The 235,616-nt window shown below is 45.5% G+C and overlaps 9 protein-coding genes across 11 annotated transcripts; 3 read left to right on the top strand and 6 right to left on the bottom strand.

Annotated features, from left to right (window-relative positions):
• Window positions 1–23,053: 23,053 nt before the first annotated feature.
• Window positions 23,054–55,644, top strand: VWA1 (von Willebrand factor A domain containing 1). Its single transcript, XM_070956162.1, has 6 exons — window positions 23,054–23,414; window positions 41,859–42,422; window positions 49,465–49,743; window positions 51,070–51,342; window positions 51,906–52,175; window positions 53,273–55,644. Exons 1-6 carry the CDS (start codon window positions 23,342–23,344, stop codon window positions 53,314–53,316), a joined length of 1,503 nt encoding a protein of 500 aa, XP_070812263.1. The 5' UTR covers window positions 23,054–23,341; the 3' UTR covers window positions 53,317–55,644.
• Window positions 55,645–56,766: 1,122 nt separating this feature from the next.
• LOC139326038 (uncharacterized) lies at window positions 56,767–62,559 on the bottom strand. Its single transcript, XM_070956130.1, has 5 exons — window positions 62,420–62,559; window positions 60,758–60,897; window positions 59,019–59,814; window positions 57,746–57,919; window positions 56,767–57,521 (listed from the first exon to the last, which is right to left on the bottom strand). The coding sequence occupies exons 1-5, from the start codon at window positions 62,521–62,523 to the stop codon at window positions 57,353–57,355; spliced, it is 1,383 nt and encodes a 460-aa protein (XP_070812231.1). The 5' UTR covers window positions 62,524–62,559; the 3' UTR covers window positions 56,767–57,352.
• A 399-nt stretch (window positions 62,560–62,958) lies between these two features.
• Window positions 62,959–81,239, top strand: ATAD3A (ATPase family AAA domain containing 3A). Its single transcript, XM_070955944.1, has 16 exons — window positions 62,959–63,172; window positions 64,145–64,221; window positions 65,088–65,189; window positions 65,480–65,539; window positions 66,519–66,588; window positions 67,842–68,007; window positions 68,170–68,239; window positions 68,928–69,083; window positions 70,327–70,383; window positions 72,214–72,339; window positions 73,937–74,061; window positions 74,332–74,383; window positions 75,196–75,266; window positions 78,082–78,249; window positions 78,983–79,091; window positions 80,808–81,239. The coding sequence occupies exons 1-16, from the start codon at window positions 62,965–62,967 to the stop codon at window positions 80,973–80,975; spliced, it is 1,785 nt and encodes a 594-aa protein (XP_070812045.1). The 5' UTR covers window positions 62,959–62,964; the 3' UTR covers window positions 80,976–81,239.
• Window positions 81,240–89,819: 8,580 nt separating this feature from the next.
• On the bottom strand, window positions 89,820–100,462 carry TMEM240 (transmembrane protein 240). The gene is made up of 4 exons (XM_070956237.1): window positions 100,280–100,462; window positions 98,950–99,056; window positions 92,753–92,961; window positions 89,820–89,968 (listed from the first exon to the last, which is right to left on the bottom strand). Exons 1-4 carry the CDS (start codon window positions 100,460–100,462, stop codon window positions 89,820–89,822), a joined length of 648 nt encoding a protein of 215 aa, XP_070812338.1.
• Window positions 100,463–107,101: 6,639 nt separating this feature from the next.
• SSU72 (SSU72 homolog, RNA polymerase II CTD phosphatase) lies at window positions 107,102–144,962 on the bottom strand. Its single transcript, XM_070955950.1, has 5 exons — window positions 144,670–144,962; window positions 125,922–126,065; window positions 110,324–110,463; window positions 109,267–109,385; window positions 107,102–107,885 (listed from the first exon to the last, which is right to left on the bottom strand). The coding sequence occupies exons 1-5, from the start codon at window positions 144,747–144,749 to the stop codon at window positions 107,784–107,786; spliced, it is 585 nt and encodes a 194-aa protein (XP_070812051.1). The 5' UTR covers window positions 144,750–144,962; the 3' UTR covers window positions 107,102–107,783.
• Window positions 144,963–147,061: 2,099 nt separating this feature from the next.
• On the bottom strand, window positions 147,062–148,162 carry LOC139325985 (actin-related protein T2-like). Its single transcript, XM_070956058.1, has one exon. The coding sequence runs from the start codon at window positions 148,160–148,162 to the stop codon at window positions 147,062–147,064; it is 1,101 nt and encodes a 366-aa protein (XP_070812159.1).
• Window positions 148,163–157,634: 9,472 nt separating this feature from the next.
• On the bottom strand, window positions 157,635–158,297 carry FNDC10 (fibronectin type III domain containing 10). Its single transcript, XM_070956312.1, has one exon. The coding sequence runs from the start codon at window positions 158,295–158,297 to the stop codon at window positions 157,635–157,637; it is 663 nt and encodes a 220-aa protein (XP_070812413.1).
• A 4,809-nt stretch (window positions 158,298–163,106) lies between these two features.
• LOC139326046 (Golgi integral membrane protein 4-like) lies at window positions 163,107–192,191 on the bottom strand. Its single transcript, XM_070956142.1, has 14 exons — window positions 191,044–192,191; window positions 183,587–183,661; window positions 182,233–182,282; window positions 181,498–181,551; window positions 178,255–178,405; window positions 178,004–178,086; window positions 176,679–176,813; window positions 174,291–174,584; window positions 172,880–173,022; window positions 171,075–171,274; window positions 167,902–167,969; window positions 165,507–165,677; window positions 164,450–164,521; window positions 163,107–163,681 (listed from the first exon to the last, which is right to left on the bottom strand). Exons 1-14 carry the CDS (start codon window positions 191,228–191,230, stop codon window positions 163,580–163,582), a joined length of 1,785 nt encoding a protein of 594 aa, XP_070812243.1. The 5' UTR covers window positions 191,231–192,191; the 3' UTR covers window positions 163,107–163,579.
• Window positions 192,192–198,241: 6,050 nt separating this feature from the next.
• On the top strand, window positions 198,242–230,601 carry MIB2 (MIB E3 ubiquitin protein ligase 2). 3 transcript variants are annotated; one of them, XM_070955943.1, is made up of 21 exons: window positions 198,242–198,408; window positions 205,396–205,490; window positions 209,106–209,203; window positions 210,404–210,724; window positions 211,418–211,589; window positions 213,930–214,036; window positions 215,276–215,470; window positions 215,812–215,954; window positions 216,756–216,863; window positions 218,829–218,933; window positions 219,100–219,190; window positions 219,876–220,009; window positions 220,824–220,972; window positions 222,300–222,456; window positions 222,665–222,819; window positions 224,253–224,379; window positions 225,233–225,460; window positions 226,969–227,147; window positions 227,736–227,917; window positions 228,842–228,907; window positions 229,831–230,601. In XM_070955943.1, exons 4-21 carry the CDS (start codon window positions 210,478–210,480, stop codon window positions 230,070–230,072), a joined length of 2,787 nt encoding a protein of 928 aa, XP_070812044.1. In that variant the 5' UTR covers window positions 198,242–198,408; window positions 205,396–205,490; window positions 209,106–209,203; window positions 210,404–210,477; the 3' UTR covers window positions 230,073–230,601. The 3 variants fall into 3 exon arrangements, with proteins under 3 accessions (XP_070812044.1, XP_070812043.1, XP_070812042.1); XM_070955942.1 differs by having other exon boundaries at window positions 198,243–198,408; window positions 209,158–209,203; window positions 219,028–219,190; XM_070955941.1 differs by having other exon boundaries at window positions 198,243–198,408; window positions 219,028–219,190.
• Window positions 230,602–235,616: the final 5,015 nt, after the last annotated feature.

Genomic DNA, 235,616 nt, shown 5'->3' with positions numbered 1-235,616 from the left:
GTTTCTGTAATTGTCTTGTTTTTCCTGCCTCTATAATTATTACCATTGTCGTTCCGTTCCTGTATCTTTTCACGCTGGAGTATTCGATGGGCAGGAAAGTGGACGTTTTTTAAAGAAAGAGACACAGAAAACTGGCCCCTTAGCCTCAAGATGGCAAGCTCCAGGCATCTCCAAATCCTGGCTTGAGTTGGCTCCGAAGGGGAAGGGAATTCAAGAGCGTTAATTCTATCCAGTTGTCTTTTTCCACTTCCTGTAAGAGAGTTTCAGTGGTCAAATCCCACCACTGGGGATTCTTTCCCACAGAGGCAACTTACTGCTCCCAGTTTCCACGACAAATTGGATGGAAGCACAAATGTCTCTTTTGCATTTTCATCTCAGCCTGTTGTGGCCCGCCAGCGGAACTGGCAGCAGATTCAGACAGTGAGGAGGTTGGGGAGGAACATGGGCCAGTCCTGGAGTCTGGGGAAGGCTCTGATGAGGGCTCTGCGTCAGAGGCAGAGAGGGGGCCAGGGCCGTCTTGATAGTTATCAGCTGCCTTCGGAGTCAAATATCAGTGGGGCAGAAGAACAGCCGGAGCCTGTTCCCAATGTGTGCATGCGCAGTTGCCAGACGAAGGGAACAGCTAAAGAACAAGGGACAACTTAGGAGTAAGGCCCCAGGTCAGAGGTGGGTTTCAGCAGGTCCTGACCAGTTCTGGAGAACCGGTAGCAGAAATTTTGAGTAGTTCGGAGAACTGGTAGTAAAATTCTGACTGGCCCCGCTCCCATCTATTCTCTGCCTCCTGAGTCCCAGCTGATCCCCATTTCTGATGGGGATCAGCTGGGACTCAGCTGGGACTTCTTTCCTGATCAGGAAGGAAATTTTTCATTTTCATTTTCATTTTATTTAATTTGTATACCGCCCTACTCCCGAAGGACTCAGGGCGGTGAACAGGCACAGAATAAAACACGTAAAATACAAAAATTAAGAACAGAAGTAAAATCGAATTAAATCAATTTAGCCCAAGACAAATTCAAAACCCCAGGTTAAGAACAAATTAAAATGTACATTAAAATTTACATTAAAAAAGAATGGGAAAGGTTAGGCCAGACCAGCCTGGTGAAATAAAAAGGTTTTAAGAGCATGGCGGAAAGGTGCGATTCCTGATCGGGAGGAAATGGGGATTTTGCAGTATCCTTCCCCTGCCACGCCCACCACGCCACACCCACAGAACTGATAGTAAAAAAATTTGAAACCCACCACTGCCCCAGGTGGACAGTGAATGGCCCCTTCCAGAGGGGATAAAAGAGGAGCGAAAGGGGAGTGGAGTTTGCAGGAGACAACGAGTTCATTCCTGCATTCTTGCCAAGTATTGCAGCATCTGAACGATATCGACCTGGCCACTCTCCAAGCCTGATCAAGGTCGGTAATTGTGAACTATCTTGAAAGACTGTGGGAGAGGAAAGACTTTTCTGGAGAGGAATTCGCTGTAAATTAAATAAAAAGGTTTATCGGGATGAGGACTCGGCTTCGTGCTGCTGGGGAAGCCGAGGTCAGAACACAGCCCAGCCTCAGTATCGGGACCTTTGGACTGTCCGAGAAACTGAACCACCCTTTCCGTTGCTCAAGCTTGCCTTTCCCAAGAGAGCTCCGAAGACTGACTTAGTGAAAAAAAATTGAATTTTCAGTTCTTGAAGAGAAGCATTTACCAGAAGAGTAAAAATGAAGAGCGACGTTGGTAAAAAGAGCAAAGTTAGCTTCTTCGTGCGTCGGGGGGAAAAAATCTTAAGCAAAATGGTTTGGGGCAGGAGTCAGCAACCCGCGTGGCTCTGGAGCCGCATGTGGCTCTTTCATCCCTCTGCTGCAGCTCCCTGTTGCTAGTCGGCTCCACAATTGATAGGGCTTTTGGTTAAGACAGGTAGAGGAAAAGGGACCCTATGCTAAGAGGAGACTCTATGGTGGGGGAACCGGACTTCTGGTCAGCTCCAGAATTGAATGGGGGACTTCCGGTTAGGACCTTTGTGGTTCTTTGAGTGTTTAAGGTTGCCGACCCCTGGTTTGAGAGAAAATCCAGCTCAGCTTGTCCTAATTTTAGCAGGAAACGTTGTTAGTGTGAAGAGTTAAATTTTAAAAAGAGACACCCCAGCCAGCCTGGCCCGATGGTAAAGGATCCCCAAGGCTGGAAACTGAGTAGTAGCAGCTAATCCAACCATGAGTCAGATTGATTAAAGAATACAAACTAAAGACTAAATTCCTAACCTCAGAATTCCAGTGAGCGACATTTCTTTTTCAAATGAGGGTTGTCTGTCTGGGTGATTCAAATACCCCCGATTTCTTTCTTGAGGTTGTTTTCGCTGAGTGGGTTTCTTTGTCAAAGCTGTTGTTGGCACCTGTGTTGTGACTGGCAAGAGGTCGCTTTGCATACTGAGGAAGTACCACCATACCTACTGCTAGGCCAGGAGGAAGGGAAGAGAAGGGAAAAGAAGAGAGAAGGGGAAGCAGGAGGAGGAGGATCAGTTAAAAACTATGACATTTCCCAATTTTTTTCTCTCTGTCTCTCCTTTCTTTCCTTCCTTCCTCTCGTTCCCATCTTTCTTTCTTTCTTTCTTTCTTTCTTTCTTTCTTTCTTTCTTTCTTTCTTTCTTTCTTTCTTTCTTTCTTTCTTTTTCTTTCCTCCCTCCCTCCCTTCCCTTCCCTTCCCTTCCCTCTATCATACTTCTTCCTCTTCCCTCTGTTTCAGTGGTGGAATTAATTTTTTTTTACTACCGGTTCTGTGGGTGTGGCTTGGTGGGCGTGGCATGGCGTGGCGGGCATGGCAGGGAAAGGATACTGCAAAATCTCCATTTCCATCCCACTCCAGAGGAAAGATACTGCAAAATCTCCATTCCTATCCTACTCCAGGGGAAGGATACCACAAAATCTTCATTCCCACCTCACTCCAGAGGAAGGATACTGCAAAATCTCCATTCCCACCCCACTCCAGAGGAAGGATACTGCAAAATCTCCATTCCAACCCACTCCTGGGGGAAGGATACTGCAAATCTCCATTCCCACCCCACTCCAGGGGAAGGATATTGCAAAATCTCCATTCCCACCCCACTCCAGGGGAAGGATATTGCAAAATCTCCATTCCCACTCCACTCCAGAGGAAGGATACTGCAAAATCTCCATTCCCATCCCACTCCAGAGGGAGGATACTGCAAAATCTCCATTCCCACCCCACCCTAGGGGAAGGATACTGCAAAATCTCCATCCCCTCCCCATTCTGGGACCAGCCAGTGGTGGTATTTGCTGGTTCTCCTAACTACTGAAAATTTCTGCTACTGGTTCTCCAGAACCTGTCAGGACCTGCTGGATTTCACTCCTGCTCTGTTTCCTTCCTTCCTTCCTTCCTTCCTTCCTTCCTTCCTTCCTTCCTTCCTTCCTTCCCTCCCTCCCTCCTTCCTTCCTTCCCTTTTCTCTATCATCCTTCTTCCTTCTTCCTCCTTCCTGTTTCTTTCCTTCTTTCTTTCCTTCTTTCCTTCCTTCCTTCCTTCCTTCCTTCCTTCCTTCCTTCCTTCCTTCCTTCCCCTTCCCTTCCCTTCCCTTCCCTTCCCTTCCCTTCCCCCAACAACAATCATAGAGCTTTGTCTTCCGTTTAGAAGATCTGCCCACCATTAAGTCTGTCTTAAACAAGGGAACTAGAAGGGAAACAGTTAGAACAAAGGGTCTTTCTTGCTTCTTTCGTAATTCTTCCACGACATCCTGAATTTGTCTCCCAGACCTCCCAATGGGCTTCCTGTTTGCTCCTTTAATAATCTGACAATCATTGCCAAAAAAACATTAAACAGTGAAATGGGACTGAAGGACTGTGACCTGCTGCACATTTCACTCAACAAAGAATGGAGGAGATTCCAGCTGCAGATGGCTTTTCTCCCCAGCATCTTGGGTAAATATTGAATCTGGCTCGGCTTTTAGAAAATGCAAAGAACACGAGGATGTTGAAAGGTGCAATTTTCTTGACTTAGCTAAATCGGCATTCGTTCTTTGATTTGTCTTCTTCCTATGAAGCCTCCCCTTCTGACCTTGGAAATCCACAGCCCTTATTTGTCCATGCAATGGAACCGGAGAGATTTGTAAAGAATGTGACACCCGAGCCATATTTGGTTCACGCACCCTAACTGGATGCATTTTGCTTCTCTCCCCTCAACTCTCTAGGTGCGATCATCACTCCAAGGAACTCCGGGCCCAGAAGCCGTAAATCAAATCGGTTTAAGTCAAAACTGGCAAACGTTCACATTTCTCCAGCTTCCCTTTTGATAGCTTTGTCTACTTTTTCCTCCTTCCCAAATGGAGCCTATGACAATTCGCCACGGCCAACTCACCATGGCCAACTCGCCATGGCCAACTCGCCACGGCCAACTCACCATGGCCAACTCACCATGGCCAACTCGCCACGGCCAACTCACCATGGCCAACTCACCATGGCCAACTCACCATGGCCAATTCACCATGGTCAACTTGCCACTGCCAACTGATCATGGCCAACTCGCCACGGCCAACTCATCAACTCATCACAGCCAACTCATCATGGCCAACTCACCATGGCCAACTCACCATGGCCAATTTACGGCCAACTCATCATGGCCAACTCACCACAGCCAAGTCATCATGGCCAACTCACCATGGCCAACCACCATGGCCAACTCATCATGGCCAACTCATCACGGCCAACTCATCACGGCCAACCCACCACGTCCAACTCGCCACAGCCAAGTCATCATGGCCAACTCACTGCAGGACAAAAGTTACACTAATATCAAAGAAATGGTGAGACAGAATCATTAAAGAAAGGATGCCAAAGGAGGGACAGAATGAAATGCGAATGACCAAAGTTAAGATATGTTTTTATCTATTTTAAATAATTCAACTGAATTGCTAAATTGTCCCACGGCAGGTTGGCTATGTTGAGTCGGCCATGACGAGTTGGCCGTCGCCACTTATCCCAATCCAGCCAAATGGGGGTTGCCACAGCCCCTTCCCCTTAAAGCAGAAGATCCCTTGGCGAAGGAAATCACCTTCAAAGAAGTCTTTGTTTAATGGCAGTGTTGAGGACGGAGGGGGGGAGCACACTGGAGCACACCCTAAGGAATAAACAATGCAGAAAACACTGGCTTGGCTGGGCCACAGTTTCCGGAATGCAGCATCGTTTATTGCCTGGAATCTGGGAAGGAGACCAAAAGCACGATGACTTACGCTGTCCCCAAATTCACCTTCTTCAGTCTTGGGTCTGCCTTTTGAGTCTATTTGCAAAAACCAGCTGGGTTGGATGTGCTCCCAACCTGCTTTTCTCCTTTTTCATCACTCTAGCAATCTGGCTTAAATGTAGTTTATATCCTGGCATTCCAGTTACCTGGAAGGAATCACCTGGCTAGCTGATCCCTCTGGACTTGAGTGCAGGAATCAGTTTTTGGGCCAGATAGCTTATCTGCTCTCTGCTTCAGCCTCTGCAATAAAGGTGAGCCCACCAACTCCTAAAGTGGACAGCAAATGAACAGCTCTTATCCCAAAAGGTGCTTTTTTTTTTTTTCCAAGAGGCAACTGGACTCCCTGGTTTTTCTTTGAAGACGTTTCGCTTCTCATCCAAGAAGCTGAAGGAGAAAAGAGCTGAAGAAGCTCCTTGGATAGAGAAGTGAAATGTCTTCAAAGAAGGACCAAGGGAGACACGATAGCAGTCTTCCAATATTTGAGGGGCTGCCACAGAAAGGAGGGGGGTCAAGCTATTTTCCAAAGAACTTATCTCTTATCTCTACCTATCTCTGCTCCCAGAGTCTGTCATGGTAAATGCCTAACGGTATTGCCACCCTGGGAACACAGCTCTGTAAGGGTTAACCAACCACATATCCCATCATTCCCATAGCCACTCCTTACCTCCTAGCCCCTCCTCCTGGGTATAATAGCCCACTCCATGAGGTGTTCTAGCAGTTCCAGATGTGTACCTGAAAGAGAAAGGTCCAAGGTCAGTGACCTCTAGCTACATAAGGCCTAGGATTTATCTAGGCATGCAATAAAGGAATTTAATTAAGAAAGAGAATTCGTCTTGCGAGTTATTGGGCTAGATCCATCACAAACAGAGTCTCCTTTAAAGTTCATACTGGTAGCAACAGCAACAAGAAGAAATGCATATCCAGAATCTGCAGAAAGGACAATGCTACTGATTTATTGGCAGGGAAAAGGCTCCGATTATTACAGTCCTTCCATTTAAGAGGGGAAAAAAAACCCCCTGAAGATAATAATGTTGTCCTTGACACAGCCCCAGGGAATTTTGGTATGAAAATAAAGAATTTAGGAGGGGGAGGCGGGTGGAAAAAGCCAGTTTTGAACTTCAGCACATGCAAAGCAGCAGACCCTGAAGGAAAGGATCTCTGCTTTGCATTTGATAGGAGAACTCGGAAAATACATAAGCGTCAATACGTTCATCCTTTGTTCTTAAAAAAGCCCAACTCTAACATAACACAGCCGCGCCTTTCTAGTTTTCTGAGCAACAATACAGAAGAAATTTGCATTGCATCCTCCGGGATGTTTTTTTTAAAAAAACTCATACCTCCTGGGCTCTCCTGGTGGTCCCTCATCCGCCTCTAAGCAAATCAGACCCTGCTGAGCTGATTCAAAATGGACCCCCGCCAGAGAAGTGCTTCTTCCTGCTGCCAGATTCCCACTTTTTCCCTCCCGACAGCATCTTTCAATTCTTGCTAGGTTTGAAGTTCCCCTTTTTCGTTCAAAATATCTTTATATTTTGAATGAAAAAGCCGAATTCATTTAATAATTTTAAACTATTTTAACTGAAGTTGTCTTGTGTTTTTAATAGGCTGTACACCGCCCTGGGTCCTTCGAGAGGAGGGCGGTATAGAAATAAAATTATTCTATTCTATTCTATTCTATTCTATTCTATTCTATTCTATTCTATTCTATTCTATTCTATTTCTCGTAAAAAAAAATTCCATGTTGACAACGTTCGGATGCATCCGTGCCTCCATCGTGGAAAGCCAGACTTGGTATTTTCATCTCATGTTTTGCTTTCATTTTGTGCCCATACTAACAGGAAAGCATTTCTAATACAATGTCTTTGAAAATATCCTATGTATTTTGTTTTCCCCATACCGTAAGACGGCCTGCTACCCCAGTTGCAAATCATGTCCCTCCAAAATCAATAATCGTCTATACCTCAAATTTATCCTTTCTTTCACCCATGTTAAGTATAGAGGCCTGGTATTATAGCTCCCAGTCTGGCAACCTAAACCCCCTCTTTGTTTTTAGAATCTTGTAACATTTTCATTCTTATTCTTGCTTTTTTCCCTTGCCAGATATATTTTAACATTATTTTATTTAGCTCCTCATTGCTTGCTCCTGGGGAGGAAAGCTATGGCAAATCTAGACAGCGTACTAAAAAGCAGAGACATCACCCTGCCAACAAAAGAGCGTATAGTCAAGGCGATGGTTTTCCCAGTTGCAACGTATGGCTGCGAAAGTTGGACCACAAGGAAGGCTGAGTGCCAAAGAATGGAGGCCTTTGAACTCTGGTGCTGGAGAAGACTCCTGCGAGTCCCTTGGACTGCAAAGCCATCCAACCGGTCAGTCTTAGAGGAGATCAACCCTGACTGCTCTTTAGAAGGCCAGATCCTGAAGAGGAAACTCAAATCCTTTGGCCACCTAATGAGAAGGAAGGACTCCCTGGAGAAGAGCCAAATGCTGGGAACGATGGAGGGCAAAAGAAGAAAGGGACGGCAGAGAAAGAGGTGGCTGGATGGAGTCAGTGTGAACTTAAATGGACTCCAGAGGATGGTAGAGGACAGGAAGGCCTGGAGGAATGTTGTCCATGGGGTCACGATGGGTCAGACACGACTTCACAACTAACAACAATTCTTCCTATCAGCGATAGTTGCAGAGATGCTCCTGACAGCATCTTTCAAGACCCGCCTTCCTTCTCCTCCTCTTCCACCGAAGCTTCCTTCCACGAACGAACATTCTTGGATACCCCCCCGTTTCTCAGCAGCAGATCCGGGCATGATGACTTAGCTGCCGTCTTTCGCTGGAGACCATCCCAGGGAATAAGTTATTTGGAGGCCGAGGTGGAGGAATTCCTCCGAAGGAATCCGTCCGGCTGCTTGCCCGTTTCACAATCTCCCTTTCCAAACCTACTGGAGGCTCTCCAGATTCCTACTTTATCCTGCTACTGAAGTGTGTATGCGTGTGTGTTTGGGGCGTGGAGTGGGGGGGGGGGAGAGAGAGAGAGAGAGAGAGAGAGAGAGAGAGAGAGAGAGAGAGAGAGAGAGAGAGGGGTCATGGCTAGCTTCCCAAAGTTTGGGTGCTACCGGAACTTCGTAGGTCCACCCGCACATGATGCGAGGTTTTAATGAAGCGACGGGCTTCTTTGACAGACGCCAAGCTAAGAAGATAAAGCAAAGGAGGATTTTAAGATATATTTTTTTAAAAAAACCAAAATGTTGCAAAGGGGCTGGTGGCGTTAGATTGCAGGTTTGAGGGCTGGTTTTTCTTTGCAAAACGCAAGGGGAAGGATAAGGTATGTGCTAGTCGTTCCTGACTCTAGGGGGCGGCGCTCATCTCCGTTTCAAAGCCAAAGAGCCAGCGCTGTCCGAAAACATCTCCGTGGTCATGTGGCCGGCATGACTCAACGCCAAAGGCGCACGGAACGCTGTTCCCTTCCCACCAGAGGTGGTCCCTATTCTTCTACTTGCATTTTTTTACGTGTTTTCAAACCGCTAAATTGGCAGAAGCTGGGACAAGTAACGGGAGCTCACCCCGTTACGCGGCGCTACGGATTCGAACCGCTGGACTGCCGACCTTTCGATCGACAAGCTCACCGTCTTAGCTACTGAGCCACCGTTTCCCGTTAAGGGGAAGGATAGAAGATTGCAAACCTATAAAAGTTAAATCCATGCTGGGGATGAGGGTTAAGGGGGTAAGTTTCTCCCCCGCCCCCAATGCCATCAGTCTGCTAAACCACTAATCCCCACAACTCTCTCTTATGCCCTGAGTCTGGGATGTCAAATCACCTAGCAGGGCTGTATGACTATTATCCTTCTCATCTTTCCTATTCCCTTGGCTTCTTATGACTATCACTTGGTTGTTTGTATCGTATCATTTATGTGGATTGCTTTTATTTAGTATCCTATGACTTACCACTGAGTGCTGTATCTTGCGATTTATGATGATGGTATGTTATAATTATGATCATGATTTATCACTTCTATGTACACTAAGTGCTTATGCACCTTGTATGTCCGATCACACTTGGCCAATAAAGAATTCTGTTCTTTTCTTTTCTTTTCTTTTCTTTTCTTTTCTTTTCTTTTCTTTTCTTTTCTATTCTATTCTATTCTATTCTATTCTATTCTATTCTATTCTATTCTATTCTATTCCATGTTTTCTATCCTATCCTATCCTATCCTATCCTATCCTATCCTATCCTATCCCATCCCATCCCATCCCATCCCATCCCATCCCATCCCATCCCATCCCATCCCATTCCATTCTATATTCCTATTCCCTAGGACTGATTTATATATAATAACAAAGTTGGAAGGGACCTTGGAGGTCTTCTAGTCCAACCCCCTGCTTAGGCAGGAAACCCTATACTTCAGACAAATGGTTATCCAACATCTTCTTAAAAACTACAAATGTTCGAGCATTTACAACTTCTGGAGGCAAGTTGTTCCACGGATTAATTGTTCTAACTGTCAGGAAATTTCTCCTTAGTTCTAGGTTGCTTCTCTCCTTGATTAGTTTCCACCCGTTGCTTCTTGTCCTGCCCTCAGGTGCTTTGGAGAATAGCTTGACTCCCTCTTCTTTGGGGCAGCCCCTGAGATATTGGAGCATTGCTATCCTGTCTCCCCTAGTCCCTCTTTTCATTAAACTAGACATACCTAGTTCCTGCAACCGTTCTTCTTATGTTTTAGCCTCCAGTCCCCTAATCACCTTGGTTGCTCTTCTCTGCACTCTTTCTAGTGTCTCCGCATCATTTTTACATCATGGCGACCAAAACTGATTGCAGTATTTCTCAGTAGACTTGCCTAGGATAAGGATCGGAGACATGAATTCTATTCTGATTTCTCGGGCCTCGCTTCTGAAGAACAACTCTAAATCAACTCCTTTTTAAAAACCACTAATGATAATAACTGCAATTCAGCTACCACCGTCCATTGATAGTGCTTGGAATAAACCACAAGAGCATCGAAGAATAAGATGGTGATTATATTACAATCCTCACAACTACAGTACTGGGATATTTCTGAATGGTCTATTAATTGCACATTTGAAACTGACTGCACCAGCACTGCAAATGTTTTTTTTTTTTTTCCAAAGTTTATAGAAGACTTTTTCTGTCCCATCGGATGATGTCGGGGATATCTCCTGGACTCCTTCAATACAAGCTTGAAGCGTCCCCAAAAATGATTCCCAACCTCTGGAAATCCCGGAAGGCAACAATGGTTTGGCTCATCAGAGAGACTTCGAGAAGACCATCCTCAATTATTTATCTTTCCCAGGGTGTGTGTGTGTCTCTGTTTCCCTTCAAGGCAAAGACTTGGGTGGGCTCTTATTGGCAGGGAACCAAATCCTGCATCCTTTGCTTATAAAAGGAGAGGGCAGAGCAAGAAAGAGCCTGGTTAGTGGAAGGATAGCGGAAGGACTTAACAACAGAATAGCAAAGTCGGAAGGGACCTTGGAGGTCTTCTGATCCAACTTCCCTACTCAAGCAGGAGACCCTATATACAGGAGTCAGCAACCTGTGGCTCTGGAGCCGCATGTGGCTCTTTCATCCCTCTGCTGCGGCTCCGTCGCTCAAAATATGAGTCACAACCGCCAATGTGCGACACCTGCCAGCACGTGATTTATTGAGCTTTTCGACTCCCGGTAGGCCAACCATGGATAAAGCCAAGAAAAGAAAAGTTTCAGAAGAAAACAGAACATTTAATTCAACTACATATGCTAGTTTTGTGGCCGCTCAGAAAATAGTCAGGCACGGGAAGGGTTTTGTGGCTCCCGGTGTTTTCTTTTCTGTGGGAAACTGGTCCAAATGGCTCTTTGAGTGTTTAAGGTTGCAGACCCCTGCTATATACCATTCCAGATTGTCCAATCTCTTCTTAAAAGTCTCCAATGATGGAGCACCCACAACTTCTGGAGGAAACTTGTTCCACTGATTAATTGTTCTAAGTGTCGGGAAATTTCTCCTTAGTTCCAGGTTGCTTCTCTCCTTGGTTACTTTCCACCCGTTGCTTCTTGTCCTGCCTTCTGAATAGAATAGAATTCTTTATTGGCCAAGCGTGATTGGAAACACAAGGAATTTGTCTTCGGTGCATAGGCTCTCAGTGAACATAAAAAGAAAAGAGACATTCGTCAAGAATCATAAGGTACAACACTTAATGATAAGTCATAGGTTACAAAGGGGCTTTGGAGAATAGGTTGACCCCTTCTTCCTTGTGGCAGCCCCTCAAATATTGGAGGACTGCTATCCTGTCACCCCTGGTCCTTGTTTTGACATGTTTCTCTCTGCACCAAATTCCTCTCCAAACAACACATCCATGCCCCCAATTGCTCTTAATAGCTTGGGGCCAATCTTGTCAACAATTCTACTCATGCTGGGAGCACCACGACGGGGGATGTTGTTAGACCTCAGGAGTCTGTAAAATATCACTGTCTGGTATCCTCCTCTTCCTTTGTCAACGTGACTGGGATGATTTTTGGATGATGCCCAGAAGTTAGATACTCTTTGAGCAGCAGCTTTGCTCCTTTCCTTTCAGATCCAAGCAGTGGGTTTAAGATCAACTCTTATAGAATAGAATAGAATAGAATAGAATAGAATAGAATAGAATAGAATAGAATAGAATAGAATAGAATAGAATAATGGAATGGAACGGAATGGAACAGAGAATGCAATAAGTGGAGTGGAGTGGAATGGAACAGAGAATGCAATAAGTAGAGTAGAGTAGAGTAGAGTAGAGTAGAGTAGAGTAGAATAGAATAGAATAGAATAGAATAGAATAGAATAGAATAGAATAGAATAGAACAGAACAGAACAGAACAGAATTCTTTATTGGCCAAGTGTGATTGGACACACAAGGAACTTGTCTTGGTGCATACACTCTCAGTGTACATAAAAAGACAAGATACATTCGTCAAGGATCATAACACTTAATGGTAGTCATAGGGAACAAATAAGCAATCGAATCATACTAGGAAACAATCGTAAGGAAACAAGCAACAAAGTCATGCAGTCATAAGTGGGAGGAAATGGGTGATAGGAACGATGAGATGATTAATAGTAACACAGACTTAGTGAATAGTTTGACAATGTTTGACAGCACATCCACTGGGTCCCATCAGAAGGGCCCCAGGTTTTTAAAATGGTGTCTGTCTGTAATTTTATTTTTTTTCTGGCGTGGCTCTGCTTCCTTCGCTTGTTTTTTTTCCCCCAGTTGTTATCAATCTGTTCCAGCAAGGCCCGAATTTTCCCTCCTTCTTTTTCAGATGGGTTTTCATCCAAGCGCGCGGCATTCCACGAGCCCACAGACCAAAAGACCTCTCCTGCTGTCTCCATATTGGAAGCTGATCTGCAAAAGCAGGATATGGACTGAGAGGGGTGGGGTGGGGTGGGGGGCAGAAGGCAAAAAAAAAACCCCAACAACAACCCATTGGCCAGTAAATGAACTCTGAAAAGAATCTGGCAAAAATAGCACATCCCTTTCCTGTGCAGGCGGAGGTGGGGAGAGAAAAATGGGATACTGCAGACCAAAAAAAAAAAAAAAAAAAAGGATATCAGAGGAAAAACAGAAAGAGGCCACGCTGAGAATGATAGAAAGGAGGCAGCTAATAAAATACAGATTTTTCCTTTGTTGTTGTTGTTAGTCGGGAAGTCGTGTCCGACCCATCACGACCCCATGGACAATGTTCCTCCAAGTTTTCCTGTCCTCTACCATCCTCTGGAGTCCACTTAAACTCTCACCCATTGCTTCAGTGACTCCATCCAGCCACCTCGTTCTCTGCCGTCCCCTTCTTCTTCTTTTGCCCTCCATCGTTCCCAGCATTCGGCTCTTCTCCAGGGAGTCCTTCCTTCTCATTAGGTGGCCAAAGGATTTGAGTTTCATCTTCAGGATCTGGCCTTCTCAAGAGCAGTCAGGGTTGATCTGTTCTAGGACTGACCTTGGATGGCCTTGCAGTCCAAGGGATCTCGCAGGAGTCTTCTCCAGCACCAGAGTTCAAAGGCCTCCATTCTTTGGCACTCAGCCTTCCTTATGGTCCAACTTTCACAGCCATCCATTGCAACTGGGAAAACCATCGCCTTGACTATACGCTCTTTTGTTGGCAGGGTGATGTCTCTGCTTTTTAGTATGCTGTCTAGCTTTGCAATAGCTTTCCTCCCCAGGAGCAAGCGTCTTTTAATTCCTTGGCTGCAGTCCCCATCTGCGGTGATCTTGGAGCCCAGGAAAATAAACTCTGTCACAACCTCCATTTCTTCCCCATTTATTTCCCAGAGGGCCAGATGCCATGATCTCAGTTTTCTTAATGTTGAGTTTCAAGCCAACTTTTGCACTCTCCTTCTTCAGGAGATTTCTCCTTAGTTCTAAGTTGCTTCTCTCCTTGATTAGTTTCCACCCATTGCATCTTGTCCTGCCTTCTGGTGCTTTGGAGAATAGCTTGACTCCCTCTTCTTTGGGGCAGCCCCTGAGATATTGGAAGACTGCTGTCATGTCACCCCTGACTACCTGTCAAGTTTCATTCCACCTGTGATGACCTGCAGAAAAGAACACCCAGGTCTCTTTTAGGAAATCACGGATTCACCTGTCCATGTTCTTCTCTCCCCAAAAGACCATCTTATCCTGCACGTCGTGGAGCCAACCGAACACATCACTTTGAATTCTGCTATCAGCCATGAATGACTGGTGCAGCGCGACAGGCGGCCCAGCCTCAAACGACAGGGGCACTGATGCGGAGCGACATCGCCACGAACCCCTGACGGGTCAGGACCTCTGCGTCCTCTGCCAAAATCCCTCGCGGGGCATCCGCCCCTGCAAATCCTCCTTCCGAAATAATCTCCCTTCGTTTGCAGCCACGAGCCCCCGTCTTTGGATGGAGGAAGCGGCGTTCATGGATGTTCGGGAGAATGTGAGCGCCAGATTTTTATAACACACAAAGACACACACACAAACAAACATACATACACACAAGCATTTTGTTGCCCACTGGTTCCGCTGTGTCTAGGACACACTCAAGGGGTACCAGGCTAACGAAACGAGAAACCACATGCTGTGCTTTCTGGTTAGAGAGGAACAGAACCAGCCGCAAATTGAACAAAGCAGCACGTAATCCAGCCGGCTGTTTTAAGCAGTCATTATCATATATTAATATATATATGAAGTGTTTTTCTATCGAGGCACCTGGTCTAGCCCAACATGTGGGAGGGAGCATACTGCATCCCTTTCGCCTTTCAGCTACAATCCAGGAGCCCTCAAGCAGTCGCATTAAATGCCTTTATTTCTTCATCAACGAAATATATTTTTATATAGATCTATTTCTGGCTCGTTAGACTTCATCAGTAAGCCACACCCACATCTCATATATCCTCCCTGTAAAGGTACAGTATCTATTTTCTTACTTCTTCATTGGATTAGATCTATATAAGTCTCTCACCTGGCAGCAAGAACTTGCTGGCTGCCAGAAAGGAAAAAAGCCCAGAATCGAGTGGATGTGATTCTACTGAGCTGGGGCTGCAGAAAAACCTTGGTTATGTAGGAAAAACCTGGCTAGAGGAAAACACACACACACACACACACATTTGTTTATGTAAGTTAATATATATATATATATATATGTATGTATGTATGTATGTATGTATGTATGTATGTATATAATATATATATATATTAAAAGAAGCAGACATACTGCGAACTCCGGAACTTAAGATTTTAAAATTTTAAAAGAATTAAAATTTTATTTTACTAAGCTTTCGTCAGCCATCTGCTGGCATCGTGGGAGTCAAGCCTCCATCATCCAACATGACACAGCAAAAACGACACAGCTGATTGCAAGTGGCAGACGGCTGGAAGGGCATATGACACCCGCAAGGGCCAAATTGATTAATGGCATATAAAGGCAGGGATCTCTATAATGGTAGTTTAATACTTTGACGATGTCAGCAGATGGCTGACGAAAGCTTAGTAAAATAAAATTTTAATTCTTTTAAAATTTTAAAATCTCGATTCTGATTCTCGGGGTTATATAGGAGCTGGGACAGATGGTATGCTTGGCTGAAAAAAAAAGAAATCTTAAGAAGAATGAAAATATTAACCTTAATGTGAACGTGGGTAAATATTCATAGGAGCACTGCATGACAGTTGAGAATTTTTTTCTTCTGGATAAACTTTTCTTTCTTTTGATGAGTTGGCTTAACGGAGGTTTGTACTTTCTCTAGGTGAAAATTGGTACTTTAAAACTCTACATGTATTATATTACTCTCTGCAATTCTATCCATATTGTTATACTTTTTTTTTCTGCATTTTTTAAATAATTTTCAATTAAAAATTTAAATAAAATAAAATAAAATAAAATATTAAAATCTTAAGTTCCGGAGTTCGCAGTATGTCTGCTTCTTTTTTTACTAATATACCTGGAACTCGTATCTTTAGAATAGTTTGATATAGATAGATAGATAGATAGATAGATAGATAGATAGATAGATAGATATAGATATAGATATATAGATATATATATATCAGGATAACAGGATTGGAAGGGACATTAGAGGTCTTCTAGTCCAGCCTCCTGCTCAGTCAGGAGAGCCTAGAATCGTGATAACGTACCTATGGCATGGGTGCCAGAGGTGTCACACAGAGCTCTCTCTGTGGTCATGTGCGCCATCGCCAGATGCTCTTCTGGATTCTGGCCTGGCACACGCGAAGACCAGCTAGCAGAAGACCAAGTGGCTGGCACACGTATGCGCGCCGGCCAGCTGATCTTTGAATTTCCGGGACTTTATTATATTTATAAGCCGCCCACTCTACTACAAGAAATCCTAGCGGGGGCTGTTTTACATTCATCATGGATCGGGGTGAAATCTACTTACCTTCCCCACCGGTTTGGAAGTGCATTCACCGCGGACCCTCTGCGCATGCGTAAACCTTTCTGTGCATGCGCAGAGGGTAAAAAAATCCTGGTTAAAACCAGGAAGTAATGACGACCAGGTGGGTGGGCGGAGCTTCGTGCTGCCATTGCTATCGGTTCTCCAAACCACCCACCGCCATCGCTACCGGTTCGACCGAACCGGTCCAAACCGGTAGCATTTTACCCCTGTCCTAGATGCTCAACTGTTGATTTATACCCTGCCTAAAGAAACCTGTCTCATCTTCAAAGGAAGCTGCTTCCCTTGATCAAACCGTTGGTCCGACCCACTCAGTACTGCTGGTTCTGACTGGCAAGGTTGAACGAGGACGTGTTTTGGATCCAGAGTTCCTCCCCGTAGTATAAATAGTACTCACGTAGTATAAATAGCAGACCAATGAGTCACAGAAGATCAACAATGAATCAACCGAAGTGTTACCTTTCAACCCGGTGTCCCGATCGAAACAAAGGGCAGGGATCAAGTGGGGGGAGTCAGATTACAAGATCCATAGGAGGAACATGGGACTGTGACCACGGATAAACCATCTAGACCTCTCCATTGCACTAGAAGGGGTATTTGTTTTTTTCCAAGTTGTCTCCTATTTATTTCCACCTGTCATGTAAGGCCACACTTGGAGTCCTGCATTCAGTTTGGTCGCCACAATGTAAAAAAGATGTGGAGACTCTAGAAAGAGTGCAGAGAAGAGCAAGAAAGAGGATTAGGGGACTGGAGGCTAAAACATATGAAGAACGGTTGCAGGAACTGGGTATGTCTAGTTCAATGAAAAGAAGGACTAGGGGTGACATGATAGCAGTTTTCCAATATCTCAGGGGCTGCCCCAAAGAAGTTATTCTCCAAAGCACCCGAAGGCAGGACAAGAAGCAATGGGTGGAAATTAAGTAAGGAGAGAAGCAACCTAGAACTAAGGAGAAATTTCCTGACAGTGAAAACAATTAATCTGTGGAACAATTTGCCTCCAGAAGTTGTAAACACTGGAAGTTTTAAAGAAGAAATTGGACAACCATTTGTCTGAAGTGGTGCAGGGTTTCCTGCCTAAGCAGGGGGTTGGGCTAGAAGACCTCCAAAGTCCCTTCCAACTCTATTATTATATATAAATCAGTCCCAGGGAATACGAATGGAATAGGAATAGGACTATAGAGTAGAGTAGAGTAGAGTAGAGTAGAGTAGAGTAGAGTAGAGTAGAGTAAAGTAGAATAGAATAGAATAGAATAGAATAGAATAGAATAGAATAGAATAGGAATAGAAATAGGACTATAGAGTAGAGTAGAATAGAATAGAATAGAATAGAATAGAATAGAATAGAATAGAATAGAATAGAATAGAATAGAATAAAGATTAGGAATAGGAATAGGACTATAGAGTAGAGTAGGAATAGGATTAGGAATAGGAATAGGAATGCAATAGGAAGAGTAGAGTAGAGTAGAGTAGAGTAGAGTAGAGTAGAGTAGAATAGAATAGAATAGAATAGAATAGAATAGAATAGAATAGAATAGAATAGAATAGAATAGAATAAAGATTAGGAATAGGAATAGGACTATAGAGTAGAGTAGGAATAGGATTAGGAATAGGAATAGGAATGCAATAGGAAGAGTAGAGTAGAGTAGAGTAGAGTAGAGTAGAGTAGAGTAGAGTAGAATAGAATAGAATAGAATAGAATAGAATAGAATAGAATAGAATAGAATAGAATAGGCTGATTTAATCATGTTCTGTTAGGTATGCTCCTGTTGGCTGGGATCACAGAAGGCCCTCAGTTCCTGTGCCAGAGGGATGGATGCCAGCTGGGGGAATGCTGTGTGGGTATGGCTAAAGACAGAGGATGGGCTCTGAGAGCCAATGGGATGAAGTACTAAAGGTACAATTGAGGTAGAGGGCATGTCTAAAAATAAAACTGTCCTTCAAGTCCAGCTTGACTCCTCACTTTAAGGGCATATCACCTTGATAATTTGTGTGTGTGGTTTTTTTTTCCCCCTTCCCAAACTAGTCTACGGATGTCTTGGGGCTTCCATCGGAGAACAATATCCAAGCCTAACTCAATTTGACTTGCTGAGATCAATCAATCAACCTCAACTCAGGTTACCGCCTATCGCCAGTCAGAAACTGGAGTTTCAAACCTCATTTTCCCTCTCCCCCTCCCTTGGCATTTGATATCTACTCGCATCTGATCTACTTTTCGGGGGTTGTGGAGATGACGACGATGGCGGACCAGGCCTGGCCCTCGGCAGAAATGACTACGGGAAAAGCTTTTCTCGAAGCAAATCCCAGAACCCACATTCTCTCCTCCGCTTTCGTGCCCCACCAGTCACAACATGCCACAGCGCTGGGGTTTTTGGGACGTTTGCAAAATTATTTTGAGTAAGCAGGCAATGGGAAGCTGAATCACCCCAGATAGGGTTACTCAAAATTCATCACGCAGCAACCGCCAGATGTAACTCCTTCGATAAACATTACCTCTCTCGCAGCTCGATTGATACCATAATAACCACACCGAAGGAGGCCAAGGAGGAATTTGATCTGTTGTGTTACCCAGTGGAGTGATTTGATCTTCAAGCTATGCGTGCTCAAGAGAAGCTTGAAAGATTTTTTTAAGCCCTTGGACCAAGGGTGAAATCCAGCAGGTTCTGACAGGTTCTGGCGAACCGGTAGAGGAAATTTTGAGTACTTCGGAGAACCGGCAAATATCACCTCTGGCTGGCCCCAGAGCGGGGTGGGAATGGGGATTTTGCAGTATCCTTTCTCTGGAGTAGGGTGGGAATGGAGATTTTGCAGTATCCTTCCCGTGGAGTTGGGAGGGAATGGAGATTTTGCAGTATCCTTCCCCTGGAGTGGGGTGAGAATGGAGATTTTGCAATATCCTTCCCCCAGGAGTGGGGAGGGAATGGAGATTTTGCAATATCCTTCCCCTGGAGTGGGGTGGGAATGGAGATTTTGCCATATCCTTCCCCCAGCAATGTGGAGGGAATGGAGATTTTGCAATATTCTTCCCCCTGGAGTGGGGGTGGGAATGGAGATTTTGCAATATCCTTCCCCCTGGAATGGGGTGGAAATGGAGATTTTGCAATATTCTTCCCTCTGGAGTGGGGGTGGGAATCGAGATTTTGTAATATCCTTCCTGCAGGAGTGGGGAGGGAATGGGGATTTTGCAACATCCTTCCCCCAGGAGTGGGGAGGGAATGGGGATTTTGCAGTATCCTTTCCCTGTGACGCCCACCAAGCCATGCCATGCCACGCCCACCAAGCCACGCCCACAGAACCGGCAGTAAAAAAAAAATTGGATTTCACCACTGCCTTGGACGTCTGCACTGTAGTTGCCAGCTTTCCCCCCTCCCCCCCCGGGTCTCTGCAGCTGTGCTTCGCAACAGTACGCAACTTGGCAGAACGGGTCTGGTGTTGGCGATCCAACGAGACCGAGGCTACGGGCTGCGTTACAGATGGCATCCCCGGCGTGCCAGTTTATCCACGGGGCCCTTTGCCCCGTGTGCAAACCGAGCCCAGCTATTGTGCGAAAAGCAAACGGGTTTTGAGTTTACGCATGGCCCAAGTTCGCCACCGCAGCGGTCTGTAAAAAAAAAAAAGTATGTTTAAAAAAAAAAAAAGCCAACTCTCTCCCAGCCAGATGTGGTTTTCTCCACCTCTTGAAAGAGGGGAAAACAAGAGCTTTACTACATCCACTGCAAAAACGTAGCAGGAGAGAATAATGTTCGGATTGGGAGCAAACGTCTCCGTTCTGTTTTTTCCAATTTTCCGCGCTGGGAAATTTGTCACTAGGTATGACCAAAAGAGGTTGGAAATTTGGAAACCGACGGGTGCGTCTGTACAAACTCACCGTGACTCTATTTTTGTGCGTGTGTGTGTGTGAGGTGTAATTTCTTTGAATTGAGCTGATCTTTGGGGTTGATAAAAATAAAACTTTTAAAATTACATTCCCCAAAAAAAGCGGAAGCTTTTGGTAAAACTGTACTGTCTGGGCCCTTGTGCAAAAAAAAAAAAAAACACCCTGAAGATAAATTTTGAGGATGACATCTGCGCGTGGAAGAAATGATTCTTTCCTCCCACCCTTGGCTGGGATAGTCGTGCAAATAACAGTCGAGTGCAAAAAGCGTTGGTGCTTTTTAGAAAAGGAGCGGGTGTGAAGGGGGCCATCTTTTCAGACGGCTTGGAGGAACTACGCCTGGCCGCCAGTAAAATTGGTCTGCATTGGATTTTTCCGATGAACCCAGCCGTGTATCCGCTGCAAGAACACCACGCTGCAGAGACGGAAAAGGGCCTCACCTCGAAAATGAAAATATAGGCAGTCCTCAACTTACAACGGCTTGTTTAAGCGACCGTTCAAAAGCTACAACGGCACTGAAAAAAGTAGGATCATTTTTCGCGCAATCATTGCAGTATCCCTGCTTGGCAACAGACCAGTGGTGGGTTCCTCCCGGTTCGGTCCGGTTCGGCCGAGCCGGTAGCGGTGACGATATGACGTCACCGAACCGGTTCTCTCCCCCCGCCCTCCCACCCCCCCACGTTATTCTTACCTTTTATTTGGTCCCACCCCCAATCTATAGCTGCCTCCTGAGTCCCAGCTGATGACTAGAGGGAAAAAAACTGTTTAAACTCTTGCCGGGGGCTTCAAAGGGCCGTCCCACAGTTGATCAGTGTTAAAAGCAAACAAATGAGTCGGGTCGTAAGTGCGAGGACTGGTCGTAAGTGCGAGGACCTTCCAGAAATGACTCTGACCAGCTAGCCACGCCCACCCAGTCACATGACCTCCAAGCCACACCCACAAAATAAGCCACGCCCACAGAACCGGTAGTAAAAAAATTTAGAACCCAACCCTGCAACAGACTCATTTATGACGGCCGCAGTGTCCCTGGGGCGGGGGTGGGGGTGTCACGGAATCCCCCCCCTTTTGCGACCTTCTGACGAGCAAAGGGGAAGCCAGATTCACTTCACAACTGTGTGACTAACTTAATGACTGCGCTGACTGGCTTAACCACGAGAGAGCTAGAGAGGGTCTTAAAGCGAGGATGAGCTCACTTAACAATTGTTATCGAGGAGCAATGGATGTTTCGGGCTCAATTGTGGTCGTAAGTCGAGGACTCCCTTTACAGGAGAATTGGTGTGAGGGAAGAATGCACCCTGTTTCCCCCAAAATAAGACATCCCCTGATAGTAAGCCCAATCGGCAATAAGGCCAAGCGCTTATTTCAGGGTTCAAAAAAATATAAGACAGGGTCTTATTATCTTATTATCAGGGAAACACGGTATCTATTATAATCTATCTATCTATCTATCTATCTATCTATCTATCTATCTATCTATCTATCTATCATCTATCTACCTATCTATCCTGTTTCCTCCAAAATAAGACATCCCCTGATAATAAGCCCAATTGGGCTTTTGAGTGCATGGCAATAAGGCCAAGCATTTATTTCAGGGTTCAAAAAAATATAAGACAGGGTCTTATTATCGGGGAAACACGGTATCTATTATAATCTATCTATCTATCTATCTATCTATCTATCTATCTATCTATCTATCTATCTATCTACCTACCTACCTACCTACCTACCTACCTATCTATCCTGTTTCCTCCAAAATAAGACATTCCCTGATAATAAACCCAATCAGGCTTTTGAGTGCATGGCAATAAGGCCAAGCATTTATTTCAGGGTTCAAAAAAATATAAGACAGGGTCTTATTTTGGGGGAAACACGGTATCTATCATATCTATCATATCTATCTATCTTATCTACTGTCTCTCTATCTTCTATCTATCTATATCATTATCTATCTATATCATTATCTATCTATCTATCTATCTATCTATCTATCTATCTATCTATCTATCTACTCTGTTTCCCCCAAAGTAAGACATCCCTGATCAAAAGCCCAATCGGGCTTTTGATTGGGCTTAGGCCAAGCGCTTATTTCAGGGTTCAAAAAAATATACGACAGGGTCTTATTTTCGGGGAAACACGGGAATAAATACACAATCCTGGCTTTGACTGGATCGATAAATCTCTTATTATAAGTACTGATTCGCCCGGGTTTTTTTCCCCCTCGACAAACTCCTTTGCACCCGGTATTAGCTGCATCACGAGAAATTCATCACCTGACCCCTTTCCAGCCCAGGGTCTCCGGGCCAGGAAAAACTTTCGCTTGCTGAATACCAGTGGCTTGTTGAAGTTTCTAAAAAACCCAGGAGCTTTTCTTGAGGAGGAGGAGGGGGGAGTGGAAGGAGAAGTTGGCAACTTCTAAGCATTCAACTTCCAAGCGTTGATTGGAAGCTTTTTTTAAAAAAAGCCTCATTGGAATCAGAGGGAGTCACCTCCGAGAAGAAAAAATAAATACAGGTTGTGTGTGTGTGTGTGAGAGAGAGAGAGACACGTTTCAAGCAAAACGGATTTACTATGTGTTTAAAAAAAAATAAAATTCCAACAGAAAAACGGCACCGTCCCTGCATAATTTAACAGATCGTGCAATCTAAACAAAACTCCCTATTAAATCACTATATATATATATACATGTAATCAAAACTTTTGCAGTTGCCAATTTTCGATCCAGCAGGCAGATTTCCCCCCCCCCTCCACCTCTTCAGAGAAGGTCGCCCTCTTCTGCTCAATTCTGCCCACCAACTGACGTCCGAGCCAGCCAGCTGCCAACTTCTCCAGAGGACAGACAGGGAGGTAAGTTGGAAAAAAAAAGCTGGCAAACTCCCTTTCTACCGAATTCCGCCCTCCCCACGGAAAGCCATCGGAGGAGAGAGCGTGGCGGTGAAGGGGAGGGGAAAGGGCTGTGCGCTCCAGCCACTCCTGTCAAAAAGGATTCATGACTTGGAGGAAAGAGAGAGAGAGAGAGAAAGAGAGAGAGAGAGAGAGAAAGAAAGAGAGAGAGAGAGAGAGAGAGAGAGATTACAAAAAAAAAAGGAGAGGAGAGGAAAGGAAAGGGACAGAAAGTAACTTGCAGAGATTTCGCAACCCTTCAGGGAGGGGAGAAATATGTATATGTTTTGAAGCTGGGGAGGGTGTCTGTCCCAGTCAAGGCCAGGGTAGGATAAAAACACCGACTGGCTCTGGAGCTGCGAGACATCAGAATATGCCTGAGTCGGGACGCACGCTTGGCCTCCTCCTCACCAATGTCAAGGCGTTGGGTTTAAGGTAGCCGCTGCCCCATCCATCCGAAATCCGGAGAGGACTTTGCTATGAGTTCCCCGGTTGCCTGGCTTCTGATTCTCTGCCTGCTGGATGATGTCCTGGCCCAGAGTCCTCCAAGAGGTGAGCGGCTTCGAAGGGTTTTTGGATTTTTATTTATTTATTTTTGGAGATCCGGGGGTTTGAATCTGGATTTGAGATCTTCTTCCCAAGGAGGGTTCCCAAGCTTTGGTTCGGGGTTATGGAAAGAACGGGTCTCCCCGGAATTGCCGCAGGGAGGTTCTAGAGTAACCTTTCCCGGAGCCCAGCTGCCTGGGGATGATGGGAGGCTACAATCCTTGGGAAAATCCTGGGTTTTGGATTTTTGGATTTTGGAAATCAGAGTTTGAACTTGGATTTTGAATTTAGATTTTGTAAATTAGGGTTTGAGTTTTGAATGTAGATTTTGGAGATAGGAGTTTGAATTTTTGGATTTAGATTTTGGAGATCGGGGTTTGAATTTTTGGATTTTGAATTGAGATTTTGGAGATCAGAGTTTGAATTTGGATTTCGGATTTAGATTTCGGAGATCGGGGTTTGAATCTGGATCTGGGATCTTCCCAAGGAAGGTTTCCAAGCTTTGGTTCGGGGTTATGGAAAGAACGGCTCTCCCCGGAATTAACGCAGGGAGATTCTGGAGTAACCTTTCCCGAAGCTGCCTGGGGATGATGGGAGGCTACAATCCTTGGGAAGATCCTGGGTTTTGGATTTTTGGATTTAGATTTTGGAGATCGGGGTTTGAATTTTTGGATTTTGAATTTAGATTTTGGAGATTGGGGTTTGATTTTGGATTTTGGATTTAGATTTCGGAGATTGGGGTTTGAATCTGGATCTGGGATCTTCCCAAGGAGGGTTCCCAAGCTTTGGTTCGGGATTACGAAAGTACGCCTCTGCCCAGAATTATGTAGGCAGGTCACGGAGTAACCTTTCTCGAAATCCAGCTCCCTGGGAATGATGGGAGGCTACGATCCTGGGAAGATCCTGGGTTTTGAATTTGGATTTTGAAGAGGAGGTCTCGCGGATGCCAGAGCTGGCAGATCTGGGTGGATGTGAAGGCAACGGGATCTTGCTAGGTTGAGGGATACACCCTGAATGATGCTTCCTGGGTTTTAGGAAAGGAAGGTGGAGATTTTGCCCTGATTGAAAAATTGTTTTGCTGTTTCTTAGCTGCTTCGGGGGGGGGGGGGGAAACAAATGCAAATCTGGAGGTTTTTTAAAAAATCTTTGTAAGGAGCAGTTAAAGCCAGGCGAGGGTCTCTGCCCCGAAACTGAAGCCCTCGCCAAGCCCCAACAAATTGGATGGCTGGGAAGACGCTGTAGGGCTGCTCTTTATTCTATAGGTTTTATTTTGGATGGATTTTGTCTGAAGGTAGTTGGCGAGACGTCGAAGGAAGGAAGGCAGAATTTGGTCTGGAGAAGGCCGGCTTCAGTTTAGCTAGGAAAGCGGCTGCCTGGCTGTCTGGGGGAAACGATGGGAGGCTAACACAACCCAAGGCAGCTCAATGGCATCTGACAGGGGAAACTGAGGACCACGGAGACTGAATGATGTGGCCGCTTCGATGCAGACGTGGATCCATTCATCCATCTGTCCAACTTCGTCTGGGGCTGCGGTCGTTGACGGCGCTTGGAGATCTCGAGCGATGAGGGAAGCTTGCCGGAGTGACAGGAAATCCTATTTATTTGGAAGTGGCTGGGAAGAGCTTCTGTGCGCACAGCAGCTGCCCTGTCACCGAGCCACGTTAGGGGTAGGGTGAGACCGTGGCATCCCTTTAAGTCGGAGATTGTCTGCTCTGCCTGAAATCTCCGTCTGAGGTCTCTCGGCCTTCTTAATTCTGGTCGTTGAATTTAGAGCTTCGGGCAGGCAAGGCAGAGGCCGGGCTGGAAAAATGGACAATATTCTTTCTCGGTTCTCCAAATCAAGGTTGAATAGGTGGTCACTCTGAAGGTGATGTTTTCTGGAGAGTTCTCTGTCCCAAAGCCAAAAGGTGTGGTCCTGATGCAGCAGGGATCAACTTTGGCCAAATCTGCCTCTTAATCTATATGTCGGCGCTTAATTCCAATTTTCCAAATAACTTTAGTGCAAAATGAATCTTATTTTCTTTCTTTCTTTCTTTCTTTCTTTCTTTCTTTCTTTCTTTCTTTCTTTCCTTCCTTCCTTCCTTCCTTCCTTCCTTTCCTTCCTTCCTTCTTTTGCTCCTTCTTTCTTTCTTCTGTTCTTTCTTTCTTTCTTTCTTTCTTTCTTTCTTTCTTTCTTTCTTTCTTTCTTTCTTTCTTTCTTTCTTTCCTCTCTCCCTTTCCTTTCCTTTCCTTTCCTTTCCTTTCCTTTCCTTTCCTTTCCTTTCCTTTCGTGCAGAGGAGAGCAACCAGGATGATTAGGGGACTGGAGACTAAAACATATGAAGAACGGTTATAGGAACCAGACATGGCTAGTCTAGTGAAGAGAAGGACCAGGGGAGACATGATAGCAGTCTTCCAATATCTGAGGGGATGCCACAGAGAGGAAGGGGGTCAAGCTATTCTCAAAGGCACCCGAAGGCCAGACAAGGAATAATGGATGGAAACTGAACACAAGAGAGATTCAACCTGGAAATGAGGAGAAATTTTCTGACAGGGAGAACCATCAGCCCATGGAACAGAAGTTGCCTTCAGAAGTTGTGGGAGCTTCATCCCTGGAGACTTTCAAGAAGAGATTGGACTGCCATTGGTCAGAAATGGTGTAGGGTCTCCTGTTTGGGCGGGGGGTTGGACTAGATGACCTACAAAGTCCCTTCCAACTTTATTAAGCTATAACTTTTCTCTCCTCTCCTCTCCCTTCCCCTCCATCCTTGCTTCAGATGCTGTTCCTCCTACACTCATAGCCCACAGCAGAGTCAAAATGCATTTCTTACACCTCATTTCCCACTGGCTTCCCCAGTGTTGTCTGGGGAAGATGGGAGATGTTATGACAGCCAGGAACTAGGTCTCTTTGCAACAAGCTTCCGAGAGAAATTAGAAAAAGTTTCCAGGGAAGGTAAAGCACCATCCATTCTCCCTAGCCTTCATCCTTCTTTCAAGCACCTGCCCTTCCTCTCAGGCTTCGCAATCCAACAGCCATCTTCAGCTCTGTGCGAAGAGCTATCCCACGCTTGGTTGGCTGGTGAAGGGGGGAGGTCCAAGTATTCCTTTCGCTGTTTACCCAGACAGGGAGGGTCCTAAGCCAACAAGACAGGCGATCTTGACTGTAGCTGTGGGGAAGAACGTTGTGAGATAAAGGGCAATTTTGTGGTAGGTATGCCTGTCAGGAATGGGGTGGGTTTTCCTTCGCTGTACCAGCAAGAGAACCGACGGCATAAATTTTACAGTCTCAACCAACTGGGACATCTGGGCAAAGGGGGGAAAAAATGTCCCTGTTCCTTCTTCCAATTTCCTCTATATTACATTTTTCCTCGAGGATGGAAGGGGGAAAGGAAGAGAGAGAGAGGGAAATATATATGCAGAGGACCTCTGCCAGGTCTGTTCAGTAGATTGTGACAAGGATGCTTAAAATTAACCTGGTTTTATATATATATATATATATATATATATATATATATATATATATATATATATATATATATATATGCAGGAAAGCTGATTCCCAGTTTAAGCAACAAGGCAGTGTTGTTTTTTTAAATTACCTCCAGCTTTTTTCTGGGAGTAGCTCAGCCGCACCTTTTCCCAGGTATGCTTGATTGTGATTCAGCCTTCTTTCCGAAGGCATAGTCACCCTGGACATAACTGGACAATAACCGGGACAGGAATAAATCCTTGCTTGGTTTCATCAAGAGATTTTAACTTGGAAAAGCTCCAGAAATTATTTGTGTAAAATCGAAGGAAAAGATGGATATCCCTATAGGCTTAAGAGCTCAAAGACATGAGGCAAATGCAAAAGAGAGATGGGAATGGAAGATTTAAAAAAACGCAAAACACGGCTCCAAGTTCATAACCTTGGAACAGATTTCTGATATCATCTAGCACATATCCACGTGGAACTAACCAAGCCCACCTACCTTCAGAACGGCAGTCCTAGTTTTTAAAGCATTTTGTCCTGGATAAGATTGTCGACAACATGCTAAAGGTAAAAGGTAAAGGTTCCCCTCGCACATATGTGCTACTTGTTCCGGGCTCTAGGGGGCGGTGCTCATCCCCGTTTCAAAGCCAAAGAGCCAGCGCTGTCCGAAGACGTCTCTGTGGTCATGTGGCCGGCATGACTCAACGCCAAAGGCGCACGGAACGCTGTTCCCTTCCCACCAAAGGTGGTCCCTATTTTTTTTTTTTTTAATTTGATGTATATGCCGCCCTTCTCCGGAGACTCAGGGCGGCTTACAATGCGTTAAGCAATAGCCTTCATTCTTTTGTATATTTTATACAAAGTCAGCTTATTGCCCCCACAAACTGGGTCCTCATTTCACCTACCTTAGAAAGGATGGAAGGCTGAGTCAACCTTGAGCCTTGGAGAGATTCGAACCAGCAGAAATTGCAGGCAGCTGTGTTAATAACAGGGTGCACTAAACCACTGTACTATCAAGGCTCTTTTTTTTCTACTTGCATTTTTTTTACGTGCTTTCGAACTGCTAGGTTGGCAGAAGCCGGGCCAAGTCACGGGAGCTCGCCCCGTTACGCAGCCCCAGGGATTCGAACCGCTGAACTGCCGACCTTTCGATCGACAAGCTCAGCGTCTTAGCCACTGAGCCGCCGCATCTCTTACCACATGCTACGGATGACCAATTGCCATTGGTCCAATTGGTAACTTTCAACGTATCACAGAACCATCTAACAAGCTGCGACCGATTCGGATAGAAAGGCCGGCTAGTCCATACTTTGTAATTGCGTGTACAAGAAGGCGCTGTTTTGAGAACTGGGAGTCACTCTTCCTCCGAGATGCATGACGCCAATCCCAAATTTATTTTTGGTTCTTTTTTTTTTCCCGCCCCGCGGGGAATTGGCACTTTTGAGAAAACTGCAGTAAACTGATGTATAAATAAGTTGGGGGTTGGTTATTTTTTTTTTTTAAATCCCAGCAGGTTAGAGTGACATGGCATCCCAGTTTCTGGCACCGGGACAGGATTTCTCCTGCTGGGTCTCTAGCGCCCACACGCATTGCGTCACAACTGGCCACCCACTTGTAAGGCCTGATGGAAATGCAAAACGTTTTGCTGACATAGCAGGACTGTTCTGTTTTGCTGGGGGGGTGGGAACCATAGAGAACAGTTCCGAAAGGTCACATGGGGGGGGGAAGAGGAGGAAGTTGTGATGTTTTGCAACTAAAGTCACACCCACAGCAATCCAAAAGGGGAGCCACATCAACTCGAGGCCCCAAATTATCTCTCTGTTCCTCTCCTGAATGATGGACCCTATGTAAATAGAGATAGGCCTCGACTTACAACAGTTCATTTACGTAGTTCAAAGTTACAACGGCACTGGAAAAAAGTGACTTACGACCGTGTTTCACACTTAGGACCGTTGTAACAAGTTCCCCAGTCACGTGGGGATTAAAATTCACATCCTTGGCAACTGGTTACGTTTATGACGGTCGCAGTGTCCTGGGGTCACCCTTTTGCAACCTTCTCACAGGGAACATTGACGGGGAAAGCCGGATTCGCTTAATGTTGGATAACCCTTTGTCTGAAGTGGTGTAGGGTTTCCTGCTTAAGCAGGGGGCTGGACTAGAAGACCTCCAAGGTCCCTTCCAACTCTGTTATTCTATTCTATTCTATTCTATTCTATTCTATTCTATTCTATTCTATTCTATTCTATTCTATTCTATTCTATTCTACTCTACTCTATTCTATTCTACTCTACTCTATTCTACTCTCTGTTCTCTATTCTCTATTCTACTTCATTCTGTTCTATTCTGCTCTATTCTACTTCATTCTATTCTATTCTATTCTATTCTATTCTATTCTATTCTTTTCTATTCTATTCTACTCTACTCTTTCTCTGTTCTCTATTCTACTTCATTCTATTCTATTCTATTCTACTCTATTCTACTCTCTGTTCTCTATTCTACTTCACTCTGTTCTATTCTGCTCTATTCTACTTCATTCTATTCTATTCTATTCTATTCTATTCTATTCTATTCTATTCTATTCTACTCTACTCTATTCTACTCTATTCTACTCTCTGTTCTCTATTCTCTATTCTACTTCACTCTGTTCTATTCTGCTCTATTCTACTTCATTCTATTCTATTCTATTCTATTCTATTCTATTCTATTCTATTCTATTCTATTCTACTCTACTCTACTCTATTCTACTCTATTCTACTCTCTGTTCTCTATTCTCTATTCTACTTCACTCTGTTCTATTCTGCTCTATTCTACTTCATTCTATTCTATTCTATTCTTTTCTATTCTATTCTACTCTACTCTTTCTCTGTTCTCTATTCTACTTCATTCTATTCTATTCTATTCTACTCTATTCTACTCTCTGTTCTCTATTCTCTATTCTACTTCACTCTGTTCTATTCTGCTCTATTCTACTTCATTCTATTCTATTCTATTCTTTTCTATTCTATTCTACTCTATTCTGCTCTCTGTTCTCTATTCTACTTCATTCTATTCTATTCTATTCTATTCTATTCTATTCTACTCTGCTCTCTGTTCTCTATTCTACTTCATTCTATTCTATTCTATTCTATTCTATTCTATTCTACTCTACTCTACTCTACTCTACTCTACTCTACTCTACTCTACTCTACTCTACTCTCTATTCTATTCTATTCTATTCTATTCTATTCTATTCTATTCTAAACTTAACAAACTGCAGTGAGCTTACTTAACGACTGTGGCACGAAATAAAATGGAGCAAAACTCACTTAACAACCATCTCGCTTAGCAACAGAAATGTTGGGCTCCATTGTGGTCATAAGTCGAGGACTACCTGTATATCTGTTGGGGACCAAGGAGTCCAATGCATGCTATACAGGAAAGTGTAGTGGTTAGAACCTGGGTCAGGAGCCTTAGACAACTTTGGCTAGTCTACATTTCTCTGCCCACCTTCGTAGGGCAGAGGGGAAGCCGGGGATTCACTTAACAACCGTGTTAGCCACGGTGGCTAGAAACGTCATAAAATGGGGCAAAGCCCACTTAACAAATGTCTCGCTTAGCAACTCAATTGTGATCGTAAGTCGAGGATTACCTGTATTTCCAGCTAATCTCCTACCTTTCTCCATTTTGGGGGATTTGTTTAATCCGTCTTCGTCGCGCAGGATAAGGGTTCTGGGAATTAGCTAAAGCTAGCATCCCACGCAGCTCGAAGCTGTAACATAATCCAGAGCGATCCACATCTGGAAAAAAAAAATGGAAAGAAAGAAACAGGAGGATGAGGTTTCGGGAAAGCCAAACAGTGGGTTTACATTGTCCTCTGCACTCCAAAATCAAAAGCCAACTGGCTCAAGACACCCGTTTTTGGAAGGAAAACTCACTTTGCATCCTCTTTTAGGTTACCAGGAATGTGACAGTTTAATTGCCGGTCCTGCCATTGTATAACTCAAGAAAGGATGGAAAACCATCAACTCCAAAAGTTTTAACAAATCCGTTTTTCATTCCCACTTTTTCCCACAAACATCTCCAGATTTGGCTGATGTTTAAAGACTTCTGGACAGGCCTTTTCCAATTGGGTCAGGGAACTGGTCCAGGTAAGGATTCGAGTCCTTGCCTACGCAAGCCACATTTCCATTATCAATGCTCCTACTCTGAATGAAAGCCACAATTATTGTGGCCCACACACTCCCATCGTATCTCATCGATCCCAATGGGGGGTGAAACATCCCTCGTCTCCTGGACTCAATGTATAATTTCCCGAACAAAAGCTGCTTTTTCTTTTTCCGGGTTCCTTGATTCTGGTGATGCAGTGGACTAAACTACTGTTAAAGTAGTATTTAGCTGCCAGCTGCCTGCAATTACTGCGAGTTCAATTCTCACCAGACTCAAGGTTGACTCAGCCTTCCATCCTTCCGAGGTAGATAAAATGAGGACCCGGTTTGTGGGGGCAATAAGCTGACTTTGTATAAAATAGAACACCGCTTTGGGGGGGGGGGCAAAAGCCCTACTAAGCAGGTATATACAAAAGTATGAAGGCTATTGCTTAAAAGCATTGTAAGCCGCCCCGAGTCTCCGGAGAAGGGCGGCATATAAATCAAACTAATAAATAAATAAATAAATAATAAGCGAATGGGTTTGCAAATATCGTGGCTGGAGCAGCCCACCAAATGAGGTTACTAATTATACATAACAGAATAGGATGCAGACCCTGGGATCTTCAGCTACTAGTCCAGAAGACAAAGATAGTAGCAATAGACATCTCTAAGATGTCTATTGTCTCATCTTCTCCAGCTCTTCCCTCCAGGACAACCATTTGTCTGAAATGGCATAGGGTTTCCTGCCTAAGAAGCGACTTGAAGAACTCCAAGGTCCAAGGGAGGACTTCAAAAATTTTAGTAAGGGATTCTCTGCCTGGTTGCTGGGTGGGTGTGGCTATGGTGAGCGTGGCCTAGTCAGCATCCTGCACCACGGTGGGTGGGGGTGGGGGTTTTGTCCTCCCCGGGCTCCAGAGGTTTCCTCAAGTCTCCGGGAGGGAGAAAACAGCCTTCCCCCCACACACACCCCGGAGGCCCTCCGGATGCCAGAAATGACCTGTTTGCCAACTTCTGGTGGGACTGGAAGTTGGCAAATGGACCATTTTCGGCCTCCGGGGGGGGGGGGAAGGCCGTTTTCACCCTCCCCAGATTCCTAGAAAGGCTCTGGAGCCAGGTGAGAAAAACGGGCCTTGCCCACCACCCCATGAGGCCCTCTGGAGGCAGGAAACAGCCTGTTTCCCTACTTCTGGTGGGCCCAGAAAACCCGAAAATCAGCTGGCCGGCGTGCGCATATGCGCCGGAGCTGAGCTCACCTGCCCACTGATATGGCTACGCATGCCACCTGTGGCACGTGTGCCATAGGTTCGCCATCACGGGTATAGGGTCTCCTGCTTGAATAGGGATTTGGACTAGAAAAGCTCCAAGGTCCCTTCCAACTCTTTATTATTCTGTATTCTGTATTTATGACTTCTTAGCTAAAGTCCCCCCAAAGATAAAACTGCCTGTCCTTAATTTGGGCACTGGATTTTCTTGTGCAATTGAAACAGCCATTTGCACGGCACGAAAAAGAGGTCCACAAAACAATGAATTAGGATTAAAATGCCGTGTAAAAGGATCGTAGGTGCTTTCAGGTTCTCTTCATCTGGCAATGCAGGACAAAACAGAGAAGGGGAGGCAGGGAAGGAGGGAGGGAGGGAGGGAGGGAGGGAAGGAAGGAAGGAAGGAAGGAAGGAAGGAAGGAAGGAAGGGAAAGAAAGAAAAGGAAGGAAGGAAGGAAAGAAGGAAAGAAAGAAAGAAAGAAAAGAAAGAAGGGAAGGGAAGAAAAGAAAGAAGGAAAAAAGAATGAACAAAAGAAAGAAAAGGAAAAGAAAGAAAAGGAAGGAAGGAAAGAAAGAAGGAAAGAAAGAAAAGAAAGGAAGAAAGAAAAGAAAGAAGGAAAGAAAAGAAAGAAGGAAAGAAAGAAAGAAAGAAAAGGAAAAGAAAGAAAAGGAAGGAAAGAAAGGAAAGAAAGAAGGAAAGAAAGAAAGAAAAGGAAGGAAGGAAGGAAGGAAGGAAAGAATGAAGGAAAGAAAGAAAAGAAAGAAGGAAAGAAAGAAAGAAAAGGAAAAGAAAGAAAAGGAAGGAAGGAAAGAAAGAAGGAAAGAAAGAAAGAAAAGAAAGAAGGATAGAACAGAAAGAAGGAAAGAAAGAAAGACAGAAAAAAGAAAGAAAGAAAAGGAAAAGAAAGAAAAGGAAGGAAGGAAAGAAAGAAGGAAAGAAAGAAAGAAAAGAAGGAAAGAAAGAAAAGAAAGAAAGAACAAAAGAAAGAAAAGGAAAAGAAAGAAAAGAAAGAAAAGGAAAAGAAAGGAAGGAAGGAAAGAAAGAAAAGAAAGAAGGAAAGAAAGAACAAAAGAAAGAAAAGGAAGGAAGGAAAGAAAGAAAGGAAAGAAAGAAAGAAAAGAAAGAAGGGAAGAAAAGAAAGAACGAAAGGAAGAATGAAGGAAAGAAGGAAAGGAAGGAAGGAAGGACAGACAGACAGACAGACTGACTTTCCTGGAAATCGATAAATTGTCCTTAACCACGCCATGTAGCATCCTGTTTCAACAACAGGCAGTTGGAAGTCCCCAGGAAACACATAAACAGGATGCGAAGTTCTTCCAATTTGCCTTCCGTGCTATACTATTTAGTGGTAGAGTCCCTCTGGGCACGGAGGTTCCACATTTCTATCTGAACTTTCAATTAAGCCTCAGCTCTTCTGTTTTCGCCCAAAACCATGGGATCTGCCAGGGGAAGGGAAGGGGGGAAAGCCTGTGCTTCTCTTCCTTAACCGTGCCACCTTCTGATCAGCACGTAGAAGTGGCCAGAGGCAGGGCACATGTGAGTAGCAGCCCCTCCACGGGAACGACCGGATCCGGCCCTCGCCCGGGTGGCCCTTGGCTGGCTGAGGAATCGAGGCAGGCAGGCGTGATGAGAGAATTAGCTGGTCGGTTGCTTCGCTGGGGGGGGAAAGAAAAACAAAACCCAAATTGACTTTGCGGAAAAGGCAGACACGGAGAGAGACGAGGCCGTCGTCGAGACCACCCTCGCTTTGGAAGTAGTAAGGGCTGGGCTCAGCCCCTCCCGTCTTTCAGCAGAAAGGATTCCGGGGGGGGGGGATAAAAAAATGCCTCTGCCAAATAAATAAATAAATAAATAAAAATTGGAGAGCTATTCCTTATTAGGACCTTCACCGAGGAAGCTAAAGAAGTCCAGCAAACTGGCTCCTTTCTGAAGGAAAATAAAATAGGGGGAATCGGACCGAGGGAAGAATGGAAACCAATATTGAATGGACTTTAGGCCAGGGGTCTCCAACCTTGGCCACCTTAAGCCTGGCGGACTTCAACTCCCAGAATTCCTCTGGGAATCCCTCCCAGAATTCCTCTGGGAGGAATTCTGGGAGTTGAAGTCCGCCAGGCTTAAAGTGGCCAAGGTTGGAGACCCCTGCTTTAGAACTGAGCTCACTACGGAAACTCAAGTCAAAACACTGTTGATATTTTGAACGGATGCTGGGAAATCATTGACAGACGTAATAGAATAAGGTTCATTTTTGCATCCGCTTCAATGGCTCCCGTTCGTTGGTGGCATTTCTTCCTCCTTGTCATCCATGATTGAGCACACGGCCAGAAGGACGCTTAATTATTAAACAATATAGCGTTCAGTGCTTTCCTTTGATGCAACTTTCCGGAGAAGAAGTCACTTCTGTTTATTTCTGGCAAGCAAAACGTCTCCCAATCCTTGGTGTCAATTCCAGGGAAAATGCAGACCAGGGTTTTAGAATAGAACCGCAGAGTTGGAAGGGACTTTGGAGGTCTTCTAGTCCAACCCCCTGCTTAGGCAGGAAACCCTAAACCACTTCAGGCAAATGGTTATCCAACCTCTTCTTTAAAACTTCCAGTGTTGGAGCATTCACAACTTCTGGAGGCCAGTTGTTCCACGGGTTAATTGTTCTCACTGTCAGGAAATTTCTCCTAAGTTGCTTCTCTCCTTGATGAGTTCCCACCCGTTGCTTCTTGTCCTACCCTCAGGTGCTTTGGAGAATAGCTTGACTGCCTCTTCTTTGGGGCAGCCCCTGAGATATCGGAACGCTGCTGTCATGTCTCCCCTAGTCCTCCTTTTCATTAAAGTAGACATCCCCAGTTCCTGCAACCGTTCTTCATGTTTTAGCCTCCAGTCCCCTAATCATCTTGGTGGCTCTTCTCTGCACTCTTTCCACTCTGTACCTTTACTACCGGTTTGCAACGGGGCCGCATGCTTGTTTTCGCTCGTGCGTGCACAAAAGCGTCCTGATGACGTCGGGGTCGGTGGGTGGAGCCTCCCGCCGGTTTTACTACCGGTTCTATAGAATCAGGAGCAACCCACCACTGGTCAGGAGCCTTAGACAACTTTGGCTAGTCTCCATTTCTCTACCCACCTTCACAGGGGTGGTTGTTGCTTTGGAGTTACAACAGGGAGAGAGAGGGAGGATTATGCCTCTCTCCTTGAGTTGTTAGCAGGAAAAGCAGGAGCAGCAAACCTTTCCAAACAGCCCGCCTAGGGCCGTGATGGTGAACCTATGGCACAGGTGGCACACAGAGCCGTATCAGTGGGCACACGAGAGTTGTCCTAGCTCAACTCCGGTGTACATGTGCGCGCCAGCCAGCTGATTTTCGGCTCTTCCAGACCCACCAGAGCCTTTCTAGGAGCCTGGGGAAGGCGAAAACGGCCTTTCCTACACACACACACACACACACACCCCGAGGCCCTCCGGAGGCTGGAAACGGCCCATTTGCTGACTTCCTGTGGGTCTGGAAGTCCCGTTTTTTGCTCTCCCCAGGCTCCAGAGCCTTTCTAGGAGCCTGGGGAGGGTGAAAACGGTCTTCCCCACCCCCACCCCCTGAAGCCCTCTGGAGACCAGAAACGGCCTGTTTGCCGACTTCAGAATGTGTGTGTGGGGGGGGGGCATATTGAATTATGGGTGTGGGCACACGCATGTGTGACACCCCCCGCGACCCCCCCCGCTTTTGGCACGCGACGGCAAAAAGGTTAGCCATCACTGGCCTAGGGGTTAGATTTCCTTCCGTTCAAATAAAAATCCCAACGATGCGATGAAAAAAAAAAAAAAAAAAAAAAACAGCCATCGGGATGATTTCCACACACCCTTCCCTGCCACATTAAGAAATGTAATTCTGGGGCAACGAACGCAGCGGCTTTGAAGTTAACTGGGTGGGTGGGGAACACAGCAGTTTTATCGCCGGAAGACCAATGAGGTGCATCAGTCGAAGAGTAATCGAAGTAGCAGGCTGAGAAAGGATGGGTAATTCGGCAAAACGGAGGGATGGAAACGGAGCATCCCTTTTCTGTGTGTTTTTCACTTGTAAAAATGTTTCCGCGGTCACTCCCTGGTGGTGTCCTTTCTTTTTAAATTCTTCCTCCTTTTGGCAGTTGCAAAACAAGACTTAAGCTCCGGTCCCACTGAGGTTTAAAGGTTTTCTTTATGGCCAGCATTAAGCCCACCTTCTGTTGACACAGCACCAGTCCTCTCCTTCCCGTTGGTGCATTCTTTTGAGGGGGTTTGTTGTTTCATCCAAGTCTGTTGCTATGTAAGTATATCAAGAACAGCGATGCTGGCATCTCAACCTGGGTTCTTGTTTCTCGGGGGGGGGTGGGGGGGAAAATAGGGATGTTCTCTTTTTCCGCAAACAAGTCCATCTGTGAATTTCCAGGGGACGTCGCCCTCCTTTGAACTTGCGGCGAAAAAAAACGCAGAGGATGAAAGGTTCCTAAGACGCTGGGGAAACTGCTGAAGTCTAGGAAGCAATCCAGTCAGATCAGGGGTGAAATCCAGCAGGTTCGGACAGGTTCTGGAGAACCGGTAGTGGAAATTTTGAGCAGCTCAGAGAACCGGTAGTGGAAATTTTCAGCAGTTCGGAGAACTGGCAAATACCACCTCTGGCTGGCCCCCAAGTGGGGTGGGAATGGAGATTTTGCAGTATTCTTCCCCTGGCATGCCCACCAAGCCACGCCCGCCAAGCCACACCATGCCCACCAAGCCACGCCCACAGAACCAGTAGTAAAAAAAATTGGATTTCACCACTGAGTCAGATATGTATATATTGTGTATGTGTTTGTGTGTGTGTTGCTATTCAGCAGGTTCTGACAGGTTCTGGAGAACTGGTAGCGGAAATTTTCAGTAGTTCAGAGAGCCGGCAAATACCACCTCTGGCTGGCCCCCGAGTGGGGTGAGAATGGAGATTTTGCAGTATCCTTCCCCAGGAGTGGGGAGGGAACGGGGATTTTGCAGTATCCTTCCCCTGCCACACCTACCAAGCCACACCACAGGACCGGTAGTAAAGTTGAGTTGCCGGCCATATGCCGGCCATATTTGGACAGCGCTGGCTCTTCGACTTTGAAACAGAGATGAGTACCGCCCTCTAGAGTCGGGAATGACTAGCACATAACTGCGAGGGGAACCTTTACCTTACCTGCCTCTCATTCCGCAATGCCTCCACCATTTTGGTTGCACGTGACTGCCTCAGACTCATTTCCTACCATTAATAAAGGGGATGGGTGTTCGATTCAGCTGGGGCTGCAAGAGTGGGAAGGCCACGTGCTCCGTTTTCTCTCTTCCCCCCACCCCCACCTATTTACCTGCCTTGCACCCAATTCCAGAAGGGATCCAACAACCACATTCAGGCTGGCATTTCCTGACTGATGATGTTCTGAGCCCTACCCAGCACATTTCCTGCCTCTGGCGGTGTTGCGAAAACAGACCAGGGAAGTGCGTTGCCAAAGACTGAAGTTGGTCATTCCTGCACTTTTCCTTCATGGTGCAAAAAAAAAAAAAAAGAGAACAGATTTCAACCTGTCTGTTCCTTGCCATTGCTTTGCTCTGTCGTGGTCTTCTCTGACTCTGCTGCAAAGAGGGAGGAAGGTGGGGGGGAGGCTGACGTGTCTGGATTCCGCCTCCCATCAGCCCCGGCTAGGAGAGTTGTCGGGGATGATGAGCACTGCAGTCCAAAGTCATTTTGGAGGCTCCCTTGTGAGATGTTGCTTTCATACAACTGCAGGGCTTCTGTAGGAGACACAGATGTGAGCAGCCAATTGGTCCCAAATAAAGACAGAGGCGGAACATCCTTCTCTCGGTTTTGATCAGCAAATGGTACACTGATTTGAGTGTTCAACTAGAACTGAGAGGAGCTAGTCCTCAGGAAGTTAGGCTTGCTCCGATTCCCCCATCGCAAGTACATCAATTCTCTTTCCCCGTCTCCGCTCCCCTTGCCCATCAATCCCTTTCCGTGGTCCACGAAGGTGGCATCACAGCCAACACCCAGCAAGCCAAATTGCTGGTGACCTTCTACTGCTGCACCACAGAGAGTATTTTAACTTACTGCACCCGTGTACGGTTTGCCAATTGCAGAGTGGCAGATAGGACGGCGGTCCAGAGGGTCAACGTCGTTGCCCAGGGGATCATGGGTTGCCCTCTCCCCTCTTTGGGAGAGCTTGATAGCTCCCGCTGCCTTAAGAAAGTTCAAAACATTCCTAAAGATCCATCTCATCCCTTTTTTTGAACTATTACCATCTGGCAGACGGTACAGGACAATAAAGATAAGGACAAATAGACTGAAAAACAGCTTCTATCCCAGAGCAGTAACTATATTGAATTCTACTATATAGTGCAATATTAATGCAATATCAGGGGTTTTCAATTCAATTGTATATAGAATGTGAAGGAATGTGCGTTTTTGTTTTATTTTTATAGTTATAATGTGCACTGAAGATGGCATTTAATTTCATTGTGCGACAATAAACTAATTAAGCAAGCAAGTGGAAATGTGGGGGGGAGGGAATATATGGCTAATATTTCTTCTATTCAAGATCTGTCAACTTCGAGGGGGCCCATCAGAGAGAGATCTTCAACTGTTAAAATTGCAGGACTCCGGCTTTAGAAATTTCCCACAATGCTCTTAACATCCCAGCGTATTATGGGCCCCTGAAGATAACACTGGGTTTCAAAAAAAAAAAAAAAAAAAAGGCCCAAATGGCTCAGATCAGACAGTCCAAATTCAGAATTCATGCTCCTGGATCCAGTTCAGATGCTCAGACGATAGAATCTTTTTAGGGATCCTAACTCTCTAGAAGGAATCCGTTCAAGCTCTTTATACTGGTTCCTTCTGGAGGGAAAAATATACTTCCTTTGTGGGGCTGGCACGATGACTCGGTGGCAGAGGAGTGTAAATCCATGCATGAATGAGCTTTCAGACAAAATAAAGGGCACCGCCTCTCAATTTAACCAGCTTTTGGGGAATCCTGTCCAGCACCCTCTCATTTTTTCCAGTAGCGACGCAAATCTTTCCCTGTTGCTTGAAACCACCCTGGAACAAATGGCGTTTAATGCGGAACATGGAGAACGAAGTCTCTCCTGGGGGAGACGTAAGGCTTGCCCTCTTGAGATGGATGTGGCAGAGCCACCCTAATGCCTTACCAGAATGTCCAAGGATGTGCCATTAAGTGGGGAAAGGTGAATATACCCGTGTTTCCCCGAAAATAAGACCCTGTCTTGTATTTTTTTGAACCCTGAAATAAGCGTTTGGCCTTATTTTCGGGGAGGTATTATTATTATTATTATTATTATTATTATTATTATTATTATTATTATTATTATTATTATTATTGTTATTGTTATTGTTATTGTTATTGTTATTATTATTATTATTTAATTTTATTTATATTTTGGGATCGTGGAGGAAACCAGAGGAAATGGCGGGGACCGGCTGTGCATGTGTTTATTTTCAGGGAGGGCTTATTTTCAGGTGGGGGCTTATTTTAGGGCATGCGCTCAAAAGCCCAATTAGGCTTTTTATCAGGGGATGTCTTATTTTAGGGCAGGGGTCTGCAACCTTAAGCACTCAAAGAGCCATTTGGACCCGTTTCCCACAGAAAACACCGGGAGTCACAAAACCTGGGTGGGCGTGGCCAACTCGATGTCACTCACTTCCACCAGTCACATGACACACACACCCCAGCCACGCCTACCCAGCCAGTCATAAGGGCAGAGAACCAGTTGTTAAAAAACACCGGGAACCATAAAATCCTTTTGACAATCTCTCTCTCTCCTCCCTCCCTCTCTCTCCCCTCTCTCTGTATCTCTCTATGTCTCTCTCTCTCTCTCCCCCTTCTCTCTGTATCTCTCTCTCTCTCCCTCTCTCCCTCTCTCTCTTTATCTCTCTCTCAACCTCTCTTTATATATCTCTCTCCACCTCTCTCTGTCTCTCTCGCCCCTCTCTCCCTCTCTCTCTGCATCTCTCTGTCTCTGCCCTGGCCACTTCTCCATCCCCTGCCGTCACCCTTACCTTCTCAGGCCAGGCAAGGAGTGACTGGGAGGGGAGGGCGAGGGGTGGGCCCAGCCAGTGGTGGGAACACCTGACAGGGAGCCACAGCAGAGGGCCCAAAGAGCCGCATGTGGCTCCAGAGCCACAGGTTGCTGACCCGTTTTAGGGGAAACAGAGTAGCTGGCAAAACTTGGCACAGGCAGCACAGCTGAGAGAAGGAGGGTGTTTCCCCAAGCAGAGGAACATCTGATTTCCATCATGTGCTACTGGGAAGGTTTCCGTTCTGCTGCTGGTGGCAATTTGTAAACCCTGCATGGATCTGAAGCATCGGTGCCCCCCCCCATTCAGTCCAAACCAAGGAGGGGGGGGTACTCTGTTCTTCAAAACCCAAAGCTCAGGGAGCCCAGAGAGAAAAGAGAGCCAATTCTCAGCAGGCCAAACGGGAGATCCAGCGTCGCATCTGGGATGCGTTTGGCCCTTTTTTCGGCTGCCAGAGATCCGTGTCTGCATTTCCAGAAGCAAACCGATGAGTTGGCTTGTTTGTTTCAGTATCCGGAGTAGCTCCCAGAGTAGCTTGCGCCATAATCGGAACCAGAAGCCTCAGCCATTCGAGAGTTTAGAACCAAAAAAAAAAGACACGGCAGGGAAAGGAAAGGGGACCAAGGGGGATACAGAAAACAAGAGAAACACAGTAGGTGGATGGGAAGTCTCCATCCACCGTTTCGCTTCTCCTCCAAGAAGCTTCTTCAGCTCTCAGCTCGCAGCTGAAGAAGCTTCTTGGAGGAGAAGCGAAACGTCTTCAAAGAAAAAACAAAAAGGCCAGTTGCCTCTTGAAAAAGCACCTTTGGAATGACCATTGACCTGGATGACGGAGAATCTCCATAGACATCTCCAAAGAAACATCTCCGGTTGTAGGCTAGACTGGAAAGTTAAAACAAAACAAAACAAAAATGAAATAAAATCTCAGAGCGTGGCAAAAATAGCCACGAAGACACCAGGAAGAAAGCTCAGTTTATTGAGTGACCCTCACCCGGTGGTAAAATGTCCAGTTTTGGTTTATCTCAGTGGGGTTTACACTTTAGAAGTGAGTGATTTTAGGGTTCCACCTGATTTTGAATAGAATAGAATAGAATAGAATAGAATAGAATAGAATAGAATAGAATAGAATAGAATAGAATAGAATAGAATAGAATAGAATAGAATAGAATTTTTTATTGGCCAAGTGTGATTGGACACACAAGGAATTTGTCTTGGTGCATACGCTCTCGATATACATAAAAGATACATTCGTCAAGAATCATAAGGTACAACACTTAATGATAGTCATAGGGAAACAGTCAATATAAATCTTAAGGATACCAGCAACAAAGTTACAGTCATACAGTCATAAGTGGGAGGAGCTGGGTGATGAGAACGATGAGAAGATTAATAGTAATGCAGACTTAGTGAATAGTTTGACAGTGTTGAGGGAATTATTTGTTTAGCAGAGTGAGGGCATGAAAGCAGAGTGTACGTCTTGAACCTATTAAGGTCTCCTTCCTCCTGGAGGGAGGACAAGGTATCCTGATCACGTGACATTCCTGATTCTTTTCCACCTGTTTTCCAGATCTTCAACCTACCCTTCCTGATCTAGAGGGGGATCTCCTCTTTCTATTGGACAGCTCCGGCAGCGTCTCCTCCTACGAATTCTCCAGGATCAAGGAGTTCATTGCTGAATTGCTTCTCCCATTTACCTTCGGACCTCACGATGTCCAGACCGGCATTGTCCACATCAGTACCAAGCCCATCCTGGAGTTCCCCTTTGACCGGCATTTCTCCACCGGGGCCATCCAGCATGCCATCCGCAACATCCAGCAGGTGATGGGGGACACCAATACCGGCCAAACCATTTCCTTTGCCAAGGAGAAACTCTTCACGGCGGAAGCGGGGGCCCGTCCCAACGTCCCCAAAGTGCTGGTGTGGGTGACCGATGGCTTCTCCAAGGATGACGTCGCCCAGCCCATGCAGCTTCTGAAAGACATGGGGGTCACCGTCTTCATTGTCAGCACGGGGAGGGGCAACTACTTGGAGCTTTCGGCTGCTGCCAGCCAACCGCCAGAGAAGCATCTCCACTTTGTCGATGTGGATGACCTGAGCCTCATCACCAAGGAGCTGCAGGATTCCATCGCAGGTATTGGGGTGCAACAGCAATAGCCCTTAGACTTATATACCGCTTCACAGTGTTTTACCGCCTTCTCTAAGCGGTTTACAGAGTCAGCCCTATTGCCCCCAACAATCTGGGTCCTCGTTTTACCCACCTCGGAAAGGTGGAAGGCTGAGTCGATCTTGAGCTGTCGAGAATCGAACTGCTGGCAGCTGGCAGTCAGCAAAAGCAGCCCGCAGTAATGCATTCTCTCCTCCTGACCAAGGGAAGTTTAAACAGGAGTGCAGAATATTATCATTGGTTTCATCAGCCATCATTAAAACCGATGGCTTACAGAATACAGAATTGAAAGGGATCGGGGGGGAGGGGGGTCTTGTCCAGTGGACATACCATTCTGGACAAATGGCTGTCCAGTGATGGGGCACCCACAACTTCTGAAGACAAGCCCTTCCACTGGTTGACTCTTCTCACTGTCAGGAAATTCCTCCTTAGTTCTAAGTTGCTTCTCTCCTTGATTAGTTTCCACCCGTTGCTTCTTGTCCTGCCTTCAGGTGCTTTGGAGAATAGTTTGACTCCCTCTTCTTTGGGGCAGCCCCTGAGATATTGGAAGACTGCTATCATGTCTCCCCTGGTCCTTCTTTTCATCAAACTAGACTTTCAGTTGACTGTTCCACAGCCTCAAAAGCAAGGGTGAAATTCAGCAGGTTCTGACAGGTTCTGAAGAACCGGTAGCGGAAATTTTGAGTAGTTCAGAGAACCGGCAAATACCACTTCTGGCTGGCCCCAGAGTGGGGTGGGAATGCAGATTTTGCAGTATCCTTCCCCTGGAGTGGGGTGGAATTGGGGATTTTGCAGTATCCTTTCCCCAGGAGTGGGGTGGGAATGGAGATTTTGCAATATCCTTCCCCTGGAGTGGGATGGAATTGGGGATTTTGCAGTATCCTTTCCCCAGGAGTGGGGTGGGAATGGAGATTTTGCAATATCCTTCCCCCAGGAGTGGGGAGGGAATAGGGATTTTGCAATATCTTTCCCCTGGAGTGGGGTGGAAATGGGGATTTTGCAGTATCCTTCCCCTAAGAGTGGGGAGGGAATGGAGATTTTGCAATATCCTTCCCCTGCCACGCCCACCAAGCCACGCCCACAGAAGCGGTCGTAAAAAGATTTGAATTCCACCACTGCTCAAAAGCTTCTGTCCGCCTCGTGGCCAGCGCAAATCCCAATGTTGCTTTGGTCATTGACTCGTATTCGGTTTAGAGGCATGAACAAACAAACTCTTTCTCTACGTAGTTGATACAGCCATCTTAAAAACAAAAATAAAAAAAAAACGATAGTTCTCATCGCATCAGGGAACAGGCCCTCGGGGAGGTTCCTCCCGGATTCTCGGCAAACTTGGATCTGATGCAGCCGAGCACTCTTCTTCTCTGTCCCGAGGCTGTGGTGGTTTTCCCAACTCCAGCCAGTTCCCGTATGTACATTTTGAAGGACACAAAGCGAACGGAGACTGGAATCTGGGCTTGGGGGCTGGAAGACTTGGCAGCTCGGGAAGAGGCCCGAGAAATGGCACTGTAATACCCCATCATATGAGATCTTGTCAAAGGCGCCCTTTGTCGTAGCAACAGAAGGGCATTGTTTTTCAGACGGGCTTCAAGACTTTCTCTTGAATTCCTCACATCTGCCAATGGGAGTGCTGGCAGCCTTGGGAGGAACTGAAGAGAGACAACCGCCTGCCCATCCCCTCTGGAATGCAGCATCTCGTTGGGTAGGCTAATAACACTAAGGCTTAGGGACCATAAGGTTAGAAAATCGGATGGATGGATGGATGGATGGATGGATGGCAAGAGAGACAGAGGGAGAGAGAGAGACAGAGTAAGAGAGACAGAAAGAGAAACAGACAGATAGACAGACAGAGAGAGACAGAGACATATAGAGAGAGACAGAGAGAGACAGACAAATAGAGACACACAGAGAGACAGAGACACAGAGAGAGAGAGACAGAGAGAGAGACAGAGACAGAGAGACAGACAGAGAGCGAGAGACAGAAAGAGAAACAGAGAGAGAGACACACACACACACACAGAGAGACAGAGACACAGAGAGAGAGACAGAGACACAGAGAGACAGAGACACAGAGACAGAGAAAGAGACACAGAGAGACAGAGAGACAGAGAGAGAGACAGAGAGACAGAGACACACAGAGAGAGAGAGACACAGAGAGAGAGAGACACAGAGACAGAGAGACAGAGAGAGAGAGAGACAGAGACACAGAGACACAGAGAGACAGAGAGAGAGACAGAGAGAAACAGAGAGACAGAGAGAGAGACAGAGACACAGAGAGACAGAGAGAGAGACAGAGATACACACACACAGAGACAGAGACAGAGACAGAGAGACAGAGAGACAGAGAGAGACAGAGACAGAGAGAGAGACAGCCAGGGGAAAAGGGGAATGAATCAAAGGAGAAAGCTGGCCTGGTTTCCTACCACATCGTATTATATTCTCTCCTTTTTTTAAATCTAGTCCTCCCAGATCGAGAGACTGACTTAAGCATGGGTCCCTGCCAAAGAGGACCCCCTGAAAGTCCTCCAAAGCTGCGGACGGGGTCTCGAAAGCTCTCCAAGAGTTGGCATTGCCCCCACCTCCCTCTTTCTTTTTGTTCTCTTTTCTATGTCAGGGTGAGTCCCTTCATGCCTGGGTGATCTCACTCTTCTGGCCTGCAGTTGAACATGTTTGCAAACCATTCATTTTCCAGAATCAGCCTGACAATGAAAGCTTGCAAAGAGAGAGGCTGCCTTCCTAAGGGGTTTTTTTTTTTTGCGCGATTTTTTTTCTGCTCCACCTTCTTCAACCGTCGCTCCCTTTCTATTCTTTTTCTCCTCTCCTTAAAAAATAATTTGGCAAGGCTTCATCCAACGTCTTAAAACGATTCAGCTTTCCACTCTTGCAGTTTCTTCCGGCTTGACTTTTTTTTTTCTTTCTTTCTCTGTAATTCTGAGCTAGGGGACATGGTGGCTCAGTGGCTAAGACGCTGAGCTTGTCAACTGAAAGGTTGGCAGTTCAGCAGTTCGAATCCCGGGTGCCGCGGAACGGGGTGAGCTCCCGTGACTTGTCCCAGCTTCTGCCAACCTAGCAGTTCGAAAGCACGTAAAAAAAAAAAAATGCAAGTAGAAAAATAGGGACCACCTTTGGTGGGAAGGGAACAGCGTTCCGTGCGCCTTTGGCGTTGAGTCATGGCGGCCACATGACCACGGAGACGTCTTCGGACAGCGCTGGCTCTTCGGCTTTGAAACGGAGATGAGCACCGCCCCCTAGAGTCGGGAACGACTAGCACATATGTGCAAGGGGAACCTTTACCTTTAATTCTGGCCTAGTGAGATGACTTTTTTTAGAACTACATCTCTTCAGCGGCTTATTCCTCCATTCCTCTTTGAGCCACGTGCCGTTTGTCTCCAAACAGATGCTTTGCACATTTAGGCTAAAGTTTAATGGTTAATGATGTTGATATGTTTGGCACCTCCAAAACATTTCACAGATATATATCTTGCCATTCTTTCTCAAGAAAGAATTGAGAAAATGAGTCGATTTCTCCCCATTATTACAGGCTAAGAGAGTGAAGAATCATTAAGCTCTTCCAGATGTTGTTGAGTTCAGGAAGTCCTCAATTTACGACTGCAACGGAGCCCAGAATTTCCGCTGCTAAGCAAGACAGTTGTTAAGCGATTATTTCCCCTCCATTTTATGCTATGGTTGTTAGGTGAATCACTGGCAGTTGTTAAGTTAGGTACATGTCATTAAGTGAATCTGGCTTCCCCATTGATGTTGCTCATCAGAAGGTCGCAAAAGGGGATCATGTGACCCCCGGGGGACGCTGCGACCGTCATAAAGATGAACCAGTTGCCCAAGCGTCTGAATTTTGATCACGTGACCATAGGGAAAGCTGCAACGGTCGTAAGGGTGAAAAAACGGTCGCGAGTCACTTTTTCCCAGTGCTGTCGTAGCTTTGAGCGGTCACTAAAACGAACTGTTGTAAGCCGAGGACTGCCTGTCTTGCCTTTCGTAGCGTCCGTCTCCTACCCGACTTCATCCAGCACACCGAATTGGGCTATGCCGATTGTGCTGTGACCGACTGCAGTTTGTTTGAGAGGTGGGAGCAGAACGTGGTATTTTGAAACTTTATACGGTGTAGACCTGCAGAGCAATTCAGCAACCAGCCTTGAGTAAATGTTAAATCCATGCTGCTTCTTTGGGTGGGAAGCTTACAAATCCAGGGCCTGCGGGATGTGGTTAGAATATTCTGGACTAGGCAAAGGCCCACGAGGATGGGAAAACGCCCGCTTTTCATCCAAAACAAACGGGCAAGGTTATTCGAATTCATCATCAACCCCGAGGCTGTAATTTTTGCATTCAAGGCACGGAGAGGCCTCCCAGCTCACCAAACTGGCTTTGTTGTTTGGACTTCAGTGGCCGCGACGAAATTGGCACTAACTTGCCCGCGGTTAGCTGCCGAAGGTATCGGTGGGAACCAAAAGCAAACGGTTCATTGGCAAGAGGGAAAGTTTCCCCTTCCTTCTCCTTGTGGATGTAAAAACCATTAATTTTGTGGTGTTTCTGTTAAGCCAGAGAATCACTGCATAGCAATTCAGAAAAGCACATGTGATAGTAAACTGAGAATAAGCGCCTTCAAACGCCACAAGGTATTTTTGTCCTTCCTTTCTTTCCTTCCTTCCTTCCTTCCTTCCTTCCTCTTTCTTTCTCTCTTTCTTTCTTTCTTTCTTTCTTTTTCTTTCTTTCCTTCCTTCCTTTCTCCCTTCCTTCTTCTTCTTTCTTTCTTTCTTTCTTTCTTTCTTTCTTTTCTTTCTTCCTTCCTTCCTTCCTTCCTTCCTTTTTTCTTTCCTTCCTTCCTTCCTTCCTTTCTCCCTTCCTTTCTTTCCATGGATCTTTCTGAAAGTAGCTTGTTAAATAAAAACAATGCTTCTGTAGCAAACCCTCAAACGATGGGCTGCCTGCAAACCAAGTTTGAACAAGGCTAAGAGGTTAAACAAGGGACGCGGTGGCTCAGGGGCTAAGACGCTGAGCTTGTCGAACGAAAGGTCGGCAGTTCAGCGGTTCGAATCCCTAGTGCCGCGTAACGGGGTGAGCTCCCGTGACTTGTCCCAGCTTCTGCCAACCTAGCAGTTCGAAAGCACTTAAAAAATGACAGTAGAAAAAGAGGGACCACCTTTGGTGGGAAGGGAACAGCGTTCCGTGCGCCTTTGGTGTTGAGTCATGCCGGCCACACGGCCACGGAGACGTCTTCGGACAGCGCTGGCTCTTCGGCTTTGAAACGGAGATGAGCACCGCCCCCTAGAGTCTAGCACATATGTGCGAGGGGAACCTTTACCTTTACGAGGTTAAACAAGAAGGTTTAAGAATCTGGTGGTTATTTTTAAATCCTCGATTTATGGCTGGATTCTCTGTGCGGATACGGATTGCTCTCAGGGGCTTATAAGGAAGTCTAAAGCAAAGACCATGTAAAAATACAAACCAGAAATAGGACATGCCTTCACACATAAATCTAAATACGTAATACAGGACTTACACATTTAACAAGTATTTCCTTGGAGATCTAATTTGGGACTCAAGAGACATTTCAATCCAGTTGATGATGGTAAAACTCTAGCATTTTGTTTAATGTTTACATTTTTTGGGCTAAGAGGGAACTTTGGAAATCTTCCCATCCTTGCAGTCGCTGTCTTTGTTGCCATCTTCTGGCGAGATCAGAGATACACACGTGTTTTCTAAAAGCATCTTCCCATATTTCATATAATGCAAATTACACTACGTCCCATCCCCATTTGTTCCTTTTTCTCACAGCAAGTTCCCAAAGGGTGGAAACTGAAGTTAGCTCTGTTGGCTTGCACGCAAGGGACATAGTCTCTCTAAAAGTTATTGGTCCCTCAGACCTCAGAAGGACCAAACAAAAGGAAGCACCAGAAGATACCGAAGAGTGGAGGAATGGAATGGAATGGAATGGAATGGGATAGAATAGAATAGAATAGAATAGAATAGAATAGAATAGAATAGAATAGAATAGAATAGAATAATTGGAACTGGAAATGAGTAGAGTAGAGTAGAGTAGAGTAGAGTAGAGTAGAGTAGAGTAGAATAGAATAGAATAGAATAGAATAGAATAGAATAGAATAGAATAGAATAGAATAATTGGAACTGGAAATGAGTAGAGTAGAGTAGAGTAGAGTAGAGTAGAGTAGAGTAGAGTAGAGTAGAATAGAATAGAATAGAATAGAATAGAATAGAATAGAATAGAATAGAATAATTGGAACTGGAAATGAGTAGAGTAGAGTAGAGTAGAGTGGAATAGAATAGAATAGAATAGAATAGAATAGAATAGAATAGAATAGAATAGAATAGAATAGAATAGAATAGAATAGAATAGAATAGAATAGAATAACCGAGTTGGAAGGGACCTTGGAGGTCTTCTAGTCCAACCCCCTGCTTAGGCAGGAAACCCTACACCACTTCAGACAAATAGTTATCCAATATCTTCTTAAAAATTTCCAGTGTTGGAGCATTCACAACTTCTGAAGGCAAGTCGTTCCACTGATTAATTGTTCTGTCAGGAAATTTAATTAGATTTAAGTAGATCTAATTCGGTCTAGCGTAAGTACGAAAACCTGTTATATTCGATCTGGCATGAACATTATAAACTCTTAGATTTGGTCTTATCAAAAGCAGGATATCATTATGGGTTCACAGCTTCAATCATCTCTCAACTAAAGGGCCTGAGTTCATATAACTAAGCCCAGGATTTAAAAAAAAAAAATGTTAAAACTAAGTTTGGCAAATTGTAATAAGAAAATAACTGAGATTGCAACCATCTAAGCTAAGGGTCTCCAACCTTGGCAACTTTTAAGACCCAGTGGACTTCGACTCCCAGAATTTCCCATAATGGCTGGGGAATTCTGGGAGTTGAAGTCCGCGTGTCTTAAAGTTGCAAAGTATGGAGACCCTTAATCTAAGCTAATCACGCGGCAGGAACACAGGCAAAAATTGTCTTTCTTCCCTTCCCTTCCAGCCATCATCCAAGCCAAGCGTTTGAGAGCCACAGACGTCTCCGCAAGCAGCTTCCGTCTCACTTGGCCCCAGCTTCTGACGCGGGACACCGGCTACTACATTTTGGAGTATGCCCCGAGTGGCGAACCCTGGCGGAAAGTGTCCAAAAAACTCACTGGCGACCATACTAGCATTGTGGTGGCACAGCTAGCCTCGCAAACCACCTATGAGGTTGTCCTCATCCCAGAATCCAACGAGAAATTCATCCCGCCGCAAACCACCAGGGTCACCACTCTGGAAGGTAAGAGAAGGGAGGGGGGGGAAATTTCCCCGTCGAGGGATTAATTTTTAAGAACATACATCCGACTGGAATAACAGGCCCAGTCCCGCCTTGTCACTGTTAATTATGATAGCTCGTTACTGGTGGCGGTCGAGGCATTAATTTCTGGTTATTTTGGCTGGACGTGCCAAGACGTGGGCCTTTCCATAGGCCACAGCCTAATGTTCAAGTTTCCCAATTGTTAAGGTATCGAGATTTAAGAGCTGACCAACTATAAAGCTGATGTAAGCAATGTAAGGCTGATGCAATGAAGATGAATCGGCATTGGTATTGCCGGTTGTAGACTACGAACGGGTCCACAAGAGTTTTTACCACTTTAAGAGGCGTTTATAAAGGCAGCCAGGAGAGGGCGTATTCTCTCTCCTTGTGTCCGGTATTCATTGCCGAGTTCTCCGTGTAGAGTTAAGAAGAAGTTTGATTGCTTGTCAGGTATTTGCCAGCCACGTATATTTCTGTATATAAACCACTGTTAAGTATCTGTGTGGTGTGTTTTGCTCCTGGATTGTCTCCTTATAGTATGCAAACGCTCTGACAACAATGGAAATTTGGCCAAATGGAAACTTCTTATGGACTTTTGACTGGAAAAAAAGAACTTGTAGGTTCATGGGTCTGACAATTAGAATGGGTAGCTGATGGAAGAAGGAGATTCTGATGTAAACTCAAGAGTAAAATATAAATACAGGTAGTCCTCGACTTACGACAGTTCATTTAACGACCAAAGTAACAACGGCACTGAAAAAAGGCGACTTGTGACCATTTTTCACACTTACAACATCCTTATGGTCACACACGATCAAACTTCAGATGCTTGGCAGCTGATTCATATTTATGACGGTTGCAGGGTCCTGGGAGCCGGGGGGGTGTCACATGATCATCTTTTGCAACTTTCTGACAAGCAAAGTTGATTCACATAACAAGCGTGCTATTAACTTAACAACTGTGGTGATCCACTTAACAACGATGGCGTGAAAGGTCATAAAATGGGGGCAAAATTCACCTAACAACTCTCTCGCTTAGCAGAGAGAATATTTTGGGCTCAAACGTGGTCGTTAAGTGACATTTATAAGTGCTATCAAAAAGATCAGAAGGCACTTCTCTGTTGTCGTTTTTTCCTTCTTTAGCTTTTCAGTGTTATTTCGTCTACTGTTTCTTTTCTATCATTTGTACTGCTTTTCTCTCGTTAAAAAATGTCTTCGGTAAAAATTGTTGTCACAAAAATACCAACTTTTGCTGATCGCTTTGATCAGGTCCCCCTTTTTTATTTTGTTACATTGCTTCTCTCCGCAGATGTGGTCAGCCCAGCCCAGATTCTTATCTCGGAGTCCAAACCCCACAGTATCCGGGTCAGCTGGTCTCCCATCCTAGAAAGTGTGGCCGCCTATCAAGTCATGTACGGTTCCCTGAACGACAATTTAGTCCAGCTGCAAGAGGTGGACGGGAGGCTCAACACCACTGTCCTGGAAAACCTCCTGGCCAACACCAGCTACTTGGTGACGGTGTCCGCCATTTATAAGTCTGGCAAAGAGAAAGCCCTCTCGGCCAAAGCCTGCACACGGGAAGGTGAGCAGGAAAGAAGGAAGGTGAGAGGGAAGATGTGAGGGTGATTTAAGAGCTGAGCAACTGCTACGATGATGTAATGCTAGGAATGAGTCAGCAAGGTTTTGGGGCTCATATCACTTTAAGGGCCTGTAATAAGAAGAGGCCCTGTTGGGGGCGTATCTCTTTGCATGTGTGTGTGTTTCCATGCTGTAATTGCTGATAGTTTGAGATCTGACTAAAGTACATGTATGTATATATTCTTTGTAGATAAAACCACTACTTAAATACAAACCTCTGTTTACTGTATTTGCTCCTGGGTTGTCTCATATAGTCACACTGTGTGCATTCTGACAGAAGAACTGGGCACACTTAGGATCCTAAATGGCTGCACAATAAGGCTGCTGGATTGTCCTCCTTTGATTAGTATTACAACTGCCAACATCCCTCGCCTGACTTTCTCCTAGGTTGCCCACTTGGCTGATACCAACACCAATTGTGATTTTCTTTTCCTCGTTTCGCCCTGGAGAAAGCCCGCGCATCATCCTCATTTCTTTTTCTTTTCTTTTGTTTTCTCCAATGGACAGAGTACTCCAAAATAAAGCACCTCCATTTTGAAGATCTGAGCCCCAGCTCTGTAAAGGCCTCCTGGGATCCAGCAGAAGGAGACGTGTTGGGTTACCGTGTTCGCTGTCGGCGGCAAGCCGGCCCTTCGACCCTCCTCAGTGTCTCACCACAGATCCACAGCGTTCTGTTGTCAGATCTGACCCCCGGCAGCAATAACAAAGTGTGCGTGAAGCCTGTGTACAGAACCCATCCTGGGAGAGGACTGTGTCGAATGATCCATCAGCAGCCTGGTAAGAGGCGCAGGGACGGAAGTAATTTAGGTTCTGCTGCCTTGGTAACTCAATAGGTATCTCTAGGATTGAGGGAGGGTAGACAAAGTAGGCTGAAATGTGAGAAAGGAGGGGTCCTTGCTATTTTTTAAAAATGCACCGCTGTTTCTACATGGTTGCTGAGCCAATTTACATTCCCACTGAATGAAAATTTTTAAGAGATATTCTAACAGAAATATAGTGGAGAGGAAGAAAGGAAATGGTTTGGAGGTCAGGACAATATTTTCCCCTGGATCCAGGGGATGGGGCTGCTGGGGGTTCGCAGGGGTTCGGGGGAACCTCTAGATAAGATTCTGTGCAGTTCAGAGAACCCCCAAATCCCACTCCTGGCTGGCCCCACCCACCCTGCCCCTCCCAGGAGTTCCCATGCGGCCTGTTTTGGATGCAGGTAAGTGCAGGGTGCGCGCAGAGGCTCGGGGAGGGCAAAAAACGGGACTCCAGAGTCTGGGGAGGCCGTTTTCACCCTCCCGGAGGCTCGAAAAAAGCCTCTGGAGCCCAAGGGTGGTCAAAAACACCCCTCCCCACCACAGTGCAGGAGGCTGACTAGGCCACCCCCATCCAGCAACCGGGAAGAGAACCCTTTGCTTAAAATTTTTGAAGCCCACCACTGCCTGGATTCCTAGAATAAGTGCAAGGCGGCCTGAGAAATTTAGTTTTTTCCCCTAAGAAAATCAGGACTTCTGTTTCCAAAGGTCTCCAGTTGTGCCTGGCAGACAACCAAGAACTTCATTTCCAGTTATAAGCAGAAGGAAGGAACATGGCACAAGGTTTTTGTTTTTTTTTTAAAAATCCCAAATGGAGCCACACAATTTAGCATGCAGAAAATAAAGGAATTCAGATTCAGATGAGGAATTTGCAAGGAACGTGCTCCCCCTGGTGGCTGTCCCAGAAAAATGCCCTGTGAAATACGCTACCGTACTTCTTTTCACTTTATATAGCTACTTGGCAATTATTATATAACTTTTCTCCGGCTTCAGCCTGTTCTGCAAATAAGAGACTCGGAAGGCAACCTGATTCGTCCATCTGATGATGCTTTTTTTGGTTCTTTCCCTTTGCAGCTTCGGCCGCAGGTGGCTACTACAGGCACCGGCGGAGAGTGTGAGCGTTTGTGGGCGCAACTTTTGTGGGTCAGAAGACAAGGACAGCCTGGGACAATGGTATCAAGACACCAGGATGAAGGAGGTTGCAGTCCCAACCTTTTCAACTTCCGGCTACCCACCCTGTTCCCTTTTGCAACTTAACTTGCCTACAAATGCCCCCCACAATTTGGCTCGGTTACAGAAAACAGCTTCACGGGGATATTTGATGTTGTAAGGAGTCCTCGCTCACTGACTTTCCTTTCCTTTCCTTGGAATACCAGCGAAAGACACAAATCCCGCTTCTTTCGCGTTGTTATTTATTTGCGTTTTGTATGAAATTGGAGGGAGGAGAGAAAGCACACAAAACAAAAAATCACATGCAAGTGAGAAGTTCACCTTCTAATCCGCATTCTGAATTGTAAGAACGTCCTTCTGCTTCAAAAACTATTGCAGTTCGATTGGGGAGGGGAAGGAATTAGAAGCACAAGGCAGATCCCAAAATGATTCCTTTGTAATTGTTCAAGGTGGCAGTCCAAAAATCTTAGCTGTTGAACACTGCCGTCATCTGAAATTAACACACCTATAATAGAATTCCGAAGACTTCCTTGAGACTGAGGGAGAGCTGAGAGCAAAACCACTGGCCACTGATATTTCCTGTTTTATTTAGGTGCGTTTGCTCTGTCCTTGGAAGGAAATAAATTAAGAGTGTTAGGATGTAAAACTCTTCTCCAGGCTGTGTCACGTTAACCTTTGAGTTAGGTGGCCAGGATCCACATTCCAAGAAATAGGTGGATCAGAACAACGAGTTTGGCAATGGCAGGACGCAATATGTGACCGAATAAAATTGAGAGATACAGTTCTTGAACAAGTAAACTAGTAGGTCAGTGAACTTGCTTAATCCCAGTCTACTTTGGGCGGCATCAAAAATTACATGTTGGGGGAGAGAGGGGAATGCAACCATTTAGAGAAATAAAGTGGAGCACCCCTGCCATAGATACTAGGAGGCAGCAGAGACAATGACCTGGTAAACAGAGATAAAAGACAGATATCAAAGGATAGCTAAGATGCTCAGAATAACTTTGGGAACAAGTTAATATATATTGTGCAAACGCAGACAGGGGAGCATTACACGTGGCTGGATCCATCGGTGGCTGCCTGAAATTGAACTGTGGCCTAGGCAGAAGAAATAATTGTACTTTTCTGGAAATGTGAGAGAGGTGGCAGGGCCGCCTCAAACTGTGACCATCCAGCAAAAATCACGTGTTCGGTTCAGAAGACACAATCTGAAGCACTTTGCCACGCAAAGTGTCGGGCGCCGTGTCGGCCCTTTTGGGAAAAAGTAGTTTGCAAATTACCCTAATCTGACCCGTTTATACAGCACTGCCAGACAATTGGAGCTTAGGGCCTTTTGTTAAGACAGCGAACAAACTTGTTTGAAAAATACAGTATTATCGTGACCCATCCTAGGAGGTAGGCTCCAACAGATTTGCGGAGCACCCAGCTGGAGATGGCGGGCCTAAAATATACAGCCCAAAAATCTCTACCATAAATCACTGCATCTTAGACAACTAGCTCCTTGAGGTGAAATTCAGCTAGAATTCCGAAATGTTTGTTTTCCATGTGTGTTTGTTTAACCGTTTCATCGTGGGAGCCTCCATCTGCATGAGAATTGAATTAGCCCCACACAACAGTGACATTTCTCAGCCCAAACTACCTCGTTTTCCCGAAAATAAGACCTCCCCTGATAATAAGCCCAATCGGGCTTTTGAGTGCATGTGCTAAAATAAGCCCCCCCCCCAAAATAAGCCCTTCCTGAAAATATTTAAACGCAAAATGCAGCCGGTCCCGGCCATTTCCTCTGGTTAGGGTCAGGAAGACAAGAGCTGGAAATCAGGTAAGATGGCAAGAGGAACCCCGTCTTGCTCCACGCGCCCCAAAATAATAAGACCTCCCTGAAAATAAGGCCAGGCGCTTATTTCGGGGATTCAAAAAAATATAAGGCAGGATCTTATTTTCGGAGAAACATGGTAGTTAACAGAAAGGCAGGTGTGTGTGTGTGTGTTTGTTTGTTTGTTTTTTAAAAAAGAGACGATTGTAATAATGCAAGTAATGTTGTGGCTTGTGGCTCTTTTGTAATGAAACCCAAAAGCTTAAGATGGCTTCGTTCCCGTTTCAGAATGCGTAGGACGGTCGTAACTATCTTGCCAGTCGGAAACCACTTCATTTTCTCCATAATTCTTTCATGTACCGTTTTACTAATGCAGTAGCCATTGTCTCTCCTTGGCTTACTCCAGCAGCGACATTGTCATGTATCCTTTAAAATAAGGTGAATTAAACAAGAGAACAAATGAGGCAAGTAATTTGGAATATTTTTTTTCCCCTCTCTTTTGGATGCGGTCCCACCGAATGCAATGCCGTGGCATTCACGGTTCGTTTTCAAGGAATGAGAGTCGGGAACATTGTGATCTGTTGACACGAGATTTTTTTTGGAGAGCAGAAACTGGGGAAAGAAAGAGAGATTTAATTTCCTGCAGGGTACTTGAGGGCACTGAGATCCTGTGTCATGCCAGGAAAGATCAAGCCTACAGAAGTATGTAAACAGCCATGCAGTGGGGGTGGGGGAGGAGTTTAAAAAGGGAGGGAAGAGATTTGTTAATTGACTGGTCAACTCTGTATTTTGAATTAGCTTGCTAGAAAATTGTCACTGTAATGACATCTGTACAGCGAATGTAGAAGATCAGTTAGAAATCTCCAAGTTTGAAAAATAATAATGATAAAAAAGAAATACCATTCCACAGAGAGAGCTAGCAAATAAGAAAGCTTCTACAAACAAAACTGACTGGCGGAAAAAATATATCCATCCTTGGCCAGTATGGAAATTTCTTGTCAACCGGCAAATCGTTAAGTATGAAACAGGATAAAATACAAATGTTTCGGAACATATGTACTCAGGACTGTTATCCTATTAGGTTATATGGGATTACCCATAGATAATTAGATAAAAGATTCCATAATTGTGCAAAGACATTTGGGAAAGCTGGTTCAAATAGCTATTTCAAAGGAATCTTCTCTGTTAACGCACGCTGCCTTTGTTTTTTCACTCACAAATTCTGATCACAACTGATCAATGAGGATAATTCATCATAGAATAATTTGTGTTAGTAGAGGGATGGTTTTGATTTCCTGATTGGATTTATTCCACGTCAGATAGTTTCTGCAGTTAACTCACCAAGGACGATACCAAAACACTTGTGAGCCAGCCATACAAAGGAGCGCTTCAATAAAAGACACATATATATCAAGAACCCTTCTGGCATGTCAGTAACAGGTCAGATATCTTCTCTTTGCAAGTCTAAGAATCAAATGAACCTCAAAAAAAAAAAAATTAAAAACTACCACTACATTGAAATACAAAAGCCACCAAGTATAAAAGCATTTAATAAAAGATGGAAAACGTACAGTACATGCTCAGTTTTTTCTTCTAGTGTAATATTTATCTCTTTTTTTTTTTTTTGCTTGAGCCAAAGAAGATTTTCTTGGGCAGTAATCAAGTTTTTTTTAATTCCCAGTGCTCTCCTAATCAAAAAGTTAAAGCGAATGAGAGAAAATCCATAGTGAGTGTCCCTTGGCTGAACTAGTTTTGAGACTGCAGGCAATGACAATCAAATTGGGTCTCGAAAAAAGGCACACGTACACACATCAAATCTGCACACACCAAGCCAGAAAACAGCCCAAACTGCCTTTAACACAGAGATGTTTTGCGTAAATTCTCCCCAGTAAACCAGGATATCCAGTTACCTCTTTCTCTAGCAAGGAATCTTTGCTCATTTCATTTCATTTCACTAAAAGAGAACCTGTCCTGTGGCACTTCTCAAAGTTTAAATCAGCTCTGAGTGATTAAGAACAAGGCATAAAAATGACACTTGGAATCACACTGCCACCCCACCCCCCACCCCCCAAAAAACAAGCCATCATTCACTGGGAATAGAGGAAGGCCCTGCTCATCCTGACCTGCCTTTCTTTTATCTCCTCTGATGTCCAATGTCTCCTTCGGCTCTTTTACCAGTAGACCTTGAGGGAGGTGGGCTTCTGTTCCTGCTGGAACTCTTTCGATGCTCTTGATAGAGCCCCCCTATAATCGAAGACCGACTGTATCTCTGGGCTGCTTCTCAGAAGTTTGTTGTTCTTGTGGGCTTCGTAGTGGAATTGAGAGTCCCTCATTTCGTACCTTCAAAAAACCACAAGGAAAAAGCAGAAAAGAGCTTGATTCAAGCAAGGAGTCTTGTTGGCCCTCAGTTTATAAGCTAACATTGCCCACACAACCCCAGGATTAATATGTCCCAAACCTCATGGATCCAGCAAATCTCACCGGATTCCCACGTGGCCCTGCTGAATCTACTCTCAGGACCCAATCCAAAGAATCCACAGCTCCACAGGAGAGCCTATCCTCACCACTTGGGCCTGGGGCCACGGGTTCGTTCCAATTCCTGCTGCCTCTTTAATTCCAACAGCCAACCTTCCTCCACGCGCAGGCGCTCGAGTCGGAGACGAGCCAGCTCCTTCTGGTACGGAGACATTTCGATCAGGTCTCTCCCCATCGTGCTTTCAGAAAGCGTCTGCAGGAAGCTGAACCCCGAATTTTAAAAAAAGATGGTTAAATGTCTTGCAGTTTCTCCCGGTCAACTGGTCTCTGCGAAACACTGCTCTATGCATAACTTGACTTTGTTGCCTATGGGCTGCACAGGACTGCTGTACAAGAAACCACTGTTATTGTCAGTCAGGAAAATGATTTAGGAAAAGGTTTTCTGGACTAATTAAGTTATTTTGCTGTTTGACAAAAAGCTGGGGAAATTTCCTAGAACGAGTCATCCTAGGCTTTCTTGCTAAAAGAGTTTGGGAACTGAAGTGTCAACGTACTACTGTGCCCCCCTGTTATTATTTATTTAAAATGTATTAGCCGCCTAATTCCAGCGGACTCTGGATGGCGTACAAAGCTAAAAGAAAACACACAAACAGCGAGAAACATGAAATGAATGTTACAACAACCAGGCAGCTGACACTAAAACAGTAAAATATTGTAAACCGTCCAGTTACCTGGTGGTAAGATGGGAGGAAAATAAACAAACGAAGTCTAACAAAATCCACAGCAAAAAACAGGCCTTCTCCACCACCCCATCCCCCAAAGCCCTCCGGAGGCAGGAAACAGCCTGTTTCCCTACTTTTGAGCCCAGAAGGCCCAAAAATCAGCTGGCCAGTGCGTGCATGCGCACCAGAGCTGAGCTCACATGCTCACCAATATGGCTATGTGTGCCACCTGTGGCACGCGTGCCATAGGTTCGCCATCACAGAGCTAGCAAGAGCATGAATTAAGCCTATAATGTACGCCAAAAAAGCAACCAATGACAAGCCTTATGCGCACAGGAGGCACAGATTGACATAAAAACAACCAATGACAAGTCTTACGCCCGTGGGAGGCGTAGATTGACATTAAGCTGCTTCTGCATGCATAAGGGAAGCTTTAAATGGTTAATGGCAACAGCCTCAGAAACAAGAGTTCCTGTGATGTAGCAAAACTTTAAACAGCAGAGTTTGGATCCACCTGGTGGCCTGTAGATAGTAAGTATCTCACAATGGCCGAAGAGGGCATTTAATGGCCATGATTTGCTGTATTATGATAATAATTCTGATTTATGTTAAATCAGGAGGCCTAGAAGCCTCTTCCTACCGTTTGTTGATCTCCTCTGCGGTGGGCGAAGAGATATCAGAAGAAGCCAAACTGTAAGGGCTCCAAGACTCCCTCGGTGTCCTCTGTCCATCTGCCTTAGTGGAAGTCCAGGATTTCGATGCTAACGTTCCTGGCCTGAAGAACCTCAACCGCGATGGTCTGCTTGATATGCTTTTCTTTCTGACTCCTCTGGGCTTCCCCAGCTGAGGCGGAGGCTGGGCACAGGCATTAGCCTTAGCCGAGGTGGGTCTCCAGATAGGCCTCGGAGACTGAGACCGTGATTGGAACCAACGTGGACGTTTGGCATCCGGAGAGAAGGAGCAGGAGCGGGTAACCTCCGAGTGACTAAGCGAACGGCCTCTGCGGAATGTGAACGAGGATCTTTCTGGCAAGCAAGCTCGGACTGGAAACTTGGGGGGCAGCAAAGACTTGACGCCAATCACATGAGGGGCCCCGAGTTTCAACGGGACCGAAAGATCCCCCAAGGCGGGAGAGTTCCGACTCACAGCGCCAAAAAATCCTGACGTTTCGTTTGGTGGGGATGAATTTAGGGTTGGAATGGCCAAACCCATCAAATTCAAGTTATCGTCTAGTGATCTCGCAAGATGTTTTGCTTTCAGTAGCCATTCCGTCTCAGTGCGTGACCCTGATGGGTACCATTTGGAACTTAAGGGACTCGGTTCCAGAGCAGAACTGTAATCTTGATCTGGATGGACAGTTAGACCGGAGGCTAAGCTGTCCACCTGAACCTTTAGTTTTCGTAAGCTTTCTTCCAAGTCTTCAATGGTGGAGATCTCTGTCAAAGAGCGAGACGAGAGAAAAGGGGTGGGGGAAATCCATGCGGTTAGAAGACCCAAAACATGAACTGGCCCACAATGAGCATGACCAAATTTCAATCAAAATGACAACCAATTCTTTGCTATCTCACTTTTAAGAAATACACTGTTGGGGCTCGCCAGCGGCCAGCAGAGCTGATGACAGACTCAGACAGTGAGGAGGTTGGGGAGGAACATGGGCCAGTCCTGGAGTCTGGGGAGGGCTCTGATGAGGGCTCTGCAGTCGGAGGCAGAGAGGGGGCCAGGGCCGTCTTGACAGTTATCAGCTGCCTTCGGAGTCAGATATCAGTGGGGCAGAAGAACAGCTGGAGCCTGTTCCCAATGTGCGCATGCGCAGAGCTGCCAGGAGAACAGCTAAGAAACAAGGGATGACTCGGAAGTAAAGGCACAGGTGGACGGTCTTGCTGGTTTTGAAACACTCCCTGCAATTTGGCTCTCTGGACATAAATTGTTTCAACTCCTACCCTCAAAACGACGATATAGAGCACTGCACACCAAAACAACTAGACACAAGGACAGTTTTTTTCCCGAACGCCCTCACTCTGCTAAACAAATAATTCCCTCAACACTGTCAAACTATTCACTAAGTCTGCATTACTATTACTATTAGTCTTCTCATTGCTCCTATCACCCATCTCCTCCCACTGCATGACTGTATGACTGTAACTTTGTTGCTTCTATCCTTACGATTTATATTGATATTGTTTCCTAGTAGGATTCGATTGCTTATTTGTATCCTATGACTATCATTAAGTGTTGCCCCTTATGATTCTTGACGAATTCTATTCTATTCTTGGGGCTGAGAGACAGCAGGCCTCAAATTTCAAAGTTACTCTGCACGCTCCCTGGAACTACAAGGCTTCGAACCTGGGTCCCTTCCCCCCACCCCCCAGCACTCTTTACCATTTTCTTCCTCAAGCAGCAATGACTTTCTCTGCTGCTCATCCCAGTGAAGAGCAGGGCGTCTCCCTAAGTTTATAAAATCGATGTTGTGGGTTGTGTTGGGTTTTTGGCTGTTGCCAAGGAGCTCCTTTGAGGCCTCTCTAGAAAAAGAAAGAACAAAATGACATCACTTCAATGCCGGCTGTTAAAACTTAATCCAGTAACCACAACCGCCCCCATATATTTTTTATGAATTGTCCCATTCTGGTCTGGTTCCCCCCCCCCATTTCTTAGCTCACCCCAAAAGACATAGGTGGGGTTCTTTCTTTAAAAAAGAAAAAATGCTTGCAAGAAGCAAAGTAGGACCAGAATCTCCTTTTTTCTCTCTCTCTCTCTCACAAAGCTGAGAAAGATCCCGAGTGAAAAAAAATGATTCTCTATTAATGAGTTGGGCGGCCATATAAATGTGTTTAATAAATAAATAAAAGAAAACCTGAGGTGCCCAGTCCCTCTGTACAACAACTTTGTGAATGTCCCAAGTATTTATACTGAAGCGATTTAGAATTTCATAAATAAAACAAACACATTAAAATACACCCCTTCATTTATTTTTTAGCTGTTATAGAAGAAGAAATATAAAGGGGGGGAGAAGGAGGAAATGGTCTCCGGGGGTGGGGTGGGGGGGCTGCACTGTATTATTTGTAATTTTTTTTCCTTTTTATGTATTTAGATGTGTTTGTATATGTTCATATTGTTTGCATTACTTGTATTTAAAATAAATTAAATTTAAAAAAATACACCCCTTCCTTTCTCAGGCAGGAAGGCGGCCTAGGACTGCAACCTCCATCATCCCCAGCCAGCATGAGCACCGGGGTGGAGGAAATGGGGCTTTGGAATCCAACCTCTTTGTGTCTGTCAGGAACATATCTATCTATCTATCTATCTATCTATCTATCTATCTATCTATCTATCTATCTATCTCTATATAAAATAAAGAAGCAGACATTCTGCGAGCTCCGGAACTTAAAATTTTAAGTTCTGGAGCTCGCAGAATGTCTGCTTCTTTCTTTACTTCAAACTTGTATTTTTCGAATAGTTTGAGATATATGTATCTCATATATATATATATATATATATATACATACACACACACACACACATATATATCCCTGACAGTCCTATAGTATAGTATAGTATATAGTATATAATATATAAGGAGTATGTGTATGTATGTATGTATGTGTACATATATATATGCAAAAAATTAAAATCTCGGATGTTTTCCCGCGTCATTGTAAATAAGTTAGTTAAAATGTTTAAAATTCTGGTTATATAGATAATATTTGTATATGTATATATATATATACACATACATACTCTATATATGTATATACACACACACACACACACACACACACACACAGGGAAAAGACCCGAATACACCAAAACTTGTGTGTGTGTGTGTATATCTGTATATATCTGTATATATATATATATATATAAACACACACACACACACACATTCGTTCGCCCTCAGAACTTTCCACACCCGAGGGACTACAATTCCCATCTTCCCCAGCCACCAACTCCAACCCTCCCCCGCTCCCCTCCGCCCCCAAGTAGGGAAATCTTCTCAGAAACCTCCATTGGGTGGTCCTCTATTCCCTTCAAAAGCCCCGTTACCTGAGGGAGGCTCCGCGGCCTCGCACTCGCAAAGCCGCCTCCGCCGCCATCCGCGGCCTCCCTGAGGCATCGCCTTCATTTCCCTCCCCCCACACACACTCCATCAAGCCATCGCCTCAACAATTCCCGTTGCTACGGAGACGGGCCGCCTCCCGCCGGACGACCGAGACTCTACTAAGATTGGGCCTCTTCGCTTACCGTCCCTCCCTCGCCGTTTTCTTTTCTTCCCTTTTTTTTTTTTTTTTTGCGCCTCTTCACCCCATTGGCGCCTCTCTCTCTTTCGCGACGAACCTCCTTCAAAGCACGTGACTGAGGTGTGGGGGGGGGGAGCCGGGAGGGCGGGGAGAGGAAAAGGGAGGAGGTTCTTCCCTCGCTCCCAAGCTTTTGCGACTCTATGGCTCCCTGCTTCCGAGCTTTGCCCGCCAATGAGCAGCGTCGGAGAACGGAAGAGGCGGGGCGGCGCCTGCGCAGAGCCGGCGGCGCGGAGTCCACGTGTGTGTTGGAGAGGGGGGTATTCGCTGCTTGCCGGTTGGGGGGAGTGGATCATGTCTTGGCTCTTCGGGCTGAACCGCGGCGGCGGCGGCGGCGACGCGGGTCCTGGAGCCGGGCTACCCCCGCTGCCTCCTCCTCCTCCCGGCGGGGGATCGAAGGAAGGGACGGGCGAAGGGAGCCGCCCCAAGGACAAATGGAGCAACTTCGACCCCACCGGCCTGGAGCGCGCTGCCAAGGCCGCCCGAGAGCTCGACGCTTCCCGTGAGTCGGGTGGATCCCCTCTGGGTGGATCTCTTCCCTGGATCCCCTGCTTGGGGAGAGGGAGGGCTCACTGGGATCCCTTGCCACGATCAATAGGGATCCTTCTTTGGCCAGGCACTCCCTCCTGGATCTAGTCCCCGGGGATCTAGTGGATCTAGCAGAACGAGGGGAAAAAAGCTCAGTGGATCTTTCGTGGCTGGTTAAATGAATGAATGAATGGAGATCGCAGCTAGTCCTCGACTTACGACCACAACAGATTATTATTATTTTATTTATTATTATTTGTGATGAATATATATTTTGATGATGACTGTGATCATGATTTATCGCTTATAGCTTTTATGTACACTGAGAGCTTATGCACCGAAGACAAATTCCTTGTTTGTCCAATCACACTTGGCCAATAAGGAATTCTATTCTATTCTATCTCAATGCTGGATGAGAACCAAATCTTACAATTCACCACAATGCCGAATCTGCATGCAAACACTCCTTGTCTCAAACAGCATTTCTGCAGCCTTGCTTCCAGCCACCCAAGGCGGATTACCCTTTAGAGCCCCAGCGGCAATGCCCTTTGACCTTCTAGCTCCCGTGTGATTTTCTTCCGAAGCTTCTATTGTGTCTTTTGCTCCTGAAAGGACTGACCAACAAAAAGCATTTTTAACTCAATATATTTTTAGGAGCGGCCAAAATTTAAACCAGGAAAGAGCATCCTTTTGAGTTGGTTTTTGAAAACAATAGTTTTATTATTTCTCTTCCTTCTGGCAATGCACAAGCCAGAATCTCTGGTTCGGACAACATTTGTGTTATTTCCAGCAGGGCTTATCTCCATGTAGTTTAACCGTTGGGCAATCAAAATTGCAATGAATTATCATGGGCAAAATCACTGTTAGGTGGGCAGGATTTTTATTTATTTATTTATTTATTTTATTTTTTTGGAATGATGGAAAACAACTGATATTTTCTTTTCAGGACATGCCAAAGAGGCACTAGGCTTAGCTCAGCTACAGGAACAAACACTACAGCTGGAACAGCAGTCTAAATTAAAGGTGAGTAAAACACAGCAATTCAGGTTGTGCTGTTAATCAATAGATTCCCACACACACACAGACACCTCTTGCTTGATCATTCCTCATATTTGATGTTGAGGCTCTAGAAAGAGTGCAGAGAAGAGCAGCAATGATGATTAGGGGCCTGGAAGTTAAAACATATGAAGAACGATTGCAGGAATTGGGTATGTCTAGTTGAATGAAAAGAAGGACTGGGGTGACAGGATAGCAGTCTTCCAAATATTTGAGGGGCTGCCACAAAGAGGAAGGGGTCAACCTATTCTCCAAAGCACCTGAAGGCAGGACAAGAAGCAAAGGGTGGAAACTAATCAAGGAGAGAAGCAACTTAGAACTAAGGAGGAACTTCCTGACAGTTAGAACAATTAATCCGTGGAACAACTTGCCTCCAGAAGTTGTGAATGCTCCAGCACTGGAAGTTTTTAAGAAGAGATTGGATAACCGTTTGTCTGAAGTGGTGTAGGATTTCCTGCCTAAGCAGGCCCCTGAGATATTGGAGCACTGCTATCATGTCTCCCCTAGTCCTTCTTTTCATTAAACTAGACATACCCAGTTCCTGCAACCGTTCTTCATATGTTTTAGCCTCCCGTCCTCTAATCACCTTTGTGGTTCTTTTCTGCGCTCTTTCCAGAGTCTCAACATCTTTTTTACATCGTGGCAACCAAAACTGGATGCAGTGTTTTAAGTGTGTTCTTACCACACTTGGAATACTGCAGATTAGAGTGAGGTGTTTTTTGTTTTTTTTAAGGTGGGAAACTTAGCAGGATTTCTTGTATGAAAAGACTGGAGATGAGTGGGTCCCGTGGGTCGGTTCTATCATTCTTCCTATTTTTTCTCCTCCTCCTTAGGAATATGAAGCTGCCGTAGAACAATTGAAGAATGAACAGGTCCGGATACAAGCAGACGAGAGGAGGAAAACCCTTAATGAAGAGACAAGGCAACAACAAGCGGTAAAATGCTACCTTAACAACCGTGTTCCTAGTTTAACAACTGCACCGACTCGCTTAAGAAATGTAGCACAGAAAAATCGTAAAACGGGACAAAGCAATATAAATTTTGGGCTCGATTGTCGTGAGCTGAGGACTGCCTATATGAGGGAAATAGATTGTTTCAATATTAAATTCAGCTCGAGTGAAGTTACAGTCTTCTCTGTCCTAAGAGTTTTAACTCTCAAGACCCCTGTCCCTCTTTCCTTTTAAATAGCACTCAATTTCCCCTATGTCTGTTTTTTATCTTAAAGAGAGCCCAGTACCAGGACAAATTAGCTCGGCAACGTTACGAGGACCAGTTACGACAGCAGGTTGGTCCTATTTCTTTCTTAAATGTGGGGAGGGAAGGTTGGGATCAAAGAAGGGGAACCATCTACAGCCCGGTACATCCATGGAGTGGTTAAAAAATGATTTACTGTGCTTTTCGGAGTATAAGACACACTTTTTTCTCCCCGAAAAGGGTGGAAATGTTGGTGCATCTTATACACCAAATACAGCCATTTTTGGCCTCCCGAAACCCCGCCCCGCGCATCCCATTTTCACCCAAAAAAACCAGGCCGTTTTTCACAAAAACACGGGGTGCGCAGAGGGTTTGGGAGGCCTGCAGAGTGCTCCTGGGAGCTGGTAGAGAGCAAAAACGTGACGCGTGGTGTTGGGAGCAGTGGTGGGATTCAAAATTTTTTTACTACCGGTTCTGTGGGTTGGGCTTGGTGGGCGTGGCAGGGGAAGGTTACTCCAAAATCCCCATTTCCTCCCGATCAGCTGGGACTCAGGAGGCAGAGAATAGATGGTGGCGGGGCCAGTCAGAATTTTTACTACCGGTTCTCCGAACTACTCAAAATTTCCATTACTGGTTCTCCAGAACTGGTCAGAACCTGCTGAAACCCACTTCTGGTTGGGAGGCCAAAAACGGGACACACAGACAGTTTGGGAGGCCTGCAGAGTGCTCCTGGGGCCTGGGGAGGGCAAAAATATTTTTTTTTCTTGTTTACCTCTTCAAAATCTTGGTGTATCTTATAGTCTGAAAAATATGATAATAAATAGAAATGCTGCTCACACAGATCCTTCATCTGGGTTAGTTAAAAACCCTTTGTGAGCAAAGGGAGGTGATGGCCTGCGGTGTAAACAAAGTAGGGGGTGAGGGGGTAATATACCCAATATACCCTGAACATTAGAAAATACCTTGCTGGCTGCTGTTTTTAAGGGGAAGAGAAAATCAAGGGGCAAGTTCTTTTAAGCTCAGCAGCTTTCCCAGTTGTCGGCAGACTGAATTCTATTTTTCTCCCTCAGCAACTCCTTAACGAAGAGAATTTAAGGAAGCAAGAAGAATCGGTCCAGAAGCAGGAAGCCATGAGGAGAGGTAGGGGACGATGGCAAAGGGGAAGGTTTGGGAGCTTCGGGCCTACCAGATTTGGGGGCTTCGGGCCTTTAGAGTCGAGATGCAAAAGCTAAGGGGAAGGGAGACTGGAGAAAATATTAAAGAACAGGAAAGGTTAGAAGAAAATAACCAGGAAATTAGAATAGAAGAGGATAGAAAATAGAATAGAACAGAACAGGGGTGGCCAAATGTGGCCCTTTTACAACCTGTGGACTTCAACTCCCAGAATTCCTGAGACAGCTTGGCTGTCTCAGGAATTCTGGGAGTTGAAGTCCACAGGTTGTAAAAGGGCCACATTTGGCCACCTCTGCAATAGAATAGAATGAATTAGGAATAGAATAGAATAGAATATTGGAATGAATAGAATAGAATAGAATAGAATAGAATAGAATAGAATAGAATAGAATAGAATAGAATAGAATAGAATAGAATGAATTAGAAATAGAATAGAATAGAATAGAATAGAATAGAATAGAATAGAATAGAATAGAATAGAATAGAATAGAATAGAATAGAATAATAGAATAGAATAGAATATTGGAATGAATGGAACAGAACAGAATAGAATTCTTTATTGGCCAAGTATGACTGGACACACAAGGAATTTGTCTTAGGTGTATATGCTCTCATGGTCCATAAGGAGAATAAAATACATTCATCGAGAATAAAAAGATACAACACTTTTTTTTTTTGGAGTTTCAAGATAATCCTATTCCACTGCTGGAATGGCCTGGGAAGAGCCCAGACCTTCACCCAGTTGAAAATCTATGGATTTTCCGATTAAAGAAACTTGTTAGTCAGAAGTGATCCAGCAATTTTTTGTATATCTCGTCTTTTCTACGTGTTTCGCTTTTCTTCTTTATACTGTCACTGCTATTCTAATAACAAATCCTTCATAAAAGTTATGGCATTACATTCTTGATTAAATGATCTTTCCATCGATATATAATTTTATGGTACTACTCCAAAAAAAAAAAAACCAAAGTGGTGTTATTAGCTAAGTTTTAGAAAATACGCTTTTCCCAAAAGGTTTCCACAATTTTGGCCACTGCTGTACATCTACATAAGTGGATCTTTGGGAAAGAAGGTTGAACTACAACCCCCATCTTCTCCCAGGATCCCACAGTCCTTTGCCAAGTAGCTCTGTTGGTTGGTTGAGGTCTGAAGGCCGTTGCGACCCCCCCCCCCCATGACACTTTTCCCCCATCGATTCAAGCTCTCGGTTTCCTTTGTAGCGACGGTGGAGCGCGAGATGGAACTGCGACACAAGAACGAGATGCTGCGGATCGAGGCGGAAGCCCAGGCTCGCGCCAGGGCGGAGCGGGAAAACGCGGATCTCATCCGGGAACAAATTCGGCTCAAGGCTGCTGAGCACCGTCAGACTGTGTTGGATTCTCTCAAGTACGTTTGCTGAAAAGACTGGAAAAGGGCAGGCTGAGTTGGAGTAGGCAGCGTTGGCAAAATTAACAGCACTTAAGTTTAGCCAGATTTAAATAAAAATATCTTCCGCCTATATTATCTTGACATGCCACTTTTTAAAAGGTTTGCTCTTTTCCTCTTTAGGACAGCTGGGACACTTTTTGGAGAAGGTTTCCGTGCCTTTGTTACTGACTGGGATAAAGTAACAGCCACGGTAAGCCACATATCAAATTTAGAGACTTGATTTCTGAGACTTCTCAGGAAACAACAACTGAATGAGAAACTGCTGGTGACCTTCTACCGCTGCACCATAGAGAGTATTTTAACTTACTGCACTTGTGTATAGTTTGCCAATTGCACAATGGCAGATAGGACAGCACTCCAGAGGGTCAGTGTCATTGCCCAGAGGATCATGGGTTGCCTTTTCCCCTCCTTGGAAGAGCTTTATAGCTCCCGCTGCCTTAAGAAAGTTCAAAACCTCCTTAAAGATCCATCTCCTGGGCACCCCCCCTTTTTTTTTTTTTTTTGAACTATTACCATCTGGCAGACGGTGCAGGACAATAAAAACAAGGACAAATAGGCTGAAAAACAGCTTCTATCCCAGAGCACAAACTCCACATGTTGTACTCTGACAATCAAGGTTTGAATTTGAATTTGTGGTGGGTTCTGCTTACATGGAGGAGAATGCATTTCCTGGAGTTGCTCAGGGCCCAGAGAAATTGGCCCTGTATTCCAATCTGGGTGAAATGAAAGAAGTCTGAAGGAGGGGGAAAAAAAGGAATGCTTTGTTAAGAATCCCTCCCAATGTTTGTTCCTTTAAAAAAAAAAAAACCTCGAATTGTTAGAATTATGTGTGGTTGAAAAACAAGATCTGAAAGCATCGCTTTTCTGATTTGCGGCAGGTGGCGGGATTGACTCTGCTGGCCGTCGGCATCTACAGTGCCAAAAACGCCACCGCTGTGGCCGGGCGGTATATCGAAGCTCGTCTGGGCAAGCCCTCATTGGTGCGGGAAACCTCCCGTATCACCGTACTCGAAGCGCTCAAGCATCCCATCCAGGTAAGCTTTCCCGCCTTTGAGACAGGCCAAGTTAGGAAACATACCGCCTTCCAGAAATGCCACTTTTACTGGGTATGAGAATGGAATCTTAAAAGCCATTGTAATGGGTAGAAGGAATAACCTTAAAGAACAAATGGAAGGAGGAAGCTGCAATCAAGAGTGGTTGGATAAAAGAAACCGGAGTCCTGTCCAATACTGTAACCTGAGGAAACGTCTCGGAAAAGACCCTTTTCTAGTTCTCAGGAAAATGGAGCAGAGGAGCACATTCAGACTTGCAAAAGTTGGCTACTATAAACTTACCTGTATTTTTTGGCATATAAAACGTACTTTTTTCCCTCCTTAAAGAGGCTGAAAATTTGGGTGCGTCTTATACTCTGGATGTAACTCCGCCCACCGAAGGGCTTCCGCGCATCCTCTTCCTGGCTGCAGAGACTGCAACCGACAATGGCTTGTGTTTTTTGGGCTCCGCGCGTCGCGTTCTCAGCCTCCAAACGCTCCATTTGAGAGCCCTTCAAGGCTGCGGGGATCGCCAAAGCACATCGCCTCCCAAAAACACGACGCATCTGGAGGCTGAGAACGCGACGCGCGGTGCCCAAAATGTCTACCTGGAACAGCTGCTGCCTTCTCTTAACCGCTTCCGCGCTTCGCCTGCTTTAGTCACCGGAGCTCCCTCCGATGTGCTTTTGAAGCTGTTTTTTAGCCCCAACCTCAAAACCAGCAAGTGAATTAATGTGTTGAAGCTGACCAGGCTAAGGACTAGCCAGATAAATATCTGGCTAGTCCTGGCTAGGCAGATTTTTTTTTTCCCTATTTTTCTCCCCAAAAACTAAGGTGCGTCTTATATTCCAGTGCGTCTTATACTCCGAAAAATTCTCTCTAGCCCAGAGGTCGGCAACCTTAAACACTCAAAGAGCCACAAAAGTCCTAACCGGAAGCCTCCATTTAATTGGTCCTGAGTCCTTCGGGAGTAGGGCGGTATATAAATTTAATAAATAAATAAAATTCTGGAGCCGGCCAGAAGTCCGGTTCCCCCACCATAGAGTCTCTTTCCTAGCATGGCATCCTTTTTCCTCGACCTGCCCTAACCGAAAGCCCTATCAAATTGTGGAGCCGACCGGCAACAGGGAGCCACAGCAGCAGAGGGATGAAAGAGCCACATGCGGCTCCAGAGCCGCAGGTTGCTGACCCTTGCTCTAGCCACTCCTTACAGAGGATAACTTCTCTTGTCTCCTCGGCTTTCTAGGTTGGGAAGCGACTGGCGAGCAAGGCCCAAGACGCTCTTGAAGGAGTCGTTCTCAACGTGAGTGGTTAACGACATCAGAACGGAGCCGCCGGCATCGGGCACATTTTTTAATTGGCGGGAGATCAAAAATAACGGACCACGTGATCAAAACTCCATCCTTTTTATTTATTTGCTTGGGTCCCACCTTTATTGTTTGTTTGGTTTTTTTTGCAAATCACTCAAAGTGGTGAGCGTATCCCACACACCACCTTCCTCCTATTTTCCACGACAACCCTGTGAGGTGGGTTGGGCTGAGAGAGAGTGGCTGGCCCAAAGTCACCCAGAAGGCTTTCATGGTTAAGGCAGGACTTGAACTCACAGTCTCCTGCTTTCCAGCCTGGTGCCTGAACCACTAGACCAGTGTAATCAGTGACTGGCAGATATGTAAATAACAGCTGCTTTAATGAGTATTTTTTATTGGTGTGTGTGTGTGTGTGTGGAATTACTCTGTCGTGGCCATTTCATATAGCAGCAAAATAGAACGTCCTTATCCGAGGATGGTATATCACTGAAAATCAGTTTGGGGGGAGGGGGGTGGCTAAGCAGATAGTCCTCTTCTTACGACCACAATTGAGCCCAAAATTTCTGTTGCCATGCAAGACATTTGTTAAGTAATTTCCCCCCCCCCCCCATTTTACGGCCTAGCTTGCCACGATTGTTAAGTGAACCAGTGCAATTGATAAGAGCCTCGGTGGCGCAGTGGTTAGAGTGCAGTACTGCAGGCTACTTCGGCTGACTGCAATTTGGCAGTTCAAATCTCAGCAGGCTCAAGGTTGACTCAGCCTTCTGTCCTTCCAAGGTGGCCAGATTGTTGGAGGCAATAGGGCAGAGTCTGTAAACCGCTTAGATGAGAGAGCTGTAAAGCACCGTGAAGCAGTATATAACTCTTAAGTACTATTCCTTCCTCCCCAGTGGTTAGAATGCAGTATTGCAGGCTAACTCTGCCCACTGCCAGGAGTTCGATCCTGACCGACTGGCTCAAGGTTGACTCAGCCTTCCATCCTTCCGAGGTGGGTAAAATGAGGACCCAGATTGTTGGGGGCAAGAGGCTGACTCTGTAAACAGCTTAGAGCGGGCTGCAAAGCACTGTAAAGCGGTATATAAGTCTTAAATGCTAGTGTTAGTCATAGGGTTGTTAAGTGAATCTGACTTCCCCATTGGCTTTGCTTGCCGGAAGATCGCACAAGGGGATCACATGACACTGGGACACCGCCACCATCATATGAGTCAGCTGACAAGCACCTGAGTTTTGATCATGTGACCGTGGGGATACTACCAATGGTTGCAAATGTGAATAAGGGTCATTTGTTTCAGTGCCGCTGTAACTTCAAAACAATCACTAAACGAATGGTTGTAAATCGAAGACTAACTCTACTAATAGGGACGCAGTGGCTAAGAGGCTGAGCTTGTCGATTGAAAGGTTGGCAGTTCAGTGGTTCGAATCCCTAGTGCCGCATAACGGGATGAGCTCCCGTGACTTGTCCCAGCTTCTGCCAACCTAGCAGTTCGAAAGCACGTAAAAAAAAAATGCAAGTAGAAAAATAGGGACCGCCTTTGGTGGGAAGGGAACAGTGTTCCGTGCGCCTTTGGTGTCGAGTCATGGCGGCCACATGACCACGGAGACGTCTTCGGACAGCGCTGGCTCTTCGGCTTTGAAACGGAGACGAGCACCGCCCCCTAGAGTCGGGAACGATTAGCACATATGTGCAAAGGGAACCTTTACCTTTAACTGTACTAGAAAAGTTTTTCCTTGCCCGCATTCCAGGTGCAGGATCTGGAAATAAGAAGACTGATCTTTCCACCTGCCAAGCTTTAATGCTTTTTTGTGGGGTGTTGGGTCCTTTGCAGCCGACGCTGGAGGAGCGGGTGCGAGACATAGCCATCGCGACCCGGAACACAAGGAATAACAGAAGCCTCTATCGGAATATCCTCATGTATGGACCTCCAGGAACGGGAAAGACCCTTTTTGCCAAGGTAATGCCCTTGTTTTATCATTCTGTCAAACCCTAACCCTGAAAATCTTCTAGTCCAACTCCCTGCTTAAGCAGGAAACACTATACCATTTCAGACAAATCTTGTTCTCTTCCTTTTTTTCCCCCCCATACATCTGGGATCAATTTCTCATTTTCTAGTTTCTGAACTTTTTTTTAAAAAAAAGTTTTTTTATTTTTTGTTTTAATCAACGTAAGTGCTTAGTGAACATTGCACTGTCTGAGTCATTTTATTTATACAGTCCGATATTAGTAGCAATAATAATAATAATGTAACAGTGATACCTGTTGTCATCGGGGCACTTGGTACCATGTCCAAGACTTTTACAAAACACATCAAGAAATTGCAGTTTCCTGCAATCACACCAGCAGAACTGCAAAACACTGCGCTAATCGGAACATCGTACCTCTTAAGAAGGTACTTGGTTGATCCCTAGGACGCTGGCAGCAACCCATATCAACCATTAGCACCAGTCAGTGGTATTTGTGACGCATTTTTAAATGATCAGTTGACTGAGTTTCATGTTTAATGAATAAAAGTTTAATAATAATAATAATAATAATAATAATAATAATAATAATAATGCTACTTGGTTGATCCCTAGGACGCTGGCAGCAACCCATATCAACCATTAGCACCAGTCAGTGGTATTTGTGATGCATTTTTAAATGATCAGTTGACTGAGTTTCATGTTGAATGAATAAAAGTTTAATAATAATAATAATAATAATAATAATAATAATAATAATAATGCTACTTGGTTGATCCCTAGGACGCTGGCAGCAACCCATATCAACCCTTAGCACCAGTCAGTGGTATTTGTGATGCATTTTTAAATGATCAGTTGACTGAGTTTCATGTTAAATGAATAAAAGAGATGATAATAATAATAGTAATAATAATCGTGGTGTATTGTTTACTTAATATAATCATATTCTTTCTTTCTTTCTTTCTTTATTTATTTATTGAATTTGTATACCGCCCTTTTCCCAAAAGGGACTCAGGGCGGTGGACAGCCAAAATTAAAATACATACAATACAAAAGTTAAGATAGCTAAAATAAATTAAATCAATCGGCCTCCCAATTTAACATCCCAAGTCTATAAAATTTAAAAATTCCCATTAAAAAACCATTTAGGCTAGGCCGGCTTGCTGGAATAAATAAGTCTTCAGGGCCTTACAGAAAGTACCTAGTAATAATCTTTTTATCTTTTCATTTCTACTTCTGTTATCTAGCCACTGATCAAATATATCCCATGTTAAAAAATATTCTGTTTCTTCCTTGTGCTTTGTGTCCTTGTGTCAGTCCATCCATCTCTGCTCCGTCTAATATCTAGTTTCTGAACTTCTTTACACCAATTACAACTACAATTATAGTTTAACCCCTGTCGCAAAGTTACCTCACATTCTCGTTCTGTAATCTATCTACTGTAGTCCTAAAAACCATAAATCATTAAAGATTTTTTTTTTAACCCCAAAAAGTCCATCATGGGCTTTCGTACCAGATGTTCTGAACTTACCAATGACCTCCATTCACCCAGTCATCCTTTGTTTCTTAAACTCTCTTTTCTCTTTCTAGAAATTAGCCATGCATTCTGGCATGGATTACGCCATCATGACGGGTGGCGATGTCGCCCCTATGGGGCGCGAAGGCGTGACCGCCATGCACAAGGTCTTTGATTGGGCCAACACAAGTCGGAGAGGGTAAGTTATATTTTATATAATAAAATAAAAATGATTTTAAAAAAAGGACTCAGGGAGCGGGAAAAAAAGATCTGCTTTTAAAAAGAAAAGCATTTCGAAATCTGCCTATCAAACTTCTTTATAGCAATGTTTGCGGAGCCAGATTCATAGTGATTTCACCAGCCCTTCGCCAATCTCTTGTTGCTGGCCTAGGAAGCCTTCCAGCCAAAATCTTCAGCTCCTTGCTGCGGGTTCAGTTATTTTCAGCATATACCTATTTTTCCTTTCCAGCCTCTTGCTGTTTGTGGATGAAGCTGACGCGTTTCTGCGTAAAAGAGCGACGGTAAGCAGGACGTCTCTTTCTCTCATCTGCACGCTCGTTCCGGGTTACAACTGGGCCAGTCAAAAGCTTTCTCATTTTAATTTGATTAGTGAGCCTGATAGTTAATACCCGTGTTTTCATATATACATATACATACATGTGTGTGTGTGTGTGTGTGTCTTTTCCCCCCCCCCCCTTTTTCGTAGGCTTTTATGTGCATATTCTTTCTAGCCAGGTTTTACCTACGTAAACTAAGTTGTTCTACAGCCCTGGTTCTGTGAAATCTCATTCACAAGTTTCTGGGCCTTTTTTCTGCTGACAAACTGCAACTCTGTGTTGCTCTCTGGGAGACTCAGATAGCTATTTCTGCCTATTAAGGCGTCATCAGTGAGCCACACCCACTTCTCAGATATCCTCCCTGTAAAGGTACAGGGAATGAGATTTGTGAATGAGATTTCACAGAACCAGGGCTGTAGAATAACTTAGTTTACGTAGGTAAAACCTGGCTAGAAAGAATATATATATATATATATCTTTTTCACTATCAGAGGCCACGCCCACCCAGTTACATTACACCCACCACCACCAAGCCACGCCCACAAAACCGGTAGTAATACATTTTACATTTCACCCCTGCTAGGTAGCATCAGCAGGTTGTGTTTTTTTTTTTTTTTTTAAATCATCCGATATCCTCACTGACTTGAAAACTTTAAACAGCAAGAACAAGAAGGAGTGGAGAGAGATACATGTAGGAAAGAAGAGCAAGGATCGGATTTAATTCGGATTAATGGGTGTTCCTCCTCTTTGACCCCTGCGTTTGCTTATCCTGGCAGGAGAAAATCAGCGAGGACTTACGAGCGACACTGAATGCTTTCCTTCATAGGACGGGACAACACAGCAACAAGTAAGAGAGTTCCCAACACAATAAAGTAAACAACAGAGACTGCTTCTAAGCGGCTGTTTCTCCATCTTGACAGCTTGAAGATGTGTGGACTTCAACTCCCAGAATTCCCCTAGCCTTCTAGAACCGGGGTCTCCCACCTTAAGTCCTTCCTGGGGAATTCTGGGAGTTGAAGTCCGCCAGGCTTAAAGTTGCCAAGGTTGAAGTCCCCTGTTCTAGCTAGAAGATCAATTTATTGTACAACTAGAATTAAGTCTGGTTTGTTGGGTTGGTCTCTCTCCCTAGAGCAGGGGTCGGCAACCTTAAATACTCAAAGAGCCACAAAAGTCCTAACCGGAAGTCCCCATTCAATTATGGAGCCGACCGGAACTCCGGTTTTCCCACCATAGAGTCTCCTCCTAGCGCGGCATCCTTTTTCCTCTGCTGAACAGAAGTCCGGTTCCTCCACCATAGAGTCTCCTCCTAGCGCGGCATCCTTTTTCCTCTACCTGTCCTAACCGAAAGCCCTATCAATTGTGGAGCCGACCAGCAACAGGGAACCGCAGCAGAGGGATGAAAGAGCCACATGCGGCTCCAGAGCCACGCGGGTTACTGATTCCTGGTCTAGAGGATGGGGAGAATTGGAGATAACCCTGTCTCTGAACGGGAGCGAGATTTGCCTTAGGACCAGATTTAGACAACCCACCAATGTATCCCAGAATCCTAGAGGGGGAAGTGACCTTAAAAAGATCATCTTTTGTCCACTCACTGATTAGTGCAGAGGAACCCCTACAACTTCTGTAATGGCCTCCCTGCCTTTGCTCCTTTAGTACCAAATGCTTGCGGGATTTCAATCGGTCCCACTGGCTGGGAATCATGGAGCTTGGAACTCCAGCTCAGACGGACAGCTTCGGAGAAGATTTCAAGGAGAGCGGATCCTGCTTCCCACCTTGAGGCTCAAATTAGACTCTTGACTTACAGTTCTGCCTAAGGCAACAGCACTTAGACTTATATACCGCTTCACGGTGGTTAACAGCCCCTCTAAGCGCTTTACAGAGTCGGCATTTTGTCCACAACAATCTGGCTCCTCATTTTACCCACTTCGGAAGGATGGAAGGCTGAGTCAACCTTGAGCCTTTTGAGATTCGAACTGCCAAATTGCAGGCAGCAGAAGTAGCCTGCAGTACTGCACTCTAACCACTGCGCCACTGAGGCTCATGTATATCTAAACCAGGGGTCAGCAACCTGCAGCTCTGGAGCTGCATGTGGCTCTTTCACCTCTCTGCTGCGGCTCCCTGTCACTCAAAATATGCGTCACAACCGCCAATGTGCGACACCCGCCGGCACGCTATTTATTGAGCTTTTCAACCCCCGGTAGGCCAACCATGGATAAATCCCAAGAAAAGAAAAGTTTCAGAAGAAAACAGAACGTTTAATTCAACTACATGTGCTAGTTTTGTTGCCTGCCCAAGAAATAGTCAGGCACGGGAAGGGTTTTGTGGCTCCCGGTATTTTCTTTTCTGTGGGAAACGGGTCCAAATGGCTCTCTGAGTGTTTAAGGTTGCAGACCCCTGATCTAAACCCAGAGTTACGGAATAGTAAGATGGGCAGCATATCACTGTCATTAAATTAAAATATTTACTGAGCTGTTAAAATGGTCCAAAGTTTGCAACAGATCTTCTGCGTGACCTTTTAAAAAAAAGAAATATTTTAAAAAATATTACAGTTCTTTGAAACTCCAGCTTTGTCCCTGTCCACACATCATCATTTTTTATTATTATTATTATTATTATTATTATCATTAATCATACAACTCCTCTTAAGGGTTTGAATTTGCATTTATAACAAGCAGGATGTTTTTGGCACCCATCTTCCATCCAGGATGCCAGTTGCCAACCTCGGAGAATTCCTAAGAGGAAAACGACAACGTGAAAGAGAATCTTGTTTAGTATTTGGGGGGAAAAACCAAAACCACATATCCACAATGGGTTAAATTGTTCCCTTTAATTGTCTGGGAGAGACCAGCGGGAGCCATAAGTATTATCAGGAGAGGGGTGGGGATGTAAAAAAGGGCCCCTAGGAATTGAATGTAGAATTGCAATTATCCCAAAAAGTGCTGAATCCTCACAGATGGTACTTTGCTGCTACAGCAGCAATCTTCGCCGTCATCCGAAACTCGGTTTCGATTCATAATGCACCATTAAACCAAAAGCATCGTCGTCAGCAGCCTTTAAAAAAAAAAAAAAAAAACCGACAACAACAACCAAAAAGCACCATTGTCAAACAGAGCCTGGGGAAATGGAGAGACGAGAGAACTGCCATAAAATCGAAGGAGGGAATGTGCCCTCCGCTTCCTGCCATTAAGGGAGCGATGATGCCATCCTCCATTGCATCACAGGAGGTGACAGTACTGCTTTATGGTGAGATCACACTTGGAATACTGTGTCCAGTTTGGGTCCCCACAGAAAAGTTGGTGAGACTCTAGAACAGGGTCGGCAACCTTAAGCCTTAAAAGTGTTGGCTTTTTTGGCAGCTGCTGCACACGGCTATCTCATATTTAAATGGTTGTCCACTAGGACTCCCAAGATCCCTCTCGCATGTATATGTATACATCCGAATAAGACTGTGAATGTTTCTCTGTGTCATATATGTGTGGGTGTGTGGGTATATGCATAATGATTACCCTTTTGAGAGCTGAATGCAAGGAAATTTCAATTTAATGTGTACTGATTAGTGTACATTTAAGGTGACAAGAAAGCTTTTATCATATTCTGTTCTAGCCAGCTTAGGAATTGTGGGTATGCCCTTCTCCAATTCTCCGTCTTCTCCTTCCTTGCAGGTTCATGCTGGTCTTAGCGAGCAATCAGCCAGAACAATTTGATTGGGCCATCAACGACCGGATTGATGAGATGGTCCATTTTCAGCTGCCAGGTTTAGAAGAGCGGGAGAGATTGGTCCGAATGTATTTCGACAAGCACATCCTCCAGCCAGCCACCGAGGGCAAACAGTTAGTACAGATCTTGATATTCTTCCTCTGGTTATTACCGTGTTTCCCCGAAAATAAGACCCTGTCTTATAGTTTTTTTTGAACCCTGAAATAAGCGCTTGGCCTTATTGCCATGCGCTCAAAAGCCCGATTGGGCTTATTATCAGGGGAGGTCTTATTTTGGGGGAAACAGGATAGATAGATAGATCTATTCCCTGGCTGGGGAATAAAGAGGAGTGGTTGTAGTAGGAGACAACCGTTCGTATTTGTGGAAAGTTTGCTCCTTTGTGTGTTTCGTGCAACAAAGACTGCCTTGCCAGAACTGAGATTTGTCTAGTTCTCTGTTTGAACTGACTTAATTGGCAGCCTCCCTGCTGGGAGATCACAACTTTGCATTTATCATAACGAGCTGATAAGGACCATTGCTTCAGTTAACTCCTTGCAGGACTCTTGCTTGGACTTTTCTGTTGGTGAATGCAGTTCATTCCCAAGGTGTAAATAAAGAAGGGAGTTTTCTTGGCGGGGGAATCTGTTTCTTACTTCTGCGAAGGCCGGATCAGAACGACCCCAAATCAGGGCTCTTGAAAGAAAAACAGAAGAGGCCAGACGGTCTGCCTCCTCCTTCCCCATACGGCCAGCAGGCTCCGATCTCCCACTGAGTGGAAAATGAAAAATAAAACGAACGAGGGGGAGAGGGGAACAAATGTTTTCTTACTGTGGCTGATTCATCTCTTCTTCTTTTTTTGGCACCCAGGCGCTTAAAACTGGCCCAGTTTGATTATGGGAAGAAGTGCTCAGAAATTGCCACGCTGACGGAAGGCATGTCTGGACGGGAGATCTCGCAGCTTGCGGTGGCTTGGCAGGTAAGATCTCAAAAAGACCCTGTTGGGTTGAGCTGCCCCATCATCCTGAGCCTAGCGACGAGAGTTTTGTGGAATGGAAAGGAGCCACAAAATTCTTGCGGTCTTGCTAAAAACCAGCACGATGGTTCTTTTCATTGACAGGGGAGAAAATTTGCAGAGGGGTTGTTTACCTACCAGTCTCCAGAACCTTTATCATTCTGGCAGCTGGCTTCTACATCTGCACATCTCAAATCTTGTGCAGAATGCGCAGCAGGCAGCTGCCAAGGGGCTTGGCTTCTCATATTAGACAAGTGCCTTCCTCAGTCTATTGTGTGGTGGCCTGTCGGCCGCCAGCCCCTCCAGCAGCCGAATCAGAGGAGGAGGTGTGGGAGTCAGGGTCAGCATCAGGGCAACCCGCGAGCTCCGGGGGGGAAGAGGGAATGGAGCTGTCAGAGAGAGAGAGAGAGAGAGAGAGAGAGAGAGAGGCAGATTTTGGGCCGTCTGTCAGCCCTCAGATGGAGAGTCAACAGCCCCCAGGTCTGGAGGTGGCTGATGAGGAAGAGGAGGAACAGCTGGTTCCAGTGCCTGATGCGCAGAAGGCAGAGGAGAGGAGAGCAGTGGAAATCTATGGGCCGGTCCTCGGGACGGAAGAGCCACTGCTGCTAGAGAAGCCCCACATTAGCTCTGGGGATAAAAGGCAGGGGGTGGAGATGAATAGATGTGGCAGACAACTATTCATCTTCCAGACCGACAGACTTGTTAGCCTGCGAGATAAACCAAATATTGAGGGGGGGTTGGGGGGGAGCCCCGATTGGGCTATAGGCTTTCGGTTTATTTCTTTATAACCCCTTCCTTCCTCTGCTTACCCAAAGAAACGTTTGCAAGGGATATAGCAAAATGACTAGGGTTTCGTTGGAACTAGACTTGTTCGGTCTTAAAAAATTAACGCAAGTCAAAATCATCATGACGGGCTACAACTTAATAAAGGGAGACCTCAACTTATGACCACAGTCGAGGCCAAAATTTATGTTGCGAAGTGAGAAATTTGTTAAGCCGGGCTTTGCCCCATTTTAACAACTTTTTTTCCCGCCACATTTGTTATATGAATTGTTGCAATTAGTAACATAGTTGGTAAGTGAATCTGTGTTCCTCGTTGACTTTGCTTGTCGGAAGGTCGCAAAAAAGAGAATCACATGACCCCAGGACGCTGCAGCCATCTTAAATGTGAGTTAGTTGTCAAGCATCCGTGTCAGGATCATGATTTAAGAGCTGACCAGTTGCTACGATGATGTAATGCTGGGAATGAGTCAGCAAGTTTTTGGGCTGATATCACTTTAAGAGCCTATAATAAGAAGAGGCCCTGTTGGGGGCGTATCTCCTCTCTATGTATGTTTCTGTGCTGTAATTGCTGATTGCTGTTTGTTTGAGGTCTGACTAAAGTACGTGTATGTATATATTCTTTGTGGATAAAACCACAGTTTAAATACAAACCGCTGTTTACTGTATTTGCTCCTGGGTTGTCTCACATAGTCACACTGTGCGCACGCTGACAATCCCAATGTAAGTCACGTGACCATGGGGATGCTGCAACGGTCATAAGTGTGAAAAAATGGTCATGAGTCACTTTTTTCCAGCGCTGTTGTAATTTCATACGGTCGCTAAATGAACCAAGATACAAGTCAGAGACCCACTTTGTAACTTCGAACTAGGATTCACCATCTCTCTTTCCCTCCTCAGGCCGCAGCCTACGCCTCGGAGGATGGTGTCCTGACAGAAGCCATGATTGATAACCGAGTAGCCGACGCGGTTCAGCAGCACCAACAGAAGATGGAGTGGCTCAAAGCCGAAGGCATGGAGGCAGGCAAGAACCAGCCACTGCCACTTACGCTGGGGAAGACTGCATGAAGGGCCTCGGAAAAGGGGGCTGAGAGAGATCCCAGACCTTTGGGTGGGATTCAGAGATGAGGGGAAGGCCTAGTGCCATTGGAATCATGCGGAGGACAGAATCGAAAGTCCCGGGTCTTGAAGGAAGCCGGGGTGGGTGGGTCCTGAGTTCAGGAACCATTTCCTTGATTTTGTTTTTTTTTCCTGTGGACTCCTGGAATAATTATGGGCAAATGGGTCTGTATCACACAAAACAATATATTAAAAAGAGAATTCCTTTGCCAAAGGACAGCAGCCTTAACATTTTGCATCCTGGTTTCATTGGTTCGGAGCTGCCAGTTGGGTTCTGCCTTTGAGGAGACCAAAGGGGACAATTTCATTCAGTGGAGGTCCCTGCAGTGAAGGCCTACCCTTCTCTCTTGACATGGTGTGAAATCAGAATTAACCCTGGGCATATGTATATACATACATACATACAAAAAATTATAATCTCGGGTGTTTTCCCGCGTCGTTGTAAATGAGTTAGTTAAAATGTTTAAAATTCTGGTTAAAATCCTAGCTTAGATCTCAACTAACAATCAAGGGTGCTGTGATGCCTACCAGAATCCTTTCCCCTCTACAGCAGACAGATAATAATAGAGAACCTGAGAAAGTTGGGCCTGTAACACGAAGCCAAGCAGCTAGGAGGAGGAAGCAGGAAGAAAAACTGCTGTCCTCCAATCAGGACACAGAGTTACAGGCTAACCAGCATACGTCAGCAGCAGCAAACATAGACAAGCGACAGCTCCGACCTCGGAACACGCCCATAGCTTTTAAACTGAACAAGAGCCTGAAGATGACAGGGTTGTGAGCCTGTCGAAACGTTGCTAGAAAGAAAAAAACTTTTAAGGTACTGGTAGGATTTTAGCTAAGGTTTTAAAGGACCTCGCAGAGTGCTCTGTAAGGATTTTTAAAAGATTTTAAGCTAGGATTTTAACCAGAATTTTAAACATTTTAACTAACTTATTTACAATGACGCGGGAAAACACCCGAGATTTTAATTTTTTGCATATACACACCCGCGAAAACTTAAGACATACATACATACATACATACATACATACACACATACATACATACTACCATAAGATCTATGGCGAACCTATGGCACGCGTGCCACTCAGAGCCCTCTCTGTGGGCACGTGCGCCATTGCCAGCTGTTCTTCTGGTTTCCGGCGTGCACATGCACACCGGATAGCTGGTCTTCGCGGGTGGCGGAGCACTTGAAAACTGCCCAAAAACTACCTGGAAAACGGCCTGAAAACAGCCCGAAAATGGGCTGGAAAACGGCCAGAAAAAAAGGCATGCACACGCTGGCCAGGTAGTCTTTATGTTTCCGGTGCTCGTGGGCACGCACATACATGCACTTTCCCGTTTGGGCACTAGGTGCCGAAAAGGTTTGCCATCCCTGATCTAGGTGTTTTTTTTTTTTTAAAAAAAAGACAAGACGCAGCAATTAAAAAATTAAAAGCCAAATGACATAATGGGGAGGTAGCAATTGGTTAGCACTTTATCAAATTTGTTACCTGCTCATACCCAGTTAACGTTCTTTTAAGCTGCCCAGGAGTCACTCGCCAGTGATAATGGGTGGCATAATTAATTTCATAAATAAATGAAACTGTCAACTTGCAAAGCTTTCAAGTTGCCATGAGCAGGAGGGAGGGAGAATTAATTAGGGCATCTTTCGGAAACTTGACAGAAACATTTTGCCACCTGCCAGAGACCTCTAGGATAGGTTAGGTTGGAAGAGATGCCTTAAAATCAAAAGGTTTTTCCTTTCGCTGGGTATTCCGGGGTTTTCTTTCTAGGGGGGAAAAAACAAACAGGTTTAACGCAACCTATTTGGCTGTTAATTTTATCCTCAGAGAGAGAGAGGGAAAAAAAGAATCAGCTGTTAACAGATGGGAATTCCCTGACTTTGAAAATAAAAACATTATCTGCTCTATTTGGATCTATTTCCACTATTGCTTCATTAAGTATCTCTCCCCCCACCCCCCCAGCACTGGAGGAATGGGCTGAAATCGTTTCCCTGTGGGGCCGTGTGATACACACCGTTCTCCTCTTCCATCTTCCTCATTTTCTTGTGGGCCCAATCTGCGAGGGAGGAATAACTTGCTTGGTTCAGCAATCTGATCTCTTGCAATTCTCAAAACTAGGGCATCAGCTAGCAGCAGTCAACTTCCACTTTAGGAGAGGAGCTAGATAAAAAAAAATTTTTTTAAAAATCTCACCAAACGCTGCCGGAGACAATTTTGTTTCTAACCCACTTGGACAAAGAAGCACAAATCTGCTCGGAGGAGGCCACCAAATAAATTTATGAAAGGGAGGGTAAAAAAATAGCATCCTGATCTCTGTTGTGGGCCGCCGGCAGCCAGCAGAGTCGGACAGTGAGGAGGTTGGGGAAGAACATGGGCCAGTCCTTGGGGGCTGGGGAAAGCTCGGATGAAGGCCCTGCTTTGGAGGCAGAGAGGAAAGTAGACAGCAGCGGGGCAGAGGAACAGCTGGAGCCCGTTCTCAGTGTGCGCATGCGCAGAGCTGCCAGAAGACAAGAACAGCTAAGGAAGCAGGGTCGACTCAGGAGTAAAGCCACACCTTGGAGATAATTGGCCCCTCCCATAGGACATAAAAGAGGAGCCGAGCGGGTCGTGGGCTTTTGCAGGAAGCAATTAGTTCATTTGGTCGTTTCACTATTGGAAAGTTCTGTTCGTGAGTCTTGTCAAGTTTGGCCTTGTCCTGCGTTTGGAAATTGGTTCTCTGGCAGCGTTCCAAGTGAGATACAGTGGGTGTTGATAAGAGTTCCTCTGAAAGACTGCTGACAGTAATTCGCAGTCGTGTAAATAAAAGAGGTTTGACCGGAATTAAGACTTTTGCTTCATGCTTCCTAAGGAAGCTTAAGTCAGAACACCCTCCATGCTCATTCAAATGCCATTAATGCTGTCAATCAAGCGAACCCCAAGGAATTAAATGAACAGAGTTAAATTTTCTCCCCATTTCATTCATTGGAGCCATCCGGTCCTCCAGGAAAGAGAGTCGGGGATCTGGAGAGGCCGAAAAGGCCTCTCTGCTATAGAACTCGACGCCTTCACAGTGCCCAAGCACCTTTCCCAAACACCGATTGGCTGCAACGGGGCTTAAGTCACGCCTACCGCCGCCTGCCTGGCCAATGAGAAGCAATTAGTAACTTTTGCCAAGATGGCGCCAGAATAGTAGTTCTGGAAATGAATTTCCCTCAGCTTTGATCCTTATAGACTTTTTTTTAAAAAAATGAATTCCTGAGGTAAAAAAAAAGGCCAAAGCGGTCACAGTCGAGAGACCAAGGACCATAAATCCAAGAAAGCAAGGAAAAAAAAAAAAAGGTGAGGGATGTTGACTCCTGTTTCCACACCACAAGAGACACACAAAAATGTGAGTAACACAATAACGGCTTCACACACCCCAAACTTCTACAACGACAACAACGAGACAGGCCTCATTCCTGAACTTCCCCAGCTCAAAATCTCCACGGAGTAAGGAAGCAGCAGAAATGGAGTCTCCTGGGATTGGGCAGCCAATAAATGCAAATAAAATAAAATAATAACAATAATAGAGGTCAGCGATGGCTAACCTTCTTGCCGTTGTGTGCCAAAAGCAGAGGGAGTGTGTGGGGGGCACGCGCACGCGTGCCCAGAACCCATAATTCAATGTGCCCCGTGCACGCACGCATGACCCTCCCCCATCTTTTCAACCCACTTTTCTAATATATAACTTAAGGCAAACATACCCAATATTCTCATCTTCTATTTTTTCCACAGATGGGAAAAAGGCAGTGATGGGTTTCAATGTTTTTTTTTTTATTACCGGTTCTGTGGGCGTGGCTTGTTGGGCATGGCGTGGCTTGGTGGACGTGGCAGGGGAAGGATACTGCAAAATCTCCATTCCCACCCCACCCCAGGGGAAGGATACTGCAAAATCCCCATTCCCTCCCCACTCCAGGGGAAGGATACTGCAAAATCCCCATTCCCTCCCCACTCCAGGGGAAGGATACTGTAAAATCCCCATTCCCTTCCCACTCTAGGGGAAGGATACTGCAAAATCTCCATTCCCACCCCACTCCAGGGGAAGGATACTGCAAAATCCCCACTCCAGGGGAAGGTTACTGCAAAATCCCCATTTCCTCCCGATCAGCTGGGACTTGGGAGGCAGAGAATAGATGGGGGCGGGGCCATTCAGAATTTTTACTACCGGTTCTGTGGGTGTGGCTTGGTGGGCGTGGCAGGGGAAGGATACTGCAAAATCTCCATTCCCTCCCTACTCCAGGGGAAGGATACTGCAAAATCCCCATTCCCTCCCCACTCCAGGAGAAGGTTACTGCAAAATCCCCATTTCCTCCCGATCAGCTGGGACTCGGGAGGCAGAGAATAGATGGGGGAGGGGCCAGTCAGAATTTTTACTACCGGTTCTGTGGGTGTGGCTTGGTGGGCGTGGCAGGGGAAGGATACTGCAAAATCTCCATTCCCTCCCTACTCCAGGGGAAGGATACTGCAAAATCCCCATTCCCTCCCCACTCCAGGAGAAGGTTACTGCAAAATCCCCATTTCCTCCCGATCAGCTGGGACTCGGGAGGCAGAGAATAGATGGGGGAGGGGCCAGTCAGAATTTTTACTACCGCTTCTCCAAACTACTCACAATTTCCACTACCGCTTCACCAGAATTTGTCCGAACCTGCTGAAACCCACCTCTGCTGTGAGGTGGATTGGGCAGAGAGAGAGAGAGAGAGAAAGAGTGGCCCAAAGTCACCCAGTTGCTTTCATGCCTAAAGTGGGACTAGAACTCCCTGTCTCCTGGTATCTAGGCCAGCACCTTCACCAATACACCAAACTGGCTCTCATATTATTTATCAATATACTAATCATATGATTGCCATCATATACGCAAAGCGAATCGGTGGTAACACCGGTTAAAACCCACCACTGAGCTGAAAACCACCACTGTTGATCATTATCTGCTGACATGGCTGAAAGATCACAGAATGCTGGTTTCTTTTCCAGTCCTCTAATATTACAGGAGGCTTATTTCCATAAAATCTGTTGTTGCAAAGCTATCTCTTTCATTGATTCCTTAACTAGCAATCTAAACCTTAAACTGATTTAATTAGTGCTACAGCTTGTTATCTTGACTCCCAATTCAGATAGTATCTGTACCAAGTAGCATGGCAGATTAAAATAAAAGTGGGATATTGCCTCTTAAAGCTTCTCTTGGTTTGAAACATTCATTCCATCCAGCTTCCTAAAAACTGCTTCTACGCCAGCTGGTTACCTTAAGGGCTTTTCTTCCTTTTCTCCCTTCCCACCTCCTTTCCTTTTGTGACATGTCTTTTAGACTATAAAATTAAAAGCAGAGTGTCAGCCATTTTTGAAGGGCTTCTTAGAAAACGTTCTCTTTCTGCAGTTTGCCTAAATCAGATGGGATGGATGGAGAATTATTTTAAAAAAGCTAAGAACCAAGAATTTTCTTTTTAACATTTTCTGATACAGTATACAAGCGTTGTTGCCAATCTACCCTCCCACCTCACCCCAAAAGAATTTAATTATGGAGTAGGAAACCACCTGAACTTCATGGTTTAAATATCTCATGGAAAATATTTGAATGACAAAAGTAAACAAAGCACAATTGTGAAACATTCAAGCATTTCCGAAAATGTGTGTTTAAACATCCATCTCTCTCTCTCTCTCTCTCTCTCCCTCCTTCCCTCCCTCCCTCCCTCTCTCTCTCACACAGACACACACACACACACACACAGACAATTGGCAAATATTCGCAAATGAAACATAAGATTAGCGAGGTTACCAGTAAATTTCTCATCTTTCATTTTGGGTTCTGGGTGAAGTTGTTATTTTTTTTCCTTTTAATCACACGGACATTGCAATCAAAACAATAGAATAATCACAGACATTTTCAGTATTTTCCTACGGAGGGGGTCTATCCCAATTTTTTTTTTGTTTTTTAAATTCTCTGGGTAACAGTTAAAAACAAATTGGGAATGCTCTTTTTTTTTCAAACCCAAAATCTGCTAATGAAAAACAAAAAAAAAGTAATAAAAACTAATTTGACATGCACTAGAGTTGGTCAGTCACCTCTCTGTTCCAAGGAAAATGTGTCTAGATTTAGGCCACTGAGTTCAATGGGCTTTGACCACAAGCTGGGTTCATGCCAAGCCCTAAAGCCATGGTGAGTGGAATAAAGATTTATTGATTAAACCATCATTGGTTGGGTTCGTACCACATAGCAACCCAACCAACCAGAACCACAGGTTAACTCAACATGACTTAACAAGGCACGGCATCCATTTCTTTAGAAGAGATCTTGGAGATCATACAGTCAAAATGTTGGCAACCTGATGCCCTCTTTATCTTCTGCCCTGATGCCTAAACCATTAAGCATGTTATCTGGGGATTGAACCAAATCATGGAGGACTCCAGATTGTGTGTCTTCGAATTCCTCATATATATTGATCTCCAAGAACAATGCAGCAGAGAAGTCCTAAATTAAAACTTGCTTTCCCCTCAACTTATGATCTCCTGTCCACCACCCCCCACCCCCAGGCCTGCTTGCTAGAACAAACTCAGCTCGGTCTCCTTGAACCCCACCATGCTGGGCTCTCTTTCAGAACTGGTCCCCCCCCCGAATCCCCCCATTTAGCACGATGACATCATATCTGATACGACTACGTTTTAGCACAGGTTTCTGTACGCCCTAATTCATGCATGCAAACCCACTGTATTAGTAGTAGTAATAGGAAGAAGAGTTATAAAGCCACCTAACGTTGGATGTTCAGATGGGCAGGGTAGACTTGTAGACAAATGTTGGGCCACAATCTGGCTTTGTAAGTAGGAAATAAAAAGAAAGGTTTCTCCAGCATCAGCTTTAAAAAGTGGAGGGCAGGCTGCTTTTAAGAGCTGCAAAACAGACAGAGGTTTCAACAGGTATGGCAGGCATGATTTCTACTTGCCTTTTAGCTCTAAAGCCTGCTTTCCAGGTGGCCTCCTTTCCTAGGTGGAGGGACACCTTAACAGAAATCTGCCTCTTGAAAAGCCAGCGTGTTCTGCGACTCGATCGTAAGAAATGTGCATTTTTAACCATCGTTGCAATAATGATTTCAGCCAGTGGTGAGCAATTATGCACAGTGAGACGGGAGAGATTACTCATCTTGGGGATGACAGTGTGAAGACTGATCGTTCTGGATCGCGTTAAACTCTAGCTTGGCAAGGCCGTGGTTTATTGAATAAACCACAACTGAGGGTTGCATTTGTGCTGACTGGCATGGCCGACGAACCCCCCAGCAGCTCGACCTGCCCAACCTCCTAAGCCCTCCAAATGAATGAACCTCCTTCTGCTGGAGTGCGGCATGTGGGTCCACTTGATGGAACCCTGGAACTGGGTTGAACTATTCCCAGTTCAAATGCCCTTTTGGCTCTCGGTATCCCTGGCCCTCCCTCCCTGCGTAACTTCCTTCACTGAAGCCACTGCGCAGTTCAGTTTCTGAGGTAGATGGTCTTGTAAATGCAACAGGGTTGAGGCGCCAAGATGGCAATTGCCATTATTCAGGTGGTTCCGGGTGTAGGACAGACCAATTGAGAGATCTCTTCTGGGACATAACCTCCATCCTGGCTCATCACAGGCAATGCTTACCAAGGCTGATGGGATGTGGAACTTGAGGGCTATCTTGAAGATCTTACGATGCCCATTGCACAGAGGAACCTATGAACATGGCATGCAAGGAAGGGACCATAACTGGAAAGAAGTATGCTTGGCCTGCTAAAAACCAATTTGGCCTTCTCCAATTTCTTTAAAAAGAATGACCTCTCTACGACTGAAACACAGCACCAAATTAAACAGTCTCGTCTAACTAAGAGTCAGTTTCGGTCTTGCCAAGAGCCACCTGGATGAAACCTTCACAGGCAATAGACCAAAGGGAACCTTAAATACGCCTATTTTTACTAACATGACCTGCTCAAACCAAACTTCTCAAGGTAGACCTTTTGGGTTGGTGTTTCTTGGAAGACAGCTTGCTCCAGTTTACAGATGACTACCCGGTGATTGCGAATTTTGCATGTCAGAACAGAGCTACCTGTTTCTTCAGGCAGGTTTGGAGGAAAGATCTCCCTAGGTTATGATTCAGAAGGAAAGGAAAGCAGAAAGTGGAGGCTGGAGAAAACCAAGCTATTCTCAACAGAAGAGGGTCCTTAAAGGATTACGCATTGTACCTACCAGGTCACCTAAAATCCAGACCAAATCTAGATTAGGAATGAGATATCGGAGCACAACGAAGAACCTTCATGGGGAATCAAGTGGATGGAGGGGGTCAGATACAATTGGAAACAGAGATTCAGAAGTACTTGAAGGCTAAACAGGGCAACATCTGGCCAAATTCATCTACAAAGACCATGGACGACAACAAACAAAACTTCCAAATCAACAAAGAAAACCCAACGGGGAGGAAAAATAGACTGCCATTGCTATCATCACCAAAAGAAGCGAGGGCTGGAAAGTGTAATGCAAATTTTCTCGCGCGCTCTTTCTGTGCTGGGTTGTTTCATCTCCTTTCGTCATATGTACAGGTCCACCAGTCAAATGGTAACCACAGTGCAATGTCTCGTGAGCCTTGGATCCAGGACGGGGAGAGGAATTGTGCATTCTCTGGGCGCAGAGAATTCTGCAGACACACCGTTGGTGGAACTAAGGGGGAGTCTTTAAGTGGCGTCCACCGGGGAGTAAGCAGCTGGACATCTCCCCTTGGTAGACAGCAAAAGGCATGTTCAATAGAGCACTGATCAGTCCCAGGTTTCCTTAAAGGTGTCTTGGGCTGGGGTGCCCATTATGATACAATTTCTGTTTGATGTGCACCATGTTTCCTGCGGCTTCGTCATACTGGCTATGGTGGCGTTTCCGGAACTCCTTGAAGTTACAAAATTTGGGAAACCAAGACCATGAATTGTCTGGGAAAAGAGAGAAAGAGAGAGAGAGGGGAAAAAAATTGACTCAGTATGATAGAAACAGAGATTCCTCATTTAACCCAACCCCTTTGATGATTTGGGGCCATGGTTCTCTTTTGAGAAGCGTCTGGCCACTCCAAAGGATGTTGAAGAAGCCACGAAATATAAAAAGAGAACTTCCACATCGGGATTTTCGAATAGCCGGTGTCGCAAAGCATCCAAGTTCAGATTTTAGAAGAAATATCTATCATTAACAAAGAAACCATCATTTCCCCCCCCTCCTTTATGTATTTACCTAATCTCATTTTAAAATCTTCCTACAAAACCTTCCAACTGGTGAGATATCACCATGGAGAAGGTCCCAGCCAGGCTAAGTTAGTGGTAGACAGTCTTTTACAGTTAAGGTAAAGGTAAAGATTCCCCTCGCACATACGTGCTAGTTGTTGCCGACTCTAGGGGGCAGTGTTCATCTCCATTTCAAAGCCGAAGAGCCAGCGCTGTCTCCGTGGTCATGTGGCTGGCATGACTCAACGCCAAAGGTGCGCAGTTACCTTCCCACCAAAGATGGTCCCTATTTTTTCTACTTGCATTTTTTAAAATATGCTTTTGAACTGCTAGGTTGACAGAAGCTGGGACAAATCAAGGGAGTTCACCCCGTTACGCAGCGCTAGGGATTCGAACCGCTGAACTGCCAACCTTTCGATCGACAAGCTCAGTGTCTTACCCGCTGAGCCACTGCTCAGTGGCTAAATTACTGAACTAGTGTAGTTACTGAACTACAATTCCAGATATCTCTGGCTTGTACTATGAGAGGCCAGGGTTCCTTACTCCTAGGTTATAATACCCCATACTTTAAATCTAAAACTACAATACTAATAAAGGTAGTCCTCAACTTACGATTGCAATGGGGACCAGAATTTCCATTGCTAAGCAAAGCGCTTGATTAAGTAAGTCATGTCCAATTTTATGACTTTTTTTTTTTTTGCCATGGTTATTAAGCATACCACCGTGTTGTTCAGTGAATCGTGCAGTTGCTAAGTGAGTCTGGCTTGCCCCACTGCCTTGACTTTGTCAAAAGTCAGCTGGGAAGGTTGCAAATAGCGAAACCTCGCAAATCTGGTGCGCTTCAACCATTGTAAAATACCTGCCGGCACCGACATTTTGATCGGGTGGATTCTAAGGATGCTGCCAACGGTTGTAAATGTAAGGACCCCTTTCAGTGCTTTTTGTAACTTTGGTTGTTAAGTGAATCAAAGACTACCTACAATGCCTTTCTCTCTCGCTACAAGCAAAACATCTAGGCATTGACTATTATTCCCTCAATTGTTTCCTTCCATACAAAATGTTCCAGTTTAATAATGTGGGCACAATTAAACCTCCTACTTGTAAAGATTAACTGTACAGATCTGACAAAAGGCTTTGGTTACAGAAATCCCGGCGAGTTTTTCCTCTTTCAAACAAGGCACCAACAGATAAACAATGTTGGGGTTGTCTGCCTCAGTTCCCTGTTTGAATATCAGGGTAAGAAAAACTCTCCAAGTTATCAAAAAAAAATCGGGAAGTTCATTTAGCTGCTGGATGTGAAATTCCAGCCAGCCAACTGTTTAGCTGTTCTACTCCAGTTTTCCCAAAATAGGATTCTTCAAAAAAAAAAAAACAATAACTAGCCAATGCAGTTTGTACTCAAGATAGAATACACCAAATGTCAAGAAATTTAAAGGATCATTGGTTGGCTAAATTAATGTCCAATTTTAACAGGGTTTTCCTAAAACATAAATATTTTTCCAGGCAATCTTTTATTGGTTTGAATTTTAGTTTCTATTTGTATCAGTTATGCTGAAAAATGTTGCTTTTATTATACCCTGCTATTTTATCTTTATTAACCCAGCCAGACCTTTTAAAGAAAGAGGTGGCATGTACCTTCCCTAAATAAAATAAATCCGGCTCTTTTGCCTCCCACATTATGACCCATTTTTCTAAGAAACATATACAGCTGCCTTCTAAAAGAAGAAAGTATTTCTAGAGAAAAGAACCCAGTAAATTACATACATTAGAATAGAATAGAATAACAGAGTTGGAAGGGACTTTGGAGGTCTTCTAGTCCAACCCCCTGCTTAGACAGGAAACCTACACTTCAGACAAATGGTTATCCAACATCTTCTTAAAAATTTCCAGTGTTGGAGCATTCACAACTTCTGGAGGCAAGTTATTCCACGGATTAATTGTTCTAACTGTCAGGAAATTTCTCCTTAGTTCTAAATTGCTTCTCTCCTTGATGAGTTTCCACCCGTTGCTTCTTGTCCTGCCCTCAGGTGCTTTGGAGAATAGCTTGACTCCCTCTTCTTTGGGGCAGCCCCTGAGATATCGGAACATTGCTATCATGTCTCCCCTAGTCCTTCTTTTCATTAAACTAGACATACCCAGTTCCTGCAACCGTTCTTCATATGTTTTCGCCTCCAGTCCCATCTTTGTTGCTCTTCTCTGCACTATTTCTAGAGTCTCGACATCTTTTTTACATTGTGGTGACCAAATTAATTCTATTCATCTTGTAGAAGCAGATTGCATGGAAAAAAAATCCATTGTTTGGTCAGTCTAGAATTTATCATCAATATATTTTATTAGGTCCATAGGATTAAAAGCTCTCCTGGGAATTTTTTCCAAGTAGATTGAACTTCGGGGCCTGTGGTTGTTGACCTCAGGTTCAAACATTCTCCATGCTTGCAATTTCCCTTGCCAAAGCCAGCAATCATTTGAAAATCTTGGCACGTCGGCTTGATTTCCACTTACCATACCGTCGGCTCGTCCGCCATGCTCGTACGGCGTAATGGAGCAATCCATCCATCCACACAAGAAACCAGCTTATACAGAATCCCAACAAGAGTCCCAGCATCAGATCAATTTCTTGCTTGGTGACGTTGTCAGTCACAAAGTAGTTCTCGGAAGAATCAACCACCGACTGGTCTCCATCGTATGGGATGACATAATGAATGTGATGCCTAAGTGGTAGAGTTAAGAAGTGACAGATGGATATGAGGGAAGAAGAGAACATCATGGTTGTATGATCAAGAGAAATATTTGATTTGTCATCCCTGGCAAATTATCTTCCTGGATAACGGCTGTTATTCCTAGCTGAGCATTCCGCTAACTAAAAGCAATGTGACCACTTTTTACACTACCAAACCTTTGCAACATCCCCGTGGTCATGTGATCACGATTCAGACGCTTGGCAACTGGTTCCCGGGGTCACGTGATCCCCTTTTGCGACCTTCCGACAAGCAAAGTCAGTTTGGAAGCTGTTGTGGCCCATACGTGGCCTGTGCAGCTAGTAGCTGATTCAGACAGCGAGGAGGCTGGTGCAGGGCTGCGCCAGCAGCCTGTGCAGCTGGCCCTCGGACAGTGAGGAGGCTGGAGAAGATGTGGTGCCAGAGGTGGGGATTTAGTCAGGGCCTTCAGAACCTTCAGAAGCTCCCTTAAGTGAAGAGGATGAAGAGGAGGAGCCTCTTCTCGATGCACGGGCGCGCAGAACTGCCAAAAGGCAGGAGTGGCTCCTCAGGAGGAGGTCTCCTCGAGAGTAAGGCTTGGGGCTAATTGGCCACTCCCTTAGCCTATTTAAGGAGGAACGCCGACTGAAGCAATTTGCAGGGAACAACTTCGTTCACTCTCCTTCGCGTCCTGATCTTAGTTCTCTTTTATCAGCTTCCTGCAAATTGCTTCTGGGCTTTCTGCCAACCATAGTAAGATTACGTTTATTTATTCTTTGGATTCTTGGCGGCTGTTAATGCAGTTAATTAACAGCCGTTGTTGTAAAAGACTGATTTATTTAGTAAGCCAAGGTTTGAACGGACTTTGCGTGTGCTGCGTTCTTTGGGGTCCGTAGCTGGGGCAGAACAGTAGCCAGCTTCGCTTAGCAACCGTGTTTCTAACTCACCTGCAGTGTTTCACTTAACAGCCGTGGCAAGAAAGGTCATAAAATGGGGCAAAGCACACTTAACAACTGTCTCACTTAGCAATGGAAATGTTGGACTCAATTGCGGTCGTAAGTCAAGGACTACCTCTAACGTGTTTCAACCAAGATGGGTCAGATTTTTAGTAAAGGTTGCAGAAAGCATACGGATAGTTCTCGACTTCTGAACACAATTGGGGGCCTTGACTTTCCATTACTAAGCAAGGCATTATGGAACCGTCCCTGATTTTACGACTTTTTCTCCCACGGTTATTAAGCAAATCCTTGCAGCTGTTAAGTGAATCCTGCAGTCGTTAAGCAGTTTTTGATTTCTTTAGGATCCCAAATAGGAAAATGAGTTGTGCAGGTGGCCCTCCACTTAGAACAGTTCATTTAGTGACCATTCAAAGTTACAACTGCCCTGAAAAAAATGACATATGGCCATTTTTCACACTTACGACCGTTGTAGCATCTCCAGGGTCATGCGATCAAATTTCAGACACTTGGCAACTGACTTATATTTATGACGGTTGCAGTGTCCTGAGGTCACGAGATCCCCGTTCTGTGACCTTCTGACAAGCAAAGTCAAGGGGAGAAGCCAGATTCACTTAATAACCATTATTAACACTTATTGACCATTATTAACACTTATTAACCATTGTAGTGAGTCACTTGATTGTGTCAAGAAAGGTCGCAAAATGGGGCGAATCTTAACAACTGTCTCGCTTAGCAACAGAAACGTTGGGCTCAATTATGGTCCTAAGTCGAGGAGTACCTGTTCTTCCTTAACCAAGCGCAATGTCAGACAAGCCAGGCCTTTGAGACTACATAAAAACGTTCATTCTTTTAACATTTCTCCTGTTTCCATCCATCACAAATTTCAGAACTACAGTTCCGAACTACAGTTCCAAAATCCCCATCCGGCTTGTGACTTGGGAATGGAGGCAAGTTGAGCTTGTCAGGTTTTAGAAAATGCCATAGTTGCATTTTGTAAAAAAGAAGAAGAAGAAGAAGAAGAAGAAGAAAGAAGAAGAAGAAGAAGAAGAAGAAGAAGAAGAAGAAGAAGAAGAAGAAGAAGAAGAAGAAGAAGAAGAAGAAGAAGAAGAAGAAGAGCCTTGATAGTACAAGGGTTTAGTGCACCCTGTTATTAACACAGCTGCCTGCAATTTCTGCTGGTTCGAATCTCTCCAAGGCTCAAGGTTGACTCAGCCTTCCATCCTTTCTAAGGTAGGTGAAATGAGGACCCAGTTTGTGGGGGCAATAAGCTGACTTTGTATAAAATATACAAAAGAATGAAGGCTATTGCTTAAAGCATTGTAAGCCACCCTGAGTCTCCGGAGAAGGGCGGCATATAAATCAAATTAAAAAAAAAAAAAAGAAGAAGAAGAAGAAGAAGAAGAAGAAGAAGAAGAAGAAGAAGAAGAAGTAGTTTGCATTAATATTTCATTCTCTAAGTAAGCCTAGCCATGTCTTCTCGTTTCTGGCCCTCTTGAGTTTCAAACAGGACACGTAAGTAGGGTTGCCAGGTCTGCTTCCAAAAAATAGCAGACAAGCGGGGTGTGTGTGTGTGTGGGGGGGTTAAGTAGTAAAAATTTTTTAAAAAAAAATTACAATTAAATTATATATTTTCTTACAAACATTTTAACACGTATTAAAATAATCACTTCAAAACTTGACTTAAAATTCAAAACATCAAATATAATAATATGTAAAATATTAAATTACATTTTAATTTCATCATAAAGCTTTTGAATAAAAAAAATGTCCACTATTTTGTGAAAAAAAAAATAGTGAACATAATGTGAAAAAAGCGGACTGTCCGCTCAAATAGTGGACAACTGGCAACACTAAACTTAAGGCAAACGAAGACTATATCTCATACCCCGACTTTCAATTCCCTGTTTCCCTGGAAAGGACAAACCGAATTTATGTCTTCAGCCAGGAAGGCCAGAGTTTAAAAAAAAAAAAAAAAAAGACAAGAAAGCAGATAACCCAAACTGACAATCTAAAACAGAGAAAGGAAGGAAGAATGGCCTTCAATTCATTCTCTTAACTATTCAGACTTGGTCAAGGGGATCGCAGGCCAAATAAAACCGCTCTTCCCTGCCACCGCTGTGGTGTGTGTACTTCAAGTCCCTTGTCACCATCTGATCCTCCTCCCTTTTCCAATTTTCCAGCAAATGACAGTATTTTAGAACAGCGTGAAAACACATCCTGCTAATCTTAGCAATTTCAGGGCAGCTTGCACGATTCCAAGCAGTTCGTTCATTCATTTGCAAATGGGCAAGGAATCCTCTTTAGCTTGGTTATTCTAGCAAAGGGACCTCTATATAAATATAGAAAAATCAAGAGCTGGTGTACACCTCATGGCAGGCCAATTTTCTTTTAGAAAAGAGCTTTTACCCTATTTGACAGGCATCCTACTTGCTACTAGAACAGGCCCTGAAAGAATTCGATCGATAGAATTTATGTTTCTCTAGGAAAAAAGACTGCCTATCCCAATGCTGGAGTCTATTTCAATTTCCATCACACCTTTTTTTTCCCCCCCACTCCTCCTCACCTTTTCAGCTCACAACGATCTTACAAATAGATGCTTGGAATCAGCAATTTTTTTATTTATTTTTTACAACAAGCTGTTAATTTGCTCTGTCCTGTAGGGAATTAGGAAGTGAATAAGTGACTGTGGAAAACAGGACTATAGAAGGAATAGTTGTTTGGAACTGTTCGCCATCAATGCATCCAAAATACTAAATTGTCCCACCAGGTCAGGTTTTCCAATCTTAAAATGAATGGACTTCAATTCCCAGAATTCCCTAGCCAGTCTTGGGGAATTCTGGGAGTTGACGTTCACCCATCTTAAAGCTGCAAGAGGTTGGAAAACATTGTATTCAGATTATCAACAAAGCAAAATCATTTCTCCTCTTGATTCTAACCACACTTATAGCTTTTGGGCTTTGCATTTCCAGTTCCCCTCAATTTTCCTCTTGCACACCTGTCTGTGCATCTGCTTGAAGTCGTCGTTTAACTGCCCCCCCTCCTGCCCCCCCCCCGAACAAATCCCTAACAAAACAGACCTTGTGCTGAATGCACAAACCCCTAACACCCCTCGATTATGAGAAGGTTAAAAAATGGGAGGAGAAATCTCTTTTCCCCCAACCTAACCATATCAATATACATCAGTCAATGGGTTCACAAGAGAAGCAGGTTCCCAGGTGCACTGCACCTGGAAAGGGTTCTTCATGTCTACTTGGGGGGGGGGAGGGAAGCACCTGGTTTTGGAAACCTCGGTGACGTGCAAAACTTTGGTGACCACAAGAAAAGGTTAAGGCTGTTGATGTTGGAGAGCCTCCATCTGCAAGGACAGTCTACCTTGCACCAGGTAGCAACTTCTGCAAGGCTTGGTCGGTCCCCCCCCTCCTTAAGCAGAAATTTTGTTTGCTTGGGAACCCGATGCAAAAGTCCTTTCCTCACCCAAACATCCTCATCTGGGGTTAGAAAGTCCCTTAGCCTGCCTGCCTTGGGAAACTTTTGTTTCCGAAATTGTGAGCTCAATTGGCAAGACTATTTTGTCTAGCAAAGAAGCGCAAGGCTCCCCCAACTGACTTGTGGCCCACAAAACAATTCAAATGAGCAAATGAAGGCGAGTTGAGCAAAACAGTTCTATGTCCTATGATCCAGTGACCATGCCTATTGCCAACCTACCTTCGGAAACAAACCTTGGTTTACTGAACCAGGATCAACTCTGTTGGGGTTTCCAGCTGGACTAGAAACCTGTAGGAACTGTTCTGCTGGGTCGGTCAGGCTGAAGGGACCCCCTGGATTCTTCCCCACCTTCGCTTTTCTATGGGGAGGGGGCTTCTTGGGGAGAAAACTTTCAAACAACAGAGGGACAACAGCCCTTCCTACCCATTTCCCTTCCAGATTCCCTGCTACAAGGTAGACTGCTCTTACAGATGTAGGCTCTCAAACGTCAACAGCCTACCACCCTTCCCTATGCCTTGGTTTTGCTGGGAGCTCTTTCGAAAGCCATCCAAATGGCTGCTGTGCTATGCAAACATTTGACATCACTGGCTGACGTTTGCCACTAAACACATCCACGCAATCGGCCAAAATCCCTTCCTTCCTTCCTTCCTTCCTTCCTTCCTTCCTTCCTTCCTTCCTTCCTTCCTTCCTTCCTTCCTTCCTTCCTTCTCCTCCCACTTATGACTGTATGACTGTAACCTTGTTGCTGGTATCCTTAAGATGTACATTTACTGTTTCCCTATGACTATCATTAAGTGTTGTACCTTATGATTCTTGACAAACGTATCTTTTCTTTTTATGTACACTGAGAGCGTATGCACCAAGACAAATTCCTTGTGTGTCCAATCACACTTGGCAAATAAAGCATTCTATTCTATTCCTTCCTTCCTTCCTTCCTTCCTTCCTTCCTTCCTTTCCTTCCTTCCTTTCCTTCCTTCCTTCCTTCCTTCTCCTCCCACTTATGATTGTATGACTGTAACTTGTTGCTGGTATCCTTAAGATTTACATTGACTGTTTCCCTATGACTATCATTAAGGGTTGTACCTTATGATTCTTGACAAACGTATCTTTTCTTTTTATGTACACTGAGAGCGTATGCACCAAGACAAATTCCTTGTGTGTCCAATCACACTTGGCCAATAAAGCATTCTATTCTATTCCTTCCTTCCTTCCTTCCTTCCTTCCTTCCTTCCTTCCTTCCTTCCTTCCTTCCTTCCTTTCATTCCTTCCTCCTTCCTTCCTTCCTTCCTTCCTCCCTCCCTCCCTCCCTCCCTCCCTTCCCATGATTTTATAACTCTGACCTTCCTTGGAGGCCCGTCGTAGAATCGAAAGCCCAACAAATGCACCAGGAAAAAAAAAAAAAAAAACCACCTTCAAATTCAAGCTTTAACCCAAACTGCCATTTGTACTTCACGTCTGAGAGAGGGCTAAAAGTGGCATGCCCCCTCTTCCCCTCCCAGAAGGTCTCCCTTGTCCCCCACCCACCTGCACCCACAAAGGGGCTAAATGTAGGGCTTACCTTCCACAGTTGCAATGACAGACCCGATCTTCTCCTCTCAGATGCGGTAAGATATAATTATGAAATCGGTCAAGAAGAGCATTCATGTCCATTAAACATGCTATTGCCTGAAAGAGGCCAAAAAAGATTTGATCAGGCCTTGGAAAAATTAAGGGGGAAAAAAAAAAACACCACCTAAAAACACAGAGCCACCTTTTAGAGGGAACGAAGGAAGGAGAAACTACCCCCAAAATGACGCCTTTCCTCCTTCCCCCCCCCCCACCTCCCCAGCTAATAAAAGCACCAGTGTCTCTTTCAATTCGGTACCTGTAGAGGTTACAGGGATCCCGTCATGCATGCATTGAGAAGAAGAGACCGTTCTCGACCCGAAAAAGCCCAGGACTTGGGAAGGAGAGGGGGGGGAGGGGAGAGAGCAAGATCAGAGAGGAAGAGGGGAAGCTAAAAAACCCCACCAGAAAAAAAAATTAAATTGAAGGGATTAAGAAGGAAGGAAGGAAGGAAGGAAGGAAGGAAGGAAGGAAGGAAGGAAGGAAAGAGAAAGAAGGGGAGGGAGGGAGGAAGGAAGGAAGGAAGGAAGGAAGGAAAGAATAATGGGAAGGAAGGGAGGAAGGAAGGAGAAAGAGAAGGAGAGAGGAAGGAAAGAATAATGGGAAGAAAGGGAGGGAGGAAGGAAGGAGGAGGAAGGAAGGAAGGAGACAGAGAAGGGGAGGGAGGAAGGAAAGAATAATGGGAAGGAAGGAAGGAGAAAGAGAAGGGGAGGGAGGGAGGAAAGAATAATGTGAAGGAAGGGAGGAAGGAAGGAAGGAGAAGGAAGGAAGGAGAAAGAGAAGGGGAGGAATGAAGGAAAGAATAATGGAAGGGAGGAAGGAAAGAAGGAGAAGAGGAAGGAAGGAAGGAAAGAATAATGGGAAGGGAGGAAGGAAGGAAGGAAGGAGAAAGAGAAGGGGAGGGAGGAAGGAAAGAATAATGGGAAGGAGGAAGGGAGGAAGGAGAAAGGGAGGGAGGGAGGAAAGAATAATGTAAAGGGAGGAAGGAAGGAAGGAAGGAGAAGGAAGGAAGGAGAAAAGGGGAGGAAGGAAGGAAAGAATAATGGGAAGGGAAGAAGGAAGGAAGGAAGGAAGAGAAGGGGAGGGGAGGAAGGAAAGAATAATGGGAAGGGAAGAAGGAAGGAAGAAAGAAGGGGAGGGAGGGAGGAAAGAATAATGGGAAGGGAAGAAGGAAGGAAAGAATAATGGGAAGGAAGGGAGGAAGGAAGGAAGGAGAAGGGAGGAAGGAAGGAGAAAGAGAAGGGGAGGGAGGGAGGAAGGCAGGCAAGGCAAAGCACCCTTACCATCACGACCGAAGCCCCCAGGATCAGAAATATCATGGTGTTCGTATTCATGGACCTCGCGGGGAAGCTGACAGCTGCCCTGTCACTTTCCTGCAGGCCGCCCCCCCCCCAGCCGCTTCCCCCAGAGGAAAGAGGAGAGAAAGGGGGCCCAACTTTCCGCGCAGAGGTCAGAGACGGCCGCATAGAAGCTCTTCAACCTGAACTGCAATTCTGGCAGGGGGGGGAACCTCCTCGGCCCCCCCCTCCCTCCTGCAAAGCATAACAAAACACAGGCGGCAACCGCTGCTGATCCTCCTGGACCCCCCCCCACCTCCCCCCCACCCCCACCCCCTTAAAGCTGGCTCTGGCTTCTTCTTGGCTTCCTTCCCTCTTCAACTGGCTTATTCCAATCTCTCTGCCTTGGCCCCGGCCAGAGGGAGCATCCTTGCAGGTTCAGGCAGGTACCCAGGGCGAACCGGAGGATAAGCCGAAGCCAAACCGGACGGAAGGCTGAACATCGCCCGGTGCTGCCGCCGCTGCTGCACCGTCCGGGGGAGAGCGCCGCGTCAGGGCGAGGAGCAGAGCCAGGGCCAGCTTTAAACCGAGCCATCCAAGCCCAGGCAGGCAGAAAAGCAGCCCCAGCCAGCCCTTGGCATCACTTCCCGCTTCTCCCGGTTCGATCCCCCCCCCCAAAAAATAAAATCGCTCTCTTTCCAAACCGGGGGAAGCGATTGGTGCAAAGCTGGTGGTGTGTCCTGGAAGGAGGGTGAAGGAGGGGGGGGGGAGAGAATAAATATTTCCCCTCCCCTTTCGTCTCTCTCTCTCCCTCTCTCCCTCCCCTCCCTCTCTTCTCCCTCCCTCCCTCTCTTCTCTCTCTCTCTCTCTCTCTCTTCTTCCCTCCCTCTCTTTCTTTTTCTCTTCCCTCCCTCCTTTTCGGTGGGGGCTCAGATAAGAACATCAGCCTGAGAAAACGCAGAAGGGACGGGCTGACATCATAAGCCCCCCCCCTTTTTTCCTCTCCTCCAAAAGAGACTGCAAAAGCCCGGCGCTTGGGCAGGCGGGATGGGGTGGGGGGAGAGCGAGGAAGACCCTTCCCCTCCTCCCCAAAAAGACACATTCACCAGCCTTTGCTGTTTTTTCTAGCTTCTTAATGCTACTGGGGGGGGGGGCAAGGGGTGTCTTCCAGAAAGAGGGATGGATGGATGGATGGATGGATGGATGGATGGATGGAGCAACGGTCCCCAAAGCCTAAACTGGAGATGGATTTGAAGGGTGGTCCCTTTTTTTTTTTGGGTTGTGTGAGGGGGGGGGAGTTATGAAATCTTGGGCATCCATCCCCCTCGGGCATTATGCAGGCAAAGAGGGGGTTGCGTGCGTTTGTGTGGATGTTAATAATAATCATGATAAGGAGGAGGAGAATATACAAAGGAATGGGGTACCTTTCTCTCCCTCTCCTGCCCCAGATCAAACCGTACCACCCAGAGAGGCAAGCAGCTTGAGGGGTCAGGATCAAAGCTTTTGGTAACACCCCCCCACCCCTTTTTTTTGCCCCCCCCCCTCAAACCGGGCTATTTTCCCCCCCTCCCCACCTTCATCATCCTCCCTACGTATTCTCTCTCTCTTTTTCCCCCCCCCTCTCCCGTTCAGCCCCCACCCAGTCCCATTTTGAATAATGGGACATTCCTGGACCACCACCCCCCAATTCCCCATCAAAAAAAATAAAATAAAAATAAAAGAGCTTTGACAACCGTGGTTTCTCCCCCCTTCCCCCACTTCCCAGGGCCAGCCATTCCTTCACCGCCCCCCCCGCCCCCCACCATCACAAGAAATCAAGGATTTTTTATTTTAATTTTTTTTTTTTTTTTACCTATTTGTAGTGGCGTTGATGCTCCATCTTAAAAAAAAAGGTCCTTGCAGGGAAGGAGGGGGGGCGCGACTCCGCTGCGTATCCTTCCTGTGTTTACAATCCGGACTCCTTTCCTTACTCTCAGCCCCTCTTCCCCATCCCACCGCCCCCCCAAAATATAAAGAAGCTGCACCCCCCCCTTCCTTTTTCCTAGCTCCTTTATAATCGAAATGGTGTTTGATCAAAATGGGGAGGGAGGGAATCTCTCTCTCTCTCTCTCTCTCTTCCTGGCTCCTCTTCCCAGCCGCTGGTCTTAGTACCAAAATCCGTTGCCTCCCACCTTGCTTTGAAAGTCCCTTCTCTCCCCACCCCAAACCCCCCCCCCCCAGAAGAAGAAAAAAAAATTCCACCTTTTTATTCGGAGCTTCTCAGAATAAATTGCATTTCTGGGCCAATGGACTTGGTTCCCCGCAACCCCTCAAAAGTGAGGTTAACTTTTAGGGGGGGACCAAAAAAAGAAAGAAAGAAAGAAAGAAAGAAAGAAAGAAAGAAAGAAAGAAAGAAAGAAAGAAAGAAAGAAAGAAAGAAAGAAAGTAAGAAAGAACACAGGAAACACACAAATGCAATTTAAAAGGAAATGTGGGAGGGGGGAGGAGGGGAGGAGGGGAGAATTGGAAGTGGGGGTGCACCTCTTTGGTCCCCTCCTCTGACAGCTTCCTAGGAGACCTCCAGTCCAAAGTTAAAGAGTTCAGAAGCATCAAGTTGCAAAAAAAAGGGGGAAAAAAATGCCTGCTTTCTCCAGGGCACCAACATCATATTGCGTGGCTGCACCACACCCCCTTTCCCCCCCCCCCAAAAAAAAGCTTTGGGTTTGAGCATGGCAGAAACTCATGCGTGTCTTCTCCTGGTCAGTCTTCAAAGTGATTTGGCGGATTTAGCTCGGATCAATTTTTGGGGGCTGCAGCATGGCTAATTCCTATCTGACATAGAAGAACAGTCTCTTCTCTCCTTCGGCCAGGCGCTGAAGAGAATGTTAACAGTTCCCCGTTCACATATGACAAAAAAAGAGTCCCTGCTATTAAATGCTTAACCCTGTTTCAGACCCCGGGCATCTTAAAGTCTTGCTTGACAAGGTCCCTTGATGGTTTGCTAACTGAGGGGGTTTAAATAAGCCAAAAATGTGTGGAAATCAAGGAAAACCCATTTGGGAAGTGTGTTGGTTTCACCTTGGTCTTCCTTGAAATGTGCAAGGGATTTGTGCGTGTGTATGTGAGAGGGAGGGAGGGAGGGAGAGAGAGAGGGGGGGGGAAGAGGGAGGGAGAGAGAGAGAGAGAAGGCAAGGAGATGCTATTTTACTTTTCTTTTCTTTTTTTAAATTAAAAGTTTTTACAGATGCTATTTTCCTTGAAGAGATGGTGGAACTCCTGCTGGTTGAGAAGTAGCCATCAGATGCCGATATTTTATTTTATTTTATTTTATTTTATTTTATTTTATTTTATTTTATTATTTATTTTATTGCAATTTATAATGCCACCCTTCTCCTGAAGGACTCAGGGCGGCTTACAAGATAAAAATTCAACAATATGAATTAAATATAAATTTAGATCGATTTTTTTAAAAACATTGATTTATATGCTGCCCTTCTCCGGAGACTCAGGGCGGCTTACAATACGTTAAGCAATAGCCTTCATACTTTTGTATATTTATACAAAGTCAGCTAAAATTAAAAGTCAATTAAAATTAATTAAAATTATTACAATGTAAAAACCCCTTTAGCCTTATTTATTTATTTATTATTCATATTTCTATGCCGCCCACTCTCGGAGGACTCTGGGCGGCTTACACCAAAGACAGTATACTAAATAACATATCGGCCCCTAACAATCTGGGTCCCCATTTTACCCACCTCGGAAGGATGGAAGGCTGAGTGTACCTTGAGCCGGTGAGATTTGATCCGCTGATCTGCTGAACTAGCAGTCAGCTGAAGTAGCTGCAGTACTGCACTCCAACCACTGCGCCACCTCGGCTCTTGGTCTCAAGGTCTATCCATTCTCCAATGGTGGAATAAGACCACTACGCACTAGCACTGATGAGATTACCTAGTTGGGTAATCAAACGTCTGCAAAGAAAACCACCAAATTCTGGGAGCACAAAGGACCCCCACGATAGAATAAGATTTTAAAAGTTAGGACTCTCCAATTGAGGTTTTACTTTTGGCTCATTAGCAGAGCTTACAACCAGAGATAAGGGGGTAGTATCAAACCATCAACTGCTACTTAATATATTCTTCATCCCCAGTTACCATCCTGGGGGAAGATAACACTTCCTTTTAAATCATGTTGAAGGAGGGATTCTCAACCAGCGTCAGGAGTTAAGGTAGAAGACGTTGTTGAAGATGTATAAGCAACGTTACTCAAAATGACCAGAGGGAAAAAACATATCGTATGTCCACACTAGACAGAGCCGACCAGATAAAGGCTCAGATAAGACACCTTCCTAATTCACTGGAGCATAAGAAGGGGAGGAGAGACACTGCAACGAGACTTGCAAATATCCAGTTATTACAAGCCACTCTCATTAAAAGTAGCTTTTAGTCTTCCTGTGGAGCTTCTGTGAATTCTTAGTCTGGTCTTACTTAATGGGACCGACAATAATTTTGCAAGTCTGATTGCAATGGGAGGTGTGGACAAGGCTACAGCTTTTTCCATTGTTACATCTGGTCGTCCAGGCAGGACCACCGGAGAGGCCAAATAAAGCAGCGGTTATCAAAGACCTCTGAAATTTAGGAGAGGAGAGAGCTGTGGAGAAGACCTTGGTCCAGAAGGATAAATAATTCAAGTTCTAGGTGAAATAAAGCCAGGCTGTTCCCTTGAAGCAACGAGAACAACGCTGAAGCGTAGATATTTCCAACTTGTAAGGCAAAATCCCAAGAGCCATTGGAGAAGACTCCTGATGCTTGGCAGAATTTAAAGACAATTGGAAAAGAGGCCCAGAGAAGACAAGGTTGTCTAAACACTTGCAAGGATGAACAGAAAATTTGGGCAAAATGAGGTCCCTCCAAGGTCACAAAATTCAGAAGCAAATGAAGAAGGGCTACACTATAGGATGCAAGAGTGCAAACATCCAGATGGCCTCTCGATGGCAGCGAAGAGCGACGGAATGTTCTAACTTTCTCTGGGGATCGTGTGGGCTTTCACAGGCCAGGTGTTGTCACTCCACGAGCGCTCAAGACTTGAACCAATTACCTACCTACAGTTGTCTCCTCTGCTGATTCTCCCGAGGCACTTTTGGAGTTGGTCATATATAACAGAGTCCAACATTTTAACTCACCCAAACTGACCTCCAAAACCAAACAGAATTGGTAGATACTGGAATTAGAAACTAGAGCTATGCCTTGGCTGTTGATAAGATTTGTCTATCTACCTATCTACCTTTCATCCATCCATCATCTACCTTCCTATCATCTATCTCTACCTGCCTACCTTCTATCATCCATCATCTATCTAACTTCTAATTCTAATCTATCTACCAACGACCATCTACCTACCTATCATCCACAATACCTACCTTCTATCGATCTAATTCTAATCCATCCATCCATCTTCTATCATCCATCTACCTATCATCTACCTATCTTCTATCGATCTAATTCTCTATCCTCTATCATCATCTACCTATCAACTACCTACCTACCTTCTATTGATCTAATTCTAATCCATCCATCATCCATCTATCTACATACCTACCTACCTTCTAATTCTAATCTAATTCTAATTCTATTTATGTATGTCTCTATGTATCTAATTCTATCTAATTCTAATCTATCATTCTATATCTAATTCCTATCTATCATCTATCTTATCTATCTTCCATCTTATCTATCTATCCCTATTTCTTTCTTTTTTATCTATCATCTTCTATCATCTATCTTCCATCTTCCATCTATCATCTATCTTCTATCTATCTATCTATCTATCTATCTATCTATCTATCTATCTATCTATCTATCTATCTATCCCTATTTCTTTCTTTGTTTCTAATTTATCTCTATTTCTTTCTTTCTTTCTATCTATCTATCTATCTATCTATCTATCTATCTATCTATCTATCTATCTATCTACCTACCTACCTACCTACCTACCTACCTATCTATCTGATTAAGGAACTGAACTCAGTGGAGAAACCCAGCTTCTCATCTTTTCTTAGGCTTGGAAGACAGCCGGGCCACATTGGGACAGTCATTCCGCGACTAGATAAGTCAGAAAACATTTCTTTGCCAAGCCGTGAGAGATAACAGTCCATAACCTTCAATTAGGAAACCTTCATCTTGCGTAGATAAGATTCGTAGGAATGTTTACAAATATCGTGAACGAAAACAATGGAAACCTGGTACGTATTGCAGCCGAGAGAAGCACACAGATATATTCCTGAAATGGCTACAGGTAGTCCTCGACTTACAACCCATTTGTTGTTTAGTGACCAGTTGACGTTACAACAGGCCTGGAAAAAAAAAGACCGTTTTTTCCCCCCACACTCACGACTTTTTCAGCATCCCCATGGTCATGTGATCAAAATTTGGGCATTCGGCACCTGGCATGTTATTTATGATGGATTGCAGCATCCCGGGGGTGGGGAGGTCTGCTGATCCCTATTTGTAACTTTCCCAGCTGGCTTCCGACAAGCAAAATCAAAGGGGGAAGGCAGATTAATTTAATGATGTGATTCGCTTAACTTTTTTTTTTTTAATTTGATTTATATGCCGCCCTTCTCCGGAGACTCAGGGTGGCTTACAATGCGTTAAGCAATTGTAAGTGTTGGCAAAAATGGGTCATAAAATGAGCCACAACTCATTTAGCGTCTTCCTTAGCAACATAAATTTGGGGCTCCGCTGCGGCCGTAAGTCAAGGACTACCCGCAGTAGAGCCCTAACAACCCTTATGCAAAGGCGAGATCGAGCCTCCTTCTCCATCCAACGTAGTACGCAGCCGAAGAAACAGTAGATTGTGATTTGCATTTATTAGAGGATTCCAATTTCATTGCTACTATTATACAAGATATGCACTGGCTCCAGTCAAATCTTTCCCCATATTCCAGCTGTTCAGTTTATCTCCCCCGCCCCATCCGCCCCCAATAAAGCGACCAACCGAAATAACGTTAAGATTTTATACTGGCACGTAGAAATGATATCTTTTGTGAAAACATTCTTTGAATAATTAAAACCCTACTTATAACCATTCAAGTAAGGTAGCCAGAGTGGAAGGGGAAAGGGGCAGGGGAGAGGGGGATTAAAACAAATCTTGATCTGTTCAGTCTCTTAAATAAACCAGACTCAAGGGAGATTCAAGTTCTTTTTTTTTTTCTTTTCTTTCTTTTCCCCCCTCCGTTTTTCTCGGCAGAGTTCGTTTGTGTCCCTGTACAGAAACCGCCTCCCTTGCACTGCAAATAATAATAATAATAATATCAATAAATTTTTTTAAAAAAATATACAGTGGGCCGAAGGAAATTAAAACAGCAACGAGAAAGTGAGTTTGGGTTGGACGTTCGCTTTCCAAAAGGAGAAGAGGAAAAAAAAAATTGTCTCGTTGGGTCGAAACTAAAACATGCCTCTTTTGTTTGCAGTAAGGCCTGGAGGAGATGGGTTTGTTTGTCTGAATTGGTTGGTTGTTGTTTTTGTTTTTTTTAATAAAAACAGACTGTGTGCAGAAAAGTCCTCCCGCTTTTCTCTTCGAATTCTTGTAATAGCTCATCTATCTCGTTTTCCATGTCTTCCGTGTGCTGTATCTGCAGAGAGGAGGGTGGGGGAAAAAAAACACACATTTAATTGCTTTAAACTGGAAAATAAATGTTTTCTTCAACTTTCCTCTCCAAAATATACACAGATAGTAATTTCCCCCTTTTTTGCTACAATAAAGATTCTGATTCAACAACAAATCGTAAAATACCAGAGGGGCACACAACCCAGTCATATGCTTTTTCCCAATTCTCTCCCCCACCCCCGGAGAAATAATTACTATTCTTAAATCATTCTTGATCGTAACTGTATGGTTGTCCAGAAGACCTTCCCCCTTCACATGTGAGCCCAGAAATCTTAGGACCGAGACAATTTTTCCTTTTTCTTTGGTCCTCAAAGTTATCTGAATCCTCTATTTTTAGTGTCTCTCCTTGAGGACTAGCAAGTTGCTTTAAAAAATTAAATAAATCTCAGCCAAATATCGCTAAGCAAAAAAATACACCCTTCTATGCTGACACTGTCCCACTTCACAAATGATTGAAACCGTCTCTCCCTTTGCTCTATGTCTGTCTGTCTTTCTTTCTTTCTTTCTTTCTTTCTTTCTTTCTTTCTTTCTTTCTTTCTTTCTCTTTTTCTTTCTTTCTTTCTTTCTTTTTCTTTCCTTCCTCCTTCCTTCCTTCCTTCCTTCCTTCCTTCCTTCCTTCCTTCCTTCCTTCCTTCCTTCCTTCCTTCCTTCCTTCCTTCTCTCTCTCTCTCTCTCTCTCTCTCTCCCCCTCCCTCCCTCCCTCCCTGTCTCTCTCTCTCTTCTGGATAATTCATTCAGATATTATTGGAGTGGGGGCAGTGGTGGGATTCAAATAATTTAACAACTGGTTCTCTGCCCAATGTCATTCACATTGATGGGTGCTTCACCTTAGCTGTTACAATGTAATAAGGGTTAATCAGAGAGGCAGTTTCTGTAAGCAGGGCAATAAAGATTGGGCTAGAAACACCACCAGAATGTTTTCTTCCTTACAGGATTAGCCCTGTAAAGTGGGAAAAAACAAAATACGATTTCTTCCAACAACTGGTTCTCTGAACTGCTTAGAAAGTTAACAACCGGTTCTCCTGGATAGGTGCGAACTGGCTGAATCCCACCACTGAGGGGGGGGGGAAGAGTTTATTTGTATGTTTGTTTTTTTAAAGTATGAATGGTGTTTTGGGACTAGAGATCAGTCCCCCAAGTTTCCTTCCATACGCTGCCCCACTTAAAATACAGCTGGTGCTGTGTGCACCTGTTGCTGGAAAAATAACCGTTGGTGGAAGGCACTGGATGAAGGGGATGGGAGATGTAGTCCAATATATATATTGCGAGAGGGTTAGGCTAGCAGGGTGCGGGATCAGAAACCAGCAGAAGAATTTCAGCAATGTTTCAGCAGTGTTTAGACTTACACATTGGCACAGCTCGCAGATAAGGAAGGCGCCCAGAGTTGCCTCTTCATGATTATCTTGAATGTCCACATTTATTACGTGTACAGGCTGACATGTTTCCTGTTCTCTAGAATTTAAATCTAAGAAGACAGGAAAAATAAAAGGTTAAGAAAACAAAAAAACAAAAAACAAAACAAAGACAAAACCCTTTTCTGTTTTACAGTAAGGCAAAGAAGGAAAGCCAAATTTAGGTATGTGCTTGCGCCCCGCCTCCTCTCCCCCAGGATTTGAATTCTGACCCCAACTAATGAAAATAACCCCAAATCTGCAAATTTTATACAAGCCTGGTTTGAATCCTTTAAGGAGGTCGGGCAAAGAGAGACGGATACATAGCAAAGCAAAAGGCAAAACATCCCATTTTGTTTCTGAGAGATCCACTTAATTAATCAATCTATCAATCTATCAATCTGGAACATCATAAGAGCTAGAGGGTAGAATTCAATCCCCCAGCCCCCAAGCTTCCTTCTGTACACTGCCCCACTTAATTAGTAGAACTAATTCTACTTTATTGTAAGATTACGCTAATGGAATCTTGCCAATCTGAAAGCCCACCTCCCCTGCCACCCTTTATAGTCGAAGAAACTAGAGAGGGTTCCTTCTGAGATATTTTCCACACCCCATTTTTTTCTGTGGGCTCAGCTGCCTCTTATCCAACTCTTCCTTGGCTGTCTCTTCCCTGTCACCCAAGGTCATTTGTACAGCGCATTATAAAGACCCCAGGCCCTTGAATCTCCCCAAGGCCAGTGGGTCGAACATCCAAACCAGTGATGAAATCCAAATTTTTTTACTACCGGCTCTGTGGGCATGGCTTGGTGGGTGTGGTGTGGCTTGGTGGGCGTGGCAGGGGAAGGATACTACAAAATCTCCATTCCCTTCCCATCTCTGGGGCCAGGCAGAGGTGGTATTTGCCGGTTCTCCGAACTGCTCAAAATTTCTGCTACGGGTTCTGCAGAACCTGCTGGATTTCACCCAATCTAACCCATCCGCTCTTGAACCTCCGCCCAAGGCCAGGCCTTACCTTCTATCACTTGATCATAAACTCTTTCTTCGCACGTTAAGATCAAATCGAAGACGTCTTTGCAATTCTGGAATCTTTCTGGACGGGGTTTGATCCGTTTGTTTCGGTCCAACATGTGCAAAATCCCGTTCTGTGTATAGCTGAAGTGATGGGAGTTAAGGAACTCAAAAAAATGGAACGGAACTGATTTTTGTCACTGCGAACAGGACTCGGCTGGGGATCAGGGACCCAGAAGGGGAGGGGGAAAATAAAACTTTAAACGGACTTCAAAAACAGGGAGCCTGTTGCCCATGAAAAAAAACCCCAAACCTTCCCAAGCCTCAATATCATTTTAGAAATACAGGCCAGACTTTTAACCTTCTCAGCAAGTTAGAAAACTGGCATATGTCTGGTTGGATGGAAACCCCAGGCTGTCAGGTTTCGAGGTCGTCTCAAATATAAATCAAATAAATAACAAGCAGGAAAATAACAATTTCCCATAGGGTTTCATTGATTAGATGACCATGTTGTTAAAACTGGGATAATTTGCAATTATCTATGTTAAAAAGCTTTAATATTAATATTTAGGCATTTTTATCTCAAGGCAGAAACCTTTCTATTGGTGAATAAGCCTGGCTGGGATAATGGGATAACAGGTTTCTTTGCTTCATCCATCCATCCATCCATCCATCCATCCATCCATCCATCCATTTATTCAAAAACACATTATCGTTATTGCTCATTCCTTCATGGCCCAAGGTAAGCAATATTTAAATGAAAACGAAAATTATTGGATGACAGCACCTCAATTCTAGCCTTTTTGGTTTCGCAAAGCTACAGATCTGCTAATTGTAAAATGGAAGTGGCATTTTTTTCAACCTGGTATGATTTTATTCTTTATTGCCCTTTTATTCTGCCGGACATTCTCTGGGTCACCCACCGATTCTTTGGTTTGAAGCTTGTTTGATGTTCCCAAACACCCCGAGATCTGATTTTTTCTAGGAATGACTGCGAAATCGGTGTGTAGAAGATCAGGCTGAAAAGCAACTCGGTTTTTTGTCAGTTTTCATGCCAATTCTAGCACGACTAAAGATGCAATGGAATAAACTCAAAAAGATCCCAGAATGACCTATGTGGCAATTTTGGCCAGCCTGGGTCAAGGAACATCTACAGTCCCAAATAGCAAAACCACATTTCTGCTACAACCCAGAGACTGATTAGGCAAAGGCCACAATGACAGATAATTATGGACTGTAGATACTTATGGAGACCATTTGAAGACTCAACACCAGCCCAACGTCTTCCCGCAGCTGTTGACAATGTCAGCCCTGATCCAACAACCTTGATTGAAGCTGGAAACCATTCTGCATTTCTTGAGTACTATTCTATAATGCCTTTCTTACTTGCGTTGAACAACCCACATTTGTTGAGGGAGAGTGTTTATTAACCAGCCATGTATGGTTCTTTGTGCTCCAGTGTTTGGTTGAGCTTACCTACTCTGCTAAATTATAGTTTATTGACTTGATCTCAAGCTTTGCCAACACACTTGGTCTATTGAGCAAGGTTTACAAACTGTGAAGACTGGGGACGTGCTATAAACAAACCCCAAATGGACCAGATAAGATCTGAGAGCAGAAGCAAGTGACTTCCACCAACTCAAGAGCAGCCCCAGCTTGGCGTGGTCTTTGAAAGGCTGCTTGTCCCATTAGGCCATTTTGAGAGGTGAAATAATCCAATCAATTTGCAAGAGTAATTCCAAGAGGAAAGGAGCACATTTCATGCAGAGATGGGAAATAATGTGGATTATTCATTCCAGGACTTGCTTGGCCAAGAAACTAAGGTACGTGTCGATGTCTACCTATCTAACAGTATAAAGTTCCATGTCTTGTGGTTTGAAGGACTGCGGTTACTAAATAAATGTCTCAATTATACTACCGCCGTGACTGTCTCCTCTTAATAATACGCTAGTATGATATGTCACAGAAACAGTTTATTTTTTCTTTCATCCTCATAACATCTCTGCAGGGGATCAAGAAATGGTAACTGCATTAGAACAACTGAATGAAATTCAGGCAGCCATGAGGTCTTCATACAAGTTCACTTGGAAAAAGTGGGCTAGGAATGTCAAACAAGCAACTAAAGAGCTGGGGAATGTGCCGGAACAAAAGAAGAGTTGAGGAAAATCGACCTAGTGAGGGACAAGAGTTGGAGAAATGGACAACTGCAGACAAAACAAGTTGTTTCTCTCAAAATACTTGGAAGGTTGGTCGTCCAATGACGCTCGACAGGTCACGTAACTTGTTCGCAGGGCATGTTTCTGTATGAAAGAGCTTGTAGAAGAGGTGCGATGGGGGCCATCTCAGCTTTCCAGCACAGAGGATGAAAGACTATCGATAGTTGCTAGTCAAGATGGTTAAGATAACAATTTCCTGGTTTCTCCAAAACCAGAAATGCTAGATCCTCCTGGTTGCTGAGAAACAGGATAGGTCTTCAGACAAGAACTGGGAGTATTAAGTCCTGGGTCAGATCGGATTCCCACAACCGTCCGACCCCATATATTGCTGGACTAAGGCCTCTTCATGAGAACCTGCGCATCATTTGCTTGCTACATGAGACGTGTCTGAGTAAGACAAGAAGGGCATCCCTAGGCTCTCATTGTGCCAAAAGCACAAATTCCCAGTAGCTGTAGAGGGAATTTTTAGAAAATTAATCTGACTTCCTTATTCCCTAAGGAACTGCAGACGTCGCTGCTCTGACAACAAAATCTTATGAATGTTTTATACATTCGTGCGGTGTCCCAGAGGCCAAGTTCAGAGGATGGCATCAAGAGAGAGTTGCTTGAAGGCCCAATTTGTGGAATAAACCCCAAATGGCTAGCTAGCTTCACAAGGCACGTTAAGCCACAACGCTCGGTTTAGCCTTCGCATTCGCTGGGTTTACGAAACGTATTAAGCCAAAATACCAAACAAACCAGCATCTGGCGTTGTGGATCGAACCAGGGCTTTGTAGGTGTCTAAAAAAAGTGGCTCTCGCGTTCAACTTTCTCCGCATCTACAGCAAACGTTGAAATCCGAGGCTACGATCTCTCTTGCTTGTGCTTTCGTATGTCCATCTCTGGAGGGGAACTAAAGCAACAGGGAGCTTCTGCCTTCATCGTTGGTGGCTCAAAGGAGGGACTTTACAAGCCAGGCAGTCAGGAGATGGTTGGAGAAACCTGAATCCCCTTCTTCCACAAGTGTCCTCTCCCATCCACTTTTCTTCTGTTGTCCTTGCTTTCTTCTTTTTTCAAAGAGGAAGCAACGCTTTGGATCTGTCCCACCTTTTGAGGTGGGCTCCAAGCTTACCTTTGGTTGATCTTGTGCTCTCGACCGCAGATCGAAACAGCCTGGCAACATCAACCCTCTCAAGTCGTTTCTCTTCAGTTCCAGGGATGGAGAGGATGAAAATTGCGTCATTTCTCAAAACGATTAAACATAAACGGGATCGAGTTGATCACATCAACCTGCTTAAAATGGTGAATAACTGCCCCCTCGCACCAGAGACAGATTTGGTCCAGAACCTCCAGTTCTTAAGCTGATTATATTTATTAAATTTATATAGCCAAGCAATCTTGGGTGGCAAACAAGATCGAAGAATGCCACGACATTCAAAAAAAACGATGAGGCAATAAAACACACCACACTGGAGCAAGACACCAAACGTCCAACAATTATCTCACAAACTGATCTCGCTGCCCATCCCTACCCTCAAAGCTGCTAGGTGGATCTAAGTGGGGATCCTGCCATGTGGTGCAGAACCTATGGGGAGGTGGAAACATCCCGTAACAGCCCCCTAAAAACTCACTCCTAAAGAGGAATCCTTGCAGCTACCGACGGAAAGCATTTCTGCAATTGAAGGAAGATGTTGAGTTCCAACATCTAGTAAGACTGCTGTCTCTGAAAAGTCTCCAAGCAAAACAGGAACGGGAGGGGTATTGCTGTAAATCCTCTCCACCCCGTCCCAACCGCCAGTTTTCCCTGTTGGTGATTAACACGACCTAGCTAATGTCTTGGATCCAACAATTGTTTGCGGGACAGAGGTGGTATTCAGCCGGTTTGGGCCGGTTCACCCGAACTGGTAGCGGCAATCGTGGGTGGCCCAACCCACCCGCCCTGGCTCTATGCCATCCTATTTAGGCATGTCATGCGTGGAAGGCTGGGCGCATGAGTGCAGCACGCGCACACACATTCCCGGTAGGGAAAGTAAGTGAATATCACTCCTGTTACAGGAGGAGAATTCCACGGCAAACAAGGAAGATGCCACAAAGAGGAAGAGCGGGCAAGGAGACACGAGCGTCACCCCTGTATGCCAAAAAAAGAAAGGAGCTGAAGAAAGCCTGCTCTTCCTACGAGATGCCAAAGGCCCACGCGGGAAATACGTGCCAACCAACTCGGCGTGGGAGAATCCCACTAGATAAAATGAACCGAAAAGAGAAGCGAGACGGATGTCACAATGTAAGATGGGAGGACACAAAAGCTGTTAACTCCGGTGCTTTCACACGGCACACCTGAGAGGGAGGTGTCACGTTAGAAAGGGGAAGCACCTTCCAAGGTCAGACAATATCAAAGTCTAATAGAGAAGGAGAAATGCAATCGTTTCCCCTCCGAAAGCGAAGATCAAGATTTTGAGGGAAAATCCAAACGAATGCTACCATGGATATTTCAGTGGTTAAAAAAGATTAGAGCAAACCTAACATCTAACCTAAAATATGGAAATCCTTCTGAGTTATGCTTTGTCCCTTTTTCTGTTATTTTTTTTTTAAAAAAGTGACACTCAGTGCTAACTACTGAAGAGATGAGCTACCAGGTACTTTGGACCTCAACCTCCCATCAGCTCCAGCCAGGCTTAACCATGGCAAAGCACCCCAAAGAGCAGCGGTTCAAAAATTAACCCCGGGGACAAGCTCAAAGGTGCTTTTTCAAAAAGGCAACCAGACTTCCTTTTGGTTTTTCCCTGAAGAACGTTTCGCTTCTCGTCTCAAGAAGCTTTGTGAGTTCAGAACCATTGAAGCTTCTTGGGACGAGAAAGGGAAACGTCTTCAAGAAAAAACAAAGGCAGTCCGGCTGCCTTTTGGGAAAAAAAAACAAAAAAACTTGGAGATAACCATGACCTGGATCAGAGATGGTATTCAGCCAGTTCAGGCCGGTTCGAACGAACCGGTAGCGTCCTGGCTCTATGATGTCCTATTTAGGCACGTTTTTGAGGCTGGGCGTATGCGTGCAAGTGAAGCGAGCACGCATGCGCACTCACATTTGCAAACTGGTAGGGAAAGCAAGTGAATACCACCCGTGGCCTGGATGACCAAGGATCTCCGTACATGTGCATTAACGTGCAGGTTGCCAAGTCTCAGAAGATGGCGATGAGTATCACCTCCATAGATCTGAAGGACTATCACAAATGATGGAGGGGGGGGGGAGAAAATGTGTTAGGTCCTCTTGTTAGGACCCAGAGGAACAAGGTCAAGCTGCAAGGAGGAAGAGGAGGAACGAGACAAAACACTCGGAAGAATTTATCAACATTTTAGCAAGGATTCCAGGAGGGTCGCTTGCCAAAATTGGAACAGAGCGTGCGGAAATTTGCTTTAATACCAAGTCTCCTTCCTAATGTCTTATTTTGCTTGTCCTGATCAACTCCTTATGGACTGGCACTCATTGTGGTTGGCCCTTTCTCAACCTGCCAGATGGAAACGCCAAGCTGCTTCTCCAATCACTGCTTTTTCTATTTATTTTTTGTTTTTTTCCACTCTTGCGCAGGTTCTCCTACATTTCAAATCCTTTTTCCCAACAGGGGTGATTGGCCATCCCAGTTTTCTCCTCTCAGGAAAACTAAACGTCGAGACAGGATTTTTCTCAAGGAAAACCTGTGGATTTCTCAGGCTTCGGAAAGGCCGCGAGAGGATGAATCGTTTCCCTCCCCCCCAAAAAAAACAAGATCCCTTCCCCCACCCACCCACCCAATCCTTTCATGTGAATTTGAGACAACCTATAACTAGAACTGCGGTGCCCCTTCGGAGGTGAACTTGGCGTCGGCTGAGCCTGATGGGATTTGAAGTCCGACAGATCAGAAAGAAAAGAGTCTGTCGAGAAAAAGGAGAGGGGGGACACGTTTTAAGTGTTTTTGACTGGCGAAAGCAGGGCAAGGAAGGATGGCAGGATGAAAAGGCCCAGATCAACATGTCGTGGCTGAGTTTTGCCTGCCCAGAATCCATCATGGGAAAAGCCATTTAAGTCAGGGAGACAGAAGAAAAACAAAATTTGATTCTCGAGAGTTTTCGCCATTATTTTTTTCTTTGGTTCAAACCACGTGCGTTCTGAAATAGGCGGAAACAAAGGCCTTACAAATATGGTGGGTGAGCTGGCCTAAGCTTTTCTTCCGGATATATTAACTTTTTTTAAAAAACAAAAACAAAAACTGACCATGCCTCTTTGTTTCCCTTGGGAGAAAGGCGTCGCCAATCCCTTCTCGGCTACCGAGTTTTGGGCAAAAGCCAGGGAATTTGCCCCCAAGGCTAAGCTTTTCGGTACTGCAATTATACCAAAATGTGTACTTGAATCAATCCCCATTCTTTTTCTCTTGACGATAAGCCCACCCGCGTGGGAGGCCGTTTTCTCGCTCTCCTCCACTTCTGGTTAATAAGGAGGGAATAAAAATCAAGGTTGAAAAACTGCTCCTCCATTAAGGCCCAGAAGTCTTAATTTCAAAGCAATTAGCAAACCATGAATCCAGGCGGATTCCATCTCTTCTGGGTTGCAGCTATTGCAAACGGTGGCACCGCCAGATGCCTTCTCCGTTATCAAGGTAGCAACAATTAAAAAGTCTGTTTATGTTCCCAGGGCTTTTCCAATCTTAACTTTTCATCCCTTTCTTCAAACAAAAAAGTGGTTTTAGCCTTAATCGCTCTTAGTGGTTTGTCTTTGCCCAAGGCTGGCTCGGCTACTTCTTAAATTTCCCATGTTTTGCACGATCCGCTAACTTACAGACAGTTCTGGATTTAACAACCACGATTCGTTTAGCGGCCGCTTGAGGTTATTGGCTGCTTGAAAAAAGCGATTTGCGATCGATCCTCAAAACAATAGTTGCGGGGTCCCGTCCCCCCCCCCGGTCACGTTATTGCGATTTGGGTGCTTGGCAAATGGCACAGGGTTTTTTTTTTTATGGCCGTTGCAGCATCCTGGGGGACGGGTGCAAGTGTTTGCGCAACTGGCTGCCTTCCCAACTGGTTTCTGACAAGAAAAAGTCACCAGGAGAAGTTGGGATTTCCTTAATGGCTGCCGCCGCAGAAAAAGATAAAAGTTGGGTCCGGTCCCTTAACAGCTGCATCGCTTAGCAGTGAAAGTTAAGTCCCAAACTGTGGCCGTAACTCAAGGACTTCCTGTAAAATATAAAGAGCGGGATTCACACAAGCTACACCAAAGCATCATGGTTGGTTCTGGAATTGAGGCCTAAACCCAACTACTGGAATGCACTTCCCTTTGGGACGAACAGCGTGAAGAACTAGGCTTCACATGAGCTCGACTTCAATTTCATTACTAAGGTGTCTGCAGGGCAGCCGGTTGAAGGCGGCTGGTGGGAAAAAAACTGCAGCCGGTTGAAGGCGGCTGGTGGGAAAAAAAGGTCACCGCAGCGGATGGACCGTCAAGGTGGAACCATGATGCCAAGATCTCCAGAAGTTGTGGGTGCTCCCAACACTGGAGGTTTTTAAGAAGAGATTGGACAACCGTCTGTCTGAGATGGTATAGGGCAGTGATGGCAAACCTTTTCAGCACCGAGTGCCCAAACCGGAATGTGCGTGCACCGGAGCGCCGGAAACCCAAAGACCAGCTGGCTGGCACGCTTCGGGTTTCCAGCACATGCATGCATGCCGATCAGCTGATCTTCACAAACCTGAAGACCAGCTGGCTGGTGCTCACATGCCTGTTTTTTGGGCGTTTTTTGGCCCGTTTTCCGGGACTCTAGCACTTGCAAACCAGCTGGCCGGCGCGAATGCATCCCGGAAACCAGAAAAGCAGCTGGCGACGGCACGCATGCCATAGGTTCGTCATCACAGGTATGCATCACAGGTATTTCCTGCCTGAGCAGGGGGTTGGACTAGAAGACCTCCGAGGTCCCTTCCAACTCGTTATTCTGTTCTATCTTCGAAGTATCAAGTACCTCGCTACTTAAAAGTGCATTTCGCCTGGCTCAGGGTTACCTCTAGTCTCAAAAACCCCTGACATCGATTTGTCCATTGATAATGGCAACTGAAACTCAAAAGCAGCGCCGAGATCTTTCTCCATTAAGGCTCAACCTGGCTGGGACAATGCCCGACATCTTCACCATGCATAGCGAGGTCCTTCGTCCTGAGGTTCACGGAACAAGAACTTGGCTCTTCTCCCAGGCCAGACTGTAGACCAGTGATGGCTAACCTTTTTGCCGTTGCGTGCCAAAAGCGGGGGGGAGGAGCGCGGGTGAGTCACGCACACGCGGGCACTCCCATTCTATTTGCCCCGCCCCCATGCATGCGCGCACGACCTCCCCCGAGCTCCCCCACTTTTGGCACGTGATAGCATGGTGGGCCTGTTTTTTGCTCTTCCCAGGCTCCAGAGCCTTTCTAGGAGCCTGGGGAGGGCAAAAACGGCCTTCCCCACCCCCACTGGTGGCCCTCTGGAGGCCGGAAACAACCTGTTTCCCTACTTCCGGGTTGCCCAGAAGGCCCGAAAATCAGCTGGCTGGCACGCACGTGTGCCGCAGCTGAGCTCACGTTCCCACTGATATGGCTCCGGGTGCCACCTGTGACACACGTGCCATTGGGTCCGCCATCACGGCTGTAGACTGATCTAGGCTGGGAGCACACCCCAAACCTTCCACCCTTCTAGAAACTCAACCCAGTAACTGTCCATGCTAAGCTTGGGACGATTGGAAGGGAAGAGGAGATGCAGTGCCTCTCTCTTAAGTCTACTGCACAAATCCAGGAATTAAATGAGGTCTCCTGCTTGTGTAACTATGGCTGTGGGGAATGATTAATAAAAGGATGGACTGTTCTGGAAAACCTGTCCTGGAAATACCCTTTCCACACCTGCGTAGGGAAGCACAAGTGTTCTCCAACACTGAAGAACAGCCGATGGGAGTTGTCATCCAAGAATTAAGAGTCATGCCATGCCTGTGCCCAGTTAAAGGGATCTGTCAATTCCCAGCAAAAAAAAAAAAAAAACCTATCATGTCTCCTGACCTAAATAAAATTATTTTAAAAGCTATATTTGATGATTAAAGCTAATTTTAATTTTTGGATATATATTCAGGCTTGCTCTGCTTAGCAATTTTCTTTTTGCAAAATGTGCCACATCTGCAGGCCTCTCTTCAGCCCAGCGGTGCAAGATATACTTCTGGGTTGAATTGGCAAATCTCAAAATTTAGGAATTTTGTCTTTTTCCCCCCCGGCGGTAAAATCGGCTGATGGTTTTATATCCCGGTGAATGTAAACACCAAGGGCTTCTTTTAAGTCAATTCTACCACAGGGCATTTTTGTGGGTTGGGCGGTTTGAGGAAAAGATTGGAGAAACGGCAAACACCATCTCAAGAGGAAGATTTTTCCATTCTTCTCGAGGCTTAAAATCAGAATGGCTGAAGTTGCAGATCTAGGGGAAAATAGCAGGGAATCTCTTAAAATCAGAATTTAAAACTCGTTTCGAAGAGGGAGTTCCTGAACCCCAATGGTTATTTTTTGCAGTGCCAATTTGGATCCTGGGCTGGTGATCCCAAATGGGAAAATAATAAACTTGCAAATGTCTTAATGAAGGGAGCGGCCTCCATCCTCATTTGAGATTTCAAAAAAGCCATTTGTGTTGCTCTTGTTATGTACACATTTAAAGCTTGTGTGATATGAGGGAGCAGAGGTCTGTTTTTTTTAAAATTAATGTTGCAATCACCGATCAGGAGAAGTCAAATATGGGCTCGCTCTACCTCATAATCTCCCTTGCAACTTTCCTCCGTTGACTGCTATCCCGCCATAGAAACAGATTTGTGTGAAAGGTTGGCCAAAGGAGTTTTGTCAAATGCCAGAGAAATCAGGAGATTCAGGCAGGGCTACAAGAATCTGAACTAACAGTTTGAACAAAATTAGTGGGAGCCAAGGAAGGAATTTAGATCTCTTGTGGGAGCGCAGGGACTCAAGACTGATGATGCGTTTCACTCCTCCCTCCCTCGGGCTCAGCCTGGTGATCTCCTACAAGTTTTCTGTGCTCCCTATTTCTTCCCTAAAACATGTTAGCCTCTCTCAATACTTCATGCTTGAATTTTACCCCACTATTCTTTTCTTTTAAAGAAAGTGACATGTTTTGGAGCCGTTTGGGAATGAAAAAGACTCCCCCAATCAACTCACTTTGCGGATGAGTCACCTAAGGGGTCAACTTCTCCAGCAAACTTAAAAGAAGGGCTCCATCGTAACCTTGCCTTCCAAGGTCCTCTTAAGAGAAGTTAATTCCTGAGGACCACTGATGGTCAGGGCAGTCTTCTCTAAAATCCAGGACTTCCGTCAACCCAGAGGACCTTCCTAGAGAAGGGAAATGGAAGGGTTGCTTGGTGCTGGTGGTTTCCAGGGGTTGGTGGGTGATGGGGGAATACACGTTTTGCCATTCTAAGCAGCTTTTTTTTTTACCTTACTGTCTCAGGTGGTCCTGGCCGTGGTGCTTCCTGTCTGGGTAGCCTGGGCGATTTCTTGGTTGACCATGCAGACTGGAAGGGGGAAGCAGGGAAAGAAGCCAAACCCTCACCATAAGTTATCCACCATGGCCTGGAAGGTTCCCCGTGAGAGTCAAAACAGGGGCCAACACTCCCTTTTACACACGGGGGGAAGGAGGGGTACCACTTCCTCTCCACGGATTAAGAGTCTGCTGCTTCAGCCTTCAAGGTCTGAAGGAAGAGCCACTGTCGGTCTGAAAGCAAGCAGAGAAAGGAAGCAGGCCCAAAGGCCGCCCAACGTCTTCCGTTGGGGGCCTTCTTACTCCAGCAAAGCCCTCCATCGTAAAAGCAGGTTGGCCCAAGATGCAGTCTCCATCCCTATAGATTTTTTTTGGTGGCTGTTCGGATTCAGCCAAGCTCCCCACACCCCCCCCAAACCCCCCCGAGCTTAAAAAAAAGGGGGGGTCTCTCCCGCAGCATTTGACCATCAGTGCAGGACTTCGCAGGTGTCTTCTGCAACACCTTAGGACTTGTCCGTATTGGCCCCCCCTTCGCTTGAGCTCGGACAGCCTCCTCTAGAGCAGAACTACCCCAAAACCAAAATAAAAAGCAACCCCGAGAGAACGGACGGGAGGGGGCGGGGGGGGGGCAAAGGCATTTCTTTTTAATGGTGTTTTGAGTGCTCAGTACAAACAAAATCATTTCACAAGAGTGCCAGCTGTCGGTAGATCGATCCTCAAGAATATCTAAGGTGCTATTTTAAAGGGGCGAGGGAGGAAATGATGGATCTCATCCTATTAAGGCTGCAACCTTCCCTTGGGGGTTGGAGGGGGGGTGGGAGAGAGAAAAAGCATAGCCTCATTATATCCAGGACAATATGGGGCCCATCTTTCTCCTCTAATGCATTCGTGTGCTAGTTCTCACTGAGAGGTTAAGTCTGCAGTTTGGAGGCAACAAGGGGGGGGGGGGTGTCTCACACCAGGCTTCTTGCCCAAAGCACTTAATGTGGAAAACAAGGACCTTAAGAAAAAAGGGAGTCCCGGCCTTGCTAGATTTACCTTGTGGCTCATTCGGTGGGAGAGATGGACACATTAAGAGAGGCACGAGGTGTCATGTCCGTCCCATTGTTGGAAGTTTGATGCCAGTAAGGAAACACACGGTTTACCGGACCCCCTCAAAGGCCTGGTCATCCGAAGTTTGCTTGAAACAGCTGGCTGACCAGAGAAATTTGGAAACAGGGAGGAGACAAGGTTTTAACACTTCCTCCAAAATGCGTGTGCGGCTATTTGGAATTGACCACTTTTAGTTAACGCTGGGTCACAGATGCTAAGCTATGGCTTACTTCAATCCTCCTTAGGTGAATTTATATCCAGATATACCAGGATAGCAATAGCAGTAAGACTTATATACCACTTCGCGGTGCTTTAAGCACTCTCTAAGCAGTTTACAGAGTCAGCCTCTTGCCCCCAATAATCTGGGCCCTCATTTTACCGACCTCGGAAGGATGGAAGGCTGAGTCAACCTTGAGCCCGGTGAGATTCGAACTGCCAAATTGCAGGCAGCCGGCAGTCAACAGAAGGAACCTTGCAGTAGTGCACTCTCACCACTGCGCCACCATGGCGGCATTCGTACAACATGCTAGATTCTCAGTGCCCCGTGTGGTGCTTTCCATCTGATTTTTTTTTTTTTAAAAAATCTTTTAAATTAAATTTTTCTTTTAATTAGTAAGCCAAGCAGGTTGCAAAAGAAAGCTTCAACCTCACGCACTGCCTGCCGTTCCAAGAATGCTTCTGGGACCTGCAGATACTTTGGAAGCATGCTTAAGGAAATCTGCTTTGGTTGCCCACCCAGCCTAAAAATATAATAGTAGAAAGTTCCTAGAACTTCTCTCTGCAGTTATTCGCATTCCTGTAAGTGAATGTTTTGAGACTAGCTGGATCTGGTATGGTAGCCCCATGAAGGAATCCCCCAAATACACTCATGTACCTAAGCATTAGAGATTCCCCACTAACCCAAAACTATCGTTATCATAGTAGGTGCTGATGGCTTCAAAAAGATCGGAGTCATATGTCCATGGGGCCGTCTCCATTTGTGTGTCCCCTTGTAGGCATCAGAACAGCCAAGGTAGCAATTTCGGTTTCTGATGGCCTTGTGGGCTTTGGTCAAAAAGATCCCCCTGGGAATCCATCACAGGATCCTCCGACCCCCATAAAATGATCTGAAACGGCAGGCTTATCAAATTCAGTGAGAAGTAGCAGACAAGCTTGGTCCGGTTGTCACAGGGATCAGGTGCCTCTTGTGCCTCCCCTCCAACGGTCTCACGAAGCCAGTCAACACAGCAAAGCTCAACTGAAGCCATCCCATCCCATCCCAAATGCAACTGCTCTGCGTTTGCCCTACAAGCCCAACCTCGGGGGGGGGGGGTCTGAAGAACGACGTAAACGATGGGAGGTGAAAGCTTTGCGTTGGGAACATTCCCCACCACTAACGCCCAGTGAAGCGGTAGGCTCCAAATTCCAGAGGAGCTGCAGGCCGGCTCCTACAGCAGGGACCCCCCCCCGCAACCTGTGGGCTGCGGCCTATTTGCAACTGGGTTGTGGGAGTGGTGCAGCCCCACTCGCGCGAGCAGCACCCCACAAGCTGAGTGGAGCTATACGTGTGCACCAGCCAGCCACTCATGTGGCCCAGTTCCCCTTTCCTTCCCCCAAAGGCTTCGGGGGGAGCAATCTTGAGCTGCTTCAAAAGCTTTTGGCCTGGAGAAGCCTGAAGGTACCAAGACCGCACCCCCATAAAGGCTTCTCTTTTTGTGAGTGGAGCTGCGCGAGTGTCGGCCCACCACTCGCCTGACCCAGTTCCCCTCTCCCCCCCCACATCCCGCCAGCCCCCCAATGCCACAAAGGTTGGGGGCCACTTCCCTAGGGAGAAGGCAGCCTTTTTCCTACGTAAACTTTCTTCCGCCCTCGGCCGATGATATTTTTTTAAAAGATCTGAGCTACAAAACAGACACGGATGAAGCTTTCAACCCGGGGCCTGTTTCCAAAGAATATGAAAGTTCTCCTTAGTTTTGAAATGACCCAAGGGACTGAGAATCCCTTCTTCAACCAAGCATCCCATCTAAATGGTTCCAAATGCTTTTGGGGGGGGGGGGGAGAGTTTTTATCTGTTCAGATTCTGGAGAAAGGTTCAAGGAAGGCTGGCTGGAAGTAGCAAATTCCTGTTATTAAGTCTCCCCCCACCCCAACTGGGCTGTCAACCGAAGGCCGGGCTGGATACTAGAATGCAAGATGTCTGCACTGAAGGACAAGAGCTGAAGGGGGCAACCCCAGTCCAGCTGTTCCAGAAGAACGGACCCCAGATCTTCCTTCCAGAACAGCTTAACCCTTACCTGCTACCTTGACTGACCTCCCAGGACAGCCTGCAGCAAAGCACCAAGCTTTGCCCCAGGTAAAGCTCCATGGTAAATCCCAGCCCTGAAGTCCAGTTAAAGACTTGTCCTTCTTATGGGAACTACTGCCTCAATTCAATCGCTTGGCTGAGGGAAGGGGCCTTCCCCAATGGCCCACACATCAAATGGGAACTCCACCTCTCTCCAGGTTCTTTTGAAGGACAGGAGAGTGGGAGGAAGAGGAGGGGGAGAAAGAAACAGGAGGGCAGTTATCCTGTCTGTACTCTACAGCACTACCCTGTTTCCCCGAAAATAAGACCCAACCGGAAAATAAGCCCTAGCATTTTTCAGGATGCTCGAAATATAAGCCCTACCCCCAAAATAAGCCCCCGTTAAGGTTGTCAGCCAGATGGCTGCATTTAGTACCGTATTTTCCCCAAAATAAGCCCTACTCAGAAAATAAGCCCTAGCATGATTTTTCAGGATGCTCGTAATATAAGCCCTACCCCCAAAATTAAGCCCCACTTAAGGTTGTCAGCCAGATGGCTGCATTTAGTATATTTCCCCCAAAATAAGCCCTACCCAGAAAATAAGCCCTAGCATTTTTCAGGATGCTCGTAATGTAAGCCCTACCCCAAAAATAAGCCCCCGTTAAGATTGTCAGCCAGATAGGTGCATTTAGTACCGTGTTTCCCCCCCGCAAAAATAAGACCTAACCAGAAAATAAGCCCTAATGCGTCTTTTGGAGCAAAAATTAATATAAGACCCGGTCTTATTTTCAGGGAAACACAGTAGTTGGTCCTGGGAAAGCGAAGAGGATCTGGGAAGAGAAGATGAAGAAAATGTGAGTCCCAAGTAGGCTCAAGAGACGGGGGGGCAGTTCGGATGATCAGAAAGTTTCATCTTGCACGAACCGCGGGCGGCTCAACTCAAGTCTGTCTGCATTAAAGAGCTCACGTGGGGACTGGCCAAACCCTATCCCAGCCCTATATGGAGAAACTGAAATGTGGATTTTAATGTGGGGGGAAACCAGGAAGCTACAGCCTCACCCTTGGGGGACTCGATGGAAATACTCCCAAGGCAGAAGAGGACGACAATTGGCCAGAGGTAGGCGAATGGGGAGCTGCATTACACCTTGAGCTGAAATCTGGACTGTGGAAAGAAGGATGTTCTAAGCCAAAGGGCCAGAGTTCAAGGCTGTGTCTCCCAATTTATTACTACAACTGTTACACCCTTCGTTTCCAGAAACCGAGGGGCTCCCAGTGGTCGTCGGCACAAAAAAAGGCGATTGCACCCCAAGAGAGACGCCAGTGTCCCCTTGCTCTAACCAACCTGTCGCACAACTGCAACTACTCAGGGGGGCAGTTAAGGGGTGGCGCTAGGAGCCCTTTCTACAGTGTGAAGCACCTGCTGCTGAGACCTGGAAACACCAGACTGGGCCAGAGTCAAGTAGCCAGTTGTTCCTTATGCAAAGGAGCACAAAGACGCCTCGGAAAAGAGCAGAGAGCAGGATTTTGAAAAGGCCTTCCGCAGGGATACAGTTCTTTGTCTTTCCTAAGCAGGTCACTGTACATCTGATCGTATGTCGTTTTGAAATCGTAAACGTTGGGCTTGTCTGGGGCAGGTCCTGGCAGCTTGACGTGAGTCCCGGTACCAAACGATCGGACGCTGAAACCACGTTTGCTGAAAAAGAGAAAGGGGAAGGGGGAGAAAAAAAAAAGCTCCGTTAGTTGGGACAGACGCAGAGAACAAAATTTTGACGATTCACTGCCCAAATTTCACAGCTTCTGGGTTGCTGTTTTATCACCCCAACGGCATCGACTCATGCTTTTAACTGACATTCAGGGGAACTTTGAGAACGGCTGTCAGATACTACTCAGGTTGCAACAAGATAAAATAAAAAGGACTGAAAGTCAAGATCTTGGTTAGTTCCTCCTAGGACTTCGGCTAATCTTTTTAACCAGAGTGATTTCGGGGTGTGGGTGGGGAGAGAAATACGACTCTTTGCAAAGAGACGTCAACTGCAAACTCAGCAAACGGCAATGGATGTTGAAAAGGCCTTTCAAGGAAGATGATTTTAGAAAGCAAGTGTACATGATGTATGCAGTTGAAAGCAAAGACAGTGCCATCCTACAGGACCGAGTGGCAAACATTTAAAGTCAAGTTTTTTATTTATATGGAAGTATTTTGAAGACAGTGTATTGTCCAGGCATTTCACTTTACAGAATAATAATAATAATAATAATAAAAAAAACCATTAACAGATATATTGATAATGATAATATGTGTAATAATTATAACCATATGTATAAGTGTTAGCTTATTAAAATTAATTATATTAGCATACTTAGTTATAAACAACATTCGTATTTTACTTACATATAACAATCTTTCTTCATCTAACTTCTACCTCTTATCTCTAACCACTGATAAAACTTATTCCATGTTGCAATGTACTCTGTATCTTCTTTATCTTTTATTTTCAATGTCAATCTATCCATCTCTGCACAGTCCAATATTTTCCGGTTTTCATCTGGTGGGGTGTTCTCATTTTTTTCCAACATTGTGCAAATACTATTCTCACTGCTGTCAATACATGTAGCATTAAGTACCGTGTTTCCCCGAAAATAAGACCCTGTCTTATATTTTTTTGAACCCTGAAATAAGCGCTTGGCCTTATTGCCATGCGCTCAAAAGCCCAACTGGGCTTATTATCAGGGGATGTCTTAGTTTGGGGGAAACAGGGTATTTAGTCAGTCCCTTTATCATCACTTTCTGGTATTATATCTAACAAAAGTATTTCTTTTAAAAATTAATTTTTACGGAGGAAAGTCCGGCTTGATGAGATGAAGCAACCCGGGGAGAGGTTAAAAAAAAAAAAATTCCTCCATTTGCCAGGTTCGATCGAAGGGTTTCCTACTAGGTTTGTTCGAAGAACACCATAAACCTGTAGCTCCAAAATGTTCGGCATTCGAACAGCTTTTTCGTTCATTTCATTCCCTCGCTTGCCTCGATTCAGAATTACGGGGGGAGGGGGGGATCAAAAAAGGAACGGGAGCATCAGCCGGCAAATCGGTGAAGTCATTGGGCAGGCAAGCGTGTAAGAAGGAGACTGTTCTTTTGTTTGTTTTTCGCCGGCTTTGTCATTTCCTAAGGCACTAACTGCTCCCCACAATCCGGAAGCTGGGCTCTTTGGAACAGCATTAATGAATCTCAGCGGGACCCAAAAAAGCAATCGGGTTGCGTAAATACTAACCAAAGAATGTCGCTCGCTGGCGAGCTTTCAACACAAATTAGGAAGCTATCTCCAATGGCAAGGATAAAGCAGGGCCAGAGCTCAGGGCTGGTTGTACACAGGAAAGCAATTTTCTAACTCTTCTTGCCTATCAATGAAGTGCACATTTCTTACGAGGGCTTGGCCTACTGTTCCTGGCATCAAAGAGACTGCCAAAAAAATATATATTAAAAAATAAATACAAAGGCTTTCAAATGTCCTTCCATCCCTCCCAAGTCCCCTTCTCCTCCGCTCTCAATGTCAGTTACCAGCTTCAAATAAGACACCTGAGCTCCCAATGTAGGGAGAATCCTGCTTTTACTGTACAAATGCTGATTAGCTGAAGCCATGATGTGGCTTGCTTTGGGCGGGGTGGGATGTGTGCAGCCATGAGGGTTTAAGCGGCATGCAAGCCTGACATCATGGCTTCTTTAACAAGCGAGTTTTTTTTTTTAAAAAAAAATCATGGCTGGGGGTGTAAACGCAGTGGCGTGTCTATCGTGCTTAACACTAGGGGAGAGAGCTAGCTTACTAGACTGCCTCTTGGCTCACAACTAAGATTTGACGGTGTTTTGCTTTGTCCTTGCGTTCTCTAATTAAGTTTATAAAGCCACCCCCGGTCTTGGTTCACTCAGGAGCTCCTCAGTTGTTACGACGCCTGAGAAAAGACCAAAAAAAAAAAATGTGGATTGTCCAAGAGAAGTATTTTTCTCTTCACTCTGTAAAACAACCTCTAATTTAAATAAAGCCTGCATGTTCCTCTTCGCCCAAGCAGCAAATCTTGTGTCCATGTTCATATGTTGATTAATAGCTGCCTCTAGTCAAACGTATTCATTTAGTGGGATTTACCTCCCTTCGCTTAAAAAGTTGGACAATTTTTAAGCCTAATTAACCATCAGCAGCTGAGCTTCCAGCAACAGAATGGCACATTTTAGTCAAGCGAGTCTAACTCTCTGCTCAAAGCAGGAATAAACTTTTCCCCCCCTAACTTCTAGCCTATTTGGGCTGCATTGCTTGAAACAAGCTCTAGATGGCGGAAAAGAGTGAAGTGTGTGTAGCTCTTTGCTGCCACCTAGTGACAGTTTGAGTTTTGCAGCCCAAGTATAAAAATCCTTTTAACTACCCACTTCACAGAAGGCTGTCTGAACTGAGTAACATACTCACCTTAGAAGTGCCAAGGTATCAACCATTCAAAGCCAACTCGGCTCCAGAATTGCTTTCCCATTCGCAAGACCCACATACCCATAATTCAATTGTTCAATTAACCCAACGATGTGTGTTCATATAATACAACAAAGGGAAAACAAACTAGCTAGTTTGTGGTTTACAGCCCCAAGTCATCCTGGTTCCATTCCTACATTTGTGATCGTTTCTGGATAAATTTAGCACGCAGATTGCAAGCGCATGCTATAAATAGAGCTCTGCGTCCTGCTTGCTAAGATTTTTACATTCCACAACAAAATAAGTACATCAGTAGAAATCTGAACTATAAATAAATACAAATCCCATATCTTATTTTTATTAAAAATAAATAAACAAGTGGACTTAGTCTCTTCTTTGAAGTTCACTTTGAAAGTCACCGAACCGTACGCAGACTTCCATCCTACACAACACAAGCAGTAAAACAAAGGTGAATAAAATAGCATATAATAGAGATTAATTCCATTAATCTCTGTGAGTCTACCTGGACTATGTCAGGATCTAAGCTGCTGCTATGGACAATCGAGTTAGTTAGTCTACCACCCCAAACTAACCAACTCTGATTGTCCACAGCAACAACTTAGATCCTGACATAGTCCGAGTAGACCCACTGAGATTAATTCCATTAATCTCTATTGGGCGTTAATTTATTCACCTTTGTTTCGCTGCTTGTATTGTGTAGGGCAGAAATATTATAAAAGAGAGGTGCGTTATTGGTTTTGGTGCCGTTCCACTCACCCACCCACCCACACAACCCATATGTCTGCAATATAGGACAACAAATCATGTGCGCGGAAGACTGTGGACACACCTGTGGCCTCTTTTTCGCGAGAGATGCCAGGATGCCAAGTTGTAGAATGCTACAAAGACAGATTGTGCCCCAATTCACTGCCAAGCAGTAACCTCTCTTGCCAACCTGCACATTACATCAGGGATAAGGTTGTTATCTCAGCAAATGTTTTAAACTGGATGCAAATGTTTTCAAGATCAGAAGTGCAACCAGTCTGGTAAGAACACTTTTTAGAATTTATTTAAAAAAAAAAAAAATTATAAGAGAAGGAAGAAGGCTGAGCTTCAGAACTTTAAAACAGAGACTAGTATCGGCATCGTCTTTCTAGGCAATCCTCTAAGAACGGAGTTTGGCCTGGCCTGCTAAGTAAGGCCTGCCTCAAAAAGGTTCTCACTATGCTTCTTTCATTATCTGAGGTTGGAAGGGAAAGAGGGAAAGAAACATATGGGACACCAGCATACTTTGTGCTGGGCCACACTGACGCTGCGGTGGGCATCCAAGCAAGATCGCAACGAGAGCTTAAAAAAAAAAAATACTCATTCAATGGAAGGATCATATATAATTTTTACCTGGGTTTTTTATTTTTTTGCTAGAAGTTGCCCGGGTAGAAAAGGGACCCCATTTTCATTTACTGCAAAGTGGGGACAATCTGATGCCCATATCATTTAGAGGTGAAGCCCCAAAGGCAGCTCTGAATGAAAATTACATGGCGCTGCAAGGGAGCGTCTAATTTAATACTCCATTCACAAGAAGAATTTAATTCAAGGCCGCATTCGTGGCACTGTCCCGGGACTTCTTCCTAAAATGGCATTTTCAAATCCTGGAGGACAACATGGCACGCGTGGGGGTTAAATGATACTAACACCCTGTGCCTGGTTTGTGCATTACACAAAGGTGCAGTTTGTTCACAACTGTTCAACAGAAGAAAAAAACAAATTGCTTGGGGTCACACAAGCATAAACTAGAGTTTCAGAATCTTGGCTGGGTTCACCCACCCAACATCTGAAAACAAGCCAGGATTAGGCGACAGTATGCATTTGGTTCATTGGTCCTTTAGGCTGTTGGGATTCTTCCTATAGGCCCAAGACGGAGGCTTTTATTTTTATTTGCATGTATTTATTAAATTTGTAAGCCGCCCAGAGTCACTGAGACTGAGTGGGTGGCCATATAAAATTTATAAATAATTTACTTGCCACCCTGAAACTTTTGACATTATACACGGCAGCTTGTTATTTTAAAAAAAAAACAGCAACATTCAGAGCAGAACCTATTTCTTTTGGCTATCCCGTCACAAGGATAAATTGAAATCTTAAACCGCTGAGAAGGAAACACTTTCCTCTATGCCTGAGTGCCAAATAGCGTTTTTAGCAGTTTTAACCATTCGTTTTTTCCCTCTTGTTTGAAGCATGTGAGACATTAAAATGATTTTTCGTGAGTGACGTTTTTATTTATTTTTTTTAACTCAAGGCAAGGATCAGCAACAGAAACCAACTCTCAGAAACTCCACCGTTTGTCTTCCACACACACACACACACACCAAACTAACACAGTGCGCTTTTTGCTCCATCAACTGAGAATTCCAGCGAGAACATTTTGTCTCATTCCAAATGCAAATGACAGGGCTAATTTTAGGAAGTGAGTCAGGCTTCCAGATGGACATCTGGTTCGACAACTGAAATACCCTGTACTTTTTTTTTTTTAAAGCTTGTCCAATTGTGCTTCGTCTCGGGGCGCGTGAAGTGAGACGCGGTCACGAGCGAGAAGAGGGCTTCCTCCTGCAGTGGATACCAAGAGACCCATGGTTCACAGCTCTGACACAGCAAAGGATGCTTATGGGACACAACTAGAAGTTCTCCTGTGAAACGGGGCAAATGGGGAATTGCTTTTGGAGATCTCAGACAAGGCAATCTTGTCTGTAGACCGTCTACTCAACCAAGTCATTTCAAGGCCGTCACGCCACACATGCACCCTACATTTGACAATGTCAAATCAACGCTTAATTTTTGAGCACTGTAATCCTGACACATCTCGAAGGCTCCATGTTGGAGAAAGCTAGCTTGAGGCAGGAGTCTAGTTGCCGCATCTTAGCTACCGCACCAACTCTGGTTAATTCTTTACCGCAATCAAGGCAATCAAACCGGTCAGTCCTAGAGGAGATCAACCCTGACTGCTCTTTAGAAGGCCAGATCCTGAAGAGGAAACTGAAATCCTTTGGCCACCTAATGAGAAGGAAGGACTCCCTGGAGACGAGCCGAATGCTGGGAACGATTGAGGGCAAAAGAAGAAGGGGACGGCAGAGAACGAGGTGGCTGGAGTCACCGAAACAGTTGGCGTGAGCTTAAATGGACTCAAGAGGATGGTAGAGGACAGGAAGGCCTGGAGGAACATTGTCCATGGGGTCGCGATGGGTCGGACACGACTTCGCAACTAACACCACCACCACCAATCAAAACATTTGCTGCTGGTGGAAAACAACAGGCATCTACTTCAGAGTGGGTTATGATGCTTACTGCCAAGGTGGACAGAATCAGTTTATGAAGCAAAGCCCTGGCATCATGTAGGAGGAATCGGGCAGATAATGTTCCTTTGGGGTTTTTTTTCGGTAGAGTTGGAAGATGTCTATGGAGATTCTCAGTCATCCAGGTCATAGTTGTCCCAAAGGTGCTGTTTCAAGAGGCCACTGGATTTTCTTTTCGCTTCTCATCCGAGAAGCTTCTTCAGCGCTGACCGGATGGTGGGGAATGGAAGGATTTATACTCCTTGCAGACAGCTGGTCATTTGCATTCTTTTTAGAGTCACTGAGGCCACCTGGAGGTTTGGTCTGTGTCCTCGGGGGTCACCTGAGTAATGCAAATGGGTGTGGAGCCTTCTTGGAACTGCTGAAAGGATTGTGTTGTAGATTTGAGATAGAGAATCTCATAACCCTGCCCTTCTGTTGAGGGCTGTTCAATCGTGACATAACTGAATGAATAATTATATCAAAACTGAACAGCCCCCTCTCAATAAATGGGGGGAGATATGGCATCATCTATCTCCAGTCTACAACACAGTCCTTTCAGCAGCTGCAAGAAGGCCCCACACCCATTTGTACCACTCAGGTAACCCTGAGGACACAGATATATCTCCAAGTGGGCTCAACGACTCTCTAAAAGGATGCAAATGACCAGTTGTCTGCAAGGAGTACAAATCCTTCCGTTCCCCACCATCCGGTCAAGAGCTGAAGAAGCTTCTCGGATGAGAAGCGAAAGGTCTTCAAAGAAAAACAAGGAAGTCCAGTTGCCTCTTGAAAAAAAAAAAAAAGCACCTTTGGGCCACTACAGCTGGAAGAGTTGGTGGGCATGGAAGACTGCAGACAGGTGATACCGAAATCAAGCCAAGGAGGAAGTTAGCAATTTCCAGATTGTGAGCTTGGAACCATTTTCCACTAGATTCTCTGCTCTGGAGGGGTCGCGGAATCCTTCCAGTTTGCCTTCTGGGCAGACGGACCGTTTTGTGAAAGCGCAAACAACATAAAAGCCCGAAGAAATAGGATCACCGTCCCAGAAGTGGTTTTCCTGGCCATCTAAACTTTTCCCTCCATTACGCCGTATCTGCTACTTAGAAAGGGAAAGCGAACTGTTGGGGGGGGGGGTTGCCAACATAGGACTCTGCCGTGCTGGCGGCAAAGGGAATAATATAATCGCACCCCTTCTTTTGAATCGCTTTGACCAAGTCGCTCCGATTTGCAACGAAGAAGGTTGGGATTAAGAAAATGCCAGTTCGGAAGATAAAATTGAGAATTGCAGAATTAAAAACTCCAGTTCCCTGTTTTCCAAGGTCATGTTTGTGGATCAGTGTTGTGCAATGCCAGCCACCGGGTGTCCTTGGGTTAGTCATCACATTCTCTGTCAGTTGTTCTGAGGAACAAAGAAGGAAGTGACCGAAAAACATCTTCCCTATTTCCTTTAAAGAATATTAAACAGTGATTTTTTTTTGGGGGGGGGGGAACAAAATCAACTACTTCGGGGACTTTAAAAAAAAAAAAACACACGTGGTGCACTTTAGATCAGCTTAAGCCAGGGCCAGGTGTCAACCTGGCTTGCGAGAGCTCAGGTGAAGTGAACGGAGAATGAATGACGTCTGTCCTAGCATCCCAAATCCCCAATGAACTGGGCCAGACTGTTAGGATGCTGTTATGAACCCGTCAGTGCAGGATTGAGTTGTGAGCCAATGAAACACCTGAAGAGGCTCAAATTACAGGTGTTTGGTTCAATTTTCTGGGCTGCTCGAGAAAATTTTTCCAAGTAATAATTCCAGCTTCTGTAGAAACCACTAGATTTCAGGAACAGGAGGGAAAAGTGGCGTGTGCCACCATTAAATCATATCGTTCTACCTTCTGTGACCTGCTGAGGACACTCCCTACTCCTAGCCTCTGGTAGGGTTACTTTCTACTTAGTTAATACCCACTACTGTGTGAAAAATAAGGAAACCTGTACAGGGAAAACATGGATAACAGAAGGCATTGTCTTCCACCATACCACGAGCAACAAAACTTTCTGGGCTTGCAATGCAAAAACTAGCACTGAGACATATTAGCATGGCGTCTTTGAGAAACAGCATTAAGCTTTTTGGTCGAGCAAACCTCTTAAATGTAAGCCTCCTAAAGAGCGGTTAGTTTTTTGTGTTTTTGAGTTCCATGTCTACAGCAGGGGAAGACAGCTGCTGTTTCCTGGCATGTTGAAAAGATGGGGGTGGTGGGACACAGCCAAATAAAAATCACACTGATGGGAACAAGAAATTCAAAACTCTCTCCTAACTCAACAGGCAAGAAATAGAGAGACCGCTGCCAACGATGGGAAACTTGGTACAGGCCTATAAAATTCCAAAATCTCTTCCATTTAGGGGATGGTTTGGAGAATAAACCGCTGAGACATGTAAAGCAGAGAATGGCAATTCACCATTAATAAAACAATCATTTTAATCTACAATACAGGTAGTCCTCAACTTACCACCTTTCATTTAGCGATCGTTCAAAGTTTCAATGGCACAAAAAAAAAAGCGATTTAGGCCCTTTTTTCCACACGACTATTTGAAGCATCCCCATGATCACATGATCAAAAATCCAGGCGCTTGGCAGCTGGCATGCATTTATGACGGTTGCAGTCTTCTGGGGGGGTCATGTGACCCCCTTTTGCGACCTTCTGACAAAGCAAAGTCAGTGGGGAAGCCAGATTCACTTAACCCACATTACTACCGTATTTTTCGGAGTATAAGACGCACCTTTTTCCCCCCTAAAAGGGGGTAAAAATTTAGGTGCGTCTTATACACCGAATGTAGCCCCGCCCACCCACTGGCCCCCACCCTTTGGCCTGTGCCTCCCAGCAATTTACCTCCTTGCAAGCAAATAGCAAGAAAAAAACAGCTTTCAGCTTCAGCACAGCCTAATTAGCACAAGTTGATTGGATCAGCCTCTGGACTCTCAGCTAATTTGCTCTCAGCTGTTTTGCGCAGGGCTCTGCTGCTTGCTGCAAAGAGGTAAATTGTTGGAGCAGATTTTTTTCCCCCTTGTGCTAATCAAGCTATGCTGAAAGCGAAAATGAAAGTAAAGCAGGCTGTTGGCTGCAACGAGGCAAAATTGCTCAGAGGCAGAGGGAGATTAAGGTAGGTGCGTTTTATACTCCGAAAAATATGGTAATTTAACAACTGCAGCAAGGAAGGTTCCAAAAGGGGGCAAAACTCACTTAACTACCGTCTTGCTCAATTGTGGTTGTAAGGACTACCTGTAGACCGTTACTTGAATTTAACAGCTGGAAGTCAAAGTGGGATGGTATAAGCAGAGACAATCCAGGCTCATATCCCCCCTTGCAGACGTGTCCACACTAAATGTGAGGACATTATATCACCAGCCTGTTTAAATGCGAATTGCTTAATAAGACATGACTTTTGACAAATTAAGTCATGCGGTTTGACTTAATTAGTCACGATAACTTTTGACAAATCCACATTGGCTGGATAGGTCAAACGAATTAACCACGACACTGTTAACTCCCTTCAAATTGACAATGTACCCTCTAAAGCTGTATTTGGGCTTCTCTGTGACATGCGAAGTCACTCTCTCCACCCAGCCAACTTCATGGACGATATTTTGAAGGGGGGGAAAAAAAGGGAGCAGTTATATTCCCTGCCTGGGGACGCTGGAGAGAAAAAAAGCAGAATTCAAGGATAATAAACACAAGTGATCGTAAGCAGGCTCTAGCTAGACCACAATATTGGCATCATGCTAATTTATAGATCCAAACCCCCCCACCCCAAAGAATTCTGCGTTGGAGCATAACACAGAATTCCCACCTTCCTGTATTCCACCCAGGCACCAGATGGAAAACAGGAAACTGCAATCAATACACGGGCTAGATGAAGTAGCTTGGCTTGAGCTACTGAAAACTCAGGATTCATTATTATTATTATTCTTCCCCAAATTACCATATTACTCATTAATATGTAGTGGGCATTGCCTGGAATGCTGCTTGCTCAGTCGGTAAAGCCGAAGGAAGGAACCTGCAGAGTTTCAGATGCTACCGGACTACAAATGCTTCATCATTAGCTACGCTCCCTAGTAAATAGTTTTGAAGACATCTGCCATGCCCGCAACAGTGCCATGCCATACAACAGTGAAGCAAGAATCTGTAGTAAATTTAGCTAGGAAAAAAAAAAGCCACACATGCACATTTCAAACCTCCTTTTATTGAAAACGTTGTAGGAACGTGGTGTCCCTTCCTGCAGGTTTGCAGCTAGGAAATACGTGTAGCTTCCCTAAAACCTGCGATGTGGGAATAACCAGAATAACCTATCCTCTTATTTCTCTGCGAAAATACGATCTGGTGAGTAAGGCATGTTTTAGTTTCAAAATTCAAAGGGTCTGAGCATTTGAAATCCAGCCTCTGCAGCTTCCAGAATCTCTTTTGTAATGTATTTCAAGTGTTTAATGTGTTTTATCAGGCTCATGCCAGAAACTCGATTTAACAATTTAAAGCTCGACACGTCTGCAAAGCCCGTTGAGTTACACGAGTGTAATCTGGTCATAAACACATGTATTACAGGTTGTCCTTGATGTACGACCCCCCCATTGAGCCCACAATTTATGCTGCTAAGTGAGACCATTTGTCAACCGAGTTGTCCCATTTTACGACCTTTCTTGCCACGATTGTTAAGCGAATCACTGCAGTTGTTAAGTGAGTCACACAGTTGTTAAGTGAATCTGGCTTCCCCCATTGACCTTTTGCTAATCAGAAGGTCGCAAAAAGGGGATCACATGACCCCAGAGCACTGCAAAGAGACGTAAATATGAGTCAGTTGCCAAGCCGCTGAATTTTGATCATGTCACCATGGGGACACTTCGACGGTTGTTAAATGGGAAAAAAATGGCTGTAAGTGACTTTTCCCCAGAGCCGTTGAAACTTCAAAATAGTCACTAAATGAACCGTTGTAAGTCAAGGACTACATGGGGCTCCCCTTGAAGAGCACTCGGAGGCTCCAACTGGTCCAGAATGCGGCCGCGCGGGTGGTTATGGGTGCAACCCGTTGTGCCCATGTGACACCCCTCCTGCGCGAGCTGCACTGGCTCCCAGTGGTCTTCCGGGTGCGATTCAAGGTGTTGGTTACCACCTTTAAAGCGCTCCGTGGCATAGGACCCGGGTACCTTCGAGACCGACTTCTGCCACCAATAGCCTCCCACCGACCAGTTCGCTCCCACAGAGAGGGTCTCCTCCGGGTGCCATCAGCCAAGTTATGTCGGCTGGCGACACCCAGGGGGAGGGCCTTCTCTGTGGGAGCTCCAGCCCTGTGGAATGAATTGCCCCCCGAAATACGAAAGATTTCCGACCTCCGGGTGTTTCGCTGCGCTCTGAAGACCCTGTTGTTCCGCCAGGCAGGGCTATTAACATAATGTTTTAAATTGGGGTATTTTAAATTTCTGGGATTTTAATTGGAGCCTAATTATTTAATGATTTTAAATTTTAATTGTTGTCGTGTTTTTTGTGTTTTTAAATAGGCTGTACACCGCCCTGAGTCCTTCGGGAGAAGGGCGGTATAGAAATAAAATTATTATTATTATTATTATTATTATTACATGCATTGGTTTTTTTCCAATATAAATATGTATACATTTGCTTATATTTGAGTTTCAAAGCTTGCTTCGATGCATTTGAAGAATACTGGAAGGAAAAAAAGAAAGAAAAATAGGTATTTCCTGAACAGGGGGCCGAATGTTCTCAAACTTGAAAAACAACATTTTTTTTTAATTATGAAAAGGGAGCTTTCTCTCTTAAGACAGACATGGAATATAAGTCAGCCTTTGGCAAGTTAAAAAACCACTTCTGTGAGGTAAGAGATAATACAGGTAGTCCTCGACTTACAACAGTTCATTTAGTGACCATTGGAAGTTACAACAGCACCAAAGAGTGACATGACCACTTTTCACACTTATGACCGTTTGCAGCATCTCGATGGGCACGTGATCGAAATCCAGACGCTTGGCAAGCAACTCATATTTATGATGGTTGCACTGTCCCCTTTTGCGACTTTCCGACAAGCGAAGTCAACGAGGAAGCCGGCTTCACTTAGCAACCGCGCGACTAACTTAACAACTGCAGTGATTCGCTTAACAATCAGGGCAAGGAAGGTTGTCGAATGGGAGGCAAAACGCACTTAACGAATGTCTCACTTAGCAACAGAAATTTTAGCCTCACCTGCGGTCGTAAGCCGAGGACTAATCTAATTTTCTGTTTTGCTCATTAGGTCAGAAATGAAGCAGATGGGTCTTCGCATGAGCTGCTGGAATTGTTAGCAATATTGTTAAACGTTTACGAGGACGGACGGACGGAGCTCTCGATACAAAACTGGATTTTACTACTCTTTTTAAATAATGCCAAGAACCCAACTTCCCTACAAGGGAAACATCCCTGGGCAAACATCACTGGGCAAGCAGTTGTCAGCTAATAATAATTAACAAGCAGACAGTGACAATCTGTTTTTCTTGAGCCAGTCACTGGCACCGGTTTCAATTTAAAGACCTCGCCCAGAAACAGAGTTAATGACAGCCTTTAATGGTGGAATCATCCGCCCTGCAGCTAAGGAAGGGCCAATCCTGAAATCTCCGTAGATGAATCAACTAAACCACTTTTCTCAAGGTAGGATGGGATAGTGGCTTGTTACAGAGAATAACCACCAGGAACCTCATTCCACCTCTTGGACTTTGATACAAGCATCTGAGGGAAGTTTATCATTCCAAAAGGACTTGCAGGAGGACTAAAAGGCTGACGTGGGTATCAAAACCTGGCAAGCACTTCAGATCCTGGCCAGGACATGCAATGATCTACCCACGGCGGGCCCAGAATCAAATCTAAGCAAAGGGAGAGGGGATTTCTGGTGGAAGCACAGAGTTGGGCACGTGGCACTAGAAGATAGGAGGGTCGGTCAGAGGCAAGGATTCTGTAGAAGAGCTTTAGGAAAAGTAAACTTAACAGTTTCTGCCTATCATCATCATCTTCGCTTAGCTACCCCATAATCCCTTGCGGGGTGGAGTTTGTGCAACTGAATGGAGCTAGCAGAGTGTTTTCCTGGCCGGATGCCCTTCCTGTCGCCAATGCGGAGCTTTGTTCAGCAGATATATTCTCATTGTGTCTAGAGAGAGAAATATCTGCCTCTACTTAGGATCGAACTCACAGCCTCCCGATTGTGAGGCGAGAGCTCCACCTCTAGGCCACTGCACCACTCCTAACAGTTTCTGCCCATCCGCCCACCAAAACATAGTGTCGCTATTCCGAAGCAGAACCACCAAACCTAACCTAACATTAAGCCAGGGTGTTAGATCAGCTTTCTCCAACTTGGCAGCTTCCCCTTCTGATATGCTGGGATTTTAATTCTCCTGGCAGGGAGCGATGAAGACTGTAGTCCAACACACCTGAAAAGGGAAATATTTAAAAGAGGCCAACGCTGATCCCTGTTCCTTCATTGTGTGTTTCAATGTTAAGCAGTGAATCATTACTTTTGGATCAGCCCGGGATGTACATTCAAAAGTAAACACCAGGTTTTCCCGTAAAACAGTCCAGAGCAGGTAGAATTGGCCTCTGAATTATAGGTTTCCTAACCTCTCCTTATTTCCCTCAATCCACTGCACATCACTCGGTTATGATCACATATCAAAGCAATTTAATGAAACAAATATGAGAATAATAGCAACTGATGACTTCAGGGAAAAAAAAAAACCTCGGCTATTCCTTGCTGAGGAATGCACTCCTTGCACTCTCTTACTAGTGTTGGCTGGGAAGTCCGACATACACGCATACATTCCACGTGATTTGTTTCTACTGGCATCTCTTCAAAAAATATAATTGCACATTGTTATCATCTACAGCTATTTTACCGGCAGCCTCACTGTAAATCTGTGGTGACGAATCGGCCCCCAGGCGCCTTTAAACTTATGCGTCTATCCAGAAGTTCTAATAGAAAGTTCCAGTTTGGATTCCAATTTTTGCTGACTGTAACGCTGCGTTTTTCAGAGGAGGAAAAAGGAAGTGTCTCTTGATGGAACAAAACAGAGAGAGCAAGGAATAATTGGATCCTGAGCTCAAAGGCTCTCCTAGGCCGGCACCCAAATACTCAATGAACCAGTTGCAAAAATTATGTAACGTTGACTGATTCACGTGGTTATTTTAAGTGGTTCACATCGGAGAGATGCCAAGAATTTACGCCCAGAGCTCCTGAAACTGGCAAAACAATCTGTTCGGTAGAAAATCCAGCTTCGAGAAGCTCAGGCACGACGCTACCTCTCCTAAAACCAGGAAAAGCAAAATGGTCTGTAAATTACTACCTATGGTTCTTCCTCCCACTGTCTTAACTTACAAGCTGGCTCTGGGCAGACAGTGAGAAGCTTGGAAAACAAGCTTTAAAGCAAGCATGTTTAGCTTTCTAGTCAGCTATGACTTTCTCCAAACTGCAGGTCGTTCTCGGCCTACGACCATAATCGAGCTCAACATTTCTGCTGCTAAGCGAGGCATTTGTCAAGTGAGCCTTGCCCCCATTTTACCACCTTTCTTGCCACAGTTGTTAAGTGAACCACTGCCATTAAGTCAGTCACAGGGTTGTTAAGTGCATGTGGCTTCCCCGTTGACTTTGTCAGAAGGTCGAAAAAGGGGATCACTCAATCCAGGGACATGGCAACCGTTATAAATATGAGTCTGAATTTTGATCCCATGACCATGGGGAGCCCGCAACGGTCATAAGCACGAAAAATGGTCATGAGTCACTTTTTTCAGTGCCACTGTAACGTCAAACGGTCACTAAAAGAACTGTCGTAAGTTGAGGACTATTTATACTCCATTCCATTCCTCACACCCTTCATTTTTCCTCTAAACCAGTGGTCCCCAACCCCCGGTCCGCGGACCGGTGCCGGGCCGTGAAGTACCTGGCACCGGGCCGCGCAGCGGCCGGGGGACAGGAACGCTTCAGCACAAAGGCTCCTGGGCCGTGCGCAATGGGCCTGCGCAAAGGCTCAGGCTCCTGGGCCGTGCGCAATGGGCCTGCGCAAAGGCTCCTGGGCCGCGGCCCCACCCCTGCGCGCGCTCAGCGGGCCGCGGCCCCACCCCTGCGCGCGCTCAGCGGGCCGCGGCCCCACCCCTGCGCGCGCTCAGCGGGCCGCGGCCCCACCCCTGCGCGCGCTCAGCGGGCCGCGGCGATAAAAAGGTTGGGGACCACTGCTCTAAACTAAACATGCCCAATCTTTACTGATGTCAATAGAAGAGAATTATTTGTAGCTGAGGGTTGAACTGTGGGAGCCCCTGGTGCTGAGCTTGGCTGTTTGCTGGCAAATATTTCATGGGGGTCCAACTAGGACATCCAAATATCCAAGCAAACAATCAAGCTCAGACAGCATCAAAGAGTCTAGTGTCTTTACTGAGTTAGGGATTTTTTTTTTCACCAAAAAATAAAATTGAACAGTTTGGAATTTCAGAGTCTAAAGTGCTTGCCACCCCCACTTCTTCTCAGTGACTCGGTTTAAATTGTGGTTAGCCTATATTTCAAGCTCTCTTGTAAAAGGAATGACGCCCAGGGAGCCTTCCGAGCAACAGTAAAGCAAACAAATTGTTAAACATGATTGAGCAACTGTGTCAGGAGGGAGGGGCTGAGAACAGAGAATACGCTGGCTCTAGATACGAATCTGAAAAGGAAAGAATTGCAAATTCTAAAACGGAAGTGGTATTTAAATTACAACAGAGTGCCTTTTCCTTTTAAATCGGTGGTGGAGCTGGGGGTGGGGAGCGAAGACTGAAAGAAACCTGGCAAGACTTTAAAAATAAATGTACTTCTCTACTCCCTAGATATACCAGCTAAAAGGCTTTTTTTTTTTAAAAAAAATGTCTCTCTTCTAATGAACTTAAAGGAGGAAAAGATAAAATTACCATAATCATTATGTCATGGTAGAGGAAGCTCCACCCCAAAACTGAACAGCCATTACATGTCAGGAAGTGGTTTCTTTTTAAAAAGGCACTGAATAAGCCTCTAATACAGTGGGTCTCAACCTTCCTAATGCCGCGATCCTTTAATACAGTTCCTCATGTTGTGGTGCCCCCCAACCATAAAATTATTCCTAAAACCATTGAAAATATGTGTTTTCAGATGGTCTTAGGCGACCCCTGTGAAAGGGTCGTTCGACCCCCAAAGGGGTCCCAACCCACAGGTTGAGAACCACTGCTCTAACAGAATAAGGGAGAATCTCTCTCTTTAGCAAAGTTCTTCCTGAAAGCAAATATAAACTGACAAGGTATAGTTTTCTTCTCCCATCGTCTCTCAGTGTTTAGAAGAGGTTTTCACTGTGGACTACTATTCTAGGCAGCACTGGATGACTGGGGATGATGGGAGATGTAGCTAGCAACAGATCTAGAAGTGCGGAATTTCAGGAAACATAGGGATGAGAGAAGTTTGTGACAGCGTCTAGACATTTGTGGCTGATCTCCAGAAACCAAAGCAGAGTCAGATCAGGTTATTATTTGGAGAGGAGGGGCCACCAGGAAATGTAAGGCAGGAAATCAGAAACACCTTGTGGGAGGGGAGGTAATTTCTAAACATAGATGTGCCTCTGTAACCACCACAATCTAAATTCAAATCCAGGGAAGTCTTACCTTTGTCCAATCCAGGTAGCAGCATTTAAGCTAAGAGGCCACTGGGGGTCAGCCCCCCTGAATGGATTAATTCAGAGTCTTGACTAGGTAGTTTAAAAACACCGCAGAAAGAAAGTAACAACAGCAAGCCGTCGCCATATTGTTGCCATAAATAAAGCAATATAAGCAAGGACAGAACAGCTGAGTTGAGTTGAGTTTGCCTTGTTGTTATCTCAACTTCCTTGTTTGGTCTTTTGAATTAGGGCACTTCCCTAATCCAAACGCCTGAGAGGAAATGAGGAGAATGGAGATTTGAATCAAAAGCATTAATTAAGAGATGTACCAAGGCGCAAAAAGGTTTGTGGAGTGAGTGCATTTTAAAAAAAAATATCTTAATTTATCCAGAGGCAGATAAGCTAAGCATAAGAAATGCAGCTTCAATACATACCTAATGGATGACTTCAAGCCAGGGAACTCTTCCAGCTTGGCTACCTGATAGGGTTGTTGTTGTGGGGCAAATAGGAGGGGGGCATCTATGTACACCAACCCTTAGCTCCTAAAGCAATAAAGGTAAAGGTTCCCCTCGCATATAGGTGCTAGTCGTTCCCGACTCTAGGGGGCGGTGCTCATCTCCGTTTCAAAGCCGAAGAGCCAGCGCTGCCCGAAGACGTCTCCGTGGTCATATGACTCAATGTCAAAGGCGCACGAAATGCTCAGCCACTGAGCCACCGTGTCCCTATTAAAGCAATGGGGGCTATATAATTCTAATCAATATACCGTTTCCCTCAAAACAAGACATCCCCTGATAATAAGCCCAACTGGGCTTTTGAGCGCTTGGCAATATGGCCAAGCGCTTATTTCCGGGTTCAAAAAAATATAAGACAGGGTCTTATTTTCGGGGAAACACAGGTAATTGATTAGAATTCTAAGAATTCTGATCAATTATTAGAATAAACTATTAGAACTCTATTCTATTAGAATACATTCTAATATATTTGTTAGAAGTCTGATTATTAGAATAAACTATTAGAACTCTATTAGAATACATTCTAATATATTCATTAGAATTCTAATGATTAGAACTCTCTTCTATTAGAATACATTCCAATATATTCATTAGAATCCCAATCAATTATTAGAACAAATTATTAGAACCCTCTTCTGTTAGAACCTATTATATTGATTAGAATTCTAATTTATTTAGAATTCAAAATAAATACACAATTGTAATACAACAATCAATCCAAAACTCCATTCTTAGGGTACAGCAGGCCGAGGGAGGAGGCTGCAAATATTTGGGGTTATGACTCAACACTCCCCATTGCTGACTGCTCTTTTTATATATCTATATCTATATCTATATCATCTATCTATCTATCTATCTATCTATCTATCTATCTATCTATCTAGATAGATAGATAGATAGATATACACACATCTTTCTCTTTAGCCAGGTTCTACCTACGTAAACCAAGATGTTATACAGCCCTAGTTAACCCAAGTAACATCTTGGTTTACGTAGGTAGAACCTGGCTAAAGAGACGCATAAAACCTACGAAAAAGAAAGAAAAACAAATATATATATATATATATATATATATATATATATATATATAAATTTAACCTTAACTTTGACAATTAACTTATATATAACACTTATATAGATATAGATATATAGATATAAAATAAAAACCCAATGAGGGAAATTCCTCCTCCTGCCGACCTGAGGGAGAAAGGAATCCCCCCCTCACCTCACCCCAATGTTTTAAATGGCGCCGTGTTTTTATGGAGGAAGCCGGTGACGACGACGACGATCAGGGGGGGGCCTCTTCCCTGCCCGATTCAAACCCCCGCCGGTGTGTGGTTGTCGAAAGGCAGGCCTGGCGTTACCTGAGGATATTGTGGGCCTCCATGCTGCGGTTTTGGTTACTGGAGCAAACCACAGCCACCCGGAGCGGCGAGGAGGGCATGGCTGGCTGGCTGGCTGGCGGGGCGCTCCTCTCTCTTCCCCCACCCCCCACGGCAAGAGAGGCAGAGAGAGCAGGGGCTGGGGAGGGGTGGGCCGACCGAAGGCCCGCGGCGACGCTCCCGACGGCGGCGGGGAAAAGATGCGGCTGCTCCTCCTCCTCCTCCTCACGACGACGACGGCTTCCTCCTTCTCTCTCTTTCCCTCACGAACAAAATGGCGGCCGCGCAGAGCGGAAAAGGCGGGGCCCGGCGACGTGTCGCCGTCCCTTTCACTTCCGCCGCCCCCCCTCAAAACCATAGAGGGGAAGGGGACGGAACGGCCCCTCTCGTTGGTTATAGTTCCGTGAGGTAAGGGTTTTTTTTTCATTTTTTTTAATCTCCCCCTCCCACTCCCTCCCCCCTCAGCCTTGGTCTGTGAGGAGAAACGGGAACGACAACTCCATGCCTCTCTAGAAGCCGTTTCCGGCGCTCCCTTTAAAAAAAAAAAAAAAAAAAAGGAAAAGACCCGAAGGCGGGGAAACAGCGCCGCCCTAACGGCTGTTGTTAAACACCACGCCGTGTGCTTTATCCGTTTTTTTTTTAACCGCCCGTCCGTTTCGCTCAAGGCATCCTGGGATTTGTAGGCCAACCTCGAGCGTTCGGCCCGTAGCGGCCTTTGCGCCGCCCGGAGGAAATACATTTCCCATGACCCCTTGCGATTACCTCAGGGGGAAAGGACAGACATGGAGTCCTGAAAAGCGGGGAAGATATTCCTGACAGGCTTTCGTTTCAAACCGGGGCCTTCCAGAGGAGCGTGGACTACACCTCCCATGCTTGCCTAGGTATTCCCAGAGTTATGGTCTCACGACTCCGCTTCAAATAGAGTGAGGCTTGCATTCACACAAGACGCTTATCCCAGTCATGAAAACCAACCCACTTTCTCCTTTTGGACAATGAACTTGGCCTGTTAGCTAACCCAGGTTTATATTGGGACGTCATGTTTAACTATAGGAGTGGTTCGGTGGCCTAGAGGTGGAGCTCTCGCCTCACAATAAGTGAGTTCGATCCTAGATAGAGGCAGATATTTCTCTTCTCTGGGCGCAATGAGAAATATATCCGCCGAACAAAACTCCGCTCTGGTGACAGGAAGGGCATCCGGCCAGTAAACACCATTCAGTTACTCTGCAAGGGATTACGGGATCTTTAAAAGAAAGATGGTCACGTTAAACCATTAAAAAAAAAAAAAGACTCAAATTCAATCTTGACCAAAATTAGCATGTTGTGTGAATGCTGTTAAGAGTTAATATTGAATATCTTGTTTCTACACACCGCCACTAACTAACTGACCAAGCCCACTTGAGTTTAGTGTGTGGCGTCGACCTTCATGGTTAGTTTAGGGGACTGGCTTGGACACGCTATGTTTTTAAATGCAACATGGTTTATTTCATGAGGTCAACACAACTGCTGCAGTGTTTTCCCCAAAAATATAAGACCAGGTCTTATATTTTTTGCTCCAAAAGATAAGTATTAGGGCTTATTTTCCGGTTAGGTCTTATTTTGGGGGTGGGAAATACAGTACTAAAGGCCTCCGTCTGTTGACGACCTTAACGGGGGCTTATTTTTGGGGTAGGGCTTATATTCCGAACATACTGAAAAATCATGCTAGGCCTTATTTTCCAGTTGGGTGTTATTTTCGGGGAAACAAGGTAGGTTGTAATGTGGCTGGCTTGTTTGTGTGCAAACCTGGACAATATAGGTTGGTGTGCACCTAGGAAAAATGGGCTTCTTTCCCAAACTTTTCCAGCAGCATCATTCCAAGATTTGTTAAAATTTAGCCTCAAGCGCATCCTTAAAAAAAACAAACCAGAGAGATTTAACTGCAGTGCCTGTAATATAACTTTACCAGCCCTTCAACTATAAAATCCTCTACTTCGAAAATTGCAAAAGAAAAAAAAGTTTTAAAAACATCAGGGTTAAGAATACATTAAATTGCCCTTCTCCTTTCCTATCTTATGAATTTTTTTACTTTCCTCTTGGTAGGAAAAAAATAGAAAAGCTGGGAGAAGCCTGGGGGGAAAAAAAAGTCATACTCTGGACCCCTTCCTCAAATAATAAATGAAAGCTACCCTTCTTCTCAAACAAGACTAAACAGATGTAAATAATCCAAATATGAAGATTTTATCCAAAACCAAGAGGCCTGCTGCTCAACGGACTGCCTTCGTGCCCTTTTAATCATTGTAACAGTCTCCCAAATCAGCTTTTAAAAATTTGCTTTTGGTTCCATTAAACACTTTTCCCTACGTTTTCATCAGCAGAATTTGACATCCCGGCTTTCCTAAAAACACTTCCGGTGAATCCCAGCCACCCCGAATTCTTTGTAGTCCTCCTGGGTAAACCACATTGGTTGAAAAGATACCAAGTTACTAATAATTGATGCGCCCACCCAAGCTGCGCAGGACCTTTCCGGGGGTGTTATGATCCGTATGGGAACCCCGTTTGGGACGTGATGCTCGATCTCTTTAAAGATTCTTTCATCCAAACCCCAGAAAAGAGACGACCCTCCTGAGAGGACCACGTTCCCATATAAGGGAGCCCAAATGTCCTTGTCGCACTTCCGGATACTCCTGGTGATCATGGTATGGATGCCTGGTGCCTCAACACCGATGGTCTTGGGTGTAAAAAGGATTTCTGGCGCTTGGCAGAGATCCAGATGGATCTTGATGGTATTCCCATCGGGCATCTTCACGATCTCTTCCACTTTCTTCTGAGCTTCTCGTTTGGGATCCAAAGCCACATAGCAAAAATTCTCTTTGATGAGCCTCAACATGGTTTTCTTGCCTCGGGTCACTAAACCGGGGTTATTCTCCAACAGGAGATTGGCAAAGTAGTCGGTCACGTCCCTTCCTGCCAGAGGGAGTCTGGATACCCCATGAGGTAAGCAGTATCCGTCATAAATCGGGACAGCGTGGGTCACTCCGTCTCCGCTGTCCAACACCAAACCGGTGGTACGAGCCGAGGTATACAAAGCTAGAGTAGCTTGGATCGCAAGGTACAATGCCGGAACTTTAAAGCTTTCAAACATGAGCTCTGTCATTTTTTCCCGATTCTTCAGCGGATTCCTGGGGGGCTCTGAAAGAAACGCCGGCCTTGTGCTGGGCTTCACTTTAAGTTCGTACCTGTAGATATATCTCAGCAGCTTCTCCATATCATCCCAACAGGAAATAATCCCCCGTTGCACAGGATAATTCAGCAAGGCCCCTTTCTTGGCCAGGGCTCCGCCCCCAATATAAATTTCCTCCGGTTTCTCTCTGAAACGACCAACAACGGATGGGACAATGGATTTCGGTTCCGTCTCACCAGAAATCCCAGCTTTGCAAGACCCGGATCCATTGTCAATGATTACAGCTGGGGTTTGTAAGATTTCGACATTCAACATGGCTCTGCCGTTGAAAGAGCCCAAATGCTAGGATTTTTAGATCTGGTTTTTTTCTTTCAGAATGACAGATAGCGAAACATTCTCAGGGATTTGACATCACAAATGGACAGCTTCTGCCCCGGTTTCCTCCTTTAAACAAACAGGTTTGCAAGCTCCTCTGAAGCTTTGGACCACGGCTATTTTTGGCATCAGCTGAAGCTAACAGGAGCTGATTCAGAACCTCTGGAGGGCAGCAGGTTGCCTACCTCTGACTTAAATTATCATTCTCTCAAAGAATCCTGAAAATAGTAGTAGTGAGGTGGAACTTAACAATCTTGACAGTGCTTCCCTGACTTCTTAAATTTTAAGGTCTTCTTTCATCTTAGTACCATAAAGGCAGAGAATTAAAAATCTTTTCTAAACACCCTTTGCTTCATTCAGGCATTTTCTCCTAAACAGATTCTGACTCATTTACTTGCTAAACAGACAAAAAATTGTTTAGCCATGCTTCAGAGGTGGAGTTAAAAGAAACATTGATGTCCATAAGCAGCACATTCCATCCCCTGCTTTGCAGCAACCGAAAATAAATGGATTTATTTCTTGAATATCAAAATGCTGAAGATCGTTAATACGGTATAGCTCTGAGTTTGGGGGCTATTGGATGTAGTCAGGAACATACCATGGAAAATCCCAAAGATGTCCCAACACATTTATCAACGGATCCAAGAAGAGGAAGGATTTTTCTCTCTCCTTTAATAAACGCAGTCAACTTGTGGTTGACTGAGCGGTAGATTTAATAAGGCTGAAGTGGAATGCAAATACTTCACCTTCTAGGCAAGGAGATCAGTGTTAGCCTAATGAAAGGTTTCCATCAAAGACTGACAAGCTCTCATGAGCCGATTATGAATGGAGAATTTCTCTCCATGCAGAATCTTAGCATGAGAAAAGAAGAAGTAAACCAGAGGGGGTATTCAGCCGGTTCGGGAAAACTGGTAGCAGAAATCGTGGGTGGGCCACCCACCGGCCCCAGTTCTATGCTGTCCTATTTAGGAACGTTTTTGAGGCTGGGGGCATGCGCGGAAGGTGCGCATGCGAGCAAAGCGCATGCACGGAAGGCCGGGCACATGCGCGGAGGTGGCGCGTGCAAGTGAAGCTCACATTTTCAGTGCTGAGTGAACCGATAGGTAAATTTTGTGAATCCCACTTCTGAAGTAAACAGTCACCTATAAAATTCCATGGCCAAAATCAGGTTCAAATCTAGGTTTCTCCAGTCCTGATCCCCTATCCCAACTTTTATGGTGCTCTTTTGAGACTTCTCGTCTCTAATTTCCCTGTTAGAAGATCCTGAGAATAGCAGATCTTGACTCCGCTAGATGGCAGCCAAATGTTGGAAATGTTTGAATCCTCGGAGCATGGGGGAAAAAAGGGGGGGGCGAGAAAGGGTTAAAGAAATACAATGGATGAATTCCTTCCAGGTAAGGTTGTCAATTGGCCAGCGAAAAAAATAGGACTGGTCAGTTCTTTTGGATGTCAAAGAAATGCAAAAATGCACAAATCAGTCCCTGTAAAACTTTTAATAACACTGAGGCTCTCTGGCAGATCCCTGCATAGCGCACAGATTCCCAGGTCTGATCCCAGTAGCTTTCTTCAAAAAAAAAAAAAAAAAGCTCACAAGTTAGAAAACACCATATTCTTTTTGATTCCTTCAGGAATTATGGACATCCATAATCGAATGTGGACAAAGTTGAGCAGCCTCCCTTTGGAATGAAAATAATTCTGCTCTATTCTGTGCTTTGTAAGGCAGAAGCTAAATCTTACAGCATTTAGCCGACACATATCTGCTTAGTAAAAATTTTAATTATTAGCTTTGGGAAATGTAGGTAGCTGAGGATTAAAAAAATGCTCCCTCCAAGCATGCGTTTTTGAACTGAGCCACTGCGTCCCCTATCTCTACCTCCCCCCTTACGTTCCCACAGCTCCACCCGGTCTCGCTGTGGCAGCCCTGAAGATGCTCCCAAAAATGACTTCAGGGCTGATAGGCTGTTCCCCCCTCCCTCTCCTCAGTTGAGAAGGACCTCCTGCAAGAGAAAATCAAAGGGAGGTTAGTCCGCATCCCAATCAACCTCCCCTTTCCCCCACCCTTTGAGTTTATGAGGGTGACTGCAACATTTGGACTTCCTACCAGTAGCAGCTGCACAGCTTGGGCACTAGAGCTATCCATGGTGCTTATTTCTCTCTCTCGGACCGAAGCTTTTGCAACCCAATCTGTCTGCCTTCATTTAAGCCTTCCTAGCTTTGTTCTTCCTTGCCTTCTCCTTGCTTGGAACTTAAGTTTCTCTCTCGGATGGCAACTTTATTATTATTTATTTATTTATTATTTATTAATTCAATTTGTATGCCGCCCCTCTCCAAAGACTCAGGGTGGCTGAGTAAAGTTTACCCAGAAAGAAGAAGTTAAAAGTCTCAGGCTGTTATCCATCTTCGTGTTGAGATTTTCAGTGGGCTTTTTTTCCCCCTTTTTTGGAAGGTGGGGATATATTTCAGTAATGCACAAATGCCCACTTTCATTTTAATAAGCTGCCATGCCTTAAACAAAAACTATGACAGTTATTAGCGTAAATCAAGATTATCTGGTGGAGGAAGGGAAAGGCAACCAAGCAAAACTGCCCTGTAGCAATGAAGGAATTCACCAAAAAGGGCAGAGGAGTGCAACAAAATGAGCATCGGCTGCATTTTGCATAATATTTGATATATTTTTTACACTACTATGCAGCTAACAATGGAGTCCCAAATCTAAACTAAGGAATGCTTCAGAAACTGAATTCCTCCGCCCATACACACTCATGATGGGAGGAGGGGGGTGGATTAAGCAGGACTCCTGTTCAGCACTGTTAACAGGCCTCCCAAAGAGAGCAGAGCTGGCTTAGCCTTCTTTGAAATCAAGGTAATAATAAGATATATATCATCTAAAAGGAGCTGCAGTTTAAATCATTCCGGCCAGAGTCTAAAATGGTACACCACCGCATTCTGCCAACGATTCCATTCGATCTCTCCCTGTTCTCAGATGCATTGCCTTTCCCTAAATCCCCCCACCCCACAACCTCTCTTTTGTGTTTTTATCCATCCCTTTCCTCTGCCTGAATTGGCAATTAGGACTGAGGAAAAGGGGGGGGGGCGCGATTGTGCGCCTTTATTTACAGCTCTTTGAGAAAGCTGTCTGGTGCAGTTGCATTTCTATTCCTGCCTCGCACGTGCTCATCATCCGATTTAAAAATAGACCTCTGTTGTTCCCATCCTGTTTTCTATTTGTCAATATGGTGAGGAAGGTGCTTTCTTCCTGTCCCCCCCTCGTTTTTAAGGAAAAAAACCTCTTCATTTGGAGAGAAGGGGAGGGAAGAAGGAAAGACAGACAGAGAGAGAGAGAGAGAAAAGTTATTTACAGTCACTTAGGTAGACCAGAAGAGAGAGAAAAAAAAGAGTGAATAAGGATTTTTTTTTTTTTTTGCTTAAAATTCCTTGCCAGTGATACTTGTTTTTAAATATATTAAGCTCTTTGCTAGAGGAAATCTGTATCAATCATGCAGGGGGTGCTATATATTTTGAGGGGCAGTAGAGATTTGGAGGGACGTGGTGACTCAGTGGCTAAGACGCTGAGCTTGTCGATCGAAAGGTCGGCAGTTCAGCAGTTCGAATCCCTAGCACCGCGTAACTGGGTGAGCTCCCACTAGTCCCAGCTTCTGCCAACCTAGCAGTTCAAAAGCACGTAAAAAATGCAAGTAGAAAAATAGGGACCCCCTTTGGTGGGAAGGTAGCAGCGTTCCGTGCGCTTTTGGCGTTGAGTCACATGAGCACGGAGACGTCTTCGGACAGCGCTGGTTCTTCAGCTTTGAAACGGAGATGAGCACCGCCCCCTAGAGTCGGGAACGACTAGCACATCTGTGCGAGGGGAACCTTTATCTTTACCTTATAGATTTGGAAGCTGGTCTGTTGAGCAGGGAGCTACCTCTCTATCCAATAGCTGCCAATTTCTGATTCGCTTCCCTGATAAATTGCTGCCTTTATTCCCCTTCCCAGCACCTTCTGCCTATGAACAGAAAGACATAAAGAGACACACATACCCCTCCCCAGGACTATGCATCTACCAAATTCTGATTTCTCCTTGTTGCCTCCAGGCTCCGTCCTTTACTTATTTGGCAGCATAAAACATTGGTTTCAAACACAAAGGGAAATTCATCTCTATCAAGTTGAAGGTCAAGTTTGGAATATCAGCCTTTTTCCTTGAGGGGCTAGCTTTCAATGTGCGGTGAGGTATACCTGGAAACCTCATCAGGTGTTTCTATCTCTGCTACATTCAAAACAATGTGCTGTATAGTCCGAGAACCATAATTCTTTGGAGCATGAACAAACTCCTTGTTCTTTTGGAGGTGGGAGGAACAGAATTCCAAAGTTGAGCTAGAGATGAGGCCAAGTTAAACTAGAGCAGGAGTCAGCAACCTGCAACTCTGGAGCCGCATGTCACTCTTTCACCCCTCTGCTGCGGCTCCTTGTCACTCAAAATATGTGTCACAACCGCCAATGTGTGACTCCCGCCGGCATGCGATTTATTGAGCTTTTCAACCCCGAGTAGGCTGACCATGGATAAATCCAAGAAAAGAAAAGTTTCAGAAGAAAACAAGGTTTAATTCAACTACATATGCTAGTTTTGTGGCCGCTCAAGAAATAGTCAGGCACGGGAAGGGTTTTGTGGCTCCCGGTGTTTTCTTTTCTGTGGGAAACGGGTCCAAATGGCTCTTTGAGTGTTTAAGGTTGCAGACCCGTGAACTAGAGGAACTGAATTCAAGAAAATGTCCTCACCTAGGCTTCCCAAGAGCATGAACCGGACTCCTTGTCCCGACAAAAAACCCTTTTTATTAAGTGACTGTGAATTCCTCTCATTCACCTCCAGCGAAGTCTTTCAAGGGAGAATTTACAGTCACAGACCTTATCTGGCTTGGAGAGCGGCCAGGCAAGGAGTCTCCGAGAGTCACGAACCAATTAGGCGAAGTAATTGTCTCCTGCAAACTCCACTCCCCTTTTGCTCCTTTTTATTCCCTCTGGGAGGGGCCCTTCATCATCCACCTGTGGCTTTACTCCTGAGTCGACCCTTGTTCTTTTGCTGTTCCCTTCGTCTGCGCACACTGGGGACAGGCTCCAGCTATTCTTCTGCCCCACTGATGTCCGACTCCAAAGGCAACTGATAACGCATCCAGGGATGGTCCCCTCTCTGCCTCCGACGGAGAGCCCTCATCCAAGCCTTCCCTAGACTCCAGGACTGGCCCATGTTCCTCCCCAATCTCCTCACTGTCTGAGTCTGCCACCAGCTCCGCTGGTCATTGGCGGGCCACAACAGAAAAATGAGAAGATGGAAGCTCAAATACCAGTCTGCAGACGGGAGTAGGAAGTAGATCTATATACTTCCTGAAGTTAAGACTACAATCTGAGATGATGGCCCCCAGCACAAGCTGACATAGGACACAGCCACAACTTGTCCTATTATTGTTATTACATCTGGTTTGGTTCTGCAACCCAACAAGACAGACGCAGGCTTCAGAGGATAATTAGAACTGCGGAAAAAACCATGGCTACCAACCTGCCTTCCATTGAGGACCTGTCTACTGCACGAGTCAAAAAGAGGGCTGTGAAAATATTTACAGACCCTTCACATCCTGGACATAAACTGTTTCAATTCCTACCCTCAAAACGACACTATAGAGCATCGCACACCAGAACAACTAGACACAAGAAGTTTTTTCCCGAACGCCATCACTCTGCTAAACAATTCCCTCAAACTGTCAAACTATTCACTAAGTCTGCACTAGTATTAATCTCATCGTTCCCATTACCCATCTCCTTCTACTTATGACTGTATGACTGTAACTTTGCTGCTTGTATCTTTACAATTTATATTGATTGTTTCCTGATTGCTTATTTGTACCCTATGACTATCATTAAGTATTGTACCTTATGATTCTTGATGAATGTATCTTTTCTTTTAGGTACACTGAGAGCATATACACCAAGACAAATTCCTTGTGTGTCCAATCACACTTGGCCAAAAAAGAATTCTGTTCTGTTCTGTTTTGTTGTGTTCTGTTATTCTATTCTATTATTCTATTCTATTCTATTCTGTTCTGTTCTGTTCTATTATTCTATTCTATTCTATTCTATTCTATTCTATTCTATTCTATTCTATTCTATTCTATTCTATTCTATTCTATTCTACAAATGTTACTTGAGCAGCCACATTCATATTGATGCATCTGAGCCCCATCTTTTGTAAACTCGGGATTGTGGTTTAATAATTGTACCGAGGCACGTGCGAAAACAAAAAAAGTTGACCCATAATCTGTTTTTAATCCACTTTTATTTGTTTCTTGATGGAAAAGCCTGGGAGGCAGTGAACTTCTATCCTTTACAAAGCTCTCAACCCATTCTTTCGTGTTGCACGGTGACAAAGAAAAACCTTGCTCCTCAAAAGCATTTATTTTTTAAAAAAACAATTAGGAGCAACCATTATAAAAACAAATAACTCAACACATTTGTTGGGGTGCCTTAGTTTCCACTGGGAACGCAAGGGGAAAGAATCAGTGGACATCAAATCTAAAAGTGCACAAACTCGCCTAGTGAAAGCGATTACAGTAATGGAGGTGTTTGGTTAATCCTGTAGAACGATAACTGGGAAGAGCAGGGGACAAGATTCAGCCTGAAGGCACAGAATTATGATTAACATAGCTTGGTTACATTGGAGCTATCACAGAAGCAAGTGGGGTAGAGCAGAGAAGGACAATCTGACACAAGTGTTGTAGAATTTACTTCTTAGAATTCAAAGCTGTGGCATAATCTCAGTTTTTCAGAGCCCTTAAACATCCTGCATAGCAGCCAACTGAAAAATTAGTAGTTCCATCCAGCGCTTCTAACATTTAACTTGACATTTTTATTTTCCCCCCACTCCCCTGCTCATCTTGTTTTTCTTCCGGGTTGTTTTAGATTGTAAAACTAACTGGTAGAAACTGCATTTTTAAAAATATTAATCATTCTGTCAGCCTTTTATCTGGAGACAGAATAAAAAGGCTATAGAATGAATCAGTGTTTTTAAAAAACCCATATACACACACAAACCAAACATCACTCCTACTATTTGTCCCTTTGCTTCTGGCAGTAGAATGTCTTGGGTTGGTCCTGATTTTAATTTTATTTCTTTTCAGTTTTGCACTCGGATGTCAACACGGAGGGGGCGTAATGGAAGTCAAAGCAAGAAACTGTCTACAGTGGTGAAATGTTGACATCTTCATCCGGAAACCCACTTTGTCATTCGTTACAAAGTTGATTTTCTTCTTTCACGGTAACAATTTCTCATTTTATATATATATTTATATTTATTTGGAAGATCTAGCAGCTGGTCTGCGATTTTATAAAAATGTCCTAAAAGCTATCCCCAGCTGAAAATCGAAGCTACAGCTAGAATTCTGGATTCACAAAACTGCTTAACCATAAATTATTAAATAAAACACAGTAGGTTGGATCTGCATAACACACTTAGGGTATTAGTCAGGATTGTCGATAAGGGAATAATATTAAAACTGCTCAGATTAAAGCCAAAGAGGAATGTTAATGTTATTTTCACAGGTTTTTAATTGCTTATATTTTCTTCTCTTTTTTTTCTGTTAGTCATCTGGGGTCCCTGATGGTAGAAAAACTGGGATATAAGTTAATAAATGCTTTTGTTTATTACAGCTGAAATTGACCAAACTTGTAATTGCCACTTTTATGCAATAAGCCTACTTTGCTCAGTATTTATGTTCCACGTTGATTAATATTTCACAGTATATTCAATTCCACACCCACACAAGCACATGAATAGGTATCCAAGCATACTTAACTGAACGGTCACAACTGCAACCGAATATAAACTTACCTGGGAGTAAACTCATTGAATAATGAAGTTTACTTCTGAGTAGGCATGCATAGGATTGCACAGTGGGCACCTCAAGAGAATGGATTTAAACTATTTCAACACAAAGTTGACCATTTTTCTCCGGAGCACTGATCCAGGGAGAAACGGATGTTATTCTCATCAGCAACAGCAACATCTAAGCACGTGTTTCTAAGCACCCATCATCCTCTCTAAACCAGCCGTCAAAACGTTTCAATTTCTCAAATTCATCTCTCGGAACTATATATATATGCTCTCTGACACGGAGTTGAAGCTAGGAAATTCAGTATCTTTGTCTAGTCAGCCTGAAACTTAATTAAAAAAAAAAAAGGATAGAGAGAAAGTGGAGCATTTACTGAAGGGTTGAAAGTAAGATAATTGGAGAAACACAAGGAAACGGGGGAAATTGCTACATATAGCTGCAGCCCAAGGAATGATCAGCTTTCCCTGGCACAGGATAAATCCACATCCAGATTCCAAAATGGAGGTTCCGGATTGATTCAAATTCCGACGAAGGCTTTTCAAATGCACGTGGCTGGGACAGTCTGAAGACGGTTTCAGGAAGAGGCTTTTTTTTCCCCTGCGCACACAACAGCTTCTGGGTTCGAGCCCAGCAATTTTCCGCACATGGAAAATTTGCACCGCACTACAGGAAATTTGGCACGCTGCTCTTATTCCCAACGGATTCTCCCAAACTTGCTTATAATCCAACCCTCAGCTGAAAAGTTTGGCCCGCCATCATCAGGGCACTTCACCTCTGGATCAACTCCAGCACACCTTTCAAGAGAAGTCATGCCCCCACCCCCAAGAGCCCCCACCCCAGATGAACGCCAGGTAACTGCGGAGGACCAGGTGAAGAGCCGGCTGTAAGTCAGAAAGCAGCCCTCGTCGTCCCCTTCAGTCTAGGACAGTCTAGAATTTTCTCATCGCTCAAAAGAAGAAAAACAAAAAGGCAAATATGAAATCTAGTTCAGCTCAACTCCCCGGCTCAACGTGAGGGACGCACCCAGGCAAAGTTTTTTTTTTTTTTTTAGCTACGCTACCAAAGCAACTGTTTGCCGTTGCCGTCTTCCGGGAGCCTACCCTCCTGTGATCTCCTGGTGGTCTCCCATCCGATCCAAGCTTTCCCAGGCTCGGGATTTAATCCTCAATGGAAGAAACCCTTCATTTCGGGAGGGGGAGGAAAAAAACCCCTCATCTTGGAGCTCCTGAAGTTGTGGGAGCTTCATCCCCGGAGGCTTTTAAAGAAGAAACTGGACCGCCATTGGTCAGAAATGGTGTAGGCAGGATCTCCTGCTTGGGCAGGGAAGAGGGTCCGACTAGATGACCCTTCCAACTCTTGTCAATCTGTAAGCCCTCTCCAAACTACGGCTCCCAGAATGCCTCAGCCTCTCCATACGCGTTTTCAGCACCGGCCGGGACTTGCGGGATTTGTAGTCCGGGTCCAGTTTGGAAGGAGGGCTGAAATCCGGCTGCCCCAAAGTTGCCGAAGGAAGGTCCTCCCTGCAGATCCGACGGGGCTCAATTGCCCCGCTTAGCCGAGGAGGGCGTGAGGTTCTCGGTGAGATACGCCACGAGGAGGCAGATGAGGACCAGCATGACGCAGATGGAGCCCCCGACGGCCGTCATGGCGATGACGATGTCCCGCATGCCGGCGGGCTCCACGGTGAACTCCACGCAGTCGGCCGGCTCGGCTCCGCTCCGGTTGGCGTCGGCGAAGAGGGGCTGGAGGCAGAGGCGGTAGCGGACGCTGCCGTGCGCGTCGGCCAGCATGTAATCCCGGCAGGCGGTGCCCAGCCGCACGCTGTCGCACTGGAAACGCGTGTAGGCGCCTTCCCACGAGCAGGAGAGGGCGAAGCCCCGCAAGGGAGGCAGGCGATCGGCCGGCCAGGCCCACTGCAGCAAGACGCTGCCGTTGCGGAGGACGTTGGCTAGCAAGGCGCGTCCGGGCGAGCGATGAGCCGTGCAGCGCTCCGGAGCGCACTGGAAACCCCGCGCGGGGCTGCGGAAGCAAAGGCGGCCCGGTCCGCTTTCGCTCAGCACCTTGTAAGGGCACCACGGCTCCCCGACGACGCCTCTTCTTCCTCCTCCTCCCGACTCTTCCCCGGCTAGTTTGCGCGCCTTCGGGTCGGTTCCCCAAAAGCCCGGGCAAAGCAGAGCCACCAAGAAGCAGGAAGCCAACATTTCTAGCCGGATCGGGGCATGGATGGATGGATGGATAGATGGGCAAAGGCTTGGATCGAGGTTTTTATCTTAGCCCGGCGAGGCGGCAGGCTGGGGAGATCGCCGACCGCCCTCGCCTCGGCTGCCCAAACGGCGGAGACATTTCTTTTTTTTCAAAGTGGCCGCTTGCAAGACGGCGCGGCACCTTCCTAGCCCTCTCTCCGCCCGGGGAGGGCGGGCCAACTCCGCCCCTGGCCAGCCGCTTCCCCTGCCTCCCGGCGCCGCCCTTGAGTCTCTCTCCGCCTGGACGCCGGGTTGTTCTTGCCTACTCGCTCGGATCGTTTAGACACCAGGCGGAGCCCCAAAACCCCGCGAGGGATGCTCTCTCCAAACCTCGGTGCGTGTGAAAACTCGCTTGCACCCCTTGCTCAAATCCAGCCTTTAAAAAGCCTAAATTTCACCTGGCCACCCTGGACTGCTGGGGGTTTAAATAGAATTTTAACTGGGGTTTTTATTGAATTTTGGTTAATTTTAACCTGGATTTTTGTTTTAATGGTTTGTTTGCTTTGTTTTAATGGTTGTGAGCCGCCCCAAGTTCCATTAATCAATAAATAAAATAAATAGATCCAAGCGGGGTTGCAGCTGGTTAAGGCTTGGGTGAGAATTGAGAAACCCAAAGGGAGAGCCTGGTGTTTTATTGGTTAGACTGGGAAGTGCAAAAAACACTGCAGAAGAAGGCAAATGGGAAGAAAATTGCCTAGTGAACCCACTTGGATACTCGTTCTGCTTGTAGGAGATCCTCTCTTCTGCTGCCATCCAAAGACATGTTTACTTTTGGGGGCCAAGCCCTTTGAAAAAAAAATGCCCGCCCTTGCAGGCCATTGCAGAATTTGGCTCCCCTGCAGGAACTAGGAACAGCCAGCTCTCTGCAAACAAGACATTAATAAAAAACCTTGTCAGGGACTGTCTTTGGCTGCAGAGGAAGCCAAATTTAGAACCCACTCGGTCTAAAGAGACTCAGCAATGCTTGTGAAATCAAAATAACAGTTTGCAGAGCCAGGTAACATTTCTTTTCAGCTGTAAAAAAAAAAGGAAGAAGCCATTATTCCAGATTCAATTCTGAGCTTTCCCCGAAGATCCAGAAAGCAAGTGACAAAGGCTGGGTTCACATCCCAACATCCTTGGTTTATCTTAACCACTGGTGGCTTGAATAAGCTTCCAAAATCCACTGAGGATTTTTGGCAATTAAAAAAAAAAAACACGGTAGGGCGGAAAAAGTTCTGTGGGAAAGGTAGAAAGTTTCTTACCTGGTGGGAAGCAAAGTCCCAGCTTCCTTTTTGATAAACACTTAGTGACTTGTCCACCAGGGGGCACCCAACACATACTTTCAAAATTCCACACCTATGCTCAATTTAACCCCCCCCTCCTCCCAAAGTTTTGCCTTTTTTCCCTAGTAGACCAATTCCACTAAGGTAATAGATGTGATTCTAAGATGCAGACTTTTAAAAAAGTCACTAAAGAAGACAACTCATACACAACAGAATTCAGTGTTTGCTGGGGCAAGAGGGACATATTAAAGCATTGGCAAAACACCAATACGGAAGAGAGCATGAAATTGTACCTCCAATTTCTTTGTGGGTTGATCTTTAAGCAATAATCACTTAGACTTATATACCGCTTCACGGTGCTTTTATAGCCCTCTCTAAGCGGTTTACAGAATCAGCGTATTGTCCCCAACAATCTGGGTCTTCATTTGACCCACCTCGGAAGGATGGAAGGCTTGAGTCAACCATGAGCCGGTGGGACTTGAACTGCCAAACTGCTGGCAATCAGCAGTCAGCAGAAGTAACCTGCAGTACTGCACTCTAACCACCGCACCACGACGGCTCAGGAAGGACATTCCACCCAACTGAATCCCAAGCATTTGAAACAATGCAACCGACCTTGGGATTTCATCCAGAAACCACTTGCTCGTTAATTCTGCCAGTTGGCGCCCAGGTTTCTGGCAACAGCGTTTTCTGCCCGTTGAAGTTTGTCACTTGCAAAGGCAGCTCTGCCTAAACAGGGCTGGCAAAGATGGATATCTCCTCCCACTAACCCTGGTCCCAGACAGGGATCTAGTTATATTATATAAAACATCAGCCGGGCACACGGATTGCTTCCCTTGCAACCCTTTTCACAATATTCCAACTGTAAACTTCGTTCAGGAATTCAGCCATTTGCTTTTAGGGTTGCCTTCAACACAATGCCAGGAAATTTCTTCAACCGTGCATTACTTTTTAAGCTTGGCAGCGATCCTCTTGATGGCTGCTCCCAGGGACTTGGGACAGAACCTGGGCCGTTTGGACTACATCTCCCATTCTCCCCAGCTGGGAAGGACGTTAAATGTCAGCCAGTCCCTCGGGAGGACATAGGAGTAGAGAAGGAGGCTCCCAACTCTACCTGTGGTATTTATTTCTATGGCTGACTGCGATTCGGAATATTCCCTCCTAACAGTGACTCAGCCTGTTGATTCCACCACAAATGCCCTATAAAAGAGACGACGTAGCAGGGAGGGGACGAAGGAATATCCAAGTGGGGGAAAAAAAAAATCTGCCTTTGCTCTTCATTTCTCAGCAGAGGTTTTGGGCCGACGCCAAGCAGCCCGAATCCAGACTGTGTCAGCTTTGATCAGACAGCTGGTGAAAGGCCTCGCATCTCTATAACCCCTGAGTGAATTGGAAACGTGGCTCGCCTGCTACGTGGCCAGGCAGATGAAGTAGCTTTGGATTAATCTGTTTGGAAAGCGCTATTTATAGCAGGCAGCCAGGGCCTGGGATGCATTAAATCAAAATTTAGAAGAGGCCTCATCTCTCTCTTGATTAATGCTTTTATGGAAGCCCAGCTGCGTTTCCATAATCCGAGTTCTCCTCTTGTTAAAAAGGCACCGGCTCCTGTTATCCTTTGGTGGTCTCCGAGGGCCTGGCTTCTCTGCAGAGTTGAACTTTGACGGCCCGTCCCAAGTCGTTCTGTTTGAAACACTTCTCCTTTGATGTCCAAACTCAGAGCCCTCCAGGCAGCCCAGTCTAGCCCTGCCTCTTATGTACAGCATCACTGCTTTCCCCTCAAAATCAACAAAAAAAAGGGGTCATTTCCATAAAGTCTCCTGGCAGACGCTCAAAGAGGAGAATATACATTCGCTTGCGGAGAAATAAAAATATTGATTTAACTTCTGCTTTCTCTTGGCCAACCGTTTGACCCAGATGGTATAAGGCAGTGGTGAAATCCAAATTTTTTTTACTACCGGTTCTGTGGGTGTGGCTTGGCGGGCATGGCGTGGAGTGGCTTGGTGGGTGTGGCAGGGGAAGGATACTGCAAAATCTCCATTCTCACCCCACTCCAGGGGAAGGATAGTGCAAAATCTCCATTCCCTCCCCTCTCCTGGGAGAAGGATACTACAAAATCCCCATTCCCTCCGCACTCCTGGGGGAAGGATACTGCAAAATCCCCATTCCCTCTCCACTTCTGGGAGAAAGATATTGCAAAATCTCCATTCCCACCCCACTTTGGGACCAGCCAGAGGTGGTATTTGCCGGTTCTCCGAACTGCTCAAAATTTCTGCTCCCGGTTCTCCAGAACCTGTCAGAATCTGCTGAATTTAACCCCTGGTATAAAGTCTCCTGCCTTGAGCAGGGGGTTTGACTAGAAGACCTCTGAGGTCCCTTCTGTCCCTACAATTATATGTTCTGTACTTGCCTTCCGTAGCAATTCGACCATGTAGGTAATCATGCAATGATATTTGCCATACTATGTTGTTGAATAGAAAAGAATAACAGAGTTGGAAGGGACCTTGGAGGTCTTCTAGTCCAGCCCCCTGCTTAGGCAGGAAACCCTACACCACTTCAGACAAATGGTTATCCAATTGGTTTAAATTTTCTAGTTCTACATAGCCCATTACAGTCGTACCTTGTTCTGGGTTCCAATCTATAATTTTTTTTTTCTCCAAAGTTGCCACTGTTTGGATCCTTCAGCAGAGCACAATGTACCTTCCAACCCATAGAGCAAAGCTTCTCAACCTTGGCAAGTATGAAATACGTGGACTTCAACTCCCAGAATCCTCCAGCCAGCCAGCACAGGGAATTGCCATAGAGTTCAAGAGAGTCCTATTTTTCCAGGTTCCATCCCAGCAGAGTTTACAACATTTAATGGTACCAATACTTTAACCAGTTTTCCCCTTCCCCTCTGATTGAAGGTGGGAAATGAAAGAAAAGGCATTTATTCTTTATTCCCCTGCTCCCCCTTCTTTGATAAGCTGGTCAACCTTCTCTAATTTTGCTACTTCGGAGGGGCTACCTTTCTGAACAGCTCACGCCCAGCCAGGCGCCCAACCTAATAACGATACAAACTTCGGCCTTTGAAAACTACTGTCCCGCAAAGGTGCTAAGAGATGCAAATGTTTTCCCAACGTGATTTTTTTTTTTAAAGCAATGCAAATATTTTTCAACCCTTTTTTTTAAAAAGAGAGAGAGAGAGAGAGAGAGAGAGAGAGAGAGAGAGAGAGAGAGAGAGAGAGAGAGAGAGAGAGAGAGAGAGAGAGAGAGAGAGAGAGAGAGAATCTGAAATGGCTTTCTGGCACAAGTTCCCACACTGTCAACTGCAGAAGGACGGATCCCTTTTGAATAAACATGCCTGCCTTTGTACGTTAAGCATTTGTCAATCAGCAGCGGCCTCCAGTTGCGCTCTCTTTCTCTTCCCATTATCGCAACAATGACAATTCCCCCGCACTCCTTGCTTGCTACTTATCCTTAACAAAACCCGGGACAAATAATGGACGACTTGTTACCAAATGGATTCTCTTTTTATATATGTACATACATATAAAGGTGACGACGGCAGTCAGGTAAATCTGAAACGGGACCAAAGGAAACTCAAGTAACCCGAACGAACAGTATTTCTGTGTTACATCAGGCTTGGTCCAAATGAGAGTTAGAGGGTAGGAGTCTTCCAAAGGGGGGGAAAAAAAACCTTTGATTTTTTTTTGATATTTTGAGCTCCTTACCCCCACAAAGAGACATTCTGATGTTCGTATTCACGGTAGCATTCTGACAAGTTGGGCACTGCGTGTCAATCCTTGCCCTCGCTCACAGGAAGTGGGGAAATGGAGTATCTCTGTTGGTCAAGGCAGCCCATGACTTTCTGAAGACTGGATGGAGCTAACTTCTCCACCTCTCTTGGCAGGGTCAACTAAAGTCGCCAAGTTTATTTGCAGCAATCTTTGGTTTGGATCAGCCTTGGGCGGCTTGGTGCTGCCTCCCAGCCCATCGTCAAAAGTAGTCCTCTTTCCTGTCAGCATCTCCAACGTGGCCTTTGGCTTGGTGGAACTGTTCCAAATCTTCAGGGTCACCCACCTCGCCTCCGTGGTCCTCCTGCAAAGGAAACAGGAAGTAGAAAGAGGACAGAGAAGAGCAACAAAGACGATCAGGGGACTGGAGGCTAAACACACAAAGAACAGCTTCTGGGATTGGGTATGTCTAGTTCAGGGGTCTGCAACCTTAAACACTCAAAGAGCCATTTGGACTCGTTTCCCACAGAAAAGAAAACACCGGGAGCCACAAAACCCTTCCCGTACCTGACTATTTCTTGAGTGGCCACACTCTTCAGTCACACGCAGTCCCTCTTCAGGAGATCAACCATCAAATAGCAGGAGCATTTAAAGTCACAAACATAGTTTTTCTATATATTACCTACCCAACTGTAGGATAAATATCCAACAGCTTTTCTACCCTTTCCTTGCTCGATGCATTCCAGAGGCTTTGGGAACGATGATTCCCACAACCCAGCCAGCACAAGGAGAAAGGACGGTCTGAACCATGATGAGTTGAGAAGAGATGGAAACTGGACTGTTGCCTGACCCTCATATTTTTGTGGTGACGGTTGAAAAGATTTGTAATATTCAGCTGCCTAAAGGGTATATTGTCGGCGAGAGATCTGCGCCGAGCAAGGGAAGGAAAGAACCACGTTCTATTCCAGATTTGCAAGCGTGGTCACCTGGAAGGGGCCCTCACTCGCCCTAAGCATCCAGCCTCGCTTGAAGGCAGATCAGCGCTTAGGAAACCTCTACCCATAAACCAGCATGCTCACAGAAAGATGGCCTATGAGAAAAAAAAGCAGAAAAAAAACACCAAGCTTCATACAGGATCCTGTTCTTGGTCCTCCTGATAATCGTCCATTAAATTGTCAGCGACTTTATTTGACTGATCGGCTCCCTGGGGAAGAAAGCACATACCAAAGAATAATTTGACAAGCGAAAAGCTAAGAAATAAAGAGATCTTTAAAATGGCGGGATTGCGATGGCTAAAGGCAAACAGCCTCAGGAGCACCCTATGCTATAGAGCGCCTGAAAATTCAGCATAGCTGGGCCAAAGAGAAAAAACCTCTAACGGACCAACAAATCTCCTTCAAAACTATTTAACTGAAGGAACCCAAGCAGCCTGCTTTCCAACTGTAACAAATCTGTTTTAAATCAGAAAACGCTCGAAGCCCCTTTCAGAGGCAAACTCCAACCCCCAAACCAGTTTGGGGCACTTAGAGATTCCCCAGGATCCTCTAGACCAGGGGTATCAAACTCAAGGGCCATATCCGGGCTGTGATGTCAGATCCGGGCCCCGGGGCCATCCTGGAAAATGTAACGGGCCAGTCCGCATTGCTTCAGCCCATTCTACCCAATGCAGCTTTGGCCCGGTCTACCCAGTGCAAAGAGGAAACATCGGGCCAACATGGCTTCGGCCCGGTCTACCCAATGTGAAGCAGCGGTGAAATCCAACTGAATCTATCCGGCTTGCACGATCCGGTAGGGCCGGCGGCGGGAGGCTCCGCCCACCCACTCGGACGTCATCATGTCTCGTTTTTGCCCGTATATGTGCTCACATTTCCGATCTAGTAGCGAAGGTAAGTGCATTTTACCCCTGGTGCGAAGAGGAAACATGCCAGCAGTTTGGGGAGTGGCGTCAAGCTGGCCACGACCACCCAGTTGGCCACACCCACCCAGTTGGCCACGCCCACCTGGCTCCCCAAGGTCAACCACAGCCCTGATGCGGCCCTCAATGAAATTGAGTTTGACACCCCCGTTCTAGATCCTAGTGCCCATCCTGTGCGGAATTCCGCTGTCGGTTTCACTACAAACACCTTCCCTTCGAACGACGTTGGTTTCTGCGTCCCTCCGCCCAACTTCTAAACAGAGATAAAACGAACCTTCGGTATTTTTTCCTTGCTCACGGCAATTGCCGGCCGATTTGTCTGGTGGGGTTGTTTGGATGGATCTGTTTTTTCTTCAAAGCTGGGTCGTTCCAGTTCTGCCTCCTCAAACTCATCTTCCCCTTGATTGTTGGGATCCTGAGCTGGGTCAGCAACATCTTTAGGTCCCTGAGAGGAGAGAAGGATCACTTAGACCTGGGCTCAGCCCTTTGCGGTAAACCAGCTCAGGAAAGGGACCTTCGCCATGATTCCAGAAACGCCACTTTATTGTCGAAATTATATCCGAATCTTGAAAGCCTGCCGGAGGTTTTGCCTCCTCTTATACTAAATAAAACCAAAGTGGAGTTATTTTGGGTGTCCTTGTCACACCTTTCCTATTCAAGGACTGAGGTGTCATTTCCTTTTCTCAGCAGCACCTGAATATCTTTCTCAAAGTTATCTCTGCATGTCTTTATAGGCTTCACACCTGATGCCAAATGTCAGCCAAGCCATCTTCTTAAAATGGACACCTAACATCAAAAACATCATCCAAAAACCCACAACAAAGAATGTTCTTTCTGTGCCAACTCAGGAAGCTCAAACTGCCAAAAGAGCTGCTGATCCAGTTCTACAGAAGAATGATTGAGTCTCTCATCTCCACCTCTATAACTGACAGACACACACTTCAGAGGATAATTAGAACTGCAGAAAAAACAATGGCTACCAACCTGCCTTCCATTGAGAATCTATATACTGCACGAGTCAAAAAAAAGGGCTGTGAAAATATCTACAGACCCCTCACACCCTGGACATAAATTGTTTCAACTTCTACCCTCAAAATGCCTGAGTGGCGTAGGAGGCTATTGCCTCCTGCTAAGGCAGCATTTAACATCCAGCTGCCTGCAATTACTGTGAGTTCAATTCTCACCAGGCTCAAGGTCGACTCAGCCTTCCATCCTTTCTAAGGTGGGTAAATTGAGGACCCAGTTTGTGGGGGCAATAAGCTGGCTTTGTATAAATATACAAAAGTATGAAGGCTATTGCTTAACGCATTGTAAGCCACCCTGAGTCTCCGGAGAAGGGCGGCATATAAATCAAATTAAAAAAAAAAAAGACATTATAGGCCACTGCACACCAGAACAACTAGACACAAGGACAGTTTTTCCCCGAATGCCATCACTCTGCTTAACAACTAATTCCCACAACACTGTCAAATGATTTATTAAGACTGTATTACTATTATCCTTCTCTTCCTTCCTAGTACCTATCTCTTCCCACTTATGGCTAAATCCATGTTGCTTGTATCTTTACAATTTGTATTGTTTTTATTGTTTCCTAGTATGATTTCATCGCTGATTAGTATCCTATGACTATCACTAAGTGTTGTAACTTATGATTCTTGATGGATATATTTTCTTTTTTCTTTTATCTCCACTGAGAGCATATGCACCAAAGACAAATTCCTTGTGTGTCCAATCACACTTGGCCAATACAGAATTCTATTCTATTCTCGTCCTAAACCAGGAGTTCTTAAACACTCAAAGAGCCATTTGGACCCGTTTCCCACAGAAAAGAAAACACCGGGAGCCACAAAACCCTTCCCATTTCTTGAGCGGCCACAAAACCAGCATGAATTAAATGTTCTGTTTTTTCTGAAACTTTTCTTGGATTTATCCATGGTTGGCCTACCGGGAATTGAAAAGCTCAATAAATCATGTGCCGGCAGGTATCGCACATTGGCAGTTGTGATGCCTATTTTGAGTGACAGGGAGCCGCAGCAGAGGGGTGAAAGAGCCACATGCGGCTCCAGAGCTGCAGGTTGCCAACGCCTGTCCTAAACCATCTCAAATGATCCCCACATTCTCTGTTTCCGCACCACCTTTCTCCTCTGTTGCTCCAGCTGTATCTACCATATTTACTCAAAAGAAAACAAATCAGAATTACAAGCGACTCTTGCTACCCTCTTACCAATCAAACCACGATTGGTTCCCACAACACCTTAACACCCCCACCCCCCCCAGCCTTCTTAGCAAAACGCAACGAGGTTTGCATAATGTTCGGGACACGGTGCTTCCTTTAGCAAACTGAATTGGGCAAACACCAAATCCTCCTCCATCTAATTACAATTTTGGAACTCCTTGCTGGAAACTGTGATGCTTGTTACTGATGATTTTGAAAAGAGGCTAAAGCAATTGAGGGAGAAGGCTATTAGCTGTTCCAGAGGGCCTTAAATCCTGGGGTTTCTCCCCCACCCCACCCCCCACTCAACTGTAGCCCAATGCAACTGCCAGCTGGACTTGGCAGTTCTTCTTCATTTGAAGCCTGGGCTTGCTCCCATTTAAACAACTCTTGAGCGCTTCAGAAAAATAACCTTTCCGACTTTGCTTTAAAGTTACTTCTTTGCATTGCTTACCATCTGTTTCTGGATAATTGCTTCCTTCTGTAGGTATGTGTGGTTTTCTTCCTTCGTCATGCCACCATCTGAACAAAGCAAAGTCAAGAAGAATTAGGGGTTTTTTTGTTACGAAGAAGTCACAGGGGGGGATGGGTGGGGAGGGGGGGTTAGGGAGGGGGGAGGGAGAGGGGGGGGGAAAAAGGGGGAAAAAATTTGTATTTGAAAACTTTTTCAATAAAAAAAAAAAAAAACGAAAAAAAAAAGAAAAAAAAAAAAAGAAGCATTGGGGGGTAAAAAATAATAATAAAAAAAACATTGAAAAAAAAACTTCGTAAGACTTTGCCTACTTCCAAATTTCCTGGCCTCCAATTAATGTATCTCTGTGTGTGTGTGTGTTAGGAAATGATAATTACCTAACTTGTTGGGTTGGCAATATATAAACTAGCATTATAGCTTTAAGCCTGTATTGCTGTATTGCAACATACTGTGTCCTGATTGGTTAACTCTGTAGCCAATGTCCTTAAGAGGGAGCTTGAAACTTGGTTTGTTTCTCTTTGCTGATCATTATTGCTCTGTGCTGATCTTTACTGCTCTTTACTGCTCTTTGCTGTGTTTGCTACTGTTTGCAACTGTTTATTGTGTATGACTACGACGACTGGTAAGAAGACTTTGTTATTGGATTATCCCTGGACTATTGTTTTACTATCTACTGCTTTATTTGTGTATGACCTGGACTGTTTATTGGACTGGGCCTTATTACTATTTCCTAAAAGGAAACACAACTCAGTGTATCTGTGTGTTGGCTGTGATTATTCGCAACTGCTCTCAGTCGCTTTCATGTGCACACCCTTGCTACTCTAGGGTTGCTCTGCGAATTCCTTAACAGCGTGTGTGTATGTTGATATTCTGCAGACACTTTCCAGTGTTGACTTGGGTGTGATTGGCTCTCTAGTGACCTCGGACGGTCACTAAATGAACTGTTGTAAGTCGAGGGGTGCCTGTACTGCTTCCTAGTACTTTACAGCCCTCGCTAAGCAGTTTACAAATGTCAGCCTATCGCCAGCCCCCCCCCCCCCCCAACAATCTGGGTCCTCATTTTACCGACCTCGAAAGGTTGGAAGGCTGAGTCAAGTTTGAGCCGGTCAGGATCGAACTCCTGGCTGTGGGCCGAGTCAACCTGCAATCCTGCATTCTCCCCCACTGCACATCATATTGCAATCACTTCACATGTCAAGAAAATTTTGATATTTTGGTTTTACTAACAGATTTTTAACAGAGTTGGAAGGGACCTCATAGGTCATCTAGTCCAACCCCCAGCTCAACCAGGAGACCCTGCACCATTTCTGACAAATGGCAGTCCAATCTTTTCTTGAAAGTCTCAAGTGATGACGCTCCCACAACTTCCAAAGGCAACTTCTGTTCCACAGGTTGATTGTTCTCGCTGTCAGAAAGTTCCTCCTTACTTCCAGGTTGAATCTCTCCTTGGTCAGTTTCCATCCATTATTCCTTGTCTGGCCTTCAGGTGCTTTGGAAAAGAGCTTGACCCCCCTCCTCTCTGTGGCAGCCCCTCAAATATTGGAAAACTGCTATCCTGTCTCCCCTGGTCCTTCTCTTCACTAGACTAGCCAGGCCCACTTCCTGCAACTGTTCATCATATCTTTGAGCCTCCAGTCCCCTAATCATCCTGGTTGCTCTCCTCTGCACTTTTTTTAGACTCTCAACATCTTTTTATAGTGTGGTGACCAAAACTGGATGCAGTACTCTAGGTGTGGTCTTACTAGGGCTTTATAGAGTAGTATTAGTACCTCCCTTGATCTTGATTCTATCCCTCTATTCATGCAATTTAGGATTGTGTTGGCTTTTTTAGCTGCTGTTGCACACTGCTGGCTCATAATTAGCTGATTGTCCACTAAGACTCCAAGATCCCTCTTATTGGGAGGAAGGCCCTGAGATCCAGCAAGCCCCTGGCATATATAACTACCTCCCTTCCTCTCTCCATTGGTTCTTTTTTGCTAACCCCCAACTCAGCATCCAGGTCGATCATCATTTTTCTTCCTCCAGATCAATCATAATTTGCATTCTCCTTCGCCCCAATAAGTTTCCAATCTGATCCTTTCGTTAAAAAACATCCCCTCTCTTCCAGCATGGAGTCCAAGTTGAAACCCAACGTTCGGATTTCCCACAGGCTCCCCCTGTGACCCTGTTCCCGAAGGGTTTTGGCTTTGATGTGAAGCAATTAACCCCTGTTCTCCAAGGGCAGTTGTGGAACGTGGGACAGCTTACATTGCGAAAACTAGGACCACCTGCTTGGTGCCGGTCACATTCCTGAGGAGATTTGCTTTTTCACTGTTCCATTTTCTGCCAGGTCAGTTGTTCTACTATAGGTGTTGAGCTGCTTTTATAACTCTCTGTTGGCTCTTTTCCCTCTTCTGGCCCACCAGTGCATCTGCCCCCTATGCCCCCACCTTGAAGGCTGCTATGGCTACCACACAGAAGAACGGAGCGGCAGCTAAAAGACTTGGTTTAGGACCAGGGAAAGACAACAACTTGAAACCCCCAAATTATTTTTAGATTGTAATGTGGAGAGTGTATTCGAAAAAGACAGCGTGCAACGTCCTCGCAGAAGTTTTTCCCCAAGCTGAGAAGTTGTCAGGACTTCTGCTCCCAGGATTCTCCAACCATCATGGCCATGGGCTGAGAATTCTGGGAGTTGAAGAAGACCATTGCTTCTGGAGATCCTCAAGATTGGGGATGTCTAGCTAGAGACTGTTGGAATAAGAGTGAGGAGATGCAAGTAAGGTTCAAGTCCTCACATCCTGGTCCCTGCAGGTTGACCCTCACCATAAAGTGAAGACCCAGCTGAAGACAGGGGCAGGTACCCACTCTGAGGAAAAATAACATATGAAAATAACGAAGCATTAAAATCAGCTCAACTTCCTGTATCTCTGGAAACTTGATAAGGTTCCATCTTGGCTCACCTTGAGTAGGTGGATAAAGTCCCTTGTGAAGGTGGAGAAGATCTACACTCACTATCTGTCCACCCAAGGCAATATAAAACAGGACCCCAACCTTACCCACAAAACTCAGACCCTGTTCCGTCTTGAAGACACTCTACACAATTCCCCCCTGTTCTGTCTCAGATGATGGGACCAACCTCATCACGTTGTTCAATCCCTCCTCTTCAGCCTTACCTGCGTGCAGGTCTCTCTCATCTGTTCCTCCTTTTTCAGCTCCCCAGAGGGTGTGTCGCGGCCGCCCTGTTTCCATCTGTGCTCGACTGCCATCTGTCCTGCCTGGCTCAGATACGGTATCCAGGTGATACCTTTGCAGGTAAGGAAGAGCCCTCCCATCGTTCATCTGCAAGCTGCCTTTGTTGACAATCTCTTGCCAGCTGCGAAGGAAAGGGGCTATTACAAGCGCTGTTTTCCCATTTGTTTCGTATAATTCCATAATTCTATGGAATTATATCCAAATTAGAAGGGACGCGGTGGCTCAGTGGCTAAGACGCTGAACTTGTCGATTGAAAGGTCGGCAGTTCAGCGGTTCGAATCCCTAGTGCCGCGTAACGCGGTGAGCTCCCGTGACTTGTCCCAGCTTCTGCCAACCTAGCAGTTCAAAAGCATGTTTAAAAAAATGCAAGTAGAAAAATAGAGACCACTTTTGATGGGAAGGTAACAGCGTTCTGTGCGCCTTTAGCGTTGAGTCATGCCGGCCCCAACCACGGAGATGTCGTCAGACAGTGCTGGCTCTTCGGCTTTGAAACAGAGATGAGCACCGCCTCCTAGAGTCGGGAACGACTAGCACATATGTGCGAGGGGAACCTTTATCTTATATCAAAATCGGTCCCTCAGCACTCTCTTCAGAAGTGGTATTCAGTCAGATTTGTTGGGAAAGGAGGAAACAAATTTTGTTAAAAGAAGATGGGTCCAATCCCTCAATGAACCCAAATCCCGGGTCAGAATGCAGACGTCAATTTAATCTTTGTAAAAAAAAAAAAAACACACAACGACAACCAAACACTCAGCTCACTCTTGGCTCCTCTTGTCTTTTAAGCTGGTCTATTTTTAATATTATGTATAGTTCAAGTGTTCACGAATGTTGCATTGCATCTTGGCAGCGGCTCGAGGGGAGAACTCTTTTAAATGAAAAGAAGGCAGAGCGGCAGAGATACCAGCTCGTAGCTGATTGTGAAGAAGGAGAATAATTTGGGAAAATAATTATTCCCATAGTTTTTACATTCGATGTCCCTTGCCCGGAGTTAACATTGAGGTCGCATAGCATACTAAGCCCCTAATGTGGATTGCTTGTTTGTAACTTAGTGTACAAGTGGTCCTCTGTTTATGACCACAATTGAGTCCAAAATTTCTGTTGCTAAGCAAGACATTTGTTCAACGGGTTTTGCCCCATTTTACAACCTTCCTTGCCACAGTTGTTAAGCGAACCCCTGCCATTGTTAAGTTAATTAACATGGTTGTTAAGTGACTTCCCCTTCGGCTTTGCTTGTCAGAAGGTCGCAAAAGGGGATCACATGACACACACACATCCCCGGGACACTGCAACCGTCATAAATATGAGTCAGGTGTCAAAACGCCTGAATTTTGATCCCGTGACTATAGGGATGGTGCAATGGTTGTACGAAAAATGGTTATAAGTCGCTATTTTTTCAGCGTCGTCGTAACTTGGAATGGTCATTAAATGAACTATTGTAAGACAAGGACTACCTGTATTGCGTGAACCCACATGTCGTGGTATGTAAGCTGTGGCTGTCAATTTCCCAAAGTCTACCTGATCGTGGTTTGTTCACGAAACAATGCTTAGCATGACCGGGCAGGGTATGCCAGGAAAAATCCAAGGACTCACAATGGATCTTCAGCGTGCAACACTCTTTTGCACAAGTTGGTAGTGGTTTGCAAATCAAAGGCTAGAGTAAGCTGCTGGGTGGGACATGCCGTTTCATAGCCAGGCTGGGCCCTTCAATTCAGAAAGCACAAAATACCTCTGCACTCGTTGGTCCTGCTTGTTGGAGAGCTTTTTTTCCAAAACCCGTCCTTCTTCCAAAGCAGCTGGGAGCTTGAGCCTGGGTTCAAATGCTTCTGGATGGCCCTGTTGCCCTTGCATGTTCTGTCCTGCTTCTGGATCCTGCAGTGAAAAAGAGAGTAGAAGAAGAAACCATGGCTGTGAGGTCTTTAGACCTAATTCTTACTCATCGGAAAGATTCTAGATCCATGATTACCTCCCAGCCTCCCTTGAAGGTAGGAAGTAAAATTGAACTCAACAGGGATCAAAGGTTTTTCTCCATTATTTGTATGGAGTCTACCGATATTACTTTGATTTAATCATTTAAATTAATTTCAAAGCTACGGAGGGCCAGATCTGGATAGGAGACCTTGAGCAAAGCTCTAGAGTTGAAGGATCAATCAAAGAAGACCTAATCACTTCTTGTTGTGGTCCGCCAGCAGCCTGCAGAGTTGGCAGCGGAGTCGGACAGTGAGGAGGCTGAGGAAGAACATGGTTCAGTCCTGGAGGCTGGGAAAGGCTCTGTGTTGGAGGCAGAGATGGGGCCAGGGCCATCTGGGAGTGATGTGCGGACTCCGGAGCCTCCAGAGGCTGACAGCCGAGAGGCAGAGGAACAGGAGGAGCCTGTTCCTAGTGCACGCATGAGAAGAGCTGCCAGAAGGCAAGAGCAGCTGAAGCAAAAAGGACAACTCAGGAGTAAGGCCAAGAGATGATTGGCCCCTCCCATAAGGCTTAAAAGACTAGCAACGTCTCTTGGGCTCTTTGTCGGAAAACGTTGATAGATTTATTTCTTGCCTTGCTGCATTTAGTTCTTGTTGGCGTCTTCTGCTCTTGAACTTTTGCCAAGAAAAGCCTTTGGCAGGTTGCTTAATTAGACCAAGGTTGGTGATAAGGCTGAAGAATTGTGTTATGAAGAATTTGTTTTGAATTAGTTTGGACTACGCTGAGAATGAGTTAATTCTCAGCTGTTCTAATAAAGTCTATTTGTTTCGAACTGATTGCGTCTGATAATACCTACTTGGGCCTGGGTCACAACACTTCTATACGGTGGCCCCAAAGACCCAACCCATTGAGAGCGCAATCCAAAGGAGGTTTGACCTTTACACCTTGGAATGGTAGCAAGGGGGCCAATATTCATATGAAAAACTTTACGGAGGCATAAATCTTAACCCAACGTGTCCTCAATTTCTCAAGTCTCCACTTGTCTTCTAGGGAAGCATGGTGTAGAAGGGTGTGCTATCTTAGCAGCGCCTACCAGAAGCTGTCCATGGTGCTGATGACGTCTTACTTGACTGTTGTAGTCCACTCAACTAGACTTCTGCAACTTTTATCTATCCAAACTCATTCGATCCATTTATGCTTGGACCAAAAAAGTATATGAATATTCTCACCTGGTTCTGCACGCTATTCATCATCCGGGTGTAACGAATCATGGGTGCATCTTTGTGCCGAGCTGGCGGCTGAGCCGCAAAAGCCAAATTAACCTCCTTTGGTGGGACCAGTTGACCAAATGGCCTGTCCCCCTGGGCTCTGTTGTTGTCGTGTGAAATACGGTTTTCATGCATCACGTTCTCTTCTCCTTGACGTTTGATCCCAGGGGGTGGAATGGCGAAAGAGTTCCCAGGCGGAACGACAGCTTGGTCCTGGGGTCTCGGAGGTGCTTTAATGCCATCGTCCTTGGAAGCCTAGAAAGAGGAGCATAAAGTAGATTTGAGAAAGACTGTCCAGAAATAAAAAAACCAACAACCAAGTGTGACACGATAGAGTGTCCCTGCTGAAGGCTCCAGCAAACTGCTTCTCCCTAAAACGCCGTTCCATTCTCCTTTTTCGGTCCCAGTGAATCAAAATCCAATTCTTTTTGAGCTCTTCTACTGATTTTTGGTGTCCTCTTTTCATTGTTGCTACTGTTCTGAACCTTTGGGTTTCCCCAGTCCTGCTGATCATGTTTTGGCTCCATAAAGAATTCAGATTTGGAGAAAGATGTCTTCTAAAATATGGAATGACATTGATGGACTGGGCTACTAACCGGGATGAGACTGTTCTGATCTAGGCTCCCTTAAAAAGCAGGAAGCAGAGTCTTGGTCCCGGCAAAACCTCTTTTATTTACACGACTGTGAATCCCTTTCATTCAGTCAGCAAGTCCTGTCCAAACAGTTTTTCAAAGGAATATTTATCAACACAGACCTTATCTCGCTTGGCAAGCTGCCACGTAACTTGTTTCCAACCGGAGTACAAGGCCAAACTTGACACAGAGTCTCTCAGAGTCACGGAACGAACGCATTGTTTCCTGCAAAAGCCCACTCCCTGTTCGCTCCTCTTTTGTTTCCTATGGGAGGGGCCAATCCCCTCCAAGGTGTGGCTTTTACTCTTGAGTCGACCCTGCTTTCTTAGTTGCTCTTGTCTTCTGGCAGCTCTGTGCATGCGCACACTGGGAACAGGCTCCAGCTATTCCTCTGCCTCACTGCTGTCTAGCTCCCTCTCTGCCTCCGACGCAGAGCCCTCGTCCGAGCTTTCCCCAGCCCCCAGGACTGGCCCATGTTCCTCCCCAACCTCCTCACTGTCCGACTCTGCTGCCAACTTTGCTGGCCGCTGGCGGCCCACAACAGAAACATTGGAACCATACTATATTAGGCCTTTTATAAGGAATTGCTCTGGTTTCTGGACCCTTTTCTAGCACAACTCTGAGCCTCATAACTCACCTTGACGCCTCTGCCAAATTCACGATGAGCTCAGGTTTGCTAAATAACCTCCCCATCATCTCCCGTTTGTTTTATTACAGTGACATGTTTCCTGCCCTTCCAAAGCAACTTACAAATTCTCCCCCAAATATACATAGTGGGGGGGAAAAATTGCAATGAAACGAGAAGATTTCAGGCCACCAGGATGTATCCTACAGAGTTCCAGGAAAGGAGATGCTATTAGGGGAGAGAAAATACATCTGGAAGACATGGACTAGTCCCTCGTTTCTCTAAGGCCAGACTTGAACCTTCACCTCCTGAAATGAAGCAGGCAAAAACTGGAGATAAGGCATTTTTGGGCCCCCTCCCAGCCTTAGTTGGTTTCCCAGCTGATTTCAACTCTGGCAAACATCTGAAGGATACTGGCCCCCAGATTGATTGGGACTGCTGTTCCCAGAATTAGCTAGCGGCCAGCATGGGATTTTAACCTCTTTGAGTCTGAACTGTTTTCTTACAACATGGATTTGTTCTCCAAGCTGACTTATTATTATTTATTTATTTATTTATTAGTTTTATTTCTATACCGCCCTTCCCCCGAAGGACTCAGGGCGGTGTACAGCCTCATTAAAAGCACAAAGACAGACAAAATTTAAAAATAATTAAAATTATTAAATGATAGGCTCAATTTAAAACCCCAAATTTAAAATCCCATTTTTAAAAACCCAATTAAAATCTTTACCTTGATAGCCCAGCCTGGCGGAACAACAAGGTTTTGAGGGCACAGCGAAATACACGGAGATCAGAGATTTTATGAATTTCTGGGGGCAGCTCATTCCAAAGGGCTTGATCACCAGGCCAGCTGCAATTTTCTACACACTGCCTCCTAAGCAATTTGGTGGGTGGGCCAGTGGAGAAACAGAAGTGTGTGCTGTTTTAGCCTAATTCTTTGCTTTTTTTTTTTTAAAAAAAAAACAGGCTTAGAAAATACGTCCAGGGTGGTTTTACGAGAAAGAACCTGGGATCAGCCTGGCATTTTCCCTGGCATTTCAAAGCAAGAGGCCGAACCTTTGGAAGGGGAACTAGGAACTGGAAATATTGTACCTTCGGTCTAGCAAGCTGCAACACGCTCGACCCCAGTGGCTGACCATAATGCTGCTCTTTGGCTGTCCCTGCATCCTTAAAACTCGGCATCTTCTGAAGGGTTTCCTTGAGTTTCCGGAACTCTTCCATCTGAACCTGGAGGGAGAGCAAAGACCCACAAAATCCCCAAAGCTTTAGATCTTCGATAAGAAGAGACCTATTAGATCAGATCAGGAAGTAAATATACTGAGACCAATCAGTTTTTCTTCTTACTGTTCCCCCACAGCTGTTATCCAGGGCCCCCCAAGTTGTCCTTGATCTGTCTTTCCTCTCCAAATTCCTATAAATCGCTTTCAGAAGCCATCTACCGAAACGCTCTCCGTATCCAGTGGCAGTGAGCTCCCCAGGTTGAACCCCCTTAAAGCGGCCTTTCCTTTGAAGTGTCCCACGTTAGCCCATCTGCCACTTTGCGGAGTGTGGGGGAGTTATTGTGTTAAGAGAGACCAAGGGTGAGATTCTGCCAGTTTGGACCGGTTTGGGCAAATTGTTAGCTCCGACCAGTGGTGGGTTCCTCCCGGTTCGATCCGGTTCGGCCGAGCCAGTAGTGGTGACGATATGACGTCACCGAACCGGTTCTCCTCCCAGCCCTCCCACCCCCCACCCCCCACGTTATTCTTACCTTTTATTTGGTCCCACCCCCAATCTATTGCTGCCTCCTGAGTCCCAGCTGATGACTAGAGGGAAAAAAACTGTTTAAACTCTTGCCGCGGGGCTTCAAAGGGCCGCCCTACAGCTGATCAGTGTTAAAAGCAAACAAATGAGTTGGGTCGTAAGTGCGAGGACTGGTTGTAAGTGCGAGGACCTTCCAGAAATGACTCTGACCAGCTAGCCACGCCCACCTAGTCACATGACCTCCAAGCCACACCCACAAAATAAGCCACGCCCACAGAACCGGTAGTAAAAAAATTTAGAACCCACCCCGGCTCCGACGATCAGCTGCGAGCGATCAGCTGGGCCCATCCGCCCGCTCCTGCACTATACCGATCTATATTTCCTTTGTTTGAAGCCCAGCTGACAGGCGCGGCAGAGCAGATTGCCGCGCCTCACTGGGGTTGCAGTAGAAGGTAAGTTTTAGAGCTTTTTTTCAAACCTACTGCGTGCACGGAGCGCGTTCGACGAGCGAAGCAAACTTAGCGAACCGGTTTTTAACACCGGTTGAAATCCCACCACTGAGGGAAACCCATTTTACTAGCTTTTGGCTATGCTGGCTGTGAACCATGAGCGCTGAGGTTCGGCCCCTCCAGGCAGGGCCAAGAGCTTTCACGGAGAGCCGAGCACTGAGTTACCTGAGCGTTGAGGAGCTGCGAGTGAACGTCCTGGTGGGCTTTCCGAAGTAGCTTGCTCTCCTCCCTTAGTTTAAAAACGGTATCTGGAAATTCAATTCAGTTCGGTTAGAAGGCGCGTTCTCCCCCTTCTTTTACCCCCCCTCTTCCTCCTAGAGGGGTTCGGATGCCGTCTTTAAGAGAGGCGTTCCCCTCCCTCGCAACCCTGGGCTCAGTTTAGAGCCCAGGGCGCGCCCCCTCTGTGTCCTCCCCACCTTGTAATCCCACCACCTCGTTGTCCTTCTCCCGTTGCAGCTGGGAGTATCTCTGGATATGGGTCTCCACCGCCTTGCGATGCTCCAGTTTCAGCCCGTTGTGTTGAAGTTGCAGGTCCAGGAACTGCTTCTTGACTTCTTCGTGCTGGTTCTGGGGACAGAGTCAAATCCAAACCGAAAACATGGGAGCAAAACAGAGGTGGGGTTTCAGCAGGTTCTGACCGGTTCTGGCGAACCGGTAGCGGAAATTTTGAGTCGTTCGGAGAACCGGTAGTAAAAATTCTGACTGGCCCCGCCCCCATCTAGTCTCTGCCTCCCGAATCCCAGCTGATCAGGAGGAAATGGGGATTTTGCAGTAACTTTCCCGTGGAGTGAGGAGGGAATGGGGATTTTGCAGTATCCTTCCCCTGCCACGCCCACCAAACCCACAGAACCGGTAGTAAAAATGCTGACTGACTCCGCCCCCATCTATTCTCTGCCTCCCGAGTCCCAGCTGATCGGGAGGAAAGGGGGATTTTGCAGTAACCTTCTCCTAGATTGGGGAGGGAATGGAAATTTTACAGTATCCTAGCCTTGCCACGCCCACCAAGCCATGCCACGCCCACCAAGCCAAACCCACAGAACCGGTAGTAAAAATTCTGACTGGCTCCGCCCCCATCTAGTCTCTGCCTCCCAAGTCCTAGATGATCAGGAGGAAATGGGGATTTTGCAGTAACTTTCCCCTGGAGTGAGGAGGGAATGGAGATTTTACGGTATACTTCCCCTGCCACGCCCACCAAGCCAAACCCACAGAACCGGTAGTAAAAATTCTGACTGGCTCCACCCCCATCTATTCTCTGCCTCCCGAGTCCCAGCTGATCGGGAGGAAATGGGGATTTTGCAGTAACCTTCCCCTGGATTGGGGAGGGAATGGAGATTTTACGGTATCCTTCCCCTGCCAGGCCCACCAAGCCACGCCCACCAAGCCAAGCCACGCCCACCAAGCCACACCCAAAGAACCAGTAGTAAAAAAATTTTAAACCCATCACTGGAGCAAACCCTAACAATGGAGCGAACGCGTCTCATTTCTGCCTTCCCAAATTTCACAATTTATGGTGCGTATTTTTATCTGTTGATCCCTAAACCCAGCTGGGCAGGTTGGTTTTTTTTTGGTTTTTTTTTTTAATTTGATTTATATGCCGCCCTTCTCCGGAGACTCAGGGCGGCTTACAATGCGTTAAGCAATAGCCTTCATACTTTTGTATATTTATACAAAGTCAGCTTATTGCCCCCACAAACTGGGTCCTCAATTTACCTACCTTAGAAAGGATGGAAGGCTGAGTCAACCTTGAGCCTTGGAGAGATTCGAACCTGCAGTAATTGCAGGCATCTGGTCTTAATAACCAGCTTAATAACAGGGTGCCTTAGACCACTGTACTACCAAGGCTCTTAGGTTTAGATGGAAGGCAGAGTCCAAGCTCCAGGTCAAATCCCCAACTCATGGTCAACGTGATCACAATTCAGACGTTTGGCAACTGACTCATACTTACGACAGTTACACTGTCCCAAGTTCATGGGATTCCCCTTTTGCGACCAGCAAAGCCAGATTCACTTAGCAACTGTGTGTGTGTGTGACTAACTTAACAACGGTGGCCAAGAAAAGCCGTAAAACGGGGCAAAACCCACTTAACAAATGTCTCGCTTGGCCACAGAAGTGTTGGGCTCAATTGTGGTCGCAAGCGGAGGAGGATCTGTATTTTAAGCAACCAGAGAGGATTTCCTCCCTAAATTTGGTACGTGGAAGGAATAAAATCCAGTTTTTTGGGGGGTGGGGGGTGGAAACCAGGATTGAAGTTCTCCCTGCAACAGACTTGGTGAGTTTGGATTATCACGGAACCGAATACGTCTTGTCTCGAGCCCCGTTTTGCATCTGGCTGACGGGCTGGTTTCTAATTTAAGCCGAACAAGCTGATCCAGGAACGTTGAAGTCTCTCTTCCCTGAGTGAGTCTCGGGGAAAATGCACGCAGAGCTGCAGCCACTCTTCCATCAAGCCAGGCTGACACATAATCGATAACACTCTTCCCCCCCCCCCCACCATGGCATGACGCAATGGCGCAGTGCTACTTAACATGGCCAAGTTTACAAGCCAAATAATTGCTGCTTTTACTTGAGCAGCAGGAGGGAGAGATTTATGGGGGGGGGGGGGTCTTACCGGCCTGGCTTGTTTCCATTCATGGATCCTTTCAGTGTGTTGGTGTGCAGGGTTTGTGTGTGCTAAATTGAATGAGGTAGGAATATTTGCCATTCTAGCTTTCCCTGCCTCCAGCGTTCCTCATTGTTTCCGCAAACCCCCCCACCCCCCCGTGATCTGCGGCAATTAGCAAGGGATAATTAGGGTTGCCACCATTAGCCAGGCCCTGTGGTGTTAAAACTCCCTTGTTCCCAAAGTGGTTGAGCTGTCCAGTGTTGGAAACAGTGTCCTGTTCTTATCCAAGACAGGGCAGCAAACCTCTGATTCATGCAGAGTTTGAAGAAACCTGGCTTATCGCAGGTTTGAATTGTGGGTAACTTGAATGCCGGGAGCTGTTGAAAAACAAGACGCTGGATTACATTGCCCTGAATAGTGACTGTTGTGGCCTGTTGGCCGCCGGCCCCTCCAGCAGCCGACTCAGAGTAGGAGGAGGCGTGGGAGTCAGGATCAGCCTCAAGGCAACCTGAGAGCTCCGAGGGGGAAGAGGGAATGGAGCTGGCAGAGAGAGAGAGAGAGAGAGAGACAGAGGTAGAGCTTGGGCCGTCCATCAGCCCTCAGATGGAGAGTCAACAGCCCCCAGGTCTGGAGGTGGCTGATGAGGAAGAGGAGGAACAGCTGGGTCCAGTGCCTGATGCGCAGAAGGCAGAGGAGAGGAGAGCAGTGGAAATCTATGGGCCGGTCCTTGGGACGGAAGAGCCACTGCTGCTAGAGAAGCCCCACCCTAGCTCTGGGGATAAAAGGCAGGGGGCGGAGATGAATAGATGTGGCAGAAAACTATTAATCTCCCTGCTGGACAGACTTGTTAGCCTGCGGTGAGAGAGAAACTTTTTGCCGGGGCTGCTGGCGCTCCTAATAAAGGAATCATTGATTTAAATACAAAGGGTTTGTCGTGTTTGGCGAGCTGGGTCAGAACAGTGACAAGTGCTCTCCAGAGCATATCTCGAGAGCCACAGGCTACCCCCCCCCAGACTAACCAAACTTATAAATACAAGGCGAAGAGGGGTCTCCTTACCTTCAGTATCTTGTGTTGTGAACTTAAGGAGCCGTATCTGTTCATGGAATCTTGCTGCGGTGAGAAAAATCACAATAATCATGATTGCGACTAACTGCGCAAATAATTCACAATTGTCCCTTTCTCTTAAACCTAGATAAACACCGTCCTCAACTCTCCATCACTTTAATAACCTACATAATGGCCTACTGGAAGTTTTTAAGAAGATGTTGGGTAACCATTTGTTTGAAGTGGTGTAGGGTTTCCTGCCTAAGCAGGGGGTTGGACTAGAAGACCTCCAAGGTCCCTTCCAACTCTGTTATTCTGTTGGATTTTGCTTGTTTTCTTGAATTAACCCCTCCCAGGCTCACACAATGCATCAAATCACCCTCTGAGCAAATAGACTTAGAATCCTATCACATACTTGCAGATTCAGAAAAACCAAATTTAGCACGTAGTAAAACTGCAACTATTCGGTCTTTATGTGCTGTGTGAACACTCTCTCTTTATTAAGGGCAACTTCTAAATCCTGCCACAAAGGTGAAAAGATCACAGTGGCTGCTGGATAACTTTGTTTTGTGCCCTGAATTTCTCGAGAACGCAAGTAAGGATGGGTTAGCAAAGGAAGTGAACATTTTCACTGAAATCCAGCACACCTTGGATCTAGACTGATCCTCTAAAACTCTTCTCCCTCCCTTTTTTTTTTAAAAAAAAAACACACACATATGCCTTCCAAAGGGATCCAATTTTACTCACCTTTTCTTTATTGAGTGCTTCCTGCGCCTCCAGTTTGTATACTAAAAAATCTACAAGGCAAAGCAGAACAAAAAGGAAATTAAAAGGAAGGAAGGAACGGGGAAAACGGCGAGATGCAGGTTTACTGAAACCTGGTTTACCTTGCAGCGAGGTTTATGAAGTTAATAGGATGGAATGCCCCCAGTATTTAAAAAAATAATAATTCCTGGGCAAGCAAGTACAATTTTAGCCCAGCTTAATAATATCTACTTATGAGCGGTTACTGGAATACGCTGCTTTCTTGGGAGCATCAAGTAAGGAAACGGAGGTCAGCTCTTTGGGGTCTCGACTTTGTCAACTTCTGGACTTCAACTGGCTGGGGAATTCTGGGAGTTGAAGTCCACAAGTCTCAAAGTGGCCAAGGTTGGACGCTAAGCCTTAGATTCTCTTTATGAATTCTTCAGTGCCAGACAAATTTAGCCATCATGGTGCTAAAGAGACACAGTGTCAGGTTTCGATGCTATCTCAAAATAAATGAACTTCCAAACTGCCGATCTTTAAGGAAATCTGCAACCTGATCCTGACTCTTCCCGGTCGGTATTGACCTTTGCCCCCAATCCCTCCCTTTCCGATCCCCAATTCTCTGCTTCTCATTGGCTATCTTCCAAGTCACTCTCCTGATTCCTTTCTTCGTCAGGTCACAGGAATGTCTCCCCCCTCCCCATCTCCAAGGAGACTGAATCTTCAAAGGGATTTAGCAGGCAAAAGTTCAGGCTTCTCCTCCCTTTTCTATGTCAGTTCTGAGACGCTGACACACAGAAGGTATTTTGGACATTCTGGTCAAGGGTGGGCTTTAAAAATTTTAGCAAGGGGTTCTCTGCCCAGTTGCTGGGTGGGTATGGCCTAGTCGGCCTCCTGCACCACGGTGAGGGAGGGCATTTTTGTCCTCCCCAGGTTCCAGAGGCTTTTCTCGAGCCTCCGGGAGGGCGAAAACAGCCTCCCCAGGCTCTGGAGGCCTTCCAGAACTTCCAGTAGGCCCGTTTTTTCGCCCTCCCCGAGCCTCCGCGCGCGCCCTGCACTTACGGGCCGCGTGGGGACTCCTGGGATGGGTGGGGCAGGGTGGGCGGGGCCAGCCAGGAGTGGGATTTGGGGGTTCTCCGAACTGCACAGAATCTTAACTAGAGGTTCTCCCGAACCCCTGCCAACCCCCAGCAGCCCCACCCCCAATTCTGGTCCTGCGAGATTTCATTGCTCATTTCTGCCTCGTGGCCCGTGGAACCTGCCCTCTGTCTGATTTTTAAGTGTCAAGGATTAAACTCACACTGGAACGATCTTTTCAGAAGAACCGATCGCGATCCGAGATTGGACAACCCACCTTCTTTTGTTTTCTTGTGCTCGCTGCGTTCTTTCTGCAGGGAACGTTCCAGGCGGGATCGGTGTTCGTAAACGACTGCAACCAAGTTGGAAAAAAAAAAAAAAGGAAGTACGTACAATAGCAAGCAAAAAATACGACCTGCACATTCACACAGTTAAGAGTTCTTTAAAAAAAAAAAAAACACGAATCCATTTGCATTGGGTTCCGTTCGCCCCAGAAAGTGGATTGCAGGAAATTTCCATCCATCCAATTCAGTAAACGGAGTCGCCGAATGAATAATGAAGAATGATTATTCCTGCCTGCCACACAGCAATTAAGGATCCGAATTTTAAAATGCGAACAGCGATAAGGATGATGAAAAAAAAAAAAGAATAACTGCAACAGAACTGCTCCAATATTCGGCTCACAATATATTGTGAAAGAATATAAAATTTGACCTGCTGGATTAAGAAACGGTGTTCAGAATTGCTCTAATAGTTTGTTTGTTTTTTTTTAATTTGATTTATATGCCGCCCTTCTCCGAAGACTCAGGGCGGCTTACAATGTGCTCAGCAATAGCCTTCATCCTTTTGTATATTTATACAAAGTCAGCTTATTGCCCCCACAAACTGGGTCCTAGTTGATCAAACCTGAACCGTATTTTTAATTTAGTGTCTTAGAATGTAAACTTTTTAGCCTTTAGGTTTCATTCGGAATCTTTGCCATCAAATTGCAGCCAAAACTTTGGGGATTTTTTTTAAAGAGATGTTGACTTACAATGTTGATAGGTCACCTTCGGAAAACCAGATTACGAACAGATCTTATCAACGTACTTGCTAAGAGTGGACAATGATTCAATGGCACATAAAATGAAATGGGAAGTTGACTTTGGCAAGCACTGCCCAATTCAGCCTGAAATTAGACGGTGACCTCACACAAAAGCCCCTGTCCTCAGCCAGCTGAAAACGTGAACGGGATGCTGGACGTTGTTGTTTTTACCTTTTGAGTTTTAAAAAAACGGAGACCGCTTCCTTCTTGTTGTTATTCTTTTTCCATCCGCTAAGTCAAACAAGACCAAGCTCTCTTTTCCAAATCCTGGATCTTTAACAATGGTGTTTTGTAAGTTTGAAAAGGGGAGTTCTACAAAGTTTTTTTTGTTTTTTGTTTTTAAACTGATCGAATTTTGATAGTCTGGCAGGGAAACTAAATGGTTGGATCAGATCTGACATTTTAGAGAACATTTGGCGGCAGCACACTAAGGACTAGAAACAGGCAGAAGCCAAAATGCATCCTTTTTTTTTGTTTTGGAACATTGAAAAATGCTCAAAAGTATTCCCATTTCTACAGCCTCCATCCAACCTGAATTGCATGGTTCTCTCTTTTGAACTACATACCTGATCATTGGCCCAAAGTCACCCAGCTAAGACTAAAACAGGACTCGAACTTACCGCCTCCTTCTTTTTTAGCGTGGTGCCTTAATCACTAGACCAAACAGTCTCTCTCTGTGGAGGGGGGGGCAGCTTTGAGATAGTCCACCCCCCCACACACACACTTTTTGCTTTTTTGCTAGAATTGTGTTTTCATCTCCACGTTCCCCCAACTTCAGCACTACATCGAGATGAGGTTATCGCAAAGGGCTAGACTAGGTTAAAAAAAGGGGGTTGCTTCATTTGTGACCAGAATTTGTGAGCCGTGGTGGCGCAGTGGTTAGAATGCAGCATTGTAGGCTGACTCTGCCCACTGCCAGGAGTTCGATCCTGACCGGATCATGGTTGACTCAGCTTTCCATCCAGTGGTGAAACCCTCTGCGGATTGCCGTGTTTCCCCGAAAATAAGACCCTGTCTTATATCTTTTTGAACCCTGATTGTTGGAACCCAGATGTTAACTCTGTACCCCGCTTGGAGAGGGCATGTATAGCACTGTGAAGCAGTATACAAGTCTATGTGCTGTTGCTGTTGTGTTGTATGAGCCAGTGGTGAAATGTAAAATTTGTTACTACCGGATCTGTGGGCGTGGCTTGGTGGAAGGGGTAATATGACTGAGTGGGCGTGGCCAACTTTTTTTAAAAAAACCATTTTTTCTGGCTGAAGAGGTTGTTAAAAAAATGCTTTTAAAGCCTCTGACGATCCCAGCTGACTTGCCTGATCGGCAGAGGCTTTTTTTCCCTTTTAAAAACATTTTTTCTATAACCTCTTCAGTCGAAGAGGTTGTAGAAAAAATGCTTTTTAAAAGCCTCTGATGATCCCAGCTGAGCCGCGCGATCATCAGAGGCTTTTTTTTTTTTTTTTTTACTTTTAAAAGCATTTTTTTCGGCCAAAGAGGTTGTAGAAAAAATGCTTTTAAAGCCTCTGACGATCCCAGCTGACTTGTCTGATCGGCAGAGGCTTTTTTTTTCCTTTTAAAAACATTTTTTCTATAAAAAATGCTTTTAAAAAAAATGCTTTTTAGAAAATGCTTTTTAAAAGCCTCTGATGATCCCAGGTGAGCCGGGAACATTTCACCCCGGTATGAGCCCAGCCTTGTAAAAACATTATGGATGAACGAGGCCGTCCTTTGAAGCTCTAATGTGATTGCTTTCTTTCGGCCCCAACCAGTGACGTGGACGCAACTGTTCTGTTAACTCAGGTTTTCTGCCTTGCATGACACACACCACAAAAAAAGCATTCTAGCGTTGGGAAAAATCCAGTTTACAGGCAAAACTATTAACCGGTGGCTGGTTTTGCTGCGAGGGATTAGCATGGAAATTTTTAATTGATGTTTGTCTTGTGTTTTTAAATAGGCCGTACACTGTGAGTCCTTCGGGGAGAAGGGCGGTATAGAAATAAAATTATACTTATATTTACTTACTTTTCCACTCAAGCCCAACTGGATCTGTAAAAAGCTTTTCGAGGGTCTCTGCTTCTTTGCAAATCTATTCTAGGAAACAACGACCAGCTGGAAAAAAGCAGGCCAGGCTCTCCGACCAGAATTACTGAAGCGGGCACGAGGCCAGGATTTCTGAGCTGAGAGCCAAGTCCTATGCCAAGCAAGCAAACATATTAAAAAAAAAAATACCGCACACGCCAGCAGGCTGAAATAAACTCACACACACACACACACACATACTGTATGTAAGCAACGGGTCACAAGGATTTTCAGAGCTGGGACACGTGTGCGTTTTGCATCTAGAGAAGGCTGTGATTTTCAGAAAAGGCGTCTTTTCTCCGTGTGAGCAAAGAAAGTATTGTGAGCCGCGCGTAAAGCAGAGTTTGGAGATTTCTTTTTTAAAGTTTTGGCATGTTGGAGAAGTTACGTTGGAGTGGCCTTGCGATCTGCATTTATTTTCATTTATGTGTATTTATACCCCATCTTTACATGGGGCTGCCCTTGGGATGTACCCAGAGGTTCCAGCTGCGGGCGCGTGGATTGTTACAGGAGCTTCCCGTTACTCCCGTGTTACACCTCTCCTGCGCGAGCTGCACTGGTTACTGGTGGTCCTTCGGATCCACTTCAAGGTGCTGGTGCTTACCTATAAAGCCCTACATGGCATGGGCCCGGGGTACCTGCAGGACCACCTTCTGCCTGCCTCCCACCACCCTGTGCGCTCACATAGGACTGCCCTCTTCCGGGTGCCATCGGCCAGACAATGTCGGCCGGTGGCGCCCAGGATGAGGGCGTTCTCTGTGGGCGCACCGACCCTCTGGAATGGGTTACCCACGGGGCTCCGGACGGCCCCCGACCTCCGCTCTTTCCACCGTGACCTGAAGACATGGCTTTTCCAACGAATTTGCTGATCTGATGGGTGATTTTTAATCGGGAGATTTTAATTGATTATTTTTACTAGCTATTTTTATTGTTTTCATCGTTTTAATTTCTGTGAGCCGCCCCGAGTCCTTTGGGAGAAGGGTGGTGTATAAGTATAATAAATAAATAAATAAATCTTTATTTATTTTTAAATGAACAACTCGAGGCAGTGGACATATCTAACTATTCCTTTTTCCTCCTCTTTTCTTCAAAAAAAACAACAACGCCCCTGTGAGGCGGGTTGGGTTGAGAGAGAGTGGCCCACGGTCACCCAGCTGGCTTTCATGGCTAAGGCAGGATTAGAAATCAGGGTTGCCTTAACCACAACCACCCCTCTCAAACTGCATGTCAGAATGTCTCCAGGGCTTACTCTCCGGCACCAAGTTTCTAGTCCTCTTTCTTGAAACGATCGAAAAAGTGACTCGATAATCCCTCCACGCTTTTTGATGTCTACAGCATCTCTTCTTCCTATCTGTTTGGTGCCTGTCTTCCTGCTGTTCTCGAATTCCTTATAACTGGGGAAAAGTACAGTATTCCCAGCCGGAGAGTGTTGACATTTCAAAAGAAATCCAGATTATGTTTCTAGTTCTCATGGTGTCGAATAAAAGGCGGGCCAACCATCTTGCAGGCATCTTTTGAAGGCAAGAGAAGATGGCAGAAATTCTGTTTCTCCCCCCCCCCCCAACCCCATAATATTAGAATTTGGCTGACGGGTAGCAACAAGCCTTCCCGTATAATGATGTACATTGTACAAGATCCAGAACCACAGGGGAAGATAGCTTAAAATCACAGACAGGGAAGTGAGTTCTACAGGATTCGGAGATGGAAGGAAATCTTCTTTCAATCAGCCGACAGATAAAAACTGTGGAATTTGCTCCCGGAGAGGCTGTGTTTGCATAACCCTGCTGTACGACACACCCCCGGACGTTGCAAAAATGTAAACACAATCCATTATTTTGCCTTTCCACGTTGCTGCGTGGACCAGGCCCACACAGTACCTCTTTCTTCCTTGAGTTGCACATGGCATAAGCCCAGTGTCAGCACTTCAAACCACATTTACTCTAGTGCTGACATAAGAAGGAGAAGCAGAGGTGTCTGGAAAGGGACGTTTGACTTTTCACCTACTTATTTTCCCTGGAGATAATATCCCCTAGGAGATGGGATGGGAGGGGGGAAATTCCTTTGAGCTGGAGCAGTAGATTAGGGGTAGAGTGACTTGGAAGATGGCCAATGAGGGCAGAGGAGTGGGGAACGGGAAAGGGAGGGTTTTGGGTCTGGAAGTCAGTGTTGGCTAAGATGGAGTCGGAGTCAGAATGTCGTGCTTAATAAATGGGAGTTTTTCTTCAAAGACTTTGTTTGAAATGCAATTTATTTGAGACGACCTCGAAACCTGACACCCAGCTGTTGTGATCGTAATTAGCCCCGATTTAGGGTCTGCCAAGTAGGTGATAAGGTGATCTAGCTCCACTAGATAAGTTTGAAGCCTGAAATGTTGAAAAGGGCACCACCAGGTGCTTAGAATGATAACCAAATGGGACTTTGGTGTCCTAAATTAAGCCATACCAGGTGGGAAGACTTCCTTCCTTGTGGATTATTGCATCTCGTCCTCAATTTAAGACTTATGACCCTTTTTCACATTTAACGACCGTTGCAGCATTCCCCCACATGATCAAAATTCAAAACGCTCGGCAACTGGCATGTACTTCTGACTGTTGCAGTGTCCCGGGGTCACGTCATCCCCTTTTTGCGACCTTCTGACCAGCAAAGTCAAGTGAGGGGGGGGAGGGAGCCAGATTTCTTTAACAACCGGGTTACTAACTTAACAGCTACAGTGGTTCACTTAACGACGGGGGCAAGAAAGGTCGTAAAAGGGGTTGAAACTCAATCGACTGTCTTTCTGAATCTAAGCGATGGCAATTTGGGGCTCAATTTTGGTCGCAAGCCGAGGACTACCTGTATCAGTATTGTCACGACGGGGATCAAAATGCCGCATTAGAAAGCCTTCCCCAGGCCAGCACAATTCTTTTTATCTTCTCAATCACCCTCATTTTGTCTCCTTCAATGACGTAGTCAAATGCTCTCATTGCGGACAAAAGCTGACCTAGATAAACCTTTAGACCGATTTTTATTTTTCTAATATCAGGATAGGCAAGAGGATGCCCACGGGCACCCCCTCCCCTAAAGTTTCCTCTCACAGCGCCTTTCTCCTCCAGCCCTGATTTCACTTTTCTTTCAGAGTCATTGAAAGCTGAAAGGAGGAAGGGCTGGGAGGCAATTCCCCAAAGTGGCTCCTTCCTTCCTTCCTTCCTTCCTTCCCTCTTATCTATGCATTTTTCCTTCCGTTTCCTTCCTTCCTCCCCCTCCCTCCCTCTCTCTTTCTTCTATCTATGCATTTTTCCTTCCTTCCCTCTTATCTATGCACCTTCTTCTTTCCTTCCTTCCTTCCTTCCTTCCTTCCTTCCTTCCTTCCTTCCTTCCTTCCTTCCCTCTTATCTATGCATTTTCCTTCCTTCCCTCTTATCTATGCATTTTTCCTTCCATTCCCTTCCTTCCTTCCTTCCCTTCCCTTTCTTTCTTCTATCTATGCATTTTTCCTTCCTTCCTTCCTTCTTCCCCTTCCCTCTCTCTTCCTTCCTTCTCTCTATGCATTTTTCCTTCCTTCCCTCTTATCTATGCACCTCCTTCCTTCCTTCCTTCTTATCTATGCATTTTTCCTTCCGTCTCTTTCCTCCTTCCTCTCCCTTCCTTCTCTCTATGCATTTTTCCTTCCTTCCTTCCTTTCTTCCTTCCTTCCCTCCCTCCCTCCCTCCCTCTTACCTATGCACTTCCCTTCCTTCCTTCCTTCCCTCCCTCCCTCTCTCCCTTTTACCTATGCACCAGCCTTCCTTCCTTCCTTCCTTCCTTCCTTCCCTCCCTCCCTCCCTCCCTCCCTCCCTCCCTCCCTCCCTCCCTCTTACCTATGCACCAGCCTTCCTTCCTTCCTTCCTTCCCTCTGTCCCTCCCTCCCTCTTACCTATGCACCTTCCTTCCTTCCTTCCTTCCTTCCTTCCTTCCTTCCTTCCTTCCTTCCCTCCCTCCGTCCCTCCCTCCCTCTTACCTATGCACCTTCCTTCCTTCCTTCCTTCCTTCCTTCCCTCCTTTCTTCCCTCCGTCCCTCCCTCCCTCTTACCTATGCACCTTCCTTCCTTCCTTCCTTCCTTCCTTCCTTCCTTCCTTCCTTCCTTCCTTCCCTCTGTCCCTCCCTCCCTCCCTCTTACCTATGCACCTTCCTTCCTTTCCTTCCTCCCTTCCTAACAAGCCCAGGTCAAACTTTGCAGCCAGGAGAGAGTCTCTTGTCCGAGGTTACCTTCCCCACCTGATCCTACCTGGAAATGCTGGGTGGGGGTGGGGGCGGAGAATGGAAGAGAGGATGTCAAGCTGACCCTTGTGGCCTGGGAAATTCCTCCTCCCCAGTAACCCCCAGGCCTCTCAGGACTGCCTCCCTTAGAAACGGAGCCCCGGCTGGGCTGGAGATCTGACTTCATCCCACTTTGGCAGGAGAACCCGTTGAGATCTAACTAAGGGAAAGCAGCCAACGCAGGGAGGGACGGAACTTCCCGGCAGATGGGATACTTGGGGGTGGGTGGGAAACCCCAACAGCAACCCCCAACACACACCCTGAACCCCATCTCTCTCTCTCCCCCCCCCCTCTCACCTTGCAGCTGGGCGGAAAGAGCTTCCTGTTGCTGTTTGAATTTGGAGGCTGAGTCTTCGGCAGCCTTCACCTTCCGCTGGAGATGGCTGTAGAGGAGAACTCCAGAGCCCAGGCAGGCGAGCGCTAAGAAGCAAAACCCCGTTTGCAAAAAACCTTTCTGTCTTCTGCTACAAATGGCAGTGCCCATCTTGGAAACTCGGTAGGGGCTTTTCTCCCCCTTTCTTTCTTTCTTTCTTTCTTTCTTTCTTTCTTTCTTTTTCCCCCTTCTTTTCTTCTTTCTCGGGTTTTTTTTTCTTCTTCTTTTTCTTCTTTTTTTTACCAGCCTGCCATCTGGTTGAAATCAGACAATGTTCTTTTTCCCCTTAAGCTTCGGGGCTTTGCAAAACAACAACAACAACAACAACAAACTGTTCAGCAGCTTTCCTCTTGGGTTGGCAGGCAGGGCAATTCTTATCCCTCTGGCCGGAGGAAAAGTGGGGGAAAAAAAGGCATTTGCAGGCTTCAATCAAAAAAAAAAAAAAAAAGTGTCTCTTGCCAATCTTTAAAAAAAAAAAAAATGGAAGGAACTTCTTATTTTTTTCTCTTCTAAAGTATTGACTTCTTGTCTGGAGTATTATTTTTTTTTTCCCCCTTTGCTCACCCAGACACACAGATCCAGGTTGTGCAAATAAAACTCCAGAAACTTTTGAGGCTATAAAAGAGGAATTTTTTTTGTTGTTTTAAAGTCCGAACAAAGCTAGCAAATCGAGACGGTAAAAGTTTCTTGACTGCCTGGCATCCCGGTCCCTCGCTCCCATAGCAAATCCTTTCCGGTGGGAGAATCAGGAAGAAAAAATAAAATAAAATAAATTCCCTTTATCAAGAGATTGAGCTGTTCGGTCCTCCCAACAACCCCTCAGCCAGTTTCATTTCAGCTTGCAACAGGAGGAGGAAAGGAAAAGGGTGGAAGGGAAGAGAGGAAACTGGACTAAAGAAACCCCACCAGATCTATTCCCCAGGCTGCTGCCTTCCTTCCTTAGGCTGCTGGAGACCCCCTCCCAGCAAGGGCAACTTATGGGGAGGGGTGGGAAGCGTGAAAAGCAAGCAAAGGAGAAGGGGAAAAAAAAGAAAACAGTTTGGCAGTTTGGAGAAGGGAATGAAGGATGCAGAGCTGGGCGGAGCTGAACTAGGAAGGAAAGGGGAGGCGGTGGGAGAAAGGGGCCGGGCATTGAAGGGCTAAAAGGGAGGGGAGGAAACGCGGATGCAAGAAGGGAGACTCTCTCTGGCCCCTGGGATGCCTTAAGGTGTTCCAGGAGACAGAAGTATGTACTACTTCCTTCAAAGTTTCCACCAGGAGAAGACCAGGACCGAGTCTCATGGTCTTCCCAAGCAGAGAGAGAAGGTGTTTTTGGCAGCTAGACTGCTCCCGAGGCTGGTGGTTCTTCTACTCGAAGCTCGGAGTTAGCCCCTGTTGGCCGTGGGTGCTTTCGAGGGCACAGATTCACCCCTGGCATCCTGCAATTGCTGTTCATGGTCGGCTGAGCGAGTTTGCCTGGACCCCAGTCATGGGAAGTTGCAAACTCTGATGTTTTGGTTGGTGGGAAATCGAGCCAACTCTGACATGCATTTAAAACCATGGTTAACCAAACAAGGGGCTTAAGTTAATGCCCAACACCTGAGTTTGTTTGTTTGTTTTTTCCAACTTTCCGGCTCTCCTCTCCAAGTGGGGAACGGTTTTCGAAAGTTTGATGGAAACTGAGTTTTTGGCTGTTTGGGGAATAAGCCCAATTCAGGCAATGCGTTTATTGATTTAAGACACACTTACAAAACTAGCAAACACACTTTTTAAGTTCCCTGAATCTCTTTCTCATGCTGGACCTTAAATAATTTATAGCTCGGGCTGTAACGGATGAGATTTATTTTCTTTGTTTTTAAAGTCTGCTGAACAACTAGAAAATTAAACAGAAACAATCGTTGGTTAGTGAAACTGTTCTTCTGTTACAGCAAAAACGTTGTGCTTGGTTTTAGTGTGTGTGAGAACATGGCTTGTGGCTCTGACATGAACCCATCTCGTAACATGGTTTATTTTGTCTTGCTGTTTTCGGTGGGTACCACAATGGTGGGTAACTTATCCTTTGTCGTTGAATGTGCGAGCTCAGCTAACTAGTCTATTTAATCAACCGTGCTTAGATAAATCATAGCTTGATGTCATGATGCAGACCTGCTCCTAATGTGAAAACTGGGTAAAATATATGGCTTGACACTTCGTACGTTCTCAGGCAGACCTTTGCCATCTTGGAAATCCTTTGAGTTACAGCTTTTCCACTTTGGCCACCTACGGTCTATAGGCCAGAAGATGCCCTATTTTGCATCATAAATAATGTTTTTTTTTTTTTAAAGGACGCCCTTCATACATTCCATAGACTGGGTGTCAGCAACCCGCGACTCCGGAGCTGCGTGTGGCTCTTTGGGTACTCTGCTGCGGCTCCCTGTCCCATCACTGGCTGGCCTTGCCCCTCACCCTCCCCTCCCAGTCACTCCTCGCCTGGCCTTGGAAATCCAAGAGATACAGAGAGAGGGGGGAAAGAGGGAGAGGGGGAGAGAGAGACATAGATACAGAGAGAGAGGGAGAGAAAGAGGGAGAGGGGAGAGAGAGATACAGAGAGGGGGCGAGAGAGAGACAGAGAGAGAGAGATGGAGATAGAGAGGGAGAGGGGGAAAGAGATAAGGAGAGACGGGGTGAGCGGTGAAGATAGAGAGGGGGAGAGAGATACAGAGGGGCGAGAGAGAGACATAGAGAGAGAGAGAGAGATGGAGATAGAGAGGGAGAGGGGGAAAGAGATAAGGAGAGACGGGGTGAGCGGTGAAGATAGAGAGGGGGAGAGAGATACAGAGGGGGGAGAGAGAGACAGAGAGAGAGAGAGGGCGAGAGAGAGACACAGAGAGAGAGATGGAGATAGAGAGGGAGAGGGGGAGAGAGATAAGGAGAGAGGGGGCAAGCGGTGAAGATAGAGAGGGGGAGAGATACAGAGGAGGCGAGAGAGAGACATAGAGAAAGAGAGAGATGGAGATAGAGAGGGAGAGGGGGAAAGAGATAAGGAGAGACGGGGCGAGCGGTGAAGATAGAGAGGGGGAGAGAGAGACAGAGGGGGGAGAGAGAGAGACAGAGAGAGGGGGGGAGAGAGAGAGAGAAAGAGAAAAGGATTTTGTGGTTCCCGGTGTTTTTTAACAACCGGTTCTCTCCCCTAATGATCGACTGGATAGGCGTGGCTGGGGTGTGTCATGTGACTGGGTTGGAGTGAGTGACGTGGAGTTGGCCACGCCCACCCAGATTTTGTGGCTCCCGATGTTTTTTTTTTTCTGTGGGAAACAGGTTCTACTTTACCTTTACTACCGGTTCGCAACGGGATCGCACGCCATGCGCAGATCGCCGATGACGACATTCGGGGCAGAGGACGGGGTTCTTGTGAACCTGTCCGAACTAGGGGCAACCCGCCACTGGTCCAAATGGCTCTTTGAGTGTTTAAGGTTGCAGACCCCTGGTTTAGACTAACAACAACTGGGCCTGCCTGCCTGCTTTCTTGCTTTCTTCTTTTTCTCAAGAATGCCTTTCCAGTGGCAACCGAAGCCCAAGTGACTAAGCTACCAAATAAATAAATAAATAAATCAATAAATCAAACCCCAGGCAGGCAGGCAGGCAGGCGAAGTCCGAGCCAGCTCCGGCTCGCACAGAGAGGATCGATATTTCAGAATGACAGCGAGATGGGTTTGCCTTGTCATATTTATAGCCGGTTGTTGGCAAGGGCCATTGAGGCAAGCGGACGAAGGGGCTCCTCCTCACCGTGGTAATTCCAGCCAGGCTTGCTAAGGAGCCAAACGGCAATTCTGCTTAATGGCCGAGGAAAAGCTAGCTTGGCATTTCTGCCGGTTCTAAGTATAGGGAAGGATCGGTCCACTCCATTTGCAACAAAAGCCCAAAGCATCTCCAAAAGCTCTCCAGGACAAAAGAGCTTTTTTTCTTCTTCTTCTTCTTCTTTTCTCTGTGGACTCTTTAGAAGCGCTGGAGGAAATAATTGCAAAAGCGACTCGCTCATTTGAGTCAAATCGCCTGAGCCATCGCGGGACAGCAACAACGAAGCTAAAGCTGGAATATTTTTTGACTCCAAACGCAGAGAAAACCCAATGCTTCAAAACAAGGGAAGGCGACTGAAAAAGAAGCCAAATTAGAATAACGGTTATGGAGCCATTGGAACACGGGTCGCTTGAAAGGCAGAGATGGCGAAGACAAAAATACTCGTTTTCCTAGTGCGCCACGTTGTGTGATATCGCCTCCTATGTCAGGTTCATAAACTGGTCCAAAACCGTCGTCTCTTAATTTCTCAGCGCCCCTCTCGTCTTCGTTCTCGTTTAATTCTTTTTAAAGCTTTGTGAATTTTTAAGGCTTGGCTAGAAGGCTCTATAGCAATCCCTGGAGGATATAAAAGTCAATTTTCACCCATTCATCAAGAAAAAGCCAGGGGAAGTTTTATCGCAAAAGCAAGGAAATCCTCGCCCAAGAGTCAAAAATGACATCTGGACCGTAGCCCTTATCTCAAAGCACCTCCTTTTACATGAAAAACTAGATAAGACTTTTCCCTGAGATGCTGTTTCCCTCCTCCTCCTCCTCCTCCTCCTCCTCCTCCTCCTCCTCCTCCTCCTCCTCCTCTCCTTCTCCTTCTCCTTCTCCTTCTCCTCCTCCTCCTCCTTCTTCTTCTTCCTCTTCCTCTCCTTCTCCTTCTCCTCCTCCTCCTCCTCCTCTTCCTCCTCTTCCTCCTCCTCTTCCTCTTCTTCTTCTTCCTCTTCCTCTTCCTCTTTCTCTCCTTCTCCTTCTCCTCCTCTTCTTCTTCTTCTTCTTCTTCTTCTTCTTCTTCTTCTTCTTCTTCTTCTTCTTCTTCTTCTTCTTCTTCCTCTCCTCTCCTCCTCCTCCTCCTCCTCCTCCTCCTCCTCCTCCTCCTCCTCCTTCTTCTTCTTCTTCTTCTTCCTCTCCTCCTCCTCCTCCTCCTCCTCCTCCTCCTCCTCCTCCTCCTCGTCTTCTTCTCCTCCTCCTCTCCTTCTCCTCCTCCTCCTCCTCCTCTTCCTCTTCCTCTTCTTCTTCTTCTGCCATATCTGTCATTGGACATTGGCGATCATGTTGATGGTCCTATTTTTATCAACAGCTGCATTAAAAGTGCTGCTGAGTTTTGTCCAAACCGGTCCCTTAGATTTTGAAGCCATGATAATGTTCTTCTGCCTGGACCTCATTTGCCTTCAATCTTTCCCTGGAGGATTAAATGAAGGATGCCATATTTTTCCAGGTATCCGGACATCACATGTCTGTTGTGTATATATGACATTGGACATCGAGACTGCATTGCTGAATGGCAGACACAAGGCACCTTACGATCTGAAAAGACAACAACAACCTAAAAGGAAAAGCCAACGGCAGGGAGAAAGAAAACTTTGCTTCCAAAACGAGATTCAATATGCTGCAGAGTCTGACATTATGATTTTCATAGTGTAGGGATCAATAAGCCACCTGGGAAAGCCAAGGGAAATCATCAAAACCCCATCTTCATTTGGGGCAGCCCCTGAGATATCGGAAGACTGCTATCCTGTCTCCCCTAGTCCTTCTTTTCATCAAACTAGACACCCCCAGTTCTTCCTATGTTTTAGCCTCCAGTCCCCTGATCCTCTTTGTGGCTCTTCTCTGCACTCTTTCTAGAGTCTCCACATCTTTTTCACCTCGTGGCGACCAAAATTGGATGCCGTATTCCAAGCTTGGCCTTATTACCTAATAAGGCCTTATCAAGTGGTCTCAACCCTTCACGCGATCTTGATTCTATTCCCTCTGTTTACGCAGCCCAGAACTGAGTTGGCTTTTTTTTTTTTTTTTTTTTAAATTTGATTTATATGCCGCCCTTCTCCGGAGACTCAGGGCGGCTTACAATGCGTTAAGCAATAGCCTTCCTCCTTTTGTATATTTTATACAAAGTCAGCTTCTCTTTCTTTCTTTCTTTCCTTCTTTCTCTTTCTTTCTCTTTCTTTTCTTTTTTTTTTTAATTTGATTTATATGCCACCCTTCTCCGGAGACTCAGGGCAGCTTACAATGCGTTAAGCAATAGCCTTCATCCTTTTGTATATTTTATACAAAGTCAGCTTTTCTTTCTTTCTTTCTTTCCTTCTTTCTCTTTCTTTCTCTTTCTTTTCTTTTTTTTTTAATTTGATTTATATGCCGCCCTTCTCCGGAGACTCAGGGCAGCTTACAATGCGTTAAGCAATAGCCTTCCTCCTTTTGTATATTTTATACAAAGTCAGCTTCTCTTTCTTTCTTTCTTTCCTTCTTCTCTTTCTTTCTCTTTCTTTTCTTTTTTTTTAAATTTGATTTATATGCCGCCCTTCTCCGGAGACTCAGGGCGGCTTACAATGCGTTAAGCAATAGCCTTCATCCTTTTGTATATATTTATACAAAGTCAGCTTATTGCCCCCACAAACTGGGTCCTCATTTTACCCACCTTAGAAAGGATGGAAGGCTGAGTCAACCTTGAGCCTTGGCGAGATTCGAACTTACAGTAATTGCAGGCAGCTGTGTTAATTACAGGGCGCATTAAACCACTGTACTACTTTTGAGTTTACTGAGTAAAACTGAGTTTAGGGGAGGCCTCTGCAAACACGGATTTATTTAATAAACCACCGACGCGCCATTACTTTATAAAACATTGGCGATCGGTTTCACCGTTTGGGAAACCGTAGCTCTTAAAGATGTTCTGGCGGTTCAGAATATCCCCATTCTTTTCTTCTTCTTCTTCTTTTTTTTTTTCCTTCTCTCTTTTTTTTCTCCCCCCCCCTTCTATCCTGTCTCTGTCACTTTCCCTTTTTCCTCCCCCCCACCTTTCTCTCCTTTAACTTAAATTCAAAACCACTCCTGCTAAAACAAAGACCCCCGCCAGAGGGCGCCCTTGGTTTGACTCTTCCCCCTCCCCCCTCCCATCATCGGAGACAAAAGCAGAGTCACTGGCGTGGGAAACCTCCCCGGGGGGGGGGAGGAAACCTAGCCGCGGAGCATGCTGGAAATGGAGTCTTCGCTCTGGGCCTCTTGGAAGCTTGCAGTGGATGCAGCTGGTCGGAACTACCGTTCCCAGAAGGCGTCGCTTCTTTTTTTTTTTTTGCAAAGGCTGGTAATTGGGAAAGAAAAAGGGGGGCGAAGAAGCACGCACGCCAGGCGGATTGGGAAGGGGGGGGGGAGCTGGTTCAGGACGGCTTGGGAGGAAAGCAGGAAGAGGAAGCCCGAACGAACAAGAGGAAAGCGTTGAGCGCAAACCCAGGCCGTGGAGAGGACTAGAAGCTTGGCTTTTGGCCCCAAACTTTGCTGTAAGTTTCCCATACGCAGCGCAGATTTGGGGGGTGGAGGGGTGGGGTGGGGGGCTTGGGAGCAAAGGCGGTCAGCTGATTCCCCAGCGGGGTTTGCTCGGGGCATCCCTTCCCTCTCACCCCTTCCCCTCCAAGGGGTCTGCAGGGCCGGCTTAGGAAAGTTGGCAACCCCCTCCCTCCCGGGGTTGGGAGAAAGCCCCCTGCCCGCCCCCCCCCAATTTGGGGAAGGTCCGCGTTCTCTTTTGCTTTTGCTTCTCGCTTTAGCGTGTTTGCTATGATGATGATAGGATGATGATGATGATGATTCCGATGCTGCTACCGCCGAGCTGCGGATTGGCATGCCTTGGAAGAGGGAAAAAAAGAGGGGGGGGTCCCTCGCTATCTTGGATGGATAGATCGTCCCCCCCCACCACCCACAGGTTCCCCCCAATTTGCTCGGGGTTGAATCTGCTTCCGAGCCCAACCGACCGTCCTTGCCTTGCCTTTTCCCCCTTCACCTGGTCACCACCTGGCTGGCTGGTTCGGTCCAATGGAGAGAGAAAGAGTGGGGGGGGGCAAGGTTGTTCCCCCCCCCTCTCTTTTTCCAAGGCCTCTTTGGGGTGGAAAGCTGTAGATCACACATACACATACACATACACATACACATACACATACACATACACATACACACGTGTCCCTTTCTCCCATCTGTTTTCCACAAAGTTTCAGGGTTTGAAAACTGGTCCCTCTCTGGGTCATTTGTCGAAGATGCTTTTGCTGAGATCCTGCTGGAATTTCCCTCCTCCCCTCTCTTGTCTTTGCAGATGGTATCAGAGATAGCGCTTGCTTTAAAAAAAAATAGCCTTAAAACCTGTTGATCCTGCACGAATCGTATTTGCGTTTTTTTTTTTTTGAGCCAATCTTTGTTTTTCCATCCTTTTTTCTATGGATGGGGGGTGGGGTGGGGTGGGTGATTACTGGAAAACCTTAGCGCCGAAACTCACATTTGAAGGGCTGAAGAATATATAGATTTCTGAAGAATGTCCCGTCAGTTCAGAGTTTATTAGAGTCTTTATGAAGACTTTGTCCATTCTCTTGCAAAATTCCTGGCTTTGCTATTTTTTTTTTTTTTAATAAACCCCATAGTTGAAGAAGTGGAACCTTAAACCTGCCTGCCTCTCCTTTTTCCAGCTTTAACTTTTCAGTACTGTAATGTCTTACGATTCTGGTGTATAAAACCCAATACCAAGAGCCTTGGTAGCACAGTGGTCTAAAGCACCCTGTTATTAACAGCTGCCTGCAATTACTGCAGGTTCGAATCTTACCAGGCTCAAGGTTGACTCAACCTTCCATCCTTTCTAAGGTAGGTTAAATGAGGACCCAGTTTGTGGGGGCATAAGCTGACTTTGTATAAATATACAAAAGGACGAAGCCTATTGCTTAACACATTGTAAGCTGCCCTGAGTCTCCGGAGAAGGGCGGCATATAAATCAAATTAAAAAAAAAATACATACATATCAACGATAAGGGTAAGGTCGCCGAGTACAGCTCAACTTCTTGTGAGGAAATGAACACACCGATGCGATTTTGGTGGCAACCCGAAAAGTCTTGCAAAGGGGCAGTTCTGCTTCATCGCTTCAGGGAACATTGTGTCAATCTGGTGGCAGGGAGTTCCGCCTGCCAAATTTATTTCAGGATTACAGGCTGTCTAACACAGTCAGAGCGGAATCTGAGCTGCCACCGTGCTGATTAAAACAACACAGCAAGTTCAATTAATTAAAACTAATTTCAGTAATGAAGGCTGTCCCATCGCATCTCCTGCCCTTTTTATTGTCATTTTTTTTCCTCCCCCTCCAACTTTGGTTCGGTCTGCAATTTGGGTCGTACGTTGTCTTAATTCTGTGGAGGTTTTTAACCGTGATGTAACTCGCCGAGATTGAGGCAGGATAAAAATCAAATCCATAATTAATGCCATATACAAGATCTGGATAATTCCCTCGTGGCGTATCGACGGGGTTGTGTTAGCCTATCGCAGATGGCGGCACAAAATTTGACCTCAGCCAACCTCAGGAAAGTAAATGGGGTCACACCAGAGAATCCCACAAGGCTGTAAAAGCAAAACTATTTGTGAAAAACCGGCCAACCACATCTGGAGACAAGGATGACACCTCACAATCCCCCCCCCTTGATATATACAGGATGAAGGACAATGTTGTGTTTTGTTTTTTTGCAACTAATGGTGAATTTTTCCTGCTTCTTTGTGCTCCTTAATGCCTTTTACCTGCTTCCAACTCCCAAGACTTTTTATTTATTTATTTATTTATTTGTTTAAATTTCTATACCGCCCTTCTCCAATATAGGACTCAGGGCGGTGAACAGCCAAAGTAAAAACAAGACATACATACAAAACATACAAAATCTAAAAAACTGATTAAAATAATTAAATATCTTGGCCATAATTAAAACTGTTCCAATTTAAAATTACTTTAAAATTTGACTCAAGCCAGCCCAGCTAGTTGAAATAAATAGGTTTTCAGGGCCCGACGAAAAATCCGGAGGTCTGTTATTGTACGTAACTCTGGGGGGAGGTTGTTCCAGAGGGTGGGCGCCACCACAGAGAAGGCTCTCCCCCTGGGGGTCGCCAGCCGACATTGTCTGGCGGACGGCACCCTGAGGAGGCCCACTCTGTGTGAGCGTACTGGCCGGTGGGAGGCTATTGGTGGCAGAAGGCGGTCTCGTAAGTACCCCGGCCCTAAGCCATGGAGCGCTTTAAAGGTGGTCACCAACACCTTGAAGCGCACCCGGAAGACCACCGGGAGCCAGTGCAGCTCGCGCAGGAGAGGTGTCACATGGGAGCGCCTCGTCGCCCCCATAATCCCCCGCGCGGCCGCGTTCTGGACCAGCTGGAGCCTCCGGGTGCACCCCAGGGGGAGCCCCATGTAGAGAGCGTTGCAGTAGTCCAGGCGGGAAGTGACGAGTGCCTGAGTGACTGTGCGTAGGGAGTCCCGATCAAGAAAGGGATGCAACTGGCGTATCAGGCGAACCTGATAGAAAGCCCCCCTGGCCACGGCCGCCAAATGATCTTCTAAAGATATCTTCTTCTGAAGATAGGATATGAGAGCAATGTTCCAATATTTGAGGGGCTGCCACAAAGAAGAGGGGGCTCAACCTGATCGATTCCAAAGCACCAGAAGGCAGGACAAGAAGCAACGGATGGAAGCTAACCAAGGAGAGAAGCAACCCGGAACTACGGAGAAATTTCTGACAGAGAGAAAACAATTAGACAGCGGAACTGCTTGCCTCCAGAAGTTGCGAGTACTCCATCACTGGAGGCTTTTAAGAAGAGACCGGACAACCATTTGCCTGAAATGGTATAGATTCTCCTGATTGAGTGGACTAGAAGACCTCCAAGATCCCTTCCAACTCTTGCCTAAGATCTGTAGGCCCAAACTTACGGAGGATTGCGCGATCTGTTGTCCGGAGCCAAAACATAAAAGAATTTGCTTCTTGTGATACTCAGCGGAAAAATGGATCATAAACTCAACGCAGTTTTCTCCCAGTTAACCTCTCCCCAACCCCAGAAGGGCTTGGGAAGAAAAAAATCTCAGTGGGTATGCCCCATGACTGAGATATCACCTTATCAGCCCCACATGTTTGGTCATTTCTAATATCATTATTATCATCTTTATTGCCACTCTTTACAGTCGCATAAATACACACTGAATTAATAATTGTTATTGCTGGTAATTGTAGATTCTCTGTTGATTGTGTGTGTGTGTGTGTGTGTGTATGTATGTATACCAAATTTATATTTCGCTGATAAATAAAGGGAGACTAGTATAGATCTATTTCAAGCTATTTAGCTCTCATCAGCTAGACATACCTTACTCGGATTCGAACTATCTATCTATCTGTCTATCTATCTATCTATCTCCATTCATATCTATCTCTATCTCCATCCATCCATATCTATCTATCTCTATCCATCCATCCATATCTAGCTATTTATCTATCCATCCATATCTATATCTATCTATCTCTATCCATCCATCATCTATCTATCTATATTCATCCATCCATCCATCATCTATCTCCATCTATCTATCTATCTATCTATCTATCTATCTATCTATCTATCTCCATCCATCCATATCTATCTATCTATCTATCTATCTCTATCCATCCAACCATATCTATCTATCTATCCATCCATCCATATCTATATCTATCTATCTCTCTATCCATCCATCATCTATCTATATTCATCCATCCATCATCTATCTATATTCATCCATCCATCATCTATCGATCTATCTATCTATCTATCTATCTATCTATCTATCTATCTATCTATCTATCTTTCCTTGTATTTAGGCTGCAAGAAACAGATTTTGGACCAAAACGCTTGTTCTTTTTTTCTGGAGTAAAAGCTCATTTGCTCTCCAGTAGTTTATCATTGTATCAATGGCCTTGACGTCTTATCGATATTAGGGAAAAGTTACAGATATTGTCATATCTTCAAGGGCTCGGCCTCAACTCGTGAGCAGGATAAAGCTGGTGCTTTCCAGGTTTCTTCCTAAATTTTGACGAGCTTTCTAAATTGCCTCTCGTGAACTCCACTGGTGTAGAGAGAGAGAGAGAGAGATTAAAAATATATGACAGAGCCGAGCCGAGTTGTTGTTGTTATTCCACCTAAAAGTAAAAACCACAAGAGATTTGATTTGATTGCTTGCAACATTGTCAGCTTAAATTGCAGCCTCAGTAGCTGATGTGTGAGCTAGTTTTTTTTTTTTTCTCGGCAATCTCTTTTGCTCGAAAAAAATTGTTGGAGCTAAAGATGACTTATCTACCCGAAGGAATGCTTCGTCCTCTGATAGGGGACAGCAAAAGTTTAAAAAAAAAAAAAAAAACCCTTGGGCTTTTAACGCCATGGCCTAGCCTCTAAATCTCTGGATTTCCTTGTGGTCTCCTATCCGAAAACTAGTTATTAGTCACCCTAGGTGACTAGTCACCAAACTAGTCACTAGTCACCTGACACAGTTGGAAGCACCAAAACATGCAGGAAAATGCCTTATATCAGGCTTATGTTATTAGTGTTATATCAAATCCACGGGTCAGTTTTTCCAATCCAAAAGGAAAAACTTTTTGTACTTTCCGTCGGGCACTTAAGACCTTCCTCTTTCACCAAGCTGGGCTGGCATAATTAATTTTTTTCTTTCCTTTTCCTAATTGTGTAAATTTTATTCTGAAGATCTTAACTTAACTGATAAGCCAAATTGACTTAATTATTATTTATTGCTTCTATTCACATTTTTTTATATATATGTTTATTTTGACTGTTCACCACCCTGAGTCCTTCGGGAGAAGGGCGGTATAAAAAAATCAAATAAATAAATAAATAAATAAATAAATAAGCCAGAATTGCTAAATGGTGCAGAAAATGCTTACTTTGAAGGAATGGCCATAGCTTGGGTGATGTAGGTGGGGTTGAGGGGGTGGGCTGGATGAAGAGGGGGCGGGGACAAGGGTAAAAGGGTGGAGCTAAAGGAGGAGGAGTAGAGTTCCCTGCTTGATTGACAGATTAGTTTTTTTAAAAAAGAAAGTTGGTTCAAAAGAATAGAGGTGGTCTTTGACTTAACAACGATTCGTTTAGTGACCATAAGTTACAATGGCACTAAAAAATTTTTTTTGAATGCTCGGCAACTGACTCGTATTTACGACGGTCGCAGTGTCCCCGGGGGGGTCACGCAATCCCCTTTTGCGACCTTCCAACAAGCATAGCTGATGGGGGGGGGCAAACCAGATTCACCTTAACGACGACCGTGGTCAGTGACTCAATTAACCGCCGCAGCGAGGAAGATGATAAAAATAGGTCGAAACTCACTTAACTTCTCGCTTAGCCTACAGAAAATTTGGGCTCCGTTGTGGTCATAAGTTGAGGGCTATCCGTTATCTCTTCGGAGGGCGCGTCTCTGGATGAGTCCGTGGAGCTGAAAATCTGGTTTTGAAATGCTGAGTTCCCTGCTGCTGTTTTCGGTTCTGGCTCTTTCGAGGGGAAGCATCTCCACACACACACACACACACCCATGATCTGCAGCTGGTCATTTGAGGGGGGGGAAAGGACCGACACCCCCATTGCTGTCTGACCTTGATATACACCCCCCCCTTCCCCATGTTAACCTTCCTCTTCTGGCATAATTGCTCCACCCAAACAGGCCCATTTGACAAGTGTGGGAGTTTGCAAAGAAAGCCGGCCCTATTTTCCTACCTGCTTTGGGAGCAAAGTGGGTGAAAGAGAAGGGAAGGCCTCATAATCTTGAACTGCATTTGTTCCCCGGAAGGAATAATAATAATAATAATAATAATAATAATAATAATAATAATAATAATAGGATTCTCTCTGCCTTAGAAAATTCATTGGAAGGCCATCAAATCCTCCTTTATCCCACAATTCTGCAGGGGTTGAAAAAAAAAAAAGGAATGCCCCAGAGACTTCGGCACCTCTGGATTTTTATTCCCCCTCACCTCATTCCCCCTTCCCCTTTACTGGGTATCAGCCCAGTAAATTTCCAAACGGCATTGGGTTTTGATTAGATTTTATAATTTCCGACTTTGAAACTGCAAAACTGAAAAAAAAACCCCGTGTTTTCCCGAAAATAAGACCCTGTCTTATTATTTTTTGAACTCTGAAAGAAGCGCGTGGTCTTATTACCATGCGCTCAAAAGCCCGATTGGGCTTATTATCAGGGGAGGTCTTATTTTGGGGAAAACAGGACAGATAGATAGATAGATAGATAGATAGATAGATAGATAGATAGATAGATAGATACAGTGTTCCCTGAAAATAAGACCCTGTTTTATATTTTTTTGAACCCTGAAATAAGTGCTTGGCCTTATTACCATGCTCTCAAAAGCCCTGTTTTGGAATGCAGGCCCTTTCCAAAATATTGCTTCTTTTCTAAGCCCAAGAGTGTCTCTTTGTTGAATCTCTCTTTTCCCATCTTTTAGGGGGATGTAAACTGAAGGTTTAACCAAAATCTGCAACAGGCTGTCATCTGTGGAAGCCTTAAAACAGCAAAAGATTGCAAGCTCTGTCCTAAGAGGTAAGTTCTGATAAGTTTGTTTCTGGGTTATGATGTCTTAATTGTGTTAAAACCTGTGGATTGCAGGAAGAAAACAACATGGGTTTCCCCCCCCCCTCAACTTTCTAGAGGATCATGTTTCTAGTCCTTATTGTTGTGAGGATATGCTTAGAAGCCTCTGGGTAACGTTTAGCATGTTGAAAATGTAAAGAACGACTGAAGACATTTTCCAGGAAGAAAAAGCACATGGTTTTTTTCCTCAACTTTCTAGAGGATCATGTTTCTAGTCCTTATTGTTGTGAGAATATGCTTAGAAACCTCTGGGTAACATTTAGCATGTTGAAAATGTAAAGAACGACTGAAGACATTTCCCAGTATTTATGGAAAACGGTATGTTATCCATGTTCATGATGCTGTGTACAGTACAGGTAGTCCTCGTCTTACGACCACAATTGAGCCCAGCATTTCTGTTGCTAAGCGAGACATTTGTTAAGTGAGCTTTGCCCCATTGTACAACCTTTATTGCCGCAGCAATAAAGTGATTAAGTGAACCAGGGCACTTATTAAACGAGTAACACGGGTTGTTAAGTGAATCTGTCTTCTCCCTTGACTTTGTTCGTCGCAAAAGGGGATCACGCGACCCCAGGGACATTGCAACCGTCATAAGTATGAGTCACTCGACAAACATCTGAGTTTTGATCGCATGACCATAGGGATGTCTGCAATGATCATAAGTGTGAAAAACAGTTGCAAGTCATTTTTTTTTTTCAGTGTAACATCGTAACTTCTAAGGGTCCCTAAATGAACTGTTGTAAATGGAGGACTACCTGTAATGCTTTTAATAATTAATGTAATAATTCTTTTATTTATTCATTTTACATTATATATCTGAATTGGGCTTGATTTGAGTAGGCCTTGCTTAGAATACTTTTGGAGAATATTCGGTAGTTTGCAGAAAATGCTTCCTAGTTAAAATGCTAAGATAGAGTTCCTGCGATAGATCCTGAAGAGTTTTTACAAAACCAGGTGAGAGAAAAATGAATTATTCCTGTAAAAAGCATAACCAAAGTAACGCCATATTTAACCTTCATATAATCTGATTTACATAACCTGCTAATTAGGACATGAGTAAGCATTGGATTCTGGAAAGGAAAAGGGAACTGTGATGTTTCTGTGATGTTTGTTTTGAAGAACTGTGATGCTTGTTTGGGGGAAATAAATGTTTTGGTATATTCTAAATTGAGTCTGTCTGACCTAAACTCTATGGAAGAAGAGGAAGAGCCTAATGATCCAGGAAAGTTAAAAAAAAGAAAAGAAAAAAGAAAGCAAGTTTCTAGTCCTTAAGGTCTGGAACCACCCTCCTCTCTCCCATCCTTCCTTAAAGGTTCTCCAATCCTTAAAAGCTTCAGCTGCTATTTCTTCTATCCCCTATATAGAATCTGGGGAATGATATTCTCAAATGAAATATCGTTTGCTGAATCAGCTGCTTGAAATAGAACGGTGCGATCATGGGCTAGCAGGAAGTCACACACACACACACACACACACACACACACACAAATGGGCACTTTGTGTTTTTGAGAAAACGTACTTTACCCTGAAGCTATGCAGAATAGTAAAAGGGGGAAAACCCCGTGGATTTTCTTCCTGGAAATACCGACCAATTTGTAATGCAGCGGTTTGCCGAATTGGTTCTCTCCCTCTCTCTCTCTCTCTTTTTTTTTTTTTTGTCCTCTTCTTCTTTCACCTACATTTCACTTCCGGAACAGATAAATAATGCGTGGGAACCTTCAGCAGCAGCTTGTTTTATTTCGGTTCTGGGCTATTTTTTTAATTACACATCTGAAAACTGGGAGGTTTGGGGTTTCTTTCCTGCACCGCAAACCAATAATTATATTTCCATAACTTTCTGACTCTCCCTCTTCAAAAATGTCTCCCATCCCAGCGGTTTTCTTGCTTGCTTTCGTACGATAAGGGAGAACTAGATTAAGCTCTTGCGGGTTTGAAATGTTTAACTCCTACCAGTTTTAATCCCTCTTTAAAGGGTTGGGTTTTTTAATGGTTTTTTTTTCGGTTTAAAAAGCTTCCTCTTGATATTTTGAAGCGAACGGTAATCTGGGAGGAAGATCTGCACACTTACATTTTTTATCGCCAGTATATGAATATAGCAGTATGAATATGATACACAGAGAGAGACCTTACCTGTTTAAAATGTGGCTTTCTAAGAATTAATTTTCCATTTCTTCCTCCTTCCCTTTCTGGGAAGAAAGGAAGTTTATGTTTCTCACAGTTTGCCTGAAACCCTCCCGGGAGGCTTTCTCAGTTTGTCTCAAACTTTGATTAAAGCCAGTTGGAGATCATCATGTCTAATTGCAATTGCAAGCACAGGCAAGGAGCAAGTGTGAAAAGGAAGGGCCAGCCTGAGAAGTGGCTGAGCTGCAATTTCTTTTTCCTCTCTAGAAATCCTAACATGCCCGAACTGGAATCCCAGAATTGGAAAGGATCTTAGAGGTCATCCAGTCCAACCCCCTTGCTGAGCATAGAATCCACTGTGGTGTGAGTTATTTAAAATGGGTGGCCGTACCAATCCCTTAAATAAAGAAAAAAACAAAATAAATAAAATTGCGGAAGCATGATAGCCAGTCTTGATTTGAAAATCTCTAGTGGACTTAACCAAAATTCCTTCCTTTTCTTCTTTTGTATAACTTTTTATCTAAATGAGGAGGAGGAGGAGTTTGATGTTCTAATATTTATGTCTACATGATTCAGGTAGTCCTCAACTTACAACCATTCATTTAGTTCGAAGTTGCAATGGTAACGAAAAAAAGTGACTTATGTCTGTTTTTCACATTTATGACCATTGCAGCATCCTTATAGTCACACGATCAAAATCCAGATGCTTGGCAACTGGCATGTACTTACGAAGGTTGCAGGGTCCCAGGGTCACATGACCCCCCCTTTTTTTTCCAACCTTCTGACAAGCAAAGTCTGCGGAGGGAGCCCAATTCTCTTAACAACCGTGTGACTAACTTAACAACTGTAGCGATTCACTGTGGCGGGAAAATGGGACAAAACTCCCTTAGCAAACGTCTCGCTCAACAACAGAAATGTTGGGCTCAATTGCGGTCATAAATCGAAGGACTGTCTGCAGTCTGAAATGTTCACTCCAGTGGTGGGTTGCTACCGGTTCGCCCTGGTTCGGGCGAACTGGTAGCGGCGGGAGGCTCTGCCCACCTGCCGGGATGTCTCTGCGCATATGCAGAAACTTCTGTGCATGCACAGAAGCGTCGCACCCACACGCCCAGAAGCAAACCAGTAGCGGCTGAAATTGAAACACACTACTGGTTCACTCCTTCCCTTTTTTTTTTTGACATCTCATTCGGTATCTTCTCGCTGCTCCTCTCCGCAGTTTTACTTCTATGTCGGGATATTGTTGACATACAGTGGCAACAACATATAACCGACATGGCAGATAGTGTATCCCATAACTGCTTCTGATTGGGGGTTCACCTTAACGCACCGGGCAGAGAAGCCCGACGACCTGCAGAAAATCAATTCCACTTGGCTAAATGGGTCTTATTTCACCTAATAAATCCCAGGATATTTTGTTTTCCAAATACTCTTTTTTTTTTTTAGCGCACCCCTGTTACATGCTACAGTAAAAAACATCTTCGCCTCTCGATTTCAGACCGAGTGCCAAAGCCAGAAGGTTGGATCCTGCTTTAAGGAAAATTGTAAGACATTCTTGGAGTTGGTTGTTTTTTTGTTTGTTTGTTTGTTTGTTTTTGTTTTGTTTCCTTTTGAAATCAAACTGTGTGTGACTTTCTCTCGTCTATTTTTATCAGAAGCAGGTCCTTGAAGCGAAGGAGTTATAAGGCAGCCACCCGTTGTTTTTAATTTATGACTCCGGCTCTTGCATTTCAGAAGAAAAAAACCTGCTGAAGGCATTCTGCTCAGCCTACCTCTGACTTCTGAAATGTGACGGAGCGGGTGTGTGAAGCCGCTACTTATGCCGAGTTATTTTTACACTTGGTGTAATGCGGAAGAGGCAAGGTGCCCTCTGGGTTGAGATAATTTTAGGAGCCGGTCTAATTTTAGGCAAGATTTTTTTTTTAAAAAAAAAGGGGAAAAAAAAGGGAAGATCACGCTAAAATAATTTCCGTGTAATTATTTACCCCCCTTTTGAAGCATCACAGTGAACATGCACAGCTGTGAGACTTCATGTTAGGATGGGAACCTTTTTCTGGCAAAGCCCAAGGGTTATAGGTTGTGTGAAACTAGAATTCATTCTTGGTTTGCAAATGTTCTACCCAAATCGGAATATAAGCCACCATCAAGCCAGGCTTTGATGCTGGATGAGTTGGAGTAGAGTAGAGTTGGCCCGTATGTTCATTGGGGACGCCTTGATTTAGCTCATTGTTCTGAGCAGAGTGGGTAGGACTAGATGACCTTAGTAGCCCCTTCCAGTTTTATTTATTGCCAATCTTTACTTTTAATCTTATTAAACACTGCTTGATTTAAGTGAAATGTCATTCTGAGAACCAGAATGAGCCACGGTGGCGCAGTGGTTAGAGTGCAGTACTGCAGGCTACGTCTGCTGCCTGCCGACTGCCTGCAATTTGGCAGTTCAAATCTCATCAGGATCCAGGTTGACTCAGCCTCCCATCCTTCCGAGGTGGGTAAAATGAGGACTCAGATTGTTGGGGGCAATAGGCTGACTCCGTAAATGGCTTAGAGAGGGGCTAGAAAGCACTGTGACTTAAGTGCGATCACTATTGCGCTTATAATTGGGCTGGCAAGATCTGGATTCAACTTCAGGTGAGGCTTAATCCCTCTCTCAGGGTTGACGTGAGGATGAAATAAAGGCTGCTTTGCATCTCTGCAAGAAAAGAAGAGACAATAACAATTTTTTTTCCTGCCCCCAACTTCTCTAGGTATCGTCCATGTTTTCTTCTCTACAGAGTGCATCCGCCCGCCAGTGGCCAAGCTGAGGCTCCTCGGCCCAGCAATGGACTTGGACCCCTACGCGAGCATGCAGATTGGCATGCGGGTGGTCCGCGGGGCTGACTGGAGGTGGGGAAACCAGGACGGCGGCGAGGGCAACGTGGGGACGGTGGTGGAGATCGGTCGGCAGGGCAGCCCGGCGACCCCCGATAAAACCGTGGTGGTCCAGTGGGATCACGGGACTCGCACCAATTACCGGACCGGCTTCCAGGGAGCGTACGATCTTCTGCTCTATGATAATGCACAAATAGGTACTTTTCCCCCCTGTGCCTTCCTTCTTTAAGCCTGAATTATGAGTTACCGTATTTTTGGGACTATAAGACCCACTTTTTTGTCTCCCAAAAAGGGGCGAAAATGTCTGTATGTCTTATAGACCGAATCTTGCTGAAGCTTTGCCCACCTGCCAGCCATTTTTTGGCCTCCGCACTCCCTGTTTTGAGGCCTTTTTTCAGCCTTTTTGTGCCCATTTTCAAGGCTTTTTTCAGCCTGTTTTTGAGGCTCTTTTCGGCCCATTTTGGGGGCTTTTTCAGCCCATTTTCGGGGCTTTTTTCGGCCCATTTTTGAGGCTTTTTCTGGGCCCTTTTTTCAGAAATAAAGGTTCTTGAAAACGGGCCGCAAAAAGCCCCCAAAAATGGGCCAAAAAAAGCCTTGAAAACGGGCCGAAAAAAGACTGGAAAATGGGCCGAAAAGAGCCCCAGAAACAGGCCGAAAAAAGACTGGAAAAGGGCCAAAAAAAGACCCCAAAAATGGGAGGCCAAAACCTTTTTTTGTTGTTTTCCTCTCATATGGTTTGGTCTTTTCCTATCATTCACATGGTTTGGTCTTGTCTTATGATTGGTGTGAACGATTGCCAATGTCCCCCCTTTTTTTCACCTTTCCCACTTAAGCATCTTTCTGCTTTTGACTTCGTTATGACCCAAAGTATGTTCTTACTCTTCCCATAGGGGTCCGTCACCCTAACATCATCTGCGATTGTTGCAAGAAACACGGCATTCGTGGAATGCGATGGAAGTGCAAAGTCTGCTTTGATTACGACCTGTGCCTGCATTGCTACATGAGCAACAAGCATGACCTATCCCATGCCTTTGAGCGCTACGAAACCGCCCACTCGCAACCGTAAGTCCGCTCGATCGCCCACCCTCTCCCAGACTGGCTTCTGTGGAGAGACAGACCTTCCTCCCCTCTCCGCTTTTTAAGAGCGTTGGTGATAAATGTAGCGTTAATGTCCAGACTGACGAACCCAACTAAAGCAAGCACAATGTCAATGTCTCAATGCAACACTTTATTGAGTACATCATTTCGGTACTGTTGAGGTCAAAACCAGCTCTACCTAATTCCCGCGCAAACCCACATAGTTACAATATAGAATTCTCTCTCCCCCCCTATTAGTGTAGGTCACATTATTCAATTGAATCTCATTGTATTGTTATGAGAAAGAGTCTCTGATCTTGGCCAACACCTGCAGATATGTCCTTGGTTCTCACAGCTCTCTTCCTTGAAGTCTGAAGCCTGCACTCCATCTCACCCTTCCCTCCCCCACCCCCAGTCCTTTGGCAAGTTTAGAAGCGATAATGGTTGCAACAGCATAACCGCGCTTTGAGCTTGACATGTAGCATGTGAGCAGTAATTTCTTTGGGAGGAACCTGCATTGACTTGGAATTCCTTAGCATTTCAAACTTTTCATGGGCAAGTTGCTAGTCCTCATGACGGCCCCAGTTACAAGAGGTCTCAATGGCTCCATCGGAGATTAGATTTCTTCCCGGTGGTTAGAGCCGGATATGCCTCAAGGTTTTTCCCTTCGAAATCTCTTTTTTCCTCTTCTCCTGAAGAGAAAATCTGAATTTACGGCCCTGACTTCCCCATATTAAGAATAGACTCCATTACCCTCCAAAAGGACTAGCAAATTATGAAGTGGCAGAAAGGAGAAAAACCATTAAATAACAAACGAAGAGAGGGCCATTGTGTTAACTGTCTTTAGTTTGCAATGAATGGTTTTTGTCCACAAAACTAGATATACATAACAGCCTTCAGATAACGTTGCAGTCCCGATTAGCACTCAAACGATGTTTTTCAGTCTTGGCAACTTTTAAGGCGTGTGGACTTCAACTCCCAGAATTCCCCAGCCGGTCATGCTTCTAAGAGTCCACATGTCTTAAAGTCGCCGAGGTGGAGAAACACGGAACTAGAAGCAAACATTGTTATTTTTTCCACCTGGAATCCGATCACTTCTCCCCTGCAACCCTCAAAGGCCTGAGAGCCAGAGCAAGTTACTCAAACGCCTGTCAGTTTTCTAATCTGATTCCAGGTCCTTCCCTTTCCAAGCCCAGCACGGCCACAAAATCCATCAAGGCTGCTGATGATGATTAAAAGAGGCTTTTTAATCACCCTTTTTTCATTAAAGGAGCTTTGGGGTTTTTTGGATTGAGGCTGACCCAGAAATCGCTGCGCTAGGATGCTGGGATACGGAAGGAAAATAGAGAGGGAGAGGAAAAGCGAATTTTAAAGCTTTTAGTTTTCATGCAGAATTGAGCCAAAAGTTGACCAACCTGGTTTGGTCTCCCTAAATTCGTATGCCCATAAATATTTGGGTTTTGTGTATTTCCCCCCCACTCCTTTTCTTTCTTTAGTAAATTAATGTATCAAGGAACAAAGTTTGTTACTCAGTTTCAACTCTTGATTTGCTCAGGGAGTTACATAGTTTATTTTTCAACAGGCTTTAACAGCCCTCCCTCCCCTCACCAGGTTTTTCTCAAACTTGGAAAGATTGAAGTAAACTTGCTTCTTTTTAATTTCCCAGACTTTTTTTTTTTAAGGGTTCATTTTTCATTAAATACCACAGGAAAAAGACAAAAAGCAACCGAGTAACATTTTACCATACAATTATCCACACGTATATTTGTGAGTGTGTATAATATACTATTTTGATTATATTTATTAAAATTGTGCGTGTCTTGCTTTGTCTTTAAATTCTGGTGCTCATTTTTTTTCCACCAAATTTGCGTTGATGTCTGTATATTAATAGGTAGGTAAAAACTGTATACAAATCTTCCTTCCTTCCTTCCTTCCTTCCTTCCTTCCTTCCTTCCTTCCTTCCTTCCTTCCCCATCTTTCCCTCTCTCCTCCCTCTCCTAATTTTTCAGGTGATATATAAACTTTCCCCCAAATGAATTATTGCAATAAGAAAGTAACTCTATTAGCACTCATTTTGTCTTTGGCTTTGACCACGCTATTTTTACACGGTTACATTACATTTTATGCTTCCAATCTCACTTTTAAAAGCCTCCAGCAAGAGGGAAAAGCCTGTTTCCCACAATTCTAGTGTTGATTGAGGTTGCTAGAGGTGGAATGAGTAGCCTTATTAAAGGACCCAGAATCATTTTAGCTTCAGTGGTACGTTTCTGCCTATCCATGCAACAGATGATTTAAAAAAAATGAGGTTTATGTTTTTCCTTCCAGCGTCTCCGTAAGCCCACGACAGAGTTTGCCTCGCATTACTTTAAAGGGGATATTTCAAGATGCAAAAGTCGCCCGGGGCCCTGACTGGGAATGGGGAAATCAGGATGGTAAGGATCTTTCAGCTGAATTTCTTCCGGGGGAATAGATCAACTTTAGGGATGCGTTGAGTAAAAATTGCTGACTTCCTCGACAAACCTTCCTCGAGGACTTTTAACCATCCTCGACAAACATTTATAAACCTTCAAATGCCCAGAGAAAGAATTTTCTTACTTTGTTTTTTAACATCTCTGCTTGAGGAAAAATAGCATGTCCCGCATGAATCCCTTGAAGGCTTCATTTCTGCATGCAGGAAGCAATGGGACTTTTATTTGTCCCCTAAAAAGGCAATTTTGCTGACTGGGTAGCCCAGACCAGCAACTCGATTTGATTGCCCTTCTGACCTGGTTCAGGTTGAGCTGGCAGATATACATCAGACTTTACAGTACGTGTTTGATATGAATAAATCTGGAAAAAAAAATGGTATCAAATTGTCTGGTAGTCTGTACAGCAAGTAGCAGAAAAGCTAGGGAAACTGGGAAGAAGCTAACAGTGATGGGTGGATACAATTCTATTGTGTCTTTTTAAATGAAGCAGGATAAATGTGGAAGTACGATTCTGAAGTAACTTTTTCTCTTGCAAAACTCAGTCTGTCTGACCCAGATATGTACCTTTCTGGGCATGTCTGTGTGATTTTTTTTTTCAATAAAGCTCTAAAGGAAAAAGTTTGGCAGATGACATTTGCATTATGACATCATAAATTCCAGCAGAGCTCTTGAGGTGTGAAACCAAAGATGCTTTGTATATTTTTGTGGGTTTTCCCTTCCTTGCTGCTTATCTGCTAAGCCTTTTTAAAAAGCTTTTAGATTTCTTATCCCTGTTCAAGGCTACTTAATAACCTTTACTCTTATCCCATAGCTGTATCCATTAAATTAAATAGATTAAATAGATGCTAAGTTTATCTCTTTTTTTCATTCAGAGCAAAAATTAAAAGTCCTAACTAAACTCAGAGTATTTCGAAAGCATCACAACTTGAACTTAATATTCTGACTTTGGATTCACTTTCTACTTTGGGGTCAAAACTTGCCAGAAACCCGTTTAACATATGGGCAGCATGAATATTGATGAGGAGTTACGCATATCATCCTGGAAAGGATTTCCAAAAGCCAGAAGAACGGGCTGGAAAATATGGTCCTTTCCAGAATTTCATGCTGAAATATAAAACTCCTGCGCTAAAATGTCGGTTCCTTAAATGAAAATAAAATAATGTTTCTGTATTTTAGAATACTGAGCAATTCTCTTGTCTACAGGTGGCGATGGCAAAATTGGGCGCGTGGTTGACATCCGTGGCTGGGATGTAGAGACGGGGCGGAGCGTGGCCAGTGTCACCTGGGCTGATGGTACCACAAACGTCTACCGAGTTGGCCACAAAGGGAAAGTCGACCTAAAATGTATCACGGAAGCATCTGGAGGGTTTTATTACAAGGAGCATCTTCCTAAGTTAGGTATGTGTAAACCTTTAAAAAAAATTAAAGGATTCATCAGCTGTCCTTAACCTCATAAACAGTGGACTGCACCTTCCATAATCACCAACTGGGCTTTGCTGGGAATCCTGGGGGTTGTTATCCAGTCCCTTCCCAAGTGAAGAGGTGGCTGTCACTTGAAGACCGTAATTTACACCTAACTGAGATTGATATGAGTGTTACAGTAGTTTAACTTGTAGCGATATATTTATATAATTGCAGGTAAAGGGTTGGACACCTCTGCCTTAAAACCAGTTAGATCTGATATTTTTGTCTTTTTTTTAAATCTTCCCCTTCCCTGCCTGACTCTGGTCCTTCTCCAGGCAAGCCGGCCGAGTTGCAGAAAAAGGAGAGCACGGAAGGGCACCCGTTCCAACATGGAGACAAGGTGAAATGCCTCCTAGACATCGACATCTTGCGGGAGATGCAGGAGGGCCACGGAGGCTGGAATCCCAAGATGGCCGAGGTAGGGTTGTGCAAATGTCCATGTTCTCTACCTAGGTTCCCTTAAAAAGCAGGAAGCAGAGTCTTGGTCCCGGCAAAACCTCTTTTATTTACACAACTGTAAATCCCTTTCATTCACAGTCAGCAAGGCCTGTCCAAACAGTTTTTCGAAGGAATATTTATCAACACAAACCTTATCTCGTTTGGCAAGCTGCCATGTAACTTGTTTCCAAGCGCAGTAGAAGGCAAAACTTGGCACAGAGTCTCTCAGAGTTAAGGAACGAATGAATTGTTTCCTGCAAAAGCCCCCTCCCTGTTCGCTCCTCTTTTGTTTCCTATAGGAAGGGCCAATCACCTCCAAGGTGTGGCTTTACTCCTGAGTCGACCCTGCTTTCTGAGTTGTTGTTGTCTTCTGGCAGCTCTGCACATGCACACACTGGGAACCAGCTCCAGCTGTTCCTCTGCCTAATTGCTGTCTAGCTCCCTCTCTGCCTCCGATGCAGAGCCCTTGTCTGAGCTTTCCCCAGTCCCCAGGACTGGCCCATGTTCCTCCCCAACCTCCTCACTGTCCGACTCTGCTGCCAGCGAGCCACAATAGTCAACCCTTTTGTTGGAAGAGGGCAGGATCTTTCACAAACATGTGGTTGGTCGCCTTTTATTCCAACCGAGAGGACGATGCCGAACGATCGGCCTGCTCTTAAGCGGCAAGGACGGTGGGGTGTCGGTTTTTTTGTTTTTCCTTGCCTCTTCAGTTTTCCTCTCCCCGCCTCACACTTCTTTCCTCTCTTCCCTTCCTTCCTTCCTTCCCACCCTCCTTCCGAAGTTCATTGGCCAGACAGGAACAGTGCATAGGATCACAGATCGAGGAGACGTGAGAGTCCAGTTCAACAATGATACTCGCTGGACATTTCATCCTGGAGCTCTAACCAAGGTGGGGTAAAGTTCATTCCCTTGGCGAATTATTCTAAAATTTGGAATGTGGGCTGACACAGGAGAAAAAGGGATTTTTTTTTTCAGATGGGTGAAATTTCCCCGAAAATAAGACCGGGTCTTATATTAATTTTTGCTCCAAAAGACGCATTAGGGCTTATTTTCTGGTTAGGTCTTATTTTGGGGGGGAAATACGGTACTAAATGCACCCATCTGGCTGACAATCTTTAACTGGGGCTTATTTTGGGGGAAATACGGTACTAAATGCACCCATCTGGCTGACAGTCTTTAACTGGGGCTTATTTTGGAGAAAATATGGTACTAAATGCACCCATCTGGCTGACAATCTTTAACTGGGGCTTATTTTCAGGGAAATACGGTACTAAATGCACCCATCTGGCTGACAATCTTTAACTGGGGCTTATTTTGGGGGAAATACGGTACTAAATGCACCCATCTGGCTGACAATCTTTAACTGGGGCTTATTTTGGGGGAAATACGGTATTAAATGCACCCATCTGGCTGACAATCTTTAACTGCGGCTTATTTTGGGGAAAATACGGTACTAAATGCACCCATCTGGCTGACAGTCTTTAACTGGGGCTTATTTTGGGGGAAATATGGTATTAAATGCACCCATCTGGCTGACAATCTTTAACTGGGGCTTATTTTGGGGGAAATACGGTACTAAATGCACCCATCTGGCTGACGGTCTTTAACTGGGGCTTATTTTGGGGAAAATACGGTACTAAATGCATCCATTTGGCTGACAAATCTTATCTGGGGCTTATTTTTGGGGTAGGGCTTATATTACGAGCATCCTGAAAAATCACGCTAGGGCTTATTTCGGTTGGGTCTTATTTTTGGGGAAACAGAGTATATTGGATATTCCTAGAAAGGAGTTTCCAATCCCTCCCACTATAACCATGACTTAAGTTAAAGAATTCACTGGCCTTTATGTAGAGCTGAATATATATTACAGGTAGTTTTCAAATTACCACCATTCACTTAGTGACCATTCAGAGTTACAACAGCACTGGAAAAAGGGACTTAATGACCGCTGCAGCATCCCCATGGTGGTCATGTGATCAAAATTCAGACGCTTCTCAACTCATACTTATGACGGTTGCAGTGTCCCGGAATTGCGTGATCCCCTTTTAAGCAAAGTCAATGGGGAACAACTGTGGGACTAACTTCACAACTGCACTAATTCGCTTCCTGCAAGAAAGGTTGTAAAATGGGGCAACGCTCACTTAGCAACTGTCTCCCTTAGCGAAGGAAACTTTGGGCTCAACTGTGGTCGCAAGCCGAGGACTTTCTATACTCTTTAAAGTAGAACTCTTTTGGGTAGAACAAAGACTGGTTTGAAAGAGTGAAATCAATATCATAGCTAGTAAAATATAACCCAGCCAGGAGGCGGCTCCTTAACCTATCTTGGCCGATCTCAAAATGCTAAGCCAGGTTGGGTATTTAGCCCTGGGAAGGAAGACCACCAGGAAATCTCATTAAGAGAATGCCCACCGTTTAGAGAATTCCATCTGTTTAGAACTCGATTTCATTGAGGGCCGCATCAGGGTTGTGTTTGACTTTGGGGGGCTGGGGTGGGCGTGGCCAGCTCGACATCACTTGTGTCGGCTCCTGTGGTGGCCTGAGCGATCTGCTAGAGAAAATGGGCTCCCGAGCTCCGTTTTCGGCTGCGACGGCCTCCTGCAACCCTCTGCCAGCGAAAACGGGCAGCCCTCCCGAGCTCCAGTTTTGCTGGTAGAGGCACCGCGGGCTGGTCCTTTGCTATTTCCAGGGTGGCCCCCGCGCGCCTGATCTAAACACCCCCCGGGCCAGATCCGGCCCCCGGGCCTTGAGTTTGACACCCGTGGTTTAGAAAATTCATTTCCTCTGTCCCAAGTCCCAAGCAAGAAAATGTAAAAAAAAAAAAAAAAAATCTGCCTTCCTTTCTTCTCCCTTGTAGCTTAACACTTTCTGGGTGGACGATGTGGTGAGGGTGATCGATGACATGGAAACAGTGAAACAGCTGCAAGCCGGTCACGGAGAATGGACGGACGAGATGACAGCGGTGAGCTCCCTTCCCTTAACCCCTCCCTTCCCCCCTCCCCTTTCCTTGCATCGATCTTATGGGAGGGGCCATTCATCGCCCACCGGTTTTACAGATCCTGGGCCACATCGGTAAGGTGATCAAAATCTTTGGGGACGGAGATTTGCGCGTTTCTTTCTCCGGCCAGTCCTGGACCTTCAACCCAGCCTGCCTGACCGCCTACCAGAGAGAGGAAGACGCAAACCTGATGACCACTCAGGATACCAGGGAGTCGAAAAGTGAGGGCAAAGCTTTTAACCTCGATTCTTTGGGTGGGGGGAAGGAGGGGGGCAGATGGCGAGGAGAATTTGGGGGAAATCACCTTTCTGTAATATTTGGTACATCAGAAATTAGCTGAGGTGCAACACTGGACATTTTCAGAAGCTTTTCAATTAAAATTGCCTTAAAATGCCTAAAATTGCCTTAAAATGAAGATTAAATTATATATAATAAGTCGTGTCTGATTCTGAGCAAATCTTTTTTCCACACTCTGGCTGGTGTCAGCTCTTATGGGGTCCAGCCACTGCGTTCTTCGATGGACTGGTTTCTTTTTACTACCAACTCTTCTAAACATACAGATAATCCTCGATTTATGACCGAAATTGAGCCCAAAATTTCTGTTGCCAAGTGAGACATTTGTTAAGCGAGTTTTGCCCCGATTTATGGCCTTTCTCACCACCGCTGTTAAGCGAATCACGGGAGTGGTGAAGTTAGTAGCATCATGGTTGTTAAGTGAATCCGGCATTCCCATCGACTGCTTGTTAGAAGGTCGCAAAAGGGGATGACCTGAGCTTGGGACACAGCAACCGTCATAAAATAAGTACCAGATGCCCTCCCCAAAATTGGACAGTTTGGACCATGAAGCCCTGCGCTGGCCCCTCTCAACTGGCTGCTGATGTTTGTCTTTTTGTTCCTTTTTCATAGGTTCCTTGGTGTCCGTGGTAGGACGATTACTCTCCCAAAAAAGCGAGACCGACAGCCCAGGCCGTCTGGTGGTTGAGGCAGCCCACGGGAACATCAGCAAAGTTCGGGACTTGATTCAGAAGTACCCCGACAAGGTAAGTAGTTCTACTCTTGAGGAACGTTCCCCGAGTCAGCTTCCTGTTGTCGTCTGCCGGCAGCCTGTGGAGCTGGCAGCAGAGTCGGATAGTGAGGAAGTTGGGGAGGAACATGGGCCAGCTCTGGAGTCTGGGGAAGGCTTGGATGAGGGCTCTGCATCGGAGGCAGAGAGGGGCCCAGGGCCATCTGGGAGTAATGTGTTGGCTCTGAAGCCTCCAGAGTCTGATATCAGCGAGGCAGAGAAACAGGGGGAGCCTGTTCCCAGTGCACGCTCGCGCAGAACTGCCAGAAGGCAAGAACAGTTAAAACAAAAGGGGCGACTCAGGAGTAAGGCTTGGAGATGATTGGCCTCTCCCATAAGACATAAAGGAGGAGCAAAGGCACGTGAGCCTTTGCAGGAAGCAACTTTGTTCATTCTGGTCAGTTTAAATTCTGAAGCTCTGTTTTGACCTTGTACTTCATGTGACCTTGCAAAGCTAACTGCCAATTAGGTCTTTGGCAGCGTGTCAAGGGAGATAAAGGTGGGTGCTTATCAGCCTTATCCCGAAGGATTCTGTCGGACTCTTTACCGACTCTTTGTGACTCGTTACGGGCCATGAATGAACAGAATTCACAGCCGTTGAAATAAAAAGAGAGTTTTTGGGACTAATTGCGTGCTTTTTACTGTCTCAGGGAGCCTCGGTCAGGACAATTCCGATGAATGGGGGAAACGACACCCCCTTCGCCTGCACTGGCCCTGTTAAACAAGCCGGAGATTGGCCTTGAGAGGGTCACCCGGCCAATCCTGTAACAGATGCTAAATCTCTTCCCTAGGTGGACGTACAGAACCAGGGCAGGACAGCCTTGCAGGTGGCTTCGTACGTGGGGCAGATGGAAGTGGTGAAGCTCTTGGTGCAAGCCCATGCAAACATCGACTTGTGGGATGAAGAAGGGGACACGGCCCTGCATTACGCAGCCTTTGGGTAAGCGGCCCTCACTGAGAGCTATGGGGCAGCGCTCCCCTTGCGGGGAACATAGCTGTGAGAAGGGATACAGGGGGAGACATTTTAAGAAATGGAAGAAGAGATGGGGAGAGATGAGGAGAAACAAAGTTAATGTTCTCAGAGTTATACTTCTGACCTTCGCTTGTTAACATAGCTAGCTTCTTCCATGGAGCATGATGTGCTAGTTGCCTGCTAGATAACAGCTGAAGAGAGTCCAAGACAGCTGCCCTTTGAGGTCCCCTATTTCCCGCTCTAACTTAATGGGAGCTGGCGACAGTGGAGATGGGGTGGGAGAAGAGTAGAGGGTAGACGGGGCTTAGCATTCTTAGGAGCTCTGGTGGCGCAGCGGTTAGAATCCAGCATCGCAGGCTCGACTCTGCCCATTGGCAGCAGTTTGATCCTGACCGACTGGCTCAAGGTTGACTCAGCCTTCCATCCTTCCGAGGTTGATAAAATGAGGACCCAGATTGTGGGGCAAGAGGCGGACGCTGTAAACTGCTTAGAGAGGGCTGTAAAAGCACTGTGAAGCGGTATATAAGTGCTATTACAGTAGATATATGATACTGTAGATAGATAGATAGATAGATAGATAGATAGATAGATAGATAGATAGATAGATAGATAGATATAGATAATAGAAAAATAGATGGATGGATGATAGAGAGAGATGATAGATAGACAGAAAGAAAAATGAATGGAGATAGATAGATAGATAGATAGATAGATAGATAGATAGATAGATGATAGATGGATAGAATAGATAATAGAAAAATAGATGGATGGATGATAGAGATGATAGAAAGAAAAATGGATATAGATGATAGATAGATAGATAGATAGATAGATAGATAGATAGATAGATAGATAGATAGATAGATAGATAGATGATAGGCAGGCAGATAGACAGACAGACAGACAGACATTGATAGATAGATAGATAGATAGATAGATAGATAGATAGATAGATAGATAGATAGATGATAGATGGATAGAATAGATAATAGAAAAATAGATGGATGGATGATAGAGATGATAGAAAGAAAAATGGATATAGATGATAGATAGATAGATAGATAGATAGATAGATAGATAGATAGATAGATAGATAGATAGATAGATAGATAGATGATGGATGGATGGATGGATGGATGGATGGATGGATGGATGAATGATAAATTGATTATTCCCTTTTTCTATCTTTAAAGAACCCAAAGAAATGAATGTAGCAGGGGAAAGATTTTATTTCTAATTCGTTTCTCCTCCCCTCCCTTGTGTCTCTGCCACTTAACACTTTTGTGCGAACCAGGAATCAAGCGGACGTCGCCCGGCTCCTTGTCAGCAAAGGGGCCAACCCGAATATTTTGAACATCGCCAGGTGCACGGCCTTGTACGTTTCTGTCAACCATGGCTTCACGGAGGTCGTGAAAGCCTTGTGCGAAAACAACTGTGACGTGAATTTGCCGGTGAGTCTTCCTGTTTGGGGGTGGGAATCACAGCTCAGAAGCCCTTGAGTATCTCTGAGTGGTCTCCTATCCAGAATTTTTTTTTTAATTTGTTTTCGCTTTTCGGTTCAGCTTGAGTGAAAGGTTGCATTTTGTAAAAAAAAAAATGTAATTACATTGAGAATTCAACAGAAGTTGGGCTACGTTGACGCCTTCTCTGTCCCTTCAGGGTTCTTCGGGCGATACCCCCCTTCATTACGCCATCACTGCCGACTTCAAGTGCATCATCGAAGCCCTCACCGAGGTCCCTGGCATCGATTTTACGATCCAGAATCAACAAGGGTTCAACCTGTTGCACCACGCAGCCCTGAAAGGAAACAAGCTGTAAGCAAGAGGTTGAGTAACGCGTGATGTAATCAGAGTTGACTTGCAGGACGTGAAGGACAGGCAGGCTTTAAGATCCCAGGCGAAACTGCCTGCCACAGAAATGTCGGCAAAAGCATCACATTTTTTTGAGGTCATTTGGCCTGCCAAGAGAATTATGCAAGGGGCAAGAGAAGGGGAGGAGGGGGGGGGAAAGGCGGCTTGGAAGGGGTTGACTTTAAAACCTGAAAAGAATGCGCTGCTTCTTTTAAAGAGATCTCCATCCGAATAAAGTTTGAAAGGCTTGCATGCAGGGGTAAAATCCAGCAGGTTCTGGAGAACCGGTAGCGGAAATTTTGAGTAGTTCGGAGAAGCAGAAAATGCCACCTCTGGCTGGCCCCAGAGTGAGGTGGGAATGGAGATTTTGCAGTATCCTTCCCCTGCCATGCCCACCAAGCCACGCCACGCCCACAGAACCGGTAGTAAAAAAAATTGGATTTCACCACTGCTTACACGCATCATTTAAAGGGCAGGTAAACTTTTCTAAAGGTGTCATAATAAAGGCAAGACAATCTTTTAGCAACGAACGAAGGTGAATATACGTGTCCCAGGATAATGTTGCAGGATCCAGTCTGGGTTGGTCACCGGACCAGAGATTTAGTCTTCCGAGCTTTCGGACTCTCTTTCTCTTTCTAGAATGTGGAGAGAGAGAGAGAGATGTTCCCTGAGGATGGGCTCCAGCAAGAATCTGAAAGCTTGGGAGACTAAATCTCCGGTCCCGGTGACCGACTCGCATTGGATCCTGCAATCTTTTTCACCTCTGGCAGCATCATTTCATGATTTTGGGAGGCCTGAAGACACAATGGTTGAGGTGATCCTACAGAATTAGCGAATCACTTTTCAATTTCAATTTCAATTTCATTCAATTTATATGCCGCCCCTCTCCGAAGACTCAGGGCGGCTCACATTTTGGGGATGGCTGGGTTGATTTTTTTTTAAAAAAAAAACTATATTCATGTCTACCTACATTCAGGGATAGAAGTCAGACGGTTCGGGTGAACCAGATGTTAATTTTAATCTGGAAATCTGGAAACGGGCCTGTTTTTGGCCTCTGGAGCCCGGGGAGGCTGTTTTCGCCCTCCCGGAGGCTCAAAGAAAGCCTCCGGAGCCTGGGGAGGGTGAAAACGCCTCCCCCCCGCCCCCTCCCGGTCGTCGTGTAGGAGGCCGAGTAAAGGCCATGGCCACACCCACCCAGCAACTGGGCATTGTAGGTTTAGGTAGGTTTCTTATCTCAAAATATGCCTTTTTAATGCCAGGAGGGACCCCTGTAATGTAGATTCCCTCTTTATGACAATCCGTACCCTAACTGTACAATTTCTTCTTCTTTTTTTCCCCGTGTCTTTTTTTTTCTTTTTTCCCACCCTTTCCTGTCCTCTTTTCTCTCCTCCCGTCAGAGCGATCAAGAAGATCCTGGCACGAGCTCGGCAGTTGGTGGACGCCAAAAAGGACGACGGCTTCACGGCTCTGCATCTCGCTGCCCTCAACAATCACAAGGAGGTGGCCGAGATTTTAATCAAAGAGGTGAATGGAGGGAGAAACTATTGGGGTGATGAGAGCGTGGAAGCTTTCTGTGTTTGGGGAAGATGTCTGCCCAAACCCAGCTGAGGATGCTACCCTGTTTCCCCCAAAATAAGACACCCCCTGATAATAAGCCCAATCGGGCTTTTGAGTGCATGGCAATAAGGCCAAGCGCTTTATTTCAGGGTTCAAAAAAAATATAAGACACTCTTATTTTCGGGGAAATACGGTGTTTATAGTTAGAACCCTGTGATCTCCTAGTGGTCTCCCAACCAGCCCTGCTCTGTTTAGGTTCTAAGGCCAGGCTAAATTAGGGGGTGGGAGCTTTTTGAAACATTCACCCCAACTCTCTCTTGAGGCAACATTGCTAGCAAGGCAAGAGTAATGCTTTTTTTTTTGGCTTGGCTTGGCTAAATTTTTATCAGTGGAAGGAAGAAAGGCTCTTCCATTTCCCTGGGGAGGGGCACATGTAGTCCTTGACTTATGACCGCAATTGAGCTCAGAATTTTGGTCGCAAGTCATTAAGTGGCCAGTTATAAGTTTGGACGGCCTGCCAAATGCATGATCTTTGATTGCACGATCGCAGGGGAGGCTGTCACTTCGGGCACAGGTCTTCGGTCTCTTCAGCGCCGATGTAATTTCCAATGGCCGCTGAACGGATGGTCGTAAGCACCGAGGACTACTCGCACAAAAGCCAATCCTACTGTAGAAAAGGAAAAAGGGTTACTTGGATCAGCCACACACAAGGAGAAAAGAAACGTCCGCCTCTCCCCGAGATTAAAACTTCCCGCTGGCAAAAACGGAGGGCCCGTTTTGTGGAATTCAACGGTTGTGGGTTCTTTCCTGGTCCCCTCAGGGCCGCTGCGATGTGAACCTCAGGAACAACCGCAACCAGACGGCCCTGCACCTGGCCGTCACCCAGGGCCACGTGGAGATGGTGCAGCTGCTGGTGAGCGAAGGCGCCGACGTCAATTCCGAAGACGAGGACGGCGACACCGCCATGCACATCATTTTGGAGAGGGAGCACCTGGTGTCCGTCCTGGTCGACGAGCAGTCGGACCAGGAAGACAGCCTCTTCTCCAAGGTGAGAGAGAAAGAGAGAAGGTCTCGAACGCAGGGCCGGAGAAAGCGGGGTTCAGCGTTTAGGACTTTGGGGGGTCCCTTGCTGGGACAGGGACGAGGAAGTTGAACGCCAAACCCATCAAGGGGTGTCCCAAGACAAAGGGCTCCAGGGCTCAGCCTTCAGTGCGCGTTTTAAGATTAGGGTTGTGAGTTCCAAGTTTGCCCCTGAAACTTTTTCCCTTTCCGTCCACTTCCGTGCTCATTATGTGGAAAACAGGCAATAGCAATAGACTTATATACCGCTTCACAGTGCTTTACAGCCCTTTCTAAGCGGTTCTTGCCTCCAAGAATCTGGTCCTTGTTTTATCCACCTCGGAAGGATGGAAGGCTGAGTAAACCTTGAGAGTCAGGATCGAACTACTGGCAGTGGGTAGAGTTAGCTTGCAATACTGCATTCTAACCACTGGGAGGGAGGGAGGGAAGGAAGGAAGGAAGGAAGGAAGGAAGGAAGGAAGGAAGGAAGGACAGACAGACAATAGCACTTAGACTTATATACTGCTTCACAGTGCTTTTATAGCCCTCTCTAAGCGGTTTACAGAGTCAGCCTCTTGCCCCCAACAATCTGGGTCCTCACTTTACCCACCTCGAAAGGACAGAAGGCTGAGTCAACCTTGAGCCTGGTGAGATTCGAACTGCCGAATTGCAGGCAGCCGGCAGTGAGCAGAAGTAACCTTCGCTTGTCAGAAGTTTTCAAAAGGGGATCGCATGACCCTGGGACGCTGCGACCGTCATAAATACGAGCCCTTTCCCAAGCGTCGCAGTTTGATCATGCAATGACCCTGGGGATGCTGCAATGGTCATAAGTGTGAAAAACAGACGTAACTCAGTTTTTTTTTTTCAGTGCGGTTGTAACTTTGAACAGTCAGTAAACGACTGGTTGTTAAGTGGAGTCTAAAGTTTTTAGGGCCACTTTGACTGAAGCTAGGAAAAGTTTTACCCAAGTATCTGTTTCTTCTCAAAACACAGTCCTACGAGGTAGGCCAGCTCAAGAAGTAGGCCAGCTCAAGAGCCTTGGTAGTACAGTGGTCTAAGGCACCCTGTTATTAAGCTGGTTATTAAGACCAGATGCCTGCAATTACTGCAGGTTCGAATCTTGCCAGGCTCAAGGTTGACTCAGCCTTCCATCCTTTCTAAGGTAGGTGAAATGAGGACCCAGTTTGTGGGGGCAATAAGCTGACTTTGTATAAATATACAAAAGGATGAAGGCTATTGCTTAGCACTTTGTAAGCAGCCCTGAGTCTCCGGAGAAGGGCGGCATATAAATCAAATAATAATAAAAAAAAAAAAGTGAAATTGAGGCGGAGTTAATCTGATTTTTTTTCCCCCTCCTAAACTCTTCATTCTATCTCTAGACTGCAATCGCTTCTCCAAATCCCTCTTTTAACAGCTTCCTTCTTCTTTCCCCTCGATGGTTCTCTCGCCCCAAATGCTTTTGGGCCCATAGTTCTTCCTGTCTTCATCCTCCCGCAGCTCCAGGCCTCCGGTTTCCTTGGCAACACCAAACTGAACGTAGGAACCGCCCTGGCCTGCTACCTGGCTCAGCAAGGGGCTGACGTCAACTATGCCAACCACCGAGGCAAATCTCCGCTTGACCTCGTCTTGGACGGGAGCATTGCACACCTAATCCAGAACTTCTCCCATAAATACAGGTGAGGGTCGGTCCCAACTTCTCCTGCTCTTGACTTCCTCCCTTGGAAACATTCTTCGTTGCTAGAGATAAGGGATCCATTCCGAGCTCAGAAATGGTCTCGCTGCAAAAATTGGAGACATCGTTTGCATGAGGTTGCACCCCTTCTGGATCACACGGCATGGCTCCCCTTTCAAAATTGGGCCTCTTCTGCAGCCCTCCGAATGGCCCTTGAGCTCCCCCCCTCTCATGAAGACGTGGGGCTTAGCTGTCAAAAGATGTTGGATTCTGCTAAATTGCAGCCACCCCTGACCAGGCCATCATCATCTTTTAATGACCTCATAATCCCTTGCGGGGCGGAATCGGGGCAACTGAATAGAGCTAGGAGAGTGTTTTAATGGCCAGATGCCTTTCCTGTCTCCAGGGCGGAGTTTTGTTCGGCAGATATATTCTCACTGTGCCCAGAGAGAGAAATATCTGCCTCTACCTAGGATCGAACAGACAGCCTCCTGATTGTGAGGCGAGAGCTCCGCCTCTAGGCCACTGCACCACTCCGCCCCTGACCAGGCCATGCTGGTGTCTCATCTTACACGGCCTCTTTCTGTCCCAGAGAGCAGCAGGACTCCGAGAGCTCCACCATGACCAGCAGCCTGAGAAGAGTCCACACCACCCCCAACACCATGACGAATCTCAGCGTGCCAAAAGCGGTTGCCCCTTCGGAGTGCTTGGTTTGCTCGGAACTGGCGCTGCTGGTCCTCTTCTTCCCCTGCCAACACAGCATCGTCTGCGAAGGTAACCGCTGCGTTTCACTCCCGTATCTTGTCACTTGAAACATCTATTTCTTAACTTCCTGGGTTTTTTCCCCCCCTCCCTAAAGCAGGTGTCAAACCCAATTTCATTGAGGGCCGCATCAGGGCTGTGGTTGACCTTGGTGGGGGGGGGGGGGGCAGCAGGGCGTGGCCAACTGGGTGGGTGTGGCCAACTGGGTGGGCATGGCCAGCTTGACGCCACTTCCCCAAAGTGCTGGCATGTTTCCTCTTCGCACTGGGTAGGCCGGGCCGAAGCCACATTGGCCCAATGTTTCCTCTTCGCACTGGGTAGATCGGGCTGAAGTTACGCGAACGACCCCTTACATTTTCCAGGACGGCCCCATGAGCTGGATCCGAGCACATTGCGGGCCAGATTTTGCCCACGGGCCTTGTGTTTGACACCCCTGCCCCAATGGTGAAATCCAAATTTTTTTTACTACCGGTTCTGTGGGCGTAGCTTGGTGGGCGTGGTGTGGCTTGGTGGGCATGGAAGGGGAAAGATACTGCAAAATCTTCATTCCTACCCCACTCCAGGGGAAGGATATTGCAAAATCTTCATTCCCACCCCACTCCAGGGGGAAGGATCCTGCAAAATCTTCATTCTCACCCCACTCCAGGGGAAGGATCCTGCAAAATCTTCATTCTCATCCCACTCCAAGGGAAGGATCCTGCAAAATCTCCATTCCCACTCTACTCCAGGGGAAAGATATTGCAAAATCTCCATTCCCACCTTACTCCAGGGGAAGGATCCTGCAAAATCTTCATTCCCACCTTACTCCAGGGGAAGGATACTGCAAAATCCTAACCCTAACCCTAAAGTAAAGAATGAGAGCTTGTTGGCAGCTTGCATATAAAACAATGTCCCTTCCAACCTTTTCCCCTCTTCCCAACTTCTCCCCATAAACAGAATGTTCCAGAAGAATGAAGAAATGCATCAAATGCCAAGTCACCATTACCAAAAAGTTGAAACAAGGTGAGCCCGATCGCTTGATCTCTTTGCTGGCGTTTCCCTCGCTTTTAGGCAGCAGGTGTGGAATAGAGAACGGCATGGGGAACATCTAATTATGATCATCGGCCGTCAGGAACGGTGGGACAGAAATCTTCCTTTTCCTTTGCCCTCCTCCTCCAGTTTTCCTTGGGGGTTGCATTTTTATCAATTGGAAACGTAAGAGCATATCTAGGGCTGGTTTTCTTATTTTATAAGCCACGATTTGCCTGTTTGCACGTTTCCTGAATCCCAGGAGTTTTTTTTTGTCGGGTGAATCCCACCAGTGCTCTCCTTGGACTTCGTTTAGGTTCATTAATCAGGTTGTACGCACAGTTTGCAAACAAGCCACAGGCTGTTTAGACTAGCCTGGGAACCCCAATGTTGGTCCAGTCAATTTCTGGCTTTTTTTCCCCCTCCCGGCCTTCGGTCCCCTCCCCCAGAATAGAGACTCCAGAAACTAACGAGAGAGAAACCACGGTTAAGACCCCCAAAAAAGTCAGTAAAATAAATCATGGGGGAATTCCATACTTGGGTCCTTTTTTTCGCGGAGGATGGTTTTCTCCGCTTTGTCCTTTGCCCCAAGCAACACACGCAGCGGTGGGTTTCACAGCCGAAAATGTGAGCGCGCGCAAGGGGGGTGGTGGCCCTTGCATGCCTGCTCGTGGCTTAGAAAATGTGGCTAAATAGGATGGGGCAGGTGGACAGGTCCATCCGCAGGTCGCCATTACTGATACGCCTGAATTGATCCGAACCGGCTGAATCCCACCACTGAACACATGGCACATCTCAGCTTGAGCCGGCAGCTGGGCAATTCACACGGAACGCAAAGATGCTTAGGAAGGGGACCGTGTCCGTGTTCCCGTCCTTTCTCACACCGCCTCTCCCCCTCTCTCCTCTCCCCACCACAGACAACTCCGAAGTCGACGGTGGGTCGGGCCCCGAGGTCACCAACCAACAGAAGCTCATGGAGGATTTACAGAGCCGCTATCGGCAGATGGAGGAACGGATCACCTGCCCCATCTGTATCGACAACCAGATCCGAATGATCTACCAGTGCGGACACGGGTCGTGCCAAGAGTGCGGCGTGTCCTTGAACGTCTGTCCCATCTGCCGACAGACCATCCGCGAGAGGATCCCGATCTTCGTTTGAAGACTGGCTCTGGCTTTGCCGCCCCAACCCCCCCCAACCCCGTCCCCCCACCGCTATCCTGCCCCTCCCTCTGGGTTCGAATTTTGCTTCGGTTGGGAAAACCTGGAGCGGGCCAGAGAGAAGATCCAAACTACGGAGACGTTGGGCTGGGAGTTGGGGGATGATAGCTTTTCCTTCCTAGCTTTCTCCAGTGTCAAAAAGAGGAGCAATCTTCCCGAAAGAGCATGTTTCCTTCCGTCCCGTGGGAAAGCAATATTCTTGCACTTTAAAAGGCGGGGTTTGGATCTGGCTCCGCCCTCCCGGCAGGGAGGGGCCAGCCCAGAGCAGAGTTGGTGCCCCACCAGCCTGGGTGTCGGGAAGGCGAACGGAAAAGGGATCTTACGGGCCGAGGAAGCCCTGATGGGAGAGAGGGATGGGTGTGCACTTTGTGTGTGTGTGTGTGTGTGTGTGAGTGTGAGAGAGAGGGTGCGTCCTTCAACATGAAGTCGTGAATGTTTGCTGGCAAAAAATACAACACTTCTGCACAAGCCTTTTTTTTCTATGGGCTGGTAGCATTTCTTCTGAACTGGAGTCTCGCAAGGAGGGGGCTCTTAATGAGGGGGCCAAATCGGTGGACCGGTTAGCAGAATCACAGGGTTGTATCCAATCTGATCTTAAAAGTCTCCAGTCTTGGGACCCCGACGACTTCTGGAGGCAAGCAGTTCCACTGGTTAATTGTTCTCAGTGTCAGGAAATTTCTCCAGGTTGCTTCTCTCCGTGTTTCGTTTCCACCCGTTGCTCCTTGTCCTGCCTTCGGCTGCTGCGAAGAATAGCTTGACCCTCTCTTTCTTCTTTGGGGCAGCCCTTTAGATAGTTGTAGCGCAGGATGGAGGGAAGGCAATCCCAGAACATAGAAATCCGCCTTAGAAATCCGTCCCCCCCAACGAGGCTCGGTGGATGTGTTAAGTGGAAAGGAAAGGGGGACCAAGGCGTAATTCCAATGAAACGATTGAAAAGTTAGCCCCGGGAAGCGCTAATTAAGAGTGAAACCAACACTCCAGGTTTGATACAAGTCAGATTGGAACCGATTCAGGCAAGTAGGACTGTTTGCCAAAGGGTGAAGAGAGCCTCCTGGATCAGGGGCAGCGTACCCTCCAACCTCCGTTCCCAGAAACCCAAGATGTCAGAAAGGAAGGCCCTCGGGCTGGATGGGAATGGCCCGTAATCCGTGAGTGGACTTTCTTAGCCTCGCAAAGCGGAAATTTTCAGCACCAAAGAAGAGCAACCCGGGTTGCGGAGGCCGAGATCTCCAGGAATCTCGGTCCAAGCAGCTATGAAAGTCGGACGAGACAGGAAAGGCCCTCGGGATTATTCTGGTTGCTGAGCCCAGATTTAAATTGTGATCATCCCAACCACATCATCATTTTGGGTTCCAAGGAAACCAGTCAATTGTTCCAGAGACAGAAAGCGAAACCAGAAAAGGGCAAAGGGTTATCATTCTTGTAGGACATTTAAAAAAAAGAGTGCCCTCCAGTGGTTATTTTGGGCAGAGCAGCTTAAAAGGGACTACGGGGAGTTTTCAACTTAAAACCGCAACTGAACTCAAAATTTCTGTTTGCTAAGTGAGATGGGAATTTTGCTGTTTTACTACTTTTTTTTTTTTTTTGTAATGGTTCTTAAGTGGATTACTGCAGTTGTTTTACTGTGACCTGAAAGGGAGCACTAAAACCATCTACAGCAGCCGTCACCAACTTGGTGGTCCGTGAGAAAATGTTGGTGGTCGGCAGGAAAATTATTTGCGTTTTTTATAGAGCACTCAATCAGGGGTCCTCAAACTACGACCCCTGGGACGGATACGTGCAATGAACGTTTGTGTTGCTGCAGAGAGTCTCCCCCTTCGGGGTCTTTTTTTGTGGGTCGGAGGGGGGCAGAAATTCCGACTTGGGGGTCTGCTTCGGCCTCCTGGTGTGGGGCTTTGGGCAAAGGCTGGAGGGAAGTGCCGCTGGTGGAGAAGAGCCAGAGAGCCTCGTTCCAATGGGACTGCATCATGGCCTGGAACTGGCCGACCATCTCAGCCTGCTGAGCCTCCAGGTGCCAGTACCTGGCCTTGCATTCCTGCAGGTCTTCCCTCTGCTTGGAAAGCCTATGCTCCTAGTCCTCAGTGAGGTGCTTCTGCTGAGCCTCCTTCTTGGTCAGATCCAATTTGAACTGCGCTGTTTTGCCAACTCTTTCTCTTAAGCTAAGTTGTTGCTAAGCTCCAACAACTGCTTCCTGTTGGGGCCCTAAGGAGCCCGGGTGGGGAGGTGAATTGGCCACGCCCACCCAGTCACATGACCACCTAGCCACGCCCACCCAGCCGGTCATTAAGCAGATCATATTAGTGGTCCGCGGGATTTAAAATTATGAATTTAGTGGTCCCTGAGGTCCGAAAGGTTGGTGACCCCTGATCTACAGCACAAAGCGTGGAAAGGCTGCCCTCCAGTGGCTACTTTGGACATAGCAGCCTGAAAGAGGCTAATAAGTCAATGTGTAGCAGAGAATGCAAATGGTGCCCTCCGGTGGTTATTTTGGGCGTGAAGGCCTGAAAGAGGCTACTAAGACCATCTATATCGGGGGTCTCCAACCTTGGCAACCTTAAGCCTGGCGGACTTTAGCCTTGCTGGCTGGGGAATTCTGGGAGTTGAAGTCCACCAGGCTAAAGCTGCCAAGGTTAGAGACCCTTGATATATAGCACAGAGCATGGAAATGGTGCCCTCTGGTGGCTATTTTAGGCATAGTACACTGAAAGGGACTACTAAGATCATCTACAGCACAGGGTATGCAAAGGGTGCTTCTCTAGGGGCTATTTTGGGCATAGGTCAAAAGGGACTACAAAGACCATCTACAGCCCAGGGCATGCAAGGAGTGCCCTCCGATGGCCATTTTATACCATAACGGACTGAAAGGGACTAGTATGACCATCTGTAGTACAGGACATGAAAAGATTGCCCTTATTCCGCTATTTTATACATATCGGCCAGAAAGGGACTACAAAGACCATCTATAGCACAGGGCGTGCAAAAGGGTGCCCTCTGGTGGTTCCTTGGGGCATAGAGGGCTGAAAGGGAATGCTAAGACCATCAGTGGCAGAGTGCGAAAAGAGCGCCCTCTGATGGTTAAGGGTGTTTTGGCCCCATATTAAGATTATGTATAGCACAAGCTCATAAAAAGAGTGCCCTCTGCTGGCCATTTTGGGCCATCCCCTCCCTAAGGAACAAACCAAAGTTTAGTCAAACCAGCCAGATGGTGGACTGTTTCTAGTCCATATATGTATTAAGCCATCCCTTTAAGACCCTCTAGGCAAAGCAATAATTGTTTTTATTTCAGTAAAATAAGATAGCGATCATCATAGAATGCCAGTCTTAAGATGGCCAGAAATCAGAATATGTTGTGTCGCAACAAACAGTTTCTTAAAAGGCATAAACCCTGATGAACTATAACTCAGTCCTGTAGATCTATGGTCCGCTTACCTTGCCGACATTTCTACCGCAAAAATACCATATAAAGCTCTGGATGCCATATGTATAACCACCACTAGAGGGCCTATTTTTTTTTTTTTAAAAAAAAAGTTCTTCCGGGAATTCTAACAGGTAGTTCTCGACCTACGACCATTGAGCCCAAATTTCTGTTGCTAAGTGAGACAACTGTTAAATGGGCTTTGCCCCATTTTACAATCTCCCTTGCCGCAGCTGTTAAGTGAACCAATGCGGTTGTTGGTAACCCGGTTATTAAATGAGAATCTGGCTTGCAAAAGGTGATCAAGCGCCCCAGGACATTGCAACCGTCATAAATATGAATTGCCAAGCGTTCAAATTTTGATCAGGTCGCCAAGGAGAAGTGGGAAAAAGTGACAAGTCACTTTTTTCAGCGCTGTTGTAACTTCAGTCGCTACCCAAACTGTTGTAAGTCAAGGATTGCCTGTAGTCCTTGTTTTAATCACTGGGATAGCAAAGTCTGCCATCCTGTGGACATAACGGGTTATTACACATTACCAAGGCCAGTGCTTATTATGGAAAATACCTGTTTGGTATTTTCCATAAAGAGGGGGGGGGGGTACCAGTTTTGGGAGAAAGCAGCTTTTTTTTTTCTTTCAAAGGGTCCTTTTACTGTTTTTCTTGCTCTGTGTTGCATTTAGCAATAGCCCTTAGACTTATATACCACTTTACAGTGCTTTACAGCCCCTTCTAAGCAATTTACAGAGTCAGCCTCTTACCCCCCAACAATCTGGGTCCTCATTTTACCGACCTCGGATGGACGAGTCCACCTTGAGCCTGGTGAGATTCGAACTGCTAAATTGCAGTTCTGGAAAGGGGAGTTTTGAAAAAGCCATATAAACCATATTAAAATTTATCCAAGGGATCTTTTTAGTGGCATCCAAGATGGATGGAGAAGACAAACTTTTGACGAAGGTCCGTGAAGATGCTTCTGGCTGCGAGGAAGTTTTTTTTTTTTTTTTTTCCCCTCCTTTTTCCTCTGGTCCAAAATTGTACGGAGCCAGATTCACTGATTTTTGAGAGGTGACCAAATTAAACAGCCAGATGTGAGAACGGAAAAAAGAAAAAAAATGGCCAGAATTAAGAACCGTTCCTTGTGTTGCTTATGTAATATTTATGGTGGCTTTGTGTCAAGGCATGTAAATACTGCAGATGGTGTTTTTTTTTAAAAAAAAAAAATAGCAAAAAGGAAACTACAGAAAAAGAATTGGGAAAGGCATTAATACTGTGTATTCGAGGTTTACAGTACTCACTTTCTCCGGGGCAAATTCAGTTCTGGTATAATGCCAAAAGAAACACTATTCATTATACAGGATTCTAGTCCCTATTGTTTCAGCAGTAAGGCCTGCCACGAATTTAACACACCACCTCCCAATTGTTTCAGTTGTCTAAAAATATCCAAGAGTGCAAGATAGATATTTGCTAAGCGTTTTTACTTCTTGTTACATCCCACTTGTTGTCTTTGGCATTTCCTTGGGAGAAAAACCCGTTAAAACTCGATGGCATAAGAACTTCATAAAGCTTTTCCTATTTTTCAAGCTGTCGATTTTCACCTCCATACCTCGAAATCTGGAAAGCGGCTGTGGACTTTTTTTTTTAAAAAAAGTGCCCACTGGGGGGAAAGGTTGCGAGACCCTCCAAATGAGGAGTTTCCAACCTTGGCAACTTGAAGACAGGTGAGTCTGGGCGTTGAAGTACATAAGTTTTCCAGTTGCCAAGGCTGGGCACCCCTGCTCTAAATTGTATCTGGCCAATTTTTCCCCCATTCCTGCCCTCCGGCCAACTTCACCTCCCAAAGCGCCAGGCGCCGATTCGAGTTCTCCCTCTTTGACTTTCCCCAACAGCCCTGCGAGGTAGGCTAAAGCTCTACAGAGAAATTTGGCTCCTAAGCGGAGCTTCCTACGGAAAAGCTGTGGATGAGCTTTTTCGCCGTAAAGCTCTTTGTGAAATAAAATTCCCCCAAAGGAGACCAATGCAGTCACACACACACAAATACACACAGAAAATGAAATTAAAACACTGCAAACAGGGC

Source organism: Pituophis catenifer, unplaced genomic scaffold (genome assembly GCF_029215685.1).
Source record: "Pituophis catenifer annectens isolate HBS135680 unplaced genomic scaffold, rPitCat1.0.hap2 SCAF_18, whole genome shotgun sequence".
In the NCBI taxonomy this organism is placed as follows: domain Eukaryota; kingdom Metazoa; phylum Chordata; class Lepidosauria; order Squamata; family Colubridae; genus Pituophis; species Pituophis catenifer.
Note: the sequence above shows the minus strand (reverse complement) of the source record. Positions and strands in the feature narration are given on the sequence as shown.

What these genes read in the sequence shown, in the direction of transcription:
- LOC139326038 (XM_070956130.1), bottom strand. Translation starts at nt 62,523, where the DNA reads ATGGAGTGTGTGTGGGGGGAGGGAAATGAAGGCGATGCCTCAGGGAGG. An exon ending in GCTGCTTGAGGAAGAAAATG is followed by an intron (nt 59,815 to 60,757) that starts GTAAAGAGTGCT and finishes GCTCTTTGACAG; the next exon opens with AGATCTCCACCATTGAAGAC. An exon ending in GCAGAGGAGATCAACAAACG is followed by an intron (nt 57,920 to 59,018) that starts GTAGGAAGAGGC and finishes TTCGGGGTTCAG; the next exon opens with CTTCCTGCAGACGCTTTCTG.
- MIB2 (XM_070955942.1), top strand. Translation starts at nt 210,478, where the DNA reads ATGGACTTGGACCCCTACGCGAGCATGCAGATTGGCATGCGGGTGGTC. An exon ending in ATCCTGGAGCTCTAACCAAG is followed by an intron (nt 216,864 to 218,828) that starts GTGGGGTAAAGT and finishes TCTCCCTTGTAG; the next exon opens with CTTAACACTTTCTGGGTGGA. An exon ending in GGACGGACGAGATGACAGCG is followed by an intron (nt 218,934 to 219,027) that starts GTGAGCTCCCTT and finishes CCGGTTTTACAG; the next exon opens with ATCCTGGGCCACATCGGTAA.
- VWA1 (XM_070956162.1), top strand. Translation starts at nt 23,342, where the DNA reads ATGAGTTCCCCGGTTGCCTGGCTTCTGATTCTCTGCCTGCTGGATGAT. An exon ending in CAGGGTCACCACTCTGGAAG is followed by an intron (nt 49,744 to 51,069) that starts GTAAGAGAAGGG and finishes TTCTCTCCGCAG; the next exon opens with ATGTGGTCAGCCCAGCCCAG. An exon ending in CAAAGCCTGCACACGGGAAG is followed by an intron (nt 51,343 to 51,905) that starts GTGAGCAGGAAA and finishes TCCAATGGACAG; the next exon opens with AGTACTCCAAAATAAAGCAC.
- ATAD3A (XM_070955944.1), top strand. Translation starts at nt 62,965, where the DNA reads ATGTCTTGGCTCTTCGGGCTGAACCGCGGCGGCGGCGGCGGCGACGCG. An exon ending in CGCTCAAGCATCCCATCCAG is followed by an intron (nt 69,084 to 70,326) that starts GTAAGCTTTCCC and finishes TCGGCTTTCTAG; the next exon opens with GTTGGGAAGCGACTGGCGAG. An exon ending in TTGAAGGAGTCGTTCTCAAC is followed by an intron (nt 70,384 to 72,213) that starts GTGAGTGGTTAA and finishes GGTCCTTTGCAG; the next exon opens with CCGACGCTGGAGGAGCGGGT.
- LOC139325985 (XM_070956058.1), bottom strand. Translation starts at nt 148,162, where the DNA reads ATGTTGAATGTCGAAATCTTACAAACCCCAGCTGTAATCATTGACAAT.
- LOC139326046 (XM_070956142.1), bottom strand. Translation starts at nt 191,230, where the DNA reads ATGGGCACTGCCATTTGTAGCAGAAGACAGAAAGGTTTTTTGCAAACG. An exon ending in AAGCACTCAATAAAGAAAAG is followed by an intron (nt 181,552 to 182,232) that starts GTGAGTAAAATT and finishes TTCTCACCGCAG; the next exon opens with CAAGATTCCATGAACAGATA. An exon ending in GCAAGGAAAAAATACCGAAG is followed by an intron (nt 164,522 to 165,506) that starts GTTCGTTTTATC and finishes TTTCTTCCCCAG; the next exon opens with GGAGCCGATCAGTCAAATAA.
- FNDC10 (XM_070956312.1), bottom strand. Translation starts at nt 158,297, where the DNA reads ATGTTGGCTTCCTGCTTCTTGGTGGCTCTGCTTTGCCCGGGCTTTTGG.
- SSU72 (XM_070955950.1), bottom strand. Translation starts at nt 144,749, where the DNA reads ATGCCCTCCTCGCCGCTCCGGGTGGCTGTGGTTTGCTCCAGTAACCAA. An exon ending in GAGGCCCACAATATCCTCAG is followed by an intron (nt 126,066 to 144,669) that starts GTAACGCCAGGC and finishes TCTCTTTTTCAG; the next exon opens with CAAACGTGGTTTCAGCGTCC. An exon ending in TTATGATCAAGTGATAGAAG is followed by an intron (nt 109,386 to 110,323) that starts GTAAGGCCTGGC and finishes CTGTCTTCTTAG; the next exon opens with ATTTAAATTCTAGAGAACAG.
- TMEM240 (XM_070956237.1), bottom strand. Translation starts at nt 100,462, where the DNA reads ATGCGGCCGTCTCTGACCTCTGCGCGGAAAGTTGGGCCCCCTTTCTCT. An exon ending in TGTCATTGCAACTGTGGAAG is followed by an intron (nt 92,962 to 98,949) that starts GTAAGCCCTACA and finishes TCTACCACTTAG; the next exon opens with GCATCACATTCATTATGTCA. An exon ending in GCGGACGAGCCGACGGTATG is followed by an intron (nt 89,969 to 92,752) that starts GTAAGTGGAAAT and finishes CTCTTTTCCCAG; the next exon opens with ACAATTCATGGTCTTGGTTT.